We start from the raw sequence: 243,793 nt of genomic DNA on the forward strand, positions 1-243,793 counted from the left end.
GTTCCAGCAATTGAGAAAACCAATTAAACTGAAGCTGAATGATTTTCCTCTTACTGAAGGTTGTATTAAACTGTAGTCCTGAAGCTGTTGAATAAGCACCTGAATTTCCACATTGCAAGTGAAGGATGAATTATTATTCTGTTCAGCAAATCAAGTGCATTTAGTGCACTCGTAACCAAGGTCAACAGTTTGTGCTCAGGATGAAAAAGTCATAAGACATAGACATTAAAATTTCAGCATTGTCACGCAATGGGGAATTTAAAAGAGATGCTTATTTTGCTATGCCTGTTGTGTTTTTCCTTGAATATTTGGAAAAACATGGAAATAACCAGAAAGACTAACTTCCGGTTTGAATGGAAATTGGAAGAGTAGAATCCTGGCTAAATCTCTTCTCAGTCAGGCTTTTGCTATCCCTGAGCTGCAGGTGAAAGACGGAAAGTATTTAATGTAGCATTTCAAAATATGCCTTATATATAACTTGACATCCAGTGCGAACCGAAACTGGGTGTCCACTGAGATTTTTTTCCTTTCTCACAACATAACAGTATGAAGCCATTCCCTAAAGTGAAAGGTAATAAATGTATATATATCACAAAGAAACACTCCCGTTAAAATGCGTGACTAGACTGTCAAACTCATTTACCACAAAATTTTACTTAGCTCAGGCATAGCAGCCTTCCAAAAGATTTAGAAGGCTCAGGCTATTTTGGTGATGTATACACATGTTGTTACAGTGAAAGAATAACAAATAATATAATGGAGAGAAACATTTTTATTTTCAGTGCATAAAATAAGGAGTTGCAGGAAAGCTCCCCTGAACAACATTCCCTTATGATTCATTTTATGTTGTCTTCTGAAAATCTTGGCACTCAGCACAGGTAGGAAGAAGCCACTGAATTAAAGACCACTCACTCAGATCAAGCTGGTGTTTCCTGTGTTGCTGATATCTGCCTTTTTATGCCTTTCTTGTCAATTCATTCATCATTGTTAGTGGTATTTCTGTCGGTCTTTGTGGTTTTCAGCTTGTGGTAGGTGGACTCCTGTGGTCCACATACTGTTTCTGAGGGATCTCAGAAGTCACCCACCGCAACAGGCTTATGCTTGTTGTGCCTCCTGTGGCAACTTCTTAGGAGGCTGCAAGTGATCACAAAGCTAAAAATTACTAATTGAAATTAATAGATAGCTATGATTGATAGGGTTTAAAATTCCCAAATCTGTATGGATCAGCCAAGGGAGCAGCAACTCTATTTTATCAGCTGTGAAATAGTATTGCTTACACAGTGGCTAGGACATTAAACTTCCTTGTTATATTAAACATATTACGGTGGGGTTACATTTTGTAGGTTTTTTTCCTGTAAAATTCCTATGCCTGAAGTGGTTTTATCCACACATTTCTAGCAACACAGGTATTAACTGCACATTAGCCAATTTAATTTACTCACTTTTAAAAATACCTAGGAGAAATGTTTAAGGATGTTCTATGAGCAAGAAAAAAAGAATTGATATTTCCTTTTTTTTTCTTGCTTGTTGCTTTTTGATTTATTTATATTACTGCTGGAAATGTACACATTTGACTACTTGACAGATGGCAACTGATTCCAGAGCTGAGGAAGCCAGGAAACTGAAAGCATTCTGTATTTCAGGAAATAGTATAGTAACAAGAAGCCTGGCAGCCTTGGAATGGCATAACTCGGAGAGGAAGGCCCTGGACAGATAAAATTGGCCTAAGCAAGTGTATCTAGCAATAGAGAGGGAGTCTGGGGGGAAGCCTTGTGCATTTGTCTCTTGCCGTTTGAAAAACCACCATTTGAAAACCATGTGAAAAACCGCTAGACTCTACGGTCTTTGGATGGAAGAATACAATTCGTGTGAGGAAGATAAATAACTACTGTCAATGAAGAATGGGCACAAATGGACTAGAAAGACACTTCATCTGAATAATGACAGAACGGTAATTTTTAACCTGGTCACATCAAAGGCAGAGTTAATATTTACATCATCTGTGTGCAGGAAACAGCCTTGGATAAACTGGTAGCAGCTTTATCGGAGATTCAGAGCCTGCACTCCCTTCAACATGGGCGTTTTAATTTAGGCATTAGTGGCAGTTTAGGGCTCAGAAAGAGCCACAGAGCCAGAAGAGAAAGGAAAGAGAAGATCAGGTTGGAGTTCAGCTGGCCAGCTGAAGGATTTAGAAACTACCCCTTTGCCTTTTTTCAGTGCTCAGAAATTTTTTTTTTTGTCTTTTCTATATTCTTCCTCTGATTTCCCTGTGGATAAAAGGTCACCAGTCTGCAAGTAATCACAGTTATTGAAAAGGAAAAATATTTTTGCTTTCTCTTGAAAACATGCAGGGCTATCAGTAAACACGCCAAACTGATTTTCATCCCCTTTCACCATTACTCCTCTTATAACTGATTGATATTTCTCATTTGCACCAGTGGCTGTGAAAGCACAGTCAGGCCTATATGGTTCTGATGCCCAAAGTTATTTCAGTGGATCTGATGGTCTTATGAAAAATAATAACCATTGTAATAAAAGAATTCAGAGCTCTACTCAGTGTAACTCAGCAAGACTCCAATGAAGTCATAGCAATCATATGTATTTACTCCAGGGGATTTGGTGCAAGGTTATAGTTCTAATGTGTTAACAGAAAGTTTTTAGAGCTTTTTCTGTAATCTGATCTTTATTCTAAACTGAATAAGGAAACTGTACACAGATTAAATGGCACTGTGCACTGCACCGCTGTCTCTAATGATTCTCGGTACTACCCCTAGCTGCAGAGAGTCCATTCCTTTGCAATCAAGGAGACAATGTGGTGAAACTCCAAACTTCAAGGGTCTTTCTCCTTTACCAGCAGTAGTGAGATACAGCACTGAAAATGAATGGCAATTAAATATATCTGTCTCTCCAGACGCTGAGGATGTTAGGAAGAAGAAAATGAGACTCTACACAGAATTTAGAAGGTAAAAAATTTTCCATTTAGAAGGGAAATTATACAGCAGTGTTGCCCAAGATGACTGGATTTAATGAAAAAGCCAGAAGAATTTTGGTTTTCTGGAGCACTCTTTTTTTCCTAGGCAATGAGTGTCTATGTATCCTTCGCAGACATGTCCATTAGCTTGAGAAATGCTTGAGACCTGTACTTGCTTCTACTTTCTTCACCTTTGATGGATCTTCAGTGGCTATAATAAGAAGGTATTGATGAATATATATCATACGTATATAAACATAGGTTGAAAAATGTTAATCTTATTGCAGTCTCAGAAAAGCTTATCATATTCACTCTGCTGTCAGAAAGGAAAGAAGTGCACACAAGTATAAATATTTTATTCTTCTGCTACACCTGTAATTAAAATAAAATACAGAATGCTAATGTGTACTTTAAATTACCATCATTATGAAAACACGAGCTGGGGTTTTAGGGAGGTTTTTTTGTTTGGTTTTGGTTTGGTTGTTGTTAATGTTTTTCATTAAGATATTCAATTTGTTGAACTAAAAAAGAAGAAATTAGATTGTTAAGTAAATACCTTCCTACCAGGCTGTGACTTCAAGTGCAAAGGATCATGAACTCATAGAAGCGGCTCTAAACACAAGAAACAATCACTGGTAGGAGAATTAAAAAAAAAAAAAAGAGAGAGCAAATAAGCTTGTTAGCTTAGGATCTCACTAATGTGGTTCTCACATGAAGCTAGTGATGAGAGCCTCAGGTTCAAGTGGCTGGTCTGAATCAGGTTCCGTGATGAACAAGCCGCTTTACCTGAGAGGTTTTTTCCCAAAAGAAAAATATTGTGTCAAGATGATCTAGTGAATGTTACATTGTAGTTTATCAGTGGACTTCTACTCGCTGCCAGTGAGGTCTTCCCAGCCAATACAAGTGCCTGCAGAGTGTCTCCGGGCTTATGGAGGGGTCTGGGCAGGGTGCTGGGAGCATTATATCAGGATCTGCAGCAGAGATTCTCAGGATCCATGCCACAGGTTGTGAGGATGTGCCGATGCTGTACCCAAAACAGAAGTTAACTGTGCCTACACTGTGGGGAGGTCATGATTTGTTTTTCCTCAAAAGGATCTTTAGCTTGCTTTCCAGCCAGTCCCCCCGGGAGATGCAGAGACCTTCTGTGAAAGAAATGCCCCTGAGGTTTTGTTCCTAAGCTGCTTCAGAGGAAGGTTTCTGAGGCTACCATGGCTCAGTATGACACCCTGAGGAACTCAGGCTCAGGGCATGCATGTGCTAAATAGAGTCAAACCAACCAGCTGCCAAGCAGACAAATCCTCCACGCAACGTATTGCAAGGAGCAGCACCAGCATCTCGGGCGGTGACAGTGACCCTGCTGTGCTCGTGCCTGCACAAGTCTCTCCCTCCCTGCCCCATAGACAAAGTAAATGCTCTCGTGGCATTCAGGCTATGAGCCAAGTGAGACCTCTGCAAGCCACGACACAGCCAGCACTGGAGCGGGGGCTGGACAGCGTGCTCACCCTCACACCCCACACAGGATCCTCCTCCCTGACACCCAGCATGGGGGACTGGTGGTGTGACTGTCTGTCACACCTGCCCCACTGGGGACAAAACTGGTGGCAAGCACTGCAGAGAGTCACCCTGGATGCAGTTTGGTATGTTCTCCCTGCTGGCAACCAGATTCAGCAGAAACCTTGGTCACATACGCATCTTCTGCTCATGTGTCCTGTGGAGTTACACAGTTTCTTCAGTCCACCCCTATTTAGAAATTTCTGTGTCTTAAACCTCCAGAAAGAACCAACTGGCAGAAGGCTGTGCCAAAATTACAAAAGCGGGGTTAAAATACATATTTTGAGTAACTGCTATATCAGCTGTAACATGTTCGTATTTCCTTCCTCCACAAGAGAAAAGCCATTGAGCTCCATCCCTTACAGCAGCACTGATGTGTAGAAAATGTTCAGAAATGCCACTTAGGCAGTAGTCATTGAAGCCACAGCCTGGAACAAGCCTAGGACTCAGCGCAAGCTCTCGGCCCTCACATATTCATCATCTTCTTGTCTTACGTAAGTGCCCAGACTGGCCTCTCCAAATGCCCCAAGACTGACCCTTCAAAAATTCCTTATTTAGCCTTGCTGAAGTCTTTGTCTGCCTGTAAAATGTTGTAGCCTGATTCATTAATGCCCGTGAGATGCATGTTGATGGAAGGGATAATGGAACTATGTAAGGGTTTGTCAGAAGCTGACCAGTACATAACTTGTAGTGAGGATTTTTTTCCCCAATTGCTGTATCAAAAAATGTGAGTGTGGTCAGATAGGATTTTTCCTTTCACTCTCAGGCTGCATGGCTTTCAGGTTCACAGACAAATTGCTTGTACTATGGTTCATCTTAAGTGAGGGTAGGAAAGGGAAAGGTCTGCTACAACATTAAATCCTGCCGTGCAGGTAAGGCTGGTTGTACACTTAGTACGACTGAGCAGCTTCATCGGCTCAGGCAGCAGGAGAGTCTGCTGCTGAGCAAAGACTCAGATGCAGCAAGGATATGCATTTCAGGTTCAGCCAAGACCAGCCAGTTTTTATCAGCTTGTGCAATAATATTTTATGGTGACTGTTGTTACCCCACCCTGTCTAGGGGTTTTTAGTGGTGTTTCTTCCTGGACATGCTGGAGACAACGCTGGAGCAGCCATCAATTCCTGCCTGGCATCGGCCTCGCTTTGACATCAGCAGTGCTGAGGTAGTGGCTGTCGTGCCTTGTGAGTTAAATTCAGATTTCCCATCACATCACTCTTCTCGACAAAGAGGATGACCCTCGTCCCCACAAAGCAATTATAAAAATTCACTGCAGCCTCATAGCATGTTTGAACTCAGAGCTAAATTAGCAGAGCAAAACCATGGATAAGAAGCAAGACCACAGTGATAATTTCTCCAAAATATAAACCAAACTCACCAGGCCGTGGAGATTGCTGGCCCCACTGCAACAGCATCAAAACACGGGGGTGTTTCCAGGCATGGCAAAAGTCCTGAATGACACAGAGAAGTCTCCTGTGCCTTATGCCTTCCCCTTGAAGCACCCACCAGAGCGATTCCTAAACAGGTAAGAACTGCTTCCACTCAGCTCCTTCAGTCCTCACAGCTCTCTGCCATGGTAAGCAGACAGCCTAAGATGGAAGAGGCCTGATACCTATCAAGTAACTAGAGCTAATGCATGTCAGATATGGGAGACCAGGCACAATATAGAACAAGATATATCCCTGCACTTCCATGGTTCCTACAGTGTTTCAAGAAAGGGTGACAATCCCAGACTAGATCTCATCAGAAAGTCCCAGAAGGGAGTGCCTGTGCTCCCCACCGCAAAACCTCCCCAGTGAGTATCTGCATTGCCCATGTAATGGGCCAGTGGGTCTGGTCAAGAAATGCAGGGTACAAGCCTACACTGCAGTCTGAATGCTTTTCACTGGAAACCTTAAGACCATCAAATTAATTCCAGATGAACCATCAAACTGCTCTTCAGCCTTGTCAGAGCTCAGCCCTTGGCTTGCCATGGATTTCAGTGGGCTTTGGAACTGGACCAAGACAAGTAATTACAGGTTGGACTGGCTTTGAATTAACAGCCCAGCAGTGAAACAAATCTCCAGAGCAGTTTTTTCTCCATTTCTGTATGTCAGGCTACCAAAGGATGTATTTTTCTTTGTTTTATTTCTTTGTACTAAAATTTTAGACTTACACCACCAAGGAAAAACCATTAAGGAGCACATGAAAGTAATATGAAAGAATGCAGCATAAGGAGGAAACAACTTCCAGAGAATAACACAAGACAGCTTTAGTCCTTTTTCTTCAAAGTTTTTATGAATCTATAATTTAATTATTTGCTTTATGTTATAGAGTGACATTTTATGCTAGCATATTGTTTCCTTTTAATGGCCTCAATACGACTCTCTGTGACTTTTGCACAGAGATTTTGCTGTTAGGAATTTGTTATTCACAACTCAGCACCAGTGACTTTAGTTGTCTGCTGCAACATGTTCTGATTCACAGCTAAATGCTTCTAAAAGCAGGGCTAAGACAGATGCTTCCACCCTGTGCAGCAGCACTTGAGATGGAAAGGTGGAAGATGACAGCAGCCCAAGCGACTTTGCTGCAGCCGTGCAGCACGATGGCCCAGGCAGAAGCCCTGCTCGGAGAACCCCATCAGTACGACTGCAACACACTCAGGTACAAGCCATCATTTCTATGAGGTGCTGCACTGTGCCGTGGGGCACTGCAGCCTGGATGAATAGGGGTAGTGCTGGCCGGGCCAGCAGCTGTCATTACGTGGCCCAGCCATGCCCCGTGGCTGCTGGAACCTGCTTCCAGCTGTCGTACAAATGCCTCTAAGAGCTGCCTTCCTGAAACTGCAGGTTTAACCAGCAGGTGCACGCCTCGTGGAACTCTAATTTTTAATAAAGGCTGCTACAACATTAACATTGACTTTGACACTGTCAAAACATGCTAATTTCTTATTCCAAGAAACACTCTGGAGCGCTCACAGAAACAGCACAGAAAGCTGTGCAGAAAAGTGGCTGTCAGCCTTTTCCGTAATGTAAATTCAAGTTTCATCAGGCAGCTGTCAACTAGATTACATTTAGCTATATTGACAGGTAGTTGCCACTTTCCTGGACAGCAGTTGCAACCCACCATGTTGTCATACCTGTGACCCAGAACAGCACGAAACACGCGCATAACAACCACAGCATCAGCTCTGCCACTGCGGGTCATGGGCAAGATGAGGCTCACTGTTATACACAATAAAAAAGAAATATAAGCACACTACCCTTGTCATCATACTAAAGCCTTGAAAGGATACCAAAACTGTTTGTATAAATCCTCGCAGTAGGAGGTGCTTTTCTTGCAACAGAAATAAATACTAATAGTGCCAAAGGACAGACCGGCCAAGCAGCTCCTGGAGAGGAGCCACAGTTCCCCAGCACCTGGTTCCTCAACAAGCTTCACCTTTTGTTGGTGTCTTTTGGGAGCTGGGTCTTTTAAGGCCCAACTCTCCCAGGCTAACCTGGAGTGTCAGAGGAAATGATATTTTAATGTTACAGTATAGACTAGCCTCAGGAAGATGAAACATGGCATCCTTTTCTCCAGGCCTTCGTATATGGATTAGCTAAAGGCAAAAATCTTCCTTTCTCACCTCTCTTGCCTGTGGCTGACTGAATTTGATATTATTTCATTGTTAGCAAAGTTATATATATTTTATGTGAGCAGAAAGACCAAGGTGATGGAAAACACGGGATTTATAATATTTGTAGTCTGATAGCACATAGGCATCCAAATAAGGGTCATAAAACATGGTTGCCCAAGGCAAGCTCCTGTACCACTTGAGCTCTTTTAATTTCCATTTCTCTTTTTTAAATAGGAATACTACACCTCTTTCCCAGGGCACTAAAAAAGAAAAACACTTTTTTTTCCTAGTCTGGTTCTTTGTTCCACGTGACATACAGCAAATGCGGAGGAGACAGTAAGTTAACTCCATTTGTCCTCAGTCCCAGATGGTATCTCTCACTCATCCATACTTTCTTGAGTCTATGGCACCATGTGGTATTTCCCAGCAAACACGGTTTTATGTCAGTAGGATAAATACCAGCCTTAAAACCTTTACATCAGAGGGATTTTGCATCCTGTTTAATTCAAAGAGCACAGATGTGTGAAACATTCAGGCACAAGCTCGGCCTCATGGGCAGGGGTAAAATTGAGCCAGCACCGACTTCAAACAACGTCGATATTTGAGTCATGTACGCCATACAAACCTGCTCTTAATCAGAGGCTTCCTGCCCTTATGTTTGTCCCCTTGTACTTAATAACATAGCAGCAGGAATATTTTAAACAGCTGCAGCTCTCTCTTTTATTTGCATTTTGGGGATCGTTAAGTGCTACAGAAAGCAGAAACATGGTTGTTTCCCTAATTAACTCTTCAGGTGAGCACTGGAAATGGACACGACTTTTATAGAAACCTGCAACAACGCACAGAGGGAACCTGCCTGCCCCCGCTGCGAGGGGAGCAGATCAGCCCCCGGCTGACTCACTAATGGCTCGCCCCTGATTAGAGGCTGCCAGCAGGGAAAAAACGCCTCTCCTGGTTTCGCTTAGTCCTCCTGGTGGGTGAAAGCAGACCCCACTTCCAGGACCATGGTTTTCTGGGGTGATGTGAAAGAGCCCTTACTCACGCCAGCCCGCCCAAAGTGGACACACCACCCCCCTCTCTCCATCCCACCCTCCACGTGCGGTGACAAATAACTCGGGCCATCGCCGCTGTCAGTGCAGGTCCCACCGACCCCGGGAGTTGAGCCTCAATGCAGAGCTCAGGTGCCACCTGCAATTTGTGTGGTTTTGTCACTGAAATTGGTTCCACAAGGTCTTTTCTTTTCTTGTGTATTGCTCTGCATTTTTGTATTGATGATGGCTTGAAAAAAAACTAGCAGAAAAACCCATAAAACACAAAAGCAAAAAAATAAAATGAAACCCCTTAAGTTGTCAGAGTTACTTTTAAATTTGTGTAACACAGCATCCATGAGGGCATTTCCCCACAACAATGACAAATCCAAAATCTCTGGACTTGTAAAAGATTGATTCATTACTTATAGATTACTTCACTGTTAAAGTCTTTTTTTTTGTGAGGATTATGTTATAGCCTTTATATTAGGGTAGAAGCGACCCTTAAGACTTACCTTACTACTACTTTGCTTTTTTGTATTTCTTCTCCCCCTCTGTAACTGCAACATCTGCTGTTACAAGAGGAAAATTTTGCTTCTTCTCACTTTTGAGCTGAGGTCAAATTGCTTTGGGTTGTTTGTTTTTCTGTCTGTGTGTGGCTATTTTTTTTCTTTTTTTTTTTTTTTTAAGTAGGCTACCTAGCTGTCTCAGTATCCACGGCAACAAATCTCTGGTTAATGATTCTCTAGAAATTCACTGCAGAAGGTTTATTAGTTTTATTAGTTTTTCCAAGAACTTGTGAAAGAAGCTTCCTTAAAATAAAAAAGATCCACCCTAAACTTATGAGACAAGCAGCTCAAGGAAAGCCAACAACTAAACTTTTTGAAGTGGGGGTTCAGTGAGGTTTGGTTTGGGCTTTTTTTCTGTTTTGTGGGAAGGAGGAGTACCTAAAACTGAATGTCAAAAAAAGAAGTATCAATACTCGCTGGAATTGGTTTAGAATTTGACCAGCTGGCAGAAAACAAAGAGTAAGAAACAACAGACAACTTGTCATAAGAAGAAGAGAGTGTCTTAAGATTTTGTATTAATATTGATTTTATTTAATATATTACAGTGCTCCAGAAAAAAGTAGTCACAGCAGCACTACAATCTTAACAGATTATTTAGGTTAATCATACCAAAGTAGTTCTATCTACATTTTCACCCCAGCACAGACAGCTCCCCTCTATAGGGCCTGATGGAGCAGAAGGGCCGGATTGTAAGAACACCAGTCTGGTCTCTGCAACAATAAGTACTCACATCTTTACCCTGAGAGAGCTATAATTTGTCCAAAATGGAGCAATGCTGGACCAACAAGAAGCCCCCCACCAAGACAAGTTGTAATTACTGGTGCCAAAGCATAGGGCTTCTAGAACTTTACAAGAAAGAGGATGATAAAAATTAGAGAAAGGAGATATTTTTTCCTCATCTCTTCTCTCAGCAAAAAAACATTACAGCTCAAATTTTCCAGAATGATGTTGCCTCAGGTACATAACCAGCATGAAGAAATTCAGTTCAGATAGGTAGAGTTTAGCTGAGATAAAAACAGCTGTACATATAGTTTGATAATTGAAAGCATGATAATTGCAAGTATTGCAAGTAATTATAGGACAGGTGTAATAAATGTCCCCAACTTAACAGGGATGCGATGCGATTATACCAGAGGAAGGGAGAAAGCTCCTTTAGCTGATACAGGTTGCTTCTCTTCTGGTTAGTGTTGACTGTATAACCATTGCTTTAGTTTTTTCCCCAAAAGTTCCCTTAAATTTCAAAAACTCAGTGGAGGTACTTAATCCAGCAGGAAAACTTTACATGTCACCTTATGCATAATTAGTGTCTTTAATGACCTCTTATGAAAGCCTTTGCCCAAGGATTTTTGAAAGCTTAATTCTCCGTTCCTCATTATTTTGCTGAGCAGTCCACAGAATTAAAAGAGGTTAACCAGGCATAAATTTCTACTGTGGAAATCCTACCGATATCCTCCAAGGTATCATGCTCTTTAGTTGTTTTATTCTTAATTATCATTTCTCCTTATTTACCTGGTACTATCATAAGATTTACCAACATATTATTCCTAGTACATTTTGAAAGGAAATATGACATTTGATTCCCTTGAGCTTTCTGTTAGTATTAGCTCATTTAATGGCCATTTCCTTGGTCACTAAGACAGCTGCAGAGTCTGACATAGCTCAACCTTCACAAAATAAATAATCCTTTGCATTTAAGTCAGAATTTCAACTGTGGCTTATTCCAGATTTAATTACTCCTTCAATTCCAGAAGCTAGGGAGATATTGTTCTATGTTTATTATAATTCATTAGAACTAATTACAGAAGCCTGTTTTCCCCCATTGCCAAACTAACCCTCAGTCTGGACTTCCCTCTGCTCACTTTCAAAGCCGTTTTCCTTTAGAGCCTCTCTCAGCCCAATCACTGCAAAACCCGTTGTCCCTATTATCATCCCTGGAGTTTATTCCACTCGCGTCTGGGGGTAGATGAAGAATGAACACTAACGTGATAGGCAGTGATCTATCATTAATATGACCAAACAAACTAGTGCTCAGACAACTTAAAACTGATACAGACTTGACAGACACAGGATGGGTGAAAAGAAAAACACGGCCAGAGTGAATTCTATCTGATGGCAGCAAATGGGGGTAATGAGCACTGCCTGCTGCCAGCACATGTGGGTAAAGCGGGCTCTCCAAGCCGACCTGCTCTTGTGGATCAGGTTCAAGCACTTACCATCTCCTGCTGCTGGTTGCAGCTCCTCCTGGAAGCTGTTCCTCCATGCTCACATGTGGGTACTCATAGGTCAATGCAGTATAGGGAAGTTTAAACCACTGCTGAATAATACCATTCTCATTATTCACAGCAGTACATCTGCAGTTCAGACCTCTTCCTGGTTTTGGTTTCTAAATCCTGTTTACTATGAATTGAAGTGGGATGTTAGGAGCTTTGTTTTCACATCTACAAGACATTCTCCTTGTCAGTGGTCTTTAGGTGTGCACACACCTTGATTATATTTTTTTTCTTGGCAACCACAAGCCTTGCACAGACGCCTACAAATTAAAAAATTAGCTTGACTATTTTTTCTGTTACAACAACATATAAATTTAGGACAGTGTGAACTTTTCTCCCTGACTCTGGTTTTAGTACTACATCTTTCAGCTCTACTGAGAATATTGCTGTGTTCTGTAAAGATGCTGAAAACAGTAAACAAACCGTTTCCCTGCAATTTTTGTTTGTGCAATGAATGTTACCTAGCTCATAACTGCTTTACTTCATGCGATCAGCCAACTGAAGAAGCTGTTAAAAAAAAATTGCCATTAGTGTCTGAAGGGATAAGAAAGGCTATCACTATCAATTTACACTTTTAATGTTCATAGTTTTCTCTCTTACTTTAATGCCATATTTCTACAGCTGCTGGATGTGGTGAAAAACCTTTCTGCTATTCAGCAAAGATCACTGTAACAGCCATTATTCACTTATCAGCAAAGCCAGACATATATTATGTGGTAAAGGGAATAAAGCAGCCCAAAAGTTCTGGCCAGATAACCAAGCCCAGGGAGATCATCCCACTCTGAGGCTGCCAAAGAATGATAACGGGGCACAAAGCAGCCCCGAGGAGACCGAGGTGTTTGCTTCCCAGCACTGTCACGGCTCCATGGAGTCACTGCTGGATCTGAAAACACAAGAGGATGGCAAAGACAGCTCTTCTACACTTAAACTTTCCACACCTCTGGTTTGGCACAGGGAAGTTGCAGTACCCTCCGCATCATGCTGGGACGTGATATATGTTCTTAACCATAGAGCAATCAACGCCAGCTTGAGGCTGCTGAAAAATTCTGATGGCTGCACATTTCTAGAGATTTGTTAGTAAAATATATTAAAATAACACATATTTCTTTAGATAGTTTTTTCAGCAGCAGAACACAGGCATCCACTTTTCTACCTATAAAACACAGGTTTTCTTTGAGACAAAATAAATCTTTTATTCTATGCAACACCGAGCAGTTTCATCACTTGATTCATCACAGTTTCATCACAGCAGTTTCCTCACAGCAGTTTCCTCAAGTGTAACAAAATTTGAGGGGCATGTTGGATTTTCATCCTAAAGTTTGCATCTGTATCTTGAAAGTGGAAGTAATGGATAACAAAGGAAGTTAAAATCAGCTAAGGGCCCCAGGGTGTATGTTGTTCCATTTGCAGCCCAGCTCTAGGAACTCCACTACACAATAACTTTTCTGCTGCAAAAGGAAAGGTTTAAACAAAAGGCAGAGACTTTGACTCTTCATTTCCCAAATGCCAATTCCCGACTTTAAACAAATGATACCAGTGAGAGAGGAGTTAGTCCATTAGGTGCCTTTCCTCCTGTGCAACTTTCTAACATTAGACGTGGTGGCTCTAGTTCCTCCATACTACGGCTGCAAATACTGGCTTGACAAAAGCACCCATCCTAGACCCTCCTTCGAATTATTAGAAATATTGTGTAAAAAAACAATAAAGACTGACGTTTCAGAAGGGAAATAGGATTTCAGACACAAGTTTCCCAGACCAGACCTGGGCACGGTGGGAGCTGGAAAAGGAGTATCCATTTTTATTTTTATGTATTAAGAATAAAAAGGAAGTCCTGGTAAGTTAGGTCATGATATGGCTGTAACTCTGTGTCAGTTGTTGTCTCCTCTGAACCATTCATCCTGTCCCCAAAACATACATGTTTTCTTTGTCTCCCACCATTGTCATTTAAAATAACATACCGTAAGAGTTTGTTTCTTGTGCTTTATTACCTCTGGTATCAAATGACCTGGCCTAAGCAGTTCTTTTAAAACCTTTGCCTCCTGCATTGATATTTCCTTCTTTTCCTATCATTTAAGATATTATCCTACATACAGTTTCAATTTTGCATTCAAGCCTCCTTCTAAGTACATTTCATCAGCTTGGTCAAACAGATTTGCCTCTTAAACCAAATAGTAAAATATATTAACACTTGGGCAATACAGTGCCATTTTATCTGATATGTAAACTTGCTCAGATTGATTTCCCAAGCTAAAAAAATAGATGTTCAGAAATGAATAATAGCAAAAACTGAGAGTCACCGAGGCACAAGTGCAGCCACAAAGATGCACCAGCTGGGGACCTCACAGCAAGTGGCACACCAGTGAGCTGCTAAAGAGATCTATGAGGCCGCTCTGTGCAGCCCAGGCTGCAGGGAAAGGCAGCCCCACTGCAGCACAGCAAAGTCTGGAGCGGGACAGGGCAAGGGCTGGGAAAGAGAGGAGAGGTAGAAGATGAGCAAGTCCATAGAAGATTTTAAAACTGGGAGACTGTGTTGGATTTGCACTCCTAATAAGCAGCGTGGGAAGTATTTTTGACACTGGCTGTTAAACAGTTACCTGAAGTGCTCAGGAGGTTAGTTTCCCTATGTCTCTCTGGGAAAGGAGAAAAGGCTTCTCCAGAGAAGAATGGACCCCAGGTAGGTACACAAGTCTCTGGGCTGCCCTAAGGGAGAGCCCGTTTCCCTCCCTCTATTGCCTTCAGTGCCCAGAGACACTCGCCTCCACACTGGGGCACCCGTGTGAGAGGCTCAAAGTTAGTACAGATGCATAGTCCCCAAAACAACCATACCTGTGAGAGAATATTGGAAGTTTCCTTTCTTGTGATCAAGTCAGAAAAATTGACCTTTGGGGAGTCCCTTTCTTCTGTTTTCCAACTAATATTTACTGTGATGTTTCTCCATCAGAAAGCTCTAAAAATCCAGATCTTCACTCTAGGTGTCTTATTTTAAACCACGCAAAATAACTTAGAAGCACAAGTATAAAAAAACACTCCATAAAGATCATGTTGGTCATTTGGTAAAATCTCTCCTACCAGCCTGTTGTGGTTTAACCCCAGATGGCAACTAAGCCCCACACAGCTGCTCACTCACTCCCCCCTGGTGGGATGGGGGAGAGAATCGGAATGGTAAAAGTGAGAAAACTCGTGGGTTGAGATAAAGAGAGTTTAATAGAGAAAGCAAAAGCCGTGTGCACAAGCAAAACAAAACAAGGAATTCATTCACTGCTTCCCATGGGCAGGCAGGTGTTCAGCCATCTCCAGGAAAGCAGGGCTCCATCACACGTAATGGTGACTTAGGAAGACAAACACCATAAGTCCGAACGTCCCCCCCTTCCTTCTTTTTCCCCCAGCTTTATATGCTGAGCATGATGTCATATGGTATGGAATATGGGAATTGGCAGGTGTAGGTAGGGAATTGGCTGATGTAGCTGCCAAGCCACTCTCCATGATATTTGAAAAGTCTTGGCAGTCAGCTGAAGTCACTGGTGATTGGAAGAAGGGAAACGTGCCCATTTTTAAAAAGGGTAGAAAGGATGACCCTGGGAACTACCAACCTGTCAGCCTCACCTCTGTGCCTGGGAAGATCATGGAACAGATCCTCCTAGAAGGTATGCTAGAGCACATGGAGCACAGGGAGGTGATTCGAGACAGCCAGCATGGCTTCACCAAGGGCAAGTCCTGCCTGACCAACCTAGTGGCTTTCTACGAGGGAGTTACCACATCAGTGGACAAGGGAAGAGCTACGGATGTCATCTATCTGGACTTCTGTAAGGCCTTTGACACGGTCCCCCACAACATCCTTCTCTCTAAATTGGAGAGATATGGATTTGATGGGTGGACTGTTCAGTGGATGAGGAATTAGCTGGATGGTTGCATCCAGAGGGTAGTGGTCAATGGCTCAATGTCCAGATAGAGATCAGTGACAAGTGGTGTTCCGCAGGGGTCCGTACTGGGACCAGTACGGTTTAGTAACTTCATCAATGACATAGACAGCGGATCGAGTGCACTCTCAGCAAGTTTGCGGATGACACCAAGCTGAGGAGTGGTACGGTTGACATGCCTGACAGGATGTCATCCAGAGGGACCTGGACAAGCTCGAGAAGTGGGCCTGTATGAACCTCACGATGTGCAACAAGGCCAAGTGCAGGGTCCTACACCTGGTTCAGGGCAATCCTCAGTTTCAGTACAGGCTGGGGGATGATGTGATCGAGAGCAGCCCTGCGGAAAAGGACTTGGGAGTACTGATGGACAAAAAGCTGGACATGAGCCGACAATGTGCACTCGCAACCCAGAAGGCCAACCGTATCCTGGGCTGCATCAAAAGAAGCACGGCCAGCAGGTCGAGGGAGGTGATTCTGCCCCTCTACTCTGCTCTGGTGAGACCTCCCCTGGAGTACTGTGTCCAGCTCTGGACCCCTCAGCACAAGAAGGACATTGACTCTGTTGAATATGAGGCATGATGGTATGAGTCTGAGGGTATGATGTGTGTGAACCACAAAAGTAGTTATGAACAACTCATTTCCAGTAGCATTTACGGTATCTACACACATGCAGAAACAACTGCTTCTCAAAATGGCAATGCCCCCTTCAAAATACATTTAAATATATTTAAGAAGGCTTTGGTGCAAACCTTATACAATAGGCCGTACTTGAAGTGGCCGTAATACTAACCACTTATGCTATGGCGGCACTGTGACCTACAGGAACACAGTAATCAAAGCCCTGGGCTTTGCCATAAGGGATACTGTGGCTACATCTGAACTGGTAAAGAAAAATAGATGAGAACTGCTGAGGGCCATCCCAAAAGGCATGCCACCGGCAGCCAGCTTGTTCTGGATGCTGAGGTTTTGCAAGTATGGGTCTACACCTTTTCCTGATGGTTTGACTTCAGATTGCAGAGCAATTCTCAGCAAATTTAAGTTACTAACCTGGGCTTAGCCAAAGAGCAATTCCCTGTCCCGAAAAACTCAACATCTGAAGAGCTGGGTCTCACAGACTGTTGCGGGGAGGAGTATCTTAAACAGGAAACTTAAACAGTGTCACAATGTGGAAACATCACATTGGCTCCAAATCTATCTTTTTTTGAATCTATTTACTTTAGTAGTCTCCAGTCCGTAGTTCACAAGGTAATGTCCACTCCCAGACCACCTGGAATGGTACAGACCAAAGACCCCACACAGCTGCAACCCAAGTGGACAGGAGGACAGAAGTATGCCACCACCACAAGCAGAGCCGCCCATGGGACAGCAAAGCTTGGGAACTGCAGAACAGGGTATGTAGATGGCTGCAATTGCTCTAATAGCTAAATGGCTGACGGCAATAATGCTGCATGAATAACAGTAACGGTGTAGAACTGATTCCATTGAAAAAAATACATATTTTTAAAAATCACAGTTTCAAATTACTTACCCTGCAGAAATGTGAGCAAAGAACTCTAGATGACACTGTCTTTGGTTTGTGGATCACTTCCTGTGTCCTTAAACAGATCCACCTCTGATGAAAAGATAAGAAAGAAGTCTTTTTTCTCTTTCAGTTTTCTACAAGAACTTTCATTTTCCTTCACTATCCCTGTTTGTTGTGCAGGTTTAATTTTCTATAAAACTGCAGGACAGTTAACTCAGCCTTTTCTTGCTTCAGTGCATGTTGCTACCAGGTTTTTTCCACAATATGTTTTTTCTATTTTTGGCTGAGTTTCACGATGAAGGGTAAATTTTTCTGAAACTTTGACAATAAGAACCATCTCATTAAAAAAGACCATTTCAAATTTCTGAATGTTAATTGATTTCCTTCATTGAACATTTCAGGAGTTTCTTTCTACCTTTTTTGATTTTTACAAACATAAAAGCATTTTTCTTTCAGCCAAAGATAAGGAAATCTAGTTTGGTATCTTTTTTCACCCCATTTTCACAGTTTGTAGGTTTTGCAAGGGAAGTAAATGAGAAACAATCCTGCTTTTACTCTGACTTACAGCAATATGTCCTTTTCTCTGACTGATGGGAAATATGCTGTGTTGGGAAATAAATGAAGGTAAGATTGGAAGGAGAAAATAGCATGAGGTTGTTCCCTTTAGCAGAAACCACCGGTGACAGGAGAAAATGAGGAAAAACTAAATTCCTATGCTTTCTTATTTTGCTGTCCTCCTTCCTGAACAGCTACAGGGCTGATGCTTCTTCATTCCCAGCTCATCCTCTGTGTTACACTTTGCCTGAGTTTGTACCATTATTAATTCCCCCCTCTGGAGCCAGCATTGGGCTGACCTGCATGAGGAGCTTCTAGACAATTCCCCCTTGTCATGACACTGCATATGTCTGATTGAAAGCTCATTGAGATCAATGAGACTCCTTCAAATAAAGTCAATAGACTTTGCATCAGGCCCAAAATGTTCCAGTCCGAAAAATGACTGAAAATAGCCCCAAGAGCTTCTATGTTTATTGTCTCTCAAAGATTTCGACACGAAATATGTTCAAATTGTAAGTAAAACAATATACCTCTTCCTTCCTTCCTGATTTAAAATCTCTGGGTGGTGTCCTAAGTCATCTTATGTATTTTCTGTAACCATTCTGAAAGCTCAGGAGGTCAAATTGGGTCATGCTGGTAAAAATGTGAAGTTTCATCATCAGTGTGGTATTTCTGCAATATTTGGCTCTTGAAGGAAAGAAAGAAAAAAGTACTCACTACAGTCGTCTTTGTCATCTGTTGTTATGAGGTCTCCACATGAATGACCGAACAGACAATTCTGAGTGTCTTACGTGCCATGAAGAAATCGGGAAAGTGTGTTATCTGCAGAGCTGAGCAGGTCTCCGGTGGGTGCAGCAAAGAGTGTCAGTCAAACTGTGCCCTGTCTTCTGGCCTAGGAGCAATGGCATATGATATATAATGGCCCAGTCCATCACCATGTTTGTGCTTGCAAAATGAAGGCCCTGAAAACTGCAGCAGGAATCTGTGAGGCACTGTGAGTATACTCCTTTCAGCAAAGATTTATTGAAATGCCATAAATCAAGTGACTTGGGAAAATTAGAAGAGGTGATGGTAAAGGAAAATTAAAGTAAAGGAGATGGAAAGCAATATGATAAAAGAGAGGCGGAGTTCAAAGAAGAAACTAATCTGTGAGTAATAAGTACTGCTGGTATTAGTTGCCTGGACATACTGCATGAAAATCTCTCTTTAGCAAAGAATTATGAGCAACTTTATCTGAAGTAATGTTGTCTTTGACAGGCTGACGGCCTTGGTGCAGTGCTTCCCCAGGCAATAGCATTTATTAACAGAGAATTTTTTTAGCAAGCCCCAAGAATGACTTTTTTTTCCCCTCCTATGGTTTAGCTTGACACCTCCAAAGCTTTTTGCAGGAATGTAAATTTTATCCTAACAGAGCTATATAAAGAACTTGTACCAACCCACTTTCATGTGTGGCCAGCCTTTGTTGTCTAGAGGTTACACAGAAAATGCCAGTGAAGGATCTGTGTAAAGATAGTGTCAATCAATCATGTTACCATGATCGATTTCCACTTGCCTTTGATCCCATGTATAGGTAGCTTACACTTATTCACATGGGTTTCTGTGAAAGAAAAGCCAAGTGCTACTACCTCTTCCTCTGCGTGATTGTTGTTATACTAGAGATTTCACATCACAAGTAGTCGGTGTAAGTAACATTCCCTGTTTTGCCAAGCAGAGAGCTGGTGCATTCACCTCTCCCAGGGCTGAGCAGCAGGTTCCTAACCTGGTGCTGCTGACGTATATGCTGAAACAAAAGACTTTTCTGTCTTTACTGACTTTAATGTATTGCAGATAACTCACTGGAGGAAAGAAAAAGTGATGTGGTATTAAGCATATAGGCTGAACAGACAGCGTTTTTGGTATCTGATAAACCTTGATGTTTGATAAATGCAGATATTTTTAATCCTGGAGCTCAAAACAGACCTAGAACTCCAATAGATTAAAGCATTCAAAATTGAAATGAATGCGCAGTACATAATGTATTATTTCCCTTTGCCTCAGATGAAAAGTCTCAGTCTATCCTTTGTACAATGCTCAGGGTACTTCAGGGTCTTTGAAAGTTCTCCATCAATCTTCTCTGACAGGTCCCATGGCTGCTGGTGAATCATCCCTGTTAGATAAGACCAGAATCTTTATATGAATTTCAATTACTGGTTTTGGCATTTAAACACTGCACAAATACCTAAAACAGGAATACAGTTGGGCTACCTACATGCTGGAGTACCAAACTCATTCTGTTAGGTCACCAACATTTTCATTTAACCCTCAAGAAATGTAGGGTTTTCCATTTAAATTATATTTCTATACCCTCCCTCCAGATACTTCTTGATCATTCACCCATTCCTCCCCTCTACTCCCTGCCTCACTGTCAAGGCTTCACTGAAGTTCTCCCAAGCAGAAGTAGAGTGGCAAGTGCTACAGTGGTAAGAGAGGTAGTTTTCTCAGTAGTTTACACTGTGATCAAACACAGTGCAAAGGTATAATTTGTGGCAACTCAAAAGTAACTCATCAACTTCATTGTAAACTAAAGCACTACTCTGGCTTGAAATATCTGCTTATTTCTTTTGTTATTTTTCTGTCTGCAGAAAAATACCATAAAAATAGAGAGAGGTTTTCATGGTTGTTCATTTTGATTAGTATCTCTAGGGGGAAAAAAAGGAATCATTTGTCTCACTTTATGTTCTTTTCAGACTGACTTCCTAAGAAAGGGAGGCTTAAGCAGTCACACTTACTGTCCATCTGCCTGTTCATCTGTTGAGCTGTCTGTCAGTCCCTCCTCCTCAATAGTTTTTTGAGCCCACTAGCCACTTTCAGTCAAATTTGACAAATGGCATCATAAAATCAGTAGTGGGTACCAAATTAGAGCACCCACTGAGGGGATGGCAGCAGCCAGCTGGCCAACCAGCACGTGAACGCTGCCTGGCCAGTCAGTGTTCTCCAAACTGGCCAGAGAGCAAGGCACCCCTTGCACAGGCCATCAGGTAGGTAAGGCTGGGGACATTGCACAGGTGATGTGTAAGACATCTGTGACACTTCAGCCACTAATGGAATACTTGCTAGTGCAATATATCAAACCTCCAAATGATTGTTTACTTGATACATAGCCGTACACCAACATCTGTGTTGCTATGAGCATGAGATATTTGCTGTTGGATAGGATGGACAGTGTCTGCTCTATGTCCTACACTCAGTTAAGCTTAGGAGAGCATTTGCTCTGCATTCGTTCTGCCAAAATGCCATGCATGCGCAGCAGGGAGGAAAGTGCCTTTGCCTTGCCAGAGAGGAGAGATTCCTCTTTTCCTGGAAGCAATCGAGCTCCCTTTGGTGGAGAAACCCCCCACTCTCAAGCAAGGATGAGGCAGGCAGGGAGAGTGAGCAGGAGATGCAGAAGCAGGGACTGGAAGACTCCTAGGCAGAGCAGGGAGATGGCACACATGCAGGTCCTGGGTATGGGAGGAAAGGCTTGTCCTAGTGACCCAGAGCAAGAGCTCTGTGGCATTTGTAGCATCTGACAGCTGCTGCATTGCAGACAGCCATGCGGTCGCTGGCCTGGGAACAAGCTGGAGGTAAGGTTCTATCTCACAAAGCAAGCTGGAGGTAAGGCTGGAGGTAAGGCTCTATCTCACAGAAAACTACTGCATAGCGGTAGTTTTCTGTGCAACCTCTTCCTATTCATATTCTGATTCAGACTGAGTTTTCTCTGGTTTAGTGTTCAGTGTTCCAGTATGCTCCAGTAAAACCCTTTTCCTGTTCAAAGGCCATCTGTTGCTGCTAACATGCTTGTTTTAAACAAATTGTTTGGGCAGAGTCACCTCAAGGCTCTGGCTGGCTCTGGGTCCCATGACATTGGCCAGCTTTTCCTGATGTTAGTTCCTACCTTCCATACACATCACCTTACCTGCTGGTCAGGGAATGAAAAATCAGATAAGGTCCTTGCTTGCTATTGGATGTAGTGGGAGATACGGGTGGAGGAATGAGTGGTAGGAGCAGTATTCAAGGATTGCTGGCATTGATTTCTCTCATTTTTGATGTCATCTCCCCCTTTGCATCCCTCTTGAGTCCCAACTGCCTTCCAAGTCCAAAAATCCAAATCAAAATGCCAGTCTGCACAACGATTCCAGTTATTCCAACCTGGTCATCAAAACTCCCAGAAATATCTGGAAACATCCACAAAATACATGCATATTGTCAGCAGAGACCCTTGTAGCACACAGAATTTGTAAGATGAAAGAAAAGAAAGTAAAATTTTAGGGCAGAAATTACCAGGGGCAAAACCACACATAGATTTATAGGTGTGGGGTTTTTTAATAGGCTAGTATAGTTATTCCTGAAGAAAGAAGAACTTGTTTTTGTTGTTGCTACTCTTTTGACACAATAATTATTGACAAGCTCTTTCAAGCAGCTGGGGCAGGGGGAGGGAGTTGCTTTCTATCAAAAGGCTAAATATGGGAAGAGGCCAGAATAGGAAACTAAAATAATGGGCTTCCACAAAAACAAACTTCAACAACTGAGGGAGCAGAAAGAGATGGAAAGATAACCTGAGAGATATGACACATCCGAAAACTGGCAAATTGTAAAAAAAAAAAAAAAAGAATATGATGCAAGTATAAGGGTAAATCACTCCAATGTGGAGAAAAGATGGAAATCATCATAGGTGACCAAAATGGCTGTATTAGAAACTTTCTAAGCACCTGCAGACCTCAATGGGCTCATACGAAAGAGGAAATTAGAGTAAATAACTTGCTGAAGAGCTTAAAGAAACATAGATCATGTCTTCTTTGCTTCCGTATTCACAATAAATATAAATTGTGAATGCACTTAATTCTGATAAGGGATTAGGCATACAGACTAAAACGGTTTTGAAATGGTTTTGAAATTATTAAAAAAACCCAGACATGTTCAACACGGCACAGGCTGTCCAAATTCACTCCTGTTTAAAATGCTACCTAAATTGATGTTAGCAAATATAATTAGAAGCTTGATTAGAACGGGGACTGATCAGAGAACTGGAAACAGGCAAGCACAACATACACATAAAAGGAGGGGAAAAGAAATAATATGCTAGGCAGCCTAACTCTAAGTTACTAGATACAAGACACTAGAAACCACGAGGCCTGAAAGCCTCGATACAATAATAAAGTTAAAGAAATCTGCCAGTCAGGGGTTATCAAGAACCAAATGGGTCAGGCTGACTCAGTTTCATACTGAGACCAGTTGCCCAAGCACAGAGCATGGTATGGTCCGCAGGCAGCAGATCTGCAGAAGATGTGGGAGCTGCAGTGAGCAACAACTTAGTCTCTTCTTCCACAGCACAACAGTCCTATCAAAGCATCAAATGCCCTGTTGTATTAACAGGGCTGGCACACCTGAAACATGGTGGAAACATCCTTCTGCTCTAGTTGGTGCTACTTAGGACCCATCTCTAGGGCCTGTTATCTAGGAGAAAAGGAAGAATGATAACAGACTTAAAAAATACAGCTTAGGAGAAAAGGCTGAAAGCCTAGGAAAGAGAAGGGAAAGGAAAGAACACTAATTTCCTTCCAGTCTTTGAAAAGCCTATGTGAAGAAAATTCTTACAGTTTTTTTTCAGATTTCCTGGGGATGTGACAGGAAGAAAGTAACTGGATTTAAAACAAAGGAGATTTAGGTTAGCTGCTGCAAAACAGTTTTTAAAGATAAGTACAGTTATACACCTCAATACACACACACACACACACACACACATATATATGCACAACAGGATTGAGGAATTTGGAGATTTTAAGAACAATTAGACTGAAATTTGTCAGGGACATTCTCTGTATTTTTGATCATCTTTTTACAGGGGCATGGACTATGTGACCTCTTGAAGCCTTTCAGCCCCATGATTTTTTTATTTTTATTTTCAACCAATAATTAGGCACAGAATTTTTCTTGATAATCAGTGGCATTTTCACCGAGTTTATTTAAACTGGGATTGGTTTATACACTGTATGACAACCACACTTCAAGGATTCTCTCAATGTGAAATTAAGCAGGTTATGCTAACAAACCATCAATCTGAATCACTGAGATTTTTTTATTTTAACAGAGAATCAGCCGACAAGGTCTTGACATCTCCCAATACTCAGCAGAAAGAAAAGAAAAGCTTTGAAGAAGACTGGCTTTAAGGTTTGGTTCAGCTACTGAGAAGTACTTTGTGCCTTGATTTAGGCATACATTCCCTTGGAAATGAGTCTTCGGACTCAATTCACACATTGCAAGTTTTATAGTAAGAGAAGGCCCTCAGCACTGTTTTATAGCATTGCTGTGACTATTATTTCTCTGAGGGAGTTCATTTATTCATTATTCTTGATATGGTTATGCTGGCCAGGTAAAGATAATTTAAAGCTGATTGTTCCTGAGGCAAAAAACAAAAAAAATCCCTTGGATACAGAGAGTTAGCTCTAATGCCTTATCTACTAAGAGTTAAATAGAGTAACTGGTTCTTCAGATTCAGGGCTCTTAATTTCCCAGGCTGCAGCACACCATGTCTAATTGTATTAGTCAAGAGGTATGAGGTTCCCTGGTAGAATGTAACTCAATGTGACTGATGTAAGCAACTTTGATGTGGGCATGCATCCCTCAAATGTGCCTTGCTATTAGGCACGTCAGCCATTTCAGACCAAAGCTTCCTTCTGTCCTATGCAGTCCCAGTATCATCTTCTGTTCAACACTAGGAATTGAATTCATGGCTGCTGGAGGCTTAGGTTACAACAACGCTTATACTCGCAAAAGGAACAAACCTCACTACGCTATGATTTCTCTTCTGTTATTTTTGGTTGCACCTCCTCTCTAATGCTCCCTACCAAGCTTTTGGGCTTGTCATGCACTGACAGTTACACAATACAGATCATATTAGTGTCAGAAATAAATCTGAAGTGCAATGCTTATCTTTCTTCTTCAAACAAGGAATCTGGTTGGGAAAGGGAGGAAATGGGGGATTTCTTAAAAAAAAGTGAACAGAAAAGTTGGCATCTGGGCTTCCTAAAATATTGAAGTAGTTCCTAAATATTGCTCTGGCAATGTCCAAATGCCATAAAACACTGAAGAACTTGCAAACAGATTAAATTAAAGATATTATGTTCTCAGAAATATACAACCTACTCATTTCAATGTGCCAGGACAAACTGAATGAGCAGGCAGAGCACATTTCTAAACTGAAGGACATGTTCCACTTTTGCTTATTTTCTTGTGTATTTTTTAATTGTCTTAAGTTACTTAGGTTGTTGGCACTTCACATTTTGCTTTCCTAGAAAACCATAAATTAGACTAGAAAATTAATTTTCTTTGACTTTTGTTTTGGTACATTAACCCGTGGAACTGTTTCAATGTTTTCTAACCTTCACAGTTAAATACAGTGAAGTCATGCACAGCAGTCCATAAAATATTGGATTGCGTTCTCAACACAGTGAACCATAAACCACAGTCCCCAAAAGGATGAAATGAGTAATACAAGCAAGAGAAAAATAGTTCCTTATAAAACACAAACTGCATGTTGCAGTAGCATAGAGAAAACTATGCAACATGCTTCCGTCATCAGCATCACTGCGTCTTCAGTCAGCCATGTCTTTTGTGGGCTCAGTGTTCACTGAATATTTAAAAGTTATGCTAAAACATTCAATAAATAATGCACTAAACATCTGATGATCTGTCAACTCCAACTACACCAGAAAATGTTAAAAAACAGGCAAGTGCTTTTATCACAGACTGTGCTCTCCACCAGTTTGTTATTTGCACTGCCTGAATAATTTGTGATTCTAAAAGTAATATTAAAGTCCATTTCCCAATGGTATCTACATATATTGCACTGTACTGCTAGGTCCGACAACATAAAATATTTAATTAATTTGAATATTTTTTGTGAGGCAGTAGAAGAGGCATTAGCAGTGGGGGAGAGGAAAGTAGAGGATGTGTAAAATATTTCATAGTATAAGCTTTCTCAGACCGTACAAAGAACAGCAAATAAACCCATGTAATATTAAAAGAGAAGGAGAAAGGAAACTTACTGAAAGGCCATTTCCTTGTGCTCTCAGTGGATTTGATTTTTTTTTTCTTTCTCAAGTTTTGTTCTGGTTTTATTCTTCTAGATTCTTTCTGTCTACAGATCAAATTCTTTCAGATAATATTCTGCAGTCCTCTGGATGAAAATGCACACAGTCAACAGACAAGTTGCCAGTGGTTTCAGTGGAGATGCCATGTTTCACCTACTCTGCACAAAGATTTACAAGGCTAATTATCTTCCAGCAGCACTGATTTTCCCTAAACAGCCTAAACTAAGGAAGGGCATTGCTGCATGGAACAGGGATCCGATAGAACGATGGTGGCATTTCCTAATCTGCTTGGAAATCAAATGGCTTTTTGTACAGTTCTGTGTGAAAATTCCCACAAATTTCAAAACATCTCTTCCTTAAACACTTTGGCTCTAAAGGCCCTGGACCACCATAAATCTTGGCCTAAGTAAATCGAAAGTTGGCAATGTCACAAGGTCCCTTTAGCAGTTTGGATTGCTTTACACCAAAAGCTCCCTGTGGAGTGATGAAACATTCAGGGGAACCGATAGCCCCTAAATAGCTTCTCCATTAGACTTCCAAGAGACTATTACAAAACTTGCAGAACTACAAGTGTATTGGGTCTGCATGGCAAGGATTTGGTAGCAGGGGGGGCTACAGGGGTGGCTTCTGTGAGAAGCTGCTAGAAGCTTCCCCTATGTCAAATAGAGCCAGTGCCAGCCGGCTCCATCACAGACCCGCTGCTGGACAAGGCTGAGCCCATCAGCAACGGTGGTAGCACTTCTGGGATAGCTTATTTAAGAAGGGGGAAAAAAAACCTGAGCAAAATTGCAGCCAGAGAGAGGATTGAGAATATGTGAGGGAAACAAGTCTGCAGACACCAAGGTCAGTGAAGAAGGAGGGGGAGGAGGTGCTCCAGGCGCCGGAACAGAGGTTTCCCTGCATCCCATGGTGAAGACCATGGTGAGGCAGGCTGTCCCCCTGCAGCCCATGGAGGTTAACAGTGGAGCAGATATCCACCTGCAGCCTGTGCAGGACCCCACGCCAGAGCAGGTGGGTGCCCGAAGGAGGCTGTGACCCTGTGGGAAGCCTGCGCTGGAGCAGGGTCCTGGCAGGACCTGTGGACCCATGGAGAGAGGAGCCCACGCTGGAGCAGGTTTGTTGGCAGGACTTGTGACCCCGTGGGGGACCCATGCTGGAGCAGTCTGTTCCTGAAGGACTGCACCCCATGGAAGGGACCCACGCTGGAGCAGGTCATGAAGAACTGCAGCCCGTGGGAAGGACTCGAGTTGGAGAAGTTCATGGAGGACTGTGTCCCATGGGAGGGACCCCATGCTGGAGCAGGGGAAGTGTGTGAGGAGTCCTCCCCCTGAGGAGGAAGGAGCAGCAGAGACAACGTGTGATGAACTGACCACAACCCCCATTCCCCGTCCCCCTGCACCGCTGGAGGGGAGAAGGTAGAGAATTCGGAAGTGAAGTTAAGCCCAAGAAGGAAGGACGGGTGGGGGGAAGGTCTTTTAAGATTTAGTTTTTGTTTTCTCATTATCCTACTCTGATTTGACTGGTAATAAATTAAATTAATTTTCCCCACATCGAGCCTGTTTTGCCTGTGATGGTAATTGGTGAATGATCTGTCCCTGTCCTTATCTCAACCCACGAGCCTTTCGTTATATTTTCTCTGTCCTGTCCAGCTGAGGAGGGCAGTGACAGAGCAGCTTTGGTGGGCACCTGGCATCCAGCCAGGGTCAACCCACCACACAAGATGTTACTGTGCATGATCTAGGTACATTTTCCCAGGTGCTTCTCAGTCACCAAAATCTGGTCCAGTGTAGTGAAGGACTTCTGTCTTCCAATGACCAGAAGCCAACTTACTGACCAGTCTTTCCAAGCGTTGCACGTCAGAAGTTCACCACATTGTAACAGGACATTTGCTCATACTTGCAAAAGAACAATCACAAAAAGAATTCATCTGGGAAATGAGAAAGACTGAGAAATTCATTAGCAACTCAGAGAAAAGGCTTAGATCAGAGAAAGTTTGAAATATGGCTGTTGCCAAAGCCCTGTAATGGGAGTAGTATTCTAAGATTTCTCCCTTTGCCTCAGTTTGCATTTCTGCTTTTCTTTTCGAACACTGCATTTCCCTTCTGCAACCCTTTGTTTGGATCTGTAGGCAGTAAAGTCCTCAGGGCAGAGCAGCAATTGCCTTTTATGATACATGTTTACAATGCTTCACACAATGGGACCTTAATGTCCTAATAAATGACACTCAAACAGTAAATCTGTCACCTTTCTAAAAATACTTTGTTCATTAAAAGTAATAGAGAAAAAAAATCATTGCACGCATCATACATACTTGTCAGCTGAATTGAACTGGTGCTTGGGTCTATTCTCAATATTTGCATGAGATAAGGGTTTTTCTGTTTCTCCGTTCTGTTCCCTCCCTCATCAAAACAGACATATATTCTGATTATGGGCATAGTTTCCCTCCTAGGCCTGCGTTCGGTGCTTTATCTCATATTCTTTTCTGATTTTATGAATAAGCTGTTGGGGTATTCTCACAAAAACAGTAAGTACATGTGTGTGTGTATGCATACACACAGCTACACATTAAAAAAGGTGGCTCTGCTGAGTGATTTGTTCTGACAGCTGTGTTGTCAAGCTACTGCAGAAATGAGAAAGGAAGATGTAAGCTGCACCAAATGAATGAGATCCTGTTGTAAAACATCTCCAGGAGCTTTTAGAGAACACAGCTGGCAGAACACATCAAAAGGTCTGATGAGCTAAAAAAAAAAAAGGAGAGCAAGGCTACACAAAGCAGCAGCAACCCCCAAGGATGAAGGCCCTCCTGAGAGGCACTTGTCACCCAGTTTAGACAGGGAAACGCCCAGAAATGCTGCTCTGCCCATGGGGCTGTATGTTCAAGGCCAGGTCTTCCCACCTTCCCTTCTGCTCAGTGAGCTTTCCCATTGAAATTGCATTGATCCAGGGATCATCTCTAACTCTGTGTAAGGTCACGTATGGAGTCTTGTACTCCTCTTATGTTTTTCAGCCAGGGTTTTTCTCCTTGCATAACATTATTAGTGACAGTGGTAATGGGACAAAAGATACTCAAACTCAAAGAGTGGAGAATGGAAGGAAAGCAGGAGATTAACTCTTCCTATAATGTACAAACATTTTTGGAGAAAAATCTGGTGTCATTATAAAAAAAACAAGAGCTCGAATCTACAGAGTTTAAGGTTTCCGAATGGCCAAATATACAGCACCTCTTAGGGAATGAGAGGTGAAATGGCTGGCAGATGACATGGCACCCCAGGAAACCCATGAGACTTTTAAAGAGCCCACAGGACCCAGGGAGGTGCCTCTGCCCCACAAGAGATGGATGTGACAGGAGAGGCAGCTGAAGCACCGGGCTAATCAGTCCCCTTGACAGATGACCCCCTGAGGCTGCGGCTACTGACATGTGGCCACGATTTTCCAATGCAGATCAGCTTTGCTCCAGTCCCTAGCCCAGCCATTTTCTTTTCTGGAAGAGAGGGAGAGAAGGGGGAGCTTTGCAGCCAAAATTGCAACAAATGGTCTTTAGGGAGGCAGCACCCCCAATACAGCAGAGAGAACAAAGGCATTTTGGGGGCAGTGACATTTAAGAGTAGCAAAGAGACCATGGCAGCAACAGCAAGTATAGGTAGATTATTAAAGGAACATTGTCAGATTAAATATCATACTTTCTAACAAATTACTTTGCCTGTGTTATAAAGAGGTTATTAAAATCGAAAGAGTTTAAAGAATCTAATTTACTCTCCCCTGTCTAAGGTGTTTACTTCCTGCATTGCTCCCAGCTTGCACTATTAAACTAGACTAGTCCATTTCACTTTTACGGATAGTTTCGGGTTGATTTTATTTTTGGACTCTAATTCTGTCTTATTACAAATTGCAATAAAGCCTTGAGGCTTCCCAACAGGTCATGGCAGTCTTGTGCAGAGCACTATACAGACGTAACAAACAGCAACCCACAAGTACAGACAAAAACAGGCTTTTACGGATGAAACAAAGGGGTAAGAAAGAGATTGGGACTGCAAGAAGACAATGGTGGTAACAACTTATATATAATACTGTATATAACTGTGTATGTTGTATTTACTTTTATTGTATTTACCTTATATTGTGAATATTGTATATTTATTAAATATATATATTATGTGTATCACAGCTAGCCTACTATTAGTTATAATCACAATCCACTGTTTTCTTCATTCAGCTGTCAGTCACAAGACTCTACCACCATCTAGGTTGTATTTGGTCTTAGAATGTAGGAACACCAAGGAGAAGACTGCCTTGCTCCAGGGGTAGCCCCCTTATACCAGGTGCTACTCCAGGGTAAATAACATGTTATAGAAATGCTTTACAACGTACACTGAATAGAGCTTTTTTGTTTTGCTTCTCTTTTCAAAACAATTTATGTTTTCTTTTTACAAGACCTAGAGTTGGAGATTTAGTGTACAAAAACTCTTCTCTAGAGTTGAACCCGATGCTCTCAGTGGTACCTTCTTACCCAATACACAACTACGGCATTCTCCCCTTGACCACTGAGATTCAAGCATGTGCCTCCTATCACACTCCTAAAAGCCTTTAATGCTTCAAAATTGGTGTAAGAGGGCTCTGATTCAACTGACCTGTGTGTTGTCAGCTCCCCTCCAGTGGGGACTTACTCTGCTGCCCCTTGGCTTCAGTGGTATACATGCCCAGGAGCCAGGTGTTTCAGGGACCCAGTTACAGACTTGCCACTACATTGGGTGAAGAAAGCTTTGCTTTTATACCTCAAATCACATTTGACTCCATCCAGATTAACATAAAGATAAAGACAAAGATAAAGACAAAGATAAAGACAAAGATAAAGACAAAGATAACAAGCATTTTCATACAATTTACAGGAAAGACTAATAAATGTTTATAAAAGACACAGAAGAGGAAATAAAAAAACTGCACTGAATCTGCCTACCCTGACTAGGTAAGAAAGATTTCTTTCCCTCAGCCAGCTGACTTGGTGTTTCTCTTCTGGCAAGGGAGTAGCTGGGTTTCCGCTGCTTGCACTGCCTCTTCTCCTATCATCATGTCTGTTACCAGTTTCCCCTTTTGAGACTTCTGGGAAGGGTTGGACCAGTTCATTTTTTATCCTAAAACTCTTTTCTGTTCTTTTGAACAAAAAAACTAATTCAGCTGTCATCTTAATTGAAAGGTTTTCTTTTACTTACTTATGAATGTGAAAGTCTCAGTTGGACTTGGAGCCATTTTCCATACCTAACTTGTTCATAAATGATTGCTGTGCTTTAGTAAGATGTAAAAGTCTCCTGTCAGCTTTTGATTACTACTTGGCATTCTTCAGTGTAGGAAGCATCTTTACTGGAGTTTATATCAACTTATAGATCAAAATAATACAGGATAAAAACAACTAAAAAATACTTATATGTCGCTTATTACTGGCTGTTGATTGAAGCCAGACATAACAGTGGTAACATTTTGGGACCACTGATCCCCACCTTCTACGTCCAAGGCATATTCCAAAATTATGTTTTTATAATATCAAGAATATTAATGAATCTGCTTAGAAAGATTAAGGCAGAGATGTGAGCGGCAGGTAAGATAAGGAGGGATGAATACTAGAGATGAATACTTAAAGGAAAACAGGAACAATCCTGAAACAACTTAGGTTTCATAAAGGATAGTACTGCTTTTACAGCAATATATTTAATTTATTCAACACAAGAATAATGTAATATATTCAACACAAGATATTAATATATTCATATTTAATAATTTTTATCATATTTATCATTATCATATTTAATAAATTAATATTTAATATATTCAACACAATAATAATTTTAGTAGCCATATGGGAAGAATTTAAGACTTTATGAAAAGCTGCACAAACCTGAACAAATTGGATTCCCAAACTCTGACAGCACTAGCATTTCATATGTGTGTAATCCAGAGCAGCACCAAGTTTTCACAGAGCTCACCAGAGCAAAATTAATGTATTACCATCTCTGAGGTTATCATATTGATGTGGTTCACAATTTTTACCTTTTTAACATCAGTAGATTATGCCTTAGTAACCTGGAAATAATACTGGTCAGTGTTCAAATCTTCTCTCCTTCCCCTCCATACAGTTAAGAACAAGTTAGGAAATACAAGTTTAATTATTCTACTGCATGAAAGAATAAGCCTAGAAACAATTTACTGAAAATAAGAGCCCCAGGCATAGCTTCAAAGAAGAATAAAAAGCGACTAAATACCATCACAAATTGCCTGTTTTCCTAAGGGACCCAGTAATTTCTGTCTCTCCAGATTTCAACCATCAGTATTAACTAAAGGAGTTCCTCACCGATGTTTCTTTGTTTCTCCATCTTCACGAACAGGTTAGCTTGACGAGGAGTGGAGGAAGAGTTGACTAGTTTCCATTCACCAAAGGTTAGAAGAAGGGCAGATGTTTCAGAAAACATACTTTAGCTGAGTGCCTATGCTAATACTATCACGGTACTAAAGTAATAACTAAAGTAGCAAACAGGGCTGAGGGCTCTACTGATGTAAGGAGCAAAGAAGTGAGAAGTCATTCAGCAGAACTCTGTTGAAAAACGAAGGTAAAAGAAAACAGAGTGAGATGGAAGGCTTGGAAGAATTCACAACTGTATAATTAATACGATTTTCTGCTTGCCACCTGCCAAATAGAAGATTTAACAAAGTTGTTATGAGGAGGATAGCTCATAATATGCATTGGCGTATGTTGTTACAGCATAGAAAAAGCTTTGGTGTGCCGTATTACTAGGTTTAGCGAGTTTAGTTAAAACTACAATGAGATGAAATAATTTGGTTGTGCATGAACTCCTTCCAGTGTTGGGAAACACTGGAAAATGCTAGGTACTAATAAAATGTTTAGTTAGGAGCAAATATATCGCTGGCAATATAAAAGTGAGCTTATTCACTTAGGCCAATAGTGATACATATGATTAGAGCAGGTTTGATTGACTAGGTCCACAAAGTCTGACATAGAGTAAAAGTAATGATGTTACAGTTGTTCTCACAAGTAGATGCTTAATAAACTGTGCTTTGTAGGCAGTTTCAAGCTATACTCAAGAAAGAGATTCAAATAAAAAATACCTGCTGTTGGCTACCAGTGTTTCAACTGCTATTAAAATTCACAGCATCTATTCTGACTGCAGGTGTAACAACCACCTATTATAATTTGTCAAAATATTTGACTGGAAGCAAAAAAATCCTGGAAGAAGATACAGACCTGAAGTATCTACTGCTGAAGTCACTTCATACTGGAAAGTTTTCAAATGACTTTTTTTTTCTCCAGCTTCACCTCCATGCGTTAGAGGAATGAATAAACCTCAGCAGTTGACTTTGTGTGTGGGATTAACCTTGGCTAAGGGCCAAATGCCCACCGAACTGTTCACTCAGCCCCTGCCTCAGCCGGACAGGGATGCAATAGGATGAGAAAATTTGGGCGTCAAGACAGGGAGATTCCTTAGCAGTTACCAACAAAGACAAACATTAAAACATTAAAACAACATCTTTCCTCCCCCCTTTCCCAACTTCAATCCTCCACTCCTAGACCTTCTCCCCTGTTGAGCAGCACAAAGGGATGGGGAATGGGGGTTGTGGTCAGTCCAGAGGTCAGTCCTCTCTGCCGTTCCTGCCTCCTCACTTTTCCCCTGCTCCAGCATGGGCTCTTCACGGGCTGCAGCTTTATTCAGGAAACATCCACCTGCTCCAGCTTGAGGTCCTCCATGGGCTGCAGTGTGAATACCTGCTCCACCATGGTCCTCCATGGGCTGCAGGTGAACAACCTGCTTCACCATGGCCCTCCTCATGGGCTGCAAGGGAATTTCTGTTCCAGCGCCTAGAGCACCTCCTCTCCCTCCTTCTTCTCTGCCCTTGGTGTCTGCAGGGCTGTTTCTCACAGTTTTTTCCTCTCCTCCTATCCCTGTCCAGCATTTTTTGCCCTTTCTTAACTATGTTTTCTGAGAGGCACCACCACCTTGGCTGAAGGGCTCAGCTGTGCCCTGCGGGGGGTTGGTTGGAGCCATCTGGAACCAGCTGTGTCCAGCACGGGGCAGCCCTGGCCTCTCCTCACAGAGGCTGCCCCTGCAGCCCCCACTGCCAGCGCCTTGCCACGGACACTCAACATGCTGTGTGTCGTGGTTTAGCCCCAGCCAGGAACTAAGCACCACGCAGCCGCTCGCTCACTCCCCCCTGGTGGGATGGGGGAGAGAATCAGAAGAGCAAAAGTAAGAAAACTCAAGGGTTGAGATAAAGACAGTTTAATAGGGAAAGCAAAAGCCGTGCATGCAAGCAAAGCAAAGCAGGGAATTCATTCACTCCTTCCCATGGGCAGGCAGGTGTTCAGCCATCTCCAGGAAAGCAGGGCTCCATCACGCATAACAGTTACTTGGGAAGACAAACGCCATCACTCCAAATGTCCCCCCCTTCCTTCTTCTTCCCCAGCTTTATATACTGAGCATGACGTCATGTGGTATGGAATAGCCCTTTGGTCAGTTTGGATCAACTATCCTGGCTGTGTCCCCTCCCAGCTTCTTCTGCGCCTGGCAGAGCATGGGAAGCTGAAAAGTCCTTGACTAGTGCAGCAACAACTAAAACATCTCTGTATTATCAACACTGTTTTCAGCACAAATCCAAAACATAGCCCCATACCAGCCACTATAAAGAAAATTAACTCTATCTCAGCTGAAACCAGGACACTGTGGTATTGCAGTTTCTATAGAAATCATATCTGGGATCTCCAGTCTCTCCAACAATCAGTAAAATCAAAACTATTACCAGTAACTTTTTTCCCCAAAATCTCAATTATCTTCTGGACATCATCTAGCTATTTCATGCAAGTCTTCTAAGATGGATACAAAGTTGGTTAAAGAGATCATCTCAGATGCTCTGGTTGTTACCAGCTTTTCTTCACCATAACAAGTATTTGTATTTCCACAGCTCACACCCCTGCACCTCAGTTTAGTTAATTCCCTCTTTTTCTCAATACTCTAAGGAAAACAAATTATGTCCCTCTAGTCCAAGATATATAGATGGAACAGCATCATTTCCCCAGTCACACCTCTCCAAATCTGCAAAGGATGAGACAGTTATTACTTGAATAACAATGAAAATAAAACCCATCCTCAAAAGTTCACCTCTTGAAGGTGTCATTTAAAGTAGATACCCCATGTTGATCTGTAGCATAATATGAGGCAGTCTCCTGCTGCCCTTAGCATCTTCTTTATTCTTTGTTCTATATCAGGAGTCACCTCTCCAAATATTGATCATGGGATTTGGCAAGTATTGGGGAGGCACTGGAAGAGCTGCATTTTTATCAAGCCTATTCTGGACATCATTCTTGCACCCATAAAACCAAGTCAATGAAGGGCTTGATTTCACCGATACTGGTATATCATTGTTATTACTGGCATTAAATACATTGCATGAAATGTGTCAATAATGGATAGGTTGTATCCTCTAACTCTGCTAAAATTAAAGCTGAACAGTATTTGTGTGTTGCAGATATGCCCCTAGTGTATAATATATACCTATCAGCCAATAGAATTTTGAAAACATTATTGCACCAGGAAAATAACTGATCATATGATACTTCTCTCAATAAAAAGATAATGGGAGGATTATTCTAGTAATGAAGTAGATATGAAACAAAGCCAAGGAGATTGTAGAAAAACAAGTCCTCTCTTTCCCACTGGTGTTACTACTTGTTCTCACTACTGGCAGTGTCTTTCCCAACTTCTGTGTATGTCAGAAGAGCACGAAGAGGGGATGGTGCTTTTGCAGTTGTTCTCTTAAACATAACTGGCACCAAAATGGGCTAGATTCAGTGACCAAAGTGTTTCCTCTTAAACTCGTAAGATCATCTCATACTCCCACCCAGAAACCTAGGCAAATTAAATATGCCTCTGAAGAATCAACCCATAATAGCCCAACCTCACTCTCAGGTACTGACTTTACTCAGGAAATGAAGCAAAATTTCAGTATTAACAAGAGATGTGAATTTGGAAAGCCATAGCAATGCTTTTCTATCCTCCATATTCAGTCATACATACCAACACTATCATTCAAAACCTTCAAACCTTGGTGAAAAACAGCTTAAATTGTGAATGCTGATAGGCAGCAGATTATTGGGGGGGTGTGTGGGTGGGCGAATGTCCACAGTTGAACTTTTGCATGCTCAAGCCTGCTACTTGCTACTGAAACTGATATGGGCTGGTTGTAGATTTTGTTAACACCTGGACTGAACAAGTGACGCATCCCAAACCCTTCAATTAATAAAGAGACGTGAGACAGAACCACTAATCAGGAGTCTTCTGCATACACAGTATTCAGATTGGGAAAGCCAGGGCCCAAGAAGAGGAGCCTGAAGAAGTGGTCTCAGAAAAAGTGGTCTTGGGAAGAAGAGGAAGTTCCTGACTGGAAGAGAGATCCTAGAAGTGTAGAAGATCCTGGAGATAGGGAAGGTGCATAGAGACAAATGTCAGGAGCTGCCCAAAGTCATTGGCCAGTGATGCCCAAGCCTGGTAGCTCTGAGCAGTGGTACAACATGAACCGACACGGCTATCTGTCTGACCTTCCCGGAGCAGCAGCAACCTCCCTGTGGGAAAGGGATAATGAGGCCATGGGAGCATTAATGTTGGGCAGGAGAAGTGAGTGAGTGTTTGAGATAATCAAGAAGGGTAAAAGCTCTAATCTCATCAGTACTTAAATAAACCCTAGTATCCAGATCCAGTACAGGTTGTCCTTTTGCTCTGCTACTCTCATGGTGCACACCTGCTGATGTGAACACTCAGTAGCTGCAAGTCCCTTCAGCCTGCCGCCCTCTCCCTCCCCCCACCCAGCTACAGGGCAGGCAGAGCCCCAGAGCAGAAGGGCAGAGCCAAGAGTGCTGCCTGGTTTCCATACAGAAATATTTTCATTTTACTTTTCTACATTCTCTCCTGATAGGAGATCAGCACCCACAGGCCCACCTGGACCCTATAGCTCCCTCAGTTCTTGTTAGTCTGGTGTCCTATGCCATATCTTGCTTCAACACTCAATCAACATTACTGGTACTACACCACCTTGTTGCATACTTTTCCCTGAGCCCAGGACTCATGGCAGAGACATTTCTAGGCCTTTCCTCTCACACCATCTCCAGACAGGAGCCTGACTTAAATCTCTTTGCATCGTCAGCTGCTGGTGAGATCATGGGATGGAAGGAAAGCTCCCCATTGTTGTCTTCCCAGAACCACCTCACCCCTAGAGCTCTGCCACCTGCTCTGGATCCTCCTGATTTCCTCTCTTCACAGAGTCCCTCAGCCCTATTTTTAAGCTCTGCAATTTAGCAGAAAGCCCCTCTATATGAGGGTTTTAAGAGTATCACAAGCCCCTTGAGCATTAATGCTGACTATTCAACAAAAGTACCAACCCAATTCACAGTCTTTCCTTTTACTTGCGCAGACATCTCACTGTCCAGTAATGACTTCAGTCAGCTTTAGATCACACATCCACAAGGATTTTGGAGACACAGGTGTTTGAGCTCAGCCTTCATCTTTTCTTCATCAGCACAAAGAGCATTTGCATTGCTTTTTCCACGCCCAGCTTGTTAAATATCACAGGTCATACAGGGACGATGGAGAGGTTACTAAAGTGGTGGAGAGAAGAGAAAGAAGGGAGGCAAGAGGCAAGCGGATCTGCTAATATCTTTTTGAATGTACATAAAGATGCAAGGCTGAATGCCACTGATCTTAATTCTAGAATCCAGACTATGTAGACGCAGCCTAAGGCATCACAGCTGAATAGTTGCCAATTACTAAGCCACAGAAAGCAAATGCATCAGATTTCATTCCAGCCTGTTGCTGCTGCAGTGATGCATATGGGAAAGGGAAGAAAGGATTAGTTAATTGCTGACCTCAGTACTCATTCAGTTACAGAGTGGGTTGGAAACTTACCCATCAAATGGTTTTTCTTTTGAAAATGCAGATTGGTCAACACAAAATTTCTGGGGGGAGATGGACATCTCTGGATTCAAAAAAAATTAGAAATAATAATACTTTTTAATTATTTTTCTTTCAAATTTCTAATTAACATACTAAAATGTCCAGGTTTTATGTTGCAATTGAAATAGTTCCAGTTTATCAAATGAAATGTTTTCATTGACTGATTTGCAAAATATAATTTTGCTCCACTTCAGGAACATATCAGTTGTTTTCTACACAGGATGAATATTTTACTAAACAAAAATATTCCTTATTCAAGAAACAGGGGTAATTATATTTTAAGAACTTGTCCTAAGTATCCTCCTGTGCTTCTCTTTTACTTTTCTAATTCTCAATGATCTTGCTAGAGTAAAATGCAGACAAATCTTCACTGGTTTTGCTTTTCTCCATCTGGATTGTTGTCAGAGACAGTTTGCTTATTTCTAAGCTGGTATTCTAGTTTTGTTGTGGAGGAAGGGAGGGCAGGACAAAATTTATAACAGCATTCTCTTTGGGGTGCTGTTCTCATAATGAACACAAATTGCTCTCATTTATCATCTTGTGATGTAATCATATAAAAGCCTTTCTCATCCTCATCCCTATAAGGTAACTGTTTTGCTGTATTGGATTATAATGACAAATGACAAAATATTTTGTATGACTTCAACCATTACAAAATTCTGAAGGGATTGTTACTCTATAATGTCACTAAGGCTTTCTGATAGAGGTAGCCCATGCTGAAAGCTGCAGTTAGAAGTACTCAGTATACCAATAATTTATCTACTCAATGTTGGCTCTTATGGGGGGTGGGGGGAAGGGGGGAAACAAACAAAAAAAACCCCCAGTTATCTTTAAGACAACCCAGAACACCACAGGGAGTAAATTGTGGTTACATGTTACATCCAAATGGGAAATAAATCCAGGGGTTCTGCTTTTGGGATGTTTTATTCAATAAACAAAACCCAGTTGGACTTTTCAATATATCAATACTCACAGGCTACAAGAAATGTGGAGTTATCTGCAGGATTCATTTGCTTTCTGTCTTTTGGAAGCTGATAAATCCATTCCACTCACTTAGGGCTGCTGAAACATGCAGAGCTCCAGTAAGAGCTGATGGAAGAAAAGGGTGCTAAGCAATGCAGACATGTGTTTACCATTTCTCAGGAACAGACCACATTGCTATTTTGAGTAGAAGAGACCGAAATCCTCCCCAGGGTTCCAGGAGCAAGCTTTACCATTTCGTGTTTCTCTGGAGTATCCTAATAATTTAAAATTTGTCATGGACTATTTGCGAATAGGTAAGTACATAATTAATACACACAGTGAACTTAGAACATTTAGTCTGTTGAGCATGAGATTTGCACATAAATGAACTGCCCTTTTGGGAAAATCAAATACAGCTATTTGTATCTGCAAGTATCCAACAAGTATCTGCACAAGTCCTCAGGTCAACAAGCACCCCCAAAGAAGCTGAGGTCTGATTTTCTTCTGTCTTCACAAGTTTTTTGCTGGAGATTTCTGTCGAGTTCCATGGACTCTTGCCTCCTTATGCATCAGTGTAAAAGAGATGAGTCAGCTTTCTGATATCATTGTTTTCTTCATTTATACCCTCCTTTCTGTAAATGATAAACTACTCAAATGATTAAGACTGTACTGTTTTCTTTATTAAAATGAATAATGATATATTTAAAATATACTTAATCTAAATCACATTGGAACACATAACTCCCATTGAAATATATTGCAAAAAATATACATTTCTACTCTGCATTTAATTAAAGAATATTGCAGGCCTAATTAGCTTGAATATACATTTGCTTCAGCTCTTCACAAGATTAAAATAAAATGGTAACATAATGCTGTTCTCTAATTATGACATTGGCCTGAAATCAGCCATTGGCTCTAATGAGTTCACTGAATCTAACAGTGAGAGTATGGTGAAATTTTTTATATTGTTAGATGGGGAGAGAAGTAGTTGACACAAAGCAAGTTGATCCCTTATCACCTGAGGAAGAAAACCTATGTTCCATATATTCTCCCCCTGAGTAAACATAACAGCAAAACTCTTGCTTATAACTTACATGTCTCTCTTCCTATAAAAATGATTGAACATTTTTTTTCTCCTACAGTTTAAAGGTTCTGCTTTGTGAGATGCCAAGCAGTGAAGTAATGGAAAGTTGCAGGTCTTCCATGAAGTGTCTCTCCTCCCATACTGTTCTGGCATTTTTCTTTAGTGTTTTTAATACCATGGTAAGCAGCACATTGATGACACTAACAGTTGAAGACATTAAAAAATAGGAACAGGAGTACCATAGTTCTTATTCGATGTTGATCTGCTGCTACCAGTGAGAAAGTTTCATCTCCACATTCCCTGAGTCCTTCAGTTCATTAATTGATATTGATAACATAACTGCTCAGTGGACATCACAGAGGAAAATGACAGGCACATAAACTTGGGGCTCAAAGCAAATCTGAGAAGTCACCCAGTCCATCCCTTGCCCCAGCCCAAATCACCTACGGAAGTCTTGGCAACCTGTTGTCTAAACTGCTCCTTAAACCCCCCAAAATGGAGATTTTCCGGTTCTGCTAAGCATTTTATTGTTGAGCTTAAATACACTTAATAAATGTAAATCTTATCAATGCCTAAACTGAATCACCATGGCTATAGTTTAAATTCAGTACCAGAAAAAGCTCCTTCCCTTAGCAGAGACTCTTTATCTACTTGAAGACTGTTACAATCTCCATCCAATTCTTCTCTGTAAATTAACCGAGTTTATTCAATCTTTCCACAGAAGTCACATTTTCTAGATCTCCAGTTTCCCTCCTCAGGCTCTTTCCTGCAGCTCCATGGGAAGTCCATGGGACCACAATGGCAACCTGTTACAAACTGTGAACAAATATTTGTCATATCACAAAAACACCTCAAAAATCACTGTGGAAATAATATCTGGTCCAGCTGATTCTTGCCCATAAGGGACAGATAGAAAAGCCTGCATAGCAGAGTATGTGAAGCACATCATCGACATTAATTTTTAACTTACTTTTACAAATTCACTTTGATGGCATATATTTAATTACCTACTAGGAAGTAAAGGAGAGTTGGGATCCAGGAAGCATGTTTTTGGATGACTTTCCATTTTGGGGAATTCAAGTTCTTCCTATTCCAGCTGTTGGCACTGCCAGGTATTTGTCAGGGATCCCAGGCTGTTCTCAGTACTGTGCAGGACTCTCAGTGGGTACGAAGGGGTGGAAGCAACTTAGACATAAACAGAACCCACAAATGTGAGTTATCTGATGACTGAAAATTATATCCCTTCAGATTTTCAGAACACCAGAGTACCTGTGGTGACACCGTCATGCTATTCTCTTGAATCAGTGCACTTCTTTAAGAATTAAAAATGTGTTTCAGCTATTACTCAAGGTCTTAATATTTGGAATCCAAGGCATTTGGAATTCATGCATACATTCGTCACTTTGATTTTGCTACTTGAGTTATGAAGGTACACTTATCTATGGATAAATTACCCTTTATCTTTGGCTGAAAGCTCTGTATAACAAATTATGCCAAAACTAATATTTTTTCTTAAAATAAATCTACTTTTTCATCATCTGACTTTATGGCTGTCACACTTTTTTCTAGTAAGTGATTATCTGACCTTTTTGTAGAGTTTCTCTTTATCATAAGTAGTTTTTCTTTTATCATAAATAGTTTTTATGGTCAGTTTTATGATTACAATGTATTCTTATCATGACATTCAGGCAAATAATTGTCATTTTGTAGCACAAGTACCCAATACTGAAATTAACTGGAGGCTGACAAAATATGTCTTTTTACGCATCTCTCTGTGGCCTGTGCAAAGCATCCCACTCATTTCCCAGGTTCTGGCCGTCTTCCTTCTTGCTGCTGGGGGAAGGTAGAGGGATGGAGCCCGGTGATCCACTCTTGCCAGATCACAGACTTTTTGAGTTGGAACTACCCTGGGATTTGCAGCAATGATCATCACAAGACATCTGACACTAGCTCAGCCCTCGTCTGTTCTTTCAGCGTCAATTGCTATTCAGCCACCAGCCAGATCTGATGCAAAGCATAGTACCAGTATTTTACAGAAAAGCCTTCCTTAAAACCAGATAACTGCTAGTTCGTTCTGCTTGGTCCCCTGGAGATACTGGCAGGCAAATCCTCATGTCTGCTCAGGTCAGGTGCTCTCATTCCTTACAGCTTTAATCCCTTTTGTCTTCTTAGCTCTCTGAAGAAGGTCAAAACAACCTGTATTGACCCCAGGCATGCAAAATTTCAAAATCTTATTAGCTGCATTGTTTCAGCACTTGGAGATTTTCATTAATTACCCTTCTGTGCCTCTCATGTCAGCAAGAAGTGTCCTTTGCGTTGCCCACAGCTTCAGTAGCTGACAGATCATCAAATATATGCTTATAAAGCTAATACCATAGTGTAATCCCAGCTTCCATACCACAAGTCACGTCTCAGTACAGCAGTTTTTAAATGTTCCATTATTCCAATGCACTGGGACTACCACAACAACATTTTCAGTTTCAGAAAAAACAATTCCTATGACAATAGATTTAGGTTTATATTTTATATTTTTATTTTCATTATTCCTTATCAGTGCCTGATTTTCAACTACTCTTCTCAGCACCTTTGAAAGTCAGTTCCTGTTTCCTTCAATAGAACATTACTTTCTATCTAGATCTGTTTTCACAGCTGCACCAGTGATGTGAGATGGCAGGTCTGTTCAGGAAAGTCAGAACACCCTCACTGGGCAATGGGAAGAGCAGGTGCTGTATGGCTACCCACAGCCCTTCACCAACCAGAAGCAAAATTACCAATTAGATAACCACATGGCAGTGGAGGACAGAGTGAAATGTCTACAAACTTACTGACCAGAGCTTTTGATGGCCCCTCTCTCTAAAAACAGTTTCTCTGATACTGTCTGTGTGATCACCCTGAACAAGTCACCTGAAATCTTCATCATACACCATGCATTGTACATCTCTACACACTGCTATATTTGATCAAGATGAAAATGAACACTGAATCTTCCAGGGGTTGTGCCCCAGTATCATACTCAAGTCAACAATTTTTGTTATTTTGAAGAAGTTTTAAAACAGCAGCTCTTTCTTATGCACAAGCATGGCTGGAAAAAATAGATACATATGAGACCTAAACTGCTAAGCAGGGCACATCAAATATTTATGCAAACAGCAGTGGGCAACCACATGTAAATGGCATTTTGTTAACAGAGGTGTTTGGGAGGATCTGTTTATTGCTGGTGAGGTTTGCTTTGATTTTCTGGGGAGAAGCTTAAGTCAGAAGATGGAACATGGCAGTGCAAAGTAGAAGTTGTTAGTTTAGTATTAAGGAGGGCTTAGCACACTCAGTTACCAGACTTAAATTGATGCAATGGTAGCTGGCACCAAAAAGAGAAATAAATCGAAGTCAGGATAATAATTCCTAAACCACATAGGTCATGTTACAAGAGCACATCTGACTACACCTTAACTGAAGCTGGTAGCTGTCACCAGCTGGGAAGAAATGTTATTTCACTAACCCAAGAAGGGGCTTGCAGGTTAAGATTTATAGACATTCTCTCTCACTTTGCTACAAACTCATTTTGCAGATTCATCCAAATCACAATTCGTAGCACTTGAGGCTTTCCCAGTGTCATCACCAAGTAGATCTGATGCTTCACAGAGGAGCATTCACACTTCCTGCAACAAAGTTTATAGAACATCTGACCATCTTCCAAATACAAATACTATATAAGAGCCTGATTTCAATACTTGTGGTAGAAGGTTTTATTCATGCATGAGAAAATACAGAAACTGGGCCTAGATACTTAGTAAACATGAATCTGTTTTGATACGTTATGTGGGGTTTTTTTAGTTCTGTTCTTCACTATACTTAAAACAAGTTATGGAAATATCTGTTCTTATGATGATGGAACACATGAATATGACTTTTGAGGCTTTAGAACTAGCTATATGTCAAAGGAATCAAAAAACAAGGTGTTTCTTAGATGAATAAATATAATGATAGTGCAAAATTATTGTGTAGTCCAAAGCAACTGTAGAAAAACAGCTATTGATTGAACTAATTAAGGAAGTTGGAAATGAGAAAATACCTTTTCTCAGTTCTTCTCAGTAAGCTCCTCAGTTTTTCTCAGCAATTCAAGCAGCCACACCATTATCTCATGAAATCAACAGCTTGGCCTTTCACACCATTGCATGTAATGTGCTCACTATTTTCACTTGATGATGTGTTTCTAGGAAGTGAGCAGCCAAACCAAACCAAAACACTGAGAATGAGGAAGGACTGCTGCATCTTCAGGTCAACCCCAGGAACTTCAGTAAATCTGTATGGCAATCAGAGATTATTTCAGGTCATACAGACAGACACAAACTGGACTGGCTGGCAGGTATAATGAACTGTCAGTAGCGTGGTTACCTTAGGCTAAGGCTGCTGTACCCATTGCCTCAGCGTGGTGCAGTCCAAACAGGCCCACTATAATAACCAGAACTAGTGCAAAAACTAGTGTCAAACTGAAGGTTAATGAAAAATGGACCTCTCTGCAATCCCTCAGCCAGAAAGGGGGAAAACTAATACAAGGTGGCTACAATAATGGAAACATAGATGCAGCCGTCCTCAAAAAAAGCATTTCAGGTGTAGGCAGTAATGACTGGAGGACAAGATTTACTTTGAGCAGACCCAGCGGCAGCCGAAGATGTAACAATACGTAGATTATTTGCATGACCACCTATCTCATCCTTAAGGCTGTGGAAAACCTCAGATGTACACACTGAAGTCTAGTGTCTTCATGTGCTTAGATCTAAAATTCTTCACAAAAAAGACACTATTCTGTTTGAGTTTTGAAAAGAGGTTAGAGGTGTGTGTGCCAAATGTATGGATAGTTGCAAAAATGACATGTTTGCACATGGTAATAGGTGGCTGAATACACACCTATGTGCCTAAATAAGTGTTTGTATACTCACATTAGAACAATGATCCTAACAGGCTGCAATTTACCATTTTGATACCTGTGTAACCCCAGAAGATGGCATCCCTTATAAGCGGCAGCAGTTTCTTAGTGTTACTCTTCATTCTCCTCTTGTCATTTTATGTAGAGTTAAGACACATGAAGACATCTTCCACCTTCAAAAGTCAAAGGCAGCACTAAAAAACAGAACCTGAATGTAATTACAAGCAATGTAGAGAAACTACAAGCTTCCTCATAGAAAGTGATGGATGTAGATTATCAAATCATTTGGATGTAGATTATCAAATCATTTGGTCTTGATTCTGTAAGTGGTTAATTGTGGTTGCTTAGGAAAAGTTTATAAAAACTAAAGCAAATACTAAATGTTTTGTCTCTGATATGCTCCTATCCTTTGGCCATCAGAGCTTTAGTGTCTTCCTGAAAAACTGTTTGCACCTAGGCCATCTCGCTTAATAGACATCTTCAGAAAATTATTCACAGCAACTCTAAGGACTTTTTCCTGATTGGTAGTAACTAATATATCCATCACTGCCTATGATAGTTCAGATTATTTTTCCCAGAAAAAGAAATGCAAAATTTATTTTACTATCAGATTGGATTTTAGTCTTCCTTTTCCTCAGCCAGTCTTTTGCTACTGTAATATCCTCGTAGGTTTACAGGTGAAAATCTCCCTTTTGCTTATACCTTTGCAAATACTGGTGACCAGGAGTCTACAAGCACAAAGCTCTTTCAAGTAGAAAGAGCTTCTGAAATAAGAGGTTTCTATAAAACATGTTAGCTCTGCAGGTAAAACAGATGTTAGAGAGAGTACAAATGGCAAGTTGCAGTTCCTAGGCAGCAGTGCACAAAATTTTAATTTTTCATCATTTGCCTGCAGGCTAAAAAATGAGACTGATAAATTATACAATTTGAAAAAACTATTGTGTTTTTGCTGTTTTTCAGGAACATAGATCTTTTTTTGCGATTTTAAGTTCAGTGTGTGTGAGAGATCATGTGCAGTTGGCTGACTCAGTGTTTTGGAGCTACTTTGAAAAAGTGGTCCCAGATAGGAGAAAAATACTTAAGAAGCAGGGTTAGCATCAGAACTTTTAGGACTATTACAAGCTTTTAGAAAAATCAGACTATAGAAATGTTTTCCAGACTTTTGAGAAAAGTTGTTCTAAGATGGCATCTATATTTTACTAATGAAAGAAGATTTTGAGACCTGATTCTAAATTTTGTTACTTATGGTTTCAAAAAAGATAAACCTAAAAACAGGACATTATTGATTATTAAACACTGGGAATTATGGAAGAGTCAATTTTGATCCCTTTTGACACATAACTTAGGAAGAAACCTCTGTGTGCACTCTTTTTATCAGGTAGCAGTATGAGCTGGATTTCCTGTTCACTGTAGAAGAACAGGTCTGTATCACCATCTTTAAACAGTCTCTTACTAATATTTTCATACTGAGCAACATTTGTTTTAATCTTTTCCACATGATCTTCATTGAGATGAACCAATATTTCTATAAAACCATGTATTTATATCACTACCATTGACAAAAAATATTGAAAACCAGTTCTATTAAGCTAGGAACAAAAGCTTTGCCATACAAAATGAAAGTTATGGTCTGAACTTCCCAGGATCTTATTAAATACTAGGAAGTAATAGAAAAAGAACAGAAACATGAGAAGAGAAAAAATGTAAACAATAACTAGTATAGAGATACGAATCAAAGCAGAAAGATTTTTTTTGTGTGGGAAAATACAAACACCAAGGTGAACTGGAGTGTCGTGGTTTAGCATCAGTAGGCAATTAAGCACCACACAGTCGCTCGATCGCCCTCCCCCCCGGTGGGATGGGGGAGAGAATCGGAAGGGCAAAGGTAAGAAAACTCATGGGCTGAGATAAGAACAGTTTAATAATTTTTTTTAAAAATGCAATAATAATAATAATAATAATAAATTGTAATGAAAAGGAAAACTACAAGAGAGCAAGAGAGGAACAAAACCTAGGAAAAAACAAGTGATGCAACCGCTCACCACCTGCCGACTGACACCTAGCCAGTCCCCAAGCAGCAATCGCTGCCCCGCAGCCAACTCCCCCCAGTTTCTATACTGAGCATGACATCTTATGGTATGGAATAGCCCTTTGGCCAGTTTTGCTGTGCCCCCTCCCAGCTTCTTGTGCACCTGGCAGAGCATGGGAAGCTGAAAAGTCCTTGACTAGTGTTAACATTACTTAGCAACAACTAAAACATCAGTGTGTTATCAACTTTATTCTCATCCTAAATCCAAAGCACAGCACTATATTAGCTACTAGAAAGAAAACTAACTCTATCCCAGCCGAAACCAGGACATGGAGTAAAGTACCTCTAGACATAACCAGAAAGGTGGAGAGGAAAAACAGATAATAGATAAATGCAAAATAGGTGAAGAAAACAGAAGTAGCTTTGGCCAGACACAGGCACAGCTATGCCCACACCGCCCTCCAAGGAAGGGCCAAGTCCTTGCGGACGGTTCTTGTCACACTCCCACCACGCACGAGCAAACCTTTGCACTGGAAGGGAGTCTGTGGACACTGTCACTTGATGCTATCCCCACCTGGCAGATACCTAAAGGATTTTCACTTATAGCCCAGGAAATCAGCAACCAGTGACTCCTATACAGCCTTCTGCCATCCTCTATAGTCATCGGTATAGTGTGTGAACATGCGACTGATGTCAAGCAGGCAAGCCAATGACTTAGTCTTGCCCAGAGAGACTTCAGTATCGTGTGCTGTGCACGGACACCACCTACACCCACCAGGGCAGACTCACAATTATCTCAGGGCATTAGCCTGCTCCCTGGCTCCGAAATGTGGAGACTGACTCACTGCTTTTGCAGTGCACCTCATTTCACTGATTCCAAGAATGGCGATGGTGAAGGAAAGTGTTTGTTATGCTGCAAAAAGGTATCAGCATCTGGCCCTCCAGGTGCTGCAAGAGCCATGTTTTTAATACCTGCCCAAATTATTGAAGAGTTACTTGACAAAGTAGTGCTACTAAAATGAATGGTGTGGAAGTGATGAACGAGTCACCAAAGAGAGTGAGTGAAGGGTTCACTAGATGATACAGAGGACTGGCCCTATCTGACAGGCACTGTAGGTAAGATTGAAATAAGGTATTTCCACTCATCTTAAGGACTTTTCACAGCACATCTTCAGCACCCTAGAGAAACCTTTGCTGTAATTTATTGCATTCCAGCTGTGGGATGGGAGCTTGTGTGTTTATGCATGCCTAGATTCTAAGAAAGGTGGAGTCCTGATATCAGCCAACAATCGCTTGCCTAATGTCCTCCATGGGGTAGCCAAGGTGCTATAGTTTAAAGCTCTATGCCTGTATACTGGAATATTTTATTCTAGTTATATTGCATCACCTCGTTGCAAAAGTCTTAGTGTTATTTAATGAGTACAATTTTTTCAAACAGCATTTTGTTGAAAGGTTCACTTACCCAGTCTTTTGAAATACCAGCTACAGGATGTACTAGTTGTTTCTGAACACTCACCAAAAAAAGAGGGTGGAAGAAAATTGAAACACACAGACTTGGTTAGCTTTGTACAGGCCATGAATGGCATTGTGTTGTAAGTCAAAACAGCACGCTGCAATACGCATAGAAATCTATAAAACAGAGCTGAGGAGGTTATTTCTTCACCCTAAGGATCAACTGTCTTCCTTGACAGATGTCCCTCCAACCTGTTCTTAAAGGCAATCTGACAGATTCCAGCGTTTCTCCTGGCAATCTACTCTGGCGCTTCACTGCTTTGTTAAAAGAATATTTCTCATCCTGAAGTCAATTCCTCAACTTAGTATTCCCTGTCCTAGAAAAACAGCAGATGTAGAAAAGAATTTTATCTTCCTCCTTGTACCTGCTTTTTGGAGTTTTGAATTGGTGACCTCTGGGAAGATGAAAAAAATGAAGATTGTAGGAAAGGAGAAATATTCAGTAACTTCCATGTCTTTGTCTGGTCAACCTTACATCCACATGATACTACAGTTTATGTAGATCCTTTTTAAATTTGTTTGTCATTCATATTCTTATTAAATTCAACACCCATACAAGCCTCAGCTCTGCAGTGGCGGCTGTGCCAGTACACTACAGAATGGTATGACTTCATATATCTTAAGAGTAGTGCATTAGTTTATATACATCATAGCATACTGTTTGCTTTGCCACAACACCATGATTCTTGTTCAGCTTATGAGCTATGGTAACTAATAGCCTTCTCTGCAGTATTTCTGCATAGCCATCACTCTCCATTCTGCATCTATACATAACTATCCCTAGCTATGTTTGCATCTCTCTTTGTTAAATTGCATTCTATTTTTCTCTAAATCATTCCTCTCATTTGAGCAAAAAAGTTAAAAAATTCTAATCCTATCCTTCAACAAGTTTTCAATCCTTAAGAGCTCCAGATTTAGTAAGCTCCTAAGTTTATGGAGTGCTCCTCAAAAGACAAACCTTTCCAGTCCTTCCAGATCTTAGTCTCATCTTCTGAACAGTCCTACTCCTTCAAAAAAGTCTGGGAAGGAGAAAAAAATCCCAAACTGATCATGTTGCATGTGTGTATATTATGACATTCATATGTCTACCAAATTAAATATTCAGGCATGCTAGAACAATACTTATTGGCTCAGTTCTGAGAATTAATCTAAAACCAGAGCTATCTAGGTAAAGACATATTTTGTTCCACCCCCAGACTACATATAAAGAAAAGTCTTTCCTGACATTTTTCAGTCAGACAGACAGTCCCTTGAAGCCAATGAGAAAATGGTTGTTTTCAAGCAGTGTATGTGCTGATGGAGTAGCTGTTTGAAAGTACAAGGAAAGAAAAAGCTCCCATAATAAAAATGTCATGGACGTTTTTTCACTCATATGATGATTGGTCTTGAGTTGTAAAAGTAATCTTTTTCAGACACCTCTCATTCAATTTAAGAGTAATGCTTTCCTTTAGACGCCAAGAGGACTGTGAATACTGAGGACGACCTCACTTTTAAATGGAAAAAAAAAAAAGAAAAGCTAATTATCAGTGCTGGACAAAGCACAATCTACTTATCATCAAATTCTACATGAAAATGCCTTTTTTTTTCATTGAAAGGTATTCAAAGGACAGATTGGCAAGGGCATTTTTCATATTTTAAATGGTCTCTTAGGTGTTTAGAAGCAATGATACATGGACGTTTGTCAGCAAATGGCCTAAGGCAGACCTCAGCAAGAAGGTGCAGAAGCTCGACAGTTATAGAGGACCAAATATTATTCAAACACCTTCAGGAACAAGCAAAATATTTTCTTAGACACACAAGATGTGCAGAAAGCAAACCATGCACTGTATTTTTTAATAATTTAAGTGTGTGGCTTCCTTAGCAGTGAGGGATAAATACATTCTTCCTGGATCCCATTTCTGTTTTTTCTACACAGTTCTACAGATAACTCAAGTTTCTGTTATTCCTCCACAAACCCTTTTTCTGGTATTAAGAACATCAGTAGAAAGGAGAAGTACTGAGCTGAAACATCTGTTCCTCAGGCTGCAAGGAGAGGAGCCCTGCATTCAGTGCAGAGAAAACACACATGCTGCTGCGTGTGAATGGAGTACACTCCAGAATAAACAATAAAGTCTCAAAAATAGACTCCAGAAGTATCCTAACCATGGTTAGTTTATGTGAAGCTACTACTCGTGATTTCTCTTTAGCACAGTCTAGCTCACTCAAAGGAATAAAATTGTCCTGGTCAATAACAGTGCGATGGCCTGTTCAAGTGGATGACTTGGATGTGCTGAGGACAACCGGGCCTAGAAGAAGCCTAAAGACTGAAATATCTTGATATTTCTACTTAATACATGAGTAGTGACAAATACAAATTATGTGTGAATGTAACTCCTGTTCTCTCTCCGTTGAAGAAGACAAAAATCCTTCCTCTCTTGGAAAAAAGTCTGTCTTTGCATTCCTGCAGTATCATCAGGACTTCTGGTGAGAGCAGTGGTCATGGTCAGAGTAGGACCATATCCTGGGAGACTGCAGTGAGAAATACATCTTGGATCAAATCCTTCCAGCAGAGACATCTAGGAGAGTCACGAGGGTCACTGAAGTGCATTGCTTCCTGAACTTCCCAGAAGCATCCCAAAAACTACTACCTTCAAGCATAACTGAAAGTTACTGTAGCAGCAATATTAATTTTGGGAACACCTAGCAATACTTCCAGCACTTTGGCTACGCTTATGATTATCACACTGCAACTGAGAAACATATCTGATTAAAAAAATCGTAAAAAGTAATCACAGAGGGGATGGAAAAAGGAATATTCATGAGGCACAAAGAAAGTGGTTATGGGCTTAATGTATGCCCCTTCTTAAAGCTCCTTTTTTTTTACATACTGAAGAAAAGCATACACATGGTACCACATACTCATGAAAATATTTCACTATTTTCAAGGAGTGTATGGAAGACAAAACAAAGCAGCTGTAACTTTAAATCCTAATAATTTAAAAGATGTTGCTCTGTCATTATTATAACTCATAAAAAATGTATTGTTGCCATAACGACCGCCTCATCACATGTGAGACTGCCTGAAAAACTCAAGCTTTCTTTAATCAGTCAGACACATGGGCCCAAACCTGAAAATAATCCACCAATACATTAATGACACTTTCTCTCTTTCTTGTAAAATGAACTTTAATGCACACAATTCCTTTTTATCAATCATTGTTTTAAAAAATCGATAATCAAAAGAGTCTAATGGATTATCTTTTTCCTCCTAAGTAATAGAAAACTTGTGTCTGGGAATGACTGCATTTCTTCAGATGGAATAGGGTCGATGAATGCATTCAATGTACATTCTCTTCACTACCATTATTTTCCTGAGGCTCCACCATGTATCATTTGAATAACACTCAACATAAATCCCAGATGGTGGCAGGACTTCCAAATGATCTAGTGTGGCAGCCCCTGCATGCATGCAAGGATTCATTGAAGAGAATTGCATTTTAATGGCAGTAGAAGGTATGCCACCTGGCTCCACGTGATAAAAAGCCTACAGTAATGCAACCACGTTTCCCAGTCCTGAGGGCCTGGGGCAGATGGCTGATACAGGACCTGCTACTGAAGTTGTGTAGTCCAAGCAGAATCATATAGTACAGCTGGTCACACGGAAGGATGGGCAGCATGTCCCTGAACCCTATGGCAGGCCACCCCACATGCTGCTGCGGGGCACAGGAGTCTGGTGAGACAGGGACCCAGTGCAATCATACTGCTCTTGTCTGCCCAGAAGTCATCTCTGCAGCAGTGGCCACTTCATTCCTGTCCCAGATCTCCATGGAAAATGGTTTCCTCGGACTGTGACACACTTGGGCTGAAGCCCCCACCCCAAAGCAGCCAGCAGAGGGATTTGCACCTGAAGTCCCATTCCCAGGTAGCCTAATCACCAAGTTAGTAGGTATCTGGGGACATCAGTTGAGTTTAGAACAAAAATTTCAGCATTGATGAAACAGGGGTTTAAGTTAGTCCCTCCAAATTTTACTTTTCACAAATGCATTTTCCAGCAAAACTGTTATTTTCATGGATTTTGGTCTGCCAGGTCTCCTCTACAACACAAATGATGTTTAATGTGCTCCATTTGATAATAAATGTAATATATCACTTCTTTCCATATGGGTATTTTCTTCAGATTTTGCTCATTTTAAGTCTTAAGTCCTCTTAAGTGACATTCAACAAGTAATTAAATTTTTCTCTACCATATTTTCCTCTTATTTAAATATGGTTAAATCTGATTTTCAACATTGGAAACATGCTTTGAGTTTTACAGGTCAAAGTGTTTGCCTCAAATCCCATAGTAATGTTGCTTTCTGTGCTTCTTTTGCTTTGTGTTTTCTGAATGACCTTGTGCTTATACACTCACTGGTGGTAAGTGCCCAAACTAGCTTTATAAGTGGAAGGAGTGTTGTGCACTATTCATTATACAGTTCAGGCTTCAGCAGATATCCCTTTTCATGCATTTATTTATGAAGATGGAACAGCCCAGAAATATGTTTCTCCTTCAACTGAAATCCTAATGTATTCTGCTACTATCTTTGTTTCCATACTTCCACAGACTACGCAAAATCGACCTCTAAAAAGGAGAAGAAAACAAGAAACTAGTACAGAGAATTTATATGGTTCAGAGGAATACATATCTGAGATCAGAGGATCGTGAATTAGAGAAATCATGGGGCTGATTCATTCTGGCAATTCCTGTGTTTCCTCTGTTATTCTACAGAAATGTACAAGCAATTGGTAAAACACCAGTCCTTGGCATACAGCTGCCTCACTGATAGCTTCCACCCACAGGGGAGGTGGGGATTAGAAATTACTTTGGGAAAGTTTTATGGAAAAGAGGAAGAGACAAAAAAGGCAGATAGGACAAAACCATGAGTGAATGCAACCCACATGTTCAGGGAATGGATAAGGACAGAGTGAGGAAGAAGGATGCTAGTCTAAGCCGCCAATAGATCATTTCTCTCACAAGTCACTGCTAGAAAACACATGCTGAGTCACGGGCACTCTAAGCAGTAATTTTAGGAGGGACAATTGTTTGCTAGTTGATCTGCTATGTGAAACATCCCTCAAAGCATTAATTTGCTTTTGGAAATGTTTTAGGTCGTTCAAGAAATACACAAAAAAAGGCTTACCTAAAACCCAGCTCTCTGTCCAGTTAGTTCTGGATCACAAAGAATTAACTATTTATTTTCCTCATATTCCTATTAAAAGGTTATATGTTAAACTCAGTACTAATGAGAGGAAAAATAATGGTGTTCGACCCCCATCCCCAAATGAATCCCTCCTAGAAACTTTTCATGTTAAATGTCGAGATCCTTATTCAACTGTATTTCAAATTCACACACAGGCATACTGTGCTTGCATATTTAACTATGTTTTCCTATATAAAACCTGCTTCCTGTCTTACAGACTGAATCACTAGCTGAAATGTCCCTTCTGGCCACATTTAAAATCTTGATTATAATCCTTGATGAAACAGGGAAGTGAACAATCCTTGTATTTAATCAGAATAAATTAAACCAATGAGCTTTACTGGCAGATTTATTATTTTTCTTATGGATGAAGTTCCACTGGCTGATCATATGCAAGCCAAAAAAAGAAGTCTTATATAAGGGGTGGGGGCCATAATGTTTTAATTGAAAATAGTACGTTCCTGATATGTTCCTAAGAAAAACTGGGTATGTACTTTTTCTGTGTGAAGAGAGGATCAGATAGGAAGGGTCAAGGCAAAGTTCAGAGCTGAGACTCAGCAATGAGGCAGAGAGATGCAGGACAGTGCCAGGGGTGGTTTTAGCTAATAGCAGTCCTGCCCGACACTAGGAGATAGGCTTTAGTTCTCTGCCATTGCATTCACATAGTGCCAGAGGCTGACTCTTTTGGCATCGCTCTAAAATATGTACCCCCAAAAAAGTGAAATTGCATGTACGTATTTAGAAGTATACATGCAAAAGGGTAATATTGTCCACTTAAATCCAAGCAGCTGTTCAACAACCTTTCCTTTTCACCAGAAGAAGCTTAGGATGGGGTTCAGTCTCGCCGACGCAGAGCAGTTTCTCTGTGATAGGAGGACAAAGCCTGGTTCCTGAGCTGCAAGAAGAATCAGACAGGAGAGTTTTTCTCCTCGAGCTCCTAGTCTCTTTCAAGCTCTGTCTGAACAAAAAGTATGCCCTCTCTGTACATTTGTGCCAGGGCTGTATCAATGTTTGTGAAGGGTCTGACTGGAGCTTCCTGTGCTGTTTCTCTTTTTTTCCTACCTCTACAACCCCAGCAATGTCACCATCATGTGTAAGGCTAACACCCAAGCAGATTCAAAGTTTGGGCAATGTTTTCTGTTTAGTTTAATCTTCTCTGTAACAATACCAGGAGGAGCTTTGTGGCTGGGGCAAAGGATCTTTTCCATCGCACTCTTACCACACTACCTGAGACACTTCTCAAAAGCTGCCTATGTCCTTGATTCCTGATCTGCTGATACAAAGACATAAAACTGTGGTTTTCTGTGCAAATTGCGAAATGTGCAGAAAGACACCAATATTTGTCTTGTGAACTTCTGGAAAAAGCACAAATTGCTGACGAATTATTTTCAATAACAGTTCAGAGTTGGCTGATAGCAGAACAGGAGAAGGCATTTCCCAGGGTGAGGTGACAGACAGTCCGAGAGAGCTGTGACCATGCAGGAACTTTGATGGGCAGTAGTTAGCAACAGGACCACAGATGGTGTAGCAATAAAGATAAACAAAGTTCGGGGCATGAAAGGACACAGAAATCTCTATATCTGAGAAATATTATTTTCCCCTTGCAATTCTTTCTCCTTTTCTTTTTCTCCTGACAAACAGATAAAGTGCGGGAGGCCAGCTGTCTGCAAGGGGAAGGCTATCACTGCTCTGCAGTCCCCAAAAGGGAGGACTCAGTCACTGCTTAAGGCGAATCACAGGTTTAAGCCAATTACTGCAGACTTTGTACACACCACGCAGTTGCTTCTTTATCCTACTTAGATAGGAAAGAATTTTGAAACTAAATTCTACAATTTTGTTTTCAGCCCTCTTTCTGGTGTGCTTTTAACAAAACAGAAGAAGGCAAGTGCTTAACATTTCTGCTCCTGAAATTTTGGTCATTCATACTCAGTCACCTTAGACCAAATAATGCTGGTCCAAGGACATGGATAAACTTTGTAGACATGCCTTTCACAGACCCTTTGAATTGCAGGCACCTTGTTAAAAGAAGCGAGTAATGTTGTCTTCTGTTGCAGACAGAAGTTGTTCCAGACACTGTCCTCTGGCAGCAAACTTGGGCATCAAAGGACTTCTGGTCCAGTATAGCCCTCACAAGCCTGATCAATAAATCAACTGGAAATTGCCCAGCAGGGCACTACCTCTGCAATTATTTTCTTCTGACTTTCTTCTCACCTCATGAAATAACAGGTGAGAAAAATCTTCCATCCAAAAGCAAACCAAGACACAGAGATACATAGCAAAAGCAATGGTGAGAAAGCTAGGCAACTGCTTCATTACGGAGTAACAGGCTACCAACATTTGACTGACATTACCACAGCAAAAAAACAAACAAGCTCTGGCTACTAGCATTCATTTTTCTTCCTCCTGCATACCTCTTTCAGAAGTGACAATCCTCTGATAATTGCTGCTGGATTCTCCCTAAGAAATAGATAAGATGGGGCTCCAAGCACACTGTGCAAAGGCAAGCCCAATAGAAACAGGAGTAATATTAAATTCCCCAGTGTTCTCACTTTCCTTTTGTCTAGGTTTGCTCCTTCTGGGTGACTACGGTTTCAGTGTAGCATACATGGAGAATTTAATTAAGGAGGACCAATGGAAGCAAACCTTCCCCTGCCCAGCACACGTACTCAGATTTCCGTTTTAGAAGCTCGTGTGATTACGGCAGGAAGCAGTTATACAGAAAAGCAAGTCTTGGTTGTTCGTCATTCCCAAACTCTGTTTGATTACATCTGATAAATATTGTGCCCTTAAGTCATTTAATAATTCAGCTTTTCCACTTTGAAATAATATTACTACTGTATGAAAGGTTACCTGGAGGGCCAATTCTAATTACTGAATACATCCTGCATAAAAGTATTCAAAATTATTTCCAAATGTTTACCAACCACTGCTTCAATAATATTCTTTTACACAGATTTAAACACTAGGATACTCCAGTTGTGGATTTCTGGATTTTTTGGAAACAGGTAGCTGTTAAACTAAGTTCTTGTTGAGAGGATAGTATTAATCAATATATTGCAAATTGCAAGACACTTAAGACTTGAATCCCCCATTCAATCCAAATCTACCCTCACAAGACACTAATTATGGAAATGTATTCATGTATTTCAGTGATATTAGCTACACATCCACATCTGGATTACACACACATTCTGGAGCGTGTGGAAGATAACTTCCTGACACAGCTGGTGAGTGAGCCAACGAGGGAAGGTGCCCCGCTGGACCTGTTGTTTGTGAACAGAGAAGGACTTGTGGGTGATGTGATGGTTGGAGGCTGCTTTGGGCATAGCAATCACAAAATGATAAGAATTTTCAGTTCTTGGAGAAGTAAGGAGAGGGGTCAGCCGAACTGCCACCTTGGACTTCCGGAGGGCAAACTTAGGGCTGTTTAGGAGACTGGTTGACAGAGTCCCTTGGGAGGCAGTCCTGAAGGGCAAAGGAGTCCAGGAAGGCTGGACATTCTTCAAGAAGGAAATCTTGAAGGCACAGGAGCAGCCCGTTCCCATGTGCCGAAAGACAAGCCCACGGGGAAGAAGACTGGCCTGGCTGGAAGTCAGGAGAAGTCAGGAAGTCAGGCTGGAAGCAAAGAGAGCTTTGGCTGGAAGTCAGGAAAAAAAGGAGAGTTTATGACCTTTGGAAGAAGGGGCAGGCAACTCAGGAGGACTACAAGGATGTCATGAGGTTATGCAGGGAGAAAATTAGAAGGGCCAAAGTCCAGCTAGAACTTAATCTTGCTACTGCTGTAAAAGACAATAAAAATGTTTCCATAAATACGTTAACAACAAAAGGAGGGCTAGGGAGAATCTCCATCCTTTATTGGATGCACAGGGAAACATAGTGACAAAGGATGAGGAAAAGGCTGAGGTACTTAATGCCTTCTTTGCCTCAGTCTTTACTAGTAAGACCAGTTGTTCTCCAGGTACCCAGCCCCCTGAGCTGGAAGGCAGGGACGGGGAGCAGAATGAAGCCCCCATAATCCAAGGGGAAATGGTTAGTGACCTGCTACTTTACTTAGATGCACACAAGTCTATGGGTCTGGATGGGATCCACCCAAGGGTACTGAGGGAGCTGGCGGAAGTGCTCACCAAGCCACTTTCCATCCTTTATCAGCAGTCCTGGCTAACCGGGGAGGTCCCAGTTGACCGGAGGTTAGCAAATGTGACGCCCATCTACAAGAAGGGCCGGAAGGAGGATCTGGGGAACTACAGGCCTGTCAGTCTGACCTCAGTGCTGGGGAAGGTTATGGAGGAGATCTTCTTGAGTGCCATCACACAGCACATACAGGACAGCCAGGTGATCAGGCCCAGCCAGCATGGGTTTATGAAAGGCAGGTCCTGCTTGACTAACCTAATCTCCTTCTATGACAAGGTGACCCGCCTAATGGATGAGGGGAAGGCTGTGGATGTTGTCTACCTAGACTTTAGTAAAGCCTTTGACACCGTTTCCCACAGCATTCTCCTGGAGAAACTGGCTGCTCATGGCTTGGACAGGTGTACTCTTCACTGGGTAAAACACTGTCTGGATGGTCAGTCCCAAAGAGTTGTGGTGAATGGAGTTAAATCCAGTTGGCGGCCAGTCACAAGTGGTGTTCCCCAGGGCTCTGTGTTGGGGCCAGTTCTGTTTAATATCTTTATCAATGATCTGGACAAAGGGATCGAGTGCACCCTCAGTAAGTTTTCAGATGACACCAAGTTGGGTGGGAGTGTTGATCTGTGTGAGGATAGAAGAGCTCTACAGAGGGATCTGGACAGGCTGGATCAATGGGCCAAGGCCAAGTGTCTGAGATTCAAGAAGGCCAAGTGCCAGGTGCTGCACTTGGGTCACAACAACCCCATGCAACGCTACAGGCCTGGGGAAGAGTGCCTGGAAAGCTGTCTGGTGGAAAAGAACCTGGGGGTGTTGGTCGACAGCCAGCTGAATATGAGCCAGCAGTGTGCCCAGGTGGCCAAGAAGGCCAATAGCATCCTGGCTTGTATCAGAAATAGTGTGGCCAGCAGGACTAGGGAAGTGATTATCCCCATGTACTCGGCACTGGTGAGGCTGCACCTCGAATACGGTGTTCAGTTTTGGGCCCCTCACTACAAGAAAGACATGGAGGTGCTGGAGCGTGTCCAGAGAGGAGCAATGAAGCTGGTGAAGGGTCTGGAGCACAAGTCTTCTAAGGAGGGGCTGAGGGAACTGGGTTTGTTTAGCCTGGAGAAAAGGAGGCTGAGGGGAGACCTTATTGCTCTCTACAACTACTTGAAAGGAGGTTGTAGCGAGGTGGGTGTTGGTCTCTTCTCCCAAGTAACAAGCGATAGGACAAGAGGAAGTGGCCTCAAGTTGTGCCAGGGGAGGTTTAGATTGGATATTCGGAAAAATTTCTTCACTGAAGGGGTTGTCAAGCATTGGAACAGGCTGCTCAGGGAAGTGGTTGAGTCGCCATCCATCACTGGAGGTATTTAAAAGGCTTGTAGATGTGGTGCTTAGGGACATGGTTTAGTGGTGGACTTGGCAGTGCTAGGTTAACAGTTGGACTTGATGATCTTAAAGGTCCTTTCCAACCTAAATGATTCTGTGATTCTATCATCTGCCTCAGACAGACAAATGAAAAAATACTGCTGTGAGTTAAACATGGAGCTGTTAGGCACATGAGAAGGTAGATGCAGCACTGCAGGCTACCACCTATTACAACAGATTTTCATGACTATATAGTTATAATTTTTCCATAGCCGATAGAAAATTTTCAAATATAATCATGGAATAGAAACAGATAAAAAACAGAAGTTAGTTGTAACTTTTCAGGATAAATACCTCTCGGTTTTACATTGACTACAGTCCCTGACTGAGCAAATATTCATTTGGAGTCACTAGACTATACTCTCCATCATTTTACATGCTGTTAACTTGTGTAATAAAAAGTATAGCAAGCACAGCAATATCTGTCAGGAGTATTTGCAAAAATAAAGCACTCAATTTAAACAGTTTTGTTAGTTGTATTATAAAAAATTGTCCTATTACCATACCTATAATAAATAATAATCTTTGCAAGGATTTGAAAAAAATGACATGACAGTCACGTGGATTAATAACTCTTGGGTATCTAACAGGGGAATAATATCTAAGGTAAGCAAAGCCTTCTGGAGCCTTCCCTTACAAACTACACTCATACACTGAAGACAGTGCAAAGTTCAGCAAAGCCAGCTGGAAAGCTCCTGTGAGCTTCAGGAAGGATTGATCAGACCATGACAAAAGCACTTCAGTCAAACATAAATAGAGCTGACATTCATTCAATATTGGTACATCACTGGTTTAAAAGATAAAGAGATTTTCTGTCTTCTAAAAAAAGAGTATCTGCATTGAAAGTGTGATGTAAAACCCTTACAAGTAGACAAATCAAAATGGATTTTCAGCAAGCTATTGTGTCACACACCTGTAATCCAAGCCTCTTGGTTCCCATCAGATTTACAGTGCCTGTTCCAAATCATGAGGCACTTTCCTGTTTAAATTGCTAAGGCTTTACTTTTAGCACTGCAATAATATGGGTGGTTTAGGGCGGTGTCATTTTCTTCAGAGAAAAGATCTGCTACAGCTCGAATGTCCTGACAAAAAAAAGTGACCTTGACTGACAACAGGCATGCACTATTTCAAAGTGAAAGGCAAATATTTGACAAGATTATAATAGACACAAATAGACCTCTCCAAATGAATACCATGTGCAGCCTTAATGACAGCACGACTCTGCTGTAATTAATATATCTATCCGTTTCTTCAGGCCTCACGAGCATGGTGGGCCATGGTAGGGGTGCTGGTCTCAAGCTGAGGTCTCACCTGGGGCTGAGGTCTGATTTACAACCAAGCGTGAGCATCCACACACCCAACAGGCATCCGTGACACGTGACAGAGATAACGGGGGCTCTAACACAGACACAAGCACAGAATCTGACACTGGAACCTTACTTTTGTTACAATTTCTTAACAAAAGAGATTGTATGTGAGGACACTGCACTGCTTTCTGCTGACCTCAACTGTACCAGTGCAATGAAAGATTCAGTCCCTCTCTGTTAACGTGTTGTTAGACTGCACAGCCCTTGGTCTGTCTGGTTGCTGGCCTTAAAATGTGCTATTAGAAAATACTTCATTTGTTTCCCATGGTTCAGTCTATGATCACCTCACCAGCTGAGGCAGATTTAAGTTTTCATTTAAGAGAAATAAAGAGAAATAAAACAAAACAAAACCAAACCAAAAACAAACAAAACCATACAAAAGGCAAATGTCTACATTTTCTGTCTCTGAAGTGAAATTCTCTAAAGTAACTTGATGTTGTTGAGCTTCCTGGTCAGAGAATGGACTTTCCCTGAGGTATCCCTAGTGTCCATCCTGAGCACAACAAGAGATGCTATGGGGGAGAAGGAAGTGCTCTAAATAAATCTTTGCAGAAGCCCCAGGTGACCAGAACACCACTTGAAATGGTCATAGCCACTTCTTCCTCAACATACCTTCTCATATCGTCCCTCTCCAAAGTAAGGGGTAGAGAAGGAGGAGAATCCTCAGCCACCAGGAGCTTCTTGGTGGAAAGCCCTTCTGGTTTTGCAGGCATGAGAGAAGCCAAAACTTGGGCCTTCTGAGGCCAATCATCATTTGAAAACTGCACCCCAAAGTCTTCACTGCTTTAAGACTTCACCTATGGAAATCAGAAGTAAATAAGGAATGAGGGTGAATGGTGCACTTCCCTAGCTGGGCAGTTTTGGAAGAGATTCCAAGCACTCCTTCATATACTTGAGGGTGCTGCTGGCACCAAAATGTTCTTGGTTTATTCTGATGTTGCTTTCCACCTAGGAGGGTGAACATTCAGCTTCAGGACAAATATCATCTGACTTGTGAGGTTCTTTGTCTTCCAAACAAAGCTTTAGCTTTTTTTTCCTGAAGAATTTCAGCCTGATGGATATTGGCAGTGGAAGGCATGTTAAATAATGCATGAAGAGAGGGATGGACACAAGAAGTGTCAGTTTTCCTTTTTATACCCTTTTCCCCTGCAGCCTTTGAAACATATTTTATGCAGTTGCTTTATAATTCATACAAATATATAAAGGCTAACCCTGCACATTAGGCTCTGATGAATATACTGTGCAAATTCATATGCAAAGCAGATGCAACCCTCAGGCCATTGGCACATGCCCAGCTGCAAAAGAGGTACCACCGTGTCATGCAGCATTTTGCTGTTTCTGGCAATCCCCCTGAATTTCAGTCAGGAATGAAACTAAATGGAACAAACAAAGGCCATATATTTTACACTTCTTTACACCAAAAGTACAAGCACAGATCAGCATCCTCTCTCTGACCTTACGGGATTTTTAGCTGTCTCTAGAGTGAATAAAGCTGCTGTTGCTATTGTTCTTTCTCTTCAAAAATATCCACAGTTCTGTCAATGATTTGAAAGTAGTGGTGTCATAAGATATTATCTCAAAAAAATGATTCCATATGTACAACAAACACCCTTTATTTTAAACACATATACATTTGTATTGCTTGCTCAGAGCTACACTATGACTAAAACAAATGGATGATCACATTCAGGAAATTTTCTTTCTAGTCATACATCTTGGCATCATATACTTTGACAGTGAAAATACCTTAGCTTACTAAGAACCTGCTGTAAGACTAGTGTCAATATGGAACTGAAGAGAAGTATCTTAAAATATTTGCTCCAGCATGATCCAAAGCCAACTGAAATAATTTAAAAGACTTTCCTGAATTTAGTCCTTCAAATCCCCTCCAGCAATCACAGTCTATCATGTATTGATACACCCATCTAAATACAGTTGAAATATCTGTGCATCAGAGAACAATTAGTCTGAGAAAAGCAAGAATAAAAAAATATTTTCAAAGAACAGTTTCTACTAAAACTTTAATATTAATATTTTACCACTAGGCTAAAACACCAGAGAAAACAGCATCGTATAACCCTGAATGGTGACATAAGAAATCCATTAAAATCCTAATTAAAGTGCATTCTGCATAACAGCAAGTCTTGGCAGTGCAAGTCATCTACCAAACACTGTGAAATGTGTTTGAGATTTGGAAAGAGCATGTGCAATTCTTTTAAAAAAAGATATAATTTAGCTCAAGAGACAAGGCAGTTTAATAGCATTCGACTTGCCCAACATTTTAAGTTTGCCTGAAATTACACATTCATCATATAACCTGGTCCTTATACATGTTATTATTTATCCTACCCAAAGATATCAGGCTATCAAGCTTGGGGTCCCAGTAAACTGGTACTGTACAGACATAGACAAGCCACAGCTTTTTCCAGAAGGGCTTAACACTTGTAGCTCTGATCCAACAAATGCTCTCCACCATAATCTCTTTGGCATTAATAATTTATTATACTTAATGAGACTTCTAACATGCAGAAAATTAGACAAGTCGTTATGTCTTCAAAGGATCATTTCCTGCCAGGCGAAAGTAAGAAAGCAGCAGAAACAAGGTAGAGGAATGATCATTCCAGCTTAGACAAACAGCTCACTAATTCTTTTTTTAAGGGTATGAATTAATCATCTCCAGTTACCTCTTACAAAGCCATTGTTACTTAGTTTTTATATATAACTGTGCGTCTCAAATCTTTTTTTCAAGTGTTGCACATCTGTCAATTAGCATTACTGTGATTCAAGGCTCTTTTAAGGTCTGTTTGTTTGATAGGCTTTTCAAAAGCTTAAAGTAGTTAATTTCCTCTCAGGTTGCTCCTCAGCACCAAGCCTAACTTCAAACCAGTAAAATCACTCTTCTCTCTCTTAAAACATCCTTCATTCATCTCTTTGTCAGCAGCAATTCTATTTCCTTTACACAAATATTGGTATTTCTTGACACCGTGACAGCCAGTTCCCACAGCAGTAAAAATATGGTCCTTTTCCTCTTCCACTGCTTCTTCCCTTCCTTCTCATCTCCTGTGCACCAGACTGGAGCTAGATTTAAAGGATATTCACCAAAAGAGACTACCCCAGACATCTTTCCTGGGTAAGACTGACTGGTTCAGATTAAAACCTCAGATTGACACATACTCAGAAAATTGCTCTTGCTTGAGCCAGCTCATCTCAGTCACACATAATGAGAAGAGGAAGTTGTTCTTGGCATGTAAGAAAGGTTATTTCACCCTTTGGAAGAAATTTTAAGAAGGAGGAGATTGAAATATCCTACCAGAGTCAACACCTGTTCCTAAACCTTGAGCCTCTGTGGATAGAAGCATGAACATAAATTTTCTTCTGGCTCCAAAGGCAGATGCTGCTAAAGACTGGCAAAGCAGCGAGCCCAGGAGCTGCAGAGCACTCTCTCGACTTCAGATCTCTCTTCCTCTGAAAAACAGCTAACTGGAGACATTCAAACTATTGACAAAGCTGAGATGCAAAAGCTTCCAGAACATCTCTGAAAGCAGCAAATTACCCTTGCAGGAGAGATCTGAAAAACATGTCAGCAAAGGACGCTGCAGGTGCTAAAGGTTTAATGGTTTTGTAAATATATTCCCATATTCATCTGCACAAAGGCTAAATCAGCCTGTGCACTCATTGTGTTGTCTGGGTTTGGTTTTAGTTTTATTTTAGAGTGAAGCATACTCAATAAACCAGATAAAAGGAAGCCATGAGAAAACCAGGAAGATGCTAAACCAGGGTTGAGGTCAGCAAAGTACAGATGCCAATGTAAGAGGGTAGGACAGTTTTGGAAATAATAAGATATAGATTTACACTGGGAAAACTGAGTATGCTAGGATTAAATAAAGCAGATGGGTATAAGACTCAAGTGCATGGATCTTAGATTTTTAGCCCTTTCTTAAAAGAGAGTAATTTTCAGGGTCTGATCTGCTTTCCACTTTTCCACTCAAATATCACAGATCCAGGTCCCACCTCTTCTTTACGCTGTGGAACCAGTCTATGCGAAAGGAGAAAAGTGGGAGATGAAAATGGTCTTTACCCACAGTAGAGACTAAATCTTGGCTCAGAAATGGCCACTATTTTCTTAAGGGACCTTGGAGGAAGAGACTGCAACAAAGATACAAGATTTAGATGGTTTGTTTCAGCATCTTACACTTCTCCAAGACAGCACAACTTAGAGCATGTGCAGAATTAGGGCAGACCTAATCAGTCACCAACTTTTGCCATATTTTGTGATGAGCATGGAATCAGCGTTACATCTTTTTCCTTTTTTATTATTTTTTTATTTTGGTGGTGGGAGGGATTTAACATCTGGGATGTTTTTCTTGTGTTACGAGTTTTTTAACTACTGCATTTGCAGTGTACCAGAAAGAATGCAAGTGTCAATGCTTCTTGTGGTGTCTTCCACATTTACCTTTTCTCATTAGAATTTATCTTAATAATCATACATTACTCTGGAGCAGCAAAAAATGTGTCCTTGTTTCTGTCAGAAATATTGCATTTAGTATGCAAAGTTGTTTTTAATCTTCAGATTGGTCTGCATACGTATAGATGGCACCTTACAGCATTGTTTTTGCAGCCTTAATGGGGAAAATGTACGCACTGGGGCAAAGTAATTGGATTTCAGCTGAGAAGCAGCATTTGAATGAAATCAATAAAGATTCTGTCATCTAATATTTTAAGTTTGGTACAATGTGTATACTGCAGGTCAGTGTAAATTCATTAAAAAGATCAATGCGATGGAATTTGTCTTGGGTGCCTTGAAATATCCTAGGGTGACTTGAGAGGAAGTTGCCAAGGAAACAAGAGATGCAACTCAGAGAAACATTTAGGTGTTTTAAGTTGATGGCTGAATTCTACTGAGTTTATAGGATATTATAATATAGGAAGTTGTCATGGAAACAAAATTCAACAAATGGTTAATGAATAGCCAAGCTGGGCAATTACTGTAGGTGGCTGCATCAAAACAGTTCGGGCTGGAACACCCTTAAAAAATGTGAAGTCTCCACAGGTTCTTGGTTGTTGTTTTTTTTACCCCAAATAAAAAGAGCAAATGGTGCTTAGGTACCAAAATGGCAGATGCATTAGCAAAACTATTAACAGATAGACATCATTATAGCTGGGTTAATTTTGGATATTATAAATCATAACTCCTTAACTAGCATCTAGAAGCTCTGCAATAGGTAATAAACCTGCTTTGAATTTCAAACATACTTCTGTTATATTATTGTTCATGTTAAATGAAACATTTTAATTAGAAATACTTTAAAAACTCAGTTTGTGTCTTGATGGGTGTCTTCTCTCTGCCAAAGGCTTTTTGTTTGCAGTGTTTTGGTTTTGCTTTTTTTCTGGGTTTTAGTCCCACATCTACTTTTCTTCAATAATAAATCCTTGCTGAAGTTATTTTAATTTCTGTAACAAAACATAACAGTCATTTTCCAGCATCATGCAGGCATCAATGTTTTTCTTCTTTCATCATTCCATTTCAACTCCTCTATTTCCTCTCTTATTAGGTATGATGTATTTCTTAGCTTCTGTGCAGTGCTTTAGGGTCTCAACAATAATATGAAAACTCTTATAACTTTCTATCAAATTCAAAGAAAAAATCCAAGAACATATACAGTAATATCCAATCCATTTTCTTTTTTAGTGTATTAGAGAAAACCATGACACTGGCACTCTCAGGGAGATTAGCTGATACAGACACTAACTGAAGATGTAGAGGGTGTGCTTTCTTTCTCCTAGATACAGACAAACTACATCTAATGTATAGATAAGATAGATAAGGTAACACTTTTGCATGGAAATTCCTTTCCCAAGGCCACTCATAATTTATAATCATTTTACTTCCCCAATGGAATCCCATTTTTAGCCCTCAAATACTCATTCCTGAGAAGTTTTTCCTATGTAATACTCATCCTAAGAACATAATGCTATTTAATTTGCTTAAAAGCTCCTGTCCGTTATGTTCTAGATCAGCCTGTCACTTGTTAAAAATAACAGCTTTTTTAAATGTTTCACAAACATTTTTGTCTGCCTTAAATAGCAAGGAATTAAGATGCCAAATACTGTATAACAGCATTTGTAGACACTTCCTCATTTTACGTTATAGCTACAGTTATAAATATTACATTATGTCATTTCCCGCAGCTACACACACACACGCAAACTATACATTTTGAAGTGTATCTGTGCTTGCACAGGAATGGGTGTAGAGAAAGCTTGTGCCATTCGCTTGGCCAGTAGAAATGCTGTATGCCTTTAATGAGGTTTAGCTTTTTCCTAAACATACAAAACCCTTCCCTTTGACCCTTTTACCCCCTCCCCATCATTGTACCCCAAGAGTGACGTAGGTTGGTGGAGTATCCACACACCCTGTGGTCCTGTCTGCCCTCCGCCTGCTGCCCCAGGTTGCTCCTCATCCAGTGCAGCACTGGCTGCAGCTGCGCTGATGGCTGACAGGAGAAAAAATAGGAAATCCAGTCCAAAAATGCAAAATGTTCTAGCCCAGCAAGACCTCTCTGGTTTCATGTATTTGTCCTAAAGAAAGGGAACGTAAGATGGAGTGTTACTTTCACATTCATCTTCACATCAGCCTCACACAGTCTAGATGGATGCTTGGGTAGAAGAAAAAGGAGAATCTAGCTCTCACAATTTCATTAAAAGTCTTGAAATTTCAGCACTTCCCCAGCCTTTTGAGTAATGTTTTCCAGGAGAATCTCAGCTTTTATAGAAGTTTCTAGGCTTCATGGTCATGGAGAAAAGGTGTTTAAAAAGTTTAGAAAGAGAGGACAAAGAAACTAACCCCTGGATAGGATTTTTTGTATGCTTTTTTTAACATCTCCGTATTTTTGAGAGGCTTAAATCATAATACATGAACCGTTGGGACCAGTCAGGAATCAGGACTCTAAATGTGAACCATTTTTAGCATGAATGCATGCCCTTGGAAACTACACACAACTTCTTTTACCATCTTTCCTCCTAGCAGAAAAACTAAATAGAACGAGGATTTCACTAAGCACCAGATGCTGTCCCTGAGCTATGAAGGGTACAGTAAGACAGAAACAAGCAAAATTCATTGTCATTTGCAATGCTGTAGTTAAGCCTACCTTGCCCTTAAATGTATTTTGCAACCTGTATGATTTTGTAATTGAACAGCTTTGTGCTAAAGATAATAAAATAACCTTGAATTGTGCTTCATAGCAACACAGTCAATTAACTACTTACATATGGACAAATACTTGAATATATTGCATTGCATCTGGATGCTGTGTGGATGCTATGTTATACTTCTCTCGTATACTGCATTCAATTAACTCAAGGCTGTTGCTAGCTCCTGAGCATGCTGCAGAATAAAGTCCTTTAGAGAAAGGGCATTTTCCTCTTGTGCGTCAACATATTCAAACTTTCAACTTGAATGAATCCTGTGAAAGTTTAATTTCAACACTATTAGTGCTAGAAAGTCTCTTTTTAAGGGCTGTTGCAGTTTAAGGCAGCTGAGGAAGCAGATCAGACCCTGGCTCATTGCTCATTGCCCAAGGATGATGCAGTCAGCTGGATAAAGGCAAAAATGCTTCTTTTTGTTTTCCATGTTTGCTATGAAGTCAAATGCCAGATGTTCTCTATTTTTTTATAGAATTTATTAGACATTATTAACTTCTTGAGATCTTAAAAGGGCATGGGAATAAGAAAAGTTAAAGTTATTATTTTCTTTGTTTTCTCAACTATTTGTGTTAACTAAGTAACAAGGAAAAAAAAAGAAAAAAGCTCAGTTGTAACAGCAGTATTTGCTCAGCAACTGATTTTACTCAATGCTATGCAAATATGAACTGAAGCGATATTGAAGCCCTGGGAATCCTGGGATACACAAAGTTATGCTACTTTAATAATTGTCTGTCCTTCTTAAATGCTCATATGGGTTAGCACTTATGCAAGAATTACTGGCATCATTGGGGCTTCTTGCATGCTTTGTAATCACCAGTGCTAGTAGATTCACTCAGGGACAAAAAATTGTGCTTTTCCTAACTAATACGACAAGCATTTCAGATTTTGACTACTCACAAAAGGTTATTTGGATCCCTCAAAAAATATTCATGCTGAAATATGCATAGAAATTTAATGCGTGTATCTGTGAAATTTGCAGCAGGTCTATAAAGGAAAAGGCAAAACTCCTCAAACGATTCCTTATGAATGATCTTTCCAACTGTAAATGTGAAAGCTGAACCTTAAAAAATCAACAGCCCTTTTTCCATTAACGTAACTTTTAAAATGAACAGGTTTGTGAGCTTTTTATTCTTGAAAAACGTAGCTGAACCAACCAGAGAGGCCAGAGCTGTCTTCCCAGAAGTCGTCTGTTAAATAATAAATATAAAACCCAATAACTTTCAGGCACTTGAAGTTACACCAATAACACCAGGCACAAAATACAGAAAACTCACAGTAGTTAGTCAGTATATCAGAACCAGGGATTCAGGCCATTTTTATTCACTTGGGCAACTCAGAGCAGTTGGTTTCCCACTGAAGTGCTGTTCACACAAAGCATCCACAGCAGAGAAACATTTTAAACATCTTGTGTATGGAACTTGCCGTTAGGAAACACAGCTTGTGATATGGCAATTAAACGAAGAGGAAACTAAATCTATACATGACCCTCTCAAAGGATGAGCAAAGGAAGGTTTTGTCTTCCAGTGCTTTGGGGAAAATCCTCTCGTTGCTTACATGCTGCTTCAGAAGTTTTCAACTCTCTTCTAATCTGTAGACCTCCCTGCATCTTCCCTGTACGGACTCATGGGCAAATTTAAGCCTATGGCCAAAAGACCTAGCAGGGATTGAGCAAGAAAAGGCCCATAAAAGGCTGCAGGTTGGGACAGATGAGCATTGAGACGTTAGCATTGAGACAATGTTAGCATCAAGACAACGGTCTTGCACTGCAGGATGTGAGCGTGCACACCCATGACCTAAGTCTATAGAAAAGTTGGTATGGTCTGGCCTCAGTGAACAGCAGTGGGGAGGGAGTGCAGAGGCAGAGGCGAGGCTGTTAAATGCTGAATGTCAATTTCTGGGGGGCTGCAGCCTCCGGGGTGGACACCTCCAGCAGTGGCACCAGCTTCTCCTCCAGTTGAAAAACCAGAGCACCTGGTCTCAAACCCATCTGGTGCAGGGCCTGTCAACCCTGCTGGTGGCATCCTTCATCCCGGAGGAAGAAATCCCAACGTCTTTTATTCTCTCAGCACTTTGCAGCCATTCCCTGTGCCAGGCTGGGCATGGCACGGCTGCATTGCCGAGTTGGATGTTCAGAGACCGCCCTTCAGCAGCACCTCAGCTTTAGCCTGTGCCCCTCGCTGGGCCAGCAGACATCTGTTCAGAGCTCAGATAAGCCCAGGTGAAAAGTTTAAGTGTGCTGCTGACAGAGAGATTTGTACTAAAATGTGGGTGGAAGCCCAAGTTAAGCCTGCTGTGAAGACATGCTCTCAGTCTAGATGATCCATCACAAGAGTGGCAGATCCAACATGCATCAATGCACATTTACTGTCCTAAATCACACTGTTGCTAGTGTCAGGAAAGAAAAACTAATAAAGCAGAGAAAAAATACCAGGTAAGGGCAAAACGCAATGAGTGAAAATACATACGTGCATCCATAAGCCCATAGGCACACCCCACACGTACACTGCGTAACGTAATTGCATTTTCCCTGATAACACTCTCAGGGACATGGTTCAGTTTCAGCCACAAAATATAGCTCCAGCTTCTTGGGTGTGTCACAGATTTTGAGGGCTGTAGTTTCTAACTACCAGTCGATAGTTTGGGATTGAAATAATCACCTTCACTCATTTCACTGAGAGTAATCACGGTGTGCAAAGCCACTAATTAAAATGATAACCTAAAACAGGGCCAGAAGTGAGAGAGAAGCTCTCTGCTCCCTCCTGCCTCTACTCGCTTCCCACTCCTCGGCGCTGGATTCCTTAACCTTTGCCACAACTTGCTGGTAAATAGTCTGGGCTAAAATTAGATATATAGCAAAGGGTAGGTGTTACCATCTGCTGCATGTTGTTAATTCTTGATGGCCTGATAACATCTATTTTTTATGTTCTTTATTAGCTTTCTGGGGAGGAGAATAGAGGGATAGGCCTCTAGTGCCACCATCAGTGGTTTTCAGTATTTGCTGCGTTTCTTCAGCTGACAGTCAGCTTTGCCACAAGAGAGGGTTTTTAGAACAACATGCTAGGTAAGACAGGAGACCATGGATAGTCGTCTCGAGCGCACAGTAAAAGAACTGGCAGTGACATCTGGATCTGCTGTCAGTTCATTTGGTAACCAGCACATCTTCTTTCATGCAACTGTGGACCGTTTTCTCTGCTGTGATCTTTTTCTTGTTGTTGTAAGCAATAGTCAGACTAGAACTGAGCAATAATAGACTGTCCATCCATCTTGGTTGTCTGGCAAGACAAAAATCTCTGCCGGATACTGACCACATTTAAAAACCTATGCAAATATAAGCTTAGACTGGTCATGTGTGACTGATGGCTATACTACCTGTTAAGCAAAATAAAGTTCTCAAGCAAAATAAGTATTATTCTGTTCTATTAATTGCTGAGGAAGTACCAACTGAACCTGCTAAGCATTTTTATTGTTTAGAGCTAAAGAAATACAATACTCTTGTCTCAGCTGCGTTTTCAAGAGTCAGATGACGATGCTTTGTGACGTTCAAAATCACGTGAAAGCATATATAAATCTCAAGCAAATCTAGATCTAGCATGACATGAGACCAATTGCTGTGACCACCACAATGTACCACAACATTGTCTAATAGAATGCTGTCCCTTTAAATTACATTATTTTAGACATTACCCTTCATTGCAGTGTTTTGAAACCATCACTTCTGCTTTTTCTCATCTTTATCTGAACCCTTCATTTTCATTCTTCACCTACAATCATGCTCCCAAAGATGAAGTAAACCAGAAAAGTGACTTAGCATACATGACTCCGAGCCTCTTACTTGGTAATGAGCATGCGAAAGGTGGTTCTTTAAAAACAACAGCTAAAGGCTGGAGTTGCCTTTCTGATCTTTTCCATTATAGATGGCTAAGCATTTTGCATCAGGCATGGCTGAGTATACTGCTAACATAAACTGGGAGGAGAAAATAACTCAGAAATGAGCTCAGACCACACAAGCTAAATGGAATCTTTATCATAGGTAAAATTTTCAAGAAATAAGTGAAACGTTCATTAAATATTTTAAAGGTTAGTAGTGGAGACTTCTTTTTTTAACACAAGCTTGGCATGCATTGTAATTTTTCACTGGAAATCCTAACCTTTATACTGACCCTTTATTTTGGAATTCAGACTTTGTGTAGACTTCTTACTTTTCTCTTGGAGGTCCTCATAAAAGCTCCTTCATTGCATGCAACCAGTCATCTCTTCCTAGACTCCTTGTTGGCCATATGCAACAATTCTCTTTCTTCTCCTAGGTGCTAGAGATTCAGTCTGACGCCACCTATGACAGTTAAGTGCTTCCTTCTCTAATGAACCAGATGATGCAGAGGTCCAGCTCTTGCTCCCATTGAGCTGCTGTCCTGGCTGGGTGCCTCTGCCATCCTGACCCATCTGCCCAAAGCCCTTCCTGAGAAGGCATGCTTTTGTTCTTCCAACTGCATGAAATAGCCAGCCAACCAAGCACCACTATCGGGACTGGCAAGTATATTTGTTTTCAGCATCTCTCTGGTGAGTCAGTGAGACAGATGTACTCTTCAGGGCTAGCAAAGTCACATTGCCTTTTTATGAATAGCTGAGGTATTTGAAACTGCAAAACAACTTCCCAGAGGAGACAAGTGAGCCTCAGCCTGAGATGGCTCAGGCCTCCTGGAAGACTCACTGCCTGAAAACATTAGAAGGTAAGAAATGGCAACAGCAACTGTAAATGTCAAAGAAGAGACTCACAAATGATACGCTGAAGATTCCCATCCAATGGAAGAACTGGACATAGAGCTCTCCCGACACAGAGCTCTGTTAGGCAGAGCTGGAATATTTGTAACTGAAGTAGCTAAATGCTTCAGCAGCATTCAGAAAGCCTCCTGAAATATTTGGTCTTTTTCAATCTAAACAGATTTATATCTCAACATGAACAAGCTATACTAGGAGAAGTAGATAAAAGGGAATGTCTGCAGGTGAAAGTGTTACCATAAAAGAGAGAGCATTGCTCCAACACACCGTGTGACCTAGAAGCGAGAATTGCCAGATACCTAGCTAGATATTTCTGAAACTGTGGTCTGTGATGTTTCTAAGGGTCAATAAATTATATAAAAGATGTTAAAAACGTTAGATAGCAAGAGCAGCTGTAGTTCCTTTCTACAGGAGGTGGGATACGAATGCAGATTATAACGCAAGGCTGCAACGTTCACAAGACGGTGAACTCCAAATACCCTTAACTGCTAGCAGTAGCTCAGTTCCTTCAAGGTAAAGGATTAAATATAAACACATGCAGACTGCAATTATGATTTGGTTTGATTCCCCTGCAAGATATGGAAGGAGCTACTTCTGATGCAGTGAGTAAAAAGGCTGGGGTCACATGGAAAAAGACGAGTCAAAAAATAGTCACAGATGGTTTAGAAAATACTACACCTGCCTTATAGGGGCCTGTCTGCTTTCTACAGTCTGAATAAGCTGAGAAATTCGCAGAAGGGATCATCAGTGATGGGGAAAGCGGACACCAGGAACTGTCAGGCAAAGGGCTATGGCTTTGCTCATGTAAACTAGCACAATTTCATCAACTTCAGTGAAACTTCCCAAGTTCATACCAGCTGAGGACCGTCACATGTACCTCCGAGAACTGCTATGCAGAAAGGTGAGAAAGAATAAAGCTCTTGCAAAAATGAAGTCATCACCTACAGTATCCACAGGGAGAAAGAAAACTAAATACTTGTATCTGTAAATCTTACTCACATACTCCCTTCTCTCACAAACACACAAATACATACAGTATGCAAAAGGATAAGGACTATTTGCTAATCCCTGGCTGTTGCAAAGGAAGATAAGCAATCCTGTGTAATCAGATCTGTATGAAGCTTCCATTTTTTCATAATAAAACATTCATGTTACAGATGCCCTGACAGATTTTACCATCTTGCCATTTTATTGATTCTTAAATAGGAAACCTATCATACTTCTGACTGCTTCTCATGAGGAGACTAATTAGATTATTTCATCATCTGGTTCATCAAAGCAGGAAATACTTAAGTGTCACAGCTGGTCTCAGACTAAATATCTACTACCAAGATTTTAAATGAAAACTACAACATCTTCACTGGGTAAGCATTTCATAAATGGCTAGACAGTAAAAAATTATGAAGACAACACATACCATCTCACATCTCCGGGCTGCAAAGGGAGTCTTAACTCTACCAGTGCATTTGGATTTATTTTCACTTGCTTTTGCTACTACTGTCATGCAAAGAGGCTTTGCATAATGATCAGATCTGGAACTCAGAGAGTTATTTAGATTTCCAGCAAAGATTTATGACCGAGAATTAAAAACTCAGAGGCAACATCTTCATTTTAAGTGAATCCTCTGTTATTGATGCAACCTTTCCAAGCAGAGTACTCACCACTATGGAGGGATCAGCTGCAAGGAAGTGCATCCCCCATGGAGAGGACCAATCCCATTGTCTGATCACTATTCACTGCCCATCACTCCTCTCCGAATTTGTGGGATATCATCTTCTTTTGCACACACCGCTTTATACAATAACCAAATCCTCCTGTAAAGAAACACATGTGACAAAGCCACATATTCAATGTTACTGTGCTTCACCTTCTCATATGTGTATGCAGGGGACCAGAATAGACAAGCTACTCATTTAAAAGAAGAGTTTGTTCATCACAGTGATTTGGAGTGAAATTGCCAACTATCACAAGCAGACAGTTAGCAAAAGGCCTAGGCTTTGGAAGTCTACTTAAGACCCCAAAAAGAGCAGTGTGATAATGGGTAAATAATTTCCTTCAAATAGCATTCTCATGAAAATCGAATGTAAAAGCAGTGTCTTAGTATTAGTATAATACCAAAACCTCAGTAACTTTGTTATGGAATAATATAATCCTGTTTCTCTTACAGACCTATAATGTTATTATGTAAATGGCTACACAAAGCCATGATTATATCAACAAAATGAAATTGTTGTGTAAGACCGTTCCCAGTCTCTGTAAATGAGGTTTTTCAGCACTATAAAAACAGAAAGTTTCTTCCTATAATGTTAGGAGGAACGTTAACATTGTTGATTCCTGTGGCATTTTTTATGTTGAGGGTTATCACAATTAACCTTGAAGATCACAGGACCAAAAAAATAATATATATGGGTGAGTTGCATCACGCAGTGAAAATTGTAATAATATTTAGATTCCTCTTATGTTCTGCACTTCCTTGACCTTATATTAGAAATGTAGAAATCCTTGTAACTTTGCCTGCCCTTTAGTTGGTCAGAAATAGCTCTTTGTAATCTAAACCCTTTTGGTTTTTTTAAATGAGTTAGGCTGTAGGCCTTATAAAATTTTAGATGGAAGTTTTGACTGGGTCACTTTGATGTGGGAAAATGTAATTTTTATGTCAGAACTGTGTCTTTGAAGTTATATGAACCAATAGATGAACCATGAACCTCAGAAAAGGACACATACTTCCTTTCTGAACTCAGCCTAACTTTTGGAGTGCAAAAAGTAATGAAATATACAAAGGTCACATAGTTAAAACCACACATTGAACAGTTTGAGGGCAGTAACAGTGTCATAAAAATATTTTCAATAAGCTGTCTCCTGAATTAATAGCATATAACTGTTACAAGACAATACTATTAAATAAAACAGTAAAATTTAGCTACAAACTTCAGTTAATGATCCTGTAAAATCAGGACCTGCATTGCTGATATTTTTAGCCTATTACATTATTAGCAATTCTTTTAATTTCAAACTTATATATAATAATTTCTGCCTCCTTTAGGCGGACAAGAAAACTATGACTTTTTCTCTTTTTGACCCTCATCTTGCAATTTGCATTAATAACACAACTGTTTACCTGGATCCTTCTTTAAGCAAAATAGTTTTTAAAAAAGGAAAATATTATACGGAAAAAAAGGTGAGAAATCAAATTCAGATTTTTGTACTTTCTGCAACTGACCTGTAACCAGCAGTATGCAATGTCCACTGCGCTAATGATGCTGGCCAGGGGAACTGCACTCACTCTTTCATGTTGAAAAATGCTACCATTTCCAGAGAGTCTAAGAGATGGAACTTTACAGATTGCAAAGTCAAACATCTTTATGAGCTAGTCCACCACGGTGGCTTAGAGAGCCATGACCATTGCAGTGGCACTAGCGGTGGACTAGATTATGGAAGTGTACAATTCTCTTCTCATTATTCCACTGCATTTTGGGCAACGGTTTCCACTTTATCTGTTATTTCCTCTTTACAGTCCCTCATTTTGTTACACATTAACTGTTAAAGAAATTCTATTTAAGGGGGGAAAGAGAATGGAAAAAAGAGGAGATCTAAGACGGGCCAAGGTGAGGAATATCCCACTGGTTCTGGGTGCTTACAGGACTGTCAGCTCCACAAGGTTTAATCTGAGGCAAATAGGGGCAATGTTACAGACAAAACACGAATAGTCTGACCTCATTCTCCCTCACCAGATGATGTTGTTTGATTTTTACAAAAGAAAAGGAAAACTGAATAAGGGTGCTCAATATTCCAACTAGCGATAAGCAATACTGCTATTTTATTTTAAGACAATTTACTTACTGACAGGGGAAAAAATAAGAGATGCCACTGTATATTGAACGTCAGGGGAAAAAATCTTACTCAGATATTTGCCTTCATAGCATTTTATTAGTAGTACATTAACCATGAATACTGTCTCCCTAGCTGATCTGAAAAAAGTCACCTATATTCAGAGGCAGGGCTATCATTTCCATTAGGGTCATCAAATGAGGCCTCACTTTGTTCTTTTCTTATCAAAAGGTAGCACCAGAAAACTGAGAAATTAAATTCCGGTTGTGAAAAGAACTGTTGTTCTGTTTATCTTATTTACTGCTGATTCTTTTCTATCCTCATTCCTACAAATTAGGCAACACAAGGATTAACGGAGAAATCACAGCTTACTCTCAAGTGGCTTGCACATTTTCATGTCCTTGTGACAGCAGCCAGTTTCAGTATTGCCACAATTTCAAATCCTCAACTCCAAGAGTGTGGCCACAAGGTACATCAGATGCCTCAGGGTGGCTGCAGTTGCACATTCAATGATGTTGTTGCTTGCGTTTACTAAGCAGCCCCTCTTTCTTCACTCACCTCCAGCTGCTTGTTTCCAACCCCACGCTACACTCTATTATGTACAGTTGTTTGTGTGAACAGGTGACAAATCAATTCAAATTGGGTTTTCCTAAACTGCACCGTCTTATGGCCAAGCCTTCTCAACAGTTACATGAAATCCAAGGCAATTCCAATAACACCAATGAGACTCTGATGTAACAAAATAAAGTTACTGATGTGTAAATGGATGCTTGATTGAAGCAAATCAGTTGAGAAACAGAAGATGGAAAAGGAGAAAGGAAGAAGAACAAACAGCAATAACCAGAGCTCATGGAAAGTCAGACTTATTTTGTCTTAAGTAAATGGCAAACTACTAACTAAAATATGTAAATGTTCTGAAACAAGTAATAGAAATTTCAGATTTTCTTATCACAGGGAAAAAAATCGAAAATACCATATTTCTTAAGGAAACAACACTGGGATTCCAGTGCTAAGACCCCAGTGTCAACAGTGTAGCCCTTCTTCTCATAGGATTGACAGGGGGCTAAAAAGCTGGAAGGGAGGACCACTGAGGACTGCCTGCAGTTTGGCAGCTGGAGTGTTTCCAAGAGAGGACGCCTGGAAACCCCAAGCATTTTGGGTCTCAGCCCCACAGAGCAAGGCCCATACCTCTTTAATCCCAGGACAGCCCATGTGGCGAGCTCAGATCCAAAGCTGAAAGCCCAGGCTCTGCAGCTGTGACGGTGTGCTTCCCCTGCCCCCGACCTTTATCTCCTGCAGCCCTGCTCAGGTGATAACCACCAGTGGTGATTGTAATGGATGCATCTGGTCACGATGGCTGCATTGGCTTAAAGTGGATTCATGAGACAGATAACAACACACTAGCCTAGGGCTATTGTGCAATGCACCCACCGAAGAAACTAAAATCTGTGGTTGGCATGCAAATATGACTATGGGTCAATCATCTTACCCCCCCATAAACAGTGAGCAGCCCAAGAGCCCTTTGAGCTCTCCTGCAGGGCAGCGGGCTGCACGCCAGGACCTCCCCTTGAGCAGGGACGCCTCTCAAGGTTACTCCTCGAGGTTGAGAGATTCCTTGCCGCAACAGATCCTCGGTAAGTGACTAATAGCATGCTACACTTTGAAATCTTGTCTAAGTGATAGAAAGGATTGATTGCGCACATATAATCCTTTAGACATAAAGTGTTGACCAAGTCTGGGACTAGGACTGGATCTAGCCGCACCTAGACTCCACTCTGAGAAAGAGTTTAGAAAGCAAGGGGATCCTTTTCCGAACCTCATGACTCAACGGGAGGGTCTTCCTGAGAGTTTTGTCTGACCCTGTCCTCTATGCAGTAAATAATCAATTGTACCTTGACATCGAATCTTGTTAAAACACTGTTGCATTGAACTATGTTCACTCCCTATTCTATATCAATAAACTATATTTTTACTTCTCTCTTATGAGTGAAGTGCACTCTCACTCCTTCCGTGACAGCAGCAGAGTCCAACAAGTTTAATAAAAAATGTTTACAAGTGAAAACTAATTTTTTTTAGAAAATTTTCAATCCACCCAAAGAACAACCCTAATGAGGTGATAGCCTCACCTCCTTTATGCCAGCAATGAAAATTCTCATAGCTAGGCCCAGCAAGGTGACCCAGCCTAGTCAGAGCTGCTTCAATGGCACTTTAGTAATGCTAATGAGAATCGAAGCTGCTGTAGGACCAGTGAAACCACACACCTGCCCAACCCTCTGCGTGCTTCCTGCGCTGTCGAGATGTGGCCGGGGCGACGGGAACCCACCTTGGTAGCTGCTCTGCTGTTCACTTGTGAGTGTCAATGTTAGACCTTTGAAAAAACACCAAGCAAATATATATCTATCATGCAGTCCCTAGGCAAGCTTTTAAACCATGTGCATTATCGGGGCATCTCTAACCAAGTAAAAAGTACTTTTTCCCCATAAGTTAGTAACATGAAGGCACTGACAAGTAAAAATGCAAAGGTATTAAATTTCTAGCAATGCACAACTCTGGTTGTTATTCAAAAGACAGTATACCCCCGATTCACACTACTCCAACAGACCAGCTTTGCATGTACGCACAAATACACACACACACACATGCAATTTTCTCTGCTACATACTGGCAGACCAGTCATTCTCCCAGTGCTGCCCAATCACAGCCTTACAAATGCTCTTCTCTCAAACCAGGCCGTAGACTTAGCATCTGTTGCCATGCCCTCCCCCATCTGACCACAAACAGGATTGTACATGTTCTCTTCTCAGGTAACCACCATTCAGTTTGGGTTACCCAAGATGCCTTCTCCAGCAGCAAAGAGCACTTGTGGCTGAGCCATAGAAACAGCTTTCTGGGCGAGAATATTTCCAAACCTGCTATTCTGTATGAAGGTCCCTCCTCTCCTTGGGAGCAATCTGTAAGACCCAATTTAGGAAGGCTGTCTTGCAGGAGCATCCTCTCCCAAAGGTCTCTAGTTAGACTGGTCCATGCAAGTTGCCTTTGACAACCAAACTCCCCACTCACCCCTCCCAGCATGGTGATTTTTAACTGTTTAACAACTGCAGGCTCAAGCATTGCCAATGCAACAGAGCAGATCTTGTCCATAAGCAAGACTTGTTACGGTTAGTGGCTTAGCCATGCCTCTGTTGTATGGGTAGCAGTTTATCTGCACCCACTAGTCACTCTTCCCCGTTGTTTTTTCTAACTTCCCACTATTCCTGAAATAACATCAGCACTCAATTACCAGCACTAATGGAAAATACCTCGTCATTCTAAGGAAGGGATTATACAGTGGTATTTCCTATAACAGCAGAGCCCTTGAGTCACACTAGGTCACAGCGTGCACCTCTTCTACCAACACCAGCCCTGACCAAAGTACAGTGGGGCTCCTCCTGACCCTGGGAGTCCTTCCTTTGGAGTCAGGGTGTAACCAGGGCACACAGCTAGATCGGAGAAGCATTTTTCAGGTCTTGCAGTTTAGACATTGGCTTTGTGAAACAGCAGCTCCTTTCTGTGGCCGTGTTCTCCGCAAAGAGCAATCCCACTCAGGTACGGGCTGAAGAGTGTGGAATAGCAACATGCTGCTGCGCAAGGACACTGCTAGTCATTGCAACCCAAACATGTTACTGCGGCAAAAGTCGTTGGGTCAAGCAAGCTCCGCTAGACTGCCAGACCATTCGGAAAATACCTGCCAGCTGGGACACCACAAGACTTCCTTCAGCAACTTGAACAAACCTCATTCCTTGGCTACTCTCTAGCCATCTTCCATTCCCTTACTGTTGTGCTCAGCCCAAAATAAGCAGTAGGTAAGTCTTAGATGGTATGTTGAGGTTAATGAACGCAGTTCTCGAGGCATAGTAGCATTTCCCTCCTGTTGTCATTGTCTATATAGCTTAGAAATTGATTTTCAAAGTCAACTCTTTACTGCTGCTGACACCTACCTGAGCTGAATCCTATAAAGAGGTAAGAGCTGCTCACTTACTGCACTTTTTTAATAATGTTTAATCGTGCAAAAGAAACTTGCCTGTTTCCACAGGAGTTCACGCCTAGCAATCACTATTCCAAAACCACATCTTACTGGTATAATTCTTTTTACTTTATAAAAGTTTAAAAATGCGAGTAAAGGTCATATGCTAATTTGACATTTCAAAATCATACTCAAAACTGAAGCTTCATAAAAGTAAGTTTGATTATGATACTTGATGTACTCTACATACAGGAGCAGCTTAAAATTACTTCTTACTGCTTTATGAACTGAGATTTTTTTGCAATAAGACATAATTTTAAAAGGCGTTAAGTAGTGGAGAACACCTAGCCGAAGAATTTTTTTATCATTTTCCTGCTAAAATAACAGCAGATGTACCAAATAAAGTACTTTCTGAAAATTCTTTAGCAATCACAGTTCTCACTTTGCCAAACTGCCACACAAAGAATTTAGAACTAGAAGAAAACTTCTCTTTTGTCAATGTTGTTAGTAAAATACACACTTCACCTATTTTTCCTTGGAATGCGTGGATTTTAACATACCAAAATAGAAAAGCAGAAAATCTCTTTAAAAATGGCGGGGGGGGGGGGAACCTATCATTTCTTAGGAACACTGAAGATGTGCATAATACCTAGGCTGCTACTTCTCATATTCACCTCAACATCTCATAACTATCCTGTATTCCTCCATCCTTATCTTCTCCCTTGTTCTTTCATTTCTTAGCAAGTTGGTAAAATCTTCAGAGCAGGTTTCCTTTTTTATACAAGGCTTGACACAACAGAGGGCATCTTTCCACCACAAAAGTAATATAAAGCAATTGATATAGATAACATTATTCTTTTAGAAAAGGAAATTGGATCTTAAATTGTCTTTTTATATTTGCTGGCTTCAGTCATCACTGATTTTTCAGTACGCTTCAGATCTGCCTCAGAGGAATCATCTGACTGACACTGAAAGATCTGATGGCTGGTTGGGGACAGCTGGGATTTTGGACAGCTAGAAAAGTGTAAGAGGCTATTTAAATTATGAATTAAGTGTAACAGGCCAATAATTATGTTTTAAAGATGACCCTGGAACTATCAACTGCTAAATACCACCATGAGATTCCTGAGTTAGCAACAAACTCAGATATATTGGACCTCCTCCTGAGAAAACCCAATAGTTTCAGGTTGGCTGCAGATGTAGAACACCACTTCTGTCATATTCACAGAGTTTTCTTCATAGCCAGAGTGCTGGAAAAGTAGCAGAGCAAACAGCTGTCTGAGGCACAATTTTGTAACTATTTATGACAGGATCAGGTATTAGTTAGACTCCAATCTTCAACTTTTGATTTCCAGTCTGAGAAGCTTACAGCCTGCCTGCACATGCCCTCTACATACAAACTATACTCAGGAGGCTGGATTCCCAGCTGCTGGAATTAGCTGCTCAGCTTCTACGTGCAGCAGCTCAGAAGACAGAGGAAGGGCTAGAAGGCTGCGACTTGCAAAGGGACTCCACAGAAAAGACAGATGAAATAGGTCATCAATTCTTAAACAGCTTGAAGAAGGTCATTCCCTTAGAAGGGTTCTGCTGCTTAGCTCAAAGGAGGAGAAAGGTGGTTGCCTGATCTCTAAGACGTTCATCCCTTTCTTTTATTTGCAATTAAAAGATAACCTAGAGCCATTGATAGCAGTGGATGTGGAACAGACACAATCGTCACTTCTGGTGCTGTGTTCTAGAGTACAAAGGGAAAACAAGATATGTGCAGCAGTTATGATTTATTCCATCCTTGAGTCTCATACACTCATTTAGTACTGGATGAGACCAGCTTGGGAGGGCAGGGGAATTCAGCCTGGGAACTCAGAAGCTCCAGGTAGGGAATGTCTTGTAAAACTGAAAGCAAATAAAGAACCTTCTTATCCCTTATAGTTGTAGGTAAGGTTGCTTATGTACTGACAGATTAAAACGTAGGCTAAATAAAATCATGCAGCAAGAAGTGTTTTGCCTGGTAACTATTTTCACTGTTACATTATTTACTTATTTTGAGTATATGTTTAACTGTTAGTGGGGGAGGGGGGGAGAACAAAGAAAAAAAGAAAAAAAGCATTTTTCTTGTTTTGTTAACTCCACTGCTCCAACAGGCAAAACATGAAATTGAACAGTAATATAGAAGCTGGGTCTGCAAATAAGACACTGACAAGTTTTTATTTTAATTTTTATTACAAAGTTATTAAAAAATAATCTGCTAACATTTAAAGTTTAATTTTAAAACCTTCACAGCTCATCAGACTACCAAAAGGGAAATGAATGTAAAGAAGCTATGCAATGCATTTTGTTCCCCATTATAACCAGTCAGAACTCAGGAGCTTGCCATCAGGAGAATCAGCTTGTCCAGGAGCTCCGCCTCTACTGCTGCAAATGAGTAAGTGGCAGAGGCTTCATTAAGTCTCCTTTTTTTATTTTTCAAAGCAAATCTAAGGGCAGCAAAGGACACACAAAGTGAACCATTCTTAAAAAAAAAAAAAGATCATTTTTATACTAGCTGAAAAAATATGAAAAATACAGATCACTGGCATGGCTTTTTAATGTTCCAAGAACGTAAGGAAAGATAAATGTTTAAAATACCTATAATCTGTTAAAATTTCAGTTAAATCTAACAGCTTCATATGCAGAATTTGTAACATGTTGAGACTAATCATTTACAATGTATTCAAAGAATTAACACCATATACAGAAAGATGGAATTGCTGACTGTTTTAAAAGTGTAATTTTACATAGAATGTGGTCAGCCAAAAATTCATTTGCCAATTAACACAAGCACTGCTCCTTTTATTTCCTCTGAGAAACATACAAACATGCAGGAGGATACATTGCCTTTATAACTATCTTAGTACAAAATCCACTGTTTTGCAGAAAACAATCTTCTTTAAGGAAACATATGTAATTCAGAACTTTTTACTTCCGTTGCCACTCCTTAAAAATAATACACTATCATTCTTTAAAAATAATACAAGTGCAACACTGTAGCACTTATGATGCTCAGATTTGATAGCTGCAGTGAGAATACTTTAAAATATCCTTCTTTTCTTGATGTTTGAAAAAAACAGGGATGAACTTACACTCTAACATCAATATTTAATATCTCAAGATGATCAAAATAAAGGACCAACTTGTACAAACGGAAATACCATTAAACAGGTATCCTGTCACTTCAAGAATTTTAACTGAAGTGCAATTGGTTTTATTTCTGTTACCTTCTGGAGTGCACCATCAGTAATAAAGGCAAGTTTGAGAGCCTGCTGGGAAGGTGCAGAATTTCAGAATTAAGCTACAAGACCCAACTCAGTTTTCATTCTGCAGAAGAGTGAAATAATCAACGTGCTGAAACTGCAAAACCTCATTTCCCCAGCTGGTCCAGCCAGGCTGTAGGTTGCGAGCAAACAACTCCAAGCATTCCACATCTGGCTTGATAAACTCTGCCAGAACCTCTGTGCAAGACAAAAAAAAGAAGATAACAACAGTGACAAGGGTACAAATAACAACAGTAAACAAATAAAACCTCCCCTGTGCTGCTAGTCGATGAAAAACTGAATGTTTCATTAAAAAAGGGAGAGAGCAAATTAATTTCAGGGGTTTCAAACAGCTGGACTATTTATAGTGAGAAAGTCATTTTAAAATAAGTGCCCTTGAGATTCTGAACAATACTGTCAAGGCCTTCAGTAGCCCCGATTTATTGGTTTTCATTTAGAGAAAGGGAATGAGGATTTATTTCAGCCTCTACATAGACGAGTTCTGAATTTTTCACCAGTATCAACCAAACACCTCCTAAAGACTCACTTAGCTCCTAATAACACACGGGCAACATTTCTAAAAATAAATAAATAAATAAAACCTTTCCTTAATCAAGGTCACACTTTTCCTCCACATCTTAAAGGAGATAAAAGCATTTTTTTTTTTTTATGACAACTGTTAAAAGGTAAAATAAGAAAGACCAGTTAAATAAGCATAGCACAAAAAGGGCTATAAAAATGCAGGGACTTCTTTTTCCCCAATACCAACTTGGCAACTGAAGAAATATTTACATAACTGTGTTCTTCCATTCAGTAACATAAATCTCAAATTTCTTCTACAGCTGGGCATTTTTACTGCTTAAATTGAAATAAATAGATGCCTGTCATTAACATCAATTGTGTCACCAATTATGACTGGTATTCTTGGAGTGATAGAAAAAGATCTTGCATTTTGCCTGAGAAGTATTATTGCAAACAGTTTATTGTTAAACATTTTACTTGTCATACAGAGCCATTTAGTTTGTGGCTGGGTCAAACAAATTCTTAACTAGGTTTCAGGAAATAGCTAGAAAGATATTACATATAAAAATATGCATGAGAAAAGCAAAGGTTTAAGGAGTACCCAACACAAAGGAGGCAGAAAGACTGAAAAACATATCTATACTAAAAATTACATGTTGAGTTTTTATTTTTGTTACTGAGGACAAAAGAAGAAAAACTATGAAACCATTTCCTTTTCCAAAGGATATCTTCATCATTTTTTGATCAGATCTTCCAGTGGTTTCTGAATTTCTGTAGCTTAAAAATACAGCTCATAAATCCAGCATTATGTTGCTTGACTCAGTCTCTTCAGATATGAACATTGCAGAAAGCAAAAATGCATCCAATCAGCATACATCAAAGTATGAGAGGGAATGCTTTTCTTTTTTTGGGTGCAATCCAAGTTCTGACTTTTCACATCAAGTTTGCCACTCACAGACTGCCTGTGTGAGACCCCAGCTGCTCTTGTCATGGATTGCTCCTGTGCAGAAAGATGAGCATCCACTTCACTTTCTAGCGAGTATTAACCAACCGAGATGCATTTCCTATCTACACGATCACCTCTTCCAAAGCTTCAATCCATTCAAAACTTTTTCATAAGTATTTTGTAATGGGTGTTTCCAGACTTTCTTGTATTTTGGCATGGCATATAAATCTATTCTCCTTCCCCCAATCTTCAACAAATGTCAAATGAATGTCTCAGATGGGTTATCATCAAGGCAGCTTTTAATCTAAAAAATACTGCTACCAGCAGGAATCTTATTCTAAAAACCTGCTTCTTTTAGAGGCAAGCTAAAATGTTTAAACAAATCTAACATTTGCAGAGAAGAGTCTGGGAGGTTTAGAGGAAAATGTACATTCTGACAGAAAACTTGCTGCACTGAACATTGCTGTTTGGTGTCACTGGAGTTCATCTAATTAGACATCACTTATGAGCAGCTGCTTTTATACCATTTTGCAAACCTACCATATTAAAAAAAAAATGTGGTAAAATTTATTGTTCTTTTTCCATGCTCTATTCAGTTAAAGATTTCTTGTGCACAATTTGCTGCCAACATGATCAGAGGGCTGGAACACCTCCCCTGTGAGGACAGGCTGAGAGAGTTGGGGTTGTTCAGCCTGGAGAAGAGAAGGCTCTGGGGAGACCTGATTGCTGCCTTTCAGTACTTAAAGGGGGCTTATAAGAAACATGGGGATGGGCTTTTTAGCAGAGGGTAGATTCAGTCTAGATATAAGGAAAAAATTTTTTATGGTGAGGGTGGTGAAACACTGGGACAGGTTGCCCAGAGAAGTGGTAGATGCCCCATCCTTGGAAACATTCAAGGTCAGGCTGGACGGGGCTCTGAGCAACCTGATCTAGTTGAAGATGTCCCTGCTCATTGCAGGGGGGTTGGACTAGATGACCTTTAAAGGTCCCTTCCAACCCAATCTATTCTATGATTCAATGACTTTAACAAAGGTCTTCCAAAAATCTATTCTCTTGATCATTTAAGAAAGCCCATGTTGCAGGAGGTTGCACTTTTTCCACAGAAGAGAAGGGAGAGACTGTAGAAAGCAAAGCTCCAAAGCTTTCAATAAGCTCTCTGTGAGCAGATCCTGACATCTGTAGGATATCTTTTTGACCCTAATGGGCATAAAATCATGCAGAGCTTACTGCAGAGTCAGGCTATTACTTTTTTCCCCCCTCCATATAAAAACAAAACAGAACCATTTTATGCTTTATATAGGCCTCCAAGTAGAGGAAGCAATTATTTAGGTGACAAAATTTCATTAAGAGCACATTAGTAATGTTGACATTCGTTCTTAAAACGTATAGATTAAAAATATCATCACAGCACTAAGTCCAGTAATCAAAAACAGTTTTACTAAGCACCGAAAACTTCCATGCCTAAGAGAACAAATTTTAAAAGCACACTTAGGAGATTCAACGAACCTCAAAGATTCGTTCACCAGAAAGCAAAAAAGAGGTAGCCAAAAAACAGGTCAGTTCAGCAGAAGCAGGAAGCTTGTGCCAATCTTTTGATCGATTCAGTTACAGAATTTAAAAAGGAAGTCCCAGGAATCTCCCCCTCTCCTGCTGCCAGAAAGAGGGTCGTCTTTAAAGTCAGAAGTTTTTTTAAAAACAGAGACAGATTACATATAATTCAAGATCACATTATAGTATGATTTTTCATTGCTAGGTTGTAGATATTTACATAATCACATCAGGCAGTAACTTGCACTGCAATGGAAATTACCATATCAAGAGGGCAATAATGTGGCTGTATTTTGTTGGCATAAAATCTCATTACACTGGTTTCCTTAAAATAGGAAAAGTCAGTGTTCAAGTTATAAAAGCCTAACAAAGAAGCTGTAATTTGTATAACCAGAAGGCTATCTTAATACACATGGATCTGACTTGCAGCCCTTAAGCAAACTCTGGAGTTTTTTCCTCTGAAAACAAGTTAGAGGATCTACATCAGTGGAAAGATTAAATATTAAGTTCTTCTACCATAGGAATAGATTTAAAAAAATAAAACAACACACAATTACGTCTAGCCACTTACAGATACCGCTGACAAACAGCTTAAATAGATGATAAAGAGATATTTTTTTTATCACTTGCAGGTGTCAAACACTATGACAGCAACTCAGGCACCTATACTTGGGCATCTAATGCCCTAGGACACAAGAAGCTAGCACAAAGCCGGCTGGTAGATATAACACTGGTCTTCCAGAAACCCACTTCCTTCTGAAATGTGATCCGGCGGTCAGGCAGGATATCTGCCATACCTGCCTACTCTTAATTCCAAACATGTATTGAAGATGCATGCTGCTAAAAATGTTTAAATGAGCAAAAGGAGGAATCATTTTTTAAACAAGCAACAGTTTCCCCTTATCTTTTGAACTTCCATTACCTAAATAGCAAGTTCTGCATGGCAAATTGGATACATAAGTGAAAACGACTGTCAGCTTTTCACTGTCCAATTTGTGAGCCATGCAAAGCACAAAGCACATGACTGAACTAATTTCATAGTTATCCTTCAAAAGAGTTTGCAATGTAGACATCCTTATTGCCCAATTTGTCTAATCCCTGAAGAAAGTAGGACCAGAAAAAGATCTGAAACTCAGGACAAAGATGGCTTTACATCTCTGCGTCTTTCCTGAGCTTCAAGTTAAACCTAGATGTTGATGCACCTATCAGTCTAACAGTAAGGGCTCATAAGGTGCATAAGGAAACAAAAGGCATTTACTTCTTTTTACTTCCAAGAACACTTCTATAACATGGCCTAACAAGCCAGAGTTGCTACAGGAGGAGTGAGTTTCCAAGATTTCCCATTGCACTCTTCTGCTGGAGATACGCAAAGCAGCTAGAACATAGCCAAGAATTAATTCCAATGTTTTTAGGGATACTCCTATATGACAATATTATTTGCTAACAATAAACATACATACTTAAAAACTGGAGGAGAAATGGCTATAACAAGAAGAACCTATAAAACAGGAAAAGGAAAAAAGGTGTTTAAAGTTCTACGTTACTTCACATCATCTGTGTAACAGAATACCTTCTATGTCTTCTAAGAGCAACATTGAATTGAATTAGGAAGAAAACCTGCTGTTATTTGAATCAAAACCAGAAGTAATAAAATTTTGTTTTAACACATTTGCATAAAGAAGCTTAAGTACATTTACAATGACATATTAAAGCTCTTAAAGCTCTAAGCATTGAACACAGCACATACATCACCAAAAACCCCTAGAGTCGCAATTTCATGGTTAAATGCACCATAGGAACCCAAACATCTCTTTTTGATGGTTTGCTTTAATTTACATCTTTCTCTTCCCCCAGAGAGATAAACTGTTATAATCAGTCATTAAGTGGCTACATATGTACCAACATACAGGCTTTATAGCAGTAATAAGAAATAAAGTGCCAGACAGCATCAGTAAATACTAATATTTTTGGCTTTGTTACTACTTAAACAAAGCATAAAGAATACGTGTGACTCATCAAGTGTCCGTCTCCCCCACTGCCCAACCTCTGCTTCTGTTCAAATTTCTTCTGAACCACTCTAGGATGTAGCTCAGCTGCTCTCTACTGGCCACTTGAGAATATTGTCCAGTCATGAAAGCAATACCCTTTTACAACACTGAAGTCAAAGCATCAGCAATTAGCTTTTGTCTTATGGTCTACCTTTTCATTGCATAACCGTGTTCTGAATGGAGCTGCCAGAACTGTAGGATACACGTGGATTTTTATAAAAACCTTGTAAATCACTGATATTGCTCAACAGCAAATTCTTTTTGTCAAATAGAAACATAAATGCTGCACAATGGTATCAAATCCCAGCATTCTCAAGAAATATATAAATTAGCACAGAGTTTCTTTCAAAACCCATTCAGGATCATCCTTTATAAAAGATTCCCCAGTATGGTTTCTAGATTCTGCCCTACAGAAGAATTGTTCTGAGGACCATTCTGGCACTAGAATTCTCTATAATACATACAAACTGCTGTTTTTCACCCTTGGATACCTCACAGGTTTCCTGTTTGTGTCCGAGTGTACTGCTAAGTATTGGTTTTCTGAAGAGGCCCTAGGTACCTGCCTCACAAATCATTACCCTACCATTCATTAGCCTAAATCAACACATACTTTCTGCTGCAGCCCTAATTCTTAAAGATGTGGCTTCAGAACTGCAAAAAGATCCTCCTAGAATTGCCTTTTTATTTTTAGCTAACCAAAGTACGTGTCTTCTACTAGTTTTTGAACAGGTATGTATGTTAATTTAATAAATACAAGCTCAAAATACAAATTTTAGAGCCTCCCTGAACATATAACAACTGTCCAGATCAGCTTCCTAACAGAATTTGTTCTGTTCCTTGGGAACAGAAAAAGGAAAGCATGTCAGTGAAACAAACTGTGATGCCTCTCCTCTCCAACAGCATTATGCATTTCTTCTACCTGCCTTTTCTGATGTGATTATGTAGCACCATGTACACCTGGAATATTTTCAGATTCATCATGAATTTTCCCTTTGGGGGAGGATGAAACCATTTTTGTGAGAGGTATTAAATATGTTTCTTACCACAGCATTGTAAGGCACTCAGGTGCTATAACAATGAAAAGTAGTATTTTCTATTGATTAAATTAGTCAAAGTAAGAGTGCTCCAGAACAATGTGCAAAAGGTAACATGTCACACAGAAATCTTCAAATCCTTTGGACTAAACTCTGAAAAGTTGAATTCACACCCATGCTAACTGGCTGGCTGGAGTTACTGCATCAATTTCAGTAAATTAAATACAGCTCCTCAGAAATAAGCAGGGCATGCCTGATTTGTTGCCTACTGTTAACAGTTTTAAAATAATTAAGTTTTTGGATTTAAACACACAACTGTACTGGAGGTGTGTAAGCAACTTATGCAGAAATAAAAACATTTCTTTCAGGATGACATAATAAAGAAAGAGGTTTCTGCTTTTATTAACTAAGTAGAAGATATCCTATTTTATATATTCCCAAAGTTCCCCTCCCTGCAAGGTACTTTAGGTCATCTGGCATAACTTCATACATACAGTATCTATAAACTGTTCCTGCAGCATTTAAAAAACAAGTTTAAAAAATGCAACCTTTTTTTTACATGTCTACCCAAAATATTCACACAATAATGCTTGAAGTTCTACTTTTCATATTCATTTTTAGAGACCAAGACTTAGGTGCCTGACAACTCTTTTAGAAATGTTGAGAAACCACAAGTCCTGTTGAGCAAAATGGCTTGGCATATGGGAAATTAAGGCACTTCACATATAAAGGTATGTCATTCTAGGTACATCATTTCAGACATCCAAGTCCAATGTCCTACAGAAACATTACGCAACAAAACAAAACGTACCAGTAAGAGGGGGTTTATGTGAATGCAGACTGCAGGGTATGCTGACAATTAACTTATGTTCTGGAATTGGAAGCACATCTTCAGATGTCCTGTCATATAAATCAGAACAAGAAAAGAAGTATGAGAATGAATACCACCAAATGTGATGCTACAGCTCTCACAGAGCTACTTCAGACTGGAGCTAACAAAGAATGTTCACTCACAGTCAAACTTCAGATAAGTCTAAGGGAAGTTAAATGTTTCTCAGGCATAATATATAAAAGGACAGTTTATGAAATCACTGAGACAAAATGTGGTTAACAATAGCCATACAAAGCCACTGAGAACAAATAACGTAGTCCTGTATGTTTTTATGTGTAGAAAAACACCAGTATCCCCAAAATGGTGTCAGCCTGTGCCAAGGACTCATGGTCCAAGAGAATCTGTCAGCAAGTGAAGCCCTGTCCATGAGGCTTTTATCTGAGCCAGTTCCCCAACACAGACAGATATAAAGAACAGAGAAAGGTTTCCACCCTTTAATCTCACTAAAGCACTATTAGGCTATATAAGGCTATCTTTAGGTCCACAATTAGCCAAAAGATGATGCCAAGAGAAGATTTTGGGACATTATACTGTATTATGAACAAGTGATATATACAAAGAGAATCCTAGCAGCCTCAAAAAAGACATTTACCATAAATATCCTGGCATACCTTAAGGCTTCCTTTACATCTCCTTGAACTCTCCCCAATACAAGAACTTCATATGGCTTTTTGTGTAAAGAATCCAAAGGCAATACAAATTCTCCAGCTCTAGTAATCTGACACAAAGGAGTTAAAAATACACAGTGGAAGATTTTCATATCCAATTTTTTTGAGACATTTTCCTTGATAAAAAGGAAGATACTGATGATACCATACCTTTCAAATACAAAAGCACATGGTAGTAAACAGACAAATTATAAGAATATAGTGTCATACTGCAAGCCCTCTCAGTCTCCAAGAAAGCAACACAACAAATTGAGAACTTACTTTTACCCAGTGCCACTCAGCAAGCGTTTTCACACACCAATGAGGATAAAGCTCATCCTTAACAAAACGTAAGTGCTTCTGTCTGTTAGTCACCCACGTGACTACAAGACAATTTGGAGCAGCTAGTGCTGGTATAGGAATCTGCTTGATTTGCCATGAAGACAAGTGGCTGTATCTATATGCCAACACAGTGAGAAAGCAAGTTAGCACATACCAAATATAAAAATTGCAAAGCAACACAAATGATAAAGAAATTACACAGACAAGATGCTTCAAGGATTATCTCCTGACAGCACAAGTCATAAAAATGGATCAAGACTGACACCCAGTGGCCAAATCTGATGGATTCTGATATGAAATCATTAGCGTATGGACTTAAGTTTTATTGAGCAGAACCTTGAACTACATGTTTCTACTATTCCCCCAAATAACGTATTATGAGTTGTGATTCTGAAGAAGTCTAAAAGCCCACATTTAATTTAAGAACTATCATATGTAATTCAATACTCTCATCTTTACGCCAGAACAAAGCTATCTAGCGAAGAGTAGCTCTTTAGTCAATGTAACATTATTCACTTTTCATAATAAGCAATCTCTCTTCTGAATGAAAATGACAAGTGAGTCATTTACAAGTGCAAGGGCAACGCTAATTTGACTGGCAAGTTAAAAGGTCATAGAAGAGTAATCACTTCTCCAATTATTTGCAGAAGTTATTTATTACTTTTAAATTACCATTCATGGTAAAAGTTCTCTAGGTTATTCAAAACAGCTCTGCACATTTTGAGCTAACTGTATGCTACATTAGTGAATACAGTACGCTTTCCAGATTCTGTCCTGTTCTACCGTTTTTCTTGTGATGCTATTCTACACTATTAGTGAGTTGCAATTTGTGGAACCTACACATTGCAGCATCAAAAACATTGGCACACTGCCTACTGCAATCAACAGCCACTGTCTGGGTACCTGGGATCCCTATACAATGCAACAGTGAGAACAACAGTGAGAAACAGGTAACAAGGATAAAATCCAAAATACCTCCTGGACTAGACTGCCCAGAGAAAACAAGATCCACAACACAGATCTGAAATGTTTAACAAAGGTTAGCTGTCAACAAGGTAACTAACAGCAGTGACAGCTCTTCCACCTTTTGCCTTTATTTTGTAAGGGAGAGAGGGTCTTGCTGGCTAATTCATGCTTGTGAGTAAGTACAATTTTCTTTTGAGTAACTTACATAGGTAAGAAAGACACTTGAATGAGTTTAACTCTGGGTTTCTAGAGGTTTCTGTAGGGCTTTCAAAGTAAAACCTACTAATCAGTCTCTGCATCTTCAAATTATGTCTTCATAACAAGCTTCAAAAGCTACAGTAGACATTATTCTAGAAAGTTGTAAGGCCGTATTTCCTGCCTGCCCTTCTTTCACATGGATACAATTCTATGGTAATCGAGAGAGCTCCACTGGCATAAGCCTGATGTTACTCAGTGGCGAAGGAAGCCCGTAAAATTTTAAGTTAACGATTTCATAAACTACAGTACTCAGAAAGTTCCTATTGCACTTCAGGATCTTACTGCTGCATTATCACTTTCTCTCTTCTACCAATCAGACTGAAGCTCAAACCTACAGCTCAAATTAAAAAAAAACCTAAAACTTCTAAATCAGACCTCAGTCCTGGAAATACTTACACATTTATCAAGCTTTATGCCCACTAAAGTAACCCTATTAATTTCAAATTAATATCTGCATGATCTGGGCCTTAGAAAACAGTTGACTCCAGGCTTTCCTTACAAGTCTCAAGGACTAACATTCTCTCACCAGTTAGGCAACTGAAGATCTACTCTTGCAAATATTTGTACGCAAAGTATCCAAGCCATTTCAGTGAAATCCCCGAGACATTTCATAGACTTGAAGGTAGGCATGTGCCAAAATATTTGCTGGTTTAAGCTACAGTCTTGCAGTTATATTGTTCTTGGATTGCATCAGTATATTAAAATGTTAATCACCCTTTGTAAGCTAAGACAACAAAGTTTGTTTGATTTTACTATAAAATTTACCTGTTACTCCTTTTAACGGACTTGTTCTCCCATGGTGGATCAATCACAATTACATCATATTTTTTCTTGTCTGGGAAGTGAAATTACAAAAAAAAAAAGCCAGTAAATTAGTTTTAAAATACATCTGCTTGTTAAAACTGATAAGGGCTTAGCTACCCACATACACACAACATTTAAAGAGCCAACTATGCAGCAAAACCACAACTTTCTTCTGTTCTTTCCAAATAAGAAGTTAAAAGGCTTCTAGCATGCTTGTTTGAATTCAGATAACCATATACTTCAGAGAGATTTTCAGGCTAATTACCTAAGGAAAGGATGTTTATGTGATCTGTGTCAGATCCCTCCAAGAAATTTTGAACATCTTGGGGACTTTCAGAAAAAACTAATAGCAGAGCACAAGTCTCAAAGATGAAAATTTCTCCAAGTTTCCTAACAGAAGCTATGTAATAAGGCACCCAGCTGAGTGAAAGGCTACAGCCCTGAATGCAAGATTCCTGTCCTGTTTGATCTTTCAGCAGGCCAACTGGGACACGCAGAGCTCCAAACCAGCCCTGGAAAACTGTGTTTTGCACTACTGGAGGTGAAGAGAGACAGAGAGCTAGACCCAGCATATGAAACGGAAATTAATGGACAAGAGGAAAAGAACTGAAAGACTTCATGGGAGAAGCTGGGTTTACTTTAGTTGGAGAACAGGAGATACAGGACACATCCATGAAAAAACAGGACTCTCCAATTTTATTTTTTCAACAGAACATATTTGTTCCTTCATTAAGTCTGATGCTAATTATTTAAATAGCTAATAAGAACAACAGCTTAATATTTAATGTCCATTAAACATGCTTTCTACATCTTATTCCTTTATTAACATAGGAAGTGTTATCCTGGCAGTGGGCTGAACAGCAAGAAATACTTTTGTCAGGTACAAGGGAAGAAAAAAACCAACAATTAAAATGGACAGTAGACATCCTCAAAAAAAAAAAATCTAAAGTCATGGCATTATATTAACATTCACTGTTGGTTACTTCAAAAGCATTTTCTCAAATTTCTTGGACTGCTCTCTGACCTGCGGGAGAATCCAAACTTGCTATATGCACAGCTGTGCATAGTGATAGCACAGTGATAGTGATCTTCCTTCTTTCATACAGTTGAAAACAGCTAACTGGCTAAATTCTGGACTTGAAATATAAAATTATTATTTGGATAATAAGATTCCACCTCCTGCATGTCTTCTTAATTAAAAAAAAAATCAGTTAATATCTCAGTTGCATATTAGAAGGGAAGAAACTTGTGTAACTAAATAAATCTAAAAATTACTGATTAGAGAGCAGAGCAGTAATCCCCAGTTCTTGCTCACAGGCAACATCTTTCCTATAGGACTGTCTGATGAAGCATAGCTGCTGCCAGTGCCAATAATAATAATGGTCAAATTGAAAGCTAATGGAATGGTGAAGTACAGTGAAGACTGCAGCATGCTGTCAGCTTAAAGATTTCTGCATGGCCTGTTAAGGCTGGGGATACTGGCTTGGATAGCTTTTGATTTACTTTTGCAGGGGAGTTATTAATTCTAAAATCCTCCCACTTCCCTGTCACTGATTTTGGCTTAAGCCAATACTCTCAGCTGTGGAATGTAGCAGCTGAGAAGTCAAGTCATGTTTGCTACTCATGGTCTTGCTAAAGCAGTGTTCACCTCCAGCTGGGTGCAGCAGCCTCTCAAACTGTTATCTTCTCTGGGGAACACTGGGGTTGGTTTCACAATCAGTTTATGCCAATCTAAATAGAGCCTGCTGATGAACAGGATGAATCCGTAAGGGAACCCTTGCTTTAAGGCACATAATCTCATCCACCTCCCAGGATCTAATCTAGCTAAAAACCAAGACAGCAGGAACACCACCCCAGCAGTAGCATGGACTTACCTATGTTAAAGCCTCATCCTGTGGGATAGGGACCCAGCAGCACAGCTAGTCCCAATTTACATGAATTTTACATGATATACCTACAGTGGCTCAGAACACGCTCACAAAGTGTCATATTTTGGGCTTCATGTAAAATGTTGTGGCTGAGATTTTTAAAGGAGCCTCCCGGAGACAGATAATCCCCCCATGACACAAGCTCCTAACCACTCAGGATTTCTTTGAAAACCCTCACCTATTTGCACAAAGTTAGAAATACCACTTTGAAAGCTTGCAGCAGCATTTCCTATCAGTGCGATGCTGTATATTAAAATCTGTTCATTGAGTCCTTAGTCATCTCGACATTAACTGCCTTTCTCAGGCAGGAGAGAAGTAGTACATTCTAATGGCTAAAGTTACTTACAGTTCAGCAGGGGCTGTAAACATGAAATATCAGATAAAAGGAAACTGCTTTTTGGTGGCACCAAGTACTTCTGCCCCATTAACAGAACTATCTTTGCACAGTTTGAGCTGTTTTCTGTAACACACGAAAGCAGGTCCTGCTCTGGAATGGAGGTTTCATCATCTAGCACATGTACAGCTTGATGGTCACTTTCATTCACAGCTGGAAACTGCTTTGCCATTTCACATAATTCAGCCAACCCACAGCCAATGTGTCCAGGAACAACATTCTTCCTGCAACTGAGTTCTGCAGTAGTGCAGTGGAGAAAACCACTTTTCAGTCCTTCTTGGACTAAATGCAAAGTGCCTTCCCAAATGAGCTTCCTGACCTGTATGGTCATAAAGAAACAAGGGAAAAAGAAATGATCTTTCAAGTATCTACTTGATCAGGGACTGCAACAGAAATCAAAACATTTTCAATATGCAGAGTGGGAAAAGGATCCTTGCCAACTACTGAGATCATTGACTCAAAAGCTACAAGGGCACGATAGTGAGGCCATGCTAACTTTTGTTGTTCTTTTTTTGGTAAAGTGACAATAATTACAAGCCTGGAGAAAGGAGGAGTGAGAGACTACTGAATAAAACATTTCACAGACACAGAGGTGGAATATTATTGTTCCAAACAAACATAAGTTTCAAAGCGATAATTTGAAGTATAAATTAAAATTCTAATCTAATTTCAAGTTACGGTGCCCATAAACATATTTTGAATTGAGATGTATACTGGGATTAAAAAAAAAAAAAAATCAGTATTTTCCCACATTCCAATTCATTTTGAAAAACAATAGTTTATGCATTTTAAAAGTAATATGGAAGTACATTAAGTAAATCAAATTAAATTCTTAGAATTTGTTTTTGCATCTTTTCTAAGCAACACACCTCTCAATGTGCCAGTGAGTCCAGGAAGAGAAGATTCTTGGACCTATATACACTCTCATTCACTTCAGCACCCTCCCTTCGGAAAACTTAGAGACCTAGTTTACTCCCAAACCATTGAGCTTTTATGAGTTTTAATTATTAATGAGGCATTTTTGTTCATTTGGAATAGCAGCGTTGCCAGTTACAGTGGCTTTATCAAAGGTTTCATATACTTATTATGGTTTCTAAAGCTCCTTACTATGGAATCCTCAACTTCACGAGATGTTTTTACAAAATACTCTTTATTACAATTTCCAGATTAATGGGGGGAAGGAATTTTTTTTTTAATAATTTCTTTAATAGTGCCACCATCTAGATATCTGAGGGGACAGAGTCATAATTTTTTAGTACCTAGGTTTGTGATAGTAGAAGTTCATAATGCTTAATGAATTAATAAATATAACTTTAGAAATGCTACAAGTTGTACAGCTGAATTAATGCAGATGGCTTTTCTTCTTACATCCATGTGTCAATTTGCAGGTGGACAAAGCCTCTTGACTATCAAGCAATTTAAACAGTAGTTTTAACAAATAGCAGCTGAAGGAATTTAGCATATTTTGTACTGTTCCCTATATTGACTCTGACTTAAATTCATAAATGGATTCAACACCTACTTTCACTGGCAGACACAAAAAAACTAGAATAGTTTTCAAAAAAAACCCCAAAAGATATGAATAAGGGCCAAAGTAATCTGAACTGACTTGCAGAGCTACAACCTTTAACACTAAAAATACAGTAAAAACCAATACATTCTAATCTGTGAATGGTATCCCAGGCTAACTGGGATCACAGATTTTTCAAAACTGTGTCTTTTTTGCATATTCACCAAAAATCATTTGAAGTTAGAGGCCTCCAAGACATCAAACTACTTCTCTTCATTTCTTCCCTTATTCCTATTGTTGAATGACTTTATTTTAGCTGAAAGGTTTTCACAGTCACAAACCTCTGTTCGATGTTGAACTTCAAAGTTCTCTCCTTTAAGGCTATTCTGCACATGCATAGCCTATTCACAACAATAATTACAGGACCTCTACACTGTATCATAGCAAACTGTACATATTTACTACAAAATTGTTGCCACGTAAAAGAAGAAAAATATAGTCATTTAAATATAGTCCAACAGGAACAGAATTAAACAAAAAGCCCAATATGACTAACACCTTTCTCAGAGGAAAGAAAGCAAGTGTAGATCCTAGTTCAGATTCACATCACTATTTGGGAAAGCAGTAATAATATATCAAACATTATCCACAGATTACATTTCTAGGATTTACTAACATGCTTCAGTGTAATTCAGTTGTAACTTCACCAATACATCACTGACATGAGCCTAAATAGAGACTTGATTCTAATTCATTCATGATGCTTTAGTATGACAATGTAAAATGTCAGAGGGAATAATTCTTTCTCATTAGCAGAAGCAAGACATCTTGGAGCACATTCAGTCAGAGAAGCTTTGAATAACTTCAGCACAGTGTCCTGATATACTAAAGATTAGTTGATCTTCAGAACAGGCTATGCTCTTTATTTCAAATCAGTCACTTCCTGTTCAACTAATATTCAGCTTGGCACTATATAATGCTCACTTATGCATAACACTAAAAAGATACTTTGCGAATGCAGCTTCCAGCTCTTCAAAATGTCTCAGCTGCAGTTTCATGTCTAGTTTGTTTCACATATATCTACGCAGAAGATATTCCCTGTATGCACTTACTCATTTAAGGACTTGAGAGATGACCTTCCCATTAGTGGAACAAGCTACAAGAACAGAACTTGTTTGCAACCATGTCTTGCACTTCCTACATGCCCAAAGTCAGGCATCATGTACTTGCAAAATATACTTTTGTTCAGACTTACTTTTGAATGGTATTCTAAAGCATCCAGTTCTCCTTGGTTGAATACACATTTCCTTTTACGTTTCTGCAGAATGAGCAAACAGTGAAAAAAAAAAAATTCATATTACTCCATGATGAAAAGAAAAAAAATAATCAAACATACCTAATTACAAATTAACTCTTTTAAAAGCAGAGGAAATTTCCATCTCTTTCTTTTTCTGTCACAAGTATAAGTCCAATAAGCAAAAATATGATCTCAAAATACCTAGGCTGCTGTACACATTCTCAAGGTTCATAAGCTTAAAGCTGTGTTGTTACTCATGGCACTGGGATCTGAAAGTACCTATTGCATGCCACAGTTCATGTTCATGCCTCCTTTGGGCCCATACTAGAAGGTATTTATTCAGCTGTCAAGTGCAGTTTACCAATAACAGGAGAAAATTAACCAGGACTTCACGATTACATTCGTTGGTTTAGACCTGGGACTCTTATTTTTTTGGTCCACAAGGAACACTACCGAACACTCTACATATTGAAAGTAAATTCATACTGTCCTTCCCTCCTTGTTAATCTGCCCAATCTTGACAGCTACCACAGTTTCAGCTCAAGTGCCTGATCACAACCAACGTCAGAAGATTTTGTGTGCAACCCACTGCTTTTGAGTCACAGGATGCACATTACTGACATAAGGGACACAAGAACATCCTCATGAGTGCTTACATTTTCCATGCATCTTGGAATCTATTGTGGAAAATCTCCTGCTCTCCTACCTAACCTCAGGAAACTGAAATGAGCAAGACTGTTATTGGTGTATTATTTACCAGGGGATTACTGTAGTTTACTATAATACGGAGAGCATACCTTCCTACCACTGGCAACAGAATCTCCGCCACTCTTGGTTTCTCCTCGGTGTTCCTCTCTGTTGCTGTTGGCCTTTATTTCTGTGAGACTCACCTCAGGACATCCCTGCCACAGCTGCTCCTCAGCAGCTGCAGCTATATGGGGCTTAGAAACATCAAAGAACTCCTCCCGAAACACATATCTCGTTTTTGCTGTTCTACCTTTTGTTTCTATCACATCTCCAGGACAAGGAATAGGACCATCTCTTGATGAGTAGGTGGCAGCAAAGGTAGAAGTAGCATGACAATTTCCAGTAGAACTGACAGAAGTATTGAGAGTGATACTACCAGGGTATGCAAAGGAATCACAGATGTCATAGCCACACTGGTTGATGAAAGCGAGATGATCCACGAGCCACCCTGCTGTCAGCCGATGTACCACAGACATCATAGCTCCCCTTTTCAGGAAGAAAAATCAACTCCCTGAAACTGTAGCCGGTAATCATACGCACTTCCTGGAGCAAACTCCACCTGCAGGAATTTTTTTAAGAGTTCACTTTTCAGAATTATCACTGTTTAATAAAGTAACACCTATCTTCTGACAGGCATTTCCATGCACACACTGTAGAAACTTCTGACTTCAGCTGGTTTCCCCATTGTGACTTCTGTTCCACCCCTATTTCACTTTTTTATAGTAAGCAAGTTTTAGATAAGGTTCCACAATTTTATACGGCATAGATTTACTCTAAGATGACTCCTTTAACAAATTAGAAAACAGCATTATAACACAGCAATGATATAAACCAAGACTTTACGTGACAGCACTCAGGAGCAGTAACAGAAGCACAGGGGCAGCCGCGGCCCCAGCGCAGCAGAGGCCAGGCCCCAGCGCCCGCAGGCACACAGGGCCTGTGAGCTCCGTTTTTTCCCCAAAACCGCCCTCCCCGCCACGCCCCACCGCCGCTCGGCAGGCAGAGCGGCCTGCCGGCGCAGCACCCTCCTTACCGCCGCGGCGGGCACAAGCCCCGCGGAGCCGACGGGCAGGAGCCGCTGAAGGCTGCACGGGGGCGGCACAGCGGCTCCAGGCCGTTACGGGGGGATAGGGAGGCGGCTGCCCGCCACCCCTGCCCCTCGCTGCGGGCAGAGGAAAGCCCCAGGGCTCGCCGCAGCGCCCGACACACTTACCGCCGCTGCTCCGCCCCCCGCCAGCGCCGCCATCTTGTTGGACGGCCACGACCTTCCCTGCTTCTTCGCCGCTCCGCTCTGACGTAGCGCGCTGCGGCGCGCAGCGTGACGTAGTCGGCGGGCGGATTTGAAATTGCGAGGAAGGAGGCAGCGCCGTTAACGGTAACAGCTGGGCTGGGTCTCTCCGTGGCGCGGGCCTCCCCCGCAGAGGGGGGTGGGCGGCAGCCACTCCGGGGCTGGCGTCCGTGAGGCGGGCGGCAGGTACTGCCCCGGCGGAGCCGCTGGCCGCGCACCGGGGAAAGCTGGGGCTGTGAGGGGGCCGGGCCCAGCGGTGGTGGGGAGCGTCGGGCTGTTGGTGTTGGCCTGTAAACGCCACTGGCTTCCCTGTTTGCCTGTGGTACGGTTTAAACGCGCTGTCAATGCAAGTGGATGTAGTTGTGCCCAGTCCTGCCGCGCTCCTACCTGCTTTCTGCTGGCGTGTTGACTCTAGCAAACTCTGCTCTTAAACTAGTCATTTGGTATGTTTATGAAAGCAATTTACTCTGTCTGCGGTGGATCCCTGGTGAAGTAATGGAAGAATGCAGCTTCTTCCCCAGAAAAAATGAGGTCACGGATAAGCTGTCCTATGAAGCAGGCCTAAGCTAAACTTCTGTCATGGTTTGGGAGAAGCGGAACTAGAAGTGTGATTGTGAAACACAATTTATATTGACAATGTGTTTTGGTAACGTTTGTAATGAAGGCTTTTCTATTTGTTATAATTCAGTCATTTGGGCCCACCCCGCAAATAAAATAGATCCTCTGTAGAGGGCAAAACTTGGCATTTTTTGCAGAGTTAATTCTATTTACCTCAAAATCCCATTTAATACCGCTGTGGGGACAGTTAATACTTACAGTCTGATTTATATTTTGTGTGTGTAGTCTGAAGATAGCCATAACGTTACCTCAGAATAGGCTTCCCAGTTAGTGTGCTATGATACTGTGAGATCATTTGCAAAATCAATAAGCAGGCTCAGAATTAGTGGCTAAGGAACAGATGGATAGCTGCAGTGCTAGAAACAGTAGTCATGTTCGTGTGGCCTTCCTCCCAGCTGACTGGACTGAAAAACTTTTTAAGCCGTTTTGCTTTTGGAACCTGTAGGCTAGAAATGACCAGATATAAATAAAGGGAAAATAGTAGGTTTGGAACAAGCACTGGCACTTTCATCAATAACATAGTTAATTTGAAAGGTTGTGGCTGCTTTTTTCTTTTTTTTTTAAAGAGAACCAAATATTTCTGTAAACTGTCACGCTGGTTGGTCCAAAGTACAGTTCTATTTGCTTATTCTGACCCTTTAGAAAGTCATTGTGGTGTTTAAAAAAGCAAAGACCCTTAGATCCTGGATTTTCCCATACTGACAAATTGTGATTTACAGTTTAGTCACAATGAGACGAAGCTCAAGTACTGCGGGAACCAGTGGTCGGCAATCTATGATGGCACTGAGAGTGCAGGACAACAACAAAATGGGTCTTCAAACACCTCAGATGTAAGTGTGGCTGATCATCTTGCTAAGAATAGGTATATAAAACTAACTCTGAAGAGATGGACTGTAGTGTGTTTGAGTGTGTGAGTAGCAACTGGAAAAAAAAAAATGGGAGCAGCGAGAAGAAAACTCCCTGCAGGCAAGGATATTTGCACAAGTGCTCCAGTTCTGCAAAAAACTTTCTTTAATCTATTTGTATACCTGTGACACCTTTCAAATTGTAACACTTTTTCTCTACATATTTCTTAAGAGGTGGCTGGGTGCATGTGTGTATAAAGTGTATACTTATAAATCTTCTTGTGGAGGTAGTTTTGATAATGCACAAATAATGCATTAAAATCAGTTGACTTTTCTAAGATGCTGCTATGCTGAAGATGCTTAGGCTTATATGCATATGTTTATAGTTTTCTTACATGAGCAAAAGATTAAATGGTAGAAATAGTCACTTGAATCCTTCTCCCTATCCTTCAGGAAGGACAGAGGTACGTTTGGGAAGCTGAGCATGAGCAAACCTACACCTGGAACTTCAGAAAGAAAAGTCAGCTTTTTTGGGAAGAGGTATTGATAGCTTTAGATCTCTGTACTTTAAATTAAAACAATAACAGTCCCGCATCATTTTGTAATTTTTCTCTCTTGACAGATTTTCATTATAGGGAATAATGGATCTGAGGCCAGCAGACCTTCAGATCTGCCTTCCTCCATCCTTTGATCACTAAACAATAATGCTGTGGAGCAGGAATTGCTTTGAGAGCTGTTCTTCCTCTTGGGAATGATATGCATTGCAGACCTTGAGAGCTCCTCAATGCATTTGCATTAAGGAAGAACGATATCTCCAGTACACTCTGCCTTAGTTTCTTCTTCTCTCTAAGATACAAACCTTCCAAAATTCTATAATCTTTCAGCTTAGTTCATGGCTTTCTGTGTTCTGATGTCTTGCGGGTATCTTCTTTCATAGGACCCCACATTTGCAGGGATCTATGCCTTTTAAATATTCCTTAAATATTTTAGTCTTTATTTTCAGTCACCTACATCATTTTGTTTCTTCATCTTTGCGGTATTTTTCTGCTCTACAAAACTTTATTTCTTTCCATAAAGTGAAGAAAATATGCATCTAGGATGCATCTGTTGTATGTGTGCATCATGGTTTCCAGGTTAATATTGTTTTTCTAATCATCCTAGATAAAGAGAAACCTTCAGGCATCCCTTTGCATAACAAATTCAAAAGAAACAAAAATAGCAATTGTAGTGACTTAAACATTAAGAGAGTTCTTCTTTATATGTATTGTCACAAGAACTGAATTTATTTTTTGTTCTTAGAACTAGTGGGACTGGAAGTTCACGCAACAGTCAGTATGGTGTGTTTGGTACAGAAAAGATCAAGGATCCCAGGCCACTTCATGACAAGGCATTCATCCAACAATGTATCAAGCAGCTTTGTGAGGTAACTTATTAACTTATTCTAAACGTACATTATTAGGCATAAAAGATACTAATCAAAATATTTACTTTTCATGGTTTCAACTTCAGATTTTATTTAGTGACTAATATGCCATGTTTCTTTTTCTCAGTTTCTTGTTGAGAATGGTTACGCCCATAATGTTTCCATGAAATCACTACAGTCTCCATCGGTTAAGGACTTTTTAAAAATCTTCACTTTTATCTATGGATTTCTCTGCCCTTCTTACGAACTGCCTGACTCAAAATTTGAAGAGGAAATTCCCAGAGTTTTTAAAGAACTTGGGTAAGATCATTATTGTTAGTCTGTTGTGCTAAATAGATATGATACAGCTAGAAATTTAAAAGCTAAGAATTCTGCATGATAGCTGGGGAGAACAGATAGGCTTCTTTATTCAGATAAGACTCTGGAACTACAATGTTCTGATTGTTTTGTTTCACTTTTGTTTAGGTCTAACTTTCTAACTAGTTAGGTCTAACTTTCTAACTCTAACTAGAGACTTCTAACTAGTCTCTGATTCTCAGACTCTGCTTATATTTGAACTTGCAGGACTATGGGCTCTTGGAAGCTTGCTTTGTAATGTAAAATCTAACTGATTATCTTTATTTGTATTAAACTTTGAAAGACACAATTTTTTTTGACAGACTCTTCTGGTTCGTTCTGTTAAAATCCAAGAGCTAAAAAACAATTTCAGAATGTTGGATCCAGTTCATTTAGTTAAAAATAATTTTTCCTGTAGTTTCTCTCATTCTGCTTTCAAAGCAGGGGTTAGAAATAACAAAAATGACTGCTGCGGTGAAAAAAACACTAAGTAGCTGGGTGTTTTATTTCTAATCTTGTTCAGTAAGTGTTTGGAATCATTAATGCACCAACACTTTCCAAGAAAGAAAATCCTCTGCCTGTTTTTTAATGAGACTGAAAATTCACCATTATCAAAAGTGAAGTGTATTTTACTTCTGTAGATTTGAGCCCATGATGGTGTCAAAGTGCCAGGGCTCCTTAGATGTAGGTATAAGTCTGTTCTGTTCTCAGTATTTTAATAAAATTTTGTTTTAACCTATAGCATTTGAAACTGCTGATCTAGCTGAAATGTTGAAAGGGCAGTTGCTCTCAAGAGGCTTTACTCTGCTGCTCCAAGAGTGTAATCCTGGATAAAAAGACTTATTTTGAGAACTCACTTTAAGTTGTCTTTTGAGAGTTAGAAAATGGACCTAAATAATTCATTTTAAAAAATTCTCAGGCTGAATGGCTCATGAGCGCTTACTTAGAACTGACAGTTTATCAGTAGCTTCTTGTCCTATGTTCTTAAAATAACTTTGGTCTGTCAATCTAAAGATGGAATAAAATCTGCACTTCTGTGTGCCTTGATTTGTAGAAGATTTTGAGAGGATGTCTGTAATCAGCAGTATAGCCTTCGTGTGTTCTGTATTAATAGGTAATATTAATACTTTGATATGCAGCTGTTCTGAAATTCTTTTCTTTAATTGCATGACATTAAGCTGATTGTCAGCTGCTTTTCAAAGTGCATTTGACTCAAGAAGCAAGAATCTTGCCCTCGAAGAACAGAACTCCTGTATATCAGTTTGTTTTCATATGTTACAAAATCCTTCAGGCTTGCACACCCAGTTTGGAAGTCTAAACTTCATCCATTGGACTATTACTCCCTCCTTTGCCTTTGTTGCCTTTCCTTTGAGCTCTTTGTTGTCGTGAATCACCTTATGCTCAAAGGGCACTCGCTCCTTTTTCCTCAGTACTGCAGTGCCCATCTCTCCTCCCATAGTAGCTGCAGAAGGCGAAAGACAGATCTGGCTGCTACAAAGACCAAGGCAACATATTAAGCTGAATAGGAAAGGGCTAAGGAGTGTATGAAGAATAGTTTACACTTTTTTGTACAAGGCCTTAATTGTTCCTAATCTTTGGATATACAAAAAAAGTCCATTTCTTCAATCATTTCTTCAATAGCTAGCTAGTCGAGGGAGGTGATTGTCCCGCTCTAAGCCGCACTGGTGCGGCCCCACCTTGAGTACCGTGTGCAGTTTTGGGCGCCTCAACATAAGGAGGACATCAAACTATTAGAGTGTGTCCAGAGGACAGCGACCAAGATGGTGAAAGGTCTCAAGGGCAAGACTTCTGAGGAGTGGCTGAGGTCACTTGGTTTGTTCAGCTTGAAGAGAAGGTGGAGGGGTGACCTCATCGCAGTCTACAACTTCGTCAAGGGGGGCAGCGGAGGGGGAGGTGCTGATCTCCCCTCTCTGGTGACCAGCGACAGGACATGAGGAAATGGAAAGAAGCTGTGTCAGGGCAAGTTTAGATTGGACCTTAGGAAAAGGTTCTTCACTGAGGGGGTGGTCAGTCACTAGAACAGGCTCCCCAGGGAATTGGTCATGGCACCAAGCCTGTCAAGAGTTCAAGGAGCATCTGGACGATGCTCTTAGTCATATGATTTAGTTTTAAGTAGTCCTGCGAGGAGCAGAGAGTTGGACTCAATGATCCTTATGGGTCCCTTCCAATTTGAGATATTCTATGAATCACAAAATGAGAAATCCATAATTGAATAAAATAGTGCAGTAAGAACTCAGCTTATCTCCCTTTGATGTACAGTATAAAGTACAATTGAGTTTGTTCTTTGTTCTGTGCCTTGATCTACATGTAAAAATGTGCTGGTTTGTTTTCATTACTGTTTGCCACAACTATTAAAAATGTATTTTCTTTTGCCTTGTAGGTACCCCTTTCCTTTGTCAAAAAGCTCCATGTACACAGTGGGAGCACCACACACGTGGCCTCAGATCGTGACAGCTTTGGTTTGGTTAATTGATTGTGTCAAGGTAGCATTTGTCTTCTTTAAGCCAAATAGTTCTACTTTTCAGGCTGGAATGTTAGTTTCAATATAGATCTCTTAAATGCTTTCTGAAAATCTTTGTTTGACACTTATGTAAAGAAAAAGGTAGATGTTCTTACCTGCCATCTGGGAGCTAGCCCTTAGCCTTACTTTTAGTAACTTTTAAACTGAGTTTTTAATGTTATATAATGATAATATATTTTTTTTTTTACGTGTGCACTGGATAAATTTGTTTATAAGAATGGGGGAAAAAATTGACTTATACATTCATAAAAATGTGAAAAGTTAATGGGTATAATCATGTATTTTCAGTGCAGATCTTCTGACATCTGCCATCTTCTCCTAAATTTGAAGCCTAAGGATGGAATTTTCAATAGCAATTATTCAAGTGTCCTGCGATTGTTGTATAGAGTGGTGTGTTTTGTGTTTGGGTGGGGGTTTTTTGTTTGTTTTTTTAATAGTGGTAACTCTCTGTTGCTGCCAGCTCATGTCTGAGCAAAATTTGGAATCTGTAACAGTTCACCACTGCTGAACTGGGCACGCATGAAAATCCCATCCTTTATGCTGAAAAGACACACTTGGCTTAGCAAGGCAATTTGGCACTGTTGAATGTCCAGTTAATGCCTCTTCATCTGTGCTTTTAGTCAACTAAACATGGGCTCATTACCCTGATGTGATTCATCACATTCTGAAGCAGCACCGTTACCCCCTGCTTGCTGAGATCCTAATCCAATGTTACTCTGCTTCTTATGAACATGAAACTAATAGGGATCTTCACACTTGCTCTTTTTATGTATACCTGTATGTCTCAGTTGTATGCTGCCATGAGGGAAAATGCACCATCATTTGATGATGGACAGAGCTGGGGAGGAGAGGCGGATGACGGAATTGTACATAATAAGGTACCATAAAAAGTAAATGCTTATCAGAATTATTCAACTGAATTTTGCCATATGCTCTAACAACACAATTTAAATATGACACAACAATTTTAGCTGTATTTATACATTCTGTTGAGTTTTATATTCACAGAGTTCTCTAGGAAGTGTAGTAGCATTATATAAAAAGCCTAATCAACTAGTTTCCTGAGCAGGCATCATGGCCAGTCTATTGGTGAAGACTGGGTATTAAATTGAAATGCCTTATTCTCTGAGTTGCTACTGTTTCTGTTCTTTGTGGAGAAAGGAAGTCATTATGCTGTCTGTTTACTGTCTTAGTAGGGTCTCAGGTATATTTCTCTTTAGCACTTGGGTATTCTAAGATTAATGGCAGTACAGTGTAAAGACAATGACTTAATTATAAATGTGGTGGCTCCTGCTGATATCTACTCAGTTTACTATTTAAAGACTGGTTGTAATGTTTAATTTCTTAGCCACAAAATAGGGTGGCAATGTAATTCAGGCACTTAAAAATCCAGCAGCTTGCTTTCTTTCTGATTTATCATAGATTATTAGTACTATTCAGATTTAACTCAGTGTTAACTCACAGCAGATGTTTGGAAGGGGTTGTATGATGTGCTAGAACATTTAATTTAGAAAATTGCAAAAATCAAATTAAATCAGAATTTTGGACTAAGGTTACAAACCCGACAGTTGACAAGTAAAAATGCTTTTAAACTAAATGTGTGCTTATACACTGATACATATGCATATATGTTGAAACAAAATTTACAATACTGGTGTAATTGCTTCTGAAAGATCTGTAATTTAAAGTCTCCAGTAAATTCTTCTTGGGTAACCTCTCTTTAATTCCAGATCAGTTCTCTGACATCTGCACATCTGAAGTACAGTGGTCATATTTACTGAAGAGGTCTGTTAAACAGACCTACAGTTTCCATAAACTAGCCTGAGAGGATCATATTATGCTACAGGCTTGGGGAAGAGTGGCTGGAAAGCTGCCCAGCGGAAAAGGACCTGGGGGTGTTGGTTGACAGCCAGCTGAATATGAGCCAGCAGTTTGCCCAGGTGGCCAAGAAGGCCAATAGCATCCTGGCTTGTATCAAAAATAGTGTGGCCAGCAGGACTAGGGAAGAGATAGTCTCCCTGTACTCAGCACTGGTGAGGCCACACCTCAAATACTGTGTTCAGTTTTGGGCCCCTCACTACAAGAAAGACACTGAGGTGCTGGAGCGTGTCCAGAGAGGAGCAATGAAGCTGGTGAAGGGTCTGAAGAACAAGTCTTCTGAGGGAACTGGGGTTGTTTAGCCTGGAGAAAAGGAGGCTAAGGGGAGACCTTATTGCCCTCTACAAGTTCTTGAAAGGAGGTTGTAGCAAGGTGGGTGTTGATCTCTTCTCCCAAGTAACAAGCGATAGGACAAGAGGAGATGGCCTCAAGTTGTGCCAGGGGAGGTTTAGATTGGATATTCGGAAAAATTTCTTCCCCGAAAGGGTTGTCAAGCATTGGAACAGGCTGCTCAGGGAAGTGGTTGAGTCGCCATCCATCACTGGAGGTATTTAAAAGGCTTGTAGATGTGGTGCTTATGGACATGGCTTAGTGGTGGACTTGGCAGTGCTAGGTTAATGGTTGGACTCGATGATCTTAAAGGTCCTTTGCAACCTAAATGATTCTATATGCTTCAAGATAATAAATTATTAAATATTGTATCTAATATCCTTGTTAGGTATCCCAGAAAAATGTATCAAGTATTTCCAGACTTTGTTAATGTGATCTAGATGCCTCCTTCTGCCTGGATATAATCTGTTGACATTCTACATTTAAAGGGAGGAAAAAAAAGTTGATTTTACAGAAGTGCAGTCAACCCAGTGAAAGAAATTTTTGATGTCTGTTTAATTCCATTGGTTGAGTAGATTTAGACTATCTAGATATTTTACAGCCCTTTGAATTGCTGAAATGAAAACTTTTTAAATTGTTTTCAGCTTTTCATGGACTACTCTGTGAAGTGCTATGAGCTCTTCATGAAAGGGAGAGATACTTTTGAAGAATTGGATGCAGAAGTGCAGTCAAAATTAAGTAAGTTTTCATGTTTTAATGAAGTACTTAATTGTGTTACTGGTTTCTTTTCTCCTAGCATCAGTTTTGCTCAGTTTACAAGTGAAAGAAATCTGAGGTAAAGGAACCCGAAATTCCCAAGTACTTCTCAGTTACTTTGACTTAGTTATCTTCTTTTTATGCATTGTTACTAGTACAGACAGATGGGTCATGCTCTTCTGTCAGCTGTACCTGTGTAACCCTATTATTTTCAATGGCTTTGTGACAGAAAAGCAGTATACAGTTTTTCAGATGCAAATTCCATCTATGCAGATGATTCTTGTTTTTGTCTGGCAAAGTTAACAATTAAAAAAAGAAAAATATTACCAGAGGATGCACATTTGATGAGTAAGAAAGTTCAGCTTCTAAAAGCTCTGAAAACAGTCTGCAAGAGTTCCAATCTCTGTTGCAAAGGTTCCCATATATGATTCAGCATGCACCTGGGTTTTTCTTTAGGGAGATGGAAAATTATTGATTTTTTTTGACTCATTCATTTCACCACCTACAGAAATACAAACAGAATATGAGAACAAGGAGCAAAAATACTTCTCACTTTCTATGCCCTCCTATGAAAAGCCAGACTAAGGACACTTCTGTTGCAAGCTGGAGCCATCAGTGGGAGAGGAAACATAAGCTACCACACTGTTACTAGATATTAGTAGGAAAATTAATCATGCCATTGTTTGGCAAAGACTGAGGGAAGTAAGGGAAAAGATGTCTCAAGAGGCAAGGAAGTATGTGGATGAGAAAGGAGTATACAAATTAGACTACCTTGTGAAGCTAGAACAGATGAAACTATCTAACAGCCACTATTCTATAGTGTGGGCTGTATGGGAGTTTGGAAACTCTGACCTCGCAGGAGTGATTTTGAGCTCTTTTATGACATGAGGACTGAAAAACTAATTTCTTTTATTATTTGTTTGGGGTTTTTTGCCTATTTGCTTTGTAATGAAAGTTTTTGATGGGTTTGTTGGTTGTTTTTTGGGTTTGGTTTTTTTTTAGTCTAAAATAGTTGTTCAGATAATGGGTATTTACTGTGCTGAAGCTAAAGCACAGATATTTAGATTAGGTAATAATATTCAGTGAGATTAATTTGTAACCACCCCTCTCCTTTCCCCCCCCCCCCCCTCCCCCAGAGGATTTATTTAATATAGATGAATTCCAGATAGAAAGTTTAGCAGCTGACAACAAAAGACTTCATGAAGAGATTGCAAGACTAGAAAAAGAAAAGGAAAGCGAGCCGGTTAGTAAATTGTGTCTATGCTTGTTTACACAGTGGAGTTGAATTTTCTATTATTGACCATTATTGTCATTATTAAATGAAGATATTGATGATACATTACAACAAATGGAAAATTATCTTCAGTGCTCTATGAGATTTTAATTAGGCCAGGTTATTACAGACCCTATACCATTATAGTACAAGGCATTTACTGTGGAGTCTTCAGCCACTATTTGTTTGATATTGTGCAGATATTTTCAGGTAATGAGATTTTGGCTAAAGACTCCATTGGCTGAAAAATTAATAAAATACTAGAATAACTTTTTTTTTCTGAACTTCAACATTATCTTTTCCAAAAGTGTTGGTATGAGAACTTTTTAGGGGATGAGAGCATGGGATTCAGTGGTAACAATATATTTTAGGGAAAATATTTTATTTGAAAAGATGGATTCTGCTTTTAATACATCATGAGTTTAAAAATGTTTAGCGGCTGTGCAGCTGGCAAATTGAGACTTCTGCCTACTGTGCAAAATGTGCTGCTTGTATTCCTAGCTTTCTCTGCCCTTAGTTTTACCTGCCCTTTGTGTATTATTGTACTTAAGTTGTGAATTACCTGTAGTAAGAACTTTCTTAATGCAATGCCTAATGCAAATGAAAGATAAAATGCTGAAATGTAAGAATTAAGGTACAAACCATCTTTTCAGCCTTTTTTTATTATTTTAAAGATGCTTAACTTGATTCAGCTGTCGCAGAGATTAAAATTTATTAAAGTTCTTTAATTTTGTATTTATACTATTGAAGTTGACCAATACTCTATTGTCTTGTCTGGAAAGTAAGATCATTATTTTAGATTAATATAAAGTGGTTGTTCTTTCCATCCATTTACTAGGATCGTAGAGTATCACTACGAAATCTGAAATCATCTCTTCAAGCAGATGTCCAGAAATACCAGGCTTATTTGGCTAATCTGGAATCTCATATAGCCATCCTTGATCAAAAGCTGGAAGGTGTTAATGAGGAAGTTGAGACGGCGGGTAAGAAGGCCTTGGCTACAAATGGGATAGTGAAGCTAGAAATAGGTTTAAAATAATTGTAATTCTCAGCTTCAGGACAGAGTGAGATACTTAGTGTATGATGATGCTACAAATAGCTTTCCAAAATGGATTGCTAATAAAGACATTTTTTGGCTGATAGCTGTTTGTACACTAGAGTAATGAAATACAGATATTATTTACTCATAAAAATACAGAGAGATTAGGTTTAACTATATAGGCTGGTATTTTACATCCATTTCACAAATGTTTTGTGAACTTAGAAATGGAAGTAGAAGCAATGAAGCAGGAGAATGCCCGGCTCCAGCACATCTTTGATAACCAAAAGTACTCAGTTGCGGACATTGAGAGAATAAATCACGAGAGAAATGAGTTGCAGCAAACCATTAACAAGCTGACTAAGGAAGTGGAAGCAGAAGAACATCAGCTGTGGAATGAAGAGCTAAAATATGCTAGGAATAAAGAGGCGGTATGTGAAAACCCTGTAACACTGAGAGATGTGGCTATCGGTTTTCATCATGCAAGCTTAAACTTCGGATTTGTGCTATTGCTGACTTCTTTCCTAAATAATCTAACAACAGCATAGAAATGTCTTAACAGGCTAAAGTGACAAGAATGGCTTCTGTTTATAATCTCTCTGAAAAATGTTTCTCCCTCCCCCCTTTCTGTTTTGAGCATAATGGAAATGTATTCTTTTCATTTTTTTCTGCATCATAAGGGACATAGCTAGAATATGCACCACTGTCAGCTCTCACTGTTATAGCATTAAGAGCTTTGATAACATTAGCTTGAAATTGCTTTGATAACACAAGCAATTTCAGGTTAATGTTAAGATTTCATAGCAAGGAAGTAATGCAAAACTAGTGCTTTGAATCAATATCTCTGCATGCATTTAGGGCCAGATTGGTCCCTGATGTGGAAGTTCTAATAGGTTTTAAGGGCCAAATTCAATTCCCTCAAACAATGAAAAGATGTGATCCTGTAAGTGGTGGGATTTAAAAGCTTCTGCTTTGCTAGATGGAGAACTAAAAAAAAAGTTTCAAATAGGTTTTGCATTTGGCAGGGTTACACTTTATCAAGCACTTAGTATTAACTTAAATTCCTCACACTGTGCAAGTATGAAGCACATAAAACTGCAAAAAATACTTACGTTTGGTGTTTGCACATAAATGGCACTCATTAATCAGAACATAGAGCATTTAATAAGCTTTGTCTAGAGGTATGCTCAAGTTAAAGTTTGATATTAGGATGTGTGGCTATGTGGCATTTCCTGTCAAAACCAATGAGAGAAGGGATATCAACGTAACTGATCAGTGTTTTAGTTTAGTCGTATTAGTTCCAAACATGTTTTTCTTTCCCTATCAACTAATCCTCAAAAAGTTGAGGCAGGAAAAAATATGGCAGATGAGTAGGGAAAACCACAGGTGAAGCCATTCAGTCTCACCCATACACACTGAGAAACCTTGCAGAGCAAACTCTGAAAGAATCATAAAACAGCACTTAATCTAAACAATGCAAACTGCTGGACTGTCAATACATACAGCTCTTGCATACTGTGGCATGATATGGAATCATGTTTGTACAGAGCAACTCAGAAACCTGTTTAAAGTACTATATAAATAGTTTTTGCAAAGCTTTTCACTTGTATTTCTTCTACGATTTTTGCCCTTTTCTCCTCTGAACAGATTGAAATGCAACTAGCAGAGTATCATAAACTGGCTCGAAAGCTGAAATTAATTCCAGTAAGTGCTGAGAATTCCAAAGGCCATGACTTTGAGATTCAGTTTAATCCTGAGGCAGGACCAAATTGCCTAGTCAAATACAGAACTCAGATCAAGGTAAGTAGAGTCAACACTGAATGTTTCTGTTACCACTCACAAAAAAAAGTGTTTCTTTGGAAATGTTGGAAAGGTCTCTCTCAACCTCTCCATGAAACTTAATTGAAAAGCTTGTGTGATCATTGCCATAACTACATTATAGTATAGGAAGGAAATTTGGTATTGGAGTGTACAGGAGCCTAAATAAAAAAGGGAGAGGGAAAAGATGTACTGGGGTACATCCTAGTTCAAACTAACAAAGTGCATTAGCCAGATCTTCTTGTATGAGTATTACAGGCTCCCCTTATGGAGATCATAAACCAGACTGAGGAAGAAATTAGGAACGCTACTCAACGGAAAATGACTTTGGAGGATACTTTGGAACAGGTGTGTTGGTTAATGCAGATTAGGACTAAGATACCTTAATGTTATCTGCTGGTCTCATATGACCTTTTGTATGGGTGAAGTGTGGTGTGGTGGGTTGTTTTTTGTTTGGGTTGGGTTTGTTGGGGTTTTTTGTTGGGTCGCGGTTGTTTTGGGGTGGTGGGGGGTGGGGAGGAAAGCTGTGAGAAGACTGCTTTAATTATGATGGAACCTAAAAGTTTTTGTGAGAATTAGGGTCTCCTGTTAGTTGAAATAAGGTGTATTCCCTGCACTGAAGATTATGCAGCTTACATATATTTGACCATAAACATTGGAAAGATTTGGTTTTAATAAGTTGCCCGTTCCAGTCTGTTGTGTGGCTTACCATCACTCACAAGTTGTCATCAGGAAGATTTTTAGTGATATTGGGTTCAGGATGGATTGGAAGAAGGAGAATTTTATTTCCCCATTCTTCTTCCCCTACCTCAGTTTTTATCGCTGAGCATGACAGCATACTGTACGGAATATCCTTTTGGACAATTTTGGTCAGCTGTCCTGGCTATGTGCCTTCCCAACCTCTTGCCTGCCCCTACCCTACTCACTGAGGGGCTGCAGGAGGGAGAGAAAGCCTTGATGCTGTGCAAGCGCCATTCAGCAATGGCCAAAACATGGGTGTGTTACCAACACTGTTTTAGCCACTTATCCAAAACAAAGCACCATACAGGTTGCTATAAAGAAAGTTAATGCCATCCCAGCCTGGCCCAGTTTAAATATTTCTGGGCTACCATGTGTTGTTTGTGATGGCATGGATTTATATGTTGGAATTCTTTTTGAATTCTATTTTCTTGGTCATGTTTTCATTCTAGGTGAATGTAATGGTAGTGGACAAGAAGAGCAGTGTGAAAATGCTGCAAGAAGAAGCTGAAAAGCTGGATGATCTTTACCATCAAAAGCTTAAGGTAGAACTTTTGTTATAGGTTGATGACAATTTATCCTTAATCATATCCTTATCCTTAACCTTTGTATTTATACATAAGTTTTTGGTTTGCATTTTTGTTTCTTTGGACATCTGCCCTTGCCTCCTTCCATTCCTCTTGCAGGATTCTCTCATTCTTTTCAGAAATATTCGAGTGCTACCTTAAGCGAGTCAGTTTTCACTTTCTCCTAAGAGAATCTGGCATCATACTTTGGCAGATCCTGTAAATCATAAGCTACTACATCCAGTAATAAAAGCAGTGGCAATCATCTCCTAACCTCAGGATGTCTCAAAGCATGTGCTTGAAGGAGATTTTAGAGTTAACAGAATCTGCCTTGTCTACTCAGTTTGTATATAATAAATACACTTACAGTTTTTAGTAAACATGTTTAATCACTTTATTAAAAACTAAGGAAAGCATTCTTTGACTAAAAGCACATTAAATGTTTTAATGATATAAAATTGTTGCCTTCTTTGTTTTTCTTCCCCAGTAGGGAGCAGTCCCTATCCTTTTCCTCACTTCTAGTTTAGCAACAAAACATAGCCCTCTCAGTTAACAGCTAAGTGGCTGCTTCAGTACCTCCCAACTTCTCTAAGAGCATGGCTTTGGTGGGGCTGTGGTGCCCAGGAGAAAAATGCTTTTTGAACTAAGCTAGTGTTTAACATCTGCTCTTTCAAATCCCAACTTCTGTGCTATAACCACGAAACAGGGTTATTTCATTGCAAATACCTGTTTAGGTAGCTGAAGGCAATTCATTTAGTTTATTGCTTTCCAAACCATCTGAAATTTAGCTTTTGATCTATGCTGTTGTATATGCTTTTCTCTTACGGTGAGCTCATAAAATACTCAGTTGCAACTGGATGGTTATAATAAGACATAGTCATGTAATTTTTTAAATGCTATCCATAAGACTTCAGTATTAAAATTATTTTTGAAGGATGATGTTTCCGTAATTTACTAGAATTGCATGTTTAGTTGATGGCAGAATTTAGTTTGGTTTTGTGCATGTAATTGTGCTAAGTATACTGTCAACAGTGTCATTCTCCTTGGAGAGATGATTACTTACATTTTGTATTCATCTTTCAGACACAAAAGGGAAAAGCAATTCGCTCACTCAAATGTGGTTTTATTTTTTTAACCTAGAAACAGTTGTTCATGATGTTCCATTTCTAAGCTATTTAAAATATGTAAATAACACTTTTTGACATGAACTTTGAAGGAAAATAGCTGCAACACAGACCTGGAAATATGGTTAGAGAAATAAAGGAAGGTTAGGCTGGTTTTGGGTAGAAAACAATAGAGAAAATACTTGAAACTTTAGGTTTGGGGGAAGGTCCTTGGGTTTTTTTAGTTCTGAGTTTGGATTTACTTGTGTGAATTCTGAATTCAAGTATCAGGATGTAATCAGGTAATATAAAGGAGAAGAAAAAAAAAATCTTAATTCTTCCTGAGTTATGCAATTTTTTTTCCCCTCTTTCCTTATGTTTACAGGAGGCAGAAGAGGAAGAGCAAAAATGTGCAAATGAACTGGAATTGCTAGAGAAGCATAAACAATTACTTGAGAGTGGTGTCAATGAAGGTCTCAGTGAAGCCACGAATGAATTGCATGATCTTCAACGACAGTAAGGCCCATAACTTCAAGTTGTTTGTGTAGTTCCTTTTGGGTTTTGTGTGTTTTAAGGATAAAGACATTTTCTTGAATCCTAATGTAAAATTCTTTGGTGAGTGGGTATCAGTCTCAGTATATTAATTTCACAAATGAAAGATGTTATTCCTTGACACTTAATATTTTGCTAGAATATTTATCTGCTGTATCAGAACTCCTGTTTTCCACGTAACTTTTTTCATATATATGGTTGTTGTAAGGAAATTAGTTTGTTTCCGAACTTATGTGACAACTACATTTTACAGTCTGTCTGCAAAAACTATTCTGACTCTAAGGTACTTTGTTTCTTACTGGTTAGTACAATATGGTCCTTTTTCTTCTAAGTTGAGTATTAATATACGAATCTAGCTTGGTTCAATTTAATAGTAATGGAAAAAATTATGGCTAAACATGACGATATATCAGACTTGGTGAGGTGATTGTTTTAGATGTCAGGAATTTTATAATTATGGATGTGACTTTCTGAGTGTCTTTACTTTTTAGATATCAAGTTGTTATGCAAACAACAACAGAAGAGAGCAGGAAAGCTGGTGATAATTTGAATCGTCTTTTAGAAGTGATTGCTACTCATGTAGTATCTATAGAGGTAAGCTTAAAATTTGATATTCAGAATTAAATCTTTCTAGAGACATTTGCAACTGCAGTTAAACACATGGAAATTAGAACTTACTCTTTCTAATAAAGTACCAGTTATTTAGGGCTGTTGTGCTGTCTGTGGATTCTAGTTAAATAAATTTGTTGACAAAACCTTTGGTATAAATAATCAGAATCGATTATTAAATTTCAGCAGTAATATCCTGTCAGGTTTAAGCTGCTTCTGGTAGATGTCTTTCAAAGAAGTGTTTAACTGAAATCACTTAGCCTGTGCAGTGACTGCTTAAAATGCTTTAGCAGAACCAGTACAATAGAGACCATGATAGTTCTAATAAACTTTCTGTAACTCTTTTCTAGAAATATCTTGATGAACAGAATGTGAAAATTGACAGAGACTATGAAGAATTCATGTCTGAAGATCTATTGTCATTCTTGACCAGAATTCTAGACAGTTATAAAAAGAAGGCTGAAAGTCTGTAATTACCAGAAAGGTGAAGATGAAAATGTTGTGTTTGTGAAGCTCTGGTATGGTGCCTTCTAAAAGGATGGGTGCTTCCGGTGTTTAGCAGTGAAACTGGTTTTAAGTGTAAGGAAATGAACTTCCTTTGTTTTATTGACACAAATACATTAAAGAATTAAACAATATATTTGCATTTTCTTAAAAAAGGCTTCGCTTACACTTCCTCCTTGCAATATATTATACATGATTACAAACATCTGTGACAAGACAACTGTGGAACAACTTAATTTCATTTTTTCTTTATAATCAAATCATTTGTGCTCTTCCAGGAACATTAGTAAGACAAGAGTACAGTTAACCTGTTAAAACAAGAAGCCAGAGTGGACTTCAAGATGGAACATCAAATGACAGCACAAATGCAGAGGGTACTGACAACTTGAAATACTGCTACTTAAAAATAACTAGTGGTTTTTGTAAACTTGTAAGATTGCTAACCAAGAAGTTATGCTTTCCTTTCTGGAGTATAGTTTGTGCATTTCATAATATATGTGTATGTATTTAGTGCACATGCATGACAATGCACATCCTTCCCCAAGCCTTTATTTCAGTAGCAAGACCAAATGTAAATGTCTTTCTGTCTCCTGCCTGTTCAGTTATCTATGAAACTGCCCAGAGAACCCTCTTACATGAGTAAGATTTTTTTTTTAACAAAAACCTCTTTGCAAAGATCAGTAGTAGTTATACAGTAGTCTTGTAAATAGTCTAGAGAAAGAAAGATAGTTTGAAAACAAAGTTTGTCTGTAATTGCTCATAGTCTCAGATTAAATCTCGCTGTATTTCTTGAATATGTATACCAGAGATACCTCTCAGTAGGACAACATATGAATTCTGGCAATATAGCCAATCAGTTGTAGACTTAGCTAATGTTGGATACATTAAAATGGTCTAAAATGAGTCTGCATTCTTCTTGTTAGACCAGTAAGACAGACTCTATTTGATTCTTCTTCCTCAGGAAAGTAGCAGTAAAATTAGTGTATGGGGAGCTTCAGTCCGAATACATTGAAGAAAATGTAATCCCATCTCTTGAACATGTACTTCTTTGTTCAGTGCTATGTGGAAGTAGTATCTTCTTATCTACTCTGTATATACCTTTGTGTTTAAAAAAAAAAAATCAGCATTTATGTCTTGGATAGGTTAGTGTTTGATGGTATTTCCTAATAAAAGTATTGAAGTATTTGAGTGTTTTTAATAGTTCATAAATATCACTGATTCAAATATACAATGATAAAAACAACTTGGCAGTCTGTTCGAAAGATTTTTAGCAGCTGATAGCTAAATTAAGTTGCTCCTTAATTCTATAATTAGACACATTTAACCCCAGCTGGCAACAAAGCACTGCACAGCTGCTCACTCACTCTCCCCCCCCATGGGATGGGGAGAGAATCTGAAGAGTAAAAGTGAGAAAACTCATGGGCTGAGATAAGAACAGTTTAATAATTAAAATAATAATAAATTTTAATGAAAAGGAAAACAAAAACAGGAGAGAGAAACAAAACCCAGGAAAAAACAAGTGATGTTTGACACCCAGCCAGTCCCTGAGCAGCGATCACTTGTTGGCCCCCCAGTGGGATGGGGGAGAGAATTGGAAGGGTAAAAGTGAGAAAACTCGTGGGTTGAGATAAAGACAGTTTAATAGGGAAAGCAAAAGCCACGCACACAAGCAGAGCAAAACAGGGAATTCATTCACTGCTTCCCATGGGCAGGCAGGTGTTCAGCCATCTCCAGGAAAGCAGGGCTCCATCATGCATAATGGTTACTTGGGAAGACAAACGCCATCACTCCGAATGTCCCTCCCTTCCTTCTCCCCCCAGCTTTATATGCTGAGCATGACGCCATATGGTATGGAATGTCCCTTTGGGCAGTTGGGGTCAGCTGTCCCAGCTGTGTCCCCTCCCAGCTTCTTGTGCCCCCCCCAGCCTACTCGCTGGTGGGGTGGGGTGAGGAGCAGAAAAGGCCTTGACCCTGTGTCAGCGCTGCTCAGCAGTAACGAAAACATCCCTGTGTTATCAACACTGTTTTCAGCACAAATCCAAAACACAGCCCCATACTAGCTACTGTGAAGAAAATTAACTCTATCCCAGCCAACATAGTGTGTGAATCTTCTGGCTCTGGTATGAGTATTTTGTTTCAGATATGACAATGATGGCATTATATAACCTTCTAACTTTCTGTTCTTTTGTTGTACTCCAGAAGTTTAACCTGACAGCTATAAAGGTTTTCTGATAGGTAGGTTGTCTTTCTGCTTTCTTCTGTTGTCCTCTTTCATTTTACCTTTACAAACTCTTACTTGTTTCTGTAACAGCCTAATCCTTATCAAATCTCAGTTCCTTCTCTTTAGAAGCTTTTTTCTTTTGTGATATTTCTCATATTTTTGTTATCTAAAGCAATATTCTTCTAATTAAGCAAAACTGTGAACCATACAGAATAATCATGTTCCTTTAAAATGTGTGCTTATTTAGGGGCTATGCTGTCTTTTGGCTGCCTGATACCTGTTTGTCTCTGCTTCTATAACTGACTGTTCTTGTGTTTATTAGTACCTGCAGGTTCTTTGCCATGTGGAGTAGTCAGTTGACTAAGTAAATTAAAGCAAAATAAACGTCATTTCCAAGGACTAATACTAACCCAATGGTAATGGGTTAAAGAATCAAGGTCACAACAACCTTCCTTCATGTGCTTGTAAATGCAATATTCTGATATTAAAGCAGTCTGAGTAATAAAAAGTCCACATTTGTAATGTTGGCAACGTGTTTTTGTTATTGGGCTGAACTATTGGTCTGTATGTCAGTTGAACTGAATTGACTTTAGAACCAGCTCAGGCTTTGACCTGGGTTCTCTAAAATACTATGGGGATTTTTATGTCACAATATAATATAGATTAACATCAGCCAATGTTTACTAGGTAATATGTCTTCACATTTTAAAATGGAGGTATTTTTTCTATGTTTCTTGAACATGGCTCCTGTGTGATATTTGAAGTCAGGTAGTCAGTAATTTTTTATTTGTATTCTGGAATATGGCTTTTAAATTTAGACAATGGACACTACAACATAATTACTGCTTTGATTTTGGGTTTGTTTCTTTTTTTACCAGAGTGCAAAGTCTTAATCAGAATGTACCACTGGCACCTGCACATTTCAGTAGTATGAGTCGTTTGTAAAGTTTTTGGTTTTTGTATTCCTTCATTTATTGCTAGTGTATCTTTTGTACAGTTTACTTAATATGCCTCATGTATTTTTATACTCAATAAAATTTCTTAAACCTGTTTCTCTGAAGGATAGATTCTTACTGCAAATATAGAAACATAAAAAGCACAATTAATTTGATTTTCCTGGAGGAACTAGGTAATTATCTCAGCAGCAGATACTAATTCCCTGACTATCCTTGCTGTTAAATGTGCATTGTGTAGAGGAAAAATAAATATAGAAACATCTGTTTCCTATAAATTGCAAAGGAATAAAAATTGTCTTAACCTTTTTAAAAATTAGATGGCTTTTTAAAAACTCTAAGGAACAGAGGTCCAAGCTACTTTGACAACTGATTTATGTGTGCAGGTATCCCTTCGGCATTAATCTTCCCAACGAAACTTTTGCTATCTTAAGCAATAAAGGACTATTTCCTTTACATGACCACTGTTCCATCTGATAATTTTTTTTTTACGTAGTTATAAAAAAATAATACTTGATGCTGTAGAAGCATGGTAGAACTCTGTGTATAGCTTTGTTCTCTTCCCTAGAGTATGTTATTTTTCAAATTTTCTTGTCAGAAACTCGCATCACTGTCAAGAACTGGGTAGTTCTTTTTGGATTACTTGAGTGCATCATATGAGCCTGATAAGGCTTTTTTAACTTTGCAGTGTCCATTCAGTTCACATGTATGAGGCTACTCGGACCCTTCTCATTGGTTTTGCCGATGTACAGTACTGCACGTCTATGCAATTCTTTAGTTCCAAGCTGGATAACAATATGTTGTTCTCTGTTGGTTCTGTAATACTTCTAGTATTTTGTGTACTTTGGCCTTTAACGGGAGTTCTCATCCCTGCTCCACCTTTTGTGGCAGAATTTAAAAACCATGTATATATTTTTATCTTCTTATTTCTGGAAAGAGTACAAAAGAAGAAAAGGCCAACAGCCGAAGACATTCCCTTTTCAACAAGAAGAGGGGAAACTCCCTGCAGCAATGCTCTATAGTAAAAAGGAAGTCCATGGTCTTTCATGCCAAGTGACTCTATGTAAAGCAATGGAGATTTTGTGGACAAGGGTACTGACTGCTACTTGCCTATGTCTACTCTATAGATTATTTGGTATGTAAATATTTTGAGCACTGCAAAGAATCTGAAGAGACTAAATATATTATCTTTCCACTCTTCTCTGGGGAGAACTGTTTTGTTTTAATACTGGAAACCTTAATGTCTCCTTTCGAGTCAGTTAACCATCTTCTTTTGGCAGTAGTATAGACAGGGAATTGACCTGTTTTTTTCAACACTTGCTCTCTCCAGATTTTTGGCTGTGAAAGGGTGCTGGCATGATGAAATCATGTACTGTTGAGGTCTTTTTCCTTGCAAAGATCTCCACCATATAGGACTATTGTATCTTCATTGGAGTTTTACATTTTAGGTGCTTGTTGAAAGTTTTTTATGGTATCCATTCCTTTTTAAGGAATGGAAGGAGCACAGAAGACTCATACAGCCCTCAGTGTCCTCACTGGATGAGGGACTACTGATGCCTTAGCCAACATGATATCCCAGGGAAGTGCACTAACATCTTCAGTCCTGTATCAGGATATTAGCAGAGACTATTCAGTCATCTGGAGAAAACTCTTAATTTTGCAGGCTTTTTCTGTAGAACTTGATTTGTTTACAGGATTTTTCTAGCAGATGTCAGTTTGCATCAGTACAACAGCAAGAGCTCACAGAGGATTATCTGCATGCAGTTTTGCTGTCTCTTTTTCAGATTTGCAGATTAAAAATTTACTAGAGGAATAAAAGGCAATTATTACTTATCACAGGTCAGGCAACAGTAATGATTCCCAAGCAGAGAAAACGCTCTGGATTATTGCTCACACTTGAGACTGTCCATGGCACTGGTCTGACCGTAGGGTAGTATATAAAACATTACAGATGCCACATCTGTTGTGCTCTACTCCCTTCTGGAGAGCGGACCTTTTGTAAACCCCAGTTCATAAGGGTCTGCCAGTCCCAGTATTTGCCTGAAGTAGATAGGATCACATGTCTGTCTGCAGGATGATTGACTGTGTTGTCCCTCCATTCCAGAAGACCTCATCAACAGCTTTGTGATAACAAGGAGTCTTTGTGATGTGTGGTCTGTATGGTGTTTTCCCTAGCACCTCATGCCTGAGATCACAATTTGAATCGGCAGTGTCTTATCTGATCAGCATTTCAGTCTTAAGAACGCTTTGCACAGGGATAAGATTTAAAAGGCACATGAAATTATCTGTTACTCCAATTTCACCTCCACTGAAATATTTACCAGTTTGGCAAGACTCCAAGGCAGAAGGAAAGACAGGTGGTGATGGAATGCCTATAAATATTTTGAAACAAGCAAGATGTACAGAATTTTGTTTCACTTTTCATACCAGGATTCAGAATAGTGAATGCCTTTGTATCAGTAAAAATCACATGGCCCTTCTGAGGACACTGAACACTGGCACAGTCACGCATGACTACTGGTGCACCCAGCTGAAAGGAAAATCCTTCACTATTCTGCCTGGAAAAGAGCACCTGGAGTTACCAGTTCTAATTATCTGGCAGGTCTTAATTAGCAAGGGTCATTACATTACATTTGAAGTGCAGAGAGGACACCAAAGTAATGGCCTCTGCTTGACTAATACTGTAGAGTGACTTACTGTCCTCTCCCCCTCCCAAGGGTTTGGCCATCAGTAGTAAGAAAGTCATAAGGAAAGCTGCAGAGTAGAGTCACACAAGGTAAGAAAGGGAAAACTACAGCCAGAGGTTGTACTGTTCAGACAAATGTAGGTTTTTAAAGAGGAAAACCACCAACTTGAAAGATACAAAATTGTAAAGGAATGAACAAGAATTCAGAGAATGGCAATTCAGCATTGCTGAGGATCTCTTCCACCAACCAGCAAAGATCAACCTTTCCCACCTGACGGATTACTCGGAAGATACTCCGCAGGTGTTTTATCGTGGGTGCTGAGCACCCAAATGCTTAGCCTAGAAGCTCCTTACATCCTAGCTGTCTTTTTTATGTGCTACAACAAAAACTCTGTGATACACGCTTACAGAGTCTCTGCCCGGCAAAAGATGCCCATGATGAGAAAGACAGGGCAATTGTTACTGTGTCACTATCCCAAAATCTGGAGCGTGGGGCAATGCCATGCAGACACATTTAAATGACTAAGCAGTCAAACGGCCTTGCCTGGCCTTTTGGCTTGGACTCCATGGTGCCACTGCTACTGGAGCTGGTGATGAAGGCACGCCTTGAAGGTTCAGGAGAAAGCAGCCATTAGTCCAGGGTAAAAGGGAAGAGTGAGAAAACAGTGCCAAAAGCCAAGGTGATAGGAGGAGTAAAAGGAGGAAGCAGCCTTCCAGAGAAAAAGCAAGTAGTAATGATGCTCAGCTACAAAAAGACTGGAAGATACTCCAGAGACCTGTAGCAGCAATACCAACTTTAACTGAAAAGCATAATGTCCCACACATGTAGTAGGACCTTTTCTGTGACAATGTATTTATGAAATTTTCCTATTTCTTACACATCTCACAGGAGAGAATGATGTATTTGATCCCAGTCTTTATGACTGGTAAGAGTGTGGTTGGAGGGACTTCCTCAGACATGGTCTTAAAAAAAAAAATCTTTGCAAGCATAACAGCACAGGTTTCTATTAAAATATTAATGCTTGAATACATTAATCTTATACTCCACCAGCCTTTCCACAAATTAAAAACTGTTTTCTCCCAATGTGTATTTGTCAGATACTTATTTTCACGTACTTGTTCAAGAATCATTCATGTTTCTTTGTCTCACAGAGGAAGAAAGTTTTTAAGGTTTGGTCCATCCCCATTCATTTCCCATGAGAGAGGTGACTGGTACCCACAAGATGCAGTGGATTGGTATCAAGCTTATTTCATGACCACTGCATTTTTGGCTGCAGTCATTTGTCCCTGGCAGGTGAATGGCAAGAACTTCTTGCTAGTTCACTTTTCACAGAGGTTCCCTGGTATTGCCACGGTTTCCCTCAAAGAGCTCCATGACAACCCTAGGAGAGCTGCCGGGCTAAATCCTACAAGTATCCATCTAGTCTGCTGTCCTCCTTCCAAATACGGCTTTGGAAAACGGTGCAAAAAACTCTGCAATGATCAGATATGGGACGACTTGTTTTCCAACTTAAACTCTTCCTACTCAGTAATATTTGGATATTTTATCCGAAGGCCAAAGTATATGATTTGTATGTCTCCTGGTAATAATTTCATTATTTATTTTTTCTAGTTCTTTATCTCCTTTCTATTCATATAAAGAAAAAAATTGTTTTAAATCTCACTAAATTATTAATTCTCATTATGTGAAAACATATTTCACAGTTCAATCAAATATTTTATGAAAAGTACATCTTCCTATCAGTTCTGCATGGTTTGTAATATGGCTCCATGTCCCTTCTTCTTGCTTTATATGATAGACTGGAAGTTCCTGATTATCTTTATTATTTTTATACTTTTAATTATAATATTTTCTTAGTTCAGAAATCCCAGTCATCTCAGGCACACTTTCCACAACTAGTTATAGCCTATCTGTAGTCACCAGAGCCATTACTTCCACTGGATTTTAAATGAGCATGTTACATTGTATTTTTGTTAACAAAGTACGCAATGAACAGTGAGAATTTACATGAGTTTTACTCACAAAGCCCAGCTGACAGAGTTAATTTGGACCACAGGAGGGTGAACGAATGGTTCATTGTCCCTCCTCCACCATCTCTCCCTGTGTTGCCTTCAATTTTTAAAAACATAATTTTATCTGTTATCACATTGGTCAGATATCTCAGAACCATGGTCTGTCTTTACAGTCCTCTCAACTTGACTAACTGGACTGTGTTTCATAACTTTTGTCACTTTAGTTGCTCACTCATTTTTTTCAAGTTACTGAGACGTAAATGAAAAAAGAAAAAACAGATAGCACTTCAGTAACCCACTTGTCCACATCTACCTTAGCTTGCATGTTATGGTGACAATTCACTGTTTATTTCTATTCTTTGGTTTCTGTCTCTCTGTTGCGGATGGAGTGAGTGTGCACTTCACTCGTAAGAGAGAAGTAAAATATAGTTTATTGATACAGAACAGGGAGTGAACAAAGTTCAGTGCGACAGTGTTTTAACAAGATTCGATGGCGAGGCACACTTGATCATTTAGTGCATAGAGGACAGGGTCAGACAAAACTCTCAGGAAGACCCTCCCGTTGAGTCATGAAGTTTGGAAAAGGATCCCCTTGCTTTCTAAACTCCTTCTCAGAGAGGAGTCTAGGTGCGGCTAGATCCAGTCCTAGTCCCAGACTTGGTCAACACTTTATGTCTAAAGGATTATATGTGCGCAATCAATCCTTTCTATCACTTAGCCAAGATTTCAAAGTGTAGCATGCTATTAGTCACTTACCGAGGATCTGTTGCAGCAAGGAATCTCTCAACCTCGAGGAGTAACCTTGAAGAGGCGTCCCTGCTCAAGGGGAGGTCCTGGCGTGCAGCCCGCTGCCCTGCAGGAGAGCTCAAAGGGTCTTGGGCTGTCCACTATTTAAGGAGTAAGATGATTGACTTACGGTCATATTTGCATATCAGCAAGACGTTTAGATCACCGCTTCAGGCAGCCCTTGGCTACTTTGTTGCCATTCGTCCTCAAGGTCCAGCATAGGCTGGATGCAGCTATCGGGGTGACTCCCACTGATGGTTACTGCTTGTGCAGTGGGCAGGCGGGGAGCACATCACCACACTCTCAGACACTTTTCTGAGTAATGAAGCTATTGTTTCGCAGCTCAGTGGTTCAAGTAACGACACTGGTTTATTTCCCACCTCAGGGGTTCTCACTAAGGTACTTTTTGTAACAGGCCGTGTCAAAAGTCTGTGGAGTTCCAAATGCAAGATGCCACAGGCTCCTGTTCTTAGATATAAAACCTTTGCTACCTTAAGGAAGAGCTGTGCTTTTTGTTAGATAATTTGGAGTTTGTAGTTTTGTACCTGCAAAGCATACATAGGCAGTAGCATCCAGTGTCACCCAATAGACTGTGCCACTTCAACAAGCCCTACTAAAGGGGCTGTGTGCTTTATTCTAGTGAAGACACAGCGATTTTCATTACATGCATACAAGATATTTACTATCTAAAAATGTCCAGTGCTGGAACTTAGTTCATATTCTCCCTTAACACAAAGAAATCAGATACTTAACTTATTCCTTGAATTAAAAAATTAGATACAGGCAGGACATAATGATAAATACATTCTCACACACACATAAAAAACACATTCCTGAGCCTCATCTGAAATATCAAATGTCAAGGTGAACAAATAATTGGCTACTCTACTGCTACTATTAATTCTGAAAAATAACATGACATCTGAGTTTAAAATCCAGTAGATCAATATAAGCAATATTCCTTCTTCCAGCAAAGAAAGTTCTTTTCCATGAGGACTGAAAATGATTGCTCAGTTGTTAATTGACCAAAATACTTCATACTGCAGAATTAAAACTTTGCAACTGCAGGCACTCTTTAAACCAGCTTGCAGATAGGCTGAATAACAAGGACCTTATTTTCATGCAAGTGAAGTGCCTGCATTTCAGGTAGAATATTCATTTTTGAAACTAGATGAATGTGCTGGTTTTGGCTGCGATAGAGTTAATTTTCTTCTTAGTAGCTAGTTATGGGGCTATGTTTTGGATTTGTGCTGGAAACAGTGTTGATAACACAGGGATGTTTTCGTTACTGCTGAGCAGCGCTGACACAGAGTCAAGGCCTTTTCTGCTCCTCACCCCACCCCACCAGCAAGTAGGCTGGGGGGGCACAAGAAGCTGGGAGGGGACACAGCTGGGACAGCTGACCCCAACTGCCCAAAGGGACATTCCGTACCGTATGACGCCGTGCTCAGCATATAAAGCTGGGGAAGAAGAAGGAAGGGGGGGACGTTTGGAGTGATGGTGTTTTGTCCTCCCAAGTCACCGTTACACGTGATGGAGCCCTGCTTTCCTGGAGATGGCTGAACACCTGCCTGCCCATGGGAAGCAGTGAATTAATTCCTTGTTTTGCTTTGCTTGTGTGTGCAGCTTTTGCTTTCCCTATTAAACTGTCTTTATCTCAACCCACGAGTTTTCTCACTTTTACTCTTCCGATTCTCTCCCCCATCCCACCGGGGGGGAGTGAGCGAGCGGCTGTGTGGGACTTAGTTGCCGGCTGGGGTTAAACCACAACAACAAAATAATTCACCAGGTTTTTTTTCCCCGAAGTAGTTAGCATTCTAAAATGGAAGTGCTGCCTCAAGTCTAGCAATGCTTTACAAGTATGCTGAAAAACAAAATTCTGTTTAATGAACTCATAAAGTAACGAGGTTTGATACGCCCTCCCAAATTTCATCAAGTCATCATTTAGAGGGGTCTGAGTCACAGCCTATATAAAAACTCTCAAGAGACCCTTTCTCTCTTAACTGGGTAGCACAAATGCTCTTTGTTCTTGCAAAACTCTGCAGTGCTCAGTTCCACTATGCAATCTCCTTTCTTATAGCGTAACTGCATGAACCTCAGTTCTTGCACAACAGGTTTTTTTCTGTTATTTGTCACTTTCACTGTTTTACAAACCTCCCCTACATGCTGGCACAATTCTTTCCATTCAAAGGTAAGAGTCCTTAAAACAGAAGCAGCTGCACTATTCTGAGCATTCCTGTTTGTTTGTACCTTTTCTAGACAAGCAGGACAGAGCGTGTAGGAGGAGGACTGTGTTCCTTCAGATAGTTTTCTCTTTCATTTCATATTTCTGTCCTAAGAAGACTACACACCCTACCTACCCCTTGAGCACTGCTAAATGAGAGATCAGTGAACATGCAATTTTGTACCAAGAAAGCTTGAAAGTAATTAATTTACAACTGGGGGGGGGGATATCATCTTTTTAGAGGGCCTGAAGGTCAAAGATCAAAGTGTCCAGCCATATGTCTTCTAGATCTCAATCTGTACAAGCAGTTGTATTGGACAATGAAAATGTCACCCTCAAATTAAAGAGTGACTACAAACAAAAATGTTTCCACTGACATAATTTATGCATTCTTAGACCAGAGACTTCTCTCAGAAATGACAGCAAATACTGAGGAAACTATTTTATAAAGTGTTATGCTCAGCTGACAGTACTGAAAGGCTATGTATACACTCAGAACGTAAGAACATCACGCAGCATGAAACAATGAACTGCAAGCACAACGAGAACACACAAAACGCAGAACACATTCAGTTTCTCCGAGTTAACCCCATCAGAAGCATAAGCTGCACCTTCCGGAAACCTGAACACATAAATTGTGATTATAGAATGTATTTCTCTAAGCTCGTTTATAAAGCGTATCCCAACTATGCCCCTGTTGTTTATGATAGGAGGAAAAGCTATTAGTCTGCCCTACAATGAATGACAAATCAAAAGCTCCTGACAGTGTCCTGACAAGTATGTTTCACTGGTTCCTTAAAGACCACAAAGACTGTATTTATTTCTTGAATTATTTTATTTCAACTGCGGTTTTGCAGCTATTCTAGTCCTGTCATTCTTCTATAACGGCACAATGCAAAAGTCCTTAGGGTTTTGCATATACAAAAACCCAAGAACTTTGTTAGATTTTAATTAAATTCTAACTGAAATTTGATTTTTAAGACTGAATACAATACACCAACGCTCCTCCTCCAGAGGAGGAAAGCGTTTCAAGCATTAAACATTAAAAAAAATAAACAACGGCTTATGGATCTCGATCGCCCAGTGTATTTTAAGGCAGACGAACCAGGACTTGACGCCTCCGGACGGAAGCCAAACCCGGCCGCGCCAACCCCACGCACAAGCCTCTCCGTTACGCCACCGCTACAGCTGCCGGGCACAGCGCTGCCGGGCACAGCGCTGCCGCACACGCCACCGCCTGCGCTCAGCCCGGCCTCAGCCGAGGCGCTGCCGGGCGCCGCTGCCCGGGGCGGGGTGGGGACGTGTCCGCCAGGCGACGGCAGCCCGCCGGCGGCTCTGCCCGCGACGCAGGGCCCGCCACGCAGGGCCCCCCCGCCCAGAAGAGGCGGCAGGCAGCGGCCTGGGGCGCGTCAACAGCCGGAGCGGGTGCGGCGGCCGGGCGCAGCACGCGGTCCCCCCGCCCAGGCCGCCTACGCGCCTCCTGCGGCGGCGGCGGCAGCAGCAGCGGCGGCGGCAGCGCCGCTCAACCCGCTCCGGCCCCGCCCCGCCCCGCCCGACGGCGGCGGAAGTGGCGCGGGCGGCGGGCGCGAACTCGTTCCGAGGTCGCGGCGCTGGGCTCGCTTTCGCTTCCCGGCCGCTCCCTGGCCGCTCCCCTAGCGGCGGCACGGCCGTCGCCGCGCGCAGCGCCCCCACCGCCGTCGCGGCCTCCGCCATGCCCGGCGGCGCCTCGGCCCCGGCCCCCGCCCCCGCCCCCGCCTCCCGGCTGGCTCCTCCCCCTTCCCCGGCCGGGGCTTCCGCGCGCGGGACGGGCAGCGCCAGGCGGGGGAGCTCGCGGGCCAGGCAATAGATACCGCTGCTGCCGCCGCCATCGCTGCGGGACGGTTCTCGTCTCCTCCGCTTCCCAACATGGCAGCGGCGGCGGGAGGCAGCCGCGGGGCCCGCAGGCCGGTGCTGCTGACGCCTCGCGGCATCGGGGACCGCACCGTGTTTCTCTTCGACCGGCGCCGGGAGCAGGCGGATCCGGACGAGAAAGTGCTCAGCTACGGCAAGGACAACTACCGCGGCTTCCGCAGCGCCGTCTGCCAGGTGCTGGCGGGGGGTGGGGGAGGGAGGGCGAGCGCGGCGGCGGCGGGGCCGGCCGCGGCGTTAACGTCCCTCCGGCGGTGGCGGCAGGCGCGGGCGAGGGGCGCCGTGCGCCCCAACCGCCGCCAACGTTCCGCCCGCGCGCGCGGCCGGGCCTCGCGGCGCGGGGGGTGGCCGGCACGTGCCGCAGCCCCACGTGCGAGGGGAGGCGCGAGCTAGGCCGGCCCCGGCGCCGCGCGCCCGGCCGGGACCGTTGGGCGGCCGGGGGCGGCGGGGGGCCGCCTCCTCCGCCTTGCCTCCATCCCCCAAACTTTCTTGCCGGGACAGGGGGGCGGGCGTCGAGAAGAGGCTGCGCCCGCTGCCTTGGCGTCCCCTTCCCCCGGGCGCCGCGCACGTCGCGCTGAGAACGCCCGTCCGGAGCGGCGGCAGGGCGGCCGGCAGCGCGCCGCGGCGGCAGCAGCCCCTGGCGGCGGGCAGGAAGGGAGCGGGCGGCCCGCGAGCTCCCCCGCGCGGTGAACCGGCGGCGGCGGCGCGGGGCGGCGTCCTCGGGCACGGTGCGGCGCACCGGAGGGCCGGAGCGGTGGCATTTCTGCTGTCCAAGGTGTCGGCGGTTAGCGCCGGTCACTTCCCGTCTTGAGGCCTCTGACTGTCTCTGCGAGGTCCGCAGTGGTGGTGCCATTTAAATACTTCACCTGGCGGGTTCTTGCTGTCTCGTGTGTGCTTTCGGTTCTGTTTCCTCTCGTTATGCGAAATAAGAGCTTACTCTGTCTTCACATCTCTTGAAAGAAATCTCCACCTCCAACATACGGGCTGTTTACTCTGCTAGTGATACCAGTAGGCATCGCCCTTTTTCTGTCACGGTTTCGTTTTCTGAGGGAGTAATAAATGCCATAAACCTGTTGGCTGCCTGCACATGTTTTATATTGTGAAGTGCACAGGAAAATCAGCTGTAAATTGCGCACTGATTTAGTCTGCTAAAACATTCTGGTTTAGTTTCTTTATCCAGAGTAATTTGCACTTTGTTCTCTAGGATATAAACTCTTCAAGGAAATTGCTTGCTTGGTTTGTGCTATGTCTGGGCAGTGTTTCATGTAAGGGTTTCCTACCGCGATGGAAGCTGAGGTGTCAATGTCAGCAGGAATAGCTGTCACACATGACTACCTCCTCCTTGCACAGCTCTACTTCAGTGTTCGAAATGGCATATCCACAGTCTGTTAGAGGTGCTGAATCTGTACTACTACTTAAGGTGCTACTACTCAGCAGTAACTTGGCTATCGAGTGTTAACACATCCCTTGATCTGATCAGAGCCCCTGAAGTACAAAAGACTGGAAGAAACAAGTAACTGAATGGAATAAAGAAATCAGTACACTTTATGCAGTGTAACATTCTGAGAAGTTAGGCAGTGGGGTGGGTTCATGGCCTTCTAAGAACCAACATCCTCCTTAATGGAGCATCATTACAGGGTTTGTATCTCCTATGAGTAATTATAAGTATTATGTGATTTCCTCCAAGAGTTGTCTTAATGGATCCCATCTCAACTGTACCTAGCAAATGAATTGCAAGGATACTTCATATTTTCAGTAGTCAGGGCAAAAATGTTGATGATTAACCCATCTTTTTTCTTAGCTTTTGTAATTAATTGATGGGCTGAGGTTAACACTAGTTTGCAACTTGTTACAGGCAAGGGAGTCTTTCTTTTCATGTTTTTTTTATATATGCTGCACGCTCCAGTGACTTCTGTTTCCGTGCATCCGCACGGTGTTCAGTAGTTCACAGAACTTTTGGTGTATTTGCGGTCTTATACAGAAATAATCCATCATCACAAGATGTGACAAATCTTGGGTACAAACAGCTTTAGAGTTTTCTTATCTCAAAAGTGTATTGACATTGTGGAGTTGGTACTTCAGTGCCATTGGGCAGACCGCTCAGATGTGCAACATAGCGTTTGAAAAGTCTGGTGCTGCAAAGCAGAACGTGATGTGTTTGGATTTGGTGCCTGTGAAAGTAAAATTTTCAAGTATAGTTTCTTACCATGTCAACGCCATAATCCTTATCACCAGACCTGGTGGCTGTTTGGGGGTGTTAAGGATAATAGTCGGTGCTCTTATAAACTTGTGCAACAAGAACCTCAAATGATCATTCCCTTAGAGAAAGGCCTTCTCCAATAATGTGTTGACTGTTTGCAAGTTCAGGGATGCCTCTGTCACAGCTAAGTTCAGTGTGGTGACTCTTTGCACCTTGGAGCTTTCATTATCTTATATATGGGACATCTAACTCTGAAAGCATGCGGAGACAGATGGTTTGACGTGACCAGTAAATGCTGGTACAGTGAGAACTGGACAGGCTAAGGTCCAGGAAGTTTGATGTCTGTTTGAGTTTGACGTCTCCCACACCAACATCATACAGGTTCTCATTACACTTCTGGAAAAGCGTTCTGGCATCTTGGTGCCTCTGGGAGTTTTGCACATTGTGTTTCTCTCGGTGTTGTACTCCAAAGTGCTAAATTTCTGGTCTCTTGAAAGTTGCACCTAACTGCTTTCAAGAAGAAGGTGATGAATGGGTTCACCTGATTGGGACAGACTTTCCCCACTTCATGGTGGTGCAAACGTGTCAGGGAAGTCATGAAAGTTCAGGAAAAAAGATTCTTTTGATAAGCAAGTTTTGAATTGTTCAGGCTAAGATGAAGTGGAATGTTGTATTTGCTTGTCTACAATTAAAGCTATTGGAGACCATTTGAGTGCGTGATCAGGCAAATGACGCATATCTAGCAGTGTCGTTTCCACAGGTATCCTGTCTGGTGGCTCAGCCTCAGTACAGGCTCAGCTTTAAATCGACTTCCATTGGCAGTTTGTCGTGTGACTGAATGGTTCTACTGTAGCAGCGAAGGTGCACATACGTTTTCCAGTCTGCCAGCCGGGGTGTGGGGGTGGTAATGTCTGACAAGGGTGCCAGAAATATTAAGCTCTTGGAACTATTTCTGCTGTGAACATCTTCCTGTGGCGTAAGAGAATTCCTTTGGATATAATTGGATACGTAGGAGTCAAAGGAGAATGTAAATCTTGAAAAAAATAATTAAACCTGATTGCAGTATGTGGTGATTCTGGGTTGAAAATACTTGAATGCCTGAAAGCATGGTCTTAGGCTGCTACTTCTGAGACTTACGTTTTTTCATACTGCAGAGAGAAGGTATTTTCGTGTTTGTGTAGCAAAATAACTGATTCTTGAGACAAGAGATTCAGGCACTGAGAGGTTGATTTAGGAGCTGATTCATGTCCTCGCTGTCAGTTGTCATATAAAATATTCCTCTGTTAAAATATTCTTTATTAATTTTTGAAACTTTTGTTTGTTTTTTTAAGCAAATATTTGTTGTCATCTTATGAAAGATTTTTACTGTCCCCTAACAACAAGTTAATGCATGGCAGTGTGGTTGGGTGTGGCTTTATATACTGATAAGTTAGCCTTTCCTTCTGAGTGTGTGTGTGGGAAAGATTAAAAAAAAAAAAAAACTTATAAAAGAAGCTGGAGCATATATAGTCTTCATTCTTCTTCCTTGCAGTGATCAATCCTAAAGCAGAAACCTCTTAATTAAAAATGATATGTTAGCTTGATTATTCCATTGGAGCACTGTCAAGCATATGTGGAGCAGTCATGTAATTTCAGTCTCCAGAACCATGAAGTTTTAAGGTGAATAAGTGAATTAAATATGGAATTTCACCTGTTCTTGGGAGTACTATTGCTTGTACACCTGCCTGTTGCCTTCTGTTAGGTATATGCCCCACTGCTTGTCCTGTTGTTTAGGGTATAATTGGAAAATATTTACCTGCAGTGAGCAGAGTGGAGCTAAATTTTGTTGTCAGCTAATCCTAGATCCCTTGCTCATGTTGTCCAGGTACACAGTGAAGCTGGAGCACTTCAGTTTGTTGCTAAGCTGGCAGGAATCCTTCCAGGCACTTAGAGGGGTCACACTCCTTTTAAAGCAGAAAGGTATCTGTGCTGAAAACTGCACAGAAGTTTTGCTGTGTGTGAAGAGGTTTTTGAGAGGCTTTGAGGTGAAGTACCAGTCTGAAGAGAGCTAATGGTACTAAAATTAGTGTTACTACTTAAATAGGAACTGAACACATTTGTCAATGCTTCTTTAATTCCTTTGAAACTTTTCATCGTTGTTGTGACCTCCTTGTTTGAAGTAATATATAGGAAGTATAGATCTGTAATCTATTTAGAAAGTAGATACCTGTAATTTAAGTAAATACTCAAAATTCAGACGTTGCAATAAAACAAAGTATTTTGCTTTTGATCTTTTGTCACATCTTTGGTTGAGCTTCCCATTGTATCCTAACAGTCTACCTACTATTTAAACAGATTATTTTGCCAGTCCACCAAAATAAATTCCAGTGTATCAGTAAGCTAAGAGGCAAAAAAAGATGTTCATTAAGAGAGAGTATGGGGAAGAAGCATAGCTGTGGTGGAAACTCAAGAAATAAGTGTAATTTTTTTTTTTCCTGTGAATATTTCCTTGCCAATGCCTAATAAATAATGTATAATGAAATTATTTGTGATCAGTGAAAAAATATTAGCAACTTCTGCTGTTTGCGTCACCAGAGGGTAACTCTTAAATGTATTTAAGAGGTATTTGGATTACTTACTAAGATGCTGTTCTGATAAATTTGCTCAAAAGTACTTCCATTCTTAATGATGAAATCAATCCATCTTGCAATAATTATATTTTTGTATTATAAAACCTATGTTCACTTACTCATTTACTTTTCAGGATTCTGTATGATCAGAAACTAAAAATAGATACATTTTAAACATGCTGTGCATACACAAAACAAGTTTTTAATTGATTTTTAGAGAAAGTGTTGGAGGTACTGTAAGGTATGTATAAGAAGCAAGAATAGTGTGAGTTTTGTCCAAAACTGTCATATTGTATTTCAGGCTTCACTGAAATGCTTGTGTATAGCATCTTCATTACTGACATTTCAGTGGGAAGAAGGATGTGGTTTGCATACCTTTGTGCACTTAGGTACTACCTTACTATGTATTGACTGATTTGGAAAGCATTGTGGTTTTTACGTTCCTGCTCAAATTTGAGTGCTGGCGATACGGTCAGATGCAAAGTGTCTGCATTCCGTTAGCATTCGTTATCCAGGTGCAGCTTCTTAGATGTGACCAAGTATTTTTTGCTTTTCTGAATTCTTGTTACTTTAACAAGTGGTGCCATACGAAGTATTTTCATGGTGGAAGCTGTATGGAGTTGATGTCAAAATTCTGGCTGATAGCTGCACTCATTAATACTTGTGATTGTGCTTTTAGACACAATGGCTTGTGAAGGTCTGGTGAAAGTTACTATATTTGTCTAGAGTCTGAATAAATCTAGTGATGACAGCATGCTCTTTGTGTAAATTCTAGGGTCCCCAGCTTCTTCACACTTGTTAAATCTTGCAAATCTTGAAGAGATGTCTGAGTTAACTCATTGTTCTGGACAAGATTTCATAGGTTTATGCATGTGGCTTCTGTCATGCAATTTCCCTCTCTTCTTTTTCTCTCTGTTTTTCCACCAAAATTATGATAGAGCTTTACTTTAAGATACCACATAAAAACTTCTTCTATTACTGGATCTTGTGACAGGTAGCAATGTTCTTAGTGTTTCTGTTGAACCATCTGTTCACTTCTTAACACCTTTCATTGATATCTTTTTGTAAATATTTAGAAGTGTATGAATTGAACTTCTGAAAGTAGTGAAACGTTTAAGTAGGATGGAGGATGAGGCACTTCAAGTTTTGCAAAAGTTGTCTTCTGTAATTCATTCTTTAGATGGAGGTGACTCTGTCGATAAAGGATGGTTGGAAAATATCTCAGAACACTAGTATTCACTGCTGGTTTTTGTCTGTAGGTTGTCTGTGTGACCATGTGCCCAGAAGATACAGGCTACTGGGTGTTCCTGTATTTCTGTAATATACAACTCTTTGCTTTGAGCTCCAAGAAATGCTTCAAAATAATTTCTGTCTTTTTTGAATGCAACTACTTTTCTAGACACTTTTGGATCCCCTTTCTGTTGGTGTCCAAAGATGATATACGTATGTGTTCTGACATTAGGCAAGCTCATTCAGATTATGATTAAAGATGGCTGTTACCATACTTGCTCTGCTACCGTAGTGCTCAGTACCAGATCCTCAGCAGGTTGTCATCATGTTGAGACTAGCTGACCCAACAGTGGACTGGAAGAGTTTATCTGATTAGCACTCTTATCAGTTACATACAGTTGTTCTCAATTATTTTCAGCAAGGTCTTTGTGTCCACTTAATCTGTTTATATCTTAGTTTTTGTATTTGCTAATTAGTATGAATGACCTTAATATTATCTAGTTGTATGAATAATTGAGGGAGATGATACAAATATCTCGGTATCCATAAGCACTACTGAAAGACAGTTCTTGGTTTGAAAATCTGTGATTTGAGAACAAAATCCTTTTCCTTAAACATGTTTTATAGTTTCATCCATTTGTTGATCTAAGAGATTTCTCTCAATTTGGACTGATAATTCTTTTCGGTGTGGCATAAAGCGGGATAGCTAACTGATAAATGTATATCTTTCAGGTGATAAATTGGCAAATAGCTTGGGACATTCAGTTAATCACATGCAAAGTTACAGAAGGCTACAGGCCTCTTGGAGTTTGGATGTGGCATTTAGGTTCCTTTTTTAGATTCCTTAACAAGTTCCTGTAAAGGAGCCACTGGATCAATGTGAAATACTCAAAGTAAAGCTGTATTGCTTTTTATCACATTAGGTAGCTGAGGTATGCAGATAAGTTTTGTGAAATGAGTAGCTATAAAGGACAGCATTGAAAATGCCATTGTCAGGTTTCTTTACATTTAACTGATACAGTTCAGGTCCCCTTTAAGAGGTTCACAGTGGTAATACAATTCTATTAGCCACAAAGTTATTTCTGGGCTAGGTGCCACTTTGTGGAAGGTGGCTGCGTGGCTGTTAGGTCTCTGTTATCCCTTGGGTACATTGCCAAGCTCTGAGGCCAGTTCTTCACATCATTCTCATGAGTGCCTGCTGGGAGTGGTTACTGTAGGAGGAGGCAGAGCATTTTAAAGGTATGGAAGTTGCTTATTGTAGGAAACAACTGTTTTTGTTGGAAAAGTTTGGATTGCAAGGGGTTAAATGTCTTCTCTTAAAGATACTGTAGTTTCAGTTTCACTGTTTTACCTCTGTCACATGTCAGACTGTTTCATTCCTTTGGTTTGAAAAGTCAGCACCAGAAATGATTATTTTATGGTAATAGACTCAAGGACTACTGGAAGCAGATGAATGATTCTGTGCTGCCAGTGTGTTATTTCACTTACCACTTCAAGCCCATCCATGTTACTGCAAGCTGTGCTGGTATACACACAGAGTTGAATGTTTGTTTGTTGAACACATTTTCCAAGGCAGATGGTAAATCTAGAGGTGAAGTCTATGTTGACTTCATGTTAAGTGTTCTAGTTGGCTTAGTAGCCAGGTAAGCCTCACAGTGTGTGTTCAGCTCAAATAGCAGCAAAATTTGCTTTGGTGCTTGTGTGCTAATATGTGAAAGAGAAAAGAAAGTGAGGCCTATTTGAAGGAGTTTTAGCTGCTGAGGAGTTGTCCGTGATTTGTGGGCTTGTTTTGTTTTGAGCAGTTTTTTTAGTTTATAAGGAAAATCTGTGACTGAAGCAAGTATATAAATTGAACCTTGCTTCTTGATTCAGATTTAAGGGTTAGAGAGGTCACAATTCCTTCACACTTTTATATATCGTACCTGTAAATCGCTTTGCTGAAAGCTTGTTGGGCATCTGGCATGCATTTGACTGTTTCAAACTCTTACCTTTTAGCATTATATTAATCTTATGTCATAAACATCCACCAACAATTTGAGAGCTATTAGCTTTATTTATTTATCATGGAACGTAGGCAGTGCTCCAGACTGAGCCTCCAGTTTATAAAGAACGCGTTTCTTTTGTTTGAACAAAGACAGCTTTTTGGCTTATGTATCATTTCATAGGTATAATGACTGACATCCTGCTGCGGGCAAAACAGGCTCAACTCAGGGAAGTTTTCTTAGTTTAACTAATTGCCAATTAACACAAACTTTTGATTATTGATTGAGGGGGGAACAATTAAACACTCACTTAGGGAAATGCCTTTCCTCACCCTTCTCCAGGCTCATCTTCTGTCATACACCTCTCTTCCCCAATTCCTAGCCTAAGCTTCCCTTGTTCTCCCTGTGCGCAATGCTCAGTCAATCCCAATTCCTTTGGTGAGGCAACAGGTGGTGCAAGAGGTCAGGGGCATGTGCAGGGTGTCCCTCTGCTGCTGTTCCTCCACCATGCTCTTTACTGGTTTTCTTGTGCTCTGGTGGGTTGTCCACAGGCCACAGCCCTGTGGGAGTAGGAGGACAGAGAGGGGAAACTCCCTGCCCTGACATGGATACGCCATGGGCCCCAGCACCTCCTGCTCTGGCACAGAGCACCTCCTTTCAATGTGTCTCCAGTGCTGTCCCTAGCAATGTCTCCTCTGATGCATCTCCTCCATTGCTTCTCATTTGTCTGCTCTATTTCTTCCCCAACATGTTTGAGCAGAAGCACCGTGTGCCCTTCTGGTTGAAATTGTGGCACATAGTGTGTTTTTTTCATCGGTTTGAGAGCCATCTGGCACTGGCTATGACTGGCTCAGGGCAATTCATGGCCTTGTCCTGCACTGGTCACCCTTACAGCCCTCTGGCACCAAAACACTGCAGTGTACACTCAGTACACCTCCAGGTGTGGCTTAGCAAGCAATTTAAATGGCCCTTAGAGAACAGCTATGGTTGTTTTCCCAGACTATTCAAAATTTGGTTCATTGATATAATCTTCTATACTTCTTAGGTTTTAGGTGGCTTTTTGATCTTTTGTATGCATATAGCTGTTCATCTCTGTAACATTTTGACTTTTGCATTTGCATGTAGTGATCATATGTAACCAATAGTTTAGGAATCCTTGCCTTTTCACATATCTACCTCTTTTTAGAGAACATCCAATTATTACTATTTTTTTCTCCTAGGTTGTGGATTAATTTGGAGCTTGTCTCTGTTTTTTCCCAAAAGTCTCTTCTCTTGTATCCAAAAAAGTAAAAGCTTTTTGCTTAGCTGTTTTAACACAATAACCTCCAAACATGCTTTCATTGTGAATGTGCAGAGACGTTTCTGTGTATACTGATTCTGTTGTACTCTTCAAGATTTTGGTGACATCAAAAGCTAGATCATGACTGTGCATCTGGATAATTTGCAAAAGAATAACCAACAGATTTATAATCTGAGCATACTGCTAGGTTGTCACGTGAATCTTCTGAAGTCAAGAATTGGGTGCATCTTCAGTGCTTATTTGAAAGAGGGCACAATGCTAGGCTGAAAGGGGCTCAGCAGCGAAACCTTAAGTTTATATCAAGTCAACAAAAGATACCATGAGGTCTCTTACGTACGAGAATCTTGGTGAGAAATGAAACATTTGACCAAATATGGTTTATCAGAATCAAATGAAACGTCATCAACTGTTCAAGTAAACTACCCAGTAGGTTCACTTTTATTCAGGAATGACCAGCTCGTCTTCCTGGAGACCATACCCACATAATGGTACAACTGTGCAGCTACCTCACCGCTACCTGGCATAGTGGGAAGAGACGGGGCGGGGATAGCTAAGAGTGTCGGACAGAGGGAAGGAGGAAGCAAAACAAATAGGTCTCATGTACAAGTGAAGCTTTCAAACTGAGAAATTTTCTAAGTTGGCCAAAGTTCGCAAAGGATGCGGCCTCTTAAATTCCAGCATGGACAAGAAAAACAGCTTATCCGCAGTTAGGACTGCCAAACTTGGTCCATGAACCTGCCTAGTAGCTTATCTTGAAGTGACAGCCATTTGGAGTGAAGCAGAAAGGACCTGCTACCAGTAGATACAGTAATGCTGGGCTCACCTAGGAAACGCAGGTGTAGGTCTGCCTGCGAGGCTGTTGCGGTCGCCTTAGTTGAGGCTCACCCATGGAATGGGGGAGAGGACCAGAAGGAGGAGGCTGGTCCTTCTCGGGTAGCAAGCTGCTGCCTTGTGCATGCAATACCTCATCCTAACTTCTTGCTGCCTTAAAGTAAATACTGCACTATTCATAAGGTTTTGAGAGCAGAAGAGCTTTTGCGAGGTAGAGAAAACAGGAAAGCTATACCTGGAGGGAAAAGATGCTTATCTGTGCTTTCAAATGTAAAACTCTCCAGTTCAGTTATTTTATATTAACCATTAACCTCGAATGGCACAGTAGGATGTTAGTTTTATAGTATCTATAATTTTTATTGCTTATTTTCCTTGCTCTGAGCAATTTTATTTTTTTCCTGAACACGTTTGCCACATGGAAATTTGTGTAATGTGAGAGGTTAAGTTGAAGTGGTCTGAACGTAGAAGAGCTAAAAAGTAATTACGCCAGACTCTTAAGTCTGAACATCAGTCTCTTCATGTCATCTCCATTTGTTTCACTTGCACCGAGTGCTATGCGAAATTTGACAATTTTGCTAATTTTGCTGGTGGATGCTAACTGTATCTTTAACATAGTCACAACTAGGGAGAAGGTAACTGAAAGATGGAAAGCAGACTTCTAATGAAACCTTAAGCATTGTTTTAAAAATACTTTTGTGAGTCTGAGTACTAGGGATGGAAATAAAGAGTTATGGGAAATGATGAGGACAAGCTGCTACAGGGAACGCAAGAGCTTCAGGGAAGAATCTAAAAGTGCAGAAAGCACCTATCGGACTCACGACTGCAGGACTGAAGGGGTTGATGGAGTTAAAGATGACCAGAGCCGACTTTTACTTGAGTTTCAAAGACCTGGAAAGGCAGGAGAAAATACAGATATTTAGTTTATTATTTTAAGAAAAAGATTAGTGTTGGACATAAGGGTGCAAAAATGAGGGCAGATGTAGAGGCATATAAATGTATGTAGAAAGCAGGATAAAAAATCCAAAGCTACAGAAACATATTCAAAAGTTGGAGGCAGCAAAGTGACAAAGGTTGTTTAGGTTCAAAAGAATATACTTCAGTGTTTTAATGGTAAAGAATTTTCTGAAAGAAATCTTGTTTTTGTTTTTGTTTTTTTTAAAATATATAATATAATTGGAGAACAAAGACTTTAATGTGTATCCAACGTTAAGAAATATTTGGTTGGTTTAATGTCTCAAAAGAGTGCAATCTAATATGGGACACTCTCTAGATCATGACTATTGCTGTTGTAGTTGCGCAGTCTGAAATAGAGCTGTTCAGTCTCATTCCTGAGCCCTCAAGGTGATTACCCATAAGACAGTTACTCCTCCTTAAAATTGCTGTTGCTCGCTAGAACATATTTTAAGCAGGTAAAAACCAAACTACTCTAGTACGGACAGTTTTGGCTAGGCTGAGAAGGCAAATGAAGTTAAGTTCTGGCATTAAACTGTGTTCTACTTCTGAGTTAATATGGCAAAAATGTTTGGTCACTTCTCAGTAGTTTGTGGCAAAGTGAACAGAAAGACTGCTGGTTTTTTTTCGTTTATCTGAATACTTTATGGAGTACATAGTTATCATAAGTGAATAACCTCCAATTTTTGTAGGCATTTGGCATAGCTGCTGATGAAAACTTTGTTATCACCACAACAAACAGGAAGGAAATTACAGAAGACAACTTCAGTAAGTATCTTAGATGGCAAAATAAATACAGCTATTTCTTATACTGATTGTGAAGACCGCATGATGATTGTTTATACTCTGACATGCAATAATTAACTGGAAGTACAAATCCTGTAATAGTTTGCCAAGAACTGTTACAAAATTGACTTTCACAAACAAATTTTTAACAACTACTCGTTCGTATGATGACAGTTATACAAGGTAATTTTTTACCTTCCATCACAAATTCTGTAATTGATAGGAAAAGGTGACAGCTATTTACATGCCATTTGAGAAAATTTGCATTATTAAGCTTGGAAATGTGAAAAGATTTTAAATTAAATGTTGTTGCTAGGAGGCTGAATAGTCAACACCTAAGAAAATACAGAGATTACCTGAGGCTAAATCTGTACTGGTTTTGAGAGCAAAAGTTGACTGGTGCAGTGGATGTTCTTCAATATGCTTTATATTTCATCTTCACTGTAGGTGAGCTTGTTCAAGATGGAATTACTTTGTATCTGCTACAGTCAGTTGATCAAATGCTGCTTTTGGCAACCAAAGAGCGAATTGACTTCCTGCCACACTACGATACACTTGTCAAAAGTGGGATGTACGAGTACTATGCCAGCGAAGGGCAAAATCCTTTGCGTAAGTACTTGCCAAAATAATCTTGTGTAAATTATGTTTATATGAATATAATGTGGTTATGAGCAATTTAACTTTTAGTTACAGCTGGTGGAAAAAATACAGTCTTAACTGTAAAAGAAAAATTAACTATGTTCTTATACAGCTTTTTCTTTTAAAAATGACTCAAAATGGCTGTGTAAGAATCCAGATTTACAGAGGTACCTCCTCAAATACTTCTTAAAGAAGTTTGAATATTTTAGAAGTAAAATTACTTCAGTCTTGATAATAATCTTGCAAATGTCATCCAGACAGGTAAGCATTTGTGTTACCAGGTTTTTGTCTCCTATACTGACTTTGTTTCAACTTGGTGACCAGTTTTTGTATGAGCTACCATAGCATTTTGTCTGCTGTCCCATCTGTGGTTCTACAGGGCTTAACTTACCAATGAGAGCAAGTATTTCTTTAAAAAGATGCTGCTTTAGATTTTATCTAACTGGTATATTAAATATGTAACCAACATTTAGTATTGCTTTATTGAAAAGATTAATTTCTGTTTATGGCTTCTCTGAAAATTCTGTGTGTGGCTATGATTACTTTCTAAGTATGTACATCTTGGGTACAGCAGGCTCAAAATTGTACAGAAAAAAATGCAAACATCAAGACTCAAGCATTGTACCATTCCCACAGCGATTTCTGTTTCAAAACAATCTCAATAATGTCTATAAATAGCAACTGTATTTTTAAGTACCATTCTCTTTTTGCCTCCTCCCTCTTTCTTCACTTAGTTTCCCATCCTGACAAAGACACTGTTTTGGTTCAGGTTTGGAGGCACTGTGCTCAAAGTGCACTAATAGTTTGGTCAGTGATAACATGTATCTCTGTGCACAGGAATTGCTGTATTAAACCAGACAAAGCATTCTGCCTAGATGTGTGCTTTGTTCCTACCAGCAGCCAGTATCAGATACCTGGGAAGTACTAGGAGAACAGAAGGGCCATGGCAGAGATGCAACAAAAGTGATTTGGGGACTTGTGAGTTCCTGCCTATGGACGGCTCTTTTCTGTGAAGTTGTTATGTGGTTCAGAAAGTAACCGAACATCTTTAGCATTCAAAATAATGTTCACAGTATTTTGTGGTATTGAGTACCCAGCTTAGTTGCATGTGATGTGAAGTGTCATGTCTTTTTGTATATGTTGAACAAGTTACCAGTTTTTCACCTGTTGACCCTACTTTGTATGCTGGGAGAGATCATTAAGCATTGCTGGCAGATTGGCTGACAGTCAGTCACACATTAAACTAACAAAATTGAGGGTTGGGGTGCAAAGCCGTGACACTAGTGTACTCACAAGCACCAGGGTGGATGAGCGCACCTACTGGAGTGGTGAGGAATGACCCTAACCCTCCAGAAAGGTTCCACCAAAAAGGTGATACAGTCAGCAGTCCAGCTGAAGTGTCTCTATAGCAATGCACACAGCATGGATAACAAACAGGAGGAGCTGGCAGCCACTGTGCAGCTTGAAAGCTACAATCTGATCACTGTCACTGAAACTTGGTGGGATGACCCATATGATTGAAGTGCTGCAATTGATGCAATCGATACAATTGAAGTGCTGTTATAAACTGTTCAGGAGGGACAGGCAAGGAAGGAAACGTGGAGGGGTTGCCCTCTACATAAAATTAAAAATGGATTGACTCCACAGAGCTGTCTTTGAAAAACAGCAGTATACAGGTCAAGAGCTTATCAGTGAAAATTAGAGACCAAGCCAACAAAGGAAACCTCATGGTTCTACTGTTTACTACAGCCATGTTTACTACAGGCTGCCTGATCAAGGGGAGGATGTCGATGAAGAGTTCTTACTTCAGCTACAGGAAGCATCACACTTGCAGGCCCTGATCTTGTTAGGGGACTTCAATCACCCTGACATCCGCTGGAAAAGCAGCACAGCACAGCAAGCTGCAAGCAGTCTAGAAGACTCTTGGAGTGCATTGAGGATAACTGCCTAATCTCGGTGATAGAAAGCCTAACCAGAGGAGATGCATTAGTGAACCTGTTGCTCACCAGCGCAGATGAACTTATTGGAAGGGTCAAGATTGGTGGTAGCCTGGGCTGTAGTGATCGTGTCCTGGTGGAATTCATGATCTCAAGGGACAAAGGCTAGGTGAAATGTATAGTCAGGACTCTAAACCTTAGGAAAGTGAACTTTCAGTTGTTTAAGAGACTGGTGGATGGGACACCCTGGGAAACTCAGGGATAAAGGAGCAGAAGAGAGCTGGCAGCTATTTAAAGACTTTTTTTCTTAGAGTACAAGAACTATTGATTCCCATATGCAAGAAATAGGGCAAGGAAGGCAGTAGACTAGCATGGCTGAGTAAGGACCTCCTGGTCAAACTGAAACACAAGAGGGATATGCATAGTCACTGGAAGCGGGGGCAGGCATCCTGGGAATAATACAGGGATATTGCCTAGGAGTGTAAGGATGGGATTAGGAAAGCTAAGGCACAGCTGGAGCTTAATTTGTTAAGGGATGTGAAGAATAATAATAAGGACTTCTACAGGTATGTTAGGAAAGGAACACAAAAGAAATTGTACCCCCCCAATAAATGAAGTGGGGGGAATCTAGTGACAACTGACATGGAGAAGACTGAAGTACTAAACAACCGTTTTGCCTCCATTTTCACTGGCAATTATTCTTCCCACATCTCTCACGTTACTGAATCTCAAGGCAGGGACTGGGGGAATGAAGTCCCACTCATCATAGTAGAAGGTCAGGTTCGAGACCATCTGAGGAACCTGAATGTACAAGTCCATGGGACCCAGTGAGATGCATCCCAGGGTCTAGAGGGAACTGGCAGATGTAGTCACTAAGCTGCTCTCAATCATATTTGAAAAGTCATATGGCAGTCAGGCAAAGTCTTCAGTGACTGGAGAAAGGGAAACATCACACCCGTTTTTAGAAAGGAGGACTCTGGGAACTATGGACCACTCAGCCTTGCCTCAGTGCCCAGTAAGATCATGCAACAGATCCTCCTGGAAGCATATGGATGACAGGGAGGTGATTAGAGACAGCGAACATGGCTTCACCAAGGGCAAGTCCTGCCTGACTAATCCAGTGGCCTTCTACAATGGAGTGACTGTATTGGTGGATAAGGGAAGAGCAACTGATACCATCTATCTTGACTTCTGTAAGGGCTTTGGTACTGTCCCACACAACATCCTTGTAGCTAAATTGGAGAGATAAGGGTTTGATGGATGAACTATTTGATGGGTATGGAATGAATGGATTGAGTGGATTAATACGGATGAATGGATTGAGAGCAGCCCTGCGGAGGAGGATTTGGGGATACTGGTGAACCAAAAATTGGACATGAGCCGGCAAAGTATGCTTGCAGCCCAGAAAGCCAATTGTATGCTGGGCTGCATAAAAAGAAGTGTGGTGAGCAGGTTGAGGGAGGTGATTCTTCCCCTCTACTTTGCTCTGGTGAGACCCCACCTGGAGTACTGCATCCAGCTCTGGGGCTCCCAGCACAAGACAGACATGGACCTGTTAGAGCAGGTCCAGAGGAGGGCCATGGAAATGATCAGAGGGCTGGAACACCTCTCCTGTGAGGAAAGGCTGAGAGGGTTGGGGTTGTTCAGTCTGGAGAACGCAAGGTTCTGGGGAGACCTTATTGCAGCCTTTCAATACTTAAAGGGGGCTTATAAGAAAGATGGAGAGAGACTTTTTACTAGGGCCTGTAGTGATAGGACAAGGGGTAATGGTTTTAAACTGAAAGAAGGTAGATTTAGATTGGACATAAGGAAGAAATTCCTATGAGGGTGGTGAGAACTGGAACACCTATGAGCTGAGAACTCACCTATGAGGGTGGTGAGAACTGGAACAGGTTGCCCAGAAAAGTTGTGGATGCCCCATCCCTGGAAATGTTCAAGGTCAGGTTGGATGGTGCTTTAAGCAACCTGATCTAGCTGAAGATGTCCCTGCCCATGGCAGTGGGGTTGGAACTAGATGATCTTTGAAGGTCCCTTCTGACCTAAACCATTCTATGATTCTACCATCTCTTGTTCACATTTTCTGCGCTAATCATGGATTTCAGGAGTTCATTTTTCCAGGCATGTACATTCTGTTCTGCTGAATTAAGGCTCTTGTTTTTACTTTTTGAACGAAACTAATAAACCTGAGGTACAGCAGTGCAAACTAGCCTGACCATTCCTTGTCTATGCATAGTTTCTTAAATTGAACTTGATGCTTCTGCCTCTCTAGCTCAGCTCAAGACTTTTGTAAAGGAAGGCTAATTACTATTTCATTTCCTTGTGACACTGAATTGATGGCTGAACCTGACATTGTTGAAAATGAAGGCCTATGTATGGTAATCATTACCTGCAGTAGCCATCAAAGAACTTTTCAGGGAAAGCTTGGGATATCTTGGACATGTGGAACTATTATATGGCATCCTAGAATAATTTAGGTCAGAAGGGATCTCTGGAGATCGTGTCCTCTAAATATCTGCTCAAAGCAAAGTCAATTAGATCAGGTGGTTGGACAAGTCCAGTTGAGTTTTGAATATCTCCAAAGAGTAGAACTTCCACAACCTGTTTCAGCAGCCTGTTCCAGTATTTGATTATAAAATAAATACATCTTTGTCTAATGAATTTTCCATGTTCCAACTTTTGTCCGTTGCTTCCTCTTCTATCACTGTACACCTCTGAGAAGAGTCTGGCTTCATCTGTGTACCCTCCTAGCAGTAAGACAGCGATAAGGTCTCCCTTAGCCTTCTCTTCTTAAGTCTGAACAATCCCAGTTCTCTTGGCAGCCTCTCCTTGCATGTCTGGTGCAAGCCCTCTGATTATCTGAAGGAATCCTCTGGATTCACTTCAGTATTTCAGTGTCTTTTTCAGAGAAGCCTAAAGCTGGACACAGTACTCAGAATGCAGTCTGACAAAGACTGGCTAGAGAGGAAGAATCACTTCCCTTGACTGTCTGGTTGACGTTTGGTCAGTGTCTCTGTATTCCTCTGGGGTAGTCCATCCCCTCTTCAACCTTATGCATACTTCCCATCAGCATTTGAACTTGGTCAGGAGTCTCATTCATCAGTTCTGGCCTTCTGCCACACTTACTTGAGTTTCTGCACATTGGAGTGAACAACTCTTATTCTTTGGGCAGGTAGTCCTTGGAGATCAACCAGCTGTTGTGAGCCATCCAGGGCAACTGTTAAAAATGCTCACCAAGGGCAAGAACTTAATAACACAGGAACAAAGTACCAAAGGGGTGTAAAGTAAAAGAGAGAGAGCCACAAAGGTATAGATCAGTAAGGACTAGTGTATAGATTAGGATGGGTTGTGTCTGTCAAAGTTACGTTTTCCTTTTCTTTATATGAGTCGTGGTTTAGCTTCAGTCGGCAGCTAAGCACCACACAGCTGCTTGCTCACCCTGCCCCCCCCACCGTAGGATGGGGGAGAGAATCAGAAGGGCAAAAGTAAGAAAACTTGTGGGTCGAGATAAGAACAGTTTAATAATTGGGGAAAAAAATATAATAATAATAAATTGTAATGAAAAGGAAAACAACAAGAGAGCGAGAGAGGAACAAAACCCAGGGGAAAAAAAAAGTGATGTAACCGCTCACCACCTGCCGACTGACACCTAGCCAGTCCCTGAGCAGCGATTGCTACCCCCGGCCAACTCCCCCCTGTTTATATACTGAGCCTGATGTCATATGGTATGGAATAGCCCTTTGGCCAGTTTGGCTGTGCCCCCTCCCAGCTTCTTGTGCACCTGGCAGAGCATGGGAAGCTGAAAATTCCTTGACTTGTGTAAGCATTACTTAGCAACAACTAAAACATCAGTGTGTTATCAACATTCTTCTCACACTAAATCCAAAGCACAGCACTATATCAGCTACTAGGAAGAAAATTAACTCTATCCCAGCCGAAACCAGAACAATGTATAGAGCTTTTTTTCTTCCATCTACTCTTCACGACAGTAAAGACTGTTGATTGCATAGCAAAGTGTTGTCAACAGTGGGGCTGTTCATTTGAAGACTATAACTGTATGAAGCTGGCAGATATCATACCTCATCATTGTATTTGTGCCACGGTAATGGATCTTCAAGCTGGACAGTAGTAGTTACTTCTGCTGAAAATGAAATACTGCAAAATCATACCCCTAGCTCCTGTGTCATGTTTCAGTGAAATGCACTGTGTATTACTGGGAGGTGCATGTTACGGATGCTGAAGTCATGCTGAGGTAGTTGGCTAGCATCTTATCTTGTGCTACTCTGATCTCTAACTGCTTCACTTTTTTGCTAATTTTACCTGTCAGATTTTTTTTTTATTGGCAAATTTTGTATTGTTTCTTCTTCCACTCATCCTGGGTTCAAGGGACTCTGAAGTTATTTGTTGTTAAAAGCTGTGTTTTTCCATATTTGATGGAGACCACAAGAGAAATAAGAACAAAAACAGTAGAATGAGATACTTGTCTGTTGTGATTTTGTCAGTGTCGCTGATGATACTAAACTGGATGGTGAGATGCACACATCAGATGGGAGAGCCATCTTACAAAGAGACCTGGACAGGCTGGAAGAGTAGGCAAGCAAGAACTGTATGAAGTTTAACAAAGACAAGTTCAAAGTCTTGCATGACATAACCAAAGAGCCCAGTACGGGTTTGGGTCTGTGTGGCTGGGGAGCAGCCTTGCTGACCTGGGTGTTCTGGTGGACAACAAGCTGAACATGAATCAGCAGAGCACTGCTGCAGCAACAAAGGCAAACTGGATCCTGGGCTGCACCCCGAGGGGTGTTACTAGCAGAGATAGAGATATGATCATCCCACTTAGTACTGGTTAGGCCATGTCTGGAGTGCTGTGTCCCATTCTGGTCCCCACAATTCAAAAAAGACACAGACAGACTGGAGACGGTCTAAAGGAGGGCCACAACAATGATCAAAGGGCTGGAGAACCTGCCTTGTGAGGAAAGATCGAAGGAGTTAGGTCTTTTCTCCATGGAGAAGGGAAGGCTCAGGGGGACCTCATGACAGTATTCCGTACTTAAAGGGCAGTTGCCAAGAGGACAGAGGCTCTCTCTTCACAAGGAGCCACGTGGAGAAAACAAGGGGCCATGGGTACAAGTTGCACTGGGACAGGTTTCATCAATATAAGAAAGAAATTTTTTACAGTGAGAAAAATCATTAATTGGAACAACATCCCTAGACGTGTGGTAGAGTCCCCATCGTTGGAGGTTTTCAAGATGTGATTGCTCAGGGTGCTAGATAATCTCATCTAGGCTCCCTTTCCCATGAAAGGTTGGGCCAGATGATCTTTCGAGGTCCCTTCCAGCTTGGATTGTTCTATGATTCTATGAATTATTGTTAGTTTACAGACATTAATGCTGATTAATAGGGAAAAAATTGTGACAATAGCATTTTTAGGTAAATGCATATATTTCAAAAGTTGCAGGTAGAAATGCTGTTCTCATTGCTAGATTCATGTTAAATGGAAGCATTTCCATTCTTTCAGTCACAGAATTTGATGAGATTCAAGTGAGCACTTCTGACAGTCAAACCATAGTACATTCCTGAAACTGTAGAGCAGTTCAGCCTTGATTTGAAGGAGTGCACCTTTAGCAACCACATTGGATAACTTTTTTTTTAAAGTACTTGAGCATGAGGGTGTAAGTAGGAAATAATATCAAAACACATGCAGCCCATCTACTGGGACAGAAAAATAATGAACAAAAGAAAACTGTTAATTCTGTGGTATGTCAGGATGATGTGAGGTGTTGAATGCAATGGTGTGGACACAGAACCTTCTGTTATTTGATGTTCAGCTGCAAAACCAAGGAATTTTGCTACTATCCGTTCATGTTTCCCTTTTAAATATATATAACATTGCTGGATGAGGAGTTAATATTATTTTGCTAATACTAGCACAACAAAACTTACAGGACAGGAAGATGATGAGAGCTGGAAGCTGGGAGCAAGGACCTATACTGCAAGAATGGAGAGATGAGGGGTAAAAAAATGGAGAAATCTAGTCCTCTGTCATATTGTTACTATAACGACCTTGTATTAGAACAGTTAAGCTTTGAAGAGGTATACGTAGTCTGTGGTTTCTTGTATTCATTTTTCTATAACTGTTTATCAAAACTCCCAATCCCTATTCCTCTATTCAAAAAAAAAAGTCTCATCTGAGAAGAAAAAGAGGATTTTAGAGTCAGACTCAAGTATCATCCATTTAGCTTTACTTATGGTAGCATTTAAACAAACAGGTTTGTGCATTAAATGCAAGATGATGCATGGTCATTAAGTTCTACAATAGAACTTGAAGAAGTTACTTTTGTGTTTATGTTGTCTTATGTCAAGAAAACAAATGTTTAAACAAGTTTTCAGTTTAGAAATATATTACACTTTTAAAGAGTTTTGGTTTCAGTCTTGCCATTTTGGTTTTTTTTCTCAGGCAAAATTTAAATTATTAAATCAAGAAATAAAATTAATATATACTGAGGACTGTAACTGTTCTATGTTGGAGAAGTTCCCCAGTATGTGCATAACAATCCAGCTCTCACCCTGTTTCCATGCTAATAAACAGCACTGCAAACAAACAGTTGGTTTGTCAGAAGGAACTGTTACATCTCATAAGATCTTTATGAAGCCATTCAATACTGCACTTCCTATAAGTGATCACGTGATTCATAGCTACCACTCATCTTCCATTAAATGCTGAGCATTCCCTTGGTAGGAAAACCTCTTTTTTTCTTCTCTCAACAGGCTTCAGAATAATAATATGAGATGAGAAAGGATAATGTGTGCATATGTTCAGTTTTCCTTTAGTTCCTCACACACATGATTTCTTTTCCTTTTCCCTCCTTTTCTTCATAAAAGAGGTTTTCTGTTTCTGTTGCCTCACATTATGATCACTTCCATGTACGTAACTCCAATGATAACCTCTTGTGTTATCCAGAGATTTTGTATCAAGGTCAAATCTGCCATCCACATGTAAAAAATACTGTATTTTACAATGTGGTTTGAATGTAAATATAGCAGCATCTTTGACAGATTTGTTTGTATTCCAGAAGTATTGAAACAGGAAGAAAGTATGCCCACAGGAGAGGAAAAGACTTTGATCATACCTGTCAATGTCTGTGGGCCTAGGTATCAAAGTTTCTTGACAGCTTGCTGTAGTTTAAAAACATTTTGAACTTTTGTTTGGGTCCCTCTGGCAGCATCGTCAACATACATTTGCTATTTTCTCTCCCTGTGTACTGATGCCCAAAAGCCTGAAGCATATTTATTCATGAGTCAGAGAAGTGATTTAAATATGGGATCTCAATGTTGTCTTTTTGAAGTCCATTGTTTTTTTGGTTTTTTGGGTTGTTTTTTTTGTTTGGGGTTTTTTTTTAGTAGTAAAGCAAACTTTACTACTACTAAGGGAAAAGTAAACTTTTTTCCTATGTTTTCCTGTCACGTCATTGCTAAAGCAGCTTGCTAGGGTGCTTTAAATCATCATTCTCTCTAAAAGAGAGTGAACAAGCTTCAGGTGTTTGTGAGAAACTTTTCATATGCATTTAAGTCAATTCTTGATCTTATCTGTACTCTGCAGTAGGTGACACAAGGAAAAGGAGGATTCCTCCTCTGAGTGTACTGCATGTGTTCATATTGCTACCACAAAAGCCTTTAAAATGGTCCAAAAGTTTGGGTGCTACTTGTGGTCATAACTCTTCAGTCCTAAAGTGACTACAATGATCAAGACTACAAACAGACTAACTTTTAGATCCACTTCTGTAATGACATTACTGGTATATTTTTTCCTAATATGTTACTAATTCTCACTCTTTGAGACCTAGTGAAGTCATTTGTGAAATTCTGCAACACACCAGTAATTAAAATTTGCAAAACAGCTATACTGAACCGTCTACTTTTGTTTGTTACGTACTAGAATTGACTGTTAGAGCAAATAGCAATTTTGAGCCTGTGTAAGTGTCCTGCAGCTGATGCTTCTTATTTACAACATCTCTAAGGGCATGCCTAACCAATTTCACGGGTTCATGAAGGGCCATTGCTCTTTGATATGGAATAGTAAGTATGGATCACATAACTGATGCTCAACTTCTGTTGTTAGCAGTGAAGAAAGTTGCAAAGAAGCTGAGAACTGTTTTTATACTTCAGAAACAACTTGAGGGAAAATGCCGTATACTTCAGTGTTGCTATATGATACTAATACTCAAGGGATTTTTTTTGTGTGTCTGAAGTGTATGGCCAGTCTAATTTGCATTGTAGTGTTCTGAAGAACCTTGCAGACTGTAGGAAATAAAACTACCTTATCAGAGAGACTGAATGGAAATGTTTATTCCATTCACTAGGGCTGATCAATCAGACTAAATTAATCCAAACTTGATGCATTTTTTTCAGATTGATCCTGTTGTCCTAAATGAAACGCAATTTTTCACTGAAGTTTAGTAGTCCTAACTTTGATTAGGTAAGGGCTCCAAGTGTTAATATTTAGAAACAACAAACTTGTGCAAGCAGTTTGGCTGACTATTTCTGCTGTGTATTGCACGTATCTGACAGAACTTTGATTGTATTTACCATTGACTACATTTCTCAGACATTTTTACAATTTTCTGTGTGTTCTTTTTGTAAACAAATCACTTTCTGTTTTGGAAATTGTGCAACTTTTCTGTTCAGGTTTTTTCAATGAGTTCATTCTTCCCTCGATATTTTAACAAGTCAAAGTCAGTTTTTCACATACTTTGGGCTTTCGTATGAATCGTCCAAATTCATTCCTAATCATGGAAAAAGACAAGTTTGCCTTTTGGTAAGGAGCCTGTTAGTTCATCGCTGTTCCTAGGTACTTCCAGTAATTGTGTTCTTACCATCAAAACAGATATGAGAGATTCAGTGATGAAACGAATCATAAAGTATATGTACAAAAGCTTTTTTTAAAATCAAGATGTTATATACTTTTGGTGGTTCTGACAGTGCTTAGCTTTTGTCTGTGTTAAGGGAATGTGTTATCCTGATTGCTCAGAAGAAACTACTGTGAGTGTGTGTATGTTTTCTGAGTGCTGTCTTTTGAGAACAAGATTTTAATAGGGTTATTTTTCTTCAATTTCTTTAGCATTTGCCCTTGCTGAGTTGATTGACAATTCTCTATCAGCTACATCCCAAAATACCGGTATTCGGAGCATACAGATAAAATTGGTAAGATAGAAATATTCTACTTTTTTTCAGGTGTACTTTGCATTATCTTTTTTTTTTTTTTCTGGTGCTCCTTGTTTTTTATGTTTTCCCCAAACAGTTATTTGATGACTCCCAAGGAAAACCAGCTGTTGTTGTGATTGATAATGGAAGAGGAATGACTTCTAAACAACTTAACAACTGGGCTGTCTATAGACTGTCAAAGTTTACAAGACAAGGTGACTTCGAGAGGTTAGAAAGTTTTAATCATTTTTACAACAATTAGGAAACTCTGTGAAGGTTCACAGGATATCATTTTAAGACATCTCTATACCAACACTTAGCTAAAACCTGTCATTCTATGATTGCGTGTAAATAGACACATATTTTCTGTAAGTAGGAAATAGAGGAGCTTCATAACACAAAAATGCTTTTCTAATATTATGATATTGTGAGAAAGTTTTTTATTCTTATGGCCTTTTCTAAGCTGTCCTGTCTTTAACTTGCCTACATACAGTTAGGGGCATTCTGTGTTCTGCAGAGTCTTTTTTATAGTGTTACCTGTTACCTGAAAGACTTTCAATAGTGCATTAAGGAACGCATTCAATGTCTGTCATGCTACTGGAATAATGGATACAGGGGTTTGGTTTAGGTTTTCTTTTTTTTTTTTTTTGTATCTTAATCATGTACGATGTAATGCAAAATTATACCTGAAGATGTCTGTCTATTGAAGAAGGCTAGGCAAAATAAATGTTTTGCATTTAAAGAAGAAAATAGAGGTTTATGGTGGGTTTTAGTGCTTATATAAATTCATTTTACAGTTTTGAATCTGTTCCCAAGAGATCTTCCACCTGCACAGCCAGGCTTAACCCTAGTGTAGAAAATTGCAGAGAAGCAGTTATGTACAGTTCTCGAGCTTTAGTCACTTTTTAAATATCTTAAGCCTAGGACAGTAAATTTGAAGATAAGGATCACAGCCTCAATCATAAGTAACTTGTCCTATGAGAAACTAGTGTAAAAAGTAATGGGTCAGTAGAAAGTGATAATAGAGCTGAGGAGGGGTTTTTTTTTGCATTGGATGCATCTCCAAATAGAACAATCAATATCTATCAAACAACTGGAGATAAGTGCATAAAAAGTGATTCTGGGTCATCTTACCTAGTCGTTTGTAGAGAAATTCACTGCTTTTTGAAATTGCTGTAGGTGAATTTAGTAACAGTAGAAATGTATAGTATTTTTAAGCTACAGGTTTCAACTGTGGGTTGATACCATTCAGTGGGACCATAGCTGTAAATTATACCAGGATACCATCTACACCTTGTTTTCATTTAGGATTGCTATGATTTAAAACAAGATGTTTGTCCTACTGTTTGCTTAAACTAGGTAAGACTGTTCATCAATCAAATCTGACTCAAAAGACACAGAATTTAATTATTGATGACATATGTAGTCTCTCTAAGACTGCATTTAATAGTTGGTTGGCATTATTTCTCATTTTGACTTAAAACTATTTCTACGAAAGGATGATGTCAGAAAGATCAGGCTTGCATTGTAATCCATTTTCATTTGCAGCAGCTTCACAGTTAATATCTTGCCATAGTCAAAGAGAGCATTGAGGGATTTGCCTTTTATCTTCTACCACTAAAACTGTGTGTAATTGCTGTTACCGCAGTACCTATCACACAGACCTGTTGACCACATCCCTGTTGCAGAGTTAACAATGGAGAAAAGTTTTCAGGATAATAGTTTATTTTTCTATCAGATTCTCCCTGCCAAATGTTTTCCTCTCTTTCATCTGAACTTCAGTGTAAAAAAATTATACATAGATATTAATAAGCAAAAGAATTATTTAGATTAAAAAATTGAATGCGTATGACTGAATAAGATTTGGGTGCTAGAAGGGACAGAAGTGTCTTATAAGATGACTTATAAGTTACACAGTCAACATCCTTTTAAAAAGAATACATCAAGAATTTTAGACACATTTTAATGATACAGTTATAACAGATCTAAAATGAAGGATTTCTGAACAAAGTGACTGCAGGAAGAATTTAATACAGGCTGTTTAGATCAGAATTTTTTTTTTGTTTGTTTGTTTCAATGACGCTTGTCTTGAGAATGTTTATTAAAGCCACTTTTCTTGTCAGTGATCATTCAGGATATGTACGCCCTTTGCCAGTGCCTCGCAGTTTAAATAGTGATATCTCATATTTTGGAGTTGGAGGCAAACAAGCAGTGTTCTTCGTTGGACAGTCTGCCAGAGTAAGTAAATATCAATCTTGAACTTTATTTTAAAACATTTTTACATAATCAGAGTGTTACTATCCTAGCTTTTAATCACAGCATTAAGCTGTTTTATTACGTTTACTTTAACTCTTATTTTTATTTTAAATGCTGTTTCTTTAATAAAAACAGATGATAAGCAAACCTGCAGATTCTCAGGATGTTCATGAACTTGTCCTTTCTAAAGAGGATTTTGAAAAGAAGGAGAAAAACAAAGAAGCAATATATAGCGGATACATTAGAAACAGGAAGGTAAATGGCTTTAATACTTTCTTTTTTTTAACTGAAAGCCTTTCCCAACTTAACATTAGTTCACTATGTAATATTCTTGTAATACTTATCTGGTGATATCTTTATCTTACGAATCATCTGCACTCTGGAGTGTGAAAGGAAGTAATGGGAAACTTGAGACACTGTATCGTAAGGCTTTATTTGTATGTGATTCTTTTTTCAGTTCAGCTTAAAGGACAAAAATGCTATATAGTTTGACGTAGCAGGTTAAGAAAAATATCTAAAAAGATTTTTCTAAGAACAGCAATTGTTTTGTTATGTATAAAACATGAAGAACAATGTCCGTTCTCTGAGGTATTAAGGAATAAATTAGGGAAACAAACTGTGTATTATATAGAAGTATGTAGAAGAACTACCCTGCATATGCGAGAAAAGTCAGCCAGATCAACAAAAACCCTAATGGTTTTCATGAAGAAGTAAAGCTTAAGCAAAAAGCTGTAAGATAAGGAGGAAGACTGAAAGGAACTGTTCTTCGGACATTTTTGAGCAAGGAGGTAAAGGCAAAGGTATGGCTAAGGGTGCAGATGGGAGTGTAAGTGGGTGCTGTGTATGACGAGGTAATCAGACCTTGATTATAGCCCATATCTTGCGGGTTGTATCAGTGTTCTTGGCCTTTTGTATGGGTGAGAAAGGAACAGGAAGTGAATATGGTTTTTATTGTGCCAGTCTTGGGTCAGTGACTTGCAACAAAGAATGGGTCATCAGAAATGTACAAGTTCAATCTCTGTGCAATAGAGATGAGAAGGTAGAGTCACAGAAATAGAAACTGAAAATAAAAACAGACAAAATCTGCTTTTTGTAGAGGGCAGAAATGCTTTCCCTCCCCATTTGATATTAAAGGGGGGGGGGTAGAAAAGTAGCAAATAAGCTAACATATTAGTTGGAGGAAACTAGCAGAATGAGATGCGTAGATACTACTAAAGAATTCAAGAAGGTGGTGCAATCAACTGTTTGAAAAGTTATGGTGATAATATAAAATTAAAGTTAAGCTGACACAGTTAGAAAAAAAATTGCAAGTAAAGTTCTATTAGAGGTAAAAAATAACTTGTAGATATCCAAGAGGGAAGAGGTGATGTGAAGCACTCAAGTAATGGAAATGTGGAGATAATGGATAGACAACTCGGGTCTAAGAAATTTTTACAAATCGTTGAAATAGCCAGGCCAGTTCGTTATATTGATGTGAAATTAACTGTGTGAATTTGTCTCTTTAATGTCTTGAAAAATGGTTTGCAGTGCACATAGGTGAGCAAGAGAATACTATGGCAGAAATGGAAGTTGTAATGGATTACTGCAGTGTGAGAAGAATAATTGAATTTTTGAGGAACTGGGTTGGTAAAGGAAGTTACTTTTGCAAACAAATCAAGATGTGATTAATACCAAAACTCAGGCATTCTAGAACAAGGCCAGAACACTGAAGAGAAATGGCACTGATGGCACCCGAGCCGATCATCTTCTCTTGATGGATAATAGGCACCTGTCTTTACTTCACTCACTTCCCTGGATCATTTAATATTGCCAACAAGTAAATACTACTTTTCTAGCTGAGATGGATGCTAGGAATGTAGGGGAAGGTGCCATGGTAGTTTGTAATCTGTCGTGGGAAGGCAACCAAAGAATTTGTGAACAGCATTTCAGAGGTACTTGAACTCTGTAAGTTGTACTTGTTCAACATGTGTATGCAGCTTGTAGGTCATTGGTCAAATCATACAGAGGTGAGGACTCTGGATTTTCTTTATTATCTGTGATCTCATCACTATCATAGAAACAGCGCCTTGCTTGGATGAAATCAGCAAGACTGTTAGGTTTAAAAGAGGCTATGCTGTGAGCAGAAGAAAGCATTGCAGAAGAAGAAAGCAGAAAGAATTGCAGTCTTTTTTTGATGAAAGTTCCCACAACTGGTTAAACTATCCTGTTGGTTAAGGAGACCCCTTTGATTCCCTGGGGAAAGTAAGTCTTAACAGAACTCACTGGACTAATATATTTCACTGTCTACAGTTAGGTAGGAGATGCGTCCTTTCACCGACTCAGTGATGTGTTTCCTTTTTGCCTGTTTACCTGCAAAACAAGGCATGAAGCTGCATTTACTACAGCATGGAAAAGCATATCTTCTCAGTTGTATTAACTGTTTGCAATTGCTATAACGATTTCAGTCTTTGTATTAAAAATAGCTTCTTTTCTGGATGCACCAAATGTAAAGGATTATCCACTGGTCCAGCACAAAGCATGGCATTAACCACTGCAGCTTAGAAACCTCCTATCATATGAGTAAAGTGCATCCATCCAGGAAAAGACAGTCAGGACTTTCTGGAATCAGGAATTTCTGTTTCTGTGAGACTACTGGATATTTCAGCTGGAACTGAGGATTTACCCTTTCTCTTTCGCAGCAAATGCATTTTTCTTCCACTTCCATTTCTGTTATAGAAAGCAACCTATCCATTTAAAAGCAAATAATTATTTTTTCTGGCTTGGTTTTCCTAAAAAAAGACTTATGTCTTGTACACATAATAGTTCCATTTGATGGGTGAGAACATGGGTATCACACAGTGCCACATTAAACATGATTAAATGCATTTCTAGACTGAACACTTCAAATGCTGTGATGAAAGTGAGTTGAAAATTGAATGGATCAGAGATGTCAGATTCTCAGTTTGTTGACTTTAATTTGGAAGCTTTTATTTTAAGCATTAATCCTTTGTGATACTTAGCATCATGTGTTCTGTATTATTTTCCTGTTCTGTTTTTTAATCCCTTTCAAAGCTGATGGGAGTTAAGAAATTCAGTTTACATTCATGCTCTTATTTTATTCTTTTTGTAGCCATCTGACTCTACTCACATCACAAGTGATGATGAAAGATTTCTTCATAATCTAATATTAGAAGAAAGGGATAAAGAGAGTTTCACAGCAGTTGTCATTACAGGTGTACAACCAGATCACATGCAGTACTTGAAAAACTACTTTCATCTTTGGACAAGGCAACTGGCGTAAGTTGGTGATTTAAAAGATTTGATTTAACAGTGGACTGCTAACAAAGTCAGATAATTATTAATTACTTCCTTTTTGTACATAGTCATTGGCTTTATTCCTGTTAAGGCTGTTGATACATATTTTGTTGATGACACAATTAGTCTTCCTAGCTAACTGATTTTACAGAAAGTAGCACAACTGAATGGGGCCCCCCATCCAAACAAGATGTCTGCAAACATCAGTTTCAGTGTGACTTGATAATTGATACATAATTATCCGATCTAGTTATTAATAACCTGTTCAATTTAATAGTTATATTATTAATGTAATAATTATATATCTAATTATTATTAACTTGATATGTTACTTTTCTCACAGCTGTGCTCCTGACCTTGATATCTAGCTTTGTATTTACAGTTGTGTGGGTTTTTTTTAAAAAAAAAAAAAAACAGCAACAACAAAGAAGCTGCTGCTTCATCCCAGTTTAAGAAGGAGAACGATATGTGATACTATCCACTCAGTACTATAGTAGTGTCATCAGTGGGCCTGCAGAGCCTGGAGATATGGCAGTGTGTGATACCTGTGAATTGTGTGGGCTTATTTGTTTAGATGATGGATCTATCTGTGAATGTAAACTGAACTATGAAGTCATAGCCCAATTTTGAAATCTGGCAAACCATAGAACTTGATTTTTGAGCTATAATTTTATTTTTGTGTTGCCTGTAATCTAATAATAATAGATAATACTTAATATCAGGATTAATATAAGGATTAGATAATACCATATTATATGAAACATTATTCAGTGTTGCATGTAAGAACTTGTGGCTGAAACCCTTTTTAACCTCATGAAAATGTAGGTGCACATCTACGTTGCCAGATAACTTACATCCCTCATTAGCTTCTAGGTGCTCTTCTGGTGAACACCCACACTTAGGTATGTGTTAGTTCATTCCAGCAATGTCGTGAAGTGAAAGAACTGCCTCCGTTTGAGATGAAACCCAGGTGCAATTATTCAAGTATATACCCTGTAGCTATTAGAGTAAAACCAATCAGATTTAGTTTCCCAGTGCTACACCGTCCTCATCACTATTTTGGCTGTAATGGCCTTTTTCCCCTCAAACACCTCCACATACCCTTCTGCCATGCCTTTTGCCACACATGCATGATACCAGTTTCATTCTGCTTTAATGGGCTACAGCACAGCCCTCATATTGTTTCAGATTCTTTGAAGTGGAGGGAGGGGAGATGAACCCCCCCAAATAATTATGTCTTAAGGCCATGAGAGCACCTTTTGAAGTCTGGAAGAAATGCAGACAAAATGCTAAGCAGTTTGGACATACCAGTCTGCTCTAAAGTCCTGAGAAATGAGACCATGAGGAGCTTTTGTCTGGGAAGCAAGATTTCTCCTTGGGGTGCATTTAGTGCAGTGGATGTCAGAAGCAAAGCGATTATAAACACTTGCAGGTGCATTTAACTTCCTTCATGCATTCAGTCCCATTGACTTGTATAATCTCATTTTTTCTGCAGACCACTAGCCTGAGGTTTAAGGGGATTCAATCTTTGCAGTTGGAAGAATTAGCTAGCTTGCTGAAAAGTTGAAGTAAATGGCATTAAGTCCTCAGTTTTCTCAAACTTCATATCTCTCTGAAAATAATTACTCTATCTGACTGTGTGGATTTTTTTTTAGTTTCTTAAATGAGCACAAGTGCCATTAGAAAATAATGTTTACAAACAGAAAAACTATTTCTAATATGCAGATCACAGCCATAACTGCTACCTATATTCAAATGGGGTATCTTTACTTTTTTGCAAATAACTTAAGGATAGTGATTGTTAAATGTTTCTATTACTATTAGATGATCAATACAAAACTGATATCAGAAACAGTGTGTGGAAAGCTTTTTGGCTCTAGTTCTTTTAAATCTACAGAGTGCAGAACAAATTACAGTAGTTTTATTAATTTGCACTTTGATGTAAAGGATCTGTAGCCATGTAACAGTCATAATTTTTTTCACTTATGTATTATTTTCCAATTTGTAATGTTTCTAATTGTTTTATCAAAAAATTGATCCTAATATGGTTTTTGCATGAAGGAGATGAGAGTTGAAAGGAGTGAAAAGGAATCACTCCCTTTAGTGAATTAGATATATGTGTACCAGATATACGTGTTGTCGTGGAGTTGATTTATAACAATGCAATGAACCTGTTATATTTTAATAAAAATATGACTTTATTTAGGTTTTTGAAAATTATAATGTGCAATTTTTAAATTTCACTTTCTGAGATTTATTTTTCATTTAAAATGTGTTTCAGACATATCTATCACTATTACATCCATGGACCAAAAGGAAATGAAACTAATGCTGTAACGAAAGACATAAGCCCTTTCAACAACATCGACATTCAGGTGAGAGATTTTATACTTATTAGTCAAAATTCTTTGATGGCAACTTATTTCATATTGTGCCTGTTTCTCTTTAATCATGCATTTTGAACTACAGCAGCATTTTAAAATATGTATGTAATTTAATTTTTAAAAAGTAATACGATTTATCATTGCAGCATAGGAACTAATTCATTTTGCTAACAGTTGAAGAAAAATGTCACAAATGCTAATTACAGTAGGTTTTTTGCTCTAAGGAAAATGAACTTATTTTATTTTTTCCCAGATTTCAATGTTTGAAAAAGGAAAAGTACCCAAGATTGTCAATCTTAGGGAGATCAAAGATGACATGCAGACATTGTATATAAATACTGCAGCAGATAGTTTTGAGTTTAAGGCACATGTTGAAGGAGAAGGTATAGTGGAAGGCATCATCCGATATCATCCCTTCCTGTATGATAAAGAAACATACCCTGATGATCCATGTTTTCCATCAAGTGAGTGAAATGTTGTGCTGCTTATCAGTCCTATTATAGACAATCCTACTACTCTAAATGTTTTAATGAAATAGAAACTAGAACAATTTAAATTGAAGTGTAAATTGTTATCTAATTTGGGTTGTGGCAGAACAGAAAAGTTCACATCCTTCTGGATGAACAAATCCTGTGAACAAACTGGCTGTTGTGGTAACTCGTTCATGTAAATGTGATCTTTGACATAACACCATCTGATTTCAAACTATAAACTCTTATGGAATGCAGTCTGATTGACACATTTCCACTTTCCTGACTGTTAGATCTTTGCTCCGAGAAAGTAATGAAACACCAGCATTTTGATTCAAGAGATTCTAACATCGGAATACCGCAGAGGACAACACGTAGTCTAAGTCCTTAATTTAAAATTTGTTTTATACTGGATAAAAGTTTTCAGACGCTAGGGTTTTAAAATAATTCGTTGGTATTTTGTTTGGGTTTTGGTTTTTGTTTTGACAAATCTTGAGTTTAATTGTGACAAGATTTTATGATATTAGAACATCCGTTGAAACTAAGAGGAAAAAGTAATATTTATTCAAATTTGAAATGTGCAAACTTGGTAATATTATTTAATCCCTGTCTACAATTTTTCCTTAGCTTTCCTTAGTTTTTCTGCTTGGTATTTCTTAAACAGGGGGAAAAAAATCCTAACACTGTATATACCTAGCTTGATATAATGTGTACTGGTACTGTGCCTAACAATAAGTATAGATCATCCTTAATTAGGCTGCTCTGTTTTTCGATATTATATTAGTTTTTTAAAGCAATTTATTAATGGAGACTGTCTTCTTTTTAATCAAGAATTAAATGCTGATGATGATGATGATGACTGCTTTATAGTCGAAAAGGGTGCCAGAGGAAAAAGGCCTATTTTTGAATGTTTTTGGAATGGAAGATTAATACCATACACAACTGTGGAAGAGTAAGTGGTAATCTGTTTCTACAATGTAAACCAGTCTGTTTCTATAATGTAAACCTCTCTTTATAAAAAAGGGTTTTAATGTCTTTCTCCTTTTGTTTAAGTTTTGACTGGTGCGCTCCTCCAAAGAAGAGAGGATTGGCACCAGTCGAATGCTACAACAGAATTTCTGGTACATTATTTACCAATGATAAGTTCCAGGTCAGCACAAACAAACTCACTTTCATGGATCTGGAGCTGAAGCTAAAAGATAAGAATACTCTGTTCACAAGAATTTTCAATGGACAGGTAATCATTTTATTCTGTTAAGTATTTCTTCTTGGCAAGGTTTAATGCATATGATATAGAAACCTTTACTCACTGGTCATTTGTTCATGTCACTGAATATTGCCCAGCTTCTGAAGAACTTTCACCTTGGGTACTTTTGCAGCACTTTGTAGCAGACACTTCTCTCAGTTTTAGTGAGTAGTAAAGCTGACTCTTTAAATCTGAAAAAATAAGATTTAGTCTTTTTCCTTTTATTTTCTTAAACAATTACTTTATCTAGTTGTTATATGACAGGTTTTTTGGAAAGACCCTCTTCATAGGGGAATATGGGTGCTGGGGGAAACACTTTCTCTGGCTTGAAGTATAGCTTTCCTAGAATTTTGTAATGTTTCCAAGCTGAAGAATCCATTTTTCTGAGTACTCATCGCTATACTCTTATAATTGTTCATACTTATGAAGTTGTCAGATTTAAATTTTGTAATACGTTAATAATATGTATTTATTTTTTAATCTCTTTATAGGAGCAGCGAATGAAAATTGACAGAGAATTTGCTTTGTGGCTCAAAGACTGTCATGAAAAATATGACAAACAAATAAAATTCACAGTCTTTAGAGGAGTAACTACACGTACTGATTTACCATCGAAAAGAATGCAGAGCCCTTGGACAACGTATGCTGCAATAGAGTGGGACGGGAAAACATACAAAACTGGACAGCTGGTAAGTTAGTTGCTCACTGATGTTGGGGTTTTGTTTGTTTGTTTTGTAGTAGAGGATTTGAACCCAATAAAAGGCAAATACTATACATTTGATGCAGAAGTAATGTATTGACATTAATTGTTGTCTTTTCTTTACAGGTGAAAACTGTTAAGACTCTTCCAATATTCTATGGAAGTATTGAGAAATTTTTTTTGTATGGAGACCATGATGGGGATATATATGCCACTGGAGGAGAGGTTCAAATTGCTTTGGTAAGACAAATATAAAAAGGAATCACATACCTAGTATGTCTGTGGAATCTTTAAACATAATCCTGGGTCAGACTTGTTTAAATGGCTTTTAAGTAACTGTTGAAAATTATGGTATTTTTTTGAGATTCAGCAATCTAGAAATAATCGAATTACTTAGTTACATTAGTTTTAATGTGAATATATTTAAATTATTATTCATTATCAACAATCTGATTTATTTAAATTTGCATATAAAATAGAGTATCACAGTTGGTATCAATAGTATGTGTGCATCCATTCTTAACCCTTGTGATTTCAGCAGATTTTAGAACAGTGTCTTGTGGTGTCACCAGGTAGTATTTGTTAACATATTGCAGTATGTTTATGTCGACTTGTCTAGTCCCTTGATAGAGAGGTATTTCTTCTCTGACATGCTATAATCTGGCTGTTTATAACTGCACTCGCTTTTTTTTCAGGAACCTCAGGCGTTATATGCTGAAATGAAAACTGTTCCAATCTCAAAACTTGACAGAACAGTGTCTGATAAAGCTATTAAAAAATACATAGAGAATGAAATGGCAAGGTAAGCTCTAAATTGTAATTACTTACTTGTGGAGTTCCTAATAACAGTTTTAGTATTTCTTCAGGAACAAAAAAAGTTCTGTCTTATTCACAAATGGGAAAGCAGTCAGCTGTTTCAGTAGAAACAAAAAAACCTAGAACTCTAAACCAGGAAAAAATAGTTTAGGTTCCCCCTTGCCCCCCCCCCCCAAAAAAAGCTTCGTCTATATTCTACTAAAGATAAATTACCCTGTTTTTTAGCTCACAGAAAAACTGTACATTCTTTCTTTTCCACTAGACTTCCCGACAAATTATCAGTAACGTGGCCTGAAGGAGATGAGTTATTACCAAATGAAACAAGATTTGCTGGTACACCAATAGGTATATTTTTTTTCTTCCAAATACTAATTACTAAAATGTCAATTTAAAAATATATTATTATGCACTCTTGTTAAAAAAGCAAGCATACAGAAATCTCCAATCACTTATAATACACAGCATATTCTAAAAGTCCATCATTTTTCCTTTTAAATACAGGAGCATTAAGAATAGTAATTTTGAATAAAAAAGGAGAAGCAATGCAAAAACTTCCAGGTACAAGCCACGGAGGTTCAAAGAAACTTCTTGTTGAACTCAAGGTTATTTTACATTGTAAGTATTTCAGTATATTTAACTGAGTCTTTATTATTTTAAAAATGCATAATGGATAATGTATTTCTTTGTGTATATACATATAATACATATTAGAATTTGACAGATGGATATAGCTGTTAATTTTAAGGACAGTATCCCATCAGAGCATGTAGTACTCCAAAGCCACATTTTGTGAAATGACAATTGCTTCAATGCCAAATGTTTAATGTCTTAATGCTATATTATGATTAAATCTTCTGTCACATGTAAGGAGGCCCTATCAGTTCCAGGCTGTCTACTTAATATGCGTAAGAACATGGTTAAAATGGATAATGTTTCTGTAATTAACATAGCAATTCACATGGGCTGCATGAAAGTAGGAACCAGACTTGTTTAGTATCTAACGTAAAGTCACTTCAGAATTCTAAAAAATCAAGTTTCTTGTGAGTTACTGTTTTGTGGTTTCCATTTTATGAGTGCTTCACTTTATATTCTTACATTGCATTTGTTAAGAATTGTGTTCTCTCCGAGGCAGCTGAAATTACTCAGTTGTGTGTTGAAAACAGAATTAGAACACTAAATTCTCTGAAAACTCCAATCCTGCACATGTCAAATATATCTGAAATTTATAGAAGCTTAAAATCTTATTTGCCTTGTTTCTTTCCATATACAATAGGAAAATCCAATTCCTTTATCTGGTAAGAATTGTAAAAATACCTTTCTGAAGCACTGAGGTTACTGTAGTGACATAAGTCAAAGGAAACCAAATGGAGGTATCTTAGCTTCAGTTTAGTATACATGTCATAAGACTACACATGGGGTTTTAATGGCATTTGTTGTATGGGAACTGTCTGCTGTGCATGTCCATTGTCCAAGGTAGTGTGCTGGGGCATAAAGAGGTTGGAATTGAAAAAAACGTGTTCATGTAATACAGACTATCAGATTGTATTTGCCAACAGCCTGGGGGACAAATCAGTGTTTTGCAACCTTAACTAAGGTAGACCATCCTGACTTCAGGATGTATAAACTTGAAAGAGACTGGTGCTTCTGTTGTTGTGTTTTGTCAGTGTTGTTGCTAGGAGAAATAAATGTAAGTTTGCCCTTTGCCTCCAATCACTGAAAAGTCTATCTTCAGACCTTTCGTGTCTCCTGACCAGTTTGATTCATTGATGGAAATTTGTATTTACAACTGTTTTTATTGCTTCCTGTCTTAACTTTTGTCTCTATTCAGTTGAGGAATCAGTAGTGTAACCCCCCTGTTCTTCAGCAGAATAATGAGTAAGTCCTGTAAGTGACAGTTTGGGCATGGCATACCTGTCAAACTCAAACCCCTAGTCTTTCTTATAATATAAAGCTCTCATTTGTACTAACGTGGCTACACCCATATGAAGGCCAACAGCAAACATCTTATAATGTACAAAATGTTTCTCTTCTCTTTTGAAGAGTGGAATACCTGGCAAAACATACTGTGGACTGCCAAGAGAGTTGAGCTATGAGACACTTCTTATCTGGCCTATTACTGGGGAGCCTTATACAAGGTTCAATTCTAAATTAGGGCTTGAATTAGGGTTGAGAGAATTATAAAGTGGAGCGGTCCAGTGGGGATAAAAGGAGCTGCCAAAGGAAAGGGTTGGGCTAGCAGGAGAACTAGACTGTGAGAAACTTCTTGTCTGGGCCGTGGCAAGAGCACCTTGTCCAGGGTTTGGACAAGGGAAGCGAAGGCTGGCAAGACAGCTGGGATATGAGAAATTTTTTATCTGGGCCATGATGAGGTGGGGCTTGTGAGGTTTGGCCAAAAAATAAGGTTGGGGTTATGGGTTAGAGCTGACAGAAAGAGAAAGCTGAAGGGTCTAGGTGGAGCAAGAACACAAAGGGGCTACCAAATGAGAGTAGGATAAAGAGAAAGAGACCTGCTTATGCAAAGTGTCTGTCAAAGGGAAGCATGGACTGCCAGGAGAACAGGGCTGTGAGGTTCTTCTCAGTTTTTGCTTTTTTGGATGTGTCAGGTTTTTTTCCCAGGCCATCAGAGGGTTGTTTCTGTAAGGCTCTCTAAAATTTCAGGATAGGGTTGATGGAAAGGGGCTACCAGGAAAGCTGGGTTCTGGGAAATTTTTTTTCCAAAGTCATGCCTGGGTGGTTCTTGTCTAAGATGAGTCTGAGAAATAAGCATTTCTATCTCAGAAGGTTATTTTTAAATCACTCCTGATTACTCAATTAAATTGCAGGTACCTCTGTTGAAATACTCGAGTAGGTGCTGTGGCAATAGTGAGGCATCTTTTCAGGTTTTTGAGCTCTTCAGCAAACTGTTTTCATCACTGAAGTATTTGTTTTAGAACTTAGTTGACTGTTCTTCTGACCAAACAATTATCTTGCCACTTCCTTCCTGTAAACCACAATGGGAGATGCTGTTCGGAATGCGTCTGTCTCTCTGTCACACATGCACCATTGAACTCTCCCAGTTCAGGAAGGCTATGGCTATTGGCTATTAATATGTCATTTGAAACAAAATTACAGACATTCCATTCTTCCTCTTTCTGTACCCTCCATGGATTTATATTATACCATAGCAGGGACATTTAGTTATTTGTTGTTTTCAGAATATTATACATGGAAACCTTGTTCATAAGAGAAGCAAACATTGGTACCATAGTAATCCTGTGAATAAAAGGTACCTTTTGTCTCTAGAAGAAGATTTGTTTCCAAAAGGTTTCAGACAATAAACAAACAAGCAAAAAACCCCCGCAACAATGAATGAGAATTCTCTTTTGTTTCTGAATGAGGAAAACCAACCAATTTTAATAATTTAGCCTCAAGTTTGTATTTTTTGCAAAACCCTATAGTGTCTATAAAAACTTAATTTCTTGTGCTGTTTGCAGTACACAGTTTGCGCCAAGTGCAGCCTTCTGTATCTCAGTGATTATAGGGATACTGATAATATTCATAAATATGTTTGTATGGAAGTGTCAAGAAAAGAACATGGTGGTTAGGAAGTCCTAATGGTGCTTTCTAGCGAAACAACAGAGGAGAGTTCATTAATCACTACTAATATAAAGTACTTGAAGGGCCTTTCCTCTACCAAAGGGAAGAATGGAGAAATTCCCAAGAAAGTTCTAAATCTTTGCGTGTAGCTCCACTGAAATAAAAAAATCAGTCTGTTCAAATAAAACATCAGGATGTTTTTTCATCGCAGAGACCATAACGACAACGTTGGACATACTTGATAACTTCCTTGTGCAGAACTGCTTTTGTGATTGTCTCCTTTTTCAGAAGAGAACATCAAAATATAACAGCCCTGCCTTTAAAAGCCAGGGTTTTCTCGTTTGTTCTCTTCCAGGATCCCATTTGTTTTATTGTCGTCTTTTGTGTATCACTATTCACAGAAATACTAGACTTTCTTCATTTCCTATAGATAAATTTCTACCTTAGATTATCTATCTATATTGGTGCAATACAAGAAGAAAGGTGTGCATCTTGCATAATACAGACTTTCAGTTTAACTTGGTGGCAGTTGACGCTGCAATAGGAAGACTGCACTCACTTGAGAAGTTCTGTTTTCTCAGTGTTAGTAACCACCAAAGGTGGAAAAAAACCCAATGTAGAAAACTGAATTAGCTCTTACTACAAAACGCCATCAAAATTGATTTTAATAACCAATATTCCAGAATTACACATTCAAAGAAATACACCTTAAGAAAGTTGACAACTGTTACTTGATCTTATGTATGCAATTTGGTGGAAGAACAGGGTCTGAAACAGTTGTACTTAGCTATAGAACAATGTATAGTTTTACTACATTTTTTTTAATTCTATGTAGTCTTATTGCAGTCACATTCTGTATTTATTCTAAATTATGTTTTGAAAAACAAAAATATTAATGCCTCTTGAAGTTTCAAACAAAAAATCTTATTCCTGTATTTATCTTAGGTTACAGAACCAGTCACTAAAAAATTGCCTCAAAGTTTCAGTGTGTTCTCTTTTTGGATGTGTCTTATTGCTGCAGAAGAGTTTATAAATACAGATACAGTAATTTGGAGAAAAAAAAGGAATGTTCTTTTTTCCTCGATTATACATTCAGTCAGCTGCACATTTCTACCATTACTCCCATTTAAGCTAATTTGTTATGGTCATTTGTCAAGTTGATCAGTTGCCAGTGTGGAGTGCACAGCCTACAAGTGCTCAAACTTAATGGGGAACATATAACCAAAGAGCTAACAAAGCTCAACTTTACAAACCTGCTGCTTTCAGTTCGATGTGTCTGAGGCTAGCAATTTTAAATTTAAATGAGATTAGGTAGGGAATTCGTTTTTTTTACTGTGATCAATGTGATTAATTGTGAAGCTGAATTTATTGGATTTAGAAGTGATAATAATATTAATAATTGAAGAATTATGGTGTAAAATCTAAATACATGTAGCTAATTGTTTGTTTTGCAGCACCTACTGGCAATAAAGAAATAATTTCCCATATCAGTCAGCATGGAGGCAAATGGCCGTACTGGTTTAAAAAAATGGGTAAGTTCACATATGCAATATTTTCAGTTTATTTATAATTTTACTTTTTGCTTTCTAATTGTATTTGTATTTCTGTTTAGAAAATCTTCAGAAACTTGGGAACTACACTTTGAAACTGCAAGTAGTATTGAATGAAAGTAATGCAGACACTTATGCAGGAAGGCCTCTACCATCTAAAATATTTAAATTTACTATTATAGGTAAGAATTCCAGTTACGCCAATTTTCTTCTACTTTTAATGTTTCAATTTGATTCATTGTATATTAAAATTATTCATGTTTTAGTTGAGAGGTAATTTTCAGCACTGAAAAGTAGCATTTGCATGTCAAATATGAAGTATTTTCAGGAAAAAATAATTTTTTGTATAGTAGGTTTTGATCTCACCTGTAACGTATTGGCTCTGCTATACAGTCAGTTTTACAAAAAAATAAAGCATTGACGGAATCAAAAGCTTTTCCCTGACGTGAACTTTCCTAAATGTACTTACTAAAAATAACCTTTTACTTAATTAGAATCACCCTTTTTCCTCATGCCATTGGCTTAAATATTCTTTCATAAAACTAATATTCATTAGTCCAACTTTCATGCGTAAACTACAGAGAGATACTCCTTCAAAAACAGGTTATGCATTTAAAATGTGCATGTTGAGATTGAAGTATCTTTTTTTTTTAATTAAAAGAAGAAACCTATGCAAAACTAAATTCTCATTCACTTATAATGGGTTTGTATCTTTGGATTAACTGTCATAAAATACTTACTGGATTAACCATCATAAAATACTGGAATACCAGAATAGAAATAATACTGTTAAATATGCCTGATGTTACTCTGTCTTGCCAAATGCTCTGGTATGTATGTACGTGGCCTAAAATAGTATGTGACTGATCATATCTTCCCAAGAAAATTTATAGATTCCATTTTTAATGACACACTTGTTTTGCCTCAGTCTTTACGAGTAAGACCAGTTGTTCTCCAGGTACCCAGCCCCCTGAGCTGGAAGACAGGGATGGGGAGCAGAATGAAGCCGCCATAATCCAAGGGGAAATGGTTAGCAACCTGCTACACCACTTAGACACACACAAGTCCATGGGTCCAGATGGGATCTACCCAAGGGTACTGAGGGAGGTGATGGAAGTGCTCACCAAGCCACTTTCCATCCTTTATCAGCAGTCCTGGATAACTGGGGAGGTCCCAGTTGACTGGGGGTTAGCAAATATGATGCCCATCTACAAGAAGGGCTGGAAGGAGGATCCGGGGAACTACAAGCCTGTCAGTCTGACCTCGGTGCCAGGGAAGGTTCTGGAGGAGATGATCTTGAGTGCCATCACGCAGCATATACAAGACAGCCAGGTGATCAGGCCCAGTCAGCAAGGGTTTATGAAAGGCAGGTCCTGCTTGACTAACCTGATCTCCTTCTATGACAAGGTGACCTGCTTAGTGGATGAGGGGAAGGCTGTGGATGTTGTCTACCTAGACTTTAGTAAAGCCTTTGACACCGTTTCCCACAGCATTCTCCTGGAGAAACTGGCTGCTCATGGCTTGGACGGGCATACTCTTCGCTGGGTAAAAAGCTGGCTGGATGGCCAGCCCCAAAGAGTGGTGGTGAATGGAGTTAAATCCAGTTGGTGGCCGGTCACCAGTGGTGTTCCCCAGGGCTCTGTGTTGGGGCCAGTTCTGTTTAATATCTTTATCAATGATCTGGACAAAGGGATCGAGTGCACCCTCAGTAAGTTTGCAGACAACGCCAAGATGTGCAGGAGTGTTGATCTGCATGAGGGTAGGAAGGCTCTACAGAGGGATCTGAACAGGCTGGATCGATGGGCCGAGGCCAATTGTATGAGGTTCAACAAGGCTAAGTGCTAGGTCCTGCACTTGGGTCACAGCAACCCTATGTGATGCTACAGCCTTGGGGAAGAGTGGCTGGAAAGCTGCCTGGAGGAAAAGGACCTGGGGGTGTTGGTTGACAGCCAGCTGAATATGAGCCAGCAGTGTGCCCAGGTGGCCAAGAAGGCCAATAGCATCCTGGCTTGTATCAGGAATAGTGTGGCCAGCAGGACTAGGGAAGTGATTGTCCCCCTGTACTCAGCACTGGTGAGGCCGCACCTCGAATACTGTGTTCAGTCTTGGGCCCCTCACTACAAGAGAGACATTGAGGTGCTGGAGTGTGTCCAGAGAAGGGCAACAAAGCTGGTGAAGGGTCTAGAGCACAAGTCTTCTGAGGAGCGGCTGAGGGAACTGGGGTTGTTTAGCCTGGAGAAAAGGAGGCTGAGGGGAGACCTTATTGCTCTCTACAGCTACCTGACAGGAGGTGGTAGAGAGGTGGGGGTTGGTCTCTTCTCCCACATACAAGCGATAGGACAAGAGGAAGTGGCCTCAAGTTGTGCCAGGGGAGGTTTTGATTGGATATTCAGAAAAATTTCTTTTATGAAAGGGTTGTCAAGCATTGGAACAGGCTGCTCAGGGAAGTGGTTGAGTCACCATCCATCACTGGAGGTATTTGAAAGGCTTGTAGATGTGGTGCTTATGGACATGGTTTAGTGGTGGGCTTGGCAGTGCTAGGTTAATGGTTGGACTTGATGATCTTAAAAGTCCTTTCCAACCTAAATGATTCTGTGATTCTCTGAAGTTTTCTTTCTTTTTGCTGAAAAGACTTAATTTCCAGAGAAAATAGGCATATATTTATGAAGAAGGGTAAAGCTGTAGACTAGTTTGAAGTTCCTTTTTCTGTCCAGAAATATGAAATACAATTTGTTTTTAAATTATGAAGGCGTAATATGTTATCTGTAAATGAGATTTCATAGGATTTTTTAAAAAAAATCTGTACTTTTGATTCTGTAGGTCATAATTCATCTTTAAGAAAATCTGTTGTTATTTAGTTGCTAAATTAATTTGCAAAAATATATGCTAACTATGGATTATACATCCCATCCCCTGCTCTGTCTTACCACCAAGACTCATGCTTTTATGTAAGTGTGCTTGTATATAGTAATCAAAAAATTTGTGTCCTACATTAAAAAAATAGATCTTCTCTTGGTCTCTGGCTGTCAGTCTCCAGTTCAAAAGGAAAAGTTTTGTTTAGCCCCTTTTCCATGCTGTGATTTTACTTTTTTCTGAAGTGGCAAAAACCAAGCTGAAATTAAACTAGGAATGACAGGGGAGGAAGAGAGTTACCAGCAGCCCTATGAGGGAGTGAAGGACATGGTTGATGAGCAAAGAGCCTGGAGTGGCGTGGCAGAAAAATCACAAAATCAACAAAATCAACAAAATGGGGCTGAATTGGGCTTACCTCCAGCATTTGCATATATGCAAAGAAATGCCTACAGTACACCATTATCGAGAAATGACCAAAACCATTTCTGGGAAATTGGTGTGCTTTGGTGCCTCTCTGAACTGCATGTACACTAGTGCATGCAGCATGGGGAATAAACATGATGAGTTAGGTACAGCAGGGCTATGATCTTGGTAGAATCATGGAGATGTGGTGGGTTGGCTCACATAACTGGAATGTTGCAATGGATACAAGCTTTTTAGGAAAGACAGACCAGGAAGACAAGGAGGTGAAGTTGCCCTTTATGTAAGAGAAGCTGGAATGCATGGAGCTTTGCCTGGGGATGGATGATGAGCCAACTGAGATCTTATGAGTAAGGATTAAAGAGCAAACCAGTATGGATGACACTGTAGTGGGTGTCTGCTATAGGCCACCTAACCAAGAAGAACAAGTGGATGAGGCCTTCTACAGTCAGCCAGAAGCAGCATCATGTTTGCAGACCCTGGTCTTCGTGGGGGACTTCAACCACCCCGATATCTGCTGGAGGGACAACACAGCAGGGCATAAGCAATCGAGGAGGTTACTAAAGTGCATCAATGACAACTTCCTGACTCAAGTGATAGAGGAACCAACAAAGAGAGGTGCTCTGCTGGACCTCATACTCACAAAGAAGGAGGGGCTCATTGGGGATGTGAAGGTTGAAGGCAGCCTTGGCTGCTGTGACCATGAGATAGTAGAGTTCAGGATCGTGAAAGGAAGGAGGGCAAAAAGGAAGCTCACAACCCCAGACTTCAGGAGGGAAGACTTTGGCCTCCTCAAAGATATGTCTGGTGGAGTTCCATGGGATAAGGCCCTGGATGGAAAGGGGGCCCAAGAAAGCTGGTTAATATTCACAGATCACCTCCTTCAAGCTCAGGTCTAGTCAGTCCATCCCAATGAATAGCAAGTCAGGCAAAAATGCCAGGAGGCCTGCATGGATGAACAAGGAGCTCCTGGCAAAACTCAACACAAAAAAGAAGTATATAGAAGGTGGAAGCGGGGACAGGTAACCTGGGAGGAATACAGAGACACTATCCAAGCATGCAGGGATGGGGTGAGGAAAGCCAAAGTCCAATTGGAATTGAAACTTGAATCCCTGGCAAGGGATATCAAAGGCAACAAGATGAGCTTCTATAAATACATAGGTGACAAAAGGATGACTGGGATAAACATGTTGAATGAGGCAGGGGACACAGGACATGGAAAAGGCTGAGATACTGCGCACCTTCTTTGCCTCAGTATTTACTAGCATTTTCAGGAATCTCAGGCCCCAGAGACCAGTGGAAGGTCTGGAGCAAGGAAGATATACCCTTGGTGGAAGAGGATCAGGTCAGGGAATACTTAAACAAACTGGTCATATGTAAGTCCATGGGCCAGGATGGGGTGCACACATGAGGCAGAGAGAGCTGGCTGATGTCATTGTGAGGCCGTTCTCAGTAACTGAATAATCATGGCAATTGGGAGAACTGCCTGATGATTGGAGGAAAGCAAATGTCACTTCTGTCCTCAAAGAGGGCAGGAAGGAGGACCTATGGAACTACAGGCCAGTCAGCTTCGTCTCAATCCCTGGGCAGGTGATGGAGAAACTAATCCTGGAAACCATTTCCAGGCACATGAAGGACAAGAAGATCATCAAGAGTAGTTAGCGTGGATTCACCTTCTGTGATGAAATGACTAGCTTTGTAGATGAGGGGTGAGCGGTAGATGTCTACCTACATTTCAGTAAGGCTTTCAGCACTGTCTCCCATAAGATCCTCATAGAGAAGCTGATGAAGTATAGGCTGGATGAGCAGACAGTGAGGTGGATTGACAACTGGCAGAATGGCTGGACTCGGAGAGTGGTGATCAATGGCACGAAGTCTGGTTGGAGGCCAGGAGCTAGTGTTTACCGCAGGGGTCAATAGGGTCAATACTGGGTCCGATCCTGTTTAGCATCTTCATTAATGATCTGGATGATGGGGCAGAGTGTACCTTCAGCAAGTTTGCTGCTGACACAAAACTGGGAAGAGTGGCTGATACACCAGAGAGTTATGCTGCCATCGACAGGGACCTCATCAGGCTGGAGAAATGGGCTGACAGGAACCTCATGAAGTTCAGCGAGGGGAAGTGCAAAGTCCTGCACCTTTGGAAGAACAACGCCATGCACCAGTACAGGCTGGCGCCCAACTGACTGGAAAGCAGCTTTGCAGAAAAGGACCTCGGGGTCCTGGTGGACAACAGGGTGAACATGAGCCAGCAGCGTGCCCTTGCTGCAAAGAAGAGCAACAGCATCTTGGGCTGCATTGGGAGGAGTGTTGCCTGCAGGTTGAGGGAGGTGATCCTTCCCCTCTACTCAGCACTGGTGAGGAGGCCACAACTGGAGTACTGTGTCCAGTTCTGGACACATTACATTACAACACTGAGACATGGACGTACCGGAGAGAGTCCAGCAAAGGGTCGTGAAGATGGACTGGAGCATCTCTCATATGAAGAAAGGCTGGGAGAGCTGGGGCTGCTCTGCCTCAAGAAGATTCATGGGGATCTTATCAATGTCTATAAATACCTGAAGGGAGAGTGTAAAGAAGATGGAGTGAGGCTCTTTTCAGTGGTGTCATTGACAGGACCAGAGGCAATGGCCACACACTGAAACAGAGGAGCTTCCCTCCAATCATCAGGAACCACTTTTTCACTGAGAGGGTGACCATGCACTGGCACAGGTAGCCCAAGAGGTCGTGGAGTCTCCATTCTTGGGGACATTCAAAAGCTGTCTGGACATGGTCCTGGGCAACTGGCTCTAAGTGTCCCTCCTTGAGCCAGGGGCGTTGGATAACATGACCTCCAGAGAACCCTTCCAACCTCAACCATTCTGTGAGCTTTTATCTACAAGGGGGATGGGGAGGAGGGAAGACAAAAAAAAAAAATACTCCCTTTGCATTTAATATTAAAAATTGGATATTTTCATCACAAATTTGGGAGGTAGAGCTAACATCTGTTTCCAGAAGATGAAGAAAAAATAGATGCTTTTGGTAGCCTCCTATTTTTTTCTACAAAACTAGAGGCTCTGAATGCAAACCCTTTAGGCAGAAAAGGGGGGTTTGTAGCATATTCTTCTAAAAGCTTCTGCAAAAGTATTATTGGCAGAATAGAAAGAGGTATTCTTGTATGATAATACAGAAAAAATGTTTGGCATTACTTGAAAAGAGTAATTATTTAAACATATGTCTGAAAAGCTGGCATTGAAGTCTCAAGAGACTTCTGTGAAGTTCCAAGAAAAGAAAATAAAAAATTATCTTTTTCTGTGAATGAATACATAAATTAACTTTGTCTGCTCCTTCTGTATCTCCTTATCAAAGCAAAAGGAGAATCTTAAAAAAGTTGCAAAGTTGCATTCAGCATTTAAAAAATTCTTTTTCAATAGTATTGTGGCTTTCCCCAGCATGGCAGCCTTCAATTAAAGGTTCTTTCAGCAATAACAATTGAAATGAACAAATCTCCTCGGAAAGGAATATACACTCTAAAAATCTAATGAACTAACAGTTTGGTACTTTTAACACAAGGGGTATGAAAAGCAACTTCTGCTATCTGTTGCTGCTTTTTTGTCTAGTCAGAAGATATTTTGACATTTTTAATATCTTCAGTCTTGAAAAGTGAGTATTTCAAGTCTTTATTTTTGCAATGTTTTGTGTAGTCTCAGAGGCAGCCATAAATCCTCACACTCGTTATTCCAAAATATTAACATTTGTGTGACCTTTTCACAGATTCTAAAAATCCAGAAAAGAAGAATTAAAATCGAAACTGAAATCAATAGCTTTTTTTGTCTGAGAAACAAATTATTTTATTTCTCTAACAGCAGGTTGTTGCTCAGTGTTTACAGTTCTTCATGGGAAGCTAAAAAATTATCATAAATGCCGGTTAAAACTGAACTTCCTAAGTCATCTATAAGTTTTGTGGGTTTAGTTCAGACACATTCTTTTGGTAGTTATTCACTTTGACAATGCAGAAGTTCTTTTACTGTTATTTTGTCAAATCATTTTACAGTTTTATCATTCACTTGTACATAAAATGGTAAACACTGTAAGGTTGAGGTCTTTTTGTTGTTGTAGTAACCAATAAATAATTTTGGCCAATACAAGGTAACATTTTCCCTCCCCCCATGATTTTCACATCTCTTGTACAAAAGAAGCTCCCTGATCATGACACCTGTAGGTAGTGAAAGTAGTTGTTAATTTGAGTCCAGAATAATTTGGTAGGATATTTATCTACCATTTAGCTCAGCACTGTATTACTTCTTTTTTCAAAGGCCACTTGGCCAAGACAGTTTGATTCCACAAAACGTTACTCTGATTTACAAGCTCTCATTTGTACTGCTCTGTTTGGTCTCATTTTTTAGTGCCTAATTGGAGGCAGTTTAACAGGGCCAGATTTCACAGGAAGGGTGCACTCATGTTTCTTTTTCAAATACTCATCATTACTCATCTTTATCTCTCAAATTTGGGATAGTTGTAGAAAAAAAATGTTTTGTTGCATAAATGATTTTATTTTAACAGAATTAAAGCAATCAAGTGTTTAAGAAAAGCTGTCCGCAAGGAACGTGTCCACTTTCAGGTGCTTTATTGATGTTCTAAGTACTTAGGAAGTTTTGTCTGTCCTGTTATGTTTCTTATACCGTAGTCTACTGCTATTATGCTTTAACTATTGTTTTTATGTTAGTGTAAGTTAAAAAAAGCATCAATCAATAAACCATGATTTTGGTTACAACAGTATTCTGAACAGGCTATTTACTTTGAGGCTGAAAACCACTTGATTTAATTGCAACCTTAATTAAGAAAAAGCCAATGAACACACATAATTCCTTCTAAAAATATATTATTCTTTTCTCTTAGAGGGCAAACCAGAGAAATTTTCAGTGGGTCTTTTGGAGCTTCCTTTTCGAGTTGGAGTACCTTTTAATATTCCTTTGGAATTGCAGGATGAATTTGGTCATGCAACACAGTTGACAACTGACATTAAACCAATTCTTGAAGCTAGGTAATTCAACAATCTCTTTTTTTGTCCTTTCTTCATGTGACTTTAATATAGTAATTCTTTGGGGTTTGTCCGAGTGATATAGTGGATACTTTTCACATAAATTAACTGGCATTTTTGCTTTTATTTCCTTAAGAATATCTGAAAGTATCTTGTATATTAAAACACTGTGTTTATTTTTAAATTGATTCTGTTTTGTGTTCTATGTATTTTTCTAGTGGATTGACACTGCAGTATGAAGAAATAACTGTGGGAACAAAGTGCGTCATTAAGGGTGTCACTGCTAAAGGCTGTGTAAATAGTTGCCAGGGCAAGGTAGGCTAATGAATTTAAACCTCAAGTAACATATAAAAAAAAAAAAACACAGAGCAAATAATTTTTGTGTGAAATGTTTTGTCACATAGTTTTATCCAAGTTTGGTCTACACTAATGACTACAGATATTTCTTGGGATATTTTCAAATTATCTCTTATAGCTCTACCTGGAGCAATTTGTCTTTCCCACAGCTTCACTCTGTTAGCTGCTGGGGCGGGGCTGAGCAACACATGGGTGTGTGGTAGAGTGTACCCAGCATGCTAAATCAGCTGTCTTAGTTTAAACTGGTGCTGAAATTGGTTTAAGCCAAGTCATCCTGGTGACTTTTGCACTGAAATAGCATAGGAAGCACTGAAATCTTTCATTATTGTAGTTGAGATGATGAGTAGTAATAGGTAATACGAGTGGTAACTGCTTGAGCTTCTCTAGATGTTTCCAAAATGCTGTTTACACTTCTGTAGCAAATATATGTCATCCAAATCCAACCTGTAACTGATGGATTCTCAGCACCTAGTCAAGCTGTTAATTTACTGTAAAAACAAAAACGTATGTTACATGGTAAAAAGATTTATTTCATAAAACAGATCTTAATGCTTCTGATAAATACAGATTGGAATATTTAAAAAAATAATTTTACAATCACATATATGGCATAATTACACAGTATTCTAACCAGGTTGTAATCCTTTCATTTAGTCATGCAGTCTAGCATAGTAAAGACAAAGCTAGGAACTGAGGTAGCTGAAGATACCTCATTATACTGTTGCTATTGTTGCTTAGAAAAAAGCAAATAATGTTGCTGGTGGAAAGGTGTGTAAAGAGAAGAGGGAGCATATATCTGCTTATTGAAAACTGGAGGGTGTTGAATGTAATAAATTTTGTAGGTAAAGCTCAGAATTTAAGGTGAAGGGCAAGAATAATGACAGAAGATAGAGGTGGATTATGGGAAATAAATTGTGTAGGAGCAAAAGTGCTAGGCTGTGGCAAGGCATAGATTTGGTGAGGGGCGAGACCAAGAGTCATTTAAGGAACTTGCAGTACAGAAATAATACCATACCATAATAATGGAAAAGAAGGGGTGTTATTTTATCACGTTGCTTAATTGCATAAAATGTTGGAGGCGATACAGGAACTGGCACTGAAAGTATCAGTTGTAATTTATATGAAAAAAGGACTGTTTAAGATGGTAATGAAAAATAATGGCAAAAAGCAGGATGGTGGGACAACAGACTAAAAACAATAGATAATTCTAAAACATAAATGCAGTGTAATTTTCAGTGCTTAATTTAACATAAGAAGCAGAGAAGAACATTGGAGAAATTTTCAGCACCTTAAAAGTTGATTTTGAAATGGTAGCAGAACAGCTAACATCTCAGAGAAACAGCTAGTAATAGGATTGTGGAAAGAATTTAGAAGGAGAAAGTGAATGAGAGAACAAAAAGGAAGAAATGGAGAGCATGGAAAAAATTAAAGTTAATGTTTTTCAGAGAAAGGAGTAAGGGTTAAAAAATGTCAAAGGAATAATCATGCCAAATGGAGAAGAGAAACTTGATTGAGATAGGAAATATAGAATATCAGTTGTCAATGAAGGAAGCACTAATAGAGAAGAAGGAGAAAGCAGACTTAATTTACTTCTGTAGTCATTGATTTAATTCCATGCAAATGAGTCAAGACGGAGAGAAGTATGTTTTGATTGTGGGTGAAATCAAAGAGAAAATTTTAAGACAAGTGTGTAAGCAATATAAAGAAGAATGCTCCCTTATAGGATTTTGAATTCAGTCAGGGGAAGGGTGAAGACGGGAGTTTAAAAGAGGAAAATAATATTTCTTTATTCTTCTTTTAAAGTACTGCAGTATACATAGAAGGAGACTTGAATGCAAAAGGAAAGTAGATAAAGGGATCATGAAGGATAAGGGAAAAGAAATTCCCTAGAGGACACAGATGTTGAAAAATTAAAAGGAATGAAGTTAAAGATGTAAACTGATTCATTAGAGGCAGAAAATAGTGCAGTATTAAGAAGAGAGTATTAAGTAAAAAATTAGTAGTGCAGAAAAGGGGTTGGAACTAAAAGAAGGGGAGCATAGGAGGAGTGTCTAGTGCATGAATACAAAGCTTGATTGAATGAACAGCTGAAGAATTCAACTTACTAACATTAAATGGCAGCTATCAGCTATACTGGTTTCCTATGTTTTTATTTCCTACTTTTTTTTTCCCTTTCTTTTTCCCTTTTTTTCCTCTCTCTTCCCCCCCCACCCCAGTGTCCCAACATGTAACTTTAGTATATTTTGCTGTCCCCTTTTCTCGTGATTCACCATTTTGTTTAATGGGGCTCCAGCTGATATGTGCTGCTTGGCTTGCAGGCAGACCAGTATGGTTGGCTGGCTGGTCAGAGTTTTCATGCAGCTGTGTGGCCAGCCATCAGCTGGGAAGCTCATGTGTTTGATGTGGCTGCAGTTGTGATGCACCTGCCCAGGCCCCATTGCACTTTCTGCTTCTCTCACCCAGCAAACCAGAAGAATTGCCTGATTGTTTTCATCCAATCTACAAGGTGTTAATGTTGCACATACCCTTTCAGGCATGGGAAGGGCATAAGCCAGGATTATGAAACTAAACCTTTCCAGAGGCAGCATTTCTGAACATGTAAAAATGAGAATTCCTAAATTGCAACTAAATATTCTCAAATATCAAATATATAAAATATGAAATTCACATATCTGCAGTGCCACTAGTTTTTTGAAGTTGGAGCTCTTAAGATTATTGATTAGACTGCTTCATTCCCTGATTTTAATGTGAAAATCAGTTTTAGTGATGCGGTTCTACAGCAGTTGTTTTTCTTATGGCCTTATTCAAAGATGAGGTGGATAGTAATTGTGGTGCCTTGCTTCAGGCAATTAGCTAAGGAATAATGAACACAGAACTTGCAGACCCTTTCTTTAAAACTACTTTTTTTGAACTGATACATCTTTTTCCCCAGTAAAGCGGCCTCTAAGCAGGAAACCACAAGTTATGATAACTGCTTTTAATTGTTTCAGAACCATGTAGTTTAAAATGCAAATCCTGGATTGAACATCTCTGGGAATAATAACATGAAAAAGACAGATTTTAGTACAGGAAAAAGATCTTGATTTATGTAGCAGTGCAAGAATATTTGGATAGACTTCTGAAATTTACATATATATGAATTGACATGACTATGTGAGATAAATTATGATCTGTTTTTGTTTAAGGTTAATATTTAAAATATTCTTTTCATTAGAACTTTAATCTGAAGGTTACTCTTCCTGGTTTGAAAGAAGACACACAAATCTTTAAAATAAGATTGCAGCCTGGTAAGTATCCTTAAAATATTTAGTGAATTTCTGTCGAACTTTATTCTGACACTATTAATGAAATGCTTCTTCTCCCAAGAAGGTAAAATATTTAGTGAGGCATAAAAAAGGATACTCTAGCTCATCCAAATGATGACTGCAACTAAATAAAGCTAAGAGCATGTCATTCTTGGCAGGAACAACATCAAACTCACAGCCCAATCTTGTCTGTTTTTCTAGCAGCTGGAATTTGTCTGCTTACTTGAGACTGATTTCTCTTTTTTTTTTTTTAATTATTTAAAATCTTTTTCTAACCTAGCACTATTGAATGAATGAATTTCTTATCTTCTCGATTTTCTTGAGCATTAAGCCCTTTGACCTGTACTAATCTGCATTGACCTGTTCTCCCTGTAGAAAACATCTTATGAATGAATAAGTGCTCATTCAGTTTCTTACCCCAGCAAAGGGGGGATGCTTTGGCAGTTGGGATTGTGTCTGAAATTTTTAGTGTTACAGGTTGACTTTATCATAATGCAAGAGAGGAATATAGAAGTCTGTAAGTCCACTTCCCTTACCAGAATTTCATGTTTTGTGGATGTCTTGATATGAGGATTCCTTTATATGATACCTGTTATCCCTGGTTACCTGGGGTTTTCTGGATTTGGGAGATAAGCTATCGTTTGAAGGCTGATTTTTGGCCGAGATTACCAAACTTCAGGCTTTCCCATCTCATTTTGCAGAGAAATTGTGTACTTCAAGTTTTGTTAGACCAACAGTATACAGTTTATTCCATTATTCTTTATATTTTGAGGAGTTAAGGCTTCATGTAGAAAATGGAGTGGAACGATCTGACTTGAGACAGATTGTATTGTGTATTGCTTAGTTACTTACCTTGGGCTGAAGGCAACTTTTATCCTTCATTAGAATCTTTTGCTTTTGGCAGTGTAGAGATGCATCACTACCTCTTTCTTCTCATTGGACTTATCCTTGGCTTTTAAAGCTGTTTTTTTGAGGAAGGAGTGAATAAAAGCTATTTCAGTCTTCCTGTTCTTCAACCAGTGAGTTTGAAATGGAAGTTTTAATGAATGATGCATAAAGGATGTTTCTGAAAAATGGCCTTCTTTGTTCCTTCAGAACTTGTCTTTTCATAGTAATCTATTACTTACTTCTCTTTTTTAAAACTGAAAAATAATTATATGTTCCAGGGGGTAGACTTCCTTGAATAGCTTCACTTTACTATCTAAATAATGCCAACAAAATTTTCTTTTGCTTTTCTTTGCATGCAAGTTGTAGCTGTGGTGGCTTTGGTAATTAAACTGCTGCACGTCATGATTGATCAGATATCTCAACATTAATATCTTTGGTTTTAACATGTCAGGAGAAAGCTCCAAGTTTCTTTTTGATGAATGTGAATCTGTATAGTATGTAAATAGCACTATATCATGTGTTTACACCTGGTATATGCTGAAGTTCATCATGTTTGTCTAACTATTCCTTACTGAATTCATTCAAAAGATTGTCAGGCGGTATGTATTGAAGGACAGGAAGTGTGTGGAACTTCTTGGCATAAACCAATACACTTGAATTGGTGTAAATGGTTTGTTACCACAAATATCTTGGTAGCTTGGCTTTAAAAACTTTTTGAGATAGCAAAAACTGAAATCCAGTGTCTCGCAAGTTATCTAAAATATAACCACTGTTCTGCAATTGTGCATTTTTACAGGTCCTCCTCGTCAACTGAAAGTAAAACCAGATTCTGAAATTCTGAAGATTGAAAATGGTACAGCTTTCCCCTTTCAGGTTGAAGTACTGGATGAATCAGGAAATATAACAGCACAGCCAAAGTTGGTAGTTCATTGTAAGGTAACCTGCATTTTATTGTGTCATAAGGATTTTGATACTTGCTTTTTAAAGGGCTGGGAAAAGAGCCTATTTTGGCATCTAGATAGAATTTATCTTCAATAATGCTTTTGGAGTTTCTGTAGTTTGGTAGCCATGACTGTGACTCTCTTGCCTCATCTATTATGAGTCATTCAGTAAATTTCAGAATCAGAGGAACCTGGCCTTAGAAATGGAAGAAAAATAAATTATGTGAGGATATATAGCTACAATTTTAAGGTATTTTAGGTCATATTTGCCATATACAGTGCTAAAATTTGTTCAGGAAAGAAAATTCATACAGCTTACTTTTTTATGATTTTTTTTTTTAAGGCGAAAATGCAAGTCTAGTGCCTAAAAATAATATTAGATAAGACTATTATCATAAGCACTTATCTAAGTTCAGAAGGGAATGGAGGTGTTACTGTGGCTTTTAGAAGTAAAAAAACTTTTTCCCTTTTGGACCTAGTTTTTTTAACTCAAGAAAGTGACTTTTCCAATTCTAGGGAAATCAGTCTTCCAGCAAGAACAGGTGAAGAAAGAAAAATATTTTTCCCACTGCAAAATAGCCTGCATTCCATTTACACTTTGTACGCATACATTCTCTTGCTGTAGACGGGGTCTGCAGTAGTATGATGACATGTTGAACTTGATATTTAAATTCTGTTTAATGTGTGACTTTTAGAAAATTAATGAAAAGGAGGTTCATTTAACAACTTACTTGAATTTATTGCCATAATGGCAAAAGAGACTACTGTTTATGGGTTAATACAAAACTGTTGAATAGATAGTAAATTTTACTTCTATAACTTCTTCCTTTCTCCCACACATCTCATCACCTGCAAAAAAATACAGGTATTGATCTTGCAGGTTTCTGGAAAATTGAAATCTATCAAATTTATCTGTAAATAATCCTTTATATATTTGCACTGGTACAAATAATAATTTCTGGAATAATCCTAGTAGTTCTGTAAAAGAAACGTGACATTTCATTTTACATTTTAAATAGTTTGTAGGTGCTTCAAACCTTCCTGTGTATTCTGTGGACTGCAGTAATGCAGGAACAAACATTTTAACTGGTCCAGTTATACATGTACAGAATATCAAGAAAGACCAGATGCTGAAAGCAAGGATTGAAATACCTGTAAGTATTGATTGGGATGTTTGGATGAACAAAAGATTGAAAACAGTTTATTGTACTGTCTTGCTAGTGTACTGAAGTCTTTTATGAATCAACTTAACCCCCAAAAGTTACTGTTTAGTTACCATAAGCCTGATAATCAGGTGGCTGCCCTTTTTCCTCTCTGGGAAAGCATAAAAAGGCAAAGAATTTTTTCCATTTTTTCTTCACCTTTTATTCTTCATTTGTGAAATCCCTGAAGTGTTTCAGAAATATGCATTATTTCTCGGATTTTTCTTCCCCTTTTTACTCCCTGGATCCTTCTGACAAATTGTCTTCATTGCATAAACATTTAGAGCCAGAATAGGTATAGCAACATGTTCCCCAAAACTTTAGTGAAGAAGGATGTATTTTTTCAAAGGTTAAAAGTCAATAGCTTTTTGTAGCACTTCAGTCTTAAAGCTCTTGAAGTTTGAATTTTTGAAATGCTGTTGAACATCCCAGTTCTCTGGTAGTCAAGAGAGACACACTGTTGGAGAAAATAAGACCTGTGGTGTTTTATCCTGAAAAATGTGTAAACAAATACTAATATGGCAAGATGACCTATATGAAAGGATACTTATGATTACTCTTAAGAAGTATTTTGTAAATTGTATAACACAGTACTTTTGGAATAGAAAACATTTTCTAAATAGCTAGCATCAATTCTAGCACCAGTTAAAAATTGTAAGTATTCTGGCATATCCTTTTGATTTACTTCTGACAAGTCAAGCTGATTTCATGTTTGGACACCTGGTCACACCTGGTAATCCAAAGTAGTGCCGTAGGCTATTATGGGATGATATTTATGCATATATGTGTATTTAATATCTTAATTATTTATCTTTTTTTTCCCCATGTATAGAGTTGTAAAGATGTACCACCAGTGGAAAAGATTATTAAACTTCTTCCTAGCAGTCATGTTGCAAGACTACAAGTCTTAAGTATGGACGGACAAAAAGCTATTCAAATTAAACATCAGGATGAAATTAACTGGGTTGCTGGTGATGTCATGCACAACCTTATATTTCAGATGTATGATGAAGGAGAAAGGGAGATACACATAACTCCAGCTGTGGCAGAAAAAATCAAGGCAAGTACTTTTCAGTGAACAGCAGCATAATATGGGGGAGAGATACAATGATGATTCTCTAAAATCCATAGACATCAGACTACGAAATAATATTCCTTAAGACTGTATTATTAAACATGGGAACTTCACTCTCTGCTTAATAAATTTTTTAAAATAATTTTATTAAAACTGTGTCCTTAATGAGATAAAGACATTTAATGAAATGTTAAATAATGCCTCAGGGTAGTATTATGAAAAGCAGGTTAGTAATTTCCAGTGCTTCTAAACACAATAAAATAATTCTGACATAGGTATAATTCTTCAGATCTGGGGTTTTCCCAACATTTAGGAACCTTGAATAGGCACGTTCCTTCATGAAGATTTGCTTACCTATCTTATCCCTCTGTCTGTGTACATATGTGGAGCCTAGCACAAAGGAAGAGCTTCACCAAATATGTGACACCTTTTTTGGTGAGGTTTTCCAGAATCAGATCTTTCCTAACTCCAGATAAATGAGAGAAACTTAATGTTTGTTTTGTTTGGGGTTTTTTTAGAGTAATTTTCTGTATTTGGGAAGATAGCATTGGTTACTGTTGGGAAATGCACAGGCTTTCCATTGAAAGCGTCTATTGCCTTAATGTTACTTCAGCATATTTAGAATGACCACAGATGTATTATGTAGCTAGTCATTAATAATTTAGCTTTTGATTAATTTAAGAAATTTTAATTTTAGGTTAACTGGACACCTAGAATTAACAGAGAACAGTTGATTCAGGGATTATTACCTGATGTAAAAGTACCAACATCAGTAAAAGATGTACGTTACTGTCTAATTACTTATCTTGATGACCATGTGTCTTTGGAGAGTGCGTTCACAGTCAGGTTTGTTCATTTGAAATACTTTTTTATGAATTACATTGGTGACAAAGGATTGTAGATCTGTACTTTGGGGTAAAAAAATCTTTCTACAGAAGCTGAAGTAATGAAAGCAGTTGGCAAATTAACAGGGGAATGTAGGTTTGGTTGGGTCGGTAGGAGTTTTTATGCAAATTGTTTGCAGATGAGAACATTACCTATGTGAAAGACTCCCTCATGATCTGTTTGTATCCAGCCCTATGATCGCTTTTGTAAGTATATATACACTGAAGAAGATTATTGCTATCTTTGAAAACTCTCAGTAAACATTAGCTTATAGAATAACTAGTTTTACTGAAGGGTCAGGTCACTGGTTACCAAAGAGAAATATCGCTATGAAGTTGTTACCTGTACAGAGGTTATTACTTTGAAGCTAAAGATAGTATTTATCCAGCCAAATGCTGGATGCCTGTGTCTCAGTCAAAAGTGACGGGCTATAAATTGAACTTTAAAATTGCCTGTTTGTGACTCTTAGTGAGTCTAGGCAGCTAGCTCTACTTATTATATCTTTATAAATTTTGTCAAGATGAATCTGATTCTAAATGACTTTAATGTATTTCATGTGTTCTTAATAGGTTAAAATTAAGTAACTAGTTCACAGCACACTGATGCCAGGGGTAAATTTGCAGCAATTAGACATTTCACAGATCTGCAGTATAAAAAAAAATTACACGACCAAGCATTAAAATTCTTTTAAAATATTGGGAGCATAAAGCTTGTAAAAAGCTGTCCATGATGCAGCACTGTCAAGAGACAGAAAAATTTTCAGTTTAGTAGTATTTTCTGTTTTAAGAAGAGCAGAAAAGCAGACTGAATTAATACCTCTCTTCTTGAAAGTAAGTAGAACAGTGGATTGATTTATTGAATTTTTTTAATACATTTTTGCTTGTCATTGGAAAGCAGTCTCAGATCAGGGAACTTCTATGTAGGGGTTATTCTATTCTAGTTGTCATAAAAATTAACTGGAGGTCATTCTAATGGGATTTTTAAAGATCTCAATGTAATTTTTAGCTTAGAACACACAAAAGGAGTAAAAACCATTGTGTTGGATAACTTTTAAATAACTTACAGATGTCAGACAACTCTTAAATGTTTGGGGAGCCAGCACATAACATATGTTAACCTTCATCAAGTAAATGGAAGGAAAGGCCGAGATTGTTTAAAAGCACCCCAGAAAGTATTTTTAAGAGACCAGTGTTAGACATAGTTTAGGCTGATGAATTCTGCTTTATCATAGCAAAAGAGGAAATGGAAATCTGATTTTTCTTTTTTTTATAGTTGTTCATCTTCTCCATAATTTTTGTAATGTGCTCTGGTTTTGGTTTGCTTTTAAGGAAAAACTGTATCGCTAAAAGTTTTAAGCTATGTTAGTTGTAATCAGGTCCTTAAGAAGTCAGCAAATATTTTTGTAGCAAGGGAGGCTGTGATACCTTTGTATGTACATATCGGGATTAATGTTGATATTATAATTGGTTTTACAGTAATAGATGTATTTTAATATGTAGACAGTTGTATGTTACTTTGGCTTAGAGGTGTTGGGGATGTTTTTTTCAAGATTTAAAATACTCCAAACTTGAATTCTGCTTTATCTGGCTAATGATCTGATCTATGGTAAAATACTGGTAGGCAAGTTATTACGGATAAGGTAAAATCCCATAATGTTGCTGTGGTTTGTTATGTAAATAGTGTCTGATAAGCTCCTGCAATAAGGTTAAGGTGAAAGCTACTATGTGACTTGTGTGCACATGAGGCTTGATCGTCTAAATATATGCAAGGATAAGATTAAAAAAAAAAAAAAATTCTAGTCGCAAATGTGTGGTAACTGCTGTATGCTTTATCATGCCTGCTATTATGTTATAAGTGATCACCTTCATGAGAATGATTGTAAGTCATTTTTCATATGTTGACTTAGACCGCTTCCTGATGAACCCAGACACATTAAATGTAAATTAAAAGGACCAAACACACTGCAGATGGGTGAAGAACTACAAAGTGAAATTGGTGAGTATTTTCTTCAATTTCTTGTAAGATATGTTTCTTTTTCTTTGCAGTTTATTAGCCTGTTATGTGTACAGATGTAATCAAGAGTGAGTTATCTTAAACTATTTTAATATAAAAAACAGGTTTACATTCTAATTCATGGAAGGATGATCAGACTTCTCTAATTGCCATACAATTCTGGAGTTACTCTCTGATGAAATTTGCCTCTTAGTTTGTACATTGGGATATTCATCACACTGAGTTCAAATTGTTCGTAAAATTTTGTTTAGTTTGTATATTCTGAAATCTTACAGGCCATAACAGCATTCAGACTATTTCAAAGGCATGGACTTCAAAGTGAAACATTTTAAGGTTAACTTTAACCTAAGAGGAAGACATGTTAGGGATCAGTCTTCTCATTCTTCTTCAGTTTCTGAACACAGTTGCTACGTGGCATAGTAAGAAATTAAAAATTCTTAGAGTATTTTGGGACATTAAAAGCTTGTGTGTGAGTGAAGAAAAGCACATAGGACAAACTAACAGGTTGAAAAACAGCTTTCAATTTTAAGATTTTTTTTTTTTCTTTTAACTTTATAGCAAGAAATAATCTTTTTATTCAAAAAAAAGTGGGAAGCACAAATATGTCATATGACTATATAGATACATATTTTTTTTATACCCTCAAGATGGGGGGATCTTGTCAGTGTATATGAATACCTGAAGAGAGGGTGTAAAGAAGACAGAGCCAGGCTCTTTTCAGTGGTGTCCAGTGACAGGACCAGAGGCAATAGGCACACACTGAAACACAGGAGGTTCCCTCCAGACATCAGGAAACACTTTTTCACTGTGAGGGTGACTGAGCACTGGCACAGGTTGCCCAGAGAGATTCCGGAGTCTCCATCCTTGGAGATATTCAAAAGCCATCGGGACACAGTCCTGGGCAACCGGCTCTAGGTGGCACTGCTTGAGCAAGGGGGTTGGACCAGGTGACCTCCAGAAGTCCCTTCCAACCTCAGACACTCTGTGATTCAGTGATACTCATGTAAATTTTCTCTATATTGTGTGTATGTTGTATACATTTATATTCCATATGTTGTTTCATTAAAGCAGCTGCTGAGGTAGACATCTTAATAATCATTTTGTTCATCATCATCTTTTTTTACAGATGTAATGATTACAGATCAGTATGGAAATCAGGTTCAGACAGTGACATCTGTGTGTGTAAATTCCCTAGGAGTTTCTGGGCCTGGACTTGATAAATCAAATTTGAAAATAACTTGGCAGGTATTTATAAGATATCATACAGTTTATTTCTCTGTGGCCTTTGTGTGGTAATTACCTTAATTCTGTCACACAGAATCAAACCAAAACTGTGGGAAGGTAGTCAAATCAAACACTAGTTGGTAAGCTGTGAGAAGATAGAGACTTAAAGCATTAAAATCATATGATCCTGTTCCAAGGAATACAGCAACATCTGTTTAAAAACCTTGTCACTGCTGCAGCTATACAATATGGGGGCCACTTCACTTCATGCTTGAGTCAGATGTGCTTTGTTTCTAGTCCATTGTTCTATATACTTTATTCTAACTTGTTTTTAGTCTTTTCTTCTGTGTTTGTTTATGGTGGTATAGTTGACTTTATGATCTTTTGAAGAACCTTGTAGAACAGACTACTGATACAGTCTGCCATAGTTTAATTTAAAATGCATTTGAAGTATGTTGGATATAACTAAGTTGTACATAACTCTTATACATTGAAAAACAGGTTCCTGAGAAATGCTTGAGTCTGAAATTGATCACTTCTTACAGAAGAAGTCCATTTAAATTTAGCAAAAGGAATAGAACTTGTAATTTAATTTTTAGTCCACTGTCTCACAGTAAAAACAGCAAATAGCATCTAGCAGGCATAAATATTAAAATAGCATATTGAAAAAAATGAATAAATTATATTTCCCTTTATTTGTTCTTGATAAAATCTTCTTTTTATTTATCAATAGGAAAGTACTCTAACAATGAGAGTAAAAGGTATTCGGTTTAAACCTTGTTTACTTGGAAGCAAAGAATTGTGCTTCGCTTGGCGTGAATTTTCTGACTTTCTCAGAGTAAATTTAACTGCAGGATCCCCTGCTAAATTGCAGTTTGTGGATTGGCCAGAGTTAGAAAAGGTAAGTTCAACAGTTCTTGTTTGGAAAAAAACAGTGGGGTCACTAGTCAGCAGGTCTTTTATTTCCAGAGCTTTTTGGAGTACAGGATGCAAAGCTGAAAATCCTGATTTCTTAGTATTGATACTTCTAAAATTTGTCAGAATACGACAGCTCTAGAGACATTTTTTTTATTCTATACAGGATAACATAACACAAGCAAAATTAAGTATTTTGCAATCTGTCTGATTATATAGACTGTAGATGTGAAGCATTTTTCATACAATAGCTAACTAGATTAGTTTTTTTAAAAGTAAACTTATTTTGGAGTAATCTAACTCATGTGTGTGTTTACAACACTGTATTCCTTAATATCTCTTAAACCATTTCTTCTGTCCCATTTGCCCTTCTACAGATGTATTTTTCTTTTCTTTGGTGTAGCGATTTTACTGTGGGCTGGATCCTAACACCCATCTTCCACTGCTGTTTGCCAAAGATATTGTCCTTAACGGTAGTAACAGCTGGCAGCTTATCTCTCCTTTATCTGTTATTGGGGTTTTTTGATGTTTAGGATGTAGGAAGGCAGTCCCAAATTTACTTGTTTACAGTCAGAAAGTGGGGAAGGGAGTACAGTACTTATATCAAATGAAAAGGATGGAGATTTTTGGTACCATCCATATATTTGCTGGATGTTTTTTTATTTTTTAATGTTTACTTTGGCTATTCAAGTGATAGTCCTGAAGTTGCAGCAGAAAGCAAAATAGGAGAGTGGAAGCAGGTAAAAGAAAATTGGATCTGAGTAGAGAACAGGAATAAAGATTGGCACGTTGGGAAAATGGAGAAGGAAGTTATTGAAGAAAAAGTGAAACAAAAGGTTCAGGGAGTATCATTGCTATTTTTACTCTCTAGAAAGCTGTCAAGGTATATCAGAAGATAAAAGTTTTAGGCCATTTGCTCTTTCTACAACAAGGAAACTGTTTGATAAGCCTCTTCAGAAGCATGTCCTTCCTTTTAGTCACATCAACATGAGTAACACATGCAATTCAATTCAAGTAGTGCATTTTATAATGACAAGAGAATGTAAATGGGAAAACTCTAGAAATACCTTCCTGGAGTTTTACAAATCTGTCATGGTCTAGCTGTTATGGGAGACAAATACTATGGAAAAGGCAGACACTATTGCTGTGGAGATTCCTGACTTGCTATGAATGTCTGATATACCTGGAACAGAATACTGTAACGCATTTGTATCTCCTCCAGCCTGTTGCTGTGATTAATGGTAGAGAATTGCAGAAGCCCCTTATTGTACAGCTGTGTGATCAGTGGGGAAATCCATCTCCTGAACCTAATGTCAAAATCAGCCTTACAAAGGGTAACAACTTAAAGGTAAGCACAGGCCTTATTATGTGTACTTTTGTTTAACACAGATTTCTGTTGTCATGTCTACATTATCTTCTTCATTTTCAAGACATTTTTTTGAAAAGTGAATGAAATATTGTAAGGGCACAAAAGAATAATTAATCTCATATAATAGTAGTGTCAATAAGTAATGTAAACAGTTCCCAGGACAGATTGCTCAGCTCCCTTTCATTATAACAATCACAAATATAACAAAATTCCTGTAGTACAGTGTCCAAGTGGTAACTAGTATACATTCTGTATCTTCTGCTGAACCTTTTTCTAAATTCTGCATGCGCACCACACCACCCCATCCCCCACTTTATCTGAGGTAGTTTACTGAATAATAATAATAATAATGATGATATGGTCCAAACTGGCAACCAAATCATTTTTATCTGGTGGTTCTTTGATTGTGGTTCCTGAATGTATGACTTACGGTCTGTATGTAAAGCTAGTCAGCAGGGTTTGCTCCCTACTTGATTATCCCTGTGAAAAGCATTGGCAGTATAAACCAAATTAAAACAATGAGGATGCAGATCTAACCCAAATGTAAGTGGTTACTGTCCTCTCCATGAGTGAGGTATGAGTGTCAGATGGTCTGCTCATTGGTCTGTACGAAGAAAGGAGTTTGACAGAATACTCCAGTCATTAAAATTTTGGTTCTTGTTGTTGGAAAAAAGAAAGTCAAACTGTCAAACGTTCCTAGCTGTCAGTGCAGAGACTTTTATATTGAGTGTGCACATTATCAATACAAGATATATTCATCCACCTCTGGATATGACATTTTTTCATGCAGGGCTGGTCTTGTCCCCTTTTTGTTCCTGCTTGCCGTGGATTTGTGTCCCTCAGTTCTCTCAGAACACACAGCAGTTAAGAACTTTCTTTTGCTCACCCCTCAAGAACTGTGCCACAGCCTCACCTTTTCCCCAATTTAACTGTGCTAATAGTACTTATTTTTATGGGATTTTTTTTTTTTTAAGGAAATTTCTATATATCTTGAAAATTTTTCTTCTGGCTCTTTTGAATCTCTTGCCTGCCTCATAGTTTGGCATTTTTTTTGTTTGTTTGTCTGCCCCAACTACTGCCTTTATGATGGCAGCTGCAGCTCCTCGGAGCTTCTAGTTATGTTGTTCTTGAGGGAACGTACAACTTTGACAGTAACAGTGTGTGGTTGTGCTGCCTGATCAAAGAGATGTGGTGGCATGCATGTGTCTTTTCAGATATTATGCCTTCCTCCAGGGAAGACCACCAGCATGTCTTAGAAAGTCTGCATGCTCTTTATCCAAGTGGGATGTGTCCAGGAGAAAGTGTTCTGAAAGCCAAGGTGGATCAGTGTTATAATGTGTTTATGGCAGTGTGCTCTCCCAGAGCTTAACACCCGTATCATTTCTAAGAGTTACTTTCATACATTAGCAGAGCAACCAACTGCTCTTTGCTAAACAGGTATCAGATCAGTATGCATGAGTAACTTGGAGGACCTCTTCAGAGAACTGTCTTGCCTTGGCATTTCAAATACGTTGTATGCAGTCTCCCAAAGGAAGTGAGAAGCTTCTGGGAACTGAAATTGTCATATAAGCCATCTGTCTATATTTCACATCCTGTCCTCTAAGTCTCCTAAGCCTAATATTCTGCAATTGCAGCATGCATTTCCTGTACTCCATTCTCTGTCTTACAGATCCAAAACTAAATTAGTATGGCTGAACAGAAACACTCTGAACTCTTACATGCAGCTCAGTAGTGGAAATGCACAAAGCACTGGTTTCTGTAAAAATTAAAACTTTCCATTCTGTGATGTACAGTAATTTCAAATACGGACTTATTTTGTTGAGTTGAATATAGTCTCTGAAGAGGAAATGTCTGGCAATTTTCTTAGTATTTCTTAGTATATCTTTACAATGCTGCCTTCCATTTGAACCATTAAGCACACATTTTTTGCCATTGCCTTTCTCTAGTGACATGGTAGGATAAATTCATGCTCCCATAGCTGATCCATTATGAAACAACTTTCACAATTTTTTTTCCTAACGTAGTTTTATTCTTTTAACTTACTAACATGAGATTTGGGAAAGAAAATAATTTTGGAAGAAGATTGCCCACTTCAAGTATTCAAAAAATATTGGTTTTGTGTAAGTGGACACTAGGCATTTAATATCCTGAAATCTGTGCTGAAGTAGCAAAGGGAAAGCAATTTAATGCCAAACACTATTCAGATAATGACAAACATTTGCACCACATTGTTGCATTATATCATCAATGAAAACATTGATTTCCCTCGTTAGAGAGGTATTTGTTACAGAAGAACTCGGAATGTATCTGTGACTTGCTTTGCTGTCCTCCAAACTTTAAAGCTAGTATTTGAGGATCTTTTGATACATTGACAAGGTATTTCTTAGGTAAGGCTAAGGTAGCATGCACACACATTTGCAGAAGAAATAGCTTCTGCTTACTTTAAGAGTGTATTAGTATTCTTTAAGACTTACACCTGTTTCTGTGAGAGGATAGGCATTCTTTATCTGCTACACTGGAGTCTGTAGTTTCAAAAAATTGTGGTTGATGAGGAAAGTGAAGCGATAGCTTCTCTGCCATTTAATGTGTAAAGGCAAGTATGACTTAATGGTACTGCCAATTGTAAGGCTTCACTTTCAGTGCGGGGGAAGTAAGTGCAGCAAAGACAGAGTGCATGTAGAAAACACACCTTGAAGAACACCAGTGAGTTAAAGGGGAGTTATTTTCTAACAATGGGATTCAGCGAGAATTCCTTTAAGTCAATAGTAGAATTTATATTGACTTCAAAGGACTTAGAATCAGACCTAATTAATGTGCTAGGTAAATAGGAGATGTATAAGGCATTTGTGTTATTATCCTAAGACAACACTGACAAGAAGTTATCTGTCATTATTAGCGTTTGATTAAATGCCATTTCTTATGGTATAGAGATTAGTTCTTGTTTGTCATTAAGTTTTGATAAATAAGGTAGCATACTTCATCACTTGTCATAACACTTTTCTCTAGGCTGTCTAGCAGTCTTATATTTTTGGCAGTGGGACTACAGTGGGGGAAGGGGAAGAGACACACAGATGTTTTAGTTGGTTTTACTCAAGTTGTATAATTCTTTAATTTTTGCTACCTGACAATCTCTGTGCAGACTGGAGAAACACTGTAAAAGGGAATAAATAGTTTGTAGAAGGTTTTAGAATCTGAAAGTATACTCAGATTAATATGTGCTATGGATGACATGATAGCATCAGTAGCAATTAAAGAAATAACATTAACAAAATATTGGAACATATCAATGAACAAAAATATCCTAGTTCAGATAAAGTGATTGTCTTCAAGAACTGGCAGAGAAAATTCTGAGACTTCTTAATATTGTATTCATAACAGTGTATCTTTCCCTAAATTAGAGTGCAAAAATACAAAGAAGCTATTGCTCAAATGGAAAGACAGTATGCAGGCAAATGAGTTATACATTTTATTCTAAGACTTGATACTCTTCTGTGTCATTGAAAGAATAAAAAATATTTTTTTTGACAGATTGTTCCTTCAAACCAGCAACATAAAACAGATGAAAATGGTAGGGCTAACCTGGGAGTTATTAGTATTCATGCACCTAGGTAAGTAGTGAAAACTATATGGAAAAATTTGAATTCTGAAATGTCGCTTGCTAGATGTATTTAAGCTGCGCATTTCATAAAGTACCTACCAAGAATTAATCTAGAGCTAAGGTCAAACATTTATTATTTATATGCCGGTGGAAGGCCAGATAGTGAGCTTTAAGAAATTAAGTGCTTAACTAAATAAAATTCAATAGCTGCTTCTTTTGGTCTTCTGAGAAGCTGCTGCTCTAATTTTCTGAATCCTGTTTTTTTTCTGGTCGTTGTAAAACACAGCTTATCATTGTCAACCTGTACCTAGTGCAGATGGTGTCATAAACCACTTAAAATGTTTGAAATTTACAGGCTTTGGGTGACCAGATCCAGACACTATGCTTTCAAAGTAGGAACACATTTTAGGAGTGTTGAAACCCCACTTCCTCTGTGTGCTGGCCATTGTTTTAAAGGATTAGGTGAAGTGTCCAAAAGAATTTGAGAGAGAGAGAGATATTTATTCATTTTTTTCTTATTTGCAGTAGAACTAATGAAGTCTCATTTCCTGCAGATGTATGTCCTGTGGCTCCTGCTTCTTCATGTCAGTCACCCTCGCTCTCCTTACACTCACATGTCCCATCTGACTTTTCAAATTCATTATTTCTATATCCCCCTCATGTTCACAGTTCTGCTACCCACTCCCTGTATCGCTGAGCTTTTCTTGCAAGACTAGGATGGCTTTAGGTAGCTTAAAAGTTAGCAATAAGTGCTTGTTCTTAAAATTCTGAAGTATTTCATGGCAGTTAATATTTTTGCATTCATTTCTGCAGGATTTGACCCATAATATTATTTTGCATTTGGGAGAAAACCTATTTTAAATGCTATTGATGGTGCTCAGTGTATTTGTAATGCCTGCATCTTGGTAGAAGGATGATGAATATTAGTTATCAATATGTTACTGGAGGTCAGAAACAGGTGTGCTCACTGGTAACATCCTATGTGTTATAGCATAATCAAAACTGGCTGGGGAGTACAGCCTCTGCAGTTAAATATCATATTCACAGTTCTGTTTAAAAACTTAAATTTCAGGTTTTTAATACTGTAAAAAAATGAGTTATAGCAATGAAGTCATTATATACTTGCAATGCACTTTGCTAAATGTGAGTTGTACACAGATTCACTCTTTGGAAACTGTCAAAGCAGAATGCTCCTTAGACAGCATTTTAATTAGCTGTGCTTGTTTTCCACCTTACTGTCTTCTGCAGCTAATGTCTTACAGGCAATGAAACATGATCAAGCTAATGAATATTTTAAAAAGTTTAAGAAGCTAATATCTTAAGAATATCTTAAACTTATGATTTTACTTGTCTAGCTTTGCATTAACACTTCCATTTTTTTCTTCCCTTTACTACTGATAACTTTCACATTTTTTTATCATGCTTTCATGTACATGATTCAGAGTTGAAGTCTGTTGAAAATTGTCTTTTCAGAAGAGATATTTTATAACAGTTTTTATGATTTCTGTATATTTCAGGGGAGAGCACACTTTACAGCTTAAAGCTTCATACAACAAGACCACATTAGATTGTCCTATAATCACATTAAATGTCCTGCCTGATCCTGAGAAACCTGTCTGCTTGAATGTTAAATATGACAAAAATGCTTCTTTTCCAGCAGGAAGTACCTTCCCTGGTAAGTATAAGGATTCTTTGGTGGAAACCAATCACTCAAGAGCTTTGTAAACCTATGAAAAACTATTTTGATGATTCTCCTTGTGTATTTTCTTACTTTTTTTTTTTGGTCTGCTTCATCTTGGTTCTTTGTAACAGCTGTATCTGAGATGCCTCTGTAACACTTGGAGAGAAAAGATATGTACATCATCTTTGGAAAGCATTTCAAAAGTCCTCTTATTTATTTGTTCCAAATTATTGGCATTATCTGTCTATAAATGGTAAAACTACAGAATCTCTTCTCTGTCCTTAGTGAAATACCATATTTCAGTTTTTAATCTTCCCAAAAGATAACCTGAGCTAGTTCATGTATGTTTTGCCTTATCGCATTTTCTGTGGAATAGTAACAAAGGAGGTAGCTATGAAATTATAAGCCAACTGTGAGCCAAGAGGAACCAAAAAGTGATCAGAAGTACGCCGGGGCAGTACAAAATTTTCTTCCCTCTTGCTGTATTCGCTCACAAAAGGATGATCTTTGCTTTCTAACTAAGGCTGCTGAGTCATAAAAGAAAAAAAAAAGTCTCATGTTTTATATCCCAGTAATATTCACAATAAGGAAAACAGATAAGGAAGAGCAAGTTATGACCATGAGGAAACATCTTTTGCTAAAAGCAAAACAGAATTTGAAACCTCTGCTTTTTCCTATAGGGAAACTTTGGCATGAATAAGAGACCTATACTAACTAATTCCAGTAATTCAGGAAATAAGTCTTCTTTATGATAACCACGGGAGATACGGTTCTTGAATTTGCCAGTGAAATACAGAAATCTACTAGCCGCCCTTCCAGAAAATTTTTGTCTTTAATTTGCAGTAACATCATTTGTGCTATGAAACCATGGTACAAAGATATTCTTCAGAAAGCTGAAGTTCTTTCTAAATAAGTTAAATAGAAAACAAGGAGATTCTGTTACTTTAAATATAATACTATATTAAAGAAGGCAAAAAAAGACTTCAGTAACAATTTATTGAAATTTAAAAAAAAAAAAATATTTGAGTCTTGGGAAGCCTGCTGTATTTTGTCAGTGGTACCTGCGAAGGTGAGTAAAGTAGTTTCCAAACTAATATTTTTTTTTCCTATTTGATCCGATCCTTGGTTTAAAAAACAAAAATTTTAAAAATCACATTTGAATCTTCAGTAGATTTAGACCTATTTGATGAATTAAATACAAACAAATTTCCTATACTGGATGGTATTCACTTAAGAATTAGAAATTAATTTAGGCATGAAATTGCTAAGTTACTAACTCTGATATGCTAATCCTATTTAATTTGGTCTTTATTTGAAAGGAGTAAATTAAGGTGGCAAATCTGATGCAGTTTTCAAAAAGTTTCAGGAGAGGTCAGGGAAACTTTTGATCGGTAGATATGTTTTCAGTACTGGGCAGTTGTTGGAAGGAATATAAAGAATATGATTAATTTGGTACATGGATAAATGTAGGAGTGGGAGCAGGTTGGGAGCTACATCACTTTTGTACAGGAAAAGTGGTGCTTTGCAAATGTGTTTGAAGGAGTTGACAAGTGTGAATGTGAGTGATCCTGCTGATATAGAGTACTTGGTTTCTTAGAGAGCTTTTGGCAAGTTCCTTAACCAAAGGCTCTTAAAGTAAGCTGTTACAGGACAGTGTCCTTTCTATACTTCAGTCTTTCCCATGCATCTAGGTGGACTAAAACCAAAAAAGTTGTCTATCTAAGGAGTGTTTTCAGTTCTGTTGCTGTTTCACAGTGTGATTTCAGTGCAAGCATCTGAATTTTTCCCACCTATTCTCTGTACTCCTTTGTAAATACGTCCAGGTTCGCAAATGATAAACATCTCTCAAAGGTGACAAAAAAATCAGACAAATCTATTTGTTGCTTCATACAAATCTATTTGTTGTATCCCAAGCCTGTATAAAATAACTGCAACATCTATTCAAAATTTAGAACACAGGATTTATTTGTAGTACTAGGAGTTGAAAAGCAGAATACCTCCCACAGTATGAGGTCCGTGGTGTGGGGGCTTGTTTCTTGACCAAAAATGGTTCATACTCAAAGATAATAATTTGTTGTCATAACTTGATGAGCCAACATTTTTGTGGAAAGAGGTTTTTGTTCTTTAAAATACTCCATACAGAGTTAAGAACTTGACTAAGTTCACAAGGTATTTTAGTTTTGCCTAGAGGAAGTACACTATAGAATCATAGAATGACAGAGTGGTTTGGGTCGGAAGGGACCCAAAGATCATCTAGCTCCAACCCTCCTGCCAAAGAGACCTTTTTCAAATGTAGTGTGTAGTATAAATCAACCAGGTTTTGAGAAAGGAAGAGAATTAAACAGCTTCTTCAGGAGGTAACATAGTATATATGACATTAAAATTTGATATAAAATTAGATATTAAATTCCTTATTAACAGCCTCATATTTAATTAACATCCTAATTATTGGATTTACTGGTGAACTCAGGTACACCTGAGGGCAGGTACTGTAATCTTGGAGGAAGTCATGCCTGAATTTTTCATATACATCAAAGCACAGTCCTGCCTTAAAGTCCAAAATTCAGTTCTATGTGAGCAGTGCAGCTTCAATTACATGCATGAAATCCACCTGTAACCATAGTGTCAAAGTGCTTAGTTCACATTTTCAACAAGAAGAAAGGTAGCTTTATTCTAGTTTGGATTCTGTTTCCTTCAGACCACTAAACTTTCTGTGGCATGTATAGGAAAGGCTAAATTTTTCAGATCAGGATATCAAATGGCAAGTATTTTGACTGCAGAACCAGTCAACAGCAAATGGAGGAGTGAAACGTGTCCCTGTATCCTACTTCTAACAGATTTAAGTATGTGATACTAGTCTGTAAGAAGTAACCAAGCTCAGCTTCAGATTCATAGCCCGAGTCCTTCTTTTTGTTACATTGTGGCTAATAGATGGGGAAAATGGTAGTGCTGTTGGTACAGTCTCTTTCCAACTACTGCACCTTTCTATCCAATAGTTCAATGGCTAAAGCACTTGTGAAGGAAGAGGGAGATCTGGATTTCCTGTCCTTGAAGGAAGGAATCAGCTACTTAACTAGCTAATGATTCTTCTTTCCTGAGAGCAAGAAGAAACCTGGCTTGCTGTTTTGAGAAGAATGATAATCTGGGAAAGGCAGACTTGAAATTTGAGGGTGTTTTTTAAAGCAGGCATTGGATAAAGTAGGTGGGTTTTTTCTAATGATTGTTACCTGGTCTAATTGCAGGGCTAGGGAGAGAAGGTTTTCCATATATTGTTTTAAATTTTTTTGTTATTTGGGTTCTGTTTGGAATTCATGTTTTTCCTCTAGGTATGAGGGAGACACAGAAATTCATGGAGTTTGGTCTTCTTAATTCTGAATAAACACGATCTTGAAAAAATGTTGTCTTTCATTTTACAGATTTTATGGTTAGTGTTCTTTCTGAAGATGACAACATTATTAAAAATATTAATCCAGCACGGATTTCTATGAAAATGTGGGAAGCACAGAGCAGCGGAACTAGGCTACCAATTGATGTAAGTCATCAAAATGTGTTTCCAAAATGGGTATCAAAATGCCAGCATCGGACAAACATATTTGCAGTAGAAACTTTCCTTCATTTAACTTAGATCAATATCCTGTTCTAGATTTTAAATAACAAGTATTACATATCAATCATACTTGTTTATCAATATCTGTCCTGTTCAAGTTGTCAGACTGTTCAAATGTCAAGACTATAGTAAGGACAAAAATGCTACAGCTCTGCAGAAGCTAACTAATAGCAGGGAGAGTATTAAAAGTTGCCACCCTGAAATTTGCAAAGAAAAGACTCCGAGAATTAAGAATATGAAACCAGCGTCTAATTTATAGGTGATCTCACTGAATTACTGTATGCTATCAGTACTGCAAATCATTAAGACTTGACAGCATATTACAAGTAAGGTACTTCAACTTTGAGTGTATTGCATTAAATTTTTGCATCTTTCTTTTCAGGTTACAACATTTAGCTGTAGTAAAGTGAAGGATGACAAGGAAGATGGCTTCTTTTACTTCAGGTATCAGAGCATTTATTATATAATTACTGATGCAACTTATTGTACCAAATACATAGTTTGAAATAGAAACAAGAGTTTTAGGTTTTGAAAATAACAATCTGTTACAGAATTAGTATGATACAGTGCTATAAGGGTAGTATTGTGTATTGTGTATAGTATTGTGTATAGTATTGTGTATACAGTGCTATAAGGGTACTATTAGTATGATAAGTGCTATATACTTCCAAATAAGGGTGCAGTTTTGCTTTTAACAGAGCAGAGCTTTCTGTGTGGCTAGTCCAAGGTTATGGAATGAACTTGTCCAGAAACCAGGGATCACTGCAGACTTGCACCAAGTATGAGGTGCGTTTCTGTGACCTTGGTCTTTCTGACAAGCTCTTAGTTATAGGTGTAGTTAAAACATAAGAACTCCCTAAAGCATTATCAAAACAAGGCACTCTGTATCATGTATTTGTACCTCCAGGAAAAGAAAACTAGAATGAATGTGCCAATGTGTAGTCATGCTAATAAATGTTCTCCTGTGAAAAGTACTGTGGTGGTCAGTGTGATATAAACTAACCTATATAGAGTTGAATATGGAATTATGAAAATCTTGACACCAGTACCTGTAGTTTACTAGTTGTCCACAAATTAAAACTCCCAACCTTTTTGAAAAATTTGAAAGAACAGACAGTAGGTAGAGACTGCCCATTAGCAGCCCTTGTAGGAAAGTATGTATTACTCATTGCTGCCAGTGTCTGTGGCATCACTGTCTACCAGCTGGTTTCTCTCAAGTTTTCCTGTCCTTGGCACAGTCACAGGTGGTTTTCATCTATTTAACGCCAATGAGTAACATGGATGCTGTTACACCATCTTACAACTTTCATAACAATTGTGCTATTTCTTCTTTTTCTAAAGCATGTGTCTGGTTAGATGGTGTTCAGCCACGAGAGTGTTAGCAGGTTATTTACAACTTATTTTTTTAATGCATCCTGACAGGGCAGATGCTACTTTCAATCTTAACCTAGATAAAATGCAGAAAAGAAGGTAGAATTGTTCCTTCTCTATATGAAATACAAAAAGGAAAAGTCATGGCCCATTCTAGAAATAGGTAAAGCATTGGGATTTTGTTTTTTACAAGTTAAGCATTCCAGGGCATCTTGCATCTTACTCCTTCCCAAACAAAATAACAGGAAAAAAATTGCTTAATGTTATTGTCAAAACTGATAAAATGCTGTATGTTGAAAACAAAAATCTTATTAACCAATTCAAGCGTGCCACAAGTCATCCTCTTAGAGAAATGTCTGAATCTTGGTTAGAGACTGTTTGCATCTCCTCAAAAATTTCTAAGCATTCATAAGTCACTGCTGTCCCTTGTTAAACACTGCTGCAGTCTTCTGGATGCTGTGTAGCCTTCCTTGCTAAGTGAAGTTCTGTTTATAGCAGCAGAAGTGCAGGCATCTGTCTTCCCTTCATATTTTGATGTTAGGGGTTCTTTGCCAGTAGTTTGCACTCTGGAATGCTGTAAGGTAGAATGAAACATCTCTATGCTCTGTTTCAGTAGCTTTATGAAAATTCATTGAATGGAAAGTGAAATGAGGTAGACTTGCAGATTTCTGAATAATAGGGTCACGACAAACTTCCTGTCAGCTAGTAGAGACAAACTCTTGGGGGAGACTTTCCTCATCCAAGCCTCCAAAAGCCTTATTCTCGCTCTTGAGAAACTTTCATGGCGTCCTTGCTGAAGGAGGAGTGTTATGGAGGAGCACTAAAATACGTCATGCCTTAACAGGACTCTCTAACTAGCTTGGAGAACTACTCAGAATTTGAATTGCTTGCATACCTACAGACAATTTTGACTCACTTTTGCTTGGTTATTGTTTTTGATTTTAGGGATAAAGTGGTTCCAGAGAGAGTGGGCACTTACAGTATCCAGTTTACCTTTGCAATGGATAAGACAAATGTGCTCAGCAGTGACCAGGTTTGAATCTATAATTAATTACATGTAGCCAAGAAGTTGTAATACAGAATCATCTGGGAGTAATACTATACTTTGTAGATTCAGAATGCAAATACTTTATTTGCAAGCTTTGCAAAAAATTATATTTTTGTTTTTGATAGTTACTGATTTCAAACTGTTGATTATCAAAATATGTTTTCATTAGCTTTTATAACTAAGCAGAAATTTTGTGGAATAACAGAGCTGCATAATTTGCAACCTAGTAGAACTGTTTTATGGTCATGCTAATTTATTTCAAGATTGTCAATAAATTTCACATGCATTTGTTCCAGTATTTTTTGAACAACGCATGTGTGCAGGTGAATTGCAGTGAATTATATCAGTCTTTATTTTATTTTGTTTTATTTTATTCTTCCTCCTTTTTCTGCTAGATTATAGTTGAAGTTGTACCTAATGAACCTGTACGCTTGTTACCTGATTCTTTACCAGCTACTCCAGCAGTTTCCAATGTTCGAACTCTCGCTAGCCGTACACTGGTCAAGGATTTATACCTCCATGTAATGGTAACTATACTTTAATACAAAATCATAATTAGTGAAATATATAAGACTGCTAAAAATATGTTGAATTTTGCTGTAAGGCATTACTGCTATGTCTTTGCAGATTAAGTTCACAAAAAAGATGTAAATTAGTGATTTCCAGTATATGACAGGTGCATCTGGTTTTCTATACATACAGATGACCAAAACTAAAACATGCAATCCTTGCTGTCAGGCATGTCAATTGAAAGCCATTTCTTGTTGCTACAGGAAAAAAAAATGTTTCAAGAATAGATTCTAGTGGGAAAACACTTACATATACAGCAAATGTTTCTCTCCATGATTTTTCTTCCAGGAGACAGTTTCTGTTAGGAATCTTGTATTACAAAAAATAAGGTTTCCTGAACTTCGAATGTTCACAGGGATACAGGGCGATCACTTACCAGTTACCACCATGGGCAAAACAGACTTGACTTGTGGAAAATTAATTTAATTTATCACCACTTAAAACAGATTTGAGTAATGAGAAACAAAGACAAAAAAAGTAAAGCAACACCTTCTGCCCAACCCCTTCCCAAACTCAGCTTTGCTCCAGACTCCTCTACCTCTCCCTGAGTGGTGCAGGGGATGGGGAATGGGGTCACAGTCAGTCCATAACAGCTCCTCTCTGCCGCTCCTTCCTCCTCATGGTTTCCCTGCTCTAGTGTGGGTCCCTCCTAGTCCTTCATGAACTGCTCCAGCATGAGCCCTCTCCACAGGCTGCAGTCCTTCAGGAAATATCCACCTGCTCTAGCGTGGGGTCCTTCATGGGCTGCTGTGTCGATATCTGCTCTGCCGTGGTCCTTCATGGGCTGCAGGGAAATAGCTGCTCCACCATGGTCTCCCCACGGGCTGCAGGGGAGTCTGCTCTGGAGCACCTCCCCCCCTCCTTCTTCTCTCACCTTGGTGTTCCCTCTGCTGTTTTTATTTTTTTTTTTTTTCCCTTCTCCTCTGCCTGTGCATTTTTGCCCTTTCTTGAATATATTTTCCCAGAGGAACCACCATTTTGGCTGAGGGGGTTCAGCTGTGCCCTGCGGAGGGTCGGTTGGAGCTGGCTGGCACTGGCTGTGTCCAGCATGGGGCAGCCCCGGCCTCTCCTCACAGAGGCTGCCCCTGCAGCCCCCCACTGCCACCATCTTGCCACACAAACCCAATTCAGTTTATAAATGGATTACTTAGTTGGTGTTCATGTTCCAAACTAACTTTTTTTGTCTTTTTTACTTACAGGATGAATACAACAACCGCACTGGAATTGATCTAGTTGGCAGAATACTAGCAAAAATTAAGAGCCCCAATGAAGAGGATATAGAGATTCCACAATTTCAGGGGAAAGTCAGTACAGTTGAGTTTCCACTTGACAGAGGATCAGCTGAAATTGTAAGTGTGACTGTAATACAGTTAGCTCCATGAGCAATGGATCTAATAAGGCCTATTTTCCTACAGCTTCAAAGTTGATCTTACACCTCATCATGTTTTGTGGAGGGTTAGCATATATTGTAGCCTTCCCTTACAGATAAGTAGATAAATTATTTCTTCTCTGTTTGGTTGCTGATTTTCAGAAAACCTGAAGGAGGGACATTCTTTAAACTGTTTATCCTTGCAAAGCGAGGGAAATTTGCAAGTACGTTCAGTTAGGCACTGGGACAATACAGGGGGATCCAGAATGAGTCTTTTCCTCATTTGAATTTCACATGTAAATAACACTTCAGCAATTTGTAGTTAAACCATTAATATTAGCAGTATTTTACATTTTTACTTATACTACTATCTGACTGTAATATCTTAAGATCATTTAGTCTGACCTCTTCTTATATATGTAATTAAATTTTACCACGTTCTCTTTACATTTTGTCACGCTAACTGGGCTTATATGTACTTTGCAGAAAAGCATCCTATCCTCATTTGACGAAGTAAAAGATAAAAATACCACTTCTATTTACACCTTATTTCAGTCATTAGTGCCCTTGACTGTTAAAAATGCTTGCCTTATTTCAGTTTGAATCCCTGGCTGTAGCATCGTGCATACCTCTGAAAGTACTGTGTTTTGTAGTCACATCATCGCAGTCACTTTTTCTTCAACAAATACAAATTGAATTTTTAAAACCTATGAGTTCCATTTGTAACAGTTGTTACGAAGTATAATATAAAAGACACAAGTTAAAACGTGCACATGCACAAAACCAGAAACTGTTCAAAACACACCAAAAAAACCCAGCTGAATGTAGAGCCGCACATTTGTTCTGAGTGGAATGGTCACAATATCTCTCTTAAAAGCCTACAGAGAACTTCAGTCAGTAGGACTATTCATGTGGTGAAATAGGTATATCTAGATTGTTTGTTTGTTTGTTTTTAAAGTTGCTGAAGTGTCTTATAAGAATTGCAGAGCAAAAGTATACCCCTACTTCATTTGGTTCCTCTGGTTGTCACATGTTTTACTAGCCTGAAGTCTATGGAAATCTTCAAACAGCTAGAAGGTACTGTAGTAGAAGATCAGTAGTACTGAAGGAGAATCCAGCTTTTTAAAGAAATTTTCTCAGCCACCTTTTCTAGCTTGTTCATTGGAAGCAGCTTCCCAGCAGACCAGCATCAGTGTGTGCCAGGTGGAGGCAGACACTGCCTTAGCAACAAATACAAAATCTCCCAACACATCTTGGAAATCACCACAATAAAATCCACCACAGTAGAATCACTAAAATCTACAGATCCTACATACAAACTTCTTCATAATATATTTTATTCAGTACATCAACTGCTTTTATAGAACTACATAGATGAAACTTAATGACACAGCATAAATAGTTCTCTGTCGATAACAGTCAAGGACAGAAACATCCAGTTAACATGGGAAAACGCTTTTCACTGAAAAATCTGTCAAACTCTGGTCTACTCTAATCGGTAAGGAAAGGTGATAAAATATGTGTGAAAAACAAGCTAGAAAAATAAAATGCATGGACTGAATAGATGTATCAGATAAAATTAATATACTGGTTAATTTATGGTGCACTCTGAGTTTTTCTTGTTCCCCAGCCATGTTTCAGGAGTAATAAGTTATTGGTTTGTGAACACATTTTTCTTGGGCAGGTGGGTGGGGAAAAGTGCAAAAGTATAGGTAAGGGGTCAGCTATAACCTCTGATCTAATAGTGCTTTTCTCCACAAATCTTGCATTTACACCTGTGGTAGAAATTTGAACAGATGTTTAGAACTTCATATTGTTGAGGGGAATAATAACCCCATAGAGTGGACTCTGACAGTTTGGATAAAATTACTGTATAATTTCTCAGACTCCTCACCGATGCAGAAATAACTATTTTTTTTATCTCCATCTACTAGTAAACTGCTCTTGAGCCATTGTGACCTAAATACTCCAGTCTTGCTTCAGTGACTAAGCTAACAACCTGTGTAATGGGGGAGGGGATGGGGGGGGATGTTTTCAGGTTTTTTTGTTTGGCTTGTTTTGGATTTATTTTTGGGGGGTTTTTTTTGTAAGCAGATGCTTTTTCTTTCTACTTATATATTCCTGGTTTGTTAGGGGGCAGGGAGGGTTGCATTCTTCTGCTTTCTCATTACTGTCATCTTATGAGATCCTACTGCTTTTGACAGTAACTTGTGTTCCCTAGTCTTCCATAGGGAGTAATTCCATTTCAGTGAATCCCAGCTCTCTTTCCCTCTTCAGGCAGTTTACTGTTGTCTAGTTTATACTGAGTTCTCTGACTTTAGACAACTCACAAAAGTCATGTGGAAAGGATTTGTTGGTTGTGATGCAATGTACTTTTCATATGACTAGTAACGGGGAGGGCAGGGGACACACTAGTGATTTTTCAAGTATCTTGAAATTGTTTCGTCTTGTTTATAAATGTAATTATGTGCAGTTAGAATCAATGTAATGAAGCTGATAATCTGACATGTTTACTCTTACACTGAGATTCAGGAATACTAAACTTGTTTAATGAAGGAAAATATTCAGATTTTTATTAGTATAAATTTTCTAAGGAAAAGATATTTCCACTACAGGCTTCTCCTGATTAAATATGTAGCTGCAATATTTTTGAAAGCCATGAAGACTATCTTTGAAGGTTATATATCTATCTCTTCTTTTAGGCTGCAACCATCTCTCTCTTGATTTGGCCAGTTGAGTAGCAATTTCTACATGTTAAAGGTGGAAACAGTATGAGTTTTATTATAAGCATTATTCATTTTATGCATGATACCTTTCCCAAAGTAACAGCACATTTAGATATTACCTATACTAATTTTATTTCTGTTTACCATTCTTTGTGGGTTTATAATATTTCCTGTGTTTGTAAAGAAAGGCAAAGGATTTAGTTTGTCTTTTCAATAAGGAATTGATAAGAAATGGGATGTTCATGTTAGTGTTTGGATATATATTGTTCATTCATTTGGGACCTGCTGTCTACTTCCATAGTAACAGCAGTAACTTCAACTCAGCACTGGGAATAGTTTCTTTTTCCTTCTCTGTGTTTATGCATTGGGTCTTTCTTTTTAATTTTCCGTTTGCATTTGTTCACATGCTGAATTAAGTACATCCAAGGAAATCTTGCTTATGGGACAGTGCAGAGAATATTTTTTCTGAGCGTATGTCTCTTAAATAAAATATATAGCCAAAAATAATAAGACTCTCTAAACAGGTAAAATGACAGTCTTAATTCTTAAATAATAAAATAGTTACTGCTATATCTTTGTATTTTACTTCTCTTTATTAGGAATTCAAGCCAATACTTAAAACTGTAGTAATATTGTATAGACATCACGTGTTAGGTAACTTACAAGATTTAGTATTTGAAGAATGTTTACTTTATTTTGTGTGTTACCTCAAGTGTGAACATAAACTTATGTATGTTCTTTTGTTTGTTTTATTAGAATCTAGTGCTGGCTGAAAACAGTCCTGGAAGAGATAGCACTGAATATATTCTTGTATTTGAGCCAGATCTGCCAGCTTTGAAAAAACCTTTGGAACCATACCGTCTGTCATTTATGTTTTACAATGGTATGTTTCAATTACTCTAAAACGCTTGATTTTCCTTAGAACCAACTATTTTTAGGTCCATAATACTTCTTCAGAACTGTGTAGTAGCTTAACAGATTTTTGCTGATGTTTAAACCAACTAAGTATGTTACTGTATTTTCTTCTAAAAATACATATATTTATTTCTGTAGATTTCAAGAAGCAGCAACAGATGGCAACACTTACAAGGGAGAGAGACCAATTATCTCAGTCCATAGGTGTTTACAGAAGTTGGTTTGATACTACTAATCAGCTTGTAACTGAAATCAAATGTAAGTTCAATCAAATGTATAAATAAATTTCCTGGGAATTAAACTTCTTTTTTCCTTTAATAATTTTGAGAATATAGAGAGGGGGAGAAAAATCAGTATTGAAGTCATGAGATACAGTAAGTGGAGGGGAGCAGAAGAGAATATATCTTTGCATTAGCAGGGAAGAATCTAGTTATTTGGATGGACCTACCTATAAAGGGTCTGAATTTGCGGTAGAACGTCTTATGTCAGAACTGTCAAAAGGAGGAATAAAACATTGACATTGGTGGTCCGATTCTTTTTTTCCATGACTGCCTTGCACTCCCATCTTTGCAGTGGATGTGTGAATGCTCATCCATCTGCATGGAAATTCAGCAGTTGCCTAAAAACAATTTTAGGGAATGAACTATAAATAATCCTCTTTCAAAAAGTTAGTCTTACATTTTCAAAATGTTACTTTTTCCCCCCACATTTGACCCTAAGTACATTATTCAGAAGTATTGTGTAGCTATTAATTGTTTATCTCTATGTTCTTCAGCAAATGTAATCCTTTATAAAGTCTGTTAAACAGCAGAGCAGTGTAAGGGCAGTGTTTTATGAGAATGGGAGAGATGAAGGAAATGTTTTCTTTGCATTGTTTTTTGTTTGAATCATTCTGTCTGTTAATAAGAAGGTTTGTTTTAATAGATACATTTTGAATTTTTATTTTAAGTAATCACTAAATTTAAATAAAACATGCTGGAATTAGAAGATGCTGCTGTTTCTTGTACTTTTAGTACAGGGCTACGTTTCTGTTACTTGCTTACTGCATATTTCCATTATGGATGCAAATTCCTGAATTCCAGTGTGAAAGGCAAAAAGTTTTGTTTCATATTTGCAGGTTTTTGCACATCTCTAGAGAGTAAGTTAGAACACAACATTATGCTTAAATAACATTTCCAAATGTAAACCTACTTGAATAGGGAGAGTAGAAAGCAACTCACCTGTTTACTCATTTGTTTTCAAAATTGCTTCAGTTCAGATATGAGAGTTGAGGAAATAGTGTCCAGAAAGTGGTGTCCCATGTAAGAGACAAAAGAGGGTAGTGCTAGCTACCACTCTTCCCTTCCCTCTTGCCATTTCACCTGTTGGAGAACCATTTGGAAAGATAATTGAGGAAGAAAAGAAAAAAGAGCTTACATTCTCAGACTGATTCTAAGGACTGGCCCCATTGCTTCCTGAAGCTGAAGGAGATGGCAGCTGCTGAAATTGCTTAGAGAGCTGAACAAATAACAAGATCTTTGTGGTCAAATCCTGATATTCTGTGCTGAAATTAAGAAGTAGATAGGATCAGCTGTGGGTGGCATAATTATGAAAAGTTATAAGAAATTCTTTAAGAAGTGTTCCATTGCTTTCTAATATTTCCTTACTCTCTGTTGATTTTATTGGTTTCAGGTCAGGTCAAAGAAGCTGAAACAAGAGAAACTCACCTGAAGAACGAACTGAAAAAACACCAAATTGAATTACCACAGACAAACACAGTATGGCTTATTTCTTAGTAAACTCCATACCATCTTAAAAATAAATCTAATCTTAATATGAAATTGATATCATTATATAACATTATTGAATCACATTGGTATATACACAAGCACCTGTTACCAAAACCCTGAAAATTTAAATCATGAGGAAAATTTGTGGATCAGTGCCAAACTTAGATTTTTTTTTTTTACTGTTCTGCTAATGTGACTATCTCTTAAAGAAACTGCTAGAGAAATAAGAAAAACTTCTCTTTTGTATCTTGATCTTGTTTTTGCTTTTCTGCTAAGGCTACCAGTTGTGGTACTGGTACTGCTAGTTTTCATAATGGGTTTTTGCAGGCTGATCAATATACACTGGATGTATTCTGGCATAAGTAGACCAAAGGAAAACACTTCTTTTCAGAGAATTTGAGAATTTCATATGTTACTGCCAAAGCTGATATAAAAGTAAGTTTGAAAGATTCAGGGCAATGTACTCATTGCTAATTTCCCATAAAGATCCAATTATATTTTAAAGAAACTTTTTTAAAGAAAGTTTTCAAACTACTAACATTTGGGAAAAAATGTAAATAATCAGTTGTCTTTAGATCAAATAAAAACTAGTGTTACAGTCATTAATTGCAAATCAGTAGAATTAAATTATACACATTCTGCAATCATGATACCCAAGTTCCCCCTGCTGGCTAAATTTTTCAGGCCTGGACATAGTCCCCTTCTAAAATGGTTTCTTTTTGTACATTTGTGGTTGTCTCTTCCTGCTGATTTAAACTTTCTTCAGTTTTGTCTCTAATCAAGCTCTGGTAGCTCTTTGTGAAAAGCTCCCTGAAGTCTTTAAAAAAAAAAAAAAAGTAGTAATAAAAAAGTTTTATAGTAAAAATTGCAGTGTGCCTCCTTTTGCTCTCCTCTGAAATTATATGCAGTGGTCCTCTATATGTTAAGAGTCTGTTTCAGATTATTGAATGTTTTTTGTTAGGAACTTGATTGACAACAGGTAAAGTAACTGCTTCTGCAGCTCGGCCCAATGATGTATACTTGCTAACTTTAAGTTTTAATTCTCAGCTTCAGTATGTGGATTCTCTTATAAAACAAAAGATGTTGGATCAAGAAGGAGTAATGAAACAGCCAAGGCGAACTTGTACCCTCCCAAACTATCCAAAAGGCAACCAGGATATTTTAGGCAAGGTGAGTTTTCTCTCAGCCTTCAAGTGACTTTTGTTGATTCCAGGAAGTGGTAGTGATGAAAAATTAGCAAACCCAAATATGCAAGTAATTTTTGAAGAGTATTAAAAAGAAGATAGCATTCTCAACCCATCAGATGACCAGCTCTTCTAACAGAGCTATCAACAGGGGAATTAAATGTCTGATTGAAGTTGCAGGATGATTGTGATTAGTATGAAAAGGGGAGGTAGTCTTAGCTTCTATTTTGACTGTTCTAACTTCTGTGGTACAGATTGCACATTTAGCTCAGATTGAGGATAACGAAGCAGCGAAAGTTATCTCTTGGCATTTGGCAAGCGACATGGACTGTGTAGTCACACTGACTACTGAAGCCGCTCGTTCTATTTTTGATGAAACTCAAGGTCGACAACAAGTGTTACCCCTTGATTCTATCTACAAGAAGACACTCCCTGATTGGAACAGGTAGAGGAAAAAACTATGAAACTTCTGCATTTTTATTACATGCTGCTTCAACTTTTTTGTTTAATTTGTTTTTTAAACTTTACTCCCATTAAAGATGCGAAGTATAAAATTTCTGGCTTCATAATTATAGCAACAGTAATGTCACTTGAACTGTTAGCTGAAATCGTAGCTTTATATCTTTAACTGCTGTGCATTATTCTTTATTTAATAGGGTGTTTCTATTAAAAAGAGAAGACAATCTACCATTTTTTTTCTTCACTTCTACATGTTTTATAGAGCAGGAACTTTTTAAAATAATTCTAGTGCTTCAGATCAAATTCTGACTTTTTTAAAAATCCAGTTCCAGAGTACATTCCCTAAAATAATTTGTAGTAATAGAAATTCATTCTGCTGGTTTGGTTTCCTGGAAGATAAAGGAAAATATAATAATTCTGTGCCTGAAAACAATTTGCTTATGGAGATGACTGCTAATATCATAAAGAATGCCTTTTAGAAAAGATCTGATGTGGAGATGTGTTTATAAGGTCCAAAATCTCAGTTTTTATAAAATAGTATATTAAAACTTGTCTGTAAAATTAGTCATAGGAATTTGTTGGATATATGTCTCATTACAAATTAGTGTTTCACCAAAGCATCTTTAATATAACTGGCATTTCAGATAATGTTGGGATCATTTAGTACCTAATGTGGAAGTGTTAAGATGCATTCAATTCAGTTTGAGATTTCTGACTAGATTGTCAGAAGCAATAATGAAATAAGGACAAATTACTTTTTTCTCTTCTTTTCTTCTCCCTCACTCTCTCCTTTCTTTAATTAGGCCCTTACCTCACTTAAGAGGCGGAAAAATCTTCTTCAGACCTATTGGAAATCCTGTATTTGCCAGAGATCTGTTAACATTTCCAGATAACGTAGAGCATTGTCAAACAGGTAAATGATATTAAAGAAATTCTTCATAACTTCTTTCATTTTAATAAATGAAATACAGAAACATCACAAATCATAATCCATTCAGTAATCTTCACTGAGACATTTGCAAATACCAGTGTACATTCCTTGTGAGGTCTGCTGGTAAAAAGAGGATTATATTAGCATTAAGTATTGCAAACAACGGTTGTGAAAATTTCAGTAACGACCACTGTCTTCTGCTTGTTGTCTTATTTTTATTTTCTCTACTGTATATACTAGAAGTTTTTTCTTTTTTAAATGACTGCAGCATTATCTTATTCCTGAGCTCATGTAACCAGAAACTGACAATAGTGATATCAGTTTTATATTTTCATATTGCAGAAGTTACTTCTTTTGTTAGGCTGTTTTTCCTGTCCTGTTCCTCTCAAAAATGTGTAATGCATAGATTTATGTACACTCAGACTGAACTGTACATGACTATATATGTTATGCTTAAATAGTTACAGTAAGAATAAGCTTTCAGTTTTTATGTAGATTTCCGTTTAGGGAACCATCATCCTCTTGCTCTTTCTAACAATGCAGCAGTACCTACTTTTTCCTACACTCTTTTTCTTAAATTAAGTAGACCTACTCCTTTATATGGAGAGTTGGAATCTGTAATTAGTTCAATAAGTTTTTCAATTTACTTCACAACTTCCCGGTATTAACATATTCCTCTCTACTGTTAATAAAAACCAATTTTTAGTCCAGTTTGTTTTCAGAAAGTTAGATATTGTCAGAGACTTTAACTAGAAATTATTCTTCATGTCCCTTGGGGGAATTTAAAAACCACATTGCTTGACATATCTCATGCAAGGCTACATCAGGTTAGACTTTGTATAGAACGGTCTTTTATTAGCAGAAGAAAAGTCTTAAAGTCAGTTGGATCATCAGCTTCTGAATGTTTTTTTTCTTTGATAACCCATTGAATATTAAGAAACTGAGAACACAATTCAAGGAAGACTTAAAAAAATGATAATTTTTATATCATTTCCTGAAACTTGGGATTTTATTATGTGTCTCTTCATAAATGTAAATGTAACATATCAAGAGAGTACTTTGGTGGAAAATACAGTCAATTATGCCATAAGGCAATTAAACATACTAAATTTTTTTCTTTATCAATTCTTTGATGGAAACAGAAGATTGCATATTTATCTCAATCTCAGAATAAAATTTCATTGAAAAAAGATCATGCACATGCTATTTCCCTTGCACTTATCTGAAAAGCTGTAATAATGATGCCTCAGAATTGATTTTTCAAAACACAAGTTATTTTGTTGCAGAGAAATTTCATGGTTCAAAAAATTACATTTTTCAGTGTTTGGGATGCTCTTGGGTGACACTATCATTATAGATAACTTGGATGCTGCCAACCATTACAGAAAAGAGGTATGTTTCAATTATTCTTGATGTTTTTAAAGCAAATATATTGCATAGCTACATATTTAATACATTACAAACTTAGAAAAATTGCTAAGTTTAATGCTGCATTAGCTATAAGTGTGCTTACTGTCTGTAAGTCTCGATGCATTAAACAGTGAATGAAATCTTTATTATTGGCTCTGACAAAATTACCTTCCATTCAACAAATTCCATTGTGTGAACGTTGCCATGAAGCATGGGACTATGTTTTTAAAGATAAACATTTTCAGTTTTGCTGTTAGTGTTAAATGCAGATTCTTCAGTACTTTCCTAGTCCCTGTACGTATAATCGAACACAGGAGTCTGAGGCACATGATGAAATTTCGGATCCACTAAAATGACAAAAATTTGATGTGAAACTTACTAGACCTTTTTCTGACCTATTTTATTTAGGTTTAATGGGACACATTTTAGCAGGCAAGAGTCTCTGAGGAAGTCCTGACACTGGGCACTTTCTGTGTCAGCTTATGGGTTTGCTGGAATTGAAATAATGATTCAGCATAAAAATGTAGAACTGTACTGATTAAACATTAAGCTCTTGGGGCTGAATATTCTTGGGTTTTTTTCCTCTCCAGAAGTATAAGAAATTGTACTGCAGGGTTGTTCTTAAGAGAACAAGTTAACAAAGAATCTCTGGTGGCATCTAAAATTGGTTGCCTGTTTTGTTCTTTCACCGTCAGTGCAGCATGGATTTCCTGCTCTGTGCTCTGGGCCTGACCAGCTCTTTTACTCTGTGATTCCATTCCCTTTTTATTTGTTACCACTAGCTGGTAACCTGAGAACAAGGACTGTCTGGAACGTTTCCAAAGAGTCTCTCAGAAATATGGATATAGTCATAGTAAAAAACAGATGATTGACATTAATATTTTAATTTTCATCATGTGTTACAACCATCTCAGTATCCATAAAGTGAACAAATAACTACCATTCTTCAACTGTGAAGACTGTGTGTGCTTCTTTCATCAAAAAGTATATATTTTTTTACTGCAAAATGAAACAGAACAGACAGGACAGTCAGATCTCAGTTGTTAATCAGTGTCAGGAGACTGACCATCTGTGTCTGTTCAGGAAAAGGAGTTTGTATTTGTGGTCATTTCTCAAAATGAGGTCTGGGTCATTTCACTTGGTTAGTCTGTCACCCCATTTGTTTCAGTCACCCACTCCAGGTAAATTTCATCAACTATATGGAAGCTTTATTGAATATGTTATAAGAAATAAATCCCTTGGAATTTAGATGCTTTAAATCTTGTGCATTAAAAAAAAAATAATAAAAAAGCCATCTTCATCAAATAATTGAATATGTGCTCACATTTTTTATCAACACTGTTTATTGCGATTACTTCATAGGATATGTTGATAATTAGCTTCTTCCCAGTATAGATCTAAATTCTGCCTCCAGAGTTCTGTTAAAATCTGAGGACACAAAAAAAACCCCGAAAAATCTAGTCTTCATAATTATCAACAGTACTGTTTAATTTTAATATATGCATTCTATTACTTGAAAGCAAAAGTCATGAAATGTAACTTCATAAAATACATTCTTATCAGAGAACAAGCTGCATTGTAGTTGAAAGATACAAAGCGTCACAGCAGCATTGCTGAAAACTTAGATTTTTTCCATGGAGTTACTAATCTAGTATCACTTTTTATGCCTGTGTAGGTTGTAAAAATTACACATTGCCCTACTTTGCTGACTAGGGAAGGAGACAGGATTCGCAGCAATGGAAAATTTGGAGGCCTTCAGAATAAAGCCCCTCCAATGGACAAACTCAGAGGAATGGTATTTGGAGCACCCATGCCAAAACTTTACTCTACTTTCTCTGGACAGATAGGTGGGTTAATGAAGTCATGAAGACACAGAACTTCCAAAAATTATATTGCTTGTCTATGTTTGTTACTCTCTTACGTAATATAAAAAGGAAAACTTCAATTTAGCATGGAGTTATTTTAAGAAATATGACGTGTACAATGTCGTATTTATGAATTTCCCTTTTCTTAAAAGCTTATAGCTATTAAATGTCCTGAAAGAAAAAACAATAATCATGAGAGATTCCCCCTTTTTCTTAGCCTTATTAGAGAAAGAGTATAAGCAGTGGTAATCATTCAAAGAGAGAAGCTTGAGCTGATTGAATTCCAGCATCCTTGGAAAACAGAAGTTTCAGGTCTTTCTCCTCCAGAAACACCATACATCAATTTAGAATTTCTTACTGTGCAAGTAAGCTCTATGAAGCAGTGGCAGAAAAATTCCTGTTCTCATGAGAGTCATGCCAAACATCATCTACATTATTTCCCTAACAAGAAGATACCTTATATTTCCTGTGGGATCACTTACATTTCATTATGTGCTTGGATTCTTCCTTTCAGAATAAAGTTTATAAATGAAGTTAAAAAATGGCAGCTTCTGACATGTAACAGCTGACCTGACTGATTTGTAAAACACTGAAAAGTCTTATTCACAAATAAGGTTGTTCTTAAATACTTAATTTTCAAAAGAAGGGACATGAAGTTTTTCCATGACAGTATTCCTAGAAATGTGCAATCAAGAGGGGTGGGGGGAGAACAAGACAGAGAAAACACATGTACCTATTGGGGTAGCCTTATATGTGAGCAAACTACTTAACATTGACCAGTTGAGGGAGAAAAAAGACTAAAAAGATCTTTCCTAGGTATTTTAGTAAAAATATATCATATGTAGGAAAAACATAGTAAGCATTTCAGCTACAGACTGAAATATGCGGGTTTTAGCACACTTTATATTTGGCTATCAACACATTTTCAGCTGTTAAACTCAGTTATTACCTGATGTGAATCAAATTGGAATTGTCTATAATTGCGTACAGGAACAATCATGGTAGAAGAAAAGGGCATGTTTTAATTTCACTTGGATAGTTACTAGACATTTAAAGGAAAATAATAGTGAAATTCCATATAAAGGACAGCACCTCATGACACAAGACTTGTTTTGAACTGAACTTCAGCCTTAAAGTTAGTTGTGACTTACTCTTCTATGTTTGTAGCATAAAAGGAAAGTAGTTACTTAAACTGTGATTACACTGACAAGGTACTTGTAAAATAAACCGTACTAAGAATTACAGTGCCTTTTGTCAGTCTGCAGTAACTATCTATGTGAATGCTTTCACCCTGTGGCAAATGTAAGGTAATATAGTGTTCAGTTAAGCTTTGTGCAAGCTATCTCATATTCATCACAAAGTAAAATGAATGAGCCTGGGCTAACATGCTTGAACCCTTTCTTTATTACTTGACATATTTATTCAATGCCTGGACAAAGAAAAATTCTTCATCTCATATGTTAAAAGAGGAACAAAGTTTGTCAGCAAAATATGCCCTTGTTTACCTGAGTCTACTGCTGTTTCCTTGTTTAAATTTCCATAGGTGGGACAAAGTGAAACTCAGTAAATGTTCTCTTGTTCCACAAGGTGGACTAGAATTCAAGTCAGTAACACAAGCTTCAGCTTTGTAGCACTAAAAGCAAAACATACTACAAGCACAATTAATGGCATCAGAGGTAGAGAATTCAGTTTGGAGCACACAAGCGACAAGATGTGTAAAGAAATACCTGTTTGCCACGTCATTTTCAAAGTTCGCTGGTACTTTACTGTGATCTAAGATACAGGCTCAAAAAGAACAGAGAAATCGGTCTGACTTTACAGTCATTTTAAGAACAGCCACTGGTCCACTATAAGTTTGGGTGGGTTTTTTTAAGTAGTGCTTTTTGAAAGATATGTTTTCTTGTGAATCTTATACATTGTCTGGATTGTATCTGGTAGCCTTCTAACTCAAAATGACCACTTATTTACTGTTTTGTGTTTTATTATTTTATTCTTCAATTAGATCTTCTTCAGCAATACCGTGCAGCAGTGGTGAAACTTGATAATGTGAATAAGGACCTTGATTTACATTTGCAGTCACTTAACACTCCAGAAATGCAAAAGAAAAAACAGGAACTTGCCGAACAAGAGAAAAGTCTCAAGCTAATAGAACAAAAATTGGGTAGGTTATTGTATTATATTTTTGGTGTCCTAAAAGAGGAGAACTGTTTAAGTGAATCCAGATGTATTCTACACTTACAAACTAACAAGTTCAAACTATGAAGGAATTACGAGCTTAGAGATGTCTCATTTTAGGGAAAGAATAGAAAAACTGTATGTAGTATGATGCTGTGGATATTGCCTAGAGCACCACTGCCCTGTAATGTGTTCAGACAATAAAAATGTGGTCAGTTAGCATCTTGTGAACATGAAACTATGATCTCACTAATTTGAGATTATATAACTGTTAGTCTGGCTGGCCCAGTGGTAGAGAACATGGACATTCTTTTTGAAATGACTGCGTAGTAAAGAGCTGAATTGCTTTTGCTAAGGAAACACAATCAAAACATTGTACTACAAAAAGAAACACCCCTAATTCTGCAAGGATAGTATTTCTCAGTTAGAAATGTTTTTTATGTCAACATCAAGTAATTTATGGTATTTCAAAATATATTTAAAAAACCAACATATACTCCGTGACAACTATAAATAAAGCAAATGTTTTTACCTGTCATCTTTGAACTCCGTTTCAGACATAAGGTAACTATAAAATTTATGGCATGTCTAAAGCCTTACTTCAGAGGTTTAATGCTACTGTTACAGGACCCATATCTAACCAATAGGATTAATATTTTTTAAAATTTGTTCTTACTTGCAACTTTTTCATAGGTATGACTCCATCAGATAAAGTCACTGAATCATTACTTCAGCCTATAATTTTAGATATGTCTGACACCCCCATCCCTCCCAAAAGAATGCGAAGGGAAACGGTAAAAAAATTGTATAGGTAAGTCTATTCTGAATCTAATCATCACTTTCCCATATCCTGAATCCAAAGCAAAAACTCATTCTTTTTTTTTGCATGGGAGATTTTTTCTTTAATTTGTATTTATATACAATAACCGACAATGAGTAGAGTTTGCATAAGGCTGATTTTCAAGGTAATTTTTATTTCCTTTAAAGTTTCTGCTGCTATTTAAGCTTGATATATATAAAGATTTGCTTGCTAATTCTAATTCTGTTTCTCTTTATGAACTGACTGATTGGCATCTTTGTGCATTCATATTCCCCGTACTTTCTGGTATATTCAACTCTGCTACACCCCATAAATATTTGAGATGGCTTGGTCTGTAAACTCTTAAGGTTCAATGTCAAATACTGGGCAGATGAACAGAGAAGGAATCATTCTTACAGGACAGAAAAAGAATCATTCTTACATAACTTTTTCTAAGTAACTGTCTGAGGCGAGCTGGTGGTAAAGTATTTAACACAGTTACCTCTTTACCTGTGATGGCTGGGCCCAAAGAGTGGTGGTGAATGGAGTTAAATCCAGTTGGCAGCCAGTCACAAGTGGTGTCCCCCAGGGCTCTGTGTTGGGGCCAGTTCTGTTTAATATCTTTATCAATGATCTGGACAAGGATCGAGTGCACCCTCAGTAAGGGTGCACCTGACACCAAGTTGTGGAGGAGTGTTGATCTGCTTGAGGGTAGGAAGGCTCTACAAGGGGATCTGGACAGGCTGGATCAATGGGCTGAGGCCAATTGTATGAGGTTCAACAAGGCTAATGTTGCATCCTTCACTTGGGTCACAACCACCCCATGCAATGCTACAGGCTTGGGGAAGAGTGCCTGGAAAGCTGCCTGGAGGAAAAGGACCTGGGGGTGTTGGTCGACAGCCAGATGAATATGAGCCAGCAGTGTGCCCAGGTGGCCAAGAAGGCCAATAGCATCCTGGCTTGTATCAGGAATAGTGTGGCCAGCAGGACTAGGGAAGTGATTGTCCCCCTGTACTCGGCACTGGTGAGGCCGCACCTCGAATACTGTGTTCAGTCTTGGGCCCCTCACTACAAGTGCTGGAGTGTGTCCAGAGAAGAGCAACGAAGCTGGTGAAGGGTCTAGAGCACACGCCTTATGAGGAGCAGCTGAGGGAACTGGGGTTGTTTAGCCTGGAGAAAAGGAGGCTGAGGGGAGACCTTATTGCTCTCTACAACTACTTGAAAGGAGGTTGTAGCGAGGTGGGTGTTGCTCTCTTCTCCCAAGTAACAAGTGATAGGACGAGAGGAAATGGCCTCAGGTTGCGCCAGGGGAGGTTTAGACTGGATATTAGGAAATTTTACTTCATTGAAAGGGTGGTCAAGCATTGGAACAGGCTGCCCAGGGAAGTGGTTGAGTTACCATCCTTGGAAGTATTTAAAAGACATTTGGATGAGGTGCTTAGGGACATGGTGTAGTGGTGGACTTGGTAGTGTTAGGTTTATGGTTGGCCTTGATCTTAAAGGTCTTTTCCAACCTGTACGATTCTCTGAGTCTGTGATTCTGTATCTACTTCTACATTGCCTCTAGGGCTAATGAACATTTGTACACACACAAAAAAATTAGGGAAATCTGTAAGTCTGTATCTTTAAAACAACATGGAACTGACTTTCCATTTGTCGTGTCTCTCCTCATGACTGCATCATTGTCTTTGCTGAACTATGGTCGTATTTTTGAGATTATTTAAATCTTACTCTGTTGTGTTCTGTAAATCTCAGAATGTGTTTTCACTATATTAATAGGTCTCTATTATTTATATTTTAATTTTTTTATCCACAGGTAGAGAACTTAAGTGGTTATGTATTTAAACTATCTAATATTAGCCTGATGCTATTCCTAATTGTAACAAAATAGTGACAAGAAGAAGAAGCTCTGCACAAATATGGGGTTTATAATATTTATGCCAGTGGGAGCTCTGTGCTTTTGCATCAATTATATCAAGTATATATATATATAAATAAAAAAAACATATATAAAATATATATATATATATATATATAAAAAAGGGCTTGGTTTATAAGCTACTGTGCTATGTTTTTGTTTAGCTCAGAAGAATGGATCTCCTCTCCCGCAAAGAAGCAGCAGCAACAGCAACCACTGCAAATGTCCCCTTCAGAACTTAATGGAAATCCACGAAAGAGAAAGGCATAGACTGATGAGGCTTGCTGAAAATAGCTATGTATTGAAAATGTGAATACATTCAGTTAAAGGAAATATTCATGTTGTATTACCCATTATGAAGATTTTTATACTGATAGAAGATATAAATGTATTTCAGTTAGTAGTAACAAAAATTTAAGTATTTAACATTGATAGCCTAATTTTTATATAGTTAATTTTCATTTCTAAAAGCTTTCAGAGTTTTTATGTTCATGTGTGGAAAAAAAGTTTAAAATATATCCTTTTTTATTTATGAAAAAAATCAATCTTTTCAATAAAACTGCTTCAGTACAAAGCACTGTCAATATAATCAATTGTAATAATTAAGTCAACAGACTGTGCGATGAAATGAGATTTTCATTTAAAAAGCATCCCTGGCTGTCTTGGAGAAGAGAACTTTCTGGACTGCTCTTTTTTGATGGATGAGGTGTCAAGGTAATATCAATTTAAAAGGGAGGGTTTGAGCAGTGATATACTGAGATCTAACCACAGCCATTTGTAGAGTCTTCAGACAGTTAACAACAAGCCAGTATCTAAGGCTATGTCCAAGGTGTTGACATGGGAATTCATATCTCTTTCAGACAGTGCCAATGGAAAAAGCAAAGCCGTAACTTGTGAGTATGAAAAATGTAACACGTTTACTAGGAGGCTCTTGCATGGATTGGGAGAGTGGTGAGGAGGGATACTTCATGGGTGCAATTGAGATATAATATACTACCAGTGCCAACCACTTTTCAACATCTGTATTACCACAGCCCTCATAAAAGAACATCGCTGCTTAAGCAGATCAAAAATTCATCCTTAAATTGGTCCTTGATACCAAAAATGTAACTATGACAGAAGGATTTGAGTGGGAAATGGTAATGTCACAAAGAAAAAAGAAAAATCCTTACAGCTGAACTGTGTGTATGGATTTTAAGATTTGGAAATGGAGACTTAAGCTGGAGGTTAAATAATCGTGTTAGAAAACTGTAGATACCTGGACAGAATTTTACTTTATAAGGCTGTCTCCAGCTTTTTTTTTAAAAAAAAAAAAAAAAAAAAAAAAAAAGAAAAGATTCTGTTGGCTTTCATAAATAACTAAAGAAAATTAAAGTTAAGAAGCAGAGTCTTAAAGCACTAGAGAAAGTAGTCAACAGGTAAATGAGACCAAAGGGGGGGGGGGGGGCAGGCAGGAGAGTCAAAGGCCACCTCCAGTGATCTGCATCACAAGGATTTTAGTAATGTATGGGGCAGGAAAGGACCAGGCATGATTAAAGATACAGTTTCAGCCAGGGGCAAGAGCAGAAAGCTAAACTTGAGACAGCATGAAACTATTATTTGAAGCTATGTAAATAACATAGCAGGAGAAGGTGTTCAAGGATGTGGACGTGTTGGTTCACATCAGCCTCAAAGAATTTCTGCTTTGGAGTGAAAGTTATCAAATCTACTGATTTATACTCACTCAGCAACAAGCATTTTATATACAGCTTTTCTGAAAAGGGACTTTAAACTTAAAAAGACATGATGACATTCTGCTGGAAGTTTCAGAATTCTGGTCACTGGTGCACATCTCTCTGACATTTCTAATAAAATGAAATTTCTCCAAATCAAGGATGCAATGCATTCTGTGGTGGAAGGTTCCCCAAAACCTCATGTCTTTATGGTAGTCTAAATTATTTTAGACATCAATTTTTCCTATTCTTAAAGAAAATAAATATACTCAAGTAAATGTAACATCAGCCAAAGACTATGCTAGCCCTGCCTCAGCCCTTTTTCCTGCTTTTCTAAATTTAGACATCAAGACTTGAACCAGGCAGCCATAATGGAGGGTTTGCCACGTAAGAAATTGTCCCACCACACTAAGTTACTCGGTAGTACTTCTTTTAAATGCATTTAATTCTGACATCTGCCTAGCCTCAACCTCCAACCTCTGGATGACCTTGAATCCTATTTGATGAAATACCTATTCTACCAGAAATCTTTCCTTTTTGAGTGGTCAGTATAGGCACTGCCAGCATCCTGTGATGTATCTCCCTGCTGGTGGAAGCAAACAAGAAATTAAGGATGGTTTCTAGAGTTGTGCAATAGCTATCGGAGATTTCAGGAAATTTCACCAGGGAATTTTCAGGATTTTTCAGCAGAGTGATTGCAGGTTATTACAGTGCAAGTTACTGCTTTGCATAGCTGTTTAGCGCAGCTGATTTCATCCTGACGAAACACTCACACTCAGAAGGTAAGTGTCAATTTTTTCTCTTTACCCGTTCTTTACTCTGTAACAGAGCAAACTAAGGACTAAAAAGGAAGGTGTGTATGTTGTGCTCACTGGTTTCATGAGGGGCTGGTGAAGAGCAGTGCAGGAAACACGAGAGGAAGCGGTTCTTGCTGGGACCTGGGCCAGCTCACGGGAACAAGGAGCTGGTTTCTGATGGGGGCCGGAAGCAGCTCTGGGTGGGGAATGGCTGCTGCCTGCCGTTCCACCGCAGGGAGACGGAGCAGCCGCTCAGCAGGGCTGGGCAGTGAGGGGACGGAGGAGCGGGCTGCAGCCACATCGGGTCAGGCCCAGACTGTACTGCAGCTGATGGCACCAGCCACAGAGTGGGGCTGGCTGGAAGTCCCCTTGGTTCCCTCTTGCCTGCTGGCACCTCTCCCAGCCCAGGGAGACAGGACCTCATCTTCTCCCTTTTTTTCCAACAGAGACTCCCAGAGACACTTGCATGGTGCTGCTGTCCCAGCGTGAGGTGGTGTCTGCAGCAGGCACTCGTGTGCCAGGGGCCTATCACTGTACCCTGTCAGGAAGCTGACTAGGAGGCCCATTGCTGTGCCAGGTGACCCCACTCCACACAGTGGGCCCCGTACCCTCCACAGCAGTTTTCCTGCTCAGAAGGTAGACAAGATTTCCCCCATCAAAAGACCTGAGACCTCGGCCATTCCCCAGCTTGCGGCTTTCATTGCTCCCTGCCCCATCAGACCCCAATATCATCGTGTTGTATGCTGGGCTCCTCAGTGAAGATGGAAATTAGAGCACCTGTCACTTCAACAAGGAGAGACGGGGCTGCACCTCCATGGTGTAAGCTGCTGAGTTCTCCTGTAGGACAGGGAACCTCTGGCTAGAAGTGTATCAAAAGGAAACCTAATGCATGTCCTGTGCCTGGGCTCGTGTCAGCAGCTGTACTTTTCTTCTTCCCAGTCTCCCTCCCTTCAACAGAGGAGAAAACGTCAATGGCAAGGCTTTTTTTTCTTTCACCCACCCCTAAAGGACCACCGCTTGGCTCAGTGCTTAAGCTCTGCTTCCCCTAGGCTGGTGTGTACTTCCATGCTTTCTGCTCTTCCTCTAGCAAGCAGGGATGCAGAGACTGCCTGTGTCAGGTGAGTGGGGATACTCCATGTAACCCAGTGATGTTGGTCAGTGACAAGTCCTTCCTTTCCAAACCACGCTATTGTGGAGTTACAGCCCCACCATCAGTACCATGGCCCTGGCTCCACAACTCTACCATCCCAGTATCACCATCTTCTCCAGTATTTCTCTAGCCACATGTATCTCATCTGTGACTTCCTTGTGCCTCCTCAAGGGCCTCTCTGAGTCCCATTGTCAGCCAGAGCTCCAGTTCCGGGAAAGAGCAGTGAGAGGGAGGAAAGGATGATGTCCAGAGGAGCAAAAAGAAGGCAGAGCAGTCAGCGAGGCAGGGAACTGCCGCAGGATGATGCTATGCTGTCGCTATGTCAGTAGCCTGGATGAAAAATGCACCCATTCCAAATGTGCATTGAGATACCTTGTGAGACTTGAGCAGTCTAATTACTGGATGTTTTGCTCTGAAGCCTCCAAAATAGGTGCGTATTTGATGAAGCTAGGTTTATATTGCTATTCTGAACTCCATTTCAACTAAGCTGGTCAAGAGATTTGCAGTAACCATTGATGAATGATCCGTACTGTCAATTGCTCACAATAGGAAGAGAGGTAGGTTGCTTGCTGTAATGTGTTTTTTTCAGGGATGCAGTGTCTACAGGTGCATTTTGCAGTTATTCCTCCATCCCTTTTGCTGTGTGGTTCTAGATAACTGGGATCCAGTAGTTCGGTTGGGGGGGAGGGGGAAGTGAAACAAACTCAGTTGTCCTTCTTGGTGAATGAAGCACAACTCAGGTTGTGAGCACTCAAAGCAGGTCTAGCTCACTGAGGTGTGTATGTTTGGTGATACAGGAACAGCAATCCTCCATGAGATTTGAAAAGTCACGGCCATCAGGTGAAGTCCCTGGTGACTGGAAAAAGGGGAACATTGCACCCATTTTTAAAAAGGATAGGAAGGAGGAACTCTGAGAACTACCAACCTGTCAGCCTCACCTCTGTGCCTGGGAAGATCATGGAACAGATAGATCCTCCTAGAAGCTATGCTAGAGCATATGGAGGACAGGGAGGTGATTTGAGACAGCCAGCATGGCTTCACCAAGGGCAAGTCTTGCATGACCAACCTAATGGCCTTCTATGACAGAGTGACTCCATCGGTGGACAAGGGAAGAGCTACGGATGTCATCTATCTGGACTTCTGTAAGGCCTTTGACACGGTCCCCCACAACATCCTTCTCTCTAAATTGGAGAGATATGGATTTGATGGGTGGACTGTTCAGTGGATGAGGAATTAGCTGGATGGTTGCATCCAGAGGGTAGTGGTCAATGGCTCAATGTCCAGATGGAGATCAGTGACGAGTGGTGTCCCTCAGGGGTCTGTATTGGGACCAGTACGGTTTAGTATCTTCATCAATGACATAGACAGCGGATCGAGTGCACTCTCAGCAAGTTTGCGGATGACACCAAGCTGAGTGGTGTGGTTGACACGCCTGAGGGACAGGATGTCATGCAGAGGGACCTGGACAAGCTCAAGAAGTGGGCCTGTGTGAACCTCATGAAGTTCAATGACGCCAAGTGCAAGGTCCTACACCTGGGTCAGGGCAACCCCTGGTGTCAATACAGGCTGAGGATGAAGGGATTGAGAGCAGCCCTGCGGAGAAGTCGTATGGGGTACTGGTGGATGAAAAGCTGGACGTGAGCCGACAATGTGCGCTCGCAGCCCAGAAGGCCAACCATATCCTGGGCTGCATCAAAAGAAGCACGGCCAGCAGGTTGAGGGAGGTGATTCTTCCCCTCTACTTTGCTCTGGTGAGACCTCCCCTGGAGTACTGTGTCCAGCTCTGGAGCCCTCAGCACAGGAGAAACATGGACCTGTTGGAGCGGGTCCAGAGGAGGGCCACAAAAATAATCAAAGGGCTGAAACACCTCTCCTATGAGGAAAGGCTGAGGTAGTTGAGGTTGCTCACCCTGGAGGAAGAGAAGGCTCTGGGGAGACCTTATAGCGGCCTTTCAGTACTTAAAGGGGGCTTATAAGAAAGATAGGGACAGACTTTCTAGTAGGGCCTGTTGCAACAAGACAAGGGGTAATGTTTTTAAACTGAAAGAGGGTAGATTTAGACTAGATAGATATAAGGAAGAAATTTTTTACGATGAGGGTGGTGAAACACTGGCACAGGTTGCCCAGAGAGGTGGTAGATGTCCCATCCCTGGAAACATTCAAGGTCAGGTTGGACAGGGCTTTGAGCAACCTGATCTAGTTGAAGATGTCCCTGCTCATTGCAGGGGGCATGGACTAGATGGCCTTTAAAGGTCCCTTCCAACCCAAACGATTCTATGATTCAATGAAAGAACTGCCTTTTACTTGATGCTGCTCAAGTCTTTGAAGATTAATTAAAAATTAATATTAATTGTTCAGCCGAATATTATACCCTTCCAGGAGTCGGTCTGCTTCATACTTTCCATTCTTTCTTTTTGTTGTTAATCCTAACAGTCATTTTCTACTGATACCTTCATCTTCCTTTATCACAGTTTGTATTTTCTGACTCTTCAAGTGTATGTCTCTTTTACTTTCTTTTTTTTTCCCATGTGATAGCAGCAAAGGAGTCAGCATTGTTTTTAAAGGTCTTTTTTTCATCTCTTTTCCCAGCCAGTGGAACAGGGGTTCTTAATCAAAGACTTTTGTGATTATAGAATGTGGCTGGGGTTGTGGTGGTGTCATTTTACAGATATTTAATACAGCATTAGTAAGGAACTGTCACTAAAATGTTGTCTGCCTTCATGCATCAACATTTTCTCCCAATAAATTCTGCTCCCAAGTTTTTTTCATATTTAGGAAACAAAGCTGGTTAAGATTGCATTTCATTAGCGCACAGCAAGTATAATCATTTCCACTGAGGCAACCATCACAGAACAGATCTGCAGTCAATTCCTTTTCACCTGCCAGGATGCAGTCCAGCATAGGAGAAGCCCAAATTAGTTTTAGTATTTTCTTTTTAAAAAGTCTGTTTGCTTATCCTCTAGGAATTAAAACACATTTTACTGATGGTAGCAGTAACAGTATCTTTCAGTATAAAGTAGCTATTAGCCTCCCTTTCTGCCTGTTGCTGGAAAGGGTGTATCCAGTGATTTTGACATTCCTGCCACACCAGATCATCTCCCCAGGCTTCAGCAACAGGGATCATTTCTGTTTCATAAAAAGTATAGACATGGGTATGTGCATACATGCACAAAGATATATATGTTTATGCATACATATAATTTCTCTGCTATTCTGTATTTCCATAAACAGGCTCTTCCACACCCACTGTGAGTATGGAAAAGCATAAAATTGCAACAGAGCTACTGTGTTGACTAGATGTACTCTAGCTGCACAGATACTCTATCTCTGCCTGTGTTGCATGTCTTCTCTGCAACGAAATGGTTCCAAGGAACGGAGCAGTCTCGGCTTTAGCAAACAAAACTTACATAAAAAATGCGTGCACGTAAACTAATTGAATGCAATTTTATTTTAAACCAACCTATATATAAAACTAAGGAAGATTTTCAGATGTTAGAGGCAAATAACAAGCACCTTCAATTTGCAAATATATTAATTCCACAATTTTTACTGTATGTTTAATGTATGTTAATGGTTCTTACAACTCTCACTAGTTTTTATACGACTGAGTATTTATGAGGGCTCTAAAGCTATCCCCACTCATTACTTTGTGGGTAATTATTTTATAGTATGCTAGCAACTAGCTGTTCATGACTACAATATTTAGGCCCTCTTCGTATGCACACAATCAAGCACACATGTAGTTTGCAACAGAAATGGGCCACAAAGAATAGACCTTTCTTCAATTTTCCAAAATTGAAAATATTTTACAACACCAGAACTATTTGTGTCACAGTCTTACATAAGAACAAATTATGTAAGATATTTTTTTTGCATCTAATAACATAGTCCAAGAATTTTTGCCTAAACTATATAATATTCACTCTTTTTAGCAAAGGAATGTTACATTCTAATTGCTTGAAAGACACGTTTAGTGGTCTCTCATTTCCTATCATCCACTCCCTCTTATCCCTCATCCTATAACTTTGGCAAATCAACTAAACCATATCATGCAAGAAATACACAAATTGTTGCATTCAAGCCTAATTTCTAGAACAGGAAAATTACTTTATTTCTCCCAATGTACTTATAAGTTTGGAAGAATGGTGAACCAATTAACTAACTGCGGGAACCTCTCATTCATCATTTTTTACCAAAACTTGGTAGGTTAAAAAGTTACTGAACAAAAAACTGGGCTATTGAATTAAAAGGTGCTGCTACTTTGTTTAATGGAAATTATCCCAAAAAATGAAAGTTAACTTTCTCCAGTAAACAGCTAGTGACAACAAATATTTCATATTACATACAGCTCCTGCTTTTAGCATGTTCTTACAACTACATCCAAAATATAGTAGAGAAATGAAATGGCAGTATCATAAAATTAGTACTTAATTAAAGACTGCCTCATAATAAACAGGCAAGATGGACTGGCATGCTCCCACTGCGTCTTCCTTTCAAGAACCTGTCTTTTTAACTCTAAGGATCTTTTAGCACGTACATGCGCGTGTGTGCAGGTATATCGACCTAAATTAACAACTGCTGTGTTGGGAGATAGAGATTGCAGGCCCAGCTCTGCTGAAGCTGGAAGAGCTGGTTGTGCAAGAAGAAGATTCATGACAGCCTGAGGAATGCAGTGAAAAGAATTCTTCTGAAACAATGGAGGAGACCATTCTACAAGTTGCTCAAGAGCTCTTTTCTTCAGCAGAGTCCTGGGGCAATTCGAGGACAGAGAATGTCCTGTGAAAAGTGAGAAGGGATGATTAGAAGTCCTCTTAATATTAGGGACTTCTGGCAGAAGCAGTCATGAGAGTAGTTTTAGTAATGCATACCAGAGCTAACTCAGTGATGGGAAATCAAAGCAGAGCTGCTGAAGTGGAAGCACACTGAAGACTTGTACACATGTGAGAAGCCTCACATGCTGAAATTGAGCCTGCTTCTGTTGCAAATGGTAATTTTGGCAGACAGCTGCCTTCAGTATAGCAACTTTACCTTCCATCATCCACGCCTGAATTGACCTGAAGGTATACAAGAAGGCTGATTGAGTCAAACTGCTGCAACAGTGTGGTAAAAATGGGGATGGGTTGGATCAGCTACGAAGTTATGGTGTGTTGCTGTTGCAGTGTGTTGTTAGACAGACATGTGCAAGCTTGCAACTAATCATGTCCGTCACTGGCATTTTAACCACCGTTTTGAAGTTTGTTAATTACATTCTGAGTGGAGAGCCTTCAGATGCCAAAGGCAGCTTATTGTCATGCACAGCTTGAAAGGAAAAAAGTCCCTCTGAAAGTGGGTGGTCAGGCCAAGACTGACTTATCCAGCTGGACTCTGGATGGAGATTTTATCTACCTGCAGAATTGAGCCCATCTGGGAGTCAGTGTCAGAGCATCCAACCTGTACAAGATTTTACCATTCTTGTCCTCCTCCTTACTCTGCAGACACTGTTGAGACCAGCAGGAGTGCTGGCGGAGGGCTGTACTTGTCTCACACTGCACAAAGCCAAAAGGGTCTTCACTTTTTCCTCTTAACTGTTATTGAGAGTAAGCTTGTGATGCTGGTAGAGTCTCTCTCCTCTACCAAACTTTGCCACCCTCATGTGCCAAGATATTTCAAATATAAACTAAGAGCCTTCAGAGAAGTCTGAATGGAGGAGTGTGTGGCAGGGAAGGGGGAAGTGTGGAAGCGATGGAGAAGGTGTAAGGAATCAGACATCACTGGCTTTGAAATTTGGGTCTGAAGTTTCACATCTCCCAAAAGGAGACCTGACAATTTGTTAGGCCTCTGTTGTTTGATGCTTCCAAGACTGAAGCAGCTTGGGGTTAGAGATGAACCAGCCATGGAGGCTACTGGCAGATGACTTAAGAGCCCCCAAGAGACTCGGCTCTGTGGTAGGAGTTCCCTACAATTAGATGCTGATGGCACAGAGAAGATGAGCAGAAAACCAGAAACTGCTGGAGTTCTTGAAAATAAAATCCCGGGTAAGTACGCAAGAAGTAACGTGAAAGCTGAACTGAGAGATGGATGCACCTATCAACACGAGAGCGAGCTACTGTGGTAGATTCATAGATGGATCTCACCAGCGAGACTCCTAAAGCCCATTTCTGTTTCCACACTGACAGGTAGGCGTGGATTCAGGATTCTAGTGATTATACATTGCAAAACCTCTGTGCAGTGGATTTACAACTTATTCCAAATACCCTGTCCCAAAAGACTTTTTATGGGCCACTTTTCCTCACAATTGTGATCACGTAACTTCCCTGGGTTGCTGAAAGGTCATGCAGACAGAATCAATTTTAAATGAGGTTTGGTGGTACAATAAGCCATTTTTCTTACAGGAAAGAAAACACTGATTTTTTTTTTTAGATTTCATGTCTTCCCTGTGGAGTTTTTTGTGGCTCCCAGAGCCATCTAATCCCCAGTTACTCAACCACCCACTGAATCACAGCGTGGGAACATGTGTTCTAGGCTATGCAAGTCCGAGTCATTTTTTATGTTAATATTTCAGAAGCATAAGCAGTATTTTCTAGAAAATTAAGTTAAGTGGACTTGGAGAAAGAGAAATAACCATGGATATATGCAGATATATTTCATGTGCTTTACATACAAAATGTCAGGTATTCTGGAGAAGAGTTGCTCCTTGTATACTGATACACTGATTCTTAAATCCCGTAAATACATTTAAAATGTTCATGTTGATTTTTTTTTTCTGATGTGCTCTACTTTCTCTTATCTTAGAATGGTAATATATATGACTTCTGGTGTAAAGAAAGATTGGAAACATTATTTTAACCAAATGTGATGAAGTGCAAATAACAAGTGAACTTTTGAACTCTTTTGCATTCTCTGAGGGTCTGGAGGGGTCTCTGCCAGGCTTGGAGAAAGAGCAGAACGTGGATGCTTTTGTTAGAATTTTGGCAAATAGAATTAGCTGGAATTAACATGGTTTATTCAGATTTGTTTGTATTCCAGCTTTTACATTCGGGATGCTACTAAGGAAATTCAAACCTCATTCATGCTTCATGATGTTGAATCAAATGGTATATTTTCACACCATTTTTTTCTGTTTGCTTTTTCAGATGGATCTTCTCAATAGCAGAACCATGTTTTCAAGTGATCTGCCAGAATTGTTTCATATTTTAGATCCTCTTGCACTCAGCAGATAAGAAAACTAGCATAGCCATAAAACAAAGGATATTTGCAACACACTTGGTTTACGGTCCAGCTTATCACTTCAAACTGGATTTCTCTTGAATAAGCGTTACCCAGTTTCTCTTCTGAAAGTTTCTGTATGTAAGAGAGTAACAGTGACCCTGTGTCAAATGCATGATAACATTATCAAAATAGAGGAATTTGGGGTCAAAGAGTTTGCTGGTTAGCTCTGTTGCCAAGACTGACTGTTCCAGATCCTTATAAAGACATGCTGACACATCTATGTGGTGTGTCAAGGACCTGATGATATGGAACATTTTCCACAGCACTACTTGAAATATGAGCCTTTCCTTTGTTGAAAAACTCTCCTGCATGTGCAGAGATCGCATGTGAAAAATAATAGTGAAAAATATGCCATCTTCCTGGGGGGTAAGAACTGGAAAGAAATCTGGGCTCTTTTTCCGGAGTTGGCAAAGCAGAAAGCAGTTCAGTGTTCTGCATTAAAATGCAATTCTGCAAAACATTTACAATACTATTAGAACTCTGGAAATCAGCAAGTTTATTAATTATTACCTCGTTCTTTTGTTCTTAGCTTTCAGAATGTTTCTGAATTTCAAAATCACAGCTATTGCTTTTAAGTTTGCTCTGTCTTTGGAACCTATTTGCCATATTTTGCATGCACGCTGACTGTATATCTCCCTTCACTCCTTCCAGCAGTGCTCCCGATTCCTGGGAAAGACGGAAATTTGTGAGAACATTCCTCAGGTTTTAGGCAATGCCCATTATTGCTCTTGGAACACTTTGACAAAGCAACTACACAAAGAGAGAGATATAGAAGTAGTCAAATCCCGTTAAAATTCACTTAGGTGAAAAATAAATAATGCCATCTCAGAATCCATAACATCTAGAGCTTTTGTCTGCATAATTTTCTCTGTCAGCTTACCTTTTAAAAAAGAACTGTTTTCTAATCCTCTGCATATATATATTTAGTAAAGATTGAGAAATATTTGTGAGTGGTAAATGTAAATTTCCTCTCAAAAGAAAAAAGGAAAACCAGAATCTTTAGGCTGAAGAAAGAACTATAAGATTATCTCTACCACAGGGTCCAAAAGGCTTTGAAGATGAAGTGCTGGACGTCACTTCACACGATTAATTTTTTTCTTTCCTAAACTTCAGGTTAAGTCTGCTGGTAGAAATTCCTCCAGGATGGAAACTAAAGATGATTAAATAGGATTCATTCCTGTAGGCAGTGATGCAGTAGACTTCTGTGGGAGCTGCTGGCTATTCTGTACTACTGAAAATCAAGCCATTGGATTTCCACCCTCAGAACACAATACAGTGGCTCTCAGTACCCATTTGTGTACATGATGGTGATGTAGACTTGATCTGTTCATCTTTGACTGTTATAGCTGCAAAATCTGGCTGGTTTGGATGATCTAACTGTCATTTAGTAATCTGCACTCAAAGTTAGGGTTTTAAAACCAAATGCTTTCTCCCTTTTTCTTTGTTTAAAACATCAGAAAAAGAACCAAGGTTCTAATAATTACTAGAGAGCAGCTGCGGATGGGTCTTGTCTTTTTCAACAGTCTAGTCCTCTACTACACTGGATAAATGTCTTGACCAGAGGTAGAAGCCATCATTCATTTACAGGTGTACAATTCTGAATGTTCCAAAAGTCTGTATTTTCAGCAGCAGCAGGTCCATGCAGCCACATCAGATGCTAACACCTTAAAGCACAGACACGGGGCCAGGATTCAGGCTTCCCATCCGAAATGGCTCCCAGGGTCTACCAGCCAAGATGTACTCTGTACAAATTGATTCCCTGTATGGTACAATCAAATGCACTGTCTGGTAGGAAAAAGCAAATAAAAATGTTTTTTGTTGGTATTTTGCCTAGTTTCACAATTGCCCACTTTTCTCAATACCCTGCAGACCAGTCTGCTAGTAGTCTAAGAACCACAAATGGATATATGGTGCATTATCAACAATCTCAGCTACAGCACCAACTGCACATGCACTGAGCAACTTTGTACTTACTGCTTTTGCTCATTTTCAGAGGCTGCGTATGCTTCGCACAGAGCGTGGAACTTGCAGAGGCCCCTCACCTTCAAAAGGCCCAAGCCAACCTTGTCCTTAACAGCAGTGAGGTTTTGTTGTCAGTGTAATATCTTTTATAACCATTTTTTGCCAATTGCAAAACAGGACCAGACCCTAGAGACAGTCTGTAGAAAAGGATTGTTTTGTTTCCACCCCTAGATGTGTGTCCAACCTATGTTGCAATGGTTGGCTATGGACTTCTGTCTTTTTTTTCCCCTTTTTTTTTTTTTGTTAACTGCCTAAAAACAAAAGAGTATTTCCATGCAAAGGATCTAGGCTTCACTTTTAAGCTGAGCTCCTCACACTTAGAATCACTAAAGCCTGGAAGCGATTATGAAGCCTGAACACTTTGTCATCTCGGAAGAGTTTTGCAAGTCACCAAGAAATGAGTCAGGCATTAAGTGCTGTCTGTAGATTTAGGGAGCAGCTGAAACCCAAATAACTAGTTACCACAGACTGAATTGAGGGAAAAGAAGGGAAAGTTTCTTTTACTCTACGTTACAGTAAGTACCTATTCTATAAGTTTCACACTAATAACGCAACCCAGATAAATGACCTGTACCAGAGAAAGCTTACCCACAAGGAAAATGGAATAAAGTAATTGTAAAGGAAGGCTGAACCGTAGGATAGAATAGTGAAGAACTCTGATTCCATAATTGGATAGAGAAGTTAATTAGAGTCTTTTTTGCCTTTTAATATGCCACATAGCAAATAGTGCTCTAAGATAATCTGCATTGCCAACTGCAGAACAGCAACTCCAGAGGACTGCTGAAAGTCAGAAGCAGTTGGATAAAGACTGTAAGTTACTGCAAAGCTCTAGCAATAAAAAAAAAATCAGGAGACTGGCTTAAAAGTCAAGAGATTTTAAAAGTTTGCAATTCTTTGTATTTGCCTTTTTGTTTCTGAGTCTGTAGGATGGTTTTGAGTCAGGTTTTCAAATTACTCTCTGCAAAGGGATGCCAGAACTAACTTTTTCTTGCAATACAATCTGAAGTGCTCAAATCGCACTGGAATTCCAGGAACTGGAGCTTGAATGAAAAAGCAAAATGTATGAGATGCTGCAATACTAAAAAAAATGTAAAGACAAATGAAGTACAACAGTTGCAGAGATTATTTTTTGTGCCTCTTTTTTTTAAAGAGAAGACTGATGTAACAAAGGAATAAAGGTCTTGGGAGCACTCCCACTTTTTCAGGGCAAAAAGGACAACTCATACATGAGGCATTGAAGTTTTGGCTGTCTCAGGATACAGTCAGTGAAGTGGCTCTTGTGAGTTATCTAAAACTAATCTAAACCTCTTAAATTATAGATAGTTGATGTTTCTAGACATTTGGCTTACTTTATATGCTCTAGATACAGATGTCGTCTTCTGTGAAAGAGAACTCTCCCCATAATTTATGCTAATCTTCTGCAGTATACTATCTGCAGTGAAATTACAGTGTAATAATTTGCAGTGACTTCCTTGATCTCCAATTAGGAAACGTCCTAATGTGCTTCAGACAGTTTATTTTCCCCTAGTGCAGTTTAAAAATATGTCTACAGCTACAGCTTCTGTGATGTTATTTCTTTAGGAAACAAGTAGGAATGAGCTGGTGTGACTTATTAATTGAATGTTTCCCTTCAAGTGACCTATTGTTGGTCACACTGGAAAACTTCAAACTGAATGTGTAGACTGACATGAAGTAAGGCAGCATCTCACAGCAGAGATTGTCCTGTTTCTCCACAATTAAATTTGAAAGGAGAGAAACAATAGCCAATATATTTCTAAACAGCAATGACAAATGTAAGCTTTTAATTTCTTTCAGAAAGAGCTACACAACATGAAAGAAAAGACCAAAACTCCCTACCCCTTCTCCTCTGCTTCCTTCCCACTGCCTCCCCCTCCATCCCTACCTCGGCTGGCCTACAACACTTAGTGTGGGTGCTGTTATTACTGGAATACGGGGAATTTCATCTGGCACAGAGTTTAACCACTTCCCAAACTGAAATAGTCTATACCGGTTTATGCACGATAACCACATCTGTATCTACAGATCTTTTTCTGGTTTTAACACTGTTAGTATAACTGAAGTGGCAAAACTCTCTGTAGAGACCAGGCCTTGGCACAAAGCTTGTGATTGTATAACACTGAAGACAACAGAGCTCTGACTTTGTTCAGATCCTCTAGCATCACTGACAGGTACCTAAAAAACAACTGGATTCCTTTAATCATTTCTCATCCTAGAGTAGAAATGACTGCACCGTGGAGTTCTGTAAATGGCTAAAGGGAATAAAAGCCTAACGCCAACAGGCACAAAGAGTATTAGCAATCCCTGACAGAGTTCATCCTAAAGTTTGGGTTCCATTTTAACTGTCATAAAAAAGTATTTTAGATAACACTCTACAAGCCTGAAATTCTGTGCTCCTAAAAGTAAAAGCAAATGCTGTAAATAATGCCAGATGCCCTGAACCGAGGCCATGACTGAGTTCATTCTTGAACACATGCTGCTATACATAAATTCTTCATATCTTATGTTCTCTTAAGTAAATTCTGAAACCATGAGTTCATTTTACCACTACTGCATACAGTCTTGTTGTTCAGTGAAAGTATTACAGTCATTTGATCCACCGGTTTTCAGTCCACCACACAGGAAACACACCAGCAACGTTCATCATTTTTAACTTCTTCTCCACCAACCATCATTCCTGGAGATGTTGCTCTTCCAAAACGATATAAAAGACACACCCTCCTTTGGCAACGGATATTTCCTTTTAACAATAAAGGACAAATTAAAGAGGATGCAAGTCCATGGCTGATCAAGAACACTCATCTGTACAGCCTGCAGCAGGAAGGATGCTGAAGTGTAGGACGTGTCTGAAAGAATCAGAGGAAATAGTGTCACCATGAGGTTTTGATCTCAGGTGGGAAAAAGGAAATTCAAGACTGAGCTGGGCTCATCCCATAAATAACTTACAGATATTACTGAAATCTCTGAGATCTTCTAAAAGCTAAATATTTATCAATATTAATAAATACTTAGCTAAAGGATGTTATGATGCAGAATGGAAACTTCAGTGGTTATATATGAGATGGTTTAAATATATATTTAGATATCCCTCACTTTCTACTAATTAATTAACTACAAGGCCTACTGCTTGTTAGGAGGCATGTATTCAAATCTGTCTACCCACCTCTCCCAGTACTGGGAAGAAACAACCAACAAGGCCATCGTATGTGGAAAACATTTCCATACTTCCCCGTTCTCCATGGACTTTGCTAACCAAGTCATGGCATTGCTCTAACCCAGCATGTCTGAACAAAAGAATATTTGGTTTTGTTTAATTAAACTATTGATTCTTGCCTGAGATTTCAAGAGAAGGCGACAGAGTGAGGCCGCAATGCGTACAGATGGTATCCAGTGATGTTATCCAGCAGAGGTTTGACTGAAACAAATCTCGGGTGCTTAACCTCTAGTTTTCACAGAGATGCAGGCTTTTAACTGCCATCAAAATAGGTGGGAGTGAAGTACTTACCTACTTTAAGGACGTTGCCTTTGGCTTATTTAGATTGCTTAACCGATCAAACCAGAGCACTGCTATCACATTTGTTTAATTGCAGCCCTGGGAAATTCAATATAAATGGTTTGTGCAGTCTGATTAACACACAATTAGACACACAATTAGGACACAATGCGAACATTTCTTGAGAATAATTTCTAGAACAATCTCTAGAATAAACACAGGTAATTTTTTGTAGACTCTGTGAACCAAATAGGATATAAACTTTCCTTTTTTCCAGTTGAATATGCTTCTTGGTATATTTGTCTTTGCAACCACACATCCCTTCAGAAGGTATTTTTTAGGGTCCAATAGTGGAACATTTACAGATGCCCTCTCCCCAACACCCAGGGGGCCTGGGGAAGAACACTTTCCCCCCAGCCCCAACTAATAGAAATTCACGTTAGAGTACATGAAGTACAAGAAAGTACAATACAATAAGGCAATCATTTGAATAATGACATTTCACAGGATTTGAGCACATGATCAGAGCAAGATGCTGCCCATCCTTACACCACAGAGCTCACCACCTCCTCTTTCCACACCTTCTTACCTCCAAGGCCTTTTTGTGTCTTATCCCCAGTTACACTCTTGTGCAGCCTCTTACATTTTACTTCATCTTCTTCCTTCTTTTGTTTAACTTCTCATTTTTTAAAATTGCCACCTCCTTTGAAACTCTTGAATGATAAACAGAGAATCAAAAGCAACTACAAAAAATGATCAGATAGTTTCCTTTGCATTTCACATTATGACAAAACAAGATATGATTTGTCACAATAAATACTGGAGCTTACAGGTGTGCTGAGAAACAGGCAGCATATCATTTGCTGCCTGAGTCTGATTTGACTGTGAACTCTTTTGGGTAGAAGCTACGTGTTCATTTTTATGAACTGGATTGTATTAGCCTTACTATTATATAGGAAGTCCGGCTCCTTTAGTAGGTCTGTGCACATAAAAGTATTACAGCCTCATCCTGTATTTGCAGGAGGTTGCCAGTGTCATTCTGCCCGAAAGCACCTCTGGGTACTGCGTAGGGGAGGAAATTGCCTTGGGGAAGGGTGACAAGAGTGATCTGCTAAAAGGGACTCTCCTCCCCACCTCCTCCCCATAGTTTTGCATTTCTGGTGAGCAATCTCACTGGCTGCAGGCCTGGAGCTATCATTTCGCTTTGTTCATCAGAAGCTGTAGTCATACCTTTTGAATTGTAGTTTTTTGAGGTTAAGGACAGCCACATACCATCATTATGCTGTGAAATTATGAGATAAGATTGGAGAAGGCAGATGAAAAAAGAGATTTTGGGTTTGTTCTTGTCTTTTATTTGGGTTTTTGCACCTTCGAGCTACTGTAACCTTAATGAGAATTTACAGGACGAATAATGAGCAGCACCTTCTACCAGGGAGAAACCAGGGAGAAACTAGAGAAGCTGAAGAAATTTGCTCAGTGTCCAAATGGCTGAATCAGAAAAATGAACTAGCCTATATAAATCCTCTTTTAAAAACACGATGTGACTGCAGAGAGGCATGAAATATTTGCGGCCATGGTCTTTACCTAATGAGGTCTTATTTAAAATATTCCTGGCATTTTTGTGTTTGGTTAGCTCACTTTGAAACACAAAATTTCTTTAAGAACCCTAAATCTTCTTTACAGTGTGCAAGTTGAGCAGAAGTTAAATTTAACCTTGCTTTTGAATGCAAAATAGATAAGAATCAGAAGAAATGTACAGAAGGTTTCCTTAAAACCAGTGGTCATTTTTTTTGATTGGGAAATAATTAGGCCAGGAGTTATTTTTTCCAAGGAAGCAAGAACGATGTTGTGAATTACAGTATTAGGTCTTATCTGCACCAAGAATTTCCGCCTCTTGTTTTCAGGAAGAGCTTCTTATTTTAATATTAAGTGGACTTACTGCATTTTTAATCAATTCCTTGAAATAAACCAACACCTACTATACCTAAACTGAGATTAGGTATGCAATTATGTCTACACAGAAATTTGCACCTATTGTGGTTAAATTCACATAACTTTCTTGCTTAGTTAAAACACCAGGAACTTCAGCAAGAGACTGGATAAACTGATGAACAAGGAATTAAAGCTTCAGGATCATGTAATTTTCTAGCAGGAACAATGTAATTGTTTAAAAATCTGTTGACAACTTTGTCCCAAACACTGTAAAGTCATGTGCCACTCCCTTTCTCTCCTTTCCAGCTCATCTCTAAAAAATCGTGAAAGCTGAAATCTGACACATTCAATCAGAGAGAGGCACACTAAGAAGGGCAGTGCATGCCATTGAAACTCTGGAAGCTGCCCTGTATTGGAGGTAAGGACTGTACAACAATTAATGCCCTCAGTTTTATTCTTTATTCTGAAATATTGCACTACCATCACAGGTGAGATATCAAAACCAGAGTAACTAGTATGTCTGTGACCAAATATGACAATTCTTGATTTCATAACAAGCAAGATTGGAAGAAACTCTTTACAGCAAGAGTAAACAATGCATGCAGTTTCAGAGTCAGTCTTTAAGTATGTTTCAGCAATTTGCCTGCAGGTTTTTTGAAGGGTCTGTGCACAGGTAGCTTTGTATGAACCAACTTTGTCCTATGGTATGTGCAGGTTAGAGCAGTAGTAGCTGTGGAAAGAACAAAAGAGCATTATGCATCTTCTCCACTTAAGTCACTTGGCAATTCCACCAAATCAAAGATAAGCAGACACAAAAGAAACCTCTTCCCCATACCTCCTCTAGCCTCCCACCCCAGCCCATCTACTAGGAAATGCTGATCTCCTCTGATCTTCTTTCCAGTGCTCTTTAACTTCTTCCACCTTTGCGCATGTGTCAGCCAGGCTCGGGCTCTTCATCGAAAGGTCTTGCGGAGCATTAAAATGTTTTCTTCTTATTGTCATCCTATACTCTGATGTCTTCTCTCTCCATGGGCTCCAGACTTGCTGTGCTCGGAAATCCATGGTAACAGTGAATGAGATGTCATTCAGTCCTCTCACATCGTATAGTAAATAATATTAGAGAACGCTTATCTTTCCTATGGAAGCAGTGTAGACCTTAATCACTATTTCTTTAGTTGTCATGACTATTCAGTACAAAGTAGATAGGACATTCCAGAAGCGTGGAATACTTGTGGTTTACAATGCTCCAACACTCAGGCAGATCATTCTTCCTGGTGGAGAATAATGTATATTGATCTCTGCTGACCTGCCTTGAAGCCTTGAGCAGATTGTAACAGTGTGCTCAGATAGCTGTTCCCAGGGACTAGCCTTTGTTTATTTTGTTCTCTAGCCAAAGCCATAGCTATGACAATAAAGAGCATCACTTTTAATACAAACACTTAATGCATGCCACAGCTGGGCAATGTTTGGGCTGTTTGTAATATACTGATTTGTTTTTCTGTTTAAATAAGTAAACTTAGCACAAATGTTTTCCCTCAAAAAGGAAATAACACCAAGGAAGAAATGCTGGAGTTGCCAGGTTGCCCACCCATGCACTGAAATATCCCTGAGCCTGTTCCACGGAGCCCATACGACACCACACCGTCAGTGCCTAGATAGGCAAATATCGCACTTCTGCTGGGTGAAGACGTGGCCTGAGCACTGGTGAGGACCACATTCGCTATTTCTCTGCATAGTCCAAAGCTGCTAGAGTGGATCTCTGCTACAGATATTTTTTGAGGAATTAACAAAATCTTCGTAGTTGTGTAACTGCTATGGCCCTCCAAGGTGGCTCTCCAGTAAAAAGGAAACCAAAATCTTCTGCTCTCTCTCCTCGCCTTTGTTTATTTATTCACTCCTGACTAGGGCTTGGATTTTTTCTTTAAGTTAACATGTTTATAAATAGTAATATTATTAACATCTGTTATTTACTTTTCATTCAGTCATTAATTTTCATTAAACATTTATAGCTAAATATGTGTCTGGCTGACTTTAGAGAGGTGTTTACACATACAAATTTCAAAATTGAAACCTGACTATTGCAGCGGGGAATAATTTTTGAAACGATATTGCAAAAAAAGCTCATGATCTGAACTGAGAGGGGAGAAGTTGGAGGACACCAATCCTAGACTCGAATTAGAAATGTTAATGTTAATATTAATGTTACAATTACCGTGTATCAACATACACATCAGGCCAAATGAATGGGAAAGGGCTGTATCATGTCTCTGCAAAAGAGTATTCAAACTCCTCTTTCCCCACGGAGTGCTTTTCCTGGTATATCCAAACCAGCATGCATCATACAACTCAATCCAAGCCTTCCTCTGTCAGCTTGGAGTTTCCTACAGCTTCCCTTCAAGCTTTTCTTTGTTCCCTAATACCAGTTTCATCTTTCCAGAGGGACACTGTGACCTGCTTTGACTCATGGAGAGAGTTAATACAGTGCCAAATGTAAAGCCAGACTACGCACAGTTGTAGCCAGACTACGCACAGTTGTAGGCTGGCTTCTCGCGTCTGGTGGCCAGGTGAGAAGTACCTGAAAGACCTTCTGTGCCACAGACAATATTTCTAGACGGGAGAGCTTTTTTATTAAAGAGGAGTGTCAAGGGAGTACAAGCACTTCTCTAAAAACCACTCACCTCAGGTTATTGTGTCAATTTTTTGAGGCAGTGAACCTGAAGAAAAGGAACCCAGAATTCACAAAGTAATTTATTGCTGAAATCTACAGAAAGAGCTGATACATAAGGGAGGTAAACTGCAGGGAGAATACCATTTCCTCTCCATGCACCACACCATTAAAGACAAATTTCTCTTCTGGAGCTCTGCAGTAAATGATCTGATAATGTTTTTGA

The 243,793-nt window shown here is 39.3% G+C and overlaps 3 protein-coding genes and 1 long non-coding RNA gene across 8 annotated transcripts; 3 read left to right on the plus strand and 1 right to left on the minus strand.

Moving 5' to 3' along the window:
* Window positions 1–82,747: 82,747 nt before the first annotated feature.
* METTL4 (methyltransferase 4, N6-adenosine) lies at window positions 82,748–101,065 on the minus strand. Of its 2 annotated transcripts, XR_012040946.1 has the most exons (10): window positions 100,918–101,065; window positions 99,755–100,263; window positions 98,916–98,978; window positions 96,103–96,469; window positions 93,790–93,859; window positions 91,741–91,915; window positions 91,423–91,529; window positions 90,731–90,819; window positions 83,786–84,019; window positions 82,748–83,005 (listed from the first exon to the last, which is right to left on the minus strand). XR_012040946.1 is itself a non-coding variant. In XM_072852680.1 (9 exons), the coding sequence occupies exons 2-9, from the start codon at window positions 100,181–100,183 to the stop codon at window positions 83,874–83,876; spliced, it is 1,446 nt and encodes a 481-aa protein (XP_072708781.1). In that variant the 5' UTR covers window positions 100,184–100,263; window positions 100,918–101,065; the 3' UTR covers window positions 82,748–83,873. The 2 variants fall into 2 exon arrangements, 1 of the variants encoding a protein (XP_072708781.1); XM_072852680.1 differs by having other exon boundaries at window positions 82,748–84,019.
* On the plus strand, window positions 100,713–121,172 carry NDC80 (NDC80 kinetochore complex component). 3 transcript variants are annotated; one of them, XM_072852679.1, is made up of 18 exons: window positions 100,713–101,079; window positions 102,330–102,440; window positions 102,909–102,995; window positions 103,755–103,878; window positions 104,006–104,178; window positions 106,616–106,718; window positions 107,545–107,634; window positions 109,609–109,702; window positions 110,857–110,963; window positions 111,832–111,976; window positions 112,258–112,463; window positions 113,680–113,832; window positions 114,109–114,198; window positions 115,041–115,133; window positions 116,643–116,773; window positions 117,301–117,403; window positions 117,769–117,902; window positions 118,201–121,172. In XM_072852679.1, the coding sequence occupies exons 2-17, from the start codon at window positions 102,340–102,342 to the stop codon at window positions 117,889–117,891; spliced, it is 1,923 nt and encodes a 640-aa protein (XP_072708780.1). In that variant the 5' UTR covers window positions 100,713–101,079; window positions 102,330–102,339; the 3' UTR covers window positions 117,892–117,902; window positions 118,201–121,172. The 3 variants fall into 3 exon arrangements, with proteins under 3 accessions (XP_072708780.1, XP_072708778.1, XP_072708779.1); XM_072852677.1 differs by having other exon boundaries at window positions 100,714–101,079; window positions 117,769–121,172; XM_072852678.1 differs by lacking the exon at window positions 100,713–101,079 and adding an exon at window positions 101,115–101,178 and having other exon boundaries at window positions 117,769–121,172.
* Window positions 121,173–130,446: 9,274 nt separating this feature from the next.
* On the plus strand, window positions 130,447–223,062 carry SMCHD1 (structural maintenance of chromosomes flexible hinge domain containing 1). 2 transcript variants are annotated; one of them, XM_072852681.1, is made up of 49 exons: window positions 130,447–130,890; window positions 142,509–142,584; window positions 143,050–143,211; window positions 154,294–154,376; window positions 154,474–154,604; window positions 156,500–156,614; window positions 156,768–156,887; window positions 159,742–159,908; window positions 162,208–162,301; window positions 162,564–162,774; window positions 163,074–163,154; window positions 163,612–163,732; window positions 163,834–164,017; window positions 164,518–164,715; window positions 164,853–164,966; window positions 165,422–165,528; window positions 165,805–165,887; window positions 166,044–166,157; window positions 170,573–170,650; window positions 170,731–170,850; window positions 178,820–178,964; window positions 179,180–179,276; window positions 182,533–182,605; window positions 184,308–184,447; window positions 185,472–185,606; window positions 186,487–186,714; window positions 187,427–187,575; window positions 189,521–189,609; window positions 190,754–190,872; window positions 191,585–191,752; window positions 192,989–193,114; window positions 196,664–196,743; window positions 198,251–198,408; window positions 201,831–201,946; window positions 202,404–202,465; window positions 204,338–204,425; window positions 204,836–204,967; window positions 206,210–206,359; window positions 209,862–209,988; window positions 210,159–210,278; window positions 211,692–211,777; window positions 212,837–212,959; window positions 213,228–213,418; window positions 214,236–214,345; window positions 215,685–215,755; window positions 217,449–217,620; window positions 219,641–219,799; window positions 220,507–220,624; window positions 222,695–223,062. In XM_072852681.1, exons 1-49 carry the CDS (start codon window positions 130,711–130,713, stop codon window positions 222,798–222,800), a joined length of 6,177 nt encoding a protein of 2,058 aa, XP_072708782.1. In that variant the 5' UTR covers window positions 130,447–130,710; the 3' UTR covers window positions 222,801–223,062. The 2 variants fall into 2 exon arrangements, with proteins under 2 accessions (XP_072708782.1, XP_072708783.1); XM_072852682.1 differs by lacking the exon at window positions 163,074–163,154 and having other exon boundaries at window positions 130,448–130,890; window positions 222,695–223,061.
* A 5,808-nt stretch (window positions 223,063–228,870) lies between these two features.
* LOC140647737 (uncharacterized) lies at window positions 228,871–242,873 on the plus strand. The gene is made up of 3 exons (XR_012040947.1): window positions 228,871–238,370; window positions 241,209–241,320; window positions 242,446–242,873. It is a non-coding gene; the product is annotated as an uncharacterized lncRNA (long non-coding RNA).
* The last annotated feature ends 920 nt before the right edge of the window (window positions 242,874–243,793 follow it).

The sequence above is a fragment of the Ciconia boyciana genome, chromosome 2, assembly GCF_034638445.1.
Source record: "Ciconia boyciana chromosome 2, ASM3463844v1, whole genome shotgun sequence".
NCBI lineage: Eukaryota > Metazoa > Chordata > Aves > Ciconiiformes > Ciconiidae > Ciconia > Ciconia boyciana.

Coding starts and splice junctions, on each gene's coding strand:
- METTL4 (XM_072852680.1), bottom strand. CDS start 100,183: ATGATGTCTGTGGTACATCGGCTGACAGCAGGGTGGCTCGTGGATCAT. Junction 98,979..99,754: donor CTGTTGCCAGTGGTAGGAAG/GTATGCTCTCCG, acceptor CTCATTCTGCAG/AAACGTAAAAGGAAATGTGT. Junction 84,020..90,730: donor ACATAAACCCCCTCTTACTG/GTACGTTTTGTT, acceptor TGTCTTGCACAG/AGGTTCTGGCAGAGTTTATC.
- NDC80 (XM_072852679.1), top strand. CDS start 102,340: ATGAGACGAAGCTCAAGTACTGCGGGAACCAGTGGTCGGCAATCTATG. Junction 103,879..104,005: donor GTATCAAGCAGCTTTGTGAG/GTAACTTATTAA, acceptor TCTTTTTCTCAG/TTTCTTGTTGAGAATGGTTA. Junction 111,977..112,257: donor TGAGGAAGTTGAGACGGCGG/GTAAGAAGGCCT, acceptor TTGTGAACTTAG/AAATGGAAGTAGAAGCAATG.
- SMCHD1 (XM_072852681.1), top strand. CDS start 130,711: ATGGCAGCGGCGGCGGGAGGCAGCCGCGGGGCCCGCAGGCCGGTGCTG. Junction 164,716..164,852: donor CATACAAAACTGGACAGCTG/GTAAGTTAGTTG, acceptor TTTTCTTTACAG/GTGAAAACTGTTAAGACTCT. Junction 186,715..187,426: donor CTGTGGCAGAAAAAATCAAG/GCAAGTACTTTT, acceptor TTTTAATTTTAG/GTTAACTGGACACCTAGAAT.